The following is a 237,544-nucleotide window of genomic DNA, read 5'->3' on the forward strand; positions in this document are numbered from 1 at the left end:
CGAGGGTTGCAGAGTGATTATCTCGAGCTGGTTGCGACTTCACTCTTGCTCTTGCCACATTGTGTTGCAGAATTAAATTAAAGAAACTATTCCAAAATCCACCTGAGTGTCCGTGGTGTATCGGAGCGACAGCGACGTGGTGCTGCAAATCGCCACAAAAGGAGTGGCCCGTCACATATATATATATATATATATATATATATATATATATATATATATATATATATATATATATATATATATATATATATATATATATATATATCTTTTGCACAGCGAGGGTGTAACAGTCTATCACTGAAGTAGCCGCAGAGTGCTGTTAGAGTGCCCTGCATGGGGTGGGCTGGGTTGTCCAGCATTGATGACAGTTTAGCCATCATCCTCCTGCCCCCTCCACTGAGTCCACAGAATCCAGGGTGCAGCCTAGGTCAGAGTTAACTCAGTTTTGTTTACTTCAAAAATTTATTTGCATATCTTGCAAAGCCAAATTCAAACACTGTACCCTATTAGCTGTACATCTTTAGTACATCATCTCAGAAAAAGAGACGCTGCTTAGGTTACCACTGGGCCTTGCAAACCAACACTGCTGGAGTGTGGTGCTTATAACTAAATGTATTGTATTGTAAGTTTTGAGAATTGAAAAATTTCTGTAAATATGACTCAATTTAGATCGCATTCAAGGATCAAAGAAAGCTATTAGAATAGTCTTTGATTTAAAATACACTTTATATTTGGTGATTTTACATTAATTATAATTAATTATGTATTTTTCAAGATATATAAAATATATATTCAAGATATATATAAATACCTGTTAAAAGCTTCACAAAAAATAGTCACTCTTAATTACGGAATTTTGGGGGGTTAATTAGTTTAGAAGTGTAATCGCTTGACATCAGCAATGCATTTATAAAATTGTCAAAGAAATTAGTTTGTCATATTATCAAGTTTCAAACTATGCTTGCAGGTCAATTGAAGTTCAAGTGAACATGTACGTTTGTGATTCAGTGTTAACAGAAGTGCCTGCGCTGACAGGAAGCCACAAAACAGATGCACATCTCAAACTGTTAGAAAGTAGCAGAAGTGTCTGCGCTGCAAAGTCACAAGAGAACATGGACTCCTTTGCGGTTCAGAATTAGCAGAAGTCTGAACCAAAAGATGTCTTGTAAACTGAAACTGTTAGAATAAGCAGGAAGAACCTGGGCGAATGTGATAAAGTCAAGGTTCAAGTTTTCCATTTTGTATGAGTTGCATATTCAAATTGCTTTGCTGTGATGCAATAAAAACCACACGGGAGCAGGAAGCTTCAGCTGTTCCTCCTGGGCCTCCTCACACTGAGGGCTTTGGATGACTGCTCCTCGCGGGTGACAAAGACAATCTTGGCTGGTTGATTCATTTGTTCAAGCTTGTTTTGACAGAAACATCCCTGACAATATAGTTTAATAAACCTTTATCTTAAATATGAATATGATTTCATGATACTGTTAGGCCAGCAGAGAAGGCCTTAATGGCCTTGATCGCCCGCCACTGGGTGGTGGTCGTGAAATTTCCTTAGATGCCAAATGACCGATCATTGAGTGTTGGAGCAGTTTTCTTTTGAGTAATGCAGTATGGCAACACCACCACTAGGGCAATTGATGACGTCAGCACTGGTTGCGTTCATCCATAAATAACGAATGCAGGACAGGTGGGGGAACGCTGGTCGGATACCGTTTTTCAACCGCACTTACTCAAGACGCATTATTTATGTACAAAGTGGAAGATAGAAGATAGTATATTGTATTGATTACCGCATATGCGCCTTTGGTTTTGATTTGAAGTTTGGAAGACCGTAGCCATTGATTTATTTATTTGATTTACTTGACTTCACGGCATGACATCTGGACTGAAATGCCAACAATTAAGACTAACCCTTGACTGTTTGACGTGACATACATAACTACACATCAACATCAAGACCAGTGAAGCCGAGCGAACGTCATCGCAACTTCAACCCATGGTGAGTGAGTGCGCGTTAAAACTTTCTTTAGCCAGCGTATCATTGAAACGGCAGTAACAAAAGCCTTTAGGTAATCCCATTCCTTCAGTGATTCCGATGTTGGAATTTGCTCCTTTGTTACAGGTATCTCATCTTGGGTGTATACTGCCGGCAGCTTTATGAAGTCATTTTCCGCAAGATTAGAAACTTCAAGGCCTGAGATTTTTTCCACAGTTATCGTCTTCTGGTGTCCAAGGGTTTTCACTAGAATTCTCGTTTTCCTTCCGCGGACATTTAGTCGTCCTTGCAAAGCAGTTGTGCAAAACGTTGCTGTGCCACCTGGATCTAGAAAGGCGTACGTTTGCACACAAGTATTGCTGTTTGCCATTTTCACCTTAACAGGAACTATGGCGAGTGTCTGGGTGTCACCGGCCCCGATATGAAGGTGCTTCTCTAAAGACACAAGAGCACTGGCTACTGTTGGCGTCTTGTCTGTACCTGCGACTGGTGTCTCTTGCTTGTCGTCTGTCTTTGTCCTTTCAATGTGTAGCATTGTAGGATGCTTCAATGTGCAGATTTTGCAGGTATGTCTTTTTCTGCAGTCCTTGCGAATGTGACCTTTGTTCATGCAGCCAAAACAGATTCCATTTGATTTGAAGAACTCAACTTTCTCTTCCCTCTTTTTGTTACTCAATTCTTTGCAGTCTTCAATAGCATGGTTCCTTTTACAACACAGACATACTTTTCTGGACTTCAATGCTCACGTGGGTAACGACAGTGAGACCTGGAAGGGCGTGATTGGGAGGAATGGCCCCCCAATCTGAACCCGAATGGTGTTCTGTTACTAGACTTATGTGCTCGTCATGGATTGTCGATAACGAACACCATGTTCAAGCATTAGGGTGTCCATATGTGCACTTGGCACCAGGACACCCTAGGCCGCAGTTCGATGATCAACTTTGTAGTCGTGTCATCGGATTTGCGGCCGCATGTTTTGGACACTCGGGTGAAGAGAGGGGCGGAGCTGTCAACTGATCACCACCTGGTGGTGAGTTGGCTCCGATGGTGGGGGAAGATGCCGGTCCGACCCGGCAGACCCAAGCGTATTGTGAGGGTCTGCTGGGAACGCTTGGCAGAATCCCCTGTCAGAAAGAGTTTCAACTCCCACCTCCGGCAGAACTTCGCCCACGTGCCGGGGGAGGCAGCAGACATTCAGTCTGAGAGGACCATGTTTCGTGCCTCCATTGTTGAGGCAGCCGATCGAAGCTGTGGACGCAAGGTTGTCGATGCCTGTCGTGGCGGCAACCCCCGAACCCGCTGGTGTACACCGGCGGTAAGGGATGCTGTCATGCTGAAGAAAGAGTCCTATCGGGCCTTTCTGGCCTGTGGGACTCCGGAGGCAGCTGACAGGTACCGACTGGACAAGCAGAATACGGCTTCGGTGGTTGCCGAAGCAAAAACTCGGGCGTGGGAGGAGTTCGTTGAGGCCATGGAAAACGACTTCCAGACGGCTTCGAAGAAATTCTGGTCCACCATCCGTCGTCTCAGGAGAGGGAAGCAGTGCACCATCAACACTATTTATAGTGGAGATGGGGTGCTGCTGACCTCGACTCGGGACGTTGTGAGTCGGTGGGGAGAATACTTCGAAGACCTGTCTCAATTCTACCGACACGCCTTCCATTGAGGAAGCAGAGCCTGAGGACTCCGTGGTGGACTCATCTATCTCAGGGGCTGAAGTAACCGAGGTGGTTAACAAGCTCCTCGGTGGCAAGGCCCCGGGGGTGGATGAGATCCGCCCGGAGTTCCTTAGGGCTCTGGATATTGTGGGGCTGTCATGGTTGCCACGCCTCTACAACATTGCGTGGACATCGGGGACAGTGCCTCTGGATTGGCAGACCGAGGTGGTGGTCCCCCTTTTTAAGAAGGGGGACCGGAGGGTGTGTTCCAATTATAGAGGAATCACACTCCTCAGCCTCCCTGGTAAGGTCTACTCAGGGGTACAGGAGAGGAGGGTCCGTCGGGAGGTTGAATCTCAGATCCAAGAGGAGCAGTGTGGTTTTCGTCCTGGCCGTGGAACAGTGGACCAGCTCTACACTCTCTACTGCGTCCTTGAGGGTGCATGGGAGTTCGTCCAACCAGTCTACATGTGTTTTGTGGACTTGGAGAAGGCGTTCGACCGTGTCCCACGGGGAGTTCTGTGGAGCGTGCTCCGGGAGTACGGGGTACCGAGCCCCTTGATACGGGCAGTTGGGTCCCTGTACCACCGATGTCAGAGTTTGGTCCGCATTGCTGGCAATAAGTCGGATTCGTTTCCAGTGAGGGATGGACTCCGCCAATGCTGCCCTTAGTCGCCGATTCTGTTCATAACTTTTATGGACAGAATTTCTAGGCGCAGTCGAGGTGATGAGGGGATCCGGTTTGGTGACCACAGTATTTCATCTCTGCTTTTCGCAGATGATGTGGTACTGTTGGCTTCCTCAGGCCGTTATCTCCACCTCTCACTGGAGCGGTTCGCAGCCGAGTGTGAAGCGGTTGGGATGAAGATGAGCACCTCTGAATCTGAGACCATGGTTCTCAGGCGGAAAAGGGTGGAGTGCCCTCTCCAGGTCGGGGAGGAGATCCTGCCGGAAGTGGAGGAGTTTAAGTATCTTGGGGTCTTGTTTACGAGTGAGGGGAGGACGGAGCGAGAGATCGACAGGCGGATCGGTGCAGCCTCCGCTGTGATGCGGACGCTGTATCGGTCTGTCGTGGTGAAGAGTGAGCTGAGCCAAAAGGCGAAGCTCTCGATTTCCCGGTCGATCTACGTTCCGACCCTCACCTATGGTCACGAGCTGTGGGTCGCGACCGAAAGAACAAGATCTCGGGTACAAGCGGCCGAAATGAGTTTCCTCCGCAGGGTGTCTGGGCTCTCCCTTAGAGATAGGGTGAGAAGTTCGAACATCCTGGAGGGACTAAGTGTCGAGCCGCTGTTCCTCCACGTAGAGAGGAGCCAGATGAGGTGGCTCGGGCATCTCTTTAGGATGCCTCCTGGACGCCTCCCTGGGGAGGTGTTCCGGGCATGTCCCACCGGCAGGAGGCCCAGAGGACGACCCAGGACACGCTGGAGAGACTACGTCTCCCAGCTGGCCTGGGAACGCCTCGGCATCCCTCCGGCACAGCTGAAAGATGTGGCTGGGGAGCGGGAAGTCTGGGCTTCCCTGCTGAAGCTGATGCCTCTGCGACCCGACCCCGGATAAGCGGAGGATATTGAATGGATGGGTGGATGATTTAATTGGCTTTAGACAATTAAAAATCCCAGAGATACCTTAACATATCCTAAACAACAGGGTGAAACAACCTTCCCACAATATAACCAACTAAGAAAATGCAGCGATTCGATGAGGATGGGATTCGAACCCATGGGTGTAGAACACAATGGATTAGCAGTCCATCACCTTAACCACTCGGCCACCTCATCAGTGCTTGGGGTTTTCCAAAGGACTGAAAAGTGTCTCTAAATTCAGAAGGCTTAGTAACCAAGATGAAGTTGGATATTTTTGTAAGTGTAGAAAGGTAGTATTGGGTTAAACTCTGTTTACTTGGACCAGGACTGTGTTTAGACTTTGGTTCCCCATTCAATTTAAAGACTGATTCTAATTTCTCAAAACCTTGCATGTTTCAAGAGAACCCTCCACATCCCCTGAGGGACGGGTTTGATTGAACACATGGACTGAAAAGTAGCTCCCAGTCCAGATGGTGGCTGAGCATAATGACGATGCGGAAGTTTAAGTTTTTGGAAGCCAAGAAATGCAACATTTCTGTCATATTCGGTTTGGTAGAGCAGGACTGCGCTTAGACGTTGATTCTTTTAATATTTAGATACTGATTTAATTGAGCTGTCACCTTATCATGGTGGAGGGGTTTGCGTGTCCCAATGATCCTAGGAGCTAAGTTGTCGGGGGCTTTTTTGCCCCTGGTATTGTCACCCTTGGCAAACAGGTCCTAGGTGAGGGTCCAGACAAAGCATGGCTCACAAGAACCCCAATGATGACCACAATACATGGACCACGATTTCCCTTGCCCGGACGCGGGTCACCGGGGCCCCCCTCTGGAGCCAGGCCTGGAGGTGGGGCTCATTGGCGAGCGCCTGGTGGCCGGGCCTGCACCCATGGGGCTCAGCCCGAAGCCGCAACGTGGGTTCCCCCTCACATGGGCTCACCACCTGTGGGAGGGGCCAAAGGGGTTCGGTGCAATGCTAGTCGGGCAGCGGCAAGAGGCAGGGACCTTGGCGCTCTGATCCCCGGCTACAGAAACTAGCTCTTGGGACATGGAATGTCACCTCTCTGGTTGGGAAGGAGCCTAAGCTGGTGTGCGAGGCAGGGAAATTCTGACTAGATATCGTCGGGCTCACCTCCACACACAGCTTAGGCTCTGGTACCGGTCCTCTTGAGAGGGGTTGGACACTCTTCCACTCTGCAGTTGCCCAAGGTGAGAGACGCCGAGCAGGTGTGGGCATACTTATTGCCCCCCGGCTTGGCGCCTGTACACTGGGGTTCACCTCGGTAGACGAGAGGGTAGCCTCCCTCCGCCTCAAGGTGGGGGGACGGGTGCTGACTGTTGTTTGTGCTTATGCACCAAACAGCAGTTCAGAGTACCCACCCTTTTTGGAGTCTTTGGAGGGTGTGCTGGAGAGCGTTCCTCCTGGAGACTCCCTCGTCCTGCTGGGGGACTTCAATGCTCACGTGGGTAACGACAATGAGACCTGGAAGGGCGTGATTGGGAGGAATGGCCCCCCCAATCTGAACCCGGGTGGTGTACTGTTACTAGACTTCTGTGCTCGTCATGGATTGTCGATAACGAACACCATGTTCAAGCATTAGGGTGTCCATATGTGCACTTGGCACCAGGACACCCTAGGCCGCAGTTCGATGATCGACTTTGTTGTCGTGTCATCGGATTTGCGGCCGCATGTTTTGGACACTCGGGTGAAGAGAGGGGCGGAGCTGTCAACTGATCACCACCTGGTGGTGAGTTGGCTCCGATGGTGGGGGAAGATGCCGGTCCGACCCGGCAGACCCAAGCGTATTGTGAGGGTCTGCTGGGAACGCTTGGCAGAATCCCCTGTCAGAAAGAGTTTCAACTCCCACCTCCGGCAGAACTTCGCCCACGTACCGGGGGAGGCAGCGGACATTCAGTCTGAGAGGACCATGTTTCGTGCCTCCATTGTTGAGGCAGCTGATCGAAGCTGTGGACGCAAGGTTGTCGGTGCCTGTCGTGGCGGCAACCCCCGAACCCGCTGGTGGACACCGGCGGTAAGGGATGCTGTCAGGTTGAAGAAAGAGTCCTATCGGGCCTTTCTGGCCTGTGGGACTCCGGAGGCAGCTGACAGGTACCGACTGGCCAAGCAGAATACGGCTTCGGTGGTTGCCGAAGCAAAAACTCGGGCGTGGGAGGAGTTCGGTGAGGCCATGGAAAACGACTTCCAGACGGCTTCGAAGAAATTCTGGTCCACCATCCGTCGTCTCAGGAGAGGGAAGCAGTGCACCATCAACACTATTTATAGTGGAGATGGGGTGCTGCTGACCTCGACTCGGGACGTTGTGAGTCGGTGGGGAGAATACTTCGAAGACCTCCTCAATTCTACTGACACGCCTTCCATTGAGGAAGCAGAGCCTGAGGACTCCATGGTGGACTCATCTATCTCAGGGGCTGAAGTAACCGCGGTGGTTAACAAGCTCCTCTGTGGCAAGGCCCCGGGGGTGGATGAGATCCGCCCGGAGTTCCTTAGGGCTCTGGATATTGTGGGGCTGTCATGGTTGCCATGCCTCTACAACATTGCGTGGACATCGGGGACAGTGCCTCTGGATTGGCAGACCGGGGTGGTGGTCCCCCTTTTTGAGAAAGGGGGACCGGAGGGTGTGTTCCAATTATAGAGGAATCACACTCCTCAGCCTCCCTGGTAAGGTCTACTCAGGGGTACAGGAGAGGAGGGTCCGTCGGGAGGTTGAATCTCAGATCCAAGAGGAGCAGTGTGGTTTTCGTCCTGGCCGTGGAACAGTGGACCAGCTCTACACTCTCTACTGCGTCCTTGAGGGTGCATGGGAGTTCGTCCAACCAGTCTACATGTGTTTTGTGGACTTGGAGAAGGCGTTCGACCGTGTCCCACGGGGAGTTCTGTGGAGCGTGCTCCGGGAGTACGGGGTACCGAGCCCCTTGATACGGGCAGTTGGGTCCCTGTACCACCGATGTCAGAGTTTGGTCCGCATTGCTGGCAATAAGTCGGATTCGTTTCCAGTGAGGGATGGACTCCGCCAATGCTGCCCTTTGTCGCCGATTCTGTTCATAACTTTTATTACTGAAACTCGGGTTTTTAAATATTAGATCGCTTTCATCGAAAGCCTTGTTAGTTAATGACCTTATTAGAGACCATAATCTTAACATGATTGGTCTTTGCGAGACCTGGTTAAAACCGAATCAGTTTTTACCGCTAAATGAGGCTTCGCCTCCAAACTTCGTGAGCTCGCATGTTGCGCGCCCTCAAAAGAAAGGCGGGGGTGTAGCCCTCATTTCCGAATCTAACCTAAAACTTAGTCCTCGTTTTAGCAATTCCTTTAAAACATTTGAAGTTCTCATTATGCGATCCTCAGCCGAGCTGCCGTTTTATCTTGCCGTTCTTTATCGTCCACCTGGCTCTTACTCCGGCTTTTTAGATGAATTTTCTGAATTCGTAGCTGATTTAGTAACTCATGCGGATAATATACTTATCATGGGCGACTTCAACATTCATATGAATCTCCCGTCGGAACCACTTACCGTAGCGTTTCGGACAATCATTGATATGTTTGGTTTCACGCAAATAATAAATGAAGCAACGCATATAAATGGCAATACGCTAGATTTGGTATTAACCCGAGGCTTAGCATCTTCAAAAATAATTGTATTACCGTACACCAGTGCTATATCTGACCATTACTTTATCAAATTTGAAGTCTTGGCTCACTGTCATCGTTCTGACCATAATCAAAATTATAGCAGCCGTAACATTAGCTCCTCAACCATCGTTGCGTTCTCTGAGCTACTCCCTTTAGCAACTGCTTCGTTTCCTAATTATATTGGTACGATTGATGATCTCACAAACAACTTTAATGTCGCTTTGTTAAATGCGCTTGACTCCGTCGCGCCTTTAAAAACGAAAACTCGTCCAAAGAGGCTTACTCCGTGGTTTACAGAGGAAACGCGCGTACTGAAACGATCTTGTAGGAAGCTTGAGCGCAAATGGCGTGCGACCAAACTTGAGGTCTTCCGTCAGGCATGGTGCGATAGTTTACTAATATTCAAAGAAGCGCTTAATTTAGCCAAAACTAATTATTATTCTAGATTAATTGTCTTACATAAAAACAACCCTAAATATTTATTTGATACCGTAGCAATGCTAATGCAACAGCGACCAACCTCGGATAGCTCTTCCTATTCAGCTCACGATTTTATGCAATTTTTTACTCAGAAGATAGAATGTATTCGTGATGAGATTAAAGACACTGTTCTTAAAATTCCGTCGAAATCCGCGATAAATGGTGTTAATAGGGACATTAGGGCTGATAACTGTCCGATAACCTTATGTCAATTTAAAAAAATATCTCTTGAGAGCCTAACAAAATTGGTTAGTGCAGCAAAACCGACAACTTGTGTGCTTGATCCGCTTCCTGGTAAACTAATTAAAGAACTGTTTACGACCCTAGGACCGTCTGTTTTAAATATAATTAATCTATCACTTACCACGGGTGGAGTACCAGCAGCTTTTAGGACCGCCGTTATCCGACCGTTACTTAAGCAACCAAACCTTGACCCAGAGAGTCTCATCAACTATAGGCCGGTTTCAAATCTTCCGTTTATTGCAAAAATTCTTGAAAAAGTCGTAGCGCAACAACTTAATGAATATATGACTGCTAATAATCAATTTGAACCTTTCCAATCGGGTTTTAGAGCCGACCACTCTACTGAGACGGCCCTTGCTAAAGTTACTAATGATCTTCTCATAGCTATGGACGCTGACACCTCATCAATATTACTCTTACTCGATCTTAGTGCCGCTTTTGATACCGTTGATCATAACATATTATTAAAACGCCTTGAAACGTGTGTTGGCATTTCAGGTTCAGCGCTTTCTTGGTTTAATTCGTATCTGTCGGAGAGGACGCACCGTGTAATTCATGGCAATACGACTTCGGATCTTTGTAAGATCATATGTGGAGTTCCGCAGGGATCGGTACTTGGACCTCTATTGTTTAGCATCTATATGCTACCGCTTGGTGATATTATACGGAAATATAACATTAGTTTTCACTGTTATGCTGATGATACGCAATTATACATGCCGTTGGATATAACGAATCCGCGCGACTGCTATAAATTAGAGGCGTGCCTTGCCGAAATTAAACAATGGATGTCTTTCAATTTTTTGCGTCTTAACTCAGATAAAACCGAGATGCTCATCATTGGACCAGCGCGTCATCGGTACCTTTTCAAAGACACCACTCTGAATATCGATAAATGTAATATTATCCAAAAGGATTCAACAAAAAATCTCGGTGTTATATTTGACGCAACTATGTCTTTTCAAATGCACATTAAAAATATTACTCGAACTGCGTTTTTTCATCTGCGTAACATTGCTAAAATTCGCCCAATTCTATCAACGTGTGACGCGGAAATCTTAATCCATGCGTTTGTTACGTCTCGCCTCGACTATTGTAACGCTTTGCTCTCGGGTCTCCCCATGTCGAGTATTAAAAGTCTGCAGTTAGTTCAAAATGCAGCAGCTAGACTCTTAACTAAGACGAGAAAGTTTGATCATATTACCCCGATATTAGCCAATTTGCATTGGCTTCCGGTCCACTTGAGATGTGATTTTAAAGTTCTGCTACTTACTTTTAAAATATTGCACGGCTTAGCACCTTCTTATCTCGTTGACCTCGTGGTACCATATGTTCCGTCCCGAAACCTTCGCTCACAAAATGCTGGTCTTTTAGTGATCCCGCGAGCCAAAAAGAAGTCCGCAGGTTCTAGAGCGTTCTCTATTCGGGCACCAATGCTTTGGAATGCACTTCCCTCAGATATTAGAGGCGCCACCTCAGTAGAAATGTTCAAAACACTATTAAAGACGCATTTATACTCTTGTGCATTTAGCTGAAATATTTGTTGGCCTGTTTACTGCCGCTTTTTTTCTTTTGTTTTCTTTTCTGCCCCCTTTTCCCCCGGCTGGGGGATTAGGTGACAGTGACCCACTAGGAAGTTTAAGGCATTGACCAACTGGGCATGCACCTGTTCCAGTGATGTCGTCTTCCTGCAGCGCGACATTTGATCAATTTATTTATATACTTTAGCATCTAATTTAATTATTTGTTGGCCTGTTTACTGCCGCTTCTTCTCTTTTCTGCCCCCTCCTTCCCCTGCTTGGGAATTAGGTGATGGGGACATGCTTTGAAGATTACGGCACTGACAAACCGGGAAGGGACCTGCTCTGCCGAAGTCGTCTTCATGCAGCGCCTTTTCTGATTTCCTTATATTTCAGCACTTCATTGAACTACTTGTTGGCCTGTTTGCTATTTCTGTTCTTTCTTTTCTGTTCCCAATTCCCCGAATTAGGTGATGGCGATTCACTTGGAAGTGGCTGTACTGAATTTACACCAACTGACCGGTACAAGATCGAAGGCTCATCTTCGGATATGCTGCCATGGATATTACGGCCCTGGATGAGGACCCACTCCACTGAAGTCATCTTCCTGCAGCACTTCATTCAATTGACTCTTATATTATCTCATCTATTATTGCATAGCATCATTGTATGTGTCAAATGTTGCCCAGTTGGCATCCATTGCAGCCTGGACATCCTGGAAGTGGGATTCCCCCATCTGTGGTCCCTTCTCAAGGTTTCTCACTTTTCCCCTAATGAGGTTTTGTGAGTTTTTCCTTGCCCTCCTGGGGGTTAAGATCGGGGATGTCGATTGTGGCTATGTAAAGCCCTTTGAGACTGTCTGTGATTAAGGGCTATACAAATAAAATTGACTTGACTTGACTTGACACAAGAGCTGATGAGGTGGCCGAGTGGTTAAGGCGATGGACTGCTAATCCATTGTGATCTACACCCATGGGTTCGAATCCCATCCTCATCGAATCGCTGCATTTTCTTAGTTGGTTATATTGTGGGAAGGTTGTTTCACCCTGTTGTTTAGGATATGTTGAGGTATCTCTGGGATTTTTAATTGTCTAAAGCCAATTAAATCATCCAATATCCTCCGCTTATCCGGGGTCGGGTCGCGGAGGCAGCAGCTTCAGCAGGGAAGCCCAGACTTCCCACTCCCCAGCCACATCTTTCAGCTCTGCCGGAGGGATGCCGAGGCGTTCCCATGCCAGCTGGGAGACATAGTCTCTCCAGCGTGTCCTGGGTCGTCCTCTGGGCCTCCTGCCGGTGGGACATGCCCGGAACACCTCCCCAGGGAGGCGTCCACGAGGCATCCTAAAGAGATGCCCCAGCCACCTCATCTGGCTCCTCTCTACGTGGAGGAACAGCTGCTCGACACTGAGTCCCTCCCGGATGTTCGAACTTCTCACCCTATCTCTAAGGGAGAGCCCAGACACCCTGCGGAGGAAACTCATTTCGGCCGCTTGTACCCGAGATCTTGTTCTTTCGGTCGCGACCCACAGCTCGTGACCATAGGTGAGGGTCGGAACGTAGATCGACCGTTAATTCGATAGCTTCGCCTTTTGGCTCAGCTCACTCTTCACCACGACAGACCGATACAGCGTCCGCATCACAGCGGAGGCTGCACCGAACCGCCTGTCGATCTCTCGCTCCGTCCTCCCCTCACTCGTAAACAAGACCCCAAGATACTTAAACTCCTCCACTTGGGGCAGGATCTCCTCCCCGACCTGGAGAGGGCACTCCACCCTTTTCCGACTGAGAACCATGGTCTCAGATTCAGAGGTGCTCATCTTCATCCCAACCGCTTCACACTTGGCTGCGAACCGCTCCAGTGAGAGTTGGAGATCAAGGCCTGAGGAAGCCAACAGTACCACATCATCTGCGAAAAGCAGAGATGAAATACTGTGGTCACCAAACCGGATCCCCTCATCACCTCGACTGCGCCTAGAAATTCTGTCCATAAAAGTTATGAACAGAATCGGCGACAAAGGGCAGCATTGGCGGAGTCCAACCCTCACTGGAAATGAATCCGACTTATTGCCAGCAATGCGGACCAAACTCTGACATCGGTGGTACAGGGACCCAACTGCCCGTATCAAGGGGCTCGGTACCCCGTACTCCCGGAGCACGCTCCACAGAACTCCCCGTGGGACACGGTCGAACGCCTTCTCCAAGTCCACAAAACACATGTAGACTGGTTGGACGAACTCCCATGCACCCTCAAGAACGCTGTAGAGAGTGTAGAGCTGGTCCACTGTTCCACGGCCAGGACGAAAACCACACTGCTCCTCTTGGATCTGAGATTCAACCACCCGACGGACCCTCCTCTCCTGTACCCCTGAGTAGACCTTACCAGGGAGGCTGAGGAGTGTGATTCCTCTATAATTGGAACACACCCTCCGGTCCCCCTTCTTAAAAAGGGGGACCACCCCCCCGGTCTGCCAATCCAGAGGCACTGTCCCCGATGTCCACGCAATGTTGTAGAGGCGTGGCAACCATGACAGCCCCACAACATCCAGAGCCCTAAGGAACTCCGGGCGGATCTCATCCACCCCCGGGGCCTTTCCACCGAGGAGCTTGTTAACCACCTCGGTTACTTCAGCCCCTGAGATAGATGAGTCCACCACGGAGTCCTCAGGCTCTGCTTCCTCAATGGAAGGCGTGTCGGTAGAATTGAGGATCTTCGAAGTATTCTCCCCACCGACTCACAACGTCCCGAGTCGAGGTCAGCAGCACCCCATCTCCACTATAAATAGTGTTGATGATGCACTGCTTCCCTCTCCTGAGACAACGGATGGTGGACCAGAATTTCTTCGAAGCCGTCTGGAAGTCGTTTTCCATGGCCTCACCGAACTCCTCCCACGCCCGAGTTTTTGCTTCGGCAACCACCGAAGCCGTATTCTGCTTGGCCAGTCGGTACCTGTCAGCTGCCTCCGGAGTACCACAGGCCAGAAAGGCCCGATAGGACTCTTTCTTCAGCCTGACAGCATCCCTTACCGCCGGTGTACACCAGCGGGTTCGGGGGTTGCCGCCACGACAGGCACCGACAACCTTGCGTCCACAGCTTTGATCGGCTGCCTCAACAATGGAGGCACGAAACATGGTCCTCTCAGACTGAATGTCCGCTGCCTCCCCCGGTACGTGGGCGAAGTTCTGCCGGAGGTGGGAGTTGAAACTCTTTCTGACAGGGGATTCTGCCAAGCGTTCCCAGCAGACCCTCACAATACGCTTGGGTCTGCCGGGTCGGACCGGCATCTTCCCCCACCATCGGAGCCAACTCACCACCAGGTGGTGATTAGTTGACAGCTCCGCCCCTCTCTTCACCCGAGTGTCCAAAACATGCGGCCGCAAATTCGATGACACGACTACAAAGTCGATCATCGAACTGCGGCCTAGGGTGTCCTGGTGCCAAGTGCAAATATGGACACCCTAATGCTTGAACATGGTGTTCGTTATCGACAATCCATGACGAGCACAGAAGTCTAGTAACAGAACACCACTCGGGTTCAGATTGGGGGGGCCATTCCGCCCAATCACGCCCTTCCAGGTCTCATTGTCGTTACCCACGTGAGCATTGAAGTCCCCCAGCAGGACGAGGGAGTCTCCAGGGGGAACGCTCTCCAGCACACCCTCCAAAGACTCCAAAAAGGGTGGGTACTCTGAACTACTGTTTGGTGCATAAGCACAAACAACAGTCAGCACCCGTCCCCCCACCTTGAGGCGGAAGGAGGCTACCCTCTCGTCTACCGAGGTGAACCCCAGTGTACAGGCGCCAAGCCGGGGGGCAATAAGTATGCCCACACCTGCTCGGCGTCTCTCACCTTGGGCAACTCCAGAGTGGAAGAGTGTCCAACCCCTCTCAAGAGGACTGGTACCAGAGCCTAAGCTGTGTGTGGAGGTGAGCCCGACTATATCTAGTCAGAATTTCCCTGCCTCGCACACCAGCTCAGGCTCCTTCCCAGCCAGAGAGGTGACATTCCATGTCCCAAGAGCTAGTTTATGTAGCCGGGGATCAGAGCGCCAAGGTCCCTGCCTCTTGCCGCTGCCCGACTTGCATTGCACCGAACCCCTTTGGCCCCTCCCACAGGTGGTGAGCCCATGTGAGGGGGAACCCACGTTGCCTCTTCGGGCTGAGCCCCGTGGGTGCAGGCCCGGCCACCAGGCGCTCGCCAATGAGCCCCACCTCCAGGCCTGGCTCCAGAGGGGGGCCCCGGTGACCCGCGTCCGGGCAAGGGAAATCGTGGTCCATGTATTGTGGTCATCATTGGGGTTCTTGTGAGCCATGCTTTCTCTGGACCCTCACCTAGGACCTGTGTGCCAAGGGTGACCCTACCAGGGGCAAAAAAGCCCCCGACAACTTAGCTCCTAGGATCATTGGGACACGCAAACCCCTCCACCAAGATAAGGTGACAGCTCAATTAAATCAGTATCTAAATATTAAAAGAATCAACGTCTAAGTGCAGTCCTGCTCTACCAAACCGAATATGACAGAAATGTTGCATTTCTTGACTTCCAAAAAACTTAAACTTCCGCATCGTCATTATGCTCAGCCACCATCTGGACTGGGAGCTACTTTTCAGTCCATGTGTTCAATCAAACCCGTCCCTCAGGGGATGTGGAGGGTTCTCTTGAAACATGCAAGGTTTTGAGAAATTAGAATCAGTCTTTAAATTGAAAGGGAACCAAAGTCTAAACACAGTCCTGGTCCAAGTAAACAGAGTTTAACCCAATACTACCTTTCTACACTTACAAAAATATCCAACTTCATCTTGGTTACTAAGCCTTCTGAATTTAGAGACACTTTTCAGTCCTATGGAAAACCACAAGAACTGATGAGGTGGCCGAGTGGTTAAGGCGATGGACTGCTAATCCATTGTGTTCTACACCCATGGGTTCGAATCCCATCCGCATCGAATCGCTGCATTTTCTTAGTTGGTTATATTGTGGGAAGGTGTTTTCACCCTGTTGTTTAGGATATGTTGAGGTATCTCTGGGATTTTTAATTGTCTAAAGCCAAAATAAAATCATCCACCCATCCATCCAATATCCTCCGCTTATCCGGGGTCGGGTCGCGGAGGCAGCAGCTTCAGCAGGGAAGCCCAGACTTCCCGCTCCCCAGCCACATCTTTCAGCTCTGCCGGAGGGATGCCGAGGCATTCCCAGGTCAGCTGGGAGACGTAGTCTCTCCAGCGTGCCCTGGGTCGTCCTCTGGGCCTCCTGCCTGTGGGACATGCCCGGAACACCTCCCCAGGGAGGCGTCCACGAGGCATCCTAAAGAGATGCCCCAGCCACCTCATCTGGCTCCTCTCTACGTGGAGGAACTGCGGCTCGACACTGAGTCCCTCCCGGATGTTCGAACTTCTCATCCTATCTCTAAGGGAGAGCCGAGACACCCTGCGGAGGAAACTCATTTCGGCCGCTTGTACCCGAGATCTTGTTCTTTCTGTCGCGACCCACAGCTCGTGACCATAGGTGAGGGTCGGAACGTAGATCGACCGGTAAATCGAGAGCTTCGCCTTTTGGCTCAGCTCACTCTTCACCACGACAGACCGATACAGCGTCCGCATCACAGCGGAGGCTGCACCGATCCGCCTGTCGATCTCTCGCTCCGTCCTCCCCTCACTCGTAAACAAGACCCCAAGATACTTAAACTCCTCCACTTGGGGCAGGATCTCCTCCCCGAGCTGGAGAGGGCACTCCACCCTTTTCCGACTGAGAACCATGGTCTCAGATTCAGAGGTGCTCATCTTCATCCCACCCGCTTCACACTCGGCTGCGAACCGCTCCAGTGAGAGTTGGAGATCACGGCCTGAGGAAGCCAACAGTACCACATCATCTGCGAAAAGCAGAGATGAAATACTGTGGTCACCAAACCGGATCCCATCAGCACCTCAACTGCGCCTAGAAATTCTGTCCATAAAAGTTATGAACAGAATCGGCGACAAAGGGCAGCATTGGCGGAGTCCAACCCTCACTGGAAATGAATCCGACTTATTGCCAGCAATGCGGACCAAACTCTGACATCGGTGGTACAGGGACCCAACTGCCCGTATCAAGGGGCTCAGTACCCCGTACTCCCGGAGCACGCTCCACAGAACTCCCCGTGGGACACGGTCGAACGCCTTCTCCAAGTCCACAAAACACATGTAGACTGGTTGGACGAACTCCCATGCACCCTCAAGGACGCTGTAGAGAGTGTAGAGCTGGTCCACTGTTCCACGGCCAGGACGAAAACCACACTGCTCCTCTTGGATCTGAGATTCAACCTCCCGACGGACCCTCCTCTCCTGTACCCCTGAGTAGACCTTACCAGGGAGGCTGAGGAGTGTGATTCCTCTATAATTGGAACACACCCTCCGGTCCCCCTTCTTAAAAAGGGGGACCACCCCCCCGGTCTGCCAATCCAGAGGCACTGTCCCCGATGTCTACGCAATGTTGTAGAGGCGTGGCAACCATGACAGCCCCACAACATCCAGAGCCCTAAGGAACTCCGGGCGGATCTCATCCACCCCCGGGACCTTGCCACCGAGGAGCTTGTTAACCACCTCGGTTACTTCAGCCCCTGAGATAGATGAGTCCACCACGGAGTCCTCAGGCTCTGCTTCCTCAATGGAAGGCGTGTCGGTAGAATTGAGGAGGTCTTCGAAGTATTCTCCCGACCGACTCACAACGTCCCGAGTCGAGGTCAGCAGCACCCCATCTCCACTATAAATAGTGTTGATGGTGCACTGCTTCCCTCGCCTGAGGCGACGGATGGTGGACCAGAATTTCTTCGAAGCCGTCTGGAAGTCGTTTTCCATGGCCTCACCGAACTCCTCCCACGCCCGAGTTTTTGCTTCGGCAACCACCGAAGCCGTATTCTGCTTGGCCAGTCGGTACCTGTCAGCTGCCTCCGGAGTACCACAGGCCAGAAAGGCCCGATAGGACTCTTTCTTCAGCCTGACAGCATCCCTTACCGCCGGTGTCCACCAGCGGGTTCGGGGGTTGCCGCCACGACAGGCACCGACAACCTTGCGTCCACAGCTTCAATCGGCTGCCTCAACAATGGAGGCACGAAACATGGTCCTCTCAGACTGAATGTCCGCTGCCTCCCCCGGTTCGTGGGCGAAGTTCTGCCGGAGGTGGGAGTTGAAACCCTTTCTGACAGGGGATTCTGCCAAGCGTTCCCAGCAGACCCTCACAATACGCTTGGGTCTGCCGGGTCGGACCGGCATCTTCCCCCACCATCGGAGCCAACTCACCACCAGGTGGTGATCAGTTGACAGCTCCGCCCCTCTCTTCACCCGAGTGTCCAAAACATGCGGCCGCAAATCCGATGACACGACTACAAAGTCGATCATCGAACTGCCGCCTAGGGTGTCCTGGTGCCAAGTGCACATATGGACACCCTAATGCTTGAACATGGTGTTCGTTATCGACAATCCATGACGAGCACAGAAGTCTAGTAACAGAACACCACTCGGGTTCAGATTGGGGGGGCCATTCCTCCCAATCACGCCCTTCCAGGTCTCATTGTCGTTACCCACGTGAGCATTGAAGTCCCCCAGCAGGACGAGGGAGTCTCCAGGGGGAACGCTCTCCAGCACACCCTCCAAAGACTCCAAAAAGGGTGGGTACTCTGAACTACTGTTTGGTGCATAAGCACAAACAACAGTCAGCACCCGTCCCCCCACCTTGAGGCGGAAGGAGGCTACCCTCTCGTCTACCGAGGTGAACCCCAGTGTACAGGCGCCAAGCCGGGAGGCAATAAGTATGCCCACACCTGCTCGGCGTCTCTCACCTTGGGCAACTCCAGAGTGGAAGAGTGTCCAACCCCTCTCAAGAGGACTGGTACCAGAGCCTAAGCTGTGTGTGGAGGTGTGCCCGACTATATCTAGTCAGAATTTCCCTGCCTCGCACACCAGCTCAGGCTCCTTCCCAGCCAGAGTGGTGACATTCCATGTCCCAAGAGCTAGTTTCTGTAGCCGGGGATCAGAGCGCCAAGGTCCCTGCCTCTTTCCGCTGCCCGACTTGCATTGCACCGAACCCCTTTGGCCCCTCCCCCAGGTGGTGAGCCCATGTGAGGGGGAACCCACGTTGCCTCTTCGGGCTGAGCCCCGTGGGTGCAGGCCCGGCCACCAGGCGCTCGCCAATGAGCCCCACCTCCAGGCCTGGCTCCAGAGGGGGGCCCCGGTGACCCGCGTCCGGGCAAGGGAAATCGTGGTCCATGTATTGTGGTCATCATTGGGGTTCTTGTGAGCCATGCTTTGTCTGGACCCTCACCTAGGACCTGTGTGCCAAGGGTGACAATACCAGGGGCAAAAAAGCCCCCGACAACTTAGCTCCTAGGATCATTGGGACACGCAAACCCTTCCACCATGATAAGGTGACAGCTCAATTAAATCAGTATCTAAATATTAAAAGAATCAACGTCTAAGTGCAGTCCTGCTCTACCAAACCGAATATGACAGAAATGTTGCATTTCTTGACTTCCAAAAAACTTAAAGTTCCGCATCGTCATTATGCCCAGCCACCATCTGGACTGGGAGCTACTTTTCAGTCCATGTGTTCAATCAAACCCGTCCTTCAGGGGATGTGGAGGGTTCTCTTGAAACATGCAAGGTTTTGAGAAATTAGAATCAGTCTTTAAATTGAAAGGGAACCAAAGTCTAAACACAGTCCTGGTCCAAGTAAACAGAGTTTAACCCAATACTACCTTTCTACACTGACAAAAATATCCAACTTCATCTTGGTTACTAAGCCTTCTGAATTTAGAGACACTTTTCAGTCCTTTGGAAAACCACAAGAGCTGATGAGGTGGCCGAGTGGTTAAGGCGATGGACTGCTAATCCATTGTGTTCTACACCCATGGGTTCGAATCCCATCCTCATCGAATCGCTGCATTTTCTTAGTTGGTTATATTGTGGGAAGGTTGTTTCACCCTGTTGTTTAGGATATGTTGAGGTATCTCTGGGATTTTTAATTGTCTAAAGCCAATTAAATCATCCACCCATCCATCCAAAATCCTCCGCTTATCCGGGGTCGGGTCGCGGAGGCAGCAGCTTCAGCAGGGAAGCCCAGACTTCCCGCTCCCCAGCCACATCTTTCAGCTCTGCCGGAGGGATGCCGAGGCATTCCCAGGCCAGCTGGGAGACGTAGTCTCTCCAGCGTGTCCTGGGTCGTCCTCTGGGCCTCCTGCCGGTGGGACATGCCCGGAACACCTCCCCAGGGAGGCGTCCACGAGGCATCCTAAAGAGATGCCCCAGCCACCTCATCTGGCTCCTCTCTACGTGGAGGAACAGCGGCTCGACACTGAGTCCCTCCCGGATGTTCGAACTTCTCACCCTATCTCTAAGGGAGAGCCCAGACACCCTGCGGAGGAAACTCATTTCGGCCGCTTGTACCCGAGATCTTGTTCTTTCTGTCGCGACCCACAGCTCGTGACCATAGGTGAGGGTCGGAACGTAGATCGACCGGTAAATCGAGAGCTTCGCCTTTTGGCTCAGCTCACTCTTCACCACGACAGACCGATACAGCGTCCGCATCACAGCGGAGGCTGCACCGATCCGCCTGTCGATCTCTCGCTCCGTCCTCCCCTCACTCGTAAACAAGACCCCAAGATTCTTAAACTCCTCCACTTGGGGCAGGATCTCCTCCCCGAGCTGGAGAGGGCACTCCACCCTTTTCCGACTGAGAACCATGGTCTCAGATTCAGAGGTGCTCATCTTCATCCCAACCGCTTCACACTCGGCTGCGAACCGCTCCAGTGAGAGTTGGAGATCACGGCCTGAGGAAGCCAACAGTACCACATCATCTGCGAAAAGCAGAGATGAAATACTGTGGTCACCAAACCGGATCCCATCAGCACCTCGAATGCGCCTAGAAATTCTGTCCATAAAAGTTATGAACAGAATCGGCGACAAAGGGCAGCATTGGCGGAGTCCAACCCTCACTGGAAATGAATCCGACTTATTGCCAGCAATGCGGACCAAACTCTGACATCGGTGGTACAGGGACCCAACTGCCCGTATCAAGGGGCTCGGTACCCCGTACTCCCGGAGCACGCTCCACAGAACTCCCCGTGGGACACGGTCGAACGCCTTCTCCAAGTCCACAAAACACATGTAGACTGGTTGGACGAACTCCCATGCACCCTCAAGGACGCTGTAGAGAGTGTAGAGCTTGTCCACTGTTCCACGGCCAGGACGAAAACCACATTGCTCCTCTTGGATCTGAGATTCAACCTCCCGACGGACCCTCCTCTCCTGTACCCCTGAGTAGACCTTACCAGGGAGGCTGAGGAGTGTGATTCCTCTATAATTGGAACACACCCTCCGGTCCCCCTTCTTAAAAAGGGGGACAACCCCCCCGGTCTGCCAATCCAGAGGCACTGTCCCCGATGTCCACGCAATGTTGTAGAGGCGTGGCAACCATGACAGCCCCACAACATCCAGAGCCCTAAGGAACTCCGGGCGGATCTCATCCACCCCCGGGGCCTTGCCACCGAGGAGCTTGTTAACCACCTCGGTTACTTCAGCCCCTGAGATAGATGAGTCCACCACGGAGTCCTCAGGCTCTGCTTCCTCAATGGAAGGCGTGTCGGTAGAATTGAGGAGGTCTTCGAAGTATTCTCCCCACCGACTCACAACGTCCCGAGTCGAGGTCAGCAGCACCCCATCTCCACTATAAATAGTGTTGATGGTGCACTGCTTCCCTCGCCTGAGGCGACGGATGGTGGACCAGAATTTCTTCGAAGCCGTCTGGAAGTCGTTTTCCATGGCCTCACCGAACTCCTCCCACGCCCGAGTTCTTGCTTCGGCAACCACCGAAGCCGTATTCTGCTTGGCCAGTCGGTACCTGTCAGCTGCCTCCGGAGTACCACAGGCCAGAAAGGCCCGATAGGACTCTTTCTTCAGCCTGACAGCATCCCTTACCGCCGGTGTCCACCAGCGGGTTCGGGGGTTGCCGCCACGACAGGCACCGACAACCTTGCGTCCACAGCTTCAATCGTCTGCCTCAACAATGGAGGCACGAAACATGGTCCTCTCAGACTGAATGTCCGCTGCCTCCCCCGGTACGTGGGCGAAGTTCTGCCGGAGGTGGGAGTTGAAACTCTTTCTGACAGGGGATTCTGCCAAGCGTTCCCAGCAGACCCTCACAATACGCTTGGGTCTGCCGGGTCGGACCGGCATCTTCCCCCACCATCGGCGCCAACTCACCACCAGGTGGTGATTAGTTGACAGCTCCGCCCCTCTCTTCACCCGAGTGTCCAAAACATGCGGCCGCAAATCCGATGACACGACTACAAAGTCGATCATCGAACTGCGGCCTAGGGTGTCCTGGTGCCAAGTGCACATATGGACACCCTAATGCTTGAACATGGTGTTCGTTATCGACAATCCATGACGAGCACAGAAGTCTAGTAACAGAACACCACTCGGGTTCAGATTGGGGGGGCCATTCCTCCCAATCACGCCCTTCCAGGTCTCATTGTCGTTACCCACGTGAGCATTGAAGTCCCCCAGCAGGACGAGGGAGTCTCCAGGGGGAACGCTCTCCAGCACACCCTCCAAAGACTCCAAAAAGGGTGGGTACTCTGAACTACTGTTTGGTGCATAAGCACAAACAACAGTCAGCACCCGTCCCCCCACCTTGAGGCGGAAGGAGGCTACCCTCTCGTCTACCGAGGTGAACCCCAGTGTACAGGCGCCAAGCCGGGGGGCAATAAGTATGCCCACACCTGCTCGGCGTCTCTCACCTTGGGCAACTCCAGAGTGGAAGAGTGTCCAACCCCTCTCAAGAGGACTGGTACCAGAGCCTAAGCTGTGTGTGGAGGTGTGCCCGACTATATCTAGTCAGAATTTCCCTGCCTCGCACACCAGCTCAGGCTCCTTCCCAGCCAGAGAGGTGACATTCCATGTCCCAAGAGCTAGTTTCTGTAGCCGGGGATCAGAGCGCCAAGGTCCCTGCCTCTTTCCGCTGCCCGACTTGCATTGCACCGAACCCCTTTGGCCCCTCCCCCAGGTGGTGAGCCCATGTGAGGGGGAACCCACGTTGCCTCTTCGGGCTGAGCCCCGTGGGTGCAGGCCCGGCCACCAGGCGCTCGCCAATGAGCCCCACCTCCAGGCCTGGCTCCAGAAGGGGGCCCCGGTGACCCGCGTCCGGGCAAGGGAAATCGTGGTCCATGTATTGTGGTCATCATTGGGGTTCTTGTGAGCCATGCTTTGTCTGGACCCTCACCTAGGACCTGTGTGCCAAGGGTGACAATACCAGGGGCAAAAAAGCCCCCGACAACTTAGCTCCTAGGATCATTGGGACACGCAAACCCTTCCACCATGATAAGGTAACAGCTCAATTAAATCAGTATCTAAATATTAAAAGAATCAACGTCTAAGTGCAGTCCTGCTCTACCAAACCGAATATGACAGAAATGTTGCATTTCTTGACTTCCAAAAAACTTAAAGTTCCGCATCGTCATTATGCTCAGCCACCATCTGGACTGGGAGCTACTTTTCAGTCCATGTGTTCAATCAAACCCGTCCCTCAGGGGATGTGGAGGGTTCTCTTGAAACATGCAAGGTTTTGAGAAATTAGAATCAGTCTTTAAATTGAAAGGGAACCAAAGTCTAAACACAGTCCTGGTCCAAGTAAACAGAGTTTAACCCAATACTACCTTTCTACACTTACAAAAATATCCAACTTCATCTTGGTTACTAAGCCTTCTGAATTTAGAGACACTTTTCAGTCCTTTGGAAAACCACAAGAGCTGATGAGGTGGCCGAGTGGTTAAGGCGATGGACTGCTAATCCATTGTGTTCTACACCCATGGGTTCGAATCCCATCCTCATCGAATCGCTGCATTTTCTTAGTTGGTTATATTGTGGGAAGGTTGTTTCACCCTGTTGTTTAGGATATGTTGAGGTATCTCTGGGATTTTTAATTGTCTAAAGCCAATTAAATCATCCACCCATCCATCCAAAATCCTCTGCTTATCCGGGGTCGGGTCGCGGAGGCAGCAGCTTCAGCAGGGAAGCCCAGACTTCCCGCTCCCCAGCCACATCTTTCAGCTCTGCCGGAGGGATGCCGAGGCATTCCCAGGCCAGCTGGGAGACGTAGTCTCTCCAGCGTGTCCTGGGTCGTCCTCTGGGCCTCCTGCCGGTGGGACATGCCCGGAACACCTCCCCAGGGAGGCGTCCACAAGGCATCCTAAGGAGATGCCCCAGCCACCTCATCTGGCTCCTCTCTACGTGGAGGAACAGCGGCTCGACACTGAGTCCCTCCCGGATGTTCGAACTTCTCACCCTATCTCTAAGGGAGAGCCCAGACACCCTGCGGAGGAAACTCATTTCGGCCGCTTGTACCCGAGATCTTGTTCTTTCTGTCGCGACCCACAGCTCGTGACCATAGGTGAGGGTCGGAACGTAGATCGACCGGTAAATCGAGAGCTTCGCCTTTTGGCTCAGCTCACTCTTCACCACGACAGACCGATACAGCGTCCGCATCACAGCGGAGGCTGCACCGATCCGCCTGTCGATCTCTCGCTCCGTCCTCCCCTCACTCGTAAACAAGACCCCAAGATACTTAAACTCCTCCACTTGGGGCAGGATCTCCTCCCCGAGCAGGAGAGGGCACTCCACCCTTTTCCGACTGAGAACCATGGTCTCAGATTCAGAGGTGCTCATCTTCATCCCAACCGCTTCACACTCGGCTGCGAACCGCTCCAGTGAGAGTTGGAGATCACGGCCTGAGGAAGCCAACAGTACCACATCATCTGCGAAAAGCAGAGATGAAATACTGTGGTCACCAAACCGGATCCCATCAGCACCTCGAATGCGCCTAGAAATTCTGTCCATAAAAGTTATGAACAGAATCGGCGACAAAGGGCAGCATTGGCGGAGTCCAACCCTCACTGGAAATGAATCCGACTTATTGCCAGCAATGCGGACCAAACTCTGACATCGGTGGTACAGGGACCCAACTGCCCGTATCAAGGGGCTCGGTACCCCGTACTCCCGGAGCACGCTCCACAGAACTCCCCGTGGGACACGGTCGAACGCCTTCTCCAAGTCCACAAAACACATGTAGACTGGTTGGACGAACTCCCATGCACACTCAAGGACGCTGTAGAGAGTGTAGAGCTTGTCCACTGTTCCACGGCCAGGACGAAAACCACACTGCTCCTCTTGGATCTGAGATTCAACCTCCCGACGGACCCTCCTCTCCTGTACCCCTGAGTAGACCTTACCAGGGAGGCTGAGGAGTGTGATTCCTCTATAATTGGAACACACCCTCCGGTCCCCCTTCTTAAAAAGGGGGACCACCCCCCCATACTGCCAATCCAGAGGCACTGTCCCCGATGTCCACGCAATGTTGTAGAGGCGTGGCAACCATGACAGCCCCACAACATCCAGAGCCCTAAGGAACTCCGGGCGGATCTCATCCACCCCCGGGGCCTTGCCACCGAGGAGCTTGTTAACCACCTCGGTTACTCCAGCCCCTGAGATAGATGAGTCCACCACGGAGTCCTCAGGCTCTGCTTCCTCAATGGAAGGCGTGTCGGTAGAATTGAGGAGGTCTTCGAAGTATTCTCCCCACCGACTCACAACGTCCCGAGTCGAGGTCAGCAGCACCCCATCTCCACTATAAATAGTGTTGATGGTGCACTGCAACCCTCGCCTGAGGCGACGGATGGTGGACCAGAATTTCTTCGAAGCCGTCTGGAAGTCGTTTTCCATGGCCTCACCGAACTCCTCCCACGCCCGAGTTTTGGCTTCGGCAACCACCGAAGCCGTATTCTGCTTGGCCAGTCGGTACCTGTCAGCTGCCTCCGGAGTACCACAGGCCAGAAAGGCCCGATAGGACTCTTTCTTCAGCCTGACAGCATCCCTTACCGCCGGTGTCCACCAGCGGGTTCGGGGGTTGCCGCCACGACAGGCACCGACAACCTTGCGTCCACAGCTTCAATCGGCTGCCTCAACAATGGAGGCACGAAACATGGTCCTCTTAGACTGAATGTCCGCTGCCTCCCCCGGTACGTGGGCGAAGTTCTGCCGGAGGTGGGAGTTGAAACTCTTTCTGACAGGGGATTCTGCCAAGCGTTCCCAGCAGACCCTCACAATACGCTTGGGTCTGCCGGGTCGGACCGGCATCTTCCCCCACCATCGGAGCCAACTCACCACCAGGTGGTGATCAGTTGACAGCTCCGCCCCTCTCTTCACCCGAGTGTCCAAAACATGCGGCCGCAAATCCGATGACACGACTACAAAGTCGATCATCGAACTGCGGCCTAGGGTGTCCTGGTGCCAAGTGCACATATGGACACCCTAATGCTTGAACATGGTGTTCGTTATCGACAATCCATGACGAGCACAGAAGTCTAGTAACAGAACACCACTCGGGTTGAGATTGGGGGGGCCATTCCTCCCAATCACGCCCTTCCAGGTCTCATTGTCGTTACCCACGTGAGCATTGAAGTCCCCCAGCAGGACGAGGGAGTCTCCAGGGGGAAAGCTCTCCAGCACACCCTCCAAAGACTCCAAAAAGGGTGGGTACTCTGAACTACTGTTTGGTGCATAAGCACAAACAACAGTCAGCACCCGTCCCCCCACCTTGAGGCGGAAGGAGGCTACCCTCTCGTCTACCGAGGTGAACCCCAGTGTACAGGCGCCAAGCCGGGGGGCAATAAGTATGCCCACACCTGCTCGGCGTCTCTCACCTTGGGCAACTCCAGAGTGGAAGAGTGTCCAACCCCTCTCAAGAGGACTGGTACCAGAGCCTAAGCTGTGTGTGGAGGTGTGCCCGACTATATCTAGTCAGAATTTCCCTGCCTCGCACACCAGCTCAGGCTCCTTCCCAGCCAGAGTGGTGACATTCCATGTCCCAAGAGCTAGTTTCTGTAGCCGGGGATCAGAGCGCCAAGGTCCCTGCCTCTTTCCGCTGCCCGACTTGCATTGCACCGAACCCCTTTGGCCCCTCCCCCAGGTGGTGAGCCCATGTGAGGGGGAACCCACGTTGCCTCTTCGGGCTGAGCCCCGTGGGTGCAGGCCCGGCCACCAGGCGCTCGCCAATGAGCCCCACCTCCAGGCCTGGCTCCAGAGGGGGGCCCCGGTGACCCGCGTCCGGGCAAGGGAAATCGTGGTCCATGTATTGTGGTCATCATTGGGGTTCTTGTGAGCCATGCTTTGTCTGGACCCTCACCTAGGACCTGTGTGCCAAGGGTGACAATACCAGGGGCAAAAAAGCCCCCGACAACTTAGCTCCTAGGATCATTGGGACACGCAAACCCTTCCACCATGATAAGGTGACAGCTCAATTAAATCAGTATCTAAATATTAAAAGAATCAACGTCTAAGTGCAGTCCTGCTCTACCAAACCGAATATGACAGAAATGTTGCATTTCTTGACTTCCAAAAAACTTAAAGTTCCGCATCGTCATTATGCTCAGCCACCATCTGGACTGGGAGCTACTTTTCAGTCCATGTGTTCAATCAAACCCGTCCTTCAGGGGATGTGGAGGGTTCTCTTGAAACATGCAAGGTTTTGAGAAATTAGAATCAGTCTTTAAATTGAAAGGGAACCAAAGTCTAAACACAGTCCTGGTCCAAGTAAACAGAGTTTAACCCAATACTACCTTTCTACACTGACAAAAATATCCAACTTCATCTTGGTTACTAAGCCTTCTGAATTTAGAGACACTTTTCAGTCCTTCGGAAAACCACAAGAGCTGATGAGGTGGCCGAGTGGTTAAGGCGATGGACTGCTAATCCATTGTGTTCTACACCCATGGGTTCGAATCCCATCCTCATCGAATCGCTGCATTTTCTTAGTTGGTTATATTGTGGGAAGGTTGTTTCACCCTGTTGTTTAGGATATGTTGAGGTATCTCTGGGATTTTTAATTGTCTAAAGCCAATTAAATCATCCACCCATCCATCCAAAATCCTCCGCTTATCCGGGGTCGGGTCGCGGAGGCAGCAGCTTCAGCAGGGAAGCCCAGACTTCCCGCTCCCCAGCCACATCTTTCAGCTCTGCCGGAGGGATGCCGAGGCATTCCCAGGCCAGCTGGGAGACGTAGTCTCTCCAGCGTGTCCTGGGTCGTCCTCTGGGCCTCCTGCTGGTGGGACATGCCCGGAACACCTCCCCAGGGAGGCGTCCACGAGGCATCCTAAAGAGATGCCCCAGCCATCTCATCTGGCTCCTCTCTATGTGGAGGAACAGCGGCTCGACACTGAGTCCCTCCCGGATGTTCGAACTTCTCACCCTATCTCTAAGGGAGAGCCCAGACACCCTGCGGAGGAAACTCATTTCGGCCGCTTGTACCCGAGATCTTGTTCTTTCTGTCGCGACCCACAGCTCGTGACCATAGGTGAGGGTCGGAACGTAGATCGACCGGTAAATCGAGAGCTTCGCCTTTTGGCTCAGCTCACTCTTCACCACGACAGACCGATACAGCGTCCGCATCACAGCGGAGGCTGCACCGATCCGCCTGTCGATCTCTCGCTCCGTCCTCCCCTCACTCGTAAACAAGACCCCAAGATTCTTAAACTCCTCCACTTGGGGCAGGATCTCCTCCCCGAGCTGGAGAGGGCACTCCACCCTTTTCCGACTGAGAACCATGGTCTCAGATTCAGAGGTGCTCATCTTCATCCCAACCGCTTCACACTCGGCTGCGAACCGCTCCAGTGAGACTTGGAGATCACGGCCTGAGGAAGCCAACAGTACCACATCATCTGCGAAAAGCAGAGATGAAATACTGTGGTCACCAAACCGGATCCCATCAGCACCTCGAATGCGCCTAGAAATTCTGTCCATAAAAGTTATGAACAGAATCGGCGACAAAGGGCAGCATTGGCGGAGTCCAACCCTCACTGGAAATGAATCCGACTTATTGCCAGCAATGCGGACCAAACTCTGACATCGGTGATACAGGGACCCAACTGCCCGTATCAAGGGGCTCGGTACCCCGTACTCCCGGAGCACGCTCCACAGAACTCCCCGTGGGACACGGTCGAACGCCTTCTCCAAGTCCACAAAACACATGTAGACTGGTTGGACGAACTCCCATGCACCCTCAAGGACGCTGTAGAGAGTGTAGAGCTTGTCCACTGTTCCACGGCCAGGACGAAAACCACATTGCTCCTCTTGGATCTGAGATTCAACCTCCCGACGGACCCTCCTCTCCTGTACCCCTGAGTAGACCTTACCAGGGAGGCTGAGGAGTGTGATTCCTCTATAATTGGAACACACCCTCCGGTCCCCCTTCTTAAAAAGGGGGACAACCCCCCCGGTCTGCCAATCCAGAGGCACTGTCCCCGATGTCCACGCAATGTTGTAGAGGCGTGGCAACCATGACAGCCCCACAACATCCAGAGCCCTAAGGAACTCCGGGCGGATCTCATCCACCCCCGGGGCCTTGCCACCGAGGAGCTTGTTAACCACCTCGGTTACTTCAGCCCCTGAGATAGATGAGTCCACCACGGAGTCCTCAGGCTCTGCTTCCTCAATGGAAGGTGTGTCGGTAGAATTGAGGAGGTCTTCGAAGTATTCTCCCCACCGACTCACAACGTCCCGAGTCGAGGTCAGCAGCACCCCATCTCCACTATAAATAGTGTTGATGGTGCACTGCTTCCCTCGCCTGAGGCGACGGATGGTGGACCAGAATTTCTTCGAAGCCGTCTGGAAGTCGTTTTCCATGGCCTCACCGAACTCCTCCCACGCCCGAGTTCTTGCTTCGGCAACCACCGAAGCCGTATTCTGCTTGGCCAGTCGGTACCTGTCAGCTGCCTCCGGAGTACCACAGGCCAGAAAGGCCCGATAGGACTCTTTCTTCAGCCTGACAGCATCCCTTACCGCCGGTGTCCACCAGCGGGTTCGGGGGTTGCCGCCACGACAGGCACCGACAACCTTGCGTCCACAGCTTCAATCGGCTGCCTCAACAATGGAGGCACGAAACATGGTCCTCTCAGACTGAATGTCCGCTGCCTCCCCCGGTACGTGGGCGAAGTTCTGCCGGAGGTGGGAGTTGAAACTCTTTCTGACAGGGGATTCTGCCAAGCGTTCCCAGCAGACCCTCACAATACGCTTGGGTCTGCCGGGTCGGACCGGCATCTTCCCCCACCATCGGCGCCAACTCACCACCAGGTGGTGAATAGTTGACAGCTCCGCCCCTCTCTTCACCCGAGTGTCCAAAACATGCGGCCGCAAATCCGATGACACGACTACAAAGTCGATCATCGAACTGCGGCCTAGGGTGTCCTGGTGCCAAGTGCACATATGGACACCCTAATGCTTGAACATGGTGTTCGTTATCGACAATCCATGACGAGCACAGAAGTCTAGTAACAGAACACCACTCGGGTTCAGATTGGGGGGGCCATTCCTCCCAATCACGCCCTTCCAGGTCTCATTGTCGTTACCCACGTGAGCATTGAAGTCCCCCAGCAGGACGAGGGAGTCTCCAGGGGGAACGCTCTCCAGCACACCCTCCAAAGACTCCAAAAAGGGTGGGTACTCTGAACTACTGTTTGGTGCATAAGCACAAACAACAGTCAGCACCCGTCCCCCCACCTTGAGGCGGAAGGAGGCTACCCTCTCGTCTACCGAGGTGAACCCCAGTGTACAGGCGCCAAGCCGGGGGGCAATAAGTATGCCCACACCTGCTCGGCGTCTCTCACCTTGGGCAACTCAAGAGTGGAAGAGTGTCCAACCCCTCTCAAGAGGACTGGTACCAGAGCCTAAGCTGTGTGTGGAGGTGTGCCCGACTATATCTAGTCAGAATTTCCCTGCCTCGCACACCAGCTCAGGCTCCTTCCCAGCCAGAGAGGTGACATTCCATGTCCCAAGAGCTAGTTTCTGTAGCCGGGGATCAGAGCGCCAAGGTCCCTGCCTCTTTCCGCTGCCCGACTTGCATTGCACCGAACCCCTTTGGCCCCTCCCCCAGGTGGTGAGCCCATGTGAGGGGGAACCCACGTTGCCTCTTCGGGCTGAGCCCCGTGGGTGCAGGCCCGGCCACCAGGCGCTCGCCAATGAGCCCCACCTCCAGGCCTGGCTCCAGAGGGGGGCCCCGGTGACCCGCGTCCGGGCAAGGGAAATCGTGGTCCATGTATTGTGGTCATCATTGGGGTTCTTGTGAGCCATGCTTTGTCTGGACCCTCACCTAGGACCTGTGTGCCAAGGGTGACAATACCAGGGGCAAAAAAGCCCCCGACAACTTAGCTCCTAGGATCATTGGGACACGCAAACCCCTCCACCATGATAAGGTGACAGCTCAATTAAATCAGTATCTAAATATTAAAAGAATCAACGTCTAAGTGCAGTCCTGCTCTACCAAACCGAATATGACAGAAATGTTGCATTTCTTGACTTCCAAAAAACTTAAACTTCCGCATCGTCATTATGCTCAGCCACCATCTGGACTGGGAGCTACTTTTCAGTCCATGTGTTCAATCAAACCCGTCCCTCAGGGGATGTGGAGGGTTCTCTTGAAACATGCAAGGTTTTGAGAAATTAGAATCAGTCTTTAAATTGAAAGGGAACCAAAGTCTAAACACAGTCCTGGTCCAAGTAAACAGAGTTTAACCCAATACTACCTTTCTACACTTACAAAAATATCCAACTTCATCTTGGTTACTAAGCCTTCTGAATTTAGAGACACTTTTCAGTCCTATGGAAAACCACAAGAACTGATGAGGTGGCCGTCCCTTGCAGCGGTAATGGACTGTCTCGCGGGGGAAAGAAAGAGGAAAAAAGGGGGGAGAAGGGAGGGGGAAGGAGGAGGAGGAGGGGAGAGGACGAGGAAACTGAGGCGGTTCGAATCTCGGCGCGGGCTTGGTGGGAAACATTAACGGTATATATAAACTTGTATAGAGAAAGCAAAAACTTACAAAATATAAACAATTATAAAATAAGTAAATACATAATAAAACAGGGAAACGTTAACAGTATATATAAAGTTGCATAGAGAAAGCAAAAACTTACAAAATATAAACTATTATAAAATAAATAAATAATAAAAAAGGGAAACATTAACAGTATGTATAAACTTATATAGAGAAAGCAAAAACTTACAAAATATAAACAATTATAAACTAATTAAATAAATAAATAATAAAAAAGGGAAATATTAACAGTATTACAAACTTGTATGGATAAGAAAGTAAAAATTAAAAAAGTGAAAGAATTATAAAATAAATGATAAAAGAGGTAATTATTAACAGTAAATTCAAACTTGTATAGCGAAAGCAAAAATTACAAAATATAAACAATTATAAAGTCTAATACATTGTATCAAAATCTAATACGTTTAATTCATTGTTTCTCCGAATAGAAATACGGTTTAATTGAAGTATTGGTTTAACCAACAAGTTCCACACTCTTGCCAGGATTTGCACCTAGAAACTCCGACCCCAAAGGATGAGCGTGTTTCTGTTACACCACAACCACAACAGTTGTGTTCTTGTTGTGTTTTGTTTAATAAAGGGAAATATGAACAGTAAATACAAACTTGTATAGAGAAAACAAATATTACAAAATATAAACAATTATAAAATAAATCATTGTTTTTATCATTGCAGTACTTTTACCATTACAGTACTTTTATCACCCCTCTGTACCATGGATTTGTATATAGACGTATATACTGTGTATATTTGCATGCTTTTTATGAATGTCTGCTGCTAATGTTATACATTAACGGCTACATTACGCCGCCACCTCTGTGTGATCTATATCTTTGCTGCTGTAACACTGCAAATTTACCCATTGTGGGACTATTAAATGACATCTTTATCTTTATTAACAGTATATACAAACTTGTATAGATAAGAGAGCAAAACTTACAAAATATAAACAATTATAAAATAAGTAAATACATAATAAAACAGGGAAACGTTAACAGTATATATAAAGTTGTATAGAGAAAGCAAAAACTTACAAAATATAAACAATTATAAAATAAATAATAAAAAAGGAAAACATTAACAGTATATATAAACTTATATAAAGAAAGCAAAAACTTACAAAATATAAACAATTATAAAATAAATAAATAATAAAAAATACACACTTGAAAGCAAAAATGACAAAATAAAAACAATTATAAAATAAATAAATCATTGTTTTTATCATTGCAGTATTTTCTGTCATTGCAGCATTTGTTTATCATTGCAGTACTTTTACCATTACAGTAATTTTATCACTCCTCTGTACCATGGGCAGACATTAGGAATGTTTCCTTACAATTGGATATGTTGTATGCTTCTTATGTGACTCGCCTCTTCTCCCTCTTGGTCTTCGAGGGTCGCTCTCCGCAGCCTCGATTCACGAAAGCGATCCGGAGCCTCCATTCACGGAAGCGATTGTGGATAGCGCGATGAGACGAGCCGTCATTGGTTCATCCACCCCGCCCCCCAAGTTAAACAAAGGGCCATGATTGGTTCATTTGCCTCGCCCCCAAGTTAAACAAAGGGCCATGATTGGTCCATTTGCTCCGCCCCCAAGTCAGGAAGTCGAAAGATGATTGGCTCTTTTACCCCTCTGTTAGGAAATCCTCCGTGTTAGGAACTCGCGTTAGGAAAGTGTTAGGAAAGTGTTAGGACTTGGTTAGGAAGTGTTAGGACTTGGTTAGGAAGTGTTAGTAAGTGTTAGGATCTGTTAGGACTTTGTTAGGAAAGTTTTGCAGTCCCACCGCTGCAAGGGACGGCCACCTCATCAGTTCTTGTGGTTTTCCAAAGGACTGAAAAGTGTCTCTAAATTCAGAAGGCTTAGTAACCAAGATGAAGTTGGATATTTCTGTAAGTGTAGAAAGGTAGTATTGGGTTAAACTCTGTTTACTTGGACCAGGACTGTGTTTAGACTTTGGTTCCCTTTCAATTTAAAGACTGATTCTAATTTCTCAAAACCTTGCATGTTTCAAGAGAACCCTCCACATCCCCTGAGGGACGGGTTTAATTGAACACATGGACTGAAAAGTAGCTCCCAGTCCAGATGGTGGCTGAGCATAATGACGATGCGGAAGTTTAAGTTTTTTGGAAGTCAAGAAATGCAACATTTCTGTCATATTCGGTTTGGTAGAGCAGGACTGCACTTAGACGTTGATTCTTTTAATATTTAGATACTGATTTAATTGAGCTGTCACCTTATCATGGTGGAGGGGTTTGCGTGTCCCAATGATCCTAGGAGCTAAGTTGTCGGGGGCTTTTTTGCCCCTGGTATTGTCACCCTTGGCAAACAGGTCCTAGGTGAGGGTCCAGATAAAGCATGGCTCACAAGAACCCCAATGATGACCACAATACATGGACCACGATTTCCCTTGCCCGGACGCGGGTCACCGGGGCCCCCCTCTGGAGCCAGGCCTGGAGGTGGGGCTCATTGGCGAGCGCCTGGTGGCCGGGCCTGCACCCACGGGGCTCAGCCCGAAGAGGCAACGTGGGTTCCCCCTCACATGGGCTCACCACCTGGGGGAGGGGCCAAAGGGGTTCGGTGCAATGCAAGTCGGGCAGCGGAAAGAGGCAGGGACCTTGGCGCTCTGATCCCCGGCTACAGAAACTAGCTCTTGGGACATGGAATGTCACCTCTCTGGCTGGGAAGGAGCCTGAGCTGGTGTGCGAGGCAGGGAAATTCTGACTAGATATAGTCGGGCTCACCTCCACACACAGCTTAGGCTCTGGTACCAGTCCTCTTGAGAGGGGTTGGACACTCTTCCACTCTGGAGTTGCCCAAGGTGAGAGACGCCGAGCAGGTGTGGGCATACTTATTGCCCCCCGGCTTGGCGCCTGTACACTGGGGTTCACCTCGGTAGACGAGAGGGTAGCCTCCCTCCGCCTCAAGGTGGGGGGACGGGTGCTGACTGTTGTTTGTGCTTATGCACCAAACAGTAGTTCAGAGTACCCACCCTTTTTGGAGTCTTTGGAGGGTGTGCTGGAGAGCGTTCCCCCTGGAGACTCCCTCGTCCTGCTGGGGGACTTCAATGCTCACGTGGGTAACGACAATGAGACCCGGAAGGGCGTGATTGGGAGGAATGGCCCCCCCAATCTGAACCCGAGTGGTGTTCTGTTAATAGACTTCTGTGCTCGTCATGGATTGTCGATAACGAACACCATGTTCAAGCATTAGGGTGTCCATATGTGCACTTGGCACCAGGACACCCTAGGCCGCAGTTCGATGATCGACTTTGTAGTCGTGTCATCGGATTTGCGGCCGCATGTTTTGGACACTCGGGTGAAGAGAGGGGCGGAGCTGTCAACTGATCACCACCTGGTGGTGAGTTGGCTCCGATGGTGGGGGAAGATGCCGGTCCGACCCGGCAGACCCAAGCGTATTGTGAGGGTCTGCTGGGAACGCTTGGCAGAATCCCCTGTCAGAAAGAGTTTCAACTCCAACCTCCGGCAGAACTTCGCCCACGTGCCGGGGGAGGCAGCGGACATTCAGTCTGAGAGGACCATGTTTCGTGCCTCCATTGTTGAGGCAGCCGATCGAAGCTGTGGACGCAAGGTTGTCGATGCCTGTCGTGGCGGCAACCCCCGAACCCGCTGGTGTACACCGGCGGTAAGGGATGCTGTCATGCTGAAGAAAGAGTCCTATCGGGCCTTTCTGGCCTGTGGGACTCCGGAGGCAGCTGACAGGTACCGACTGGACAAGCAGAATACGGCTTCGGTGGTTGCCGAAGCAAAAACTCGGGCGTGGGAGGAGTTCGTTGAGGCCATGGAAAACGACTTCCAGACGGCTTCGAAGAAATTCTGGTCCACCATCCGTCGTCTCAGGAGAGGGAAGCAGTGCACCATCAACACTATTTATAGTGGAGATGGGGTGCTGCTGACCTCGACTCGGGACGTTGTGAGTCGGTGGGGAGAATACTTCGAAGACCTGTCTCAATTCTACCGACACGCCTTCCATTGAGGAAGCAGAGCCTGAGGACTCCGTGGTGGACTCATCTATCTCAGGGGCTGAAGTAACCGAGGTGGTTAACAAGCTCCTCGGTGGCAAGGCCCCGGGGGTGGATGAGATCCGCCCAGAGTTCCTTAGGGCTCTGGATGTTGTGGGGCTGTCATGGTTGCCACGCCTCTACAACATTGCGTGGACATCGGGGACAGTGCCTCTGGATTGGCAGACCGGGGGGGTGGTCCCCCTTTTTAAGAAGGGGGACCGGAGGGTGTGTTCCAATTATAGAGGAATCACACTCCTCAGCCTCCCTGGTAAGGTCTACTCAGGGGTACAGGAGAGGAGGGTCCGTCGGGAGGTTGAATCTCAGATCCAAGAGGAGCAATGTGGTTTTCGTCCTGGCCGTGGAACAGTGGACCAGCTCTACACTCTCTACAGCGTCCTTGAGGGTGCATGGGAGTTCGTCCAACCAGTCTACATGTGTTTTGTGGACTTGGAGAAGGCGTTCGACCGTGTCCCACGGGGAGTTCTGTGGAGCGTGCTCCGGGAGTACGGGGTACCGAGCCCCTTGATACGGGCAGTTGGGTCCCTGTACCACCGATGTCAGAGTTTGGTCCGCATTGCTGGCAATAAGTCGGATTCATTTCCAGTGAGGGTTGGACTCCGCCAATGCTGCCCTTTGTCGCCGATTCTGTTCATAACTTTTATGGACAGAATTTCTAGGCGCAGTCGAGGTGCTGAGGGGATCCGGTTTGGTGACCACAGTATTTCATCTCTGCTTTTCGCAGATGATGTGGTACTGTTGGCTTCCTCAGGCCGTGATCTCCAACTCTCACTGGAGCGGTTCGCAGCCGAGTGTGAAGCGGTTGGGATGAAGATGAGCACCTCTGTATCTGAGACCATGGTTCTCAGTCGGAAAAGGGTGGAGTGCCCTCTCCAGGTCGGGGAGGAGATCCTGCCCCAAGTGGAGGAGTTTAAGTATCTTGGGGTCTTGTTTACGAGTGAGGGGAGGACGGAGCGAGAGATCGACAGGCGGATCGGTGCAGCCTCCGCTGTGATGCGGACGCTGTATCGGTCTGTCGTGGTGAAGAGTGAGCTGAGCAAAAAGGCGAAGCTCTCGATTTACCGGTCGATCTACGTTCCGACCCTCACCTATGGTCACGAGCTGTGGGTCGCGACCGAAAGAACAAGATCTCGGGTACAAGCGGCCGAAATGAGTTTCCTCCGCAGGGTGTCTGGGCTCTCCCTTAGCGATAGGGTGAGAAGTTCGAACATCCGGGAGGGACTCAGTGTCGAGCCGCTGTTCCTCCACGTAGAGAGGAGCCAGATGAGGTGGCTGGGGCATCTCTTTAGGATGCCTCGTGGACGCCTCCCTGGGGAGGTGTTCCGGGCATGTCCCACCGGCAGGAGGCCCAGAGGACGACCCAGGACACGCTGGAGAGACTACGTCTCCCAGCTGGCCTGGGAACGCCTCGGCATCCCTCCGGCAGAGCTGAAAGATGTGGCTGGGGAGCGGGTAGTCTGGGCTTCCCTGCTGAAGCTGCTGCCTCCGCGACCCGACCCCGGATAAGCGGAGGATATTGGATGGATGGGTGGATGATTTAATTGGCTTTAGACAATTAAAAATCCCAGAGATACCTCAACATATCCTAAACAACAGGGTGAAACAACCTTCCCACAATATAACCAACTAAGAAAATGCAGCAATTCGATGAGGATGGGATTCGAACCCATGGGTGTAGAACACAATGGATTAGCAGTCCATCGCCTTAACCACTCAGCCACCTCATCAGTTCTTGTGATTTTCCAAAGGACTGAAAAGTGTCTCTAAATTCAGAAGGCTTAGTAACCAAGATGAAGTTGGATATTTTTGTAAGTGTAGAAAGGTAGTATTGGGTTAAACTCTGTTTACTTGGACCAGGACTGTGTTTAGACTTTGGTTCCCTTTCAATTTAAAGACTGATTCTAATTTCTCAAAACCTTGCATGTTTCAAGAGAACCCTCCACATCCCCTGAGGGACGGGTTTGATTGAACACATGGACTGAAAATTAGCTCCCAGTCCAGATGGTGGCTGAGCATAATGACGATGCGGAAGTTTAAGTTTTTTGGAAGTCAAGAAATGCAACATTTCTGTCATATTCGGTTTGGTAGAGCAGGACTGCACTTAGACGTTGATTCTTTTAATATTTAGATACTGATTTAATTGAGCTGTCACCTTATCATGGTGGAGGGGTTTGCGTGTCCCAATGATCCTAGGAGCTAAGTTGTCGGGGGCTTTTTTGCCCCTGGTAGGGTCACCCTTGGCAAACAGGTCCTAGGTGAGGGTCCAGACAAAGCATGGCTCACAAGAACCCCAATGATGACCACAATACATGGACCACGATTTCCTTTGCCCGGACGCGGGTCACCGGGGCCCCCCTCTGGAGCCAGGCCTGGAGGTGGGGCTCATTGGCGAGCGCCTGGTAGCCGGGCCTGCACCCACGGGGCTCAGCCCGAAGAGGCAACGTGGGTTCCCCCTCACATGGGCTCACCACCTGGGGGAGGGGCCAAAGGGGTTCGGTGCAATGCAAGTCGGGCAGCAGCAAGAGGCAGGGACCTTGGCGCTCTGATCCCCGGCTACAGAAACTAGCTCTTGGGACATGGAATGTCACCTGTCTGGCTGGGAAGGAGTCTGAGCTGGTGTGCGAGGCAGGGAAATTCTGACTAGATATAGTCGGGCACACCTCCACACACAGCTTAGGCTCTGGTACCAGTCCTCTTGAGAGGGGTTGGACACTCTTCCACTCTGGAGTTGCCCAAGGTGAGAGACGCCGAGCAGGTGTGGGCATACTTATTGCCCCCCGGCTTGGCGCCTGTACACTGGGGTTCACCTCGGTAGACGAGAGGGTAGCCTCCCTCCGCCTCAAGGTGGGGGGACGGGCGCTGACTGTTGTTTGTGCTTATGCACCAAACAGTAGTTCAGAGTACCCACCCTTTTTGGAGTCTTTGGAGGGTGTGCTGGAGAGCGTTCCCCCTGGAGACTCCCTCGTCCTGCTGGGGGACTTCAATGCTCACGTGGGTAACGACAATGAGACCCGGAAGGGCGTGATTGGGAGGAATGGCCCCTCCAATCTGAACCCGAGTGGTGTTCTGTTACTAGACTTCTGTGCTCGTCATGGATTGTCGATAACGAACACCATGTTCAAGCATTAGGGTGTCCATATGTGCACTTGGCACCAGGACACCCTAGGCCGCAGTTCGATGATCGACTTTGTAGTCGTGTCATCGGATTTGCGGCCGCATGTTTTAGACACTCGGGTGAAGAGAGGGGCGGAGCTGTCAACTGATCACCACCTGGTGGTGAGTTGGTCCGATGGTGGGGAAAGATGCCGGTCCGACCCGGCAGACCCAAGCGTATTGTGAGGGTCTGCTGGGAACGCTTGGCAGAATCCCCTGTCAGAAAGAGTTTCAACTCCCACCTCCGGCAGAACTTCACCCACGTACCGGGGGAGGCAGCGGACATTCAGTCTGAGAGGACCATGTTTCGTGCCTCCATTGTTGAGGCAGCCGATCAAAGCTGTGGACGCAAGGTTGTCGGTGCCTGTCGTGGCGGCAACCCCCGAACCCGCTGGTGGACACCGGTGGTAAGGGATGCTGTCAGGCTGAAGAAAGAGTCCTATCGGGCCTTTCTGGCCTGTGGGACTCCGGAGGCAGCTGACAGGTACCGACTGGCCAAGCAGAATACGGCTTCGGTGGTTGCCGAAGCAAAAACTCGGGCGTGGGAGGAGTTCGGTGAGGCCATGGAAAACGACATCCAGACGGCTTCGAAGAAATTCTGGTCCACCATCCGTCGTCTCAGGAGAGGGAAGCAGTGCACCATCAACACTATTTATAGTGGAGATGGGGTGCTGCTGACCTCGACTCGGGACGTTGTGAGTCGGTGGGGAGAATACTTCGAAGACCTCCTCAATTCTACCGACACGCCTTCCATTGAGGAAGCAGAGCCTGAGGACTCCGTGGTGGACTCATCTATCTCAGGGGCTGAAGTAACCGAGGTGGTTAACAAGCTCCTCGGTGGCAAGGCCCCGGGGGTGGATGAGATCCGCCCGGAGTTCCTTAGGGCTCTGGATGTTGTGGGGCTGTCATGGTTGCCACGCCTCAACAACATTGCGTGGACATCGGGGACAGTGCCTCTGGATTGGCAGACCGGGGTGGTGGTCCCCCTTTTTAAGAAGGGGGACCGGAGGGTGTGTTCCAATTATAGAGGAATCACACTCCTCAGCCTCCCTGGTAAGGTCTACTCAGGGGTACAGGAGAGGAGGGTCCGTCGGGAGGTGGAATCTCAGATCCAAGAGGAGCAGTTTGGTTTTCGTCCTGGCCGTGGAACAGTAGACCAGCTCTACACTCTCTACAGCGTCCTTGAGGGTGCATTGGAGTTCGTCCAACCAGTCTACATGTGTTTTGTGGACTTGGAGAAGGCGTTCGACCGTGTCCCACGGGGAGTTCTGTGGAGCGTGCTCCGGGAGTACGGGGTACCGAGCCCCTTGATACGGGCAGTTGGGTCCCTGTACCACCGATGTCAGAGTTTGGTCCGCATTGCTGGCAATAAGTCGGATTCATTTCCAGTGAGGGTTGGACTCCGCCAATGCTGCCCTTTGTCGCCGATTCTGTTCATAACTTTTATGGACAGAATTTCTAGGCGCAGTCGAGGTGCTGAGGGGATCCGGTTTGGTGACCACAGTATTTCATCTCTGCTTTTCGCAGATGATGTGGTACTGTTGGCTTCCTCAGGCCTTGATCTCCAACTCTCACTGGAGCGGTTCGCAGCCGAGTGTGAAGCGGTTGGGATGAAGATGAGCACCTCTGAATCTGAGACCATGGTTCTCAGTCGGAAAAGGGTGGAGTGCCCTCTCCAGGTCGGGGAGGAGATCCTGCCCCAAGTGGAGGAGTTTAAGTATCTTGGGGTCTTGTTTACGAGTGAGGGGAGGACGGAGCGAGAGATCGACAGGCGGATCGGTGCATCTCCGCTGTGATGCGGACGCTGTATCGGTCTGTCGTGGTGAAGAGTGAGCTGAGCCAAAAGGCGAAGCTCTCGATTTACCGGTCGATCTACGTTCCGACCCTCACCTATGGTCACGAGCTGTGGGTCGCGACCGAAAGAACAAGATCTCGGGTACAAGCGGCCGAAATGAGTTTCCTCCGCAGGGGGTCTGGGCTCTCCCTTAGAGATAGGGTGAGAAGTTCGAACATCCGGGAGGGACTCAGTGTCGAGCCGCTGTTCCTCCACGTAGAGAGGAGCCAGATGAGGTGGCTGGGGCATCTCTTTAGGATGCCTCGTGGACGCCTCCCTGGGGAGGTGTTCCGGGCATGTCCCACCGGCAGGAGGCCCAGAGGACGACCCAGGACACGCTGGAGAGACTACGTCTCCCAGCTGGCATGAGAACGCCTCGGCATCCCTCCGGCAGAGCTGAAAGATGTGGCTGGGGAGCGGGAAGTCTGGGGTTCCCTGCTGAAGCTGCTGCCTCCGCGACCCAACCCCGGATAAGCGCAGGATATTGGATGGACGGGTGGATGATTTAATTGGCTTTAGACAATTAAAAATCCCAGAGATACCTCAACATATCCTAAACAACAGGGTGAAACAACCTTCCCACAATATAACCAATTAAGAAAATGCAGCGATTCGATAAGGATGGGATTTGAACCCATGGGTGTAGAACACAATGGATTAGCAGTCCATCGCCTTAACCACTCGGCCACCTCATTAGTTCTTGGGGTTTTCCAAAGGACTGAAAAGTGTCTCTAAATTCAGAAGGCTTAGTAACCAAGATGAAGTTGGATATTTTTGTAAGTGTATAAAGGTAGTATTGGGTTAAACTCTGTTTACTTGGACCAGGACTGTGTTTATACTTTGGTTCCCTTTCAATTTAAAGACTGATTCTAATTTCTCAAAACCTTGCATGTTTCAAGAGAACCCTCCACATCCGCTGAGGGACGGGTTTGATTGAACACATGGACTGAAAAATAGCTCCCAGTCCAGATGGTGGCTGAGCATAATGACGATGCGGAAGTTTAAGTTTTTTGGAAGTCAAGAAATGCAACATTTCTGTCATATTCGGTTTGGTAAAGCAGGACTGCACTTAGACGTTGATTCTTTTAATATTTAGATACTGATTTAATTGAGCTGTCACCTTATCATGGTGGTGGGATTTGCGTGTCCCAATGATCCTAGGAGCTAAGTTGTCGGGGGCTTTTTTGCCCCTGGTATTGTCACCCTTGGCACACAGGTCCTAGGTGAGGGTCCAGACAAAGCATGGCTCACAAGAACCCCAATGATGACCACAATACATTGACCACGATTTCCCTTGCACGGACGCGGGTCACCGGGGCCCCCCTCTGGAGCCAGGCCTGGAGGTGGGGCTCATTGGCGAGCGCCTGGTGGCCGGGCCTGCACCCACGGGGCTCAGCCCGAAGAGGCAACGTGGGTTCCCCCTCACATGGGCTCACCACCTGTGGGATGGGCCAAAGGGGTTCGGTGCAATGCAAGTCGGGCAGCGGCAAGAGGCAGGGACCTTGGCGCTCTGATCCCCGGCTACAGAAAGTAGCTCTTGGGACATGGAATGTCACCTCTCTGGCTGGGAAGGAGCCTGAGCTGGTGTGCGAGGCAGGGAAATTCTGACTAGATATAGTCGGGCTCACCTCCACACACAGCTTAGGCTCTGGTACCAGTCCTCTTGAGAGGGGTTGGACACTCTTCCACTCTGGAGTTGCCCAAGGTGAGAGACGCCGAGCAGGTGTGGGCATACTTATTGCCCCCCGGCTTGGCGCCTGTACACTGGGGTTCACCTCGGTAGACGAGAGGGTAGCCTCCCTCCGCCTCAAGGTGGGGCGACGGGTGCTGACTGTTGTTTGTGCTTATGCACCAAACAGTAGTTCAGAGTACCCACCCTTTTTGGAGTCTTTGGAGGGTGTGCTGGAGAGCGTTCCCCCTGGAGACTCCCTCGTCCTGCTGGGGGACTTCAATGCTCACGTGGGTAACGACAATGAGACCCGGAAGGGCGTGATTGGGAGGAATGGCCCCCCCAATCTGAACCCGAGTGGTGTTCTGTTACTAGACTTCTGTGCTCGTCATGGATTGTCGATAACGAACACCATGTTCAAGCATTAGGGTGTCCATATGTGCACTTGGCACCAGGACACCCTAGGCCGCAGTTCGATGATCGACTTTGTAGTCGTGTCATCGGATTTGCGGCCGCATGTTTTGGACACTCGGGTGAAGAGAGGGGCGGAGCTGTCAACTGATCAACACCTGGTGGTGAGTTGGCTCCGATGGTGGGGAAAGATGCCGGTCCGACCCGGCAGACCCAAGCGTATTGTGAGGGTCTGCTGGGAACGCTTGGCAGAATCCCCTGTCAGAAAGAGTTTCAACTCCCACCTCCGGCAGAACTTCGCCCACGTACCGGGGGAGGCAGCGGACATTCAGTCTGAGAGGACCATGTGTCGTGCCTCCATTGTTGAGGCAGCCGATCAAAGCTGTGGACGCAAGGTTGTCGGTGCCTGTCGTGGCGGCAACCCCCGAACCCGCTGGTGGACACCGGCGGTAAGGGAGGCTGTCAGGCTGAAGAAAGAGTCCTATCGGGCCTTTCTGGCCTGTGGGACTCCGGAGGCAGCTGACAGGTACCGACTGGCGAAGCAGAATACGGCTTCGTGGTTGCCGAAGCAAAAACTCGGGCGTGGGAGGAGTTCGGTGAGGCCATGGAAAACGACTTCCAGACGGCTTCGAAGAAATTCTGGTCCACCATCCGTCGTCTCAGGCGAGGGAAGCAGCGCACCATCAACACTATTTATAGTGGAGATGGGGTGCTGCTGACCTCGACTCGGGACGTTGTGAGTCGGTGGGGAGAATACTTCGAAGACCTCCTCAATTCTACCGACACGCCTTCCATTGAGGAAGCAGAGCCTGAGGACTCCGTGGTGGACTCATCTATCTCAGGGGCTGAAGTACCCGAGGTGGTTAACAAGCTCCTCGGTGGCAAGGCCCCGGGGGTGGATGAGATCCGCCCGGAGTTCCTTAGGGCTCTGGATGTTGTGGGGCTGTCATGGTTGCCACGCCTCTACAACATTGCGTGGACATCGTGGACAGTGCCTCTGGATTGGCAGACCGGGGTGGTGGTCCCCCTTTTTAAGAAGGGGGACCAGAGGGTTTGTTCCAATTATAGAGGAATCACACTCCTCAGCCTCCCTGGTAAGATCTACTCAGGGGTACAGGAGAGGAGGGTCCGTCGGGAGGTTGAATCTCAGATCCAAGAGGAGCAGTGTGGTTTTCGTCATGGCCGTGGAACAGTGGACCAGCTCTACACTCTCTACAGCGTCCTTGAGGGTGCATGGGAGTTCGTCCAACCAGTCTACATGTGTTTTGTGGACTTGGAGAAGGCGTTCGACCGTGTCCCACGGGGAGTTCTGTGGAGCGTGCTCCGGGAGTACGGGGTACCGAGCCCCTTGATACGGGCAGTTGGGTCCCTGTACCACCGATGTCAGAGTTTGGTCCGCATTGCTGGCAATAAGTCGGATTCGTTTCCAGTGAGGTTTGGACTCCGCCAATGCTGCCATTTGTCGCCGATTCTGTTCATAACTTTTATGGACAGAATTTCTAGGCGCAGTCGAGGTGATGAGGGGATCCGGTTTGGTGACCACAGTATTTCATCTCTGCTTTTCGCAGATGATGTGGTACTGTTGGCTTCCTCAGGCCGTGATCTCCAACTCTCACTGGAGCGGTTCGCAGCCGAGTGTGAAGCGGTTAGAATGAAGATGAGCACCTCTGAATCTGAGACCATGGTTCTCAGTCGGAAAAGGGTGGAGTGCCCTCTCCAGGTCGGGGAGGAGATCCTGCCCCAAGTGGAGGAGTTTAAGTATCTTGGGGTCTTGTTTACGAGTGAGGGGAGGACGGAGCGAGAGATCGACAGGCGGATCGGTGCAGCCTCCGCTGTGATGCGGACGCTGTATCGGTCTGTCGTGGTGAAGAGTGAGCTGAGCCAAAAGGCGAAGCTCTCGATTTAACGGTCGATCTACGTTCCGACCCTCACCTATGGTCACGAGCTGTGGGTCGCGACCGAAAGAACAAGATCTCGGGTACAAGCGGCCGAAATGAGTTTCCTCCGCAGGGTGTCTGGGCTCTCCCTTAGAGATAGGGTGAGAAGTTCGAACATCCGGGAGGGACTCAGTGTCGAGCCGCTGTTCCTCCACGTAGAGAGGAGCCAGATGAGGTGGCTGGGGCATCTCTTTAGGATGCCTCGTGGACGCCTCGCTGGGGAGGTGTTCCGGGCATGTCCCACCGGCAGGAGGCCCAGAGGACGACCCAGGACACGCTGGAGAGACGACGTCTCCCAGCTGGCCTGGGAACGCCTCGGCATCCCTGCGGCAGAGCTGAAAGATGTGGCTGGGGAGCGGGAAGTCTGGGCTTCCCTGCTGAAGCTGCTGCCTCCGCGACCCGACCCCGGATAAGCGGAGGATATTGGATGGATGGGTGGATGATTTAATTGGCTTTAGACAATTAAAAATCCCAGAGATACCTCAACATATCCTAAACAACAGGGTGAAACAACCTTCCCACAATATAACCAACTAAGAAAATGCAGCGATTCGATGAGGATGGGATTCGAACCCATGGGTGTAGAACACAATGGATTAGCAGTCCATCGCCTTAACCACTCGGCCACCTCATCAGTGCTTGTAGTTTTCCAAAGGACTGAAAAGTGTCTCTAAATTCAGAAGGCTTAGTAACCAAGATGAAGTTGGATATTTTTGTAAGTGTAGAAAGGTAGTATTGGGTTAAACTCTGTTTACTTGGACCAGGACTGTGTTTAGACTTTGGTTCCCTTTCAATTTAAAGACTGATTCTAATTTCTCAGAACCTTGCATGTTTCAAGAGAACCCTCCACATCCCCTGAGGGACGGGTTTGATTGAACACATGGACTGAAAAGTAGCTCCCAGTCCAGATGGTGGCTGAGCATGACGATGCGGAAGTTTAAGTTCTTTGGAAGTCAAGAAATGCAACATTTCTGTCATATTCGGTTTGGTAGAGCAGGACTGCACTTAGACGTTGATTCTTTTAATATTTAGATACTGATTTAATTGAGCTGTCACCTTATCATGGTGGAGGGGTTTGCGTGTCCCAATGATCCTAGGAGCTAAGTTGTCGGGGGCTTTTTTGCCCCTGGTAGGGTCACCCTTGGCAAACAGGTCCTAGGTGAGGGTCCAGACAAAGCATGGCTCACAAGAACCCCAATGATGACCACAATACATGGACCACGATTTCCCTTGCGGGTCACCGGGGCCCCCCTCTGGAGCCAGGCCTGGAGGTGGGGCTCATTGGCGAGCGCCTGGTGGCCGGGCCTGCACCCACGGGGCTCAGCCCGAAGAGGCAACGTGGGTTCCCCCTCACATGGGCTCACCACCTGGGGGAGGGGCCAAAGGGGTTCGGTGCAATGCAAGTCGGGCAGCGGAAAGAGGCAGGGACCTTGGCGCTCTGATCCCCGGCTACAGAAACTAGCTCTTGGGACATGGAATGTCACCTGTCTGGCTGGGAAGGAGCCTGAGCTGGTGTGCGAGGCAGGGAAATTCTGACTAGATATAGTCGGGCTCACCTCCACACACAGCTTAGGCTCTGGTACCAGTCCTCTTGAGAGGGGTTGGACACTCTTCCACTCTGGAGTTGCCCAAGGTGAGAGACGCCGAGCAGGTGTGGGCATACTTATTGCCCCCCGGCTTGGCGCCTGTACACTGGGGTTCACCTCGGTAGACGAGAGGGTAGCCTCCCTCCGCCTCAAGGTGGGGGGACGGGTGCTGACTGTTGTTTGTGCTTATGCACCAAACAGTAATTCAGAGTACCCACCCTTTTTGGAGTCTTTGGAGGGTGTGCTGGAGAGCGTTCCCCCTGGAGACTCCCTCGTCCTGCTGGGGGACTTCAATGCTCACGTGGGTAACGACAATGAGACCCGGAAAGGCGTGATTGGGAGGAATGGCCCCCCCAATCTGAACCCGAGTGGTGTTCTTTTACTAGACTTCTGTGCTCGTCATGGATTGTCGATAACGAACACCATGTTCAAGCATTAGGGTGTCCATATGTGCACTTGGCACCAGGACACCCTTGGCCGCAGTTCGATGATCGACTTTGTAGTCGTGTCATCGGATTTGCGGCCGCATGTTTTGGACACTCGGGTGAAGAGAGGGGCGGAGCTGTCAACTGATCACCACCTGGTGGTGAGTTGGTCCGATGGTGGGGAAAGATGCCGGTCCGACCCGGCAGACCCAAGCGTATTGTGAGGGTCTGCTGGGAACGCTTGGCAGAATCCCCTGTCAGAAAGAGTTTCAACTACCACCTCCGGCAGAACTTCGCCCACGTACCGGGGGAGGCAGCGGACATTCAGTCTGAGAGGACCATGTTTCGTGCCTCCATTGTTGAGGCAGCCGATCGAAGCTGTGGACGCAAGGTTGTCGGTGCCTGTCGTGGCGGCAACCCCCGAACCCGCTGGTGTACACCGGCGGTAAGGGATGCTGTCAGGCTGAAGAAAGAGTCCTATCGGGCCTTTCTGGCCTGTGGGACTCCGGAGGCAGCTGACAGGTACCGACTGGACAAGCAGAATACGGCTTCGGTGGTTGCCGAAGCAAAAACTCGGGCGTGGGAGGAGTTCGGTGAGGCCATGGAAAACGACTTCCAGACGGCTTCGAAGAAATTCTGGTCCACCATCCGTCGTCTCAGGAGAGGGAAGCAGTGCACCATCAACACTATTTATAGTGGAGATGGGGTGCTGCTGACCTCGACTCGGGACGTTGTGAGTCGGTGGGGAGAATACTTCGAAGATCCTCAATTCTACCGACACGCCTTCCATTGAGGAAGCAGAGCCTGAGGACTCCGTGGTGGACTCATCTATCTCAGGGGCTGAAGTAACCGAGGTGGTTAACAAGCTCCTCGGTGGCAAGGCCCCGGGGGTGGATGAGATCCGCCCGGAGTTCCTTAGGGCTCTGGATGTTGTGGGGCTGTCATGGTTGCCACGCCTCTACAACATTGCGTGGACATCGGGGACAGTGCCTCTGGATTGGCAGACCGGGGGGGTGGTCCCCCTTTTAAAGAAGGGGGACCGGAGGGTGTGTTCCAATTATAGAGGAATCACACTCCTCAGCCTCCCTGGTAAGGTCTACTCAGGGGTACAGGAGAGGAGGGTCCGTCGGGAGGTTGAATCTCAGATCCAAGAGGAGCAGTGTGGTTTTCGTCCTGGCCGTGGAACAGTGGACAAGCTCTACACTCTCTACAGCGTCCTTGAGTGTGCATGGGAGTTCGTCCAACCAGTCTACATGTGTTTTGTGGACTTGGAGAAGGCGTTCGACCGTGTCCCACGGGGAGTTCTGTGGAGCGTGCTCCAGGAGTACGGGGTACCGAGCCCCTTGATACGGGCAGTTGGGTCCCTGTACCACCGATGTCAGAGTTTGGTCCGCATTGCTGGCAATAAGTCGGATTCATTTCCAGTAAGGGTTGGACTCCGCCAATGCTGCCCTTTGTCGCAGATTCTGTTCATAACTTTTATGGACAGAATTTCTAGGCGCAGTCGAGGTGCTGAGGGGATCCGGTTTGGTGACCACAGTATTTCATCTCTGCTTTTCGCAGATGATGTGGTACTGTTGGCTTCCTCAGGCCGTGATCTCCAACTCTCACTGGAGCGGTTCGCAGCCGAGTGTGAAGCGGTTGGGATGAAGATGAGCACCTCTGAATCTGAGACCATGGTTCTCAGTCGGAAAAGGGTGGAGTGCCCTCTCCAGGTCGGGGAGGAGATCCTGCCCCAAGTGGAGGAGTTTAAGTATCTTGGGGTCTTGTTTACGAGTGAGGGGAGGACGGAGCGAGAGATCGACAGGCGGATCGGTGCAGCCTCCGCTGTGATGCGGACGCTGTATCGGTCTGTCGTGGTGAAGAGTGAGCTGAGCCAAAAGGCGAAGCTCTCGATTTACCGGTCGATCTACGTTCCGACCCTCACCTATGGTCACGAGCTGTGGGTCGCGACCGAAAGAACAAGATCTCGGGTACAAGCGGCCGAAATGAGTTTCCTCCGCAGGGTGTCTGGGCTCTCCCTTAGAGATAGGGTGAGAAGTTCGAACATCCGGGAGGGACTCAGTGTCGAGCCGCTGTTCCTCCACGTAGAGAGGAGCCAGATGAGGTGGCTGGGGCATCTCTTTAGGATGCCTCGTGGACGCCTCCCTGGGGAGGTGTTCCGGGCATGTCCCACCGGCAGGAGGCCCAGAGGACGACCCAGGACACGCTGGAGAGACTACGTCTCCCAGCTGGCCTGGGAACGCCTCGGCATCCCTCCGGCAGAGCTGAAAGATGTGGCTGGGGAGCGGGAAGTCTGGGCTTCCCTGCTGAAGCTGCTGCCTCCGCGACCCGACCCCGGATAAGCGGAGGATATTGGATGGATGGGTGGATGATTTAATTGGCTTTAGACAATTAAAAATCCCAGAGATACCTCAACATATCCTAAACAACAGGGTGAAACAACCTTCCCACAATATAACCAACTAAGAAAATGCAGCGATTCGATGAGGATGGGATTCGAACCCATGGGTGTAGAACACAATGGATTAGCAGTCCATCGCCTTAACCACTCGGCCACCTCATCAGTTCTTGTGGTTTTCCAAAGGACTGAAAAGTGTCTCTAAATTCAGAAGGCTTAGTAAACAAGATGAAGTTGGATATTTTTGTAAGTGTAGAAAGGTAGTATTGGGTTAAACTCTGTTTACTTGGACCAGGACTGTGTTTAGACTTTGGTTCCCTTTCAATTTAAAGACTGATTCTAATTTCTCAAAACCTTGCATGTTTCAAGAGAACCCTCCACATCCCCTGAGGGACGGGTTTGATTGAACACATGGACTGAAAAGTAGCTCCCAGTCCAGATGGTGGCTGAGCATAATGACGATGCGGAAGTTTAAGTTTTTTGGAAGTCAAGAAATGCAACATTTCTGTCATATTCGGTTTGGTAGAGCAGGACTGCACTTAGACGTTGATTCTTTTAATATTTAGATACTGATTTAATTGAGCTGTCACCTTATCATGGTGGAGGGGTTTGCGTGTCCCAATGATCCTAGGAGCTAAGTTGTCGGGGGCTTTTTTGCCCCTGGTAGGGTCACCCTTGGCAAACAGGTCCTAGGTGAGGGTCCAGACAAAGCATGGCTCACAAGAACCCCAATGATGACCACAATACATGGACCACGATTTCCCTTGCCCGGAAGCGGGTCACCGGGGCCCCCCTCTGGAGCCAGGCCTGGAGGTGGGGCTCATTGGCGAGCGCCTGGTGGCCGGGCCTGCACCCACGGGGCTCAGCCCGAAGAGGCAACGTGGGTTCCCCCTCACATGGGCTCACCACCTGGGGGAGGGGCCAAAGGGGTTCGGTGCAATGCAAGTCGGGCAGCGGAAAGAGGCAGGGACCTTGGCGCTCTGATCCCCGGCTACAGAAACTAGCTCTTTGGACATGGAATGTCACCTCTCTGGCTGGGAAGGAGCCTGAGCTGGTGTGCGAGGCAGGGAAATTCTGACTAGATATAGTCGGGCACACCTCCACACACAGCTTAGGCTCTGGTACCAATCCTCTTGAGAGGGGTTGGACACTCTTCCACTCTGGAGTTGCCCAAGGTGAGAGACGCCGAGCAGGTGTGGGCATACTTATTGCCCCCCGGCTTGGCGCCTGTACACTGGGGTTCACCTCGGTAGACGATAGGGTAGCCTCCTTCCGCCTCAAGGTGGGGGGACGGGTGCTGACTGTTGTTTGTGCTTATGCACCAAACAGTAGTTCAGAGTACCCACCCTTTTTGGAGTCTTTGGAGGGTGTGCTGGAGACCGTTCCCCCTGGAGACTCCCTCGTCCTGCTGGGGGACTTCAATGCTCACGTGGGTAACGACAATGAGACCTGGAAGGGCGTGATTGGGAGGAATGGCCCCCCCAATCTGAACCCGAGTGGTGTTCTGTTACTAGACTTCTGTGCTCGTCATGGATTGTCGATAACGAACACCATGTTCAAGCATTAGGGTGTCCATATGTGCACTTGGCACCAGGACACCCTAGGCCGCAGTTCGATGATCGACTTTGTAGTCGTGTCATCGGATTTGCGGCCGCATGTTTTGGACACTCGGGTGAAGAGAGGGGCGGAGCTGTCAACTGATCACCACCTGGTGGTGAGTTGGCTCCGATGGTGGGGGAAGATGCCGGTCCGACCCGGCAGACCCAAGCGTATTGTGAGGGTCTGCTGGGAACGCTTGGCAGAATCCCCTGTCAGAAAGAGTTTCAACTCCCACCTCCGGCAGAACTTCGCCCACGTACCGGGGGAGGCAGCGGACATTCAGCCTGAGAGGACCATGTTTCGTGCCTCCATTGTTGAGGCAGCCGATTGAAGCTGTGGACGCAAGGTTGTCGGTGCCTGTCGTGGCGGCAACCCCCGAACCCGCTGGTGGACACCGGCGGTAAGGGATGCTGTCAGGCTGAAGAAAGAGTCCTATCGGGCCTTTCTGGCCTGTGGTACTCCGGAGGCAGCTGACAGGTACCGACTGGCCAAGCAGAATTCGGCTTCGGTGGTTGCCGAAGCAAAAACTCGGGCGTGGGAGGAGTTCGGTGAGGCCATGGAAAACGACTTCCAGACGGCTTCGAAGAAATTCTGGTCCACCATCCGTCGCCTCAGGCGAGGGAAGCAGTGCACCATCAACACTATTTATAGTGGAGATGGGGTGCTGCTGACCTCGACTCGGGACGTTGTGAGTCGGTGGGGAGAATACTTCGAAGACCTCCTCAATTCTACCGACACGCCTTCCATTGAGGAAGCAGAGCCTGAGGACTCCGTGGTGGACTCATCTATCTCAGGGGCTGAAGTAACCGAGGTGGTTAACAAGCTCCTCTGTGGCAAGGCCCCGGGGGTGGATGAGATCCGCCCGGAGTTCCTTAGGGCTCTGGATGTTGTGGGGCTGTCATGGTTGCCACGCCTCTACAACATTGCGTGGACATCGGGGACAGTGCCTCTGGATTGGCAGACCGGGGGGGTGGTCCTCCTTTTTAAGAAGGGGGACCGGAGGGTGTGTTCCAATTATAGAGGAATCACACTCCTCAGCCTCCCTGGTAAGGTCTACTCAGGGGTATAGGAGAGGAGGGTCCGTCGGGAGGTTGAATCTCAGATCCAAGAGGAGCAGTGTGGTTTTCGTCCTGGCCGTGGAACAGTGGACCAGCTCTACACTCTCTACAGCGTCCTTGAGGGTGCATGGGAGTTCGTCCAACCAGTCTACATGTGTTTTGTGGACTTGGAAAAGGCGTTCGACCGTGTCCCACGGGGAGTTCTGTGGAGCGTGCTCCGGGAGTACGGGGTACCGAGCCCCTTGATACGGGCAGTTGGGTCCCTGTACCACCGATGTCAGAGTTTGGTCCGCATTGCTGGCAATAAGTCGGATTCATTTCCAGTGAGGGTTGGACTCCGCCAATGCTGCCCTTTGTCGCCGATTCTGTTCATAACTTTTATGGACAGAATTTCTAGGCGCAGTCGAGGTGATGAGGGGATCCGGTTTGGTGACCACAGTATTTCATCTCTGCTTTTCGCAGATGGTGTGGTACTGTTGGCTTCCTCAGGCCTTGATCTCCAACTCTCACTGGAGCGGTTCGCAGCCAAGTGTGAAGCGGTTGGGATGAAGATGAGCACCTCTGAATCTGAGACCATGGTTCTCAGTCGGAAAAGGGTGGAGTGCCCTCTCCAGGTCGGGGAGGAGATCCTGCCCCAAGTGGAGGAGTTTAAGTATCTTGGGGTCTTGTTTACGAGTGAGGGGAGGACGGAGCGAGAGATCGACAGGCGGATCGGTGCAGCCTCCGCTGTGATGCGGACGCTGTATCGGTCTGTCGTGGTGAAGAGTGAGCTGAGCCAAAAGGCGAAGCTCTCGATTTAACGGTCGATCTACGTTCCGACCCTCACCTATGGTCACGAGCTGTGGGTCGCGACCGAAAGAACAAGATCTCGGGTACAAGCGGCCGAAATGAGTTTCCTCCGCAGGGTGTCTGGGCTCTCCCTTAGAGATAGGGTGAGAAGTTCGAACATCCGGGAGGGACTCAGTGTCGAGCCGCTGTTCCTCCACGTAGAGAGGAGCCAGATGAGGTGGCTGGGGCATCTCTTTAGGATGCCTCGTGGACGCCTCGCTGGGGAGGTGTTCCGGGCATGTCCCACCGGCAGGAGGCCCAGAGGACGACCCAGGACACGCTGGAGAGACGACGTCTCCCAGCTGGCCTGGGAACGCCTCGGCATCCCTGCGGCAGAGCTGAAAGATGTGGCTGGGGAGCGGGAAGTCTGGGCTTCCCTGCTGAAGCTGCTGCCTCCGCGACCCGACCCCGGATAAGCGGAGGATATTGGATGGATGGGTGGATGATTTAATTGGCTTTAGACAATTAAAAATCCCAGAGATACCTCAACATATCCTAAACAACAGGGTGAAACAACCTTCCCACAATATAACCAACTAAGAAAATGCAGCGATTCGATGAGGATGGGATTCGAACCCATGGGTGTAGAACACAATGGATTAGCAGTCCATCGCCTTAACCACTCGGCCACCTCATCAGTGCTTGTAGTTTTCCAAAGGACTGAAAAGTGTCTCTAAATTCAGAAGGCTTAGTAACCAAGATGAAGTTGGATATTTTTGTAAGTGTAGAAAGGTAGTATTGGGTTAAACTCTGTTTACTTGGACCAGGACTGTGTTTAGACTTTGGTTCCCTTTCAATTTAAAGACTGATTCTAATTTCTCAGAACCTTGCATGTTTCAAGAGAACCCTCCACATCCCCTGAGGGACGGGTTTGATTGAACACATGGACTGAAAAGTAGCTCCCAGTCCAGATGGTGGCTGAGCATGACGATGCGGAAGTTTAAGTTCTTTGGAAGTCAAGAAATGCAACATTTCTGTCATATTCGGTTTGGTAGAGCAGGACTGCACTTAGACGTTGATTCTTTTAATATTTAGATACTGATTTAATTGAGCTGTCACCTTATCATGGTGGAGGGGTTTGCGTGTCCCAATGATCCTAGGAGCTAAGTTGTCGGGGGCTTTTTTGCCCCTGGTAGGGTCACCCTTGGCAAACAGGTCCTAGGTGAGGGTCCAGACAAAGCATGGCTCACAAGAACCCCAATGATGACCACAATACATGGACCACGATTTCCCTTGCGGGTCACCGGGGCCCCCCTCTGGAGCCAGGCCTGGAGGTGGGGCTCATTGGCGAGCGCCTGGTGGCCGGGCCTGCACCCACGGGGCTCAGCCCGAAGAGGCAACGTGGGTTCCCCCTCACATGGGCTCACCACCTGGGGGAGGGGCCAAAGGGGTTCGGTGCAATGCAAGTCGGGCAGCGGAAAGAGGCAGGGACCTTGGCGCTCTGATCCCCGGCTACAGAAACTAGCTCTTGGGACATGGAATGTCACCTGTCTGGCTGGGAAGGAGCCTGAGCTGGTGTGCGAGGCAGGGAAATTCTGACTAGATATAGTCGGGCTCACCTCCACACACAGCTTAGGCTCTGGTACCAGTCCTCTTGAGAGGGGTTGGACACTCTTCCACTCTGGAGTTGCCCAAGGTGAGAGACGCCGAGCAGGTGTGGGCATACTTATTGCCCCCCGGCTTGGCGCCTGTACACTGGGGTTCACCTCGGTAGACGAGAGGGTAGCCTCCCTCCGCCTCAAGGTGGGGGGACGGGTGCTGACTGTTGTTTGTGCTTATGCACCAAACAGTAATTCAGAGTACCCACCCTTTTTGGAGTCTTTGGAGGGTGTGCTGGAGAGCGTTCCCCCTGGAGACTCCCTCGTCCTGCTGGGGGACTTCAATGCTCACGTGGGTAACGACAATGAGACCCGGAAAGGCGTGATTGGGAGGAATGGCCCCCCCAATCTGAACCCGAGTGGTGTTCTGTTACTAGACTTCTGTGCTCGTCATGGATTGTCGATAACGAACACCATGTTCAAGCATTAGGGTGTCCATATGTGCACTTGGCACCAGGACACCCTTGGCCGCAGTTCGATGATCGACTTTGTAGTCGTGTCATCGGATTTGCGGCCGCATGTTTTGGACACTCGGGTGAAGAGAGGGGCGGAGCTGTCAACTGATCACCACCTGGTGGTGAGTTGGTCCGATGGTGGGGAAAGATGCCGGTCCGACCCGGCAGACCCAAGCGTATTGTGAGGGTCTGCTGGGAACGCTTGGCAGAATCCCCTGTCAGAAAGAGTTTCAACTACCACCTCCGGCAGAACTTCGCCCACGTACCGGGGGAGGCAGCGGACATTCAGTCTGAGAGGACCATGTTTCGTGCCTCCATTGTTGAGGCAGCCGATCGAAGCTGTGGACGCAAGGTTGTCGGTGCCTGTCGTGGCGGCAACCCCCGAACCCGCTGGTGTACACCGGCGGTAAGGGATGCTGTCAGGCTGAAGAAAGAGTCCTATCGGGCCTTTCTGGCCTGTGGGACTCCGGAGGCAGCTGACAGGTACCGACTGGACAAGCAGAATACGGCTTCGGTGGTTGCCGAAGCAAAAACTCGGGCGTGGGAGGAGTTCGGTGAGGCCATGGAAAACGACTTCCAGACGGCTTCGAAGAAATTCTGGTCCACCATCCGTCGTCTCAGGAGAGGGAAGCAGTGCACCATCAACACTATTTATAGTGGAGATGGGGTGCTGCTGACCTCGACTCGGGACGTTGTGAGTCGGTGGGGAGAATACTTCGAAGATCCTCAATTCTACCGACACGCCTTCCATTGAGGAAGCAGAGCCTGAGGACTCCGTGGTGGACTCATCTATCTCAGGGGCTGAAGTAACCGAGGTGGTTAACAAGCTCCTCGGTGGCAAGGCCCCGGGGGTGGATGAGATCCGCCCGGAGTTCCTTAGGGCTCTGGATGTTGTGGGGCTGTCATGGTTGCCACGCCTCTACAACATTGCGTGGACATCGGGGACAGTGCCTCTGGATTGGCAGACCGGGGGGGTGGTCCCCCTTTTAAAGAAGGGGGACCGGAGGGTGTGTTCCAATTATAGAGGAATCACACTCCTCAGCCTCCCTGGTAAGGTCTACTCAGGGGTACAGGAGAGGAGGGTCCGTCGGGAGGTTGAATCTCAGATCCAAGAGGAGCAGTGTGGTTTTCGTCCTGGCCGTGGAACAGTGGACAAGCTCTACACTCTCTACAGCGTCCTTGAGTGTGCATGGGAGTTCGTCCAACCAGTCTACATGTGTTTTGTGGACTTGGAGAAGGCGTTCGACCGTGTCCCACGGGGAGTTCTGTGGAGCGTGCTCCAGGAGTACGGGGTACCGAGCCCCTTGATACGGGCAGTTGGGTCCCTGTACCACCGATGTCAGAGTTTGGTCCGCATTGCTGGCAATAAGTCGGATTCATTTCCAGTAAGGGTTGGACTCCGCCAATGCTGCCCTTTGTCGCAGATTCTGTTCATAACTTTTATGGACAGAATTTCTAGGCGCAGTCGAGGTGCTGAGGGGATCCGGTTTGGTGACCACAGTATTTCATCTCTGCTTTTCGCAGATGATGTGGTACTGTTGGCTTCCTCAGGCCGTGATCTCCAACTCTCACTGGAGCGGTTCGCAGCCGAGTGTGAAGCGGTTGGGATGAAGATGAGCACCTCTGAATCTGAGACCATGGTTCTCAGTCGGAAAAGGGTGGAGTGCCCTCTCCAGGTCGGGGAGGAGATCCTGCCCCAAGTGGAGGAGTTTAAGTATCTTGGGGTCTTGTTTACGAGTGAGGGGAGGACGGAGCGAGAGATCGACAGGCGGATCGGTGCAGCCTCCGCTGTGATGCGGACGCTGTATCGGTCTGTCGTGGTGAAGAGTGAGCTGAGCCAAAAGGCGAAGCTCTCGATTTACCGGTCGATCTACGTTCCGACCCTCACCTATGGTCACGAGCTGTGGGTCGCGACCGAAAGAACAAGATCTCGGGTACAAGCGGCCGAAATGAGTTTCCTCCGCAGGGTGTCTGGGCTCTCTCTTAGAGATAGGGTGAGAAGTTCGAACATCCGGGAGGGACTCAGTGTCGAGCCGCTGTTCCTCCACGTAGAGAGGAGCCAGATGAGGTGGCTGGGGCATCTCTTTAGGATGCCTCGTGGACGCCTCCCTGGGGAGGTGTTCCGGGCATGTCCCACCGGCAGGAGGCCCAGAGGACGACCCAGGACACGCTGGAGAGACTACGTCTCCCAGCTGGCCTGGGAACGCCTCGGCATCCCTCCGGCAGAGCTGAAAGATGTGGCTGGGGGGCGGGAAGTCTGGGCTTCCCTGCTGAAGCTGCTGCCTCCGCGACCCGACCCCGGATAAGCGGAGGATATTGGATGGATGGGTGGATGATTTAATTGGCTTTAGACAATTAAAAATCCCAGAGATACCTCAACATATCCTAAACAACAGGGTGAAACAACCTTCCCACAATATAACCAACTAAGAAAATGCAGCGATTCGATGAGGATGGGATTCGAACCCATGGGTGTAGAACACAATGGATTAGCAGTCCATCGCCTTAACCACTCGGCCACCTCATCAGTTCTTGTGGTTTTCCAAAGGACTGAAAAGTGTCTCTAAATTCAGAAGGCTTAGTAAACAAGATGAAGTTGGATATTTTTGTAAGTGTAGAAAGGTAGTATTGGGTTAAACTCTGTTTACTTGGACCAGGACTGTGTTTAGACTTTGGTTCCCTTTCAATTTAAAGACTGATTCTAATTTCTCAAAACCTTGCATGTTTCAAGAGAACCCTCCACATCCCCTGAGGGACGGGTTTGATTGAACACATGGACTGAAAAGTAGCTCCCAGTCCAGATGGTGGCTGAGCATAATGACGATGCGGAAGTTTAAGTTTTTTGGAAGTCAAGAAATGCAACATTTCTGTCATATTCGGTTTGGTAGAGCAGGACTGCACTTAGACGTTGATTCTTTTAATATTTAGATACTGATTTAATTGAGCTGTCACCTTATCATGGTGGAGGGGTTTGCGTGTCCCAATGATCCTAGGAGCTAAGTTGTCGGGGGCTTTTTTGCCCCTGGTAGGGTCACCCTTGGCAAACAGGTCCTAGGTGAGGGTCCAGACAAAGCATGGCTCACAAGAACCCCAATGATGACCACAATACATGGACCACGATTTCCCTTGCCCGGAAGCGGGTCACCGGGGCCCCCCTCTGGAGCCAGGCCTGGAGGTGGGGCTCATTGGCGAGCGCCTGGTGGCCGGGCCTGCACCCACGGGGCTCAGCCCGAAGAGGCAACGTGGGTTCCCCCTCACATGGGCTCACCACCTGGGGGAGGGGCCAAAGGGGTTCGGTGCAATGCAAGTCGGGCAGCGGAAAGAGGCAGGGACCTTGGCGCTCTGATCCCCGGCTACAGAAACTAGCTCTTTGGACATGGAATGTCACCTCTCTGGCTGGGAAGGAGCCTGAGCTGGTGTGCGAGGCAGGGAAATTCTGACTAGATATAGTCGGGCACACCTCCACACACAGCTTAGGCTCTGGTACCAATCCTCTTGAGAGGGGTTGGACACTCTTCCACTCTGGAGTTGCCCAAGGTGAGAGACGCCGAGCAGGTGTGGGCATACTTATTGCCCCCCGGCTTGGCGCCTGTACACTGGGGTTCACCTCGGTAGACGATAGGGTAGCCTCCTTCCGCCTCAAGGTGGGGGGACGGGTGCTGACTGTTGTTTGTGCTTATGCACCAAACAGTAGTTCAGAGTACCCACCCTTTTTGGAGTCTTTGGAGGGTGTGCTGGAGACCGTTCCCCCTGGAGACTCCCTCGTCCTGCTGGGGGACTTCAATGCTCACGTGGGTAACGACAATGAGACCTGGAAGGGCGTGATTGGGAGGAATGGCCCCCCCAATCTGAACCCGAGTGGTGTTCTGTTACTAGATTTCTGTGCTCGTCATGGATTGTCGATAACGAACACCATGTTCAAGCATTAGGGTGTCCATATGTGCACTTGGCACCAGGACACCCTAGGCCGCAGTTCGATGATCGACTTTGTAGTCGTGTCATCGGATTTGCGGCCGCATGTTTTGGACACTCGGGTGAAGAGAGGGGCGGAGCTGTCAACTGATCACCACCTGGTGGTGAGTTGGCTCCGATGGTGGGGGAAGATGCCGGTCCGACCCGGCAGACCCAAGCGTATTGTGAGGGTCTGCTGGGAACGCTTGGCAGAATCCCCTGTCAGAAAGAGTTTCAACTCCCACCTCCGGCAGAACTTCGCCCACGTACCGGGGGAGGCAGCGGACATTCAGCCTGAGAGGACCATGTTTCGTGCCTCCATTGTTGAGGCAGCCGATTGAAGCTGTGGACGCAAGGTTGTCGGTGCCTGTCGTGGCGGCAACCCCCGAACCCGCTGGTGGACACCGGCGGTAAGGGATGCTGTCAGGCTGAAGAAAGAGTCCTATCGGGCCTTTCTGGCCTGTGGTACTCCGGAGGCAGCTGACAGGTACCGACTGGCCAAGCAGAATTCGGCTTCGGTGGTTGCCGAAGCAAAAACTCGGGCGTGGGAGGAGTTCGGTGAGGCCATGGAAAACGACTTCCAGACGGCTTCGAAGAAATTCTGGTCCACCATCCGTCGCCTCAGGCGAGGGAAGCAGTGCACCATCAACACTATTTATAGTGGAGATGGGGTGCTGCTGACCTCGACTCGGGACGTTGTGAGTCGGTGGGGAGAATACTTCGAAGACCTCCTCAATTCTACCGACACGCCTTCCATTGAGGAAGCAGAGCCTGAGGACTCCGTGGTGGACTCATCTATCTCAGGGGCTGAAGTAACCGAGGTGGTTAACAAGCTCCTCTGTGGCAAGGCCCCGGGGGTGGATGAGATCCGCCCGGAGTTCCTTAGGGCTCTGGATGTTGTGGGGCTGTCATGGTTGCCACGCCTCTACAACATTGCGTGGACATCGGGGACAGTGCCTCTGGATTGGCAGACCGGGGGGGTGGTCCTCCTTTTTAAGAAGGGGGACCGGAGGGTGTGTTCCAATTATAGAGGAATCACACTCCTCAGCCTCCCTGGTAAGGTCTACTCAGGGGTATAGGAGAGGAGGGTCCGTCGGGAGGTTGAATCTCAGATCCAAGAGGAGCAGTGTGGTTTTCGTCCTGGCCGTGGAACAGTGGACCAGCTCTACACTCTCTACAGCGTCCTTGAGGGTGCATGGGAGTTCGTCCAACCAGTCTACATGTGTTTTGTGGACTTGGAAAAGGCGTTCGACCGTGTCCCACGGGGAGTTCTGTGGAGCGTGCTCCGGGAGTACGGGGTACCGAGCCCCTTGATACGGGCAGTTGGGTCCCTGTACCACCGATGTCAGAGTTTGGTCCGCATTGCTGGCAATAAGTCGGATTCATTTCCAGTGAGGGTTGGACTCCGCCAATGCTGCCCTTTGTCGCCGATTCTGTTCATAACTTTTATGGACAGAATTTCTAGGCGCAGTCGAGGTGATGAGGGGATCCGGTTTGGTGACCACAGTATTTCATCTCTGCTTTTCGCAGATGGTGTGGTACTGTTGGCTTCCTCAGGCCTTGATCTCCAACTCTCACTGGAGCGGTTCGCAGCCAAGTGTGAAGCGGTTGGGATGAAGATGAGCACCTCTGAATCTGAGACCATGGTTCTCAGTCGGAAAAGGGTGGAGTGCCCTCTCCAGGTCGGGGAGGAGATCCTGCCCCAAGTGGAGGAGTTTAAGTATCTTGGGGTCTTGTTTACGAGTGAGGGGAGGACGGAGCGAGAGATCGACAGGCGGATCGGTGCAGCCTCCGCTGTGATGCGGACGCTGTATCGGTCTGTCGTGGTGAAGAGTGAGCTGAGCCAAAAGGCGAAGCTCTCGATTTAACGGTCGATCTACGTTCCGACCCTCACCTATGGTCACGAGCTGTGGGTCGCGACCGAAAGAACAAGATCTCGGGTACAAGCGGCCGAAATGAGTTTCCTCCGCAGGGTGTCTGGGCTCTCCCTTAGAGATAGGGTGAGAAGTTCGAACATCCGGGAGGGACTCAGTGTCGAGCCGCTGTTCCTCCACGTAGAGAGGAGCCAGATGAGGTGGCTGGGGCATCTCTTTAGGATGCCTCGTGGACGCCTCGCTGGGGAGGTGTTCCGGGCATGTCCCACCGGCAGGAGGCCCAGAGGACGACCCAGGACACGCTGGAGAGACGACGTCTCCCAGCTGGCCTGGGAACGCCTCGGCATCCCTGCGGCAGAGCTGAAAGATGTGGCTGGGGAGCGGGAAGTCTGGGCTTCCCTGCTGAAGCTGCTGCCTCCGCGACCCGACCCCGGATAAGCGGAGGATATTGGATGGATGGGTGGATGATTTAATTGGCTTTAGACAATTAAAAATCCCAGAGATACCTCAACATATCCTAAACAACAGGGTGAAACAACCTTCCCACAATATAACCAACTAAGAAAATGCAGCGATTCGATGAGGATGGGATTCGAACCCATGGGTGTAGAACACAATGGATTAGCAGTCCATCGCCTTAACCACTCGGCCACCTCATCAGTGCTTGTAGTTTTCCAAAGGACTGAAAAGTGTCTCTAAATTCAGAAGGCTTAGTAACCAAGATGAAGTTGGATATTTTTGTAAGTGTAGAAAGGTAGTATTGGGTTAAACTCTGTTTACTTGGACCAGGACTGTGTTTAGACTTTGGTTCCCTTTCAATTTAAAGACTGATTCTAATTTCTCAGAACCTTGCATGTTTCAAGAGAACCCTCCACATCCCCTGAGGGACGGGTTTGATTGAACACATGGACTGAAAAGTAGCTCCCAGTCCAGATGGTGGCTGAGCATGACGATGCGGAAGTTTAAGTTCTTTGGAAGTCAAGAAATGCAACATTTCTGTCATATTCGGTTTGGTAGAGCAGGACTGCACTTAGACGTTGATTCTTTTAATATTTAGATACTGATTTAATTGAGCTGTCACCTTATCATGGTGGAGGGGTTTGCGTGTCCCAATGATCCTAGGAGCTAAGTTGTCGGGGGCTTTTTTGCCCCTGGTAGGGTCACCCTTGGCAAACAGGTCCTAGGTGAGGGTCCAGACAAAGCATGGCTCACAAGAACCCCAATGATGACCACAATACATGGACCACGATTTCCCTTGCGGGTCACCGGGGCCCCCCTCTGGAGCCAGGCCTGGAGGTGGGGCTCATTGGCGAGCGCCTGGTGGCCGGGCCTGCACCCACGGGGCTCAGCCCGAAGAGGCAACGTGGGTTCCCCCTCACATGGGCTCACCACCTGGGGGAGGGGCCAAAGGGGTTCGGTGCAATGCAAGTCGGGCAGCGGAAAGAGGCAGGGACCTTGGCGCTCTGATCCCCGGCTACAGAAACTAGCTCTTGGGACATGGAATGTCACCTGTCTGGCTGGGAAGGAGCCTGAGCTGGTGTGCGAGGCAGGGAAATTCTGACTAGATATAGTCGGGCTCACCTCCACACACAGCTTAGGCTCTGGTACCAGTCCTCTTGAGAGGGGTTGGACACTCTTCCACTCTGGAGTTGCCCAAGGTGAGAGACGCCGAGCAGGTGTGGGCATACTTATTGCCCCCCGGCTTGGCGCCTGTACACTGGGGTTCACCTCGGTAGACGAGAGGGTAGCCTCCCTCCGCCTCAAGGTGGGGGGACGGGTGCTGACTGTTGTTTGTGCTTATGCACCAAACAGTAATTCAGAGTACCCACCCTTTTTGGAGTCTTTGGAGGGTGTGCTGGAGAGCGTTCCCCCTGGAGACTCCCTCGTCCTGCTGGGGGACTTCAATGCTCACGTGGGTAACGACAATGAGACCCGGAAAGGCGTGATTGGGAGGAATGGCCCCCCCAATCTGAACCCGAGTGGTGTTCTGTTACTAGACTTCTGTGCTCGTCATGGATTGTCGATAACGAACACCATGTTCAAGCATTAGGGTGTCCATATGTGCACTTGGCACCAGGACACCCTTGGCCGCAGTTCGATGATCGACTTTGTAGTCGTGTCATCGGATTTGCGGCCGCATGTTTTGGACACTCGGGTGAAGAGAGGGGCGGAGCTGTCAACTGATCACCACCTGGTGGTGAGTTGGTCCGATGGTGGGGAAAGATGCCGGTCCGACCCGGCAGACCCAAGCGTATTGTGAGGGTCTGCTGGGAACGCTTGGCAGAATCCCCTGTCAGAAAGAGTTTCAACTCCCACCTCCGGCAGAACTTCGCCCACGTACCGGGGGAGGCAGCGGACATTCAGCCTGAGAGGACCATGTTTCGTGCCTCCATTGTTGAGGCAGCCGATTGAAGCTGTGGACGCAAGGTTGTCGGTGCCTGTCGTGGCGGCAACCCCCGAACCCGCTGGTGGACACCGGCGGTAAGGGATGCTGTCAGGCTGAAGAAAGAGTCCTATCGGGCCTTTCTGGCCTGTGGTACTCCGGAGGCAGCTGACAGGTACCGACTGGCCAAGCAGAATTCGGCTTCGGTGGTTGCCGAAGCAAAAACTCGGGCGTGGGAGGAGTTCGGTGAGGCCATGGAAAACGACTTCCAGACGGCTTCGAAGAAATTCTGGTCCACCATCCGTCGCCTCAGGCGAGGGAAGCAGTGCACCATCAACACTATTTATAGTGGAGATGGGGTGCTGCTGACCTCGACTCGGGACGTTGTGAGTCGGTGGGGAGAATACTTCGAAGACCTCCTCAATTCTACCGACACGCCTTCCATTGAGGAAGCAGAGCCTGAGGACTCCGTGGTGGACTCATCTATCTCAGGGGCTGAAGTAACCGAGGTGGTTAACAAGCTCCTCTGTGGCAAGGCCCCGGGGGTGGATGAGATCCGCCCGGAGTTCCTTAGGGCTCTGGATGTTGTGGGGCTGTCATGGTTGCCACGCCTCTACAACATTGCGTGGACATCGGGGACAGTGCCTCTGGATTGGCAGACCGGGGGGGTGGTCCTCCTTTTTAAGAAGGGGGACCGGAGGGTGTGTTCCAATTATAGAGGAATCACACTCCTCAGCCTCCCTGGTAAGGTCTACTCAGGGGTATAGGAGAGGAGGGTCCGTCGGGAGGTTGAATCTCAGATCCAAGAGGAGCAGTGTGGTTTTCGTCCTGGCCGTGGAACAGTGGACCAGCTCTACACTCTCTACAGCGTCCTTGAGGGTGCATGGGAGTTCGTCCAACCAGTCTACATGTGTTTTGTGGACATGGAGAAGGCGTTCGACCGTGTCCCACGGGGAGTTCTGTGGAGCGTGCTCCGGGAGTACGGGGTACCGAGCCCCTTGATACGGGCAGTTGGGTCCCTGTACCACCGATGTCAGAGTTTGGTCCGCATTGCTGGCAATAAGTCGGATTCATTTCCAGTGAGGGTTGGACTCCGCCAATGCTGCCCTTTGTCGCCGATTCTGTTCATAACTTTTATGGACAGAATTTCTAGGCGCAGTCGAGGTGCTGATGGGATCCGGTTTGGTGACCACAGTATTTCATCTCTGCTTTTCGCAGATGATGTGGTACTGTTGGCTTCCTCAGGCCGTGATCTCCAACTCTCACTGGAGAAGTTCGCAGCCGAGTGTGAAGCGGTTGGGATGAAGATGAGCACCTCTGAATCTGAGACCATGGTTCTCAGTCGGAAAAGGGTGGAGTGCCCTCTCCAGCTCGGGGAGGAGATCCTGCCCCAAGTGGAGGAGTTTAAGTATCTTGGGGTCTTGTTTACGAGTGAGGGGAGGACGGAGCGAGAGATCGACAGGCGGATCGGTGCAGCCTCCGCTGTGATGCGGACGCTGTATCGGTCTGTCGTGGTGAAGAGTGAGCTGAGCCAAAAGGCGAAGCTCTCGATTTACCGGTCGATCTACGTTCCGACCCTCACCTATGGTCACGAGCTGTGGGTCGCGACAGAAAGAACAAGATCTCGGGTACAAGCGGCCGAAATGAGTTTCCTCCGCAGGGTGTCTGGGCTCTCCCTTAGAGATAGGATGAGAAGTTCGAACATCCGGGAGGGACTCAGTGTCGAGCCGCTGTTCCTCCACGTAGAGAGGAGCCAGATGAGGTGGCTGGGGCATCTCTTTAGGATGCCTCGTGGACGCCTCCCTGGGGAGGTGTTCCGGGCATGTCCCACCGGCAGGAGGCCCAGAGGACGACCCAGGACACGCTGGAGAGACTACGTCTCCCAGCTGGCCTGGGAATGCCTCGGCATCCCTCCGGCAGAGCTGAAAGATGTGGCTGGGGAGCGGGAAGTCTGGGCTTCCCTGCTGAAGCTGCTGCCTCCGCGACCCGACCCCGGATAAGCGGAGGATATTGGATGGATGGGTGGATGATTTAATTGGCTTTAGACAATTAAAAATCCCAGAGATACCTCAACATATCCTAAACAACAGGGTGAAACAACCTTCCCACAATATAACCAACTAAGAAAATGCAGCGATTCGATGAGGATGGGATTCGAACCCATGGGTGTAGAACACAATGGATTAGCAGTCCATCGCCTTAACCACTCGGCCACCTCATCAGTTCTTGTTGTTTTCCATAGGACTGAAAAGTGTCTCTAAATTCAGAAGGCTTAGTAACCAAGATGAAGTTGGATATTTTTGTAAGTGTAGAAAGGTAGTATTGGGTTAAACTCTGTTTACTTGGACCAGGACTGTGTTTAGACTTTGGTTCCCTTTCAATTTAAAGACTGATTCTAATTTCTCAAAACCTTGCATGTTTCAAGAGAACCCTCCACATCCCCTGAGGGACGGGTTTGATTGAACACATGGACTGAAAAGTAGCTCCCAGTCCAGATGGTGGCTGAGCATAATGACGATGCGGAAGTTTAAGTTTTTTGGAAGTCAAGAAATGCAACATTTCTGTCATATTCGGTTTGGTAGAGCAGGACTGCACTTAGACGTTGATTCTTTTAATATTTAGATACTGATTTAATTGAGCTGTCACCTTATCATGGTGGAGGGGTTTGCGTGTCCCAATGATCCTAGGAGCTAAGTTGTCGGGGGCTTTTTTGCCCCTGGTATTGTCACCCTTGGCACACAGGTCCTAGGTGAGGGTCCAGACAAAGCATGGCTCAAAAGAACCCCAATGATGACCACAATACATGGACCACGATTTCCCTTGCCCGGACGCGGGTCACCGGGGCCCCCCTCTGGAGCCAGGCCTGGAGGTGGGGCTCATTGGCGAGCGCCTGGTGGCCGGGCCTGCACCCACGGGGCTCAGCCCGAAGAGGCAACGTGGGTTCCCCCTCACATGGGCTCACCACCTGGGGGAGGGGCCAAAGGGGTTCGGTGCAATGCAAGTCGGGCAGCGGAAAGAGGCAGGGACCTTGGCGCTCTGATCCCCGGCTACAGAAACTAGCTCTTGGGACATGGAATGTCACCTCTCTGGCTGGGAAGGAGCCTGAGCTGGTGTGCGAGGCAGGGAAATTCTGACTAGATATAGTCGGGCACACCTCCACACACAGCTTAGGCTCTGGTACCAGTCCTCTTGAGAGGGGTTGGACACTCTTCCACTCTGGAGTTGCCCAAGGTGAGAGACGCCGAGCAGGTGTGGGCATACTTATTGCCCCCCGGCTTGGCGCCTGTACACTGGGGTTCACCTCGGTAGTCGAGAGGGTAGCCTCCTTCCGCCTCAAGGTGGGGGGATGGGTGCTGACTGTTGTTTGTGCTTATGCACCAAACAGTAGTTCAGAGTACCCACCCTTTTTGGAGTCTTTGGAGGGTGTGCTGGAGAGCGTTCCCCCTGGAGACTCCCTCGTCCTGCTGGGGGACTTCAATGCTCACGTGGGTAACGACAATGAGACCCGGAAGGGCCTGATTGGGAGGAATGGCCCCCCCAATATGATCCCGAGTGGTGTTCTGTTACTAGACTTCTGTGCTCGTCATGGATTGTCGATAACGAAGACCATGTTCAAGCATTAGGGTGTCCACATGTGCACTTGGCACCAGGACACCCTAGGCCGCAGTTCGATGATCAACTTTGTAGTCGTGTCATCGGATTTGCGGCCGCATGTTTTGGACACTCGCGTGAAGAGAGGGGCGGAGCTGTCAACTGATCACCACCTGGTGGTGAGTTGGCTCCGATGGTGGGGGAAGATGCCGGTCCGACCCGGCAGACCCAAGCGTGTTGTGAGGGTCTGCTGGGAACGCTTGGCAGAATCCCCTGTCAGAAAGAGTTTCAACTCCCACCTCCGGCAGAACTTCGCCCACGTACCGGGGGAGGCAGCGGACATTCAGTCTGAGAGGACCATGTTTCGTGCCTCCATTGTTGAGGCAGCCGATCGAAGCTGTGGACGCAAGGTTGTCGGTGCCTGTCGTGGCGGCAACCCCCGAACCCGCTGGTGTACACCGGCAGTAAGGGATGCTGTCAGGCTGAAGAAAGAGTCCTATCGGGCCTTTCTGGCCTGTGGGACTCCGGAGGCAGCTGACAGGTACAAACTGGACAAGCAGAATACGGCTTCGGTGGTTGCCGAAGCAAAAACTCGGGCGTGGGAGGAGTTCGGTGAGGCCATGGAAAACGACTTCCAGACGGCTTCGAAGAAATTCTGGTCCACCATCCGTTGTCTCAGGAGAGGGAAGCAGTGCACCATCAACACTATTTATAGTGGAGATGGGGTGCTGCTGACCTCGACTCGGGACGTTGTGAGTCGGTGGGGAGAATACTTCGAAGATCCTCAATTCTACCGACACGCCTTCCATTGAGGAAGCAGAGCCTGAGGACTCCGTGGTGGACTCATCTATCTCAGGGGCTGAAGTAACCGAGGTGGTTAACAAGCTCCTCGGTGGCAAGGCCCCGGGGGTGGATGAGATCCGCCCGGAGTTCCTTAGGGCTCTGGATGTTGTGGGGCTGTCATGGTTGCCACGCCTCTACAACATTGCGTGGACATCGGGGACAGTGCCTCTGGATTGGCAGACCGGGGGGGTGGTCCCCCTTTTTAAGAAGGGGGACCGGAGAGTGTGTTCCAATTATAGAGGAATCACACTCCTCAGCCTCCCTGGTAAGGTCTACTCAGGGGTACAGGAGAGGAGGGTCCGTCGGGAGGTTGAATCTCAGATCCAAGAGGAGCAGTGTGGTTTTCGTCCTGGCCGTGGAACAGTGGACCAGCTCTACACTCTCTACAGCGTCCTTGAGGGTGCATGGGAGTTCGTCCAACCAGTCTACATGTGTTTTGTGGACTTGGAGAAGGCGTTCGACCGTGTCCCACGGGGAGTTCTGTGGAGCGTGCTCCGGGAGTACGGGGTACCGAGCCCCTTGATACGGGCAGTTGGGTCCCTGTACCACCGATGTCAGAGTTTGGTCCGCATTGCTGGCAATAAGTCGGATTCATTTCCAGTGAGGGTTGGACTCCGCCAATGCTGCCCTTTGTCGCCGATTCTGTTCATAACTTTTATGGACAGAATTTCTAGGCGCAGTCGAGGTGATGAGGGGATCCGGTTTGGTGACCACAGTATTTCATCTCTGCTTTTCGCAGATGGTGTGGTACTGTTGGCTTCCTCAGGCCTTGATCTCCAACTCTCACTGGAGCGGTTCGCAGCCAAGTGTGAAGCGGTTGGGATGAAGATGAGCACCTCTGAATCTGAGACCATGGTTCTCAGTCGGAAAAGGGTGGAGTGCCCTCTCCAGGTCGGGGAGGAGATCCTGCCCCAAGTGGAGGAGTTTAAGTATCTTGGGGTCTTGTTTACGAGTGAGGGGAGGACGGAGCGAGAGATCGACAGGCGGATCGGTGCAGCCTCCGCTGTGATGCGGACGTTGTATCGGTCTGTCGTGGTGAAGAGTGAGCTGAGCCAAAAGGCGAAGCTCTCGATTTACCGGTCGATCTACGTTCCGACCCTCACCTATGGTCACGAGCTGTGGGTCGCGACCGAAAGAACAAGATCTCGGGTACAAGCGGCCGAAATGAGTTTCCTCCGCAGGGTGTCTGGGCTCTCCCTTAGAGATAGGGTGAGAAGTTCGAACATCCGGGAGGGACTCAGTGTCGAGCCGCTGTTCCTCCACGTAGAGAGGAGCCAGATGAGGTGGCTGGGGCATCTCTTTAGGATGCCTCGTGGACGCCTCCCTGGGGAGGTGTTCCGGGCATGTCCCACCGGCAGGAGGCCCAGAGGACGACCCAGGACACGCTGGAGAGACTACGTCTCCCAGCTGGCCTGGGAACGCCTCGGCATCCCTCCGGCAGAGCTGAAAGATGTGGCTGGGGAGCGGGAAGTCTGGGCTTCCCTGCTGAAGCTGCTGCCTCCGCGACCCGACCCCGGATAAGCGGAGGATATTGGATGGATGGGTGGATGATTTAATTGGCTTTAGACAATTAAAAATCCCAGAGATACCTCAACATATCCTAAACAACAGGGTGAAACAACCTTCCCACAATATAACCAACTAAGAAAATGCAGCGATTCGATGAGGATGGGATTCGAACCCATGGGTGTAGAACACAATGGATTAGCAGTCCATCGCCTTAACCACTCGGCCACCTCATCAGTTCTTGTTGTTTTCCATAGGACTGAAAAGTGTCTCTAAATTCAGAAGGCTTAGTAACCAAGATGAAGTTGGATATTTTTGTAAGTGTAGAAAGGTAGTATTGGGTTAAACTCTGTTTACTTGGACCAGGACTGTGTTTAGACTTTGGTTCCCTTTCAATTTAAAGACTGATTCTAATTTCTCAAAACCTTGCATGTTTCAAGAGAACCCTCCACATCCCCTGAGGGACGGGTTTGATTGAACACATGGACTGAAAAGTAGCTCCCAGTCCAGATGGTGGCTGAGCATAATGACGATGCGAAAGTTTAAGTTTTTTGGAAGTCAAGAAATGCAACATTTCTGTCATATTCGGTTTGGTAGAGCAGGACTGCACTTAGACGTTGATTCTTTTAATATTTAGATACTGATTTAATTGAGCTGTCACCTTATCATGGTGGAGGGGTTTGCGTGTCCCAATGATCCGAGGAGCTAAGTTGTCGGGGGCTTTTTTGCCCCTGGTAGGGTCACCCTTGGCAAACAGGTCCTAGGTGAGGGTCCAGACAAAGCATGGCTCACAAGAACCCCAATGATGACCACAATACATGGACCACGATTTCCCTTGCCCGGACGCGGGTCACCGGGGCCCCCCTCTGGAGCCAGGCCTGGAGGTGGGGCTCATTGGCGAGCGCCTGGTGGCCGGGCCTGCACCCACGGGGCTCAGCCCGAAGAGGCAACGTGGGTTCCCCCTCACATGGGCTCACCACCTGGGGGAGGGGCCAAAGGGGTTCGGTGCAATGCAAGTCGGGCAGCGGAAAGAGGCAGGGACCTTGGCGCTCTGATCCCCGGCTACAGAAACTAGCTCTTGGGACATGGAATGTCACCTCTCTGGCTGGGAAGGAGCCTGAGCTGGTGTGCGAGGCAGGGAAATTCTGACTAGATATAGTCGGGCACACCTCCACACACAGCTTAGGCTCTGGTACCAATCCTCTTGAGAGGGGTTGGACACTCTTCCACTCTGGAGTTGCCCAAGGTGAGAGACGCCGAGCAGGTGTGGGCATACTTATTGCCCCCCGGCTTGGCGCCTGTACACTGGGGTTCACCTCGGTAGACGATAGGGTAGCCTCCTTCCGCCTCAAGGTGGGGGGACGGGTGCTGACTGTTGTTTGTGCTTATGCACCAAACAGTAGTTCAGAGTACCCACCCTTTTTGGAGTCTTTGGAGGGTGTGCTGGAGACCGTTCCCCCTGGAGACTCCCTCGTCCTGCTGGGGGACTTCAATGCTCACATGGGTAACGACAATGAGACCTGGAAGGGCGTGATTGGGAGGAATGGCCCCCCCAATCTGAACCCGAGTGGTGTTCTGTTACTAGACTTCTGTGCTCGTCATGGATTGTCGATAACGAACACCATGTTCAAGCATTAGGGTGTCCATATGTGCACTTGGCACCAGGACACCCTAGGCCGCAGTTCGATGATCGACTTTGTAGTCGTGTCATCGGATTTGCGGCCGCATGTTTTGGACACTCGGGTGAAGAGAGGGGCGGAGTTGTCAACTGATCACCACCTGGTGGTGAGTTGGCTCCGATGGTGGGGGAAGATGCCGGTCCGACCCGGCAGACCCAAGCGTATTGTGAGGGTCTGCTGGGAACGCTTGGCAGAATCCCCTGTCAGAAAGAGTTTCAACTCCCACCTCCGGCAGAACTTCGCCCACGTACCGGGGGAGGCAGCGGACATTCAGTCTGAGAGGACCATGTTTCGTGCCTCCATTGTTGAGGCAACCCCCGAACCCGCTGGTGGACACCGGCGGTGAGGGATGCTGTCAGGCTGAAGAAAGTGTCCTATCGGGCCTTTCTGGCCTGTGGTACTCCGGAGGCAGCTGACAGGTACCGACTGGCCAAGCAGAATACGGCTTCGGTGGTTGCCGAAGCAAAAACTCGGGCGTGGGAGGAGTTCGGTGAGGCCATGGAAAACGACTTCCAGACGGCTTCGAAGAAATTCTGGTCCACCATCCGTCGCCTCAGGCGAGGGAAGCAGTGCACCATCAACACTATTTATAGTGGAGATGGGGTGCTGCTGACCTCGACTCGGGACGTTGTGAGTCGGTGGGGAGAATACTTCGAAGACCTCCTCAATTCTACCGACACGCCTTCCATTGAGGAAGCAGAGCCTGAGGACTCCGTGGTGGACTCATCTATCTCAGGGGCTGAAGTAACCGAGGTGGTTAACAAGCTCCTCTGTGGCAAGGCCCCGGGGGTGGATGAGATCCGCCCGGAGTTCCTTAGGGCTCTGGATGTTGTGGGGCTGTCATGGTTGCCACGCCTCTACAACATTGCGTGGACATCGGGGACAGTGCCTCTGGATTGGCAGACCGGGGGGGTGGTCCTCCTTTTTAAGAAGGGGGACCGGAGGGTGTGTTCCAATTATAGAGGTATCACACTCCTCAGCCTCCCTGGTAAGGTCTACTCAGGGGTATAGGAGAGGAGGGTCCGTCGGGAGGTTGAATCTCAGATCCAAGAGGAGCAGTGTGGTTTTCGTCCTGGCCGTGGAACAGTGGACCAGCTCTACACTCTCTACAGCGTCCTTGAGGGTGCATGGGAGTTCGTCCAACCAGTCTACATGTGTTTTGTGGACATGGAGAAGGCGTTCGACCGTGTCCCACGGGGAGTTCTGTGGAGCGTGCTCCGGGAGTACGGGGTACCGAGCCCCTTGATACGGGCAGTTGGGTCCCTGTACCACCGATGTCAGAGTTTGGTCCGCATTGCTGGCAATAAGTCGGATTCATTTCCAGTGAGGGTTGGACTCCGCCAATGCTGCCCTTTGTCACCGATTCTGTTCATAACTTTTATGGACAGAATTTCTAGGCGCAGTCGAGGTGCTGATGGGATCCGGTTTGGTGACCACAGTATTTCATCTCTGCTTTTTGCAGATGATGTGCTACTGTTGGCTTCCTCAGGCCGTGATCTCCAACTCTCACTGGAGAAGTTCGCAGCCGAGTGTGAAGCGGTTGGGATGAAGATGAGCACCTCTGAATCTGAGACCATGGTTCTCAGTCGGAAAAGGGTGGAGTGCCCTCTCCAGCTCGGGGAGGAGATCCTGCCCCAAGTGGAGGAGTTTAAGTATCTTGGGGTCTTGTTTACGAGTGAGGGGAGGACGGAGCGAGAGATCGACAGGCGGATCGGTGCAGCCTCCGCTGTGATGCGGACGCTGTATCGGTCTGTCGTGGTGAAGAGTGAGCTGAGCCAAAAGGCGAAGCTCTCGATTTACCGGTCGATCTACGTTCCGACCCTCACCTATGGTCACGAGCTGTGGGTCGCGACAGAAAGAACAAGATCTCGGGTACAAGCGGCCGAAATGAGTTTCCTCCGCAGGGTGTCTGGGCTCTCCCTTAGAGACAGGATGAGAAGTTCGAACATCCGGGAGGGACTCAGTGTCGAGCCGCTGTTCCTCCACGTAGAGAGGAGCCAGATGAGGTGGCTGGGGCATCTCTTTAGGATGCCTCGTGGACGCCTCCCTGGGGAGGTGTTCCGGGCATGTCCCACCGGCAGGAGGCCCAGAGGACGACCCAGGACACGCTGGAGAGACTACGTCTCCCAGCTGGCCTGGGAATGCCTCGGCATCCCTCCGGCAGAGCTGAAAGATGTGGCTGGGGAGCGGGAAGTCTGGGCTTCCCTGCTGAAGCTGCTGCCTCCGCGACCCGACCCCGGATAAGCGGAGGATATTGGATGGATGGGTGGATGATTTAATTGGCTTTAGACAATTAAAAATCCCAGAGATACCTCAACATATCCTAAACAACAGGGTGAAACAACCTTCCCACAATATAACCAACTAAGAAAATGCAGCGATTCGATGAGGATGGGATTCGAACCCATGGGTGTAGAACACAATGGATTAGCAGTCCATCGCCTTAACCACTCGGCCACCTCATCAGTTCTTGTTGTTTTCCATAGGACTGAAAAGTGTCTCTAAATTCAGAAGGCTTAGTAACCAAGATGAAGTTGGATATTTTTGTAAGTGTAGAAAGGTAGTATTGGGTTAAACTCTGTTTACTTGGACCAGGACTGTGTTTAGACTTTGGTTCCCTTTCAATTTAAAGACTGATTCTAATTTCTCAAAACCTTGCATGTTTCAAGAGAACCCTCCACATCCCCTGAGGGACGGGTTTGATTGAACACATGGACTGAAAAGTAGCTCCCAGTCCAGATGGTGGCTGAGCATAATGACGATGCGGAAGTTTAAGTTTTTTGGAAGTCAAGAAATGCAACATTTCTGTCATATTCGGTTTGGTAGAGCAGGACTGCACTTAGACGTTGATTCTTTTAATATTTAGATACTGATTTAATTGAGCTGTCACCTTATCATGGTGGAGGGGTTTGCGTGTCCCAATGATCCTAGGAGCTAAGTTGTCGGGGGCTTTTTTGCCCCTGGTATTGTCACCCTTGGCACACAGGTCCTAGGTGAGGGTCCAGACAAAGCATGGCTCACAAGAACCCCAATGATGACCACAATACATGGACAACGATTTCCCTTGCCCGGACGCGGGTCACCGGGGCCCCCCTCTGGAGCCAGGCCTGGAGGTGGGGCTCATTGGCGAGCGCCTGGTGGCCGGGCCTGCACCCACGGGGCTCAGCCCGAAGAGGCAACGTGGGTTCCCCCTCACATGGGCTCACCACCTGGGGGAGGGGCCAAAAGGGTTCGGTGCAATGCAAGTCGGGCAGCGGAAAGAGGCAGGGACCTTGGCGCTCTGATCCCCGGCTACAGAAACTAGCTCTTGGGACATGGAATGTCACCTCTCTGGCTGGGAAGGAGCCTGAGCTGGTGTGCGAGGCAGGGAAATTCTGACTAGATATAGTCGGGCACACCTCCACACACAGCTTAGGCTCTGGTACCAGTCCTCTTGAGAGGGGTTGGACACTCTTCCACTCTGGAGTTGCCCAAGGTGAGAGACGCCGAGCAGGTGTGGGCATACTTATTGCCCCCCAGCTTGGCGCCTGTACACTGGGGTTCACCTCGGTAGACGAGAGGGTAGCCTCCTTCCGCCTCAAGGTGGGGGGACGGGTGCTGACTGTTGTTTGTGCTTATGCACCAAACAGTAGTTCAGAGTACCCACCCTTTTTGGAGTCTTTGGAGGGTGTGCTGGAGAGCGTTCCCCCTGGAGACTCCCTCGTCCTGCTGGGGGACTTCAATGCTCACGTGGGTAACGACAATGAGACCTGGAAGGGCGTGATTGGGAGGAATGGCCCCCCCAATCTGAACCCGAGTGGTGTTCTGTTACTAGACTTCTGTGCTCGTCATGGATTGTCGATAACAAACACCATGTTCAAGCATTAGGGTGTCCATATGTGCACTTGGCACCAGGACACCCTAGGCCGCAGTTCGATGATCGACTTTGTAGTCGTGTCATCGGATTTGCGGCCGCATGTTTTGGACACTCGGGTGAAGAGAGGGGCGGAGCTGTCAACTAATCACCACCTGGTGGTGAGTTGGCTCCGATGGTGGGGGAAGATGCCGGTCCGACCCGGCAGACCCAAGCGTATTGTGAGGGTCTGCTGGGAACGCTTGGCAGAATCCCCTGTCAGAAAGAGTTTCAACACCCACCTCCGGCAGAACTTCGCCCACGTACCGGGGGAGGCAGCGGACATTCAGTCTGAGAGGACCATGTTTCGTGCCTCCATTGTTGAGGCAGCCGATTGAAGCTGTGGACGCAAGGTTGTCGGTGCCTGTCGTGGCGGCAACCCCCGAACCCGCTGGTGGACACCGGCGGTAAGGGATGCTGTCAGGCTGAAGAAAGAGTCCTATCGGGCCTTTCTGGCCTGTGGTACTCCGGAGGCAGCTGACAGGTACCGACTGGCCAAGCAGAATACGGCTTCGGTGGTTGCCGAAGCAAAAACTCGGGCGTGGGAGGAGTTCGGTGAGGCCATGGAAAACGACTTCCAGACGTCTTCGAAGAAATTCTGGTCCACCATCCGTTGTCTCAGGAGAGGGAAGCAGTGCACCATCAACACTATTTATAGTGGAGATGGGGTGCTGCTGACCTCGACTCGGGACGTTGTGAGTCGGTGGGGAGAATACTTCGAAGATCCTCAATTCTACCGACACGCCTTCCATTGAGGAAGCAGAGCCTGAGGACTCCGTGGTGGACTCATCTATCTCAGGGGCTGAAGTAACCGAGGTGGTTAACAAGCTCCTCGGTGGCAAGGCCCCGGGGGTGGATGAGATCCGCCCGGAGTTCCTTAGGGCTCTGGATGTTGTGGGGCTGTCATGGTTGCCACGCCTCTACAACATTGCGTGGACATCGGGGACAGTGCCTCTGGATTGGCAGACCGGGGGGGTGGTCCCCCTTTTTAAGAAGGGGGACCGGAGGGTGTGTTCCAATTATAGAGGAATCACACTCCTCAGCCTCCCTGGTAAGGTCTACTCAGGGGTACAGGAGAGGAGGGTCCGTCGGGAGGTTGAATCTCAGATCCAAGAGGAGCAGTGTGGTTTTCTTCCTGGCCGTGGAACAGTGGACCAGCTCTACACTCTCTACAGCGTCCTTGAGGGTGCATGGGAGTTCGTCCAACCAGTCTACATGTGTTTTGTGGACTTGGAGAAGGCGTTCGACCGTGTCCCACGGGGAGTTCTGTGGAGCGTGCTCCGGGAGTACGGGGTACTGAGCCCCTTGATACGGGCAGTTGGGTCCCTGTACCACCGATGTCAGAGTTTGGTCCGCATTGCTGGCAATAAGTCGGATTCATTTCCAGTGAGGGTTGGACTCCGCCAATGCTGCCCTTTGTCGCCGATTCTGTTCATAACTTTTATGGACAGAATTTCTAGGCGCAGTCGAGGTGCTGATGGGATCCGGTTTGGTGACCACAGTATTTCATCTCTGCTTTTCGCAGATGATGTGGTACTGTTGGCTTCCTCAGGCCGTGATCTCCAACTCTCACTGGAGCGGTTCGCAGCCGAGTGTGAAGCGGTTGGGATGAAGATGAGCACCTCTGAATCTGAGACCATGGTTCTCAGTCGGAAAAGGGTGGAGTGCCCTCTCCAGCTCGGGGAGGAGATCCTGCCCCAAGTGGAGGAGTTTAAGTATCTTGGGGTCTTGTTTACGAGTGAGGGGAGGACGGAGCGAGAGATCGACAGGCGGATCTGTGCAGCCTCCGCTGTGATGCGGACGCTGTATCGGTCTGTCGTGGTGAAGAGTGAGCTGAGCCAAAAGGCGAAGCTCTCGATTTACCGGTCGATCTACGTTCCGACCCTCACCTATGGTCACGAGCTGTGGGTCGCGACAGAAAGAACAAGATCTCGGGTACAAGCGGCCGAAATGAGTTTCCTCCGCAGGGTGTCTGGGCTCTCCCTTAGAGATAGGATGAGAAGTTCGAACATCCGGGAGGGACTCAGTGTCGAGCCGCTGTTCCTCCACGTAGAGAGGAGCCAGATGAGGTGGCTGGGGCATCTCTTTAGGATGCCTCGTGGACGCCTCCCTGGGGTGGTGTTCCGGGCATGTCCCACCGGCAGGAGGCCCAGAGGACGACCCAGGACACGCTGGAGAGACTACGTCTCCCAGCTGGCCTGGGAATGCCTCGGCATCCCTCCGGCAGAGCTGAAAGATGTGGCTGGGGAGCGGGAAGTCTGGGCTTCCCTGCTGAAGCTGCTGCCTCCGCGACCCGACCCCGGATAAGCGGAGGATATTGGATGGATGGGTGGATGATTTAATTGGCTTTAGACAATTAAAAATCCCAGAGATACCTCAACATATCCTAAACAACAGGGTGAAACAACCTTCCCACAATATAACCAACTAAGAAAATGCAGCGATTCGATGAGGATGGGATTCGAACCCATGGGTGTAGAACACAATGGATTAGCAGTCCATCGCCTTAACCACTCGTCCACCTCATCAGTTCTTGTGGTTTTCCATAGGACTGAAAAGTGTCTCTAAATTCAGAAGGCTTAGTAACCAAGATGAAGTTGGATATTTTTGTAAGTGTAGAAAGGTAGTATTGGGTTAAACTCTGTTTACTTGGACCAGGACTGTGTTTAGACTTTGGTTCCCTTTCAATTTAAAGACTGATTCTAATTTCTCAAAACCTTGCATGTTTCAAGAGAACCCTCCACATCCCCTGAGGGACGGGTTTGATTGAACACATGGACTGAAAAGTAGCTCCCAGTCCAGATGGTGGCTGAGCTTAATGACGATGCGGAAGTTTAAGTTTTTTGGAAGTCAAGAAATGCAACATTTCTGTCATATTCGGTTTGGTAGAGCAGGACTGCACTTAGACGTTGATTCTTTTAATATTTAGATACTGATTTAATTGAGCTGTCACCTTATCATGGTGGAGGGGTTTGCGTGTCCCAATGATCCTAGGAGCTAAGTTGTCGGGGGCTTTTTTGCCCCTGGTATTGTCACCCTTGGCACACAGGTCCTAGGTGAGGGTCCAGACAAAGCATGGCTCAAAAGAACCCCAATGATGACCACAATACATGGACCACGATTTCCCTTGCCCGGACGCGGGTCACCGGGGCCCCCCTCTGGAGCCAGGCCTGGAGGTGGGGCTCATTGGCGAGCGCCTGGTGGCCGGGCCTGCACCCACGGGGCTCAGCCCGAAGAGGCAACGTGGGTTCCCCCTCACATGGGCTCACCACCTGGGGGAGGGGCCAAAGGGGTTCGGTGCAATGCAAGTCGGGCAGCGGAAAGAGGCAGGGACCTTGGCGCTCTGATCCCCGGCTACAGAAACTAGCTCTTGGGTCATGGAATGTCACCTCTCTGGCTGGGAAGGAGCCTGAGCTGGTGTGCGAGGCAGGGAAATTCTGACTAGATATAGTCGGGCACACCTCCACACACAGCTTAGGCTCTGGTACCAGTCCTCTTGAGAGGGGTTGGACACTCTTCCACTCTGGAGTTGCCCAAGGTGAGAGACGCCGAGCAGGTGTGGGCATACTTATTGCCCCCCGGCTTGGCACCTGTACACTGGGGTTCACCTCGGTAGTCGAGAGGGTAGCCTCCTTCCGCCTCAAGGTGGGGGGACGGGTGCTGACTGTTGTTTGTGCTTATGCACCAAACAGTAGTTCAGAGTACCCACCCTTTTTGGAGTCTTTGGAGGGTGTGCTGGAGAGCGTTCCCCCTGGAGACTCCCTCGTCCTGCTGGGGGACTTCAATGCTCACGTGGGTAACGACAATGAGACCCGGAAGGGCCTGATTGGGAGGAATGGCCCCCCCAATATGATCCCGAGTGGTGTTCTGTTACTAGACTTCTGTGATCGTCATGGATTGTCGATAACGAACACCATGTTCAAGCATTAGGGTGTCCATATGTGCACTTGGCACCAGGACACCCTAGGCCGCAGTTCGATGATCAACTTTGTAGTCGTGTCATCGGATTTGCGGCCGCATGTTTTGGACACTCGGGTGAAGAGAGGGGCGGAGCTGTCAACTGATCACCACCTGGTGGTGAGTTGGCTCCGATGGTGGGGGAAGATGCCGGTCCGACCCGGCAGACCCAAGCGTATTGTGAGGGTCTGCTGGGAACGCTTGGCAGAATCCCCTGTCAGAAAGAGTTTCAACTCCCACCTCCGGCAGAACTTCGCCCACGTACCGGGGGAGGCAGCGGACATTCAGTCTGAGAGGACCATGTTTCGTGCCTCCATTGTTGAGGCAGCCGATTGAAGCTGTGGACGCAAGGTTGTCGGTGCCTGTCGTGGCGGCAACCCCCGAACCCGCTGGTGGACACCGGCGGTAAGGGATGCTGTCAGGCTGAAGAAAGAGTCCTATCGGGCCTTTCTGGCCTGTGGTACTCCGGAGGCAGCTGACAGGTACCGACTGGCCAAGCAGAATACGGCTTCGGTGGTTGCCGAAGCAAAAACTCGGGCGTGGGAGGAGTTCGGTGAGGCCATGGAAAACGACTTCCAGACGGCTTCGAAGAAATTCTGGTCCACCATCCGTCGCCTCAGGCGAGGGAAGCAGTGCACCATCAACACTATTTATAGTGGAGATGGGGTGCTGCTGACCTCGACTCGGGACGTTGTGAGTCGGTGGGGAGAATACTTCGAAGACCTCCTCAATTCTACCGACACGCCTTCCATTGAGGAAGCAGAGCCTGAGGACTCCGTGGTGGACTCATCTATCTCAGGGGCTGAAGTAACCGAGGTGGTTAACAAGCTCCTCTGTGGCAAGGCCCCGGGGGTGGATGAGATCCGCCCGGAGTTCCTTAGGGCTCTGGATGTTGTGGGGCTGTCATGGTTGCCACGCCTCTACAACATTGCGTGGACATCGGGGACAGTGCCTCTGGATTGGCAGACCGGGGGGGTGGTCCTCCTTTTTAAGAAGGGGGACCGGAGGGTGTGTTCCAATTATAGAGGAATCACACTCCTCAGCCTCCCTGGTAAGGTCTACTCAGGGGTATAGGAGAGGAGGGTCCGTCGGGAGGTTGAATCTCAGATCCAAGAGGAGCAGTATGGTTTTCGTCCTGGCCGTGGAACAGTGGACCAGCTCTACACTCTCTACAGCGTCCTTGAGGGTGCATGGGAGTTCGTCCAACCAGTCTACATGTGTTTTGTGGACATGGAGAAGGCGTTCGACCGTGTCCCACGGGGAGTTCTGTGGAGCGTGCTCCGGGAGTACGGGGTACCGAGCCCCTTGATACGGGCAGTTGGGTCCCTGTACCACCGATGTCAGAGTTTGGTCCGCATTGCTGGCAATAAGTCGGATTCATTTCCAGTGAGGGTTGGACTCCGCCAATGCTGCCCTTTGTCACCGATTCTGTTCATAACTTTTATGGACAGAATTTCTAGGCGCAGTCGAGGTGCTGATGGGATCCGGTTTGGTGACCACAGTATTTCATCTCTGCTTTTCGCAGATGATGTGCTACTGTTGGCTTCCTCAGGCCGTGATCTCCAACTCTCACTGGAGAAGTTCGCAGCCGAGTGTGAAGCGGTTGGGATGAAGATGAGCACCTCTGAATCTGAGACCATGGTTCTCAGTCGGAAAAGGGTGGAGTGCCCTCTCCAGCTCGGGGAGGAGATCCTGCCCCAAGTGGAGGAGTTTAAGTATCTTGGGGTCTTGTTTACGAGTGAGGGGAGGACGGAGCGAGAGATCGACAGGCGGATCGGTGCAGCCTCCGCTGTGATGCGGACGCTGTATCGGTCTGTCGTGGTGAAGAGTGAGCTGAGCCAAAAGGCGAAGCTCTCGATTTACCGGTCGATCTACGTTCCGACCCTCACCTATGGTCACGAGCTGTGGGTCGCGACAGAAAGAACAAGATCTCGGGTACAAGCGGCCGAAATGAGTTTCCTCCGCAGGGTGTCTGGGCTCTCCCTTAGAGATAGGATGAGAAGTTCGAACATCCGGGAGGGACTCAGTGTCGAGCCGCTGTTCCTCCACGTAGAGAGGAGCCAGATGAGGTGGCTGGGGCATCTCTTTAGGATGCCTCGTGGACGCCTCCCTGGGGAGGTGTTCCGGGCATGTCCCACCGGCAGGAGGCCCAGAGGACGACCCAGGACACGCTGGAGAGACTACGTCTCCCAGCTGGCCTGGGAACGCCTCGGCATCCCTCCGGCAGAGCTGAAAGATGTGGCTGGGGAGCGGGAAGTCTGGGCTTCCCTGCTGAAGCTGCTGCCTCCGCGACCCGACCCCGGATAAGCGGAGGATATTGGATGGATGGGTGGATGATTTAATTGGCTTTAGACAATTAAAAATCCCAGAGATACCTCAACATATCCTAAACAACAGGGTGAAACAACCTTCCCACTATATAACTGTGAGAGTATGTAAATAGTTTGTGTATTTTTAATCATGTTTTTTATACACTATTTGTATCAATGATAATTACACACACACTCATGGACACGCACATCATTGCTTCAGCACACATGCGCACACCCACACGCTTGTTTTAAGTTTCACTTTCCATAGGTTTCGTTTTTCTCTGAATAAAGTCCAGAGGGATGGGCGAAGAAGTCAGTGAGAGTGCGGGAGAGTGAACTGGCAAGACGTCTACTTCACTTCCTGGCTTCTCCTCCCATCGCGATGGAGAAAAGACAAAACCTTCCCTGGTTATTCCTCTGGTTCTCTGCATTTAATTCAGTCTAATGAAGGCGTCAGGACCTTTTAAACCTGACATTTATTGGTGCCGGTCAACCCGGGAGCCACACCCGGGCGGGCGAACGTCGCTGGATATTTCGGGGGCCAACGAATCTGACGTCAGCGCTTCACCATTTGAAAGCGGGTCCCTGAGCTGCGGCGCGGCCGTCCGTCCGGATGTCGGTTCCCTGTCGGACCAGGCGGATCCGGAGGAAGCCAGGTATTGTTTTTCAAATTATTTTGTGCCACCATTTTAAAATTTAAAATATTAACACAATTCGTAAGGGGTGATTTATGTGAGTAAGGAAGAGCGCGCCGGCCGTTTTGCAGTAGTTCGGTCGAAAAGAAAAGAAACTGGATCGTGCTCGTCTAAGGAGTTATAGAAAAATAATTAGGCCATAACTCATTGAGAAACTGGGTTTCTCGGGAGACTGGGTCTCCCTTACGGAAAGCACGGTTGCGTTGATTGACGGTTCTGCGGTCCGTCTGATAAAAAAAAAGAAGAAAAGAAAAAAAACCGGATCGCGTTATTCAAGGAGTTACAAATAGTATTAGGCCGTAACTCATTGAGAAACTGGGTTTCTCGGGAGACTGGGTCTTCCTTACAGATAACGCGGTGGTAAAAAAGAACGTCCTGCGGTACGTCTAAACCGGATCGTGTTGTTTAGGGAGTTACAAAAAGAAGAAATTAGGTCGTAACTCGTTCAAACCGACAGCACGGTAGAGTCTATTAAAAGTTCCTCGGTGTCGATAAATAGAAATTATCGACGACTTAGAGGTCTACTCACAATTTCACATTGAAATTTAGGGAATAATAAGGCATTATTTTTGGTGGTTTTTATTATTTTTATTTGAATATTTTTTGTAGCTGCGCAGCTGTGTGTGTGTGTGGGTGTATGAGGACAAAGAGAAAAAAAAAAGTTGAGAAAGAGCATACGTGCGTGAGTGTGCGTGCGTGCGTGCGCGTGTGTGTGTGTGTGGGTTTGGAGAAGTAGCTGACCAGACAACAGCAAAAGAAGAGGTCTGGCTGGGCCAAGCCTGAAGGATCAGGTTTCAGGGTAGTGAGAGAAGAATTTGCAGAGAAGCTGAAGAAAAAAAAAAAAAAACCCGCACACACAACACCAGATGTGGAATGATCATTTTGCTGTATGCAAAGTGAGTGAATGGTATGATTGGGGATTACAAATACCATTTGGTATTTTATCCCGTATAATGCAATAAGGGTTATAAACAGGAATAGTATTTGAGGATAACAGAGAGTGTTGTTGAAGAAGGTAAAGAAGGGGCGGGGTTGCAACTGCCCCCTGCATCCTGAATTACCCCCCCACCACCCACATTATCAGGTAACGCCACATAGAATGAGAACTAGATCAGACAGAACTGCATCGATAAGACAAAAAACCCCAATAAAAGATAGATAAACCAAAAAAGCGCTCACCTCAATGTGTTGCGTGTATAAGTGGCAGTGTGCATTTGTGGCAGAGGCTGCATTGGCCCTATAGGGCTGCACACACATAATTATGAGCGATATTAGTTGAATTAAAGGACTTATTATGGGCAAAAGATAAAGATGGATTGTGTTGCTGTTATTACTAACATGTTATTCTTGTTTGAAGTTGTTCAGTGTTGAGAACTGTGTGTGTCGTTTTGTGGGCCCGTGTATATGTCTGTGTGTCTGTCTGAGTGTCTGTCTGTGTGTCTAAATGTCAGGGAGAGTGATCAAAGTGGTTGGAATTATGCTAAAAGGATTGATGAAGTAGAGATAAAATGGAATCAAGGATTAGTAACCAACAAAAGGCTACTTATGAGTGACGAGATCTTATTGAGAAAAATAATTCCCAAATTTACAAAAGAAATTAATAAAGAAGATGATTTGAGGAGATAAATTCATTTAAATTTGAAATTAAATAAAATAACTTATACAACGGGATAGGCTTAAAAGAAAAGAGAGAAATAGCCTGATGTGCGTTTTCTGAAAAATAAAGAAATTGAACCCAGACGCCTAGGCTGGTTTAAAAAGATGAGTGAAGATAAGGAAGTTCATAAAAAAAAACAGGATCTTGATAAAATTCAGTATTTAGACTCATGGAAAGCTGAACATGGTTTTAATGGTCAGTTAAAAACACGAAAAATAGCCGCATTGCAGAAATCAATCATAGCAAAGACAAAGAAAGACCACAAAAAGATGAAGAAAAATGGCTTTGAGGAAACAGAATATTGGATGAGGGTAGCCTTAAAAAGAGAAGAGGGTGACAAGAAACAGAAAAGATGAGACATTTGGGCAATACAAAGTGAGAATGACAGCTGTGTTTCAAAACCACAGCGGGCTGCAGGAAGATGGTGACGTGGATGGGGCATTTCAACAGCAGTTGAAGAATGCTTTACATGCAGGATCAAGAGAGGAAATTCATAAGTGGGTAAATAAACATTACATTTGCCTGCCAACAGGTACCCTGGAGGAGTATGTAAATCACGCCCTCCATGCTGAGAAGATAGAAAATAAAAAGAAACAGAGGTCTATAGACACTTTTTATCAGAATAAAGGTCAGAAAGTCTTTTATCAAGGTGGAAGAGGCTGAGACAAGGACGCCTTCCCACCGGAGATGATATTTTTTACAGTTGTGGCAGATCAGGACACTTTGCCAGAAACTGCCGTCGACCACACAGGAAGACCACACTAAAAGAAGGCCAGATCGCAAGAAATTGCCTTGAGAAGAAGCAGCCTTCAGCATGACTAAGATAGAAAGATTAAAGAACAGATGAGTTTTTAAATGAAGAGGTTTTCCTAAATTTACAAAAGATATTGGCTTTTGATTAAATGATTGAGCTGAAATAACCGTATTGGTAATGGGACACCAATTACCCTTTTTATGTGACATTGGTGCAGATAGGATTGCTTATAATAAATCAATTTCAAATGATAGGGCAAGTGAGAAAGGTGCCATAGTCAGATTTGCAAGTGGAAAAATTAATAGAGTAACAGAATTAGAACCTGTGTGGTTGAGGGACCCAGAAGGCCACTGAGTTGGTTGCATGAATTGAAATTAGTTTTATTTTTACAGAATAATGAGAGCCCAAGTTGTGGGGATGTGATTAATTTACAGAAAAAGTTTAGTGATGAGATAATTTATATTTACATGATTCAATAGACAAGATATATCATTTTGATGATGGTTTTTACTTAATTGTATACTTGCGTCTCCTTCAGAAAGGGAGAAGTAGGTGTTATGAAATTTTAACAATTGGATGAAGCTTCTGAAAGTGAACATGAGGAATTTTTGCAAAAACATAGATGTTTCTTGATTTTTTAAATTTTGATTCGAGACATTGGTAGGTTTGAGTGGTTGTGGAAAAACTACAGTGAATTTGGAAATTAGGAGCAGACTGTGGAGAGGCTCCTGTGAGGAGGAGGATAGAAATTAGATTTTGCTTTTTGGTGAATTGAAGAAATAAATATTTTAGATTTCATATTCCAGTTGATGATGTTTATATTAAAGAAGGCCAGAGATGCAATGAAATGCAGAAATATAAATGATACAGGAAAAATTTGGCAAGGGCTATAATTTTCATTAAAGCAGAGAAGAAATTAGAAATTGCAAATAACATTGATGTGTACTTGTCCACTTTGAAGTAGAATTAACATGTTCATTTTGTGATAAGAAATTTGTGATTATGTGAAAAAGGAAAAAGAGAATTACAGGCTTTTCAAATAAAACAACCTAATTTAAATTGGCCAACGTGTAAAATGGAAAAGAAGATTCTAAATTATGCACAAAAAGCTTGAACGTGTTGAGCAGAAGGAAGGAAAAGAGAAAACATTTAAAAAAAGAAGGAAGCAGAGAGTCTTGTGATAAACAATAACTTTTCAGGACGAAGAGAGAAGCAATAGAAGATCACATGGCGAAAGAAAAAAACTAACATAAAAAGTGTGTGTAGAAGGACTTCTACATCAACATGCGTTTTGCTTATTAGGCCGTGATACACTGACAATTGGACTTTAATATCAGAATCAATAAGCAAGGGCGAATTTAAACAAGAGTCAAAACTTTAAAAGGACGCATTGTCAGTGATAAGCGGGAAGAAAAATAGTAATAAATCTTTGCCAGACCACTGTTGTGTAAACACCTTCCTTGGCACTTTCATGACCTCCATTAAGTCCCTGACCTTTCATAGATAAAGTTGGAGCCCAAAGTCTCTCAGGGCTGTAATTTATGCGGCAGAGAAACAGCCCAACAGGCTTAGGGTGAGTTTAAAACAATAGTATCATGGCCATAAAATGGGTTGTGTATGTTGGAACTTGTGGAGATACACTGCAAGATTGTATTTACAAAGCATCTTAATGCACTACCAAATTATTATTATAAGCCATTTGGGCAAACAGTGACTGCAAAAAATGGCCTCATGGACTTGTGTTGCTGCAGAAACACAGGAAAGTGAATCCATTTGCATATTAGTCACAACAATTTGGATTTCGTGGCAGAGAACCACTTAAGAGTGTGATCAAGAGCTTTCACTGCTGCTTTAAGGAATGAAAAAATGACATTCCATCACACGACATTCACATTGCACGGCGATTTAATTGTAACATTACATTAATAAGGTGCGATGCATTTAAGCCCAGCGTCATTCTTTTTCCACGCACCATTTAGAAGGCGCCACACGACTGTGGAGCCGTCCAAATTTTCACCAAACCCATGACTTGACTTTTTGACATATTTTCCTCCCGACTGGAGGAGTTAAGACGTGTAGGACTTGAAGACCAGGTGCACCTTCCAGACTGATAAGAAAGTGTCTGAGAACCAAGGTTGTAGGAAGAAATCACGCTGACTTTTATGCGATGGGAGTATTAGTAGTGCGATACCAACAGATAACTTGTAAAAGAGAGAAATTGTTAGGATAAGCAGGAAGAGCGTAGGCGGTTGTGAGCTAATTAAAATTTGGAGTTTCCCATCTTGTATGAGCTGTATGGTTACAATGTGAACTCACAGTCAAGATAAAATGTTCTTGTGTTCTGTTGATTTTGGGCGAACGGGTGCTTTAAAAATCACAAAAGATAAAAGAAAAGTTGCGCATAAAGCACGTCTAAGTAAGTATTTGTAAATAAAAACATTTTCTGAACAGAAAATGACACGATTACGATTGAATAAAGGCTGGAGCCAAGCCATAACCTCAGAGTCAACATAGCACAAGAGGTTTCATGAAAGCACACACACACACACACCCACACACACACACACACACACACACACACACACACACACACACACACAGTAAATCAACTTGACAAGTTGATCTCAGGCCAGGGAAAAAGGCACCACTAATTGAACATGCATATTGGGTGGACAATGATGCAAACATTGAGTGACACACGAGCAGATAGTCGTGTGTCAACAGGGGGAAGTATGATGTGAAATTGTTCCCACATACAGACTTTTCAACAAAAAAAAAAAAATTTTTTTTTGGACACTGTTATTTGTTTGGGTTGCAATATTGTTTGACTATGATTGATATGTTTTCAAAATGGATCAAGCTGTTTCCAACAACACATGCTGATGCTAAAAACGATTGGGAAAAGTGTTGTGTAATCAAATTATCCTGACATTTGGAATTTCAAGAAGTGATTTGAAGTGAAAATGATGCATTTTGTGAATGATGTTGTAACAAGTGGGACAGTTGTTAAAAATGGACTCAAAGCGTCACTGTGCATACAGTCTGCAGGACTTGTGGAACGCACTAATGAAAAAAAAAAGAAAAAAAAAAGGAGACAATGGCCAGACTGTGTTTCAATCACAGCAATGAGGACAATGCCAGCCGAAGGAAGGACACTATCCCCTATAGACTCTCAGGTTCATCAGAACCACCAACAAAAAACATGTTTGACCGAAAAAGATGCAAAAGACGCAAATACTGGTCAAGTGTTTTTCTGATTCACAGAGAATTCACGTCCGTGTGGAAGACCAACTCTTCTTCAAGGTGTTGAAACGACTCCGTTGGGGGGAAGTGAATGCTGAGATGGCCCTCGCCAGATGATGGCGGTGACCCCGACGCTGCAAAGGTCGCGGGGCGTGGCAGCTGGATCCACCAGTTGCAGTACAAGCTTCACCGGTTTCCAGCTAAAGGCCTAGCAACGCGAATCCCTCGAACAGGAGTCCACCCGAGTCACAATCTCGGACCACACGCACATCAGAACCACACCACCAGCCACAGATACGAATGTTGAAGCCACAGAATAAAAAGATTAGATATGGTTTGGAAATTAATGACGTACATAAAGAAATTTGAACCTTGATTGAAGAACATAATTGCATTTAAAGTTTTAAAAATGAAACAATTATTGATGTTATGACCACTATGAAGAATTTGAAAGACACAATATATATCGGGATAATTATGGTTTTCATTTTTTGTTATGTGTAGTCTGTTTTTGTTGCATTATTTTTATGACAAAAATGATGATTAATTGCATGTTTGTTGCCCAAAAGTAACATTACAATCTGATTGATGTTGAGTATGACAAACTCGAACTGGACAATGACGAACTCGAACTGGACACTGAAACGTAAAATGAATATGGACTTGTCGCCCAAGCCCCACACATGCATACACATACACCACACGCAAAGATCCGGGAGGTAAAGACGGCTGTCTCCTCCTACAGCGAGGCAAGGGGCCTGCATCGAGTCCCCCAGAGACAAGCTCTGCGTGGAGACAGTTTTGTTATTTTTCACTAGGCACATTGAAATGTATTTTTATATGTTTTATTCCCTGATGACTCATCTTAAAGCCGTATGGACATGATTTAAATCCGACAAACAGGGGGGAAATGTGAGAGTATGTAAATAGTTTGTGTATTTTTAATCATGTTTTTTATACACTATTTGTATCAATGATAATTACACACACACTCATGGACACGCACATCATTGCTTCAGCACACATGCGCACACCCACACGCTTGTTTTAAGTTTCACTTTCCATAGGTTTCGTTTTTCTCTGAATAAAGTCCAGAGGGATGGGCGAAGAAGTCAGTGAGAGTGCGGGAGAGTGAACTGGCAAGACGTCTACTTCACTTCCTGGCTTCTCCTCCCATCGCGATGGAGAAAAGACAAAACCTTCCCTGGTTATTCCTCTGGTTCTCTGCATTTAATTCAGTCTAATGAAGGCGTCAGGACCTTTTAAACCTGACAATAACCAACTAAGAAAATGCAGCGATTCGATGAGGATGGGATTCGAACCCATGGGTGTAGAACACAATGGATTAGCAGTCCATCGCCTTAACCACTCGGCCACCTCATCAGTTCTTGTTGTTTTCCATAGGACTGAAAAGTGTCTCTAAATTCAGAAGGCTTAGTAACCAAGATGAAGTTGGATATTTTTGTAAGTGTAGAAAGGTAGTATTGGGTTAAACTCTGTTTACTTGGACCAGGACTGTGTTTAGACTTTGGTTCCCTTTCAATTTAAAGACTGATTCTAATTTCTCAAAACCTTGCATGTTTCAAGAGAACCCTCCACATCCCCTGAGGGACGGGTTTGATTGAACACATGGACTGAAAAGTAGCTCCCAGTCCAGATGGTGGCTGAGCATAATGACGATGCGGAAGTTTAAGTTTTTTGGAAGTCAAGAAATGCAACATTTCTGTCATATTCGGTTTGGTAGAGCAGGACTGCACTTAGACGTTGATTCTTTTAATATTTAGATACTGATTTAATTGAGCTGTCACCTTATCATGGTGGAGGGGTTTGCGTGTCCCAATGATCCTAGGAGCTAAGTTGTCGGGGGCTTTTTTGCCCCTGGTATTGTCACCCTTGGCACACAGGTCCTAGGTGAGGGTCCAGACAAAGCATGGCTCACAAGAACCCCAATGATGACCACAATACATGGACAACGATTTCCCTTGCCCGGACGCGGGTCACCGGGGCCCCCCTCTGGAGCCAGGCCTGGAGGTGGGGCTCATTGGCGAGCGCCTGGTGGCCGGGCCTGCACCCACGGGGCTCAGCCCGAAGAGGCAACGTGGGTTCCCCCTCACATGGGCTCACCACCTGGGGGAGGGGCCAAAAGGGTTCGGTGCAATGCAAGTCGGGCAGCGGAAAGAGGCAGGGACCTTGGCGCTCTGATCCCCGGCTACAGAAACTAGCTCTTGGGACATGGAATGTCACCACTCTGGCTGGGAAGGAGCCTGAGCTGGTGTGCGAGGCAGGGAAATTCTGACTAGATATAGTCGGGCACACCTCCACACACAGCTTAGGCTCTGGTACCAGTCCTCTTGAGAGGGGTTGGACACTCTTCCACTCTGGAGTTGCCCAAGGTGAGAGACGCCGAGAAGGTGTGGGCATACTTATTGCCCCCCGGCTTGGCGCCTGTACACTGGGGTTCACCTCGGTAGACGAGAGGGTAGCCTCCTTCCGCCTCAAGGTGGGGGGACGGGTGCTGACTGTTGTTTGTGCTTATGCACCAAACAGTAGTTCAGAGTTCCCACCCTTTTTGGAGTCTTTGGAGGGTGTGCTGGAGAGCGTTCCCCCTGGAGACTCCCTCGTCCTGCTGGGGGACTTCAATGCTCACGTGGGTAACGACAATGAGACCTGGAAGGGCGTGATTGGGAGGAATGGCCCCCCCAATCTGAACCCGAGTGGTGTTCTGTTAGTAGACTTCTGTGCTCGTCATGGATTGTCGATAACAAACACCATGTTCAAGCATTAGGGTGTCCATATGTGCACTTGGCACCAGGACACCCTAGGCCGCAGTTCGATGATCGACTTTGTAGTCGTGTCATCGGATTTGCGGCCGCATGTTTTGGACACTCGGGTGAAGAGAGGGGCGGAGCTGTCAACTAATCACCACCTGGTGGTGAGTTGGCTCCGATGGTGGGGGAAGATGCCGGTCCGACCCGGCAGACCCAAGCGTATTGTGAGGGTCTGCTGGGAACGCTTGGCAGAATCCCCTGTCAGAAAGAGTTTCAACTCCCACCTCCGGCAGAACTTCGCCCACGTACCGGGGGAGGCAGCGGACATTCAGTCTGAGAGGACCATGTTTCGTGCCTCCATTGTTGAGGCAGCCGATTGAAGCTGTGGACGCAAGGTTGTCGGTGCCTGTCGTGGCGGCAACCCCCGAACCCGCTGGTGGACACCGGCGGTAAGGGATGCTGTCAGGCTGAAGAAAGAGTCCTATCGGGCCTTTCTGGCCTGTGGTACTCCGGAGGCAGCTGACAGGTACCGACTGGCCAAGCAGAATACGGCTTCGGTGGTTGCCGAAGCAAAAACTCGGGCGTGGGAGGAGTTCGGTGAGGCCATGGAAAACGACTTCCAGACGTCTTCGAAGAAATTCTGGTCCACCATCCGTTGTCTCAGGAGAGGGAAGCAGTGCACCATCAACACTATTTATAGTGGAGATGGGGTGCTGCTGACCTCGACTCGGGACGTTGTGAGTCGGTGGGGAGAATACTTCGAAGATCCTCAATTCTACCGACACGCCTTCCATTGAGGAAGCAGAGCCTGAGGACTCCGTGGTGGACTCATCTATCTCAGGGGCTGAAGTAACCGAGGTGGTTAACAAGCTCCTCGGTGGCAAGGCCCCGGGGGTGGATGAGATACGCCCGGAGTTCCTTAGGGCTCTGGATGTTGTGGGGCTGTCATGGTTGCCACGCCTCTACAACATTGCGTGGACATCGGGGACAGTGCCTCTGGATTGGCAGACCGGGGGGGTGGTCCCCCTTTTTAAGAAGGGGGACCGGAGGGTGTGTTCCAATTATAGAGGAATCACACTCCTCAGCCTCCCTGGTAAGGTCTACTCAGGGGTACAGGAGAGGAGGGTCCGTCGGGAGGTTGAATCTCAGATCCAAGAGGAGCAGTGTGGTTTTCGTCCTGGCCGTGGAACAGTGGACCAGCTCTACACTCTCTACAGCGTCCTTGAGGGTGCATGGGAGTTCGTCCAACCAGTCTACATGTGTTTTGTGGACTTGGAGAAGGCGTTCGACCGTGTCCCACGGGGAGTTCTGTGGAGCATGCTCCGGGAGTACGGGGTACTGAGCCCCTTGATACGGGCAGTTGGGTCCCTGTACCACCGATGTCAGAGTTTGGTCCGCATTGCTGGCAATAAGTCGGATTCATTTCCAGTGAGGGTTGGACTCCGCCAATGCTGCCCTTTGTCGCCGATTCTGTTCATAACTTTTATGGACAGAATTTCTAGGCGCAGTCGAGGTGCTGATGGGATCCGGTTTGGTGACCACAGTATTTCATCTCTGCTTTTCGCAGATGATGTGGTACTGTTGGCTTCCTCAGGCCGTGATCTACAACTCTCACTGGAGCGGTTCGCAGCCGAGTGTGAAGCGGTTGGGATGAAGATGAGCACCTCTGAATCTGAGACCATGGTTCTCAGTCGGAAAAGGGTGGAGTGCCCTCTCCAGCTCGGGGAGGAGATCCTGCCCCAAGTGGAGGAGTTTAAGTATCTTGGGGTCTTGTTTACGAGTGAGGGGAGGACGGAGCGAGAGATCGACAGGCGGATCGGTGCAGCCTCCGCTGTGATGCGGACGCTGTATCGGTCTGTCGTGGTGAAGAGTGAGCTGAGCCAAAAGGCGAAGCTCTCGATTTACCGGTCGATCTACGTTCCGACCCTCACCTATGGTCACGAGCTGTGGGTCGCGACAGAAAGAACAAGATCTCGGGTACAAGCGGCCGAAATGAGTTTCCTCCGCAGGGTGTCTGGGCTCCCCCTTAGAGATAGGGTGAGAAGTTCGAACATCCGGGAGGGACTCAGTGTCGAGCCGCTGTTCCTCCACGTAGAGAGGAGCCAGATGAGGTGGCTGGGGCATCTCTTTAGGATGCCTCGTGGACGCCTCCCTGGGGAGGTGTTCCGGGCATGTCCCACCGGCAGGAGGCCCAGAGGACGACCCAGGACACGCTGGAGAGACTACGTCTCCCAGCTGGCCTGGGAATGCCTCGGCATCCCTCCGGCAGAGCTGAAAGATGTGGCTGGGGAGCGGGAAGTCTGGGCTTCCCTGCTGAAGCTGCTGCCTCCGCGACCCGACCCGGATAAGCGGAGGATTTTGGATGGATGGGTGGATGATTTAATTGGCTTTAGACAATTAAAAATCCCAGAGATACCTCAACATATCCTAAACAACAGGGTGAAACAACCTTCCCAAAATATAACCAACTAAGAAAATGCAGCGATTCGATGAGGATGGGATTCGAACCCATGGGTGTAGAACACAATGGATTAGCAGTCCATCGCCTTAACCACTCGGCCACCTCATCAGTTCTTGTGGTTTTCCAAAGGACTGAAAAGTGTCTCTAAATTCAGAAGGCTTAGTAACCAAGATGAAGTTGGATATTTTTGTAAGTGTAGAAAGGTAGTATTGGGTTAAACTCTGTTTACTTGGACCAGGACTGTGTTTAGACTTTGGTTCCCTTTCAATTTAAAGACTGATTCTAATTTCTCAAAACCTTGCATGTTTCAAGAGAACCCTCCACATCCCCTGAGGGACGGGTTTGATTGAACACATGGACTGAAAAGTAGCTCCCAGTCCAGATGGTGGCTGAGCATAATGACGATGCGGAAGTTTAAGTTTTTTGGAAGTCAAGAAATGCAACATTTCTGTCATATTCGGTTTGGTAGAGCAGGACTGCACTTAGACGTTGATTCTTTTAATATTTAGATACTGATTTAATTGAGCTGTCACCTTATCATGGTGGAAGGGTTTGCGTGTCCCAATGATCCTAGGAGCTAAGTTGTCGGGGGCTTTTTTGCCCCTGGTATTGTCACCCTTGGCACACAGGTCCTAGGTGAGGGTCCAGACAAAGCATGGCTCACAAGAACCCCAATGATGACCACAATACATGGACCACGATTTCCCTTGCCCGGACGCGGGTCACCGGGGCCCCCCTCTGGAGCCAGGCCTGGAGGTGGGGCTCATTGGCGAGCGCCTGGTGGCCGGGCCTGCACCCACGGGGCTCAGCCCGAAGAGGCAACGTGGGTTCCCCCTCACATGGGCTCACCACCTGGGGGAGGGGCCAAAGGGGTTCGGTGCAATGCAAGTCGGGCAGCGGAAAGAGGCAGGGACCTTGGCGCTCTGATCCCCGGCTACAGAAACTAGCTCTTGGGACATGGAATGTCACCTCTCTGGCTGGGATGGAGCCTGAGCTGGTGTGCGAGGCAGGGAAATTCTGACTAGATATAGTCGGGCACACCTCCACACACAGCTTAGGCTCTGGTACCAGTCCTCTTGAGAGGGGTTGGACACTCTTCCACTCTGGAGTTGCCCAAGGTGAGAGACGCCGAGCAGGTGTGGGCATACTTATTGCCCCCCGGCTTGGCGCCTGTACACTGGGGTTCACCTCGGTAGACGAGAGGGTAGCCTCCTTCCGCCTCAAGGTGGGGGGACGGGTGCTGACTGTTGTTTGTGCTTATGCACCAAACAGTAGTTCAGAGTACCCACCCTTTTTGGAGTCTTTGGAGGGTGTGCTGGAGAGCGTTCCCCCTGGAGACTCCCTCGTCCTGCTGGGGGACTTCAATGCTCACGTGGGTAACGACAATGAGACCTGGAAGGGCGTGATTGGGAGGAATGGCCCCCCCAATCTGAACCCGAGTGGTGTTCTGTTACTAGACTTCTGTGCTCGTCATGGATTGTCGATAACGAACACCATGTTCAAGCATTAGGGTGTCCATATGTGCACTTGGCACCAGGACACCCTAGGCCGCAGTTCGATGATCGACTTTGTAGTCGTGTCATCGGATTTGCGGCCACATGTTTTGGACACTCGGGTGAAGAGAGGGGCGGAGCTGTCAACTGATCACCACCTGGTGGTGAGTTGGCTCCGATGGTGGGGGAAGATGCCGGTCCGACCCGGCAGACCCAAGCGTATTGTGAGGGTCTGCTGGGAACGCTTGGCAGAATCCCCTGTCAGAAAGAGTTTCAACTCCCACCTCCGGCAGAACTTCGCCCACGTACCGGGGGAGGCAGCGGACATTCAGTCTGAGAGGACCATGTTTCGTGCCTCCATTGTTGAGGCAGCCGATTGAAGCTGTGGACGCAAGGTTGTCGGTGCCTGTCGTGGCGGCAACCCCCGAACCCGCTGGTGGACACCGGCGGTAAGGGATGCTGTCAGGCTGAAGAAAGAGTCCTATCGGGCCTTTCTGGCCTGTGGTACTCCGGAGGCAGCTGACAGGTACCGACTGGCCAAGCAGAATACGGCTTCGGTGGTTGCCGAAGCCAAAACTCGGGCGTGGGAGGAGTTCGGTGAGGCCATGGAAAACGACTTCCAGACGGCTTCGAAGAAATTCTGGTCCACCATCCGTCGCCTCAGGCGAGGGAAGCAGTGCACCATCAACACTATTTATAGTGGAGATGGGGTGCTGCTGACCTCGACTCGGGACGTTGTGAGTCGGTGGGGAGAATACTTCGAAGACCTCCTCAATTCTACCGACACGCCTTCCATTGAGGAAGCAGAGCCTGAGGACTCCGTGGTGGACTCATCTATCTCAGGGGCTGGAGTAACCGAGGTGGTTAACAAGCTCCTCGGTGGCAAGGCCCCGGGGGTGGATGAGATCCGCCCGGAGTTCCTTAGGGCTCTGGATGTTGTGGGGCTGTCATGGTTGCCACGCCTCTACAACATTGCGTGGACATCGGGGACAGTGCCTCTGGATTGGCAGACCGGGGGGGTGGTCCCCCTTTTTAAGAAGGGGGACCGGAGGGTGTGTTCCAATTATAGAGGAATCACACTCCTCAGCCTCCCTGGTAAGGTCTACTCAGGGGTACAGGAGAGGAGGGTCCGTCGGGAGGTTGAATCTCAGATCCAAGAGGAGCAGTGTGGTTTTCGTCCTGGCCGTGGAACAGTGGACCAGCTCTACACTCTCTACAGCGTCCTTGAGGGTGCATGGGAGTTCGTCCAACCAGTCTACATGTGTTTTGTGGACTTGGAGAAGGCGTTCGACCGTGTCCCACGGGGAGTTCTGTGGAGCGTGCTCCGGGAGTACGGGGTACTGAGCCCCTTGATACGGGCAGTTGGGTCCCTGTACCACCGATGTCAGAGTTTGGTCCGCATTGCTGGCAATAAGTCGGATTCATTTCCAGTGAGGGTTGGACTCCGCCAATGCTGCCCTTTGTCGCCGATTCTGTTCATAACTTTTATGGACAGAATTTCTAGGCGCAGTCGAGGTGCTGATGGGATCCGGTTTGGTGACCACAGTATTTCATCTCTGCTTTTCGCAGATGATGTGGTACTGTTGGCTTCCTCAGGCCGTGATCTACAACTCTCACTGGAGCGGTTCGCAGCCGAGTGTGAAGCGGTTGGGATGAAGATGAGCACCTCTGAATCTGAGACCATGGTTCTCAGTCGGAAAAGGGTGGAGTGCCCTCTCCAGCTCGGGGAGGAGATCCTGCCCCAAGTGGAGGAGTTTAAGTATCTTGGGGTCTTGTTTACGAGTGAGGGGAGGACGGAGCGAGAGATCGACAGGCGGATCGGTGCAGCCTCCGCTGTGATGCGGACGCTGTATCGGTCTGTCGTGGTGAAGAGTGAGCTGAGCCAAAATGCGAAGCTCTCGATTTACCGGTCGATCTACGTTCCGACCCTCACCTATGGTCACGAGCTGTGGGTCGCGACAGAAAGAACATGATCTCGGGTACAAGCGGCCGAAATGAGTTTCCTCCGCAGGGTGTCTGGGCTCTCCCTTAGAGATAGGATGAGAAGTTCGAACATCCGGGAGGGACTCAGTGTCGAGCCGCTGTTCCTCCACGTAGAGAGGAGCCAGATGAGGTGGCTGGGGCATCTCTTTAGGATGCCTCGTGGACGCCTCCCTGGGGAGGTGTTCCGGGCATGTCCCACCGGCAGGAGGCCCAGAGGACGACCCAGGACACGCTGGAGAGACTACGTCTCCCAGCTGACCTGGGAATGCCTCGGCATCTCTCCGGCAGAGCTGAAAGATGTGGCTGTGGAGCGGGAAGTCTGGGCTTCCCTGCTGAAGCTGCTGCCTCCGCGACCCGACCCCGGATAAGCGGAGGATATTGGATGGATGGGTGGATGATTTTATTTTGGCTTTAGACAATTAAAAATCCCAGAGATACCTCAACATATCCTAAACAACAGGGTGAAACAACCTTCCCACAATATAACCAACTAAGAAAATGCAGTGATTCGATGAGGATGGGATTCGAACCCATGGGTGTAGAACACAATGGATTAGCAGTCCATCGCCTTAACCACTCGGCCACCTCATCAGTTCTTGTGGTTTTCCATAGGACTGAAAAGTGTCTCTAAATTCAGAAGGCTTAGTAACCAAGATGAAGTTGGATATTTTTGTAAGTGTAGAAAGGTAGTATTGGGTTAAACTCTGTTTACTTGGACCAGGACTGTGTTTAGACTTTGGTTCCCTTTCAATTTAAAGACTGATTCTAATTTCTCAAAACCTTGCATGTTTCAAGAGAACCCTCCACATCCCCTGAGGGACGGGTTTGATTGAACACATGGACTGAAAAGTAGCTCCCAGTCCAGATGGTGGCTGAGCATAATGACGATGCGGAAGTTTAAGTTTTTTGGAAGTCAAGAAATGCAACATTTCTGTCATATTCGGTTTGGTAGAGCAGGACTGCACTTAGACGTTGATTCTTTTAATATTTAGATACTGATTTAATTGAGCTGTCACCTTATCATGGTGGAAGGGTTTGCGTGTCCCAATGATCCTAGGAGCTAAGTTGTCGGGGGCTTTTTTGCCCCTGGTATTGTCACCCTTGGCACACAGGTCCTAGGTGAGGGTCCAGACAAAGCATGGCTCACAAGAACCCCAATGATGACCACAATACATGGACCACGATTTCCCTTGCCCGGACGCGGGTCACCGGGGCCCCCCTCTGGAGCCAGGCCTGGAGGTGGGGCTCATTGGCGAGCGCCTGGTGGCCGGGCCTGCACCCACGGGGCTCAGCCCGAAGAGGCAACGTGGGTTCCCCCTCACATGGGCTCACCACCTGGGGGAGGGGCCAAAGGGGTTCGGTGCAATGCAAGTCGGGCAGCGGAAAGAGGCAGGGACCTTGGCGCTCTGATCCCCGGCTACAGAAACTAGCTCTTGGGACATGGAATGTCACCTCTCTGGCTGGGATGGAGCCTGAGCTGGTGTGCGAGGCAGGGAAATTCTGACTAGATATAGTCGGGCACACCTCCACACACAGCTTAGGCTCTGGTACCAGTCCTCTTGAGAGGGGTTGGACACTCTTCCACTCTGGAGTTGCCCAAGGTGAGAGACGCCGAGCAGGTGTGGGCATACTTATTGCCCCCCGGCTTGGCGCCTGTACACTGGGGTTCACCTCGGTAGACGAGAGGGTAGCCTCCTTCCGCCTCAAGGTGGGGGGACGGGTGCTGACTGTTGTTTGTGCTTATGCACCAAACAGTAGTTCAGAGTACCCACCCTTTTTGGAGTCTTTGGAGGGTGTGCTGGAGAGCGTTCCCCCTGGAGACTCCCTCGTCCTGCTGGGGGACTTCAATGCTCACGTGGGTAACGACAATGAGACCTGGAAGGGCGTGATTGGGAGGAATGGCCCCCCCAATCTGAACCCGAGTGGTGTTCTGTTACTAGACTTCTGTGCTCGTCATGGATTGTCGATAACGAACACCATGTTCAAGCATTAGGGTGTCCATATGTGCACTTGGCACCAGGACACCCTAGGCCGCAGTTCGATGATCGACTTTGTAGTCGTGTCATCGGATTTGCGGCCGCATGTTTTGGACACTCGGGTGAAGAGAGGGGCGGAGCTGTCAACTGATCACCACCTGGTGGTGAGTTGGCTCCGATGGTGGGGGAAGATGCCGGTCCGACCCGGCAGACCCAAGCGTATTGTGAGGGTCTGCTGGGAACGCTTGGCAGAATCCCCTGTCAGAAAGAGTTTCAACTCCCACCTCCGGCAGAACTTCGCCCACGTACCGGGGGAGGCAGCGGACATTCAGTCTGAGAGGACCATGTTTCGTGCCTCCATTGTTGAGGCAGCCGATTGAAGCTGTGGACGCAAGGTTGTCGGTGCCTGTCGTGGCGGCAACCCCCGAACCCGCTGGTGGACACCGGCGGTAAGGGATGCTGTCAGGCTGAAGAAAGAGTCCTATCGGGCCTTTCTGGCCTGTGGTACTCCGGAGGCAGCTGACAGGTACCGACTGGCCAAGCAGAATACGGCTTCGGTGGTTGCCGAAGCAAAAACTCGGGCGTGGGAGGAGTTCGGTGAGGCCATGGAAAACGACTTCCAGACGGCTTCGAAGAAATTCTGGTCCACCATCCGTCGCCTCAGGCGAGGGAAGCAGTGCACCATCAACACTATTTATAGTGGAGATGGGGTGCTGCTGACCTCGACTCGGGACGTTGTGAGTCGGTGGGGAGAATACTTCGAAGACCTCCTCAATTCTACCGACACGCCTTCCATTGAGGAAGCAGAGCCTGAGGACTCCGTGGTGGACTCATCTATCTCAGGGGCTGGAGTAACCGAGGTGGTTAACAAGCTCCTCGGTGGCAAGGCCCCGGGGGTGGATGAGATCCGCCCGGAGTTCCTTAGGGCTCTGGATGTTGTGGGGCTGTCATGGTTGCCACGCCTCTACAACATTGCGTGGACATCGGGGACAGTGCCTCTGGATTGGCAGACCGGGGGGGTGGTCCCCCTTTTTAAGAAGGGGGACCGGAGGGTGTGTTCCAATTATAGAGGAATCACACTCCTCAGCCTCCCTGGTAAGGTCTACTCAGGGGTACAGGAGAGGAGGGTCCGTCGGGAGGTTGAATCTCAGATCCAAGAGGAGCAGTGTGGTTTTCGTCCTGGCCGTGGAACAGTGGACCAGCTCTACACTCTCTACAGCGTCCTTGAGGGTGCATGGGAGTTCGTCCAACCAGTCTACATGTGTTTTGTGGACTTGGAGAAGGCGTTCGACCGTGTCCCACGGGGAGTTCTGTGGAGCGTGCTCCGGGAGTACGGGGTACTGAGCCCCTTGATACGGGCAGTTGGGTCCCTGTACCACCGATGTCAGAGTTTGGTCCGCATTGCTGGCAATAAGTCGGATTCATTTCCAGTGAGGGTTGGACTCCGCCAATGCTGCCCTTTGTCGCCGATTCTGTTCATAACTTTTATGGACAGAATTTCTAGGCGCAGTCGAGGTGCTGATGGGATCCGGTTTGGTGACCACAGTATTTCATCTCTGCTTTTCGCAGATGATGTGGTACTGTTGGCTTCCTCAGGCCGTGATCTACAACTCTCACTGGAGCGGTTCGCAGCCGAGTGTGAAGCGGTTGGGATGAAGATGAGCACCTCTGAATCTGAGACCATGGTTCTCAGTCGGAAAAGGGTGGAGTGCCCTCTTCAGCTCGGGGAGGAGATCCTGCCCCAAGTGGAGGAGTTTAAGTATCTTGGGGTCTTGTTTACGAGTGAGGGGAGGACGGAGCGAGAGATCGACAGGCGGATCGGTGCAGCCTCCGCTGTGATGCGGACGCTGTATCGGTCTGTCGTGGTGAAGAGTGAGCTGAGCCAAAAGGCGAAGCTCTCGATTTACCGGTCGATCTACGTTCCGACCCTCACCTATGGTCACGAGCTGTGGGTCGCGACAGAAAGAACAAGATCTCGGGTACAAGCGGCCGAAATGAGTTTCCTCCGCAGGGTGTCTGGGCCCTCCCTTAGAGATAGGATGAGGAGTTCGAACATCCAGGAGGGACTCAGTGTCGAGCCGCTGTTCCTCCACGTAGAGAGGAGCCAGATGAGGTGGCTGGGGCATCTCTTTAGGATGCCTCGTGGACGCCTCCCTGGGGAGGTGTTCCGGGCATGTCCCACCGGCAGGAGGCCCAGAGGACGACCCAGGACACGCTGGAGAGACTACGTCTCCCAGCTGACCTGGGAATGCCTCGGCATCCCTCCGGCAGAGCTGAAAGATGTGGCTGGGGAGCGGGAAGTCTGGGCTTCCCTGCTGAAGCTGCTGCCTCCGCGACCCGACCCCGGATAAGCGGAGGATATTGGATGGATAGGTGGATGATTTTATTTTGGCTTTAGACAATTAAAAATCCCAGAGATACCTCAACATATCCTAAACAACAGGGTGAAACAACCTTCCCACAATATAACCAACTAAGAAAATGCAGTGATTCGATGAGGATGGGATTCGAACCCATGGGTGTAGAACACAATGGATTAGCAGTCCATCGCCTTAACCACTCGGCCACCTCATCAGTTCTTGTGGTTTTCCATAGGACTGAAAAGTGTCTCTAAATTCAGAAGGCTTAGTAACCAAGATGAAGTTGGATATTTTTGTAAGTGTAGAAAGGTAGTTTTGGGTTAAACTCTGTTTACTTGGACCAGGACTGTGTTTAGACTTTGGTTCCCTTTCAATTTAAAGACTGATTCTAATTTCTCAAAACCTTGCATGTTTCAAGAGAACCCTCCACATCCCCTGAGGGACGGGTTTGATTGAACACATGGACTGAAAAGTAGCTCCCAGTCCAGATGGTGGCTGAGCATAATGACGATGCGGAACTTTAAGTTTTTTGGAAGTCAAGAAATGCAACATTTCTGTCATATTCGGTTTGGTAGAGCAGGACTGCACTTAGACGTTGATTCTTTTAATATTTAGATACTGATTTAATTGAGCTGTCACCTTATCATGGTGGAAGGGTTTGCGTGTCCCAATGATCCTAGGAGCTAAGTTGTCGGGGGCTTTTTTGCCCCTGGTATTGTCACCCTTGGCACACAGGTCCTAGGTGAGGGTCCAGACAAAGCATGGCTCACAAGAACCCCAATGATGACCACAATACATGGACCACGATTTCCCTTGCCCGGACGCGGGTCACCGGGGCCCCCCTCTGGAGCCAGGCCTGGAGGTGGGGCTCATTGGCGAGCGCCTGGTGGCCGGGCCTGCACTCACGGGGCTCAGCCCGAAGAGGCAACGTGGGTTCCCCCTCACATGGGCTCACCACTTGGGGGAGGGGCCAAAGGGGTTCGGTGCAATGCAAGTCGGGCAGCGGAAAGAGGCAGGGACCTTGGCGCTCTGATCCCCGGCTACAGAAACTAGCTCTTGAGACATGGAATGTCACCTCTCTGGCTGGGATGGAGCCTGAGCTAGTGTGCGAGGCAGGGAAATTCTGACTAGATATAGTCGGGCACACCTCCACACACAGCTTAGGCTCTGGTACCAGTCCTCTTGAGAGGGGTTGGACACTCTTCCACTCTGGAGTTGCCCAAGGTGAGAGACGCCGAGCAGGTGTGGGCATACTTATTGCCCCCCGGCTTGGCGCCTGTACACTGGGGTTCACCTCGGTAGACGAGAGGGTAGCCTCCTTCCGCCTCAAGGTGGGGGGACGGGTGCTGACTGTTGTTTGTGCTTATGCACCAAACAGTAGTTCAGAGTACCCACCCTTTTTGGAGTCTTTGGAGGGTGTGCTGGAGAGCGTTCCCCCTGGAGACTCCCTCGTCCTGCTGGGGGACTTCAATGCTCACGTGGGTAACGACAATGAGACCTGGAAGGGCGTGATTGGGAGGAATGGCCCCCCCAATCTGAACCCGAGTGGTGTTCTGTTACTAGACTTCTGTGCTCGTCATGGATTGTCGATAACGAACACCATGTTCAAGAATTAGGGTGTCCATATGTGCACTTGGCACCAGGACACCCTAGGCCGCAGTTCGATGATCGACTTTGTAGTCGTGTCATCGGATTTGCGGCCGCATGTTTTGGACACTCGGGTGAAGAGAGGGGCGGAGCTGTCAACTGATCACCACCTGGTGGTGAGTTGGCTCCGATGGTGGGGGAAGATGCCGGTCCGACCCGGCAGACCCAAGCGTATTGTGAGGGTCTGCTGGGAACGCTTGGCAGAATCCCCTGTCAGAAAGAGTTTCAACTCCCACCTCCGGCAGAACTTCGCCCACGTACCGGGGGAGGCAGCGGACATTCAGTCTGAGAGGACCATGTTTCGTGCCTCCATTGTTGAGGCAGCCGATTGAAGCTGTGGACGCAAGGTTGTCGGTACCTGTCGTGGCGGCAACCCCCGAACCCGCTGGTGGACACCGGCGGTAAGGGATGCTGTCAGGCTGAAGAAAGAGTCCTATCGGGCCTTTCTGGCCTGTGGTACTCCGGAGGCAGCCGACTGGCCAAGCAGAATACGGCTTCGGTGGTTGCCGAAGCCAAAACTCGGGCGTGGGAGGAGTTCGGTGAGGCCATGGAAAACGACTTCCAGACGGCTTCGAAGAAATTCTGGTCCACCATCCGTCGCCTCAGGCGAGGGAAGCAGTGCACCATCAACACTATTTATAGTGGAGATGGGGTGCTGCTGACCTCGACTCGGGACGTTGTGAGTCGGTGGGGAGAATACTTCGAAGACCTCCTCAATTCTACCGACACGCCTTCCATTGAGGAAGCAGAGCCTGAGGACTCCGTGGTGGACTCATCTATCTCAGGGGCTGGAGTAACCGAGGTGGTTAACAAGCTCCTCGGTGGCAAGGCCCCGGGGGTGGATGAGATCCGCCCGGAGTTCCTTAGGGCTCTGGATGTTGTGGGGCTGTCATGGTTGCCACGCCTCTACAACATTGCGTGGACATCGGGGACAGTGCCTCTGGATTGGCAGACCGGGGGGGTGGTCCCCCTTTTTAAGAAGGGGGACCGGAGGGTGTGTTCCAATTATAGAGGAATCACACTCCTCAGCCTCCCTGGTAAGGTCTACTCAGGGGTACAGGAGAGGAGGGTCCGTCGGGAGGTTGAATCTCAGATCCAAGAGGAGCAGTGTGGTTTTCGTCCTGGCCGTGGAACAGTGGACCAGCTCTACACTCTCTACAGCGTCCTTGAGGGTGCATGGGAGTTCGTCCAACCAGTCTACATGTGTTTTGTGGACTTGGAGAAGGCGTTCGACCGTGTCCCACGGGGAGTTCTGTGGAGCATGCTCCGGGAGTACGGGGTACTGAGCCCCTTGATACGGGCAGTTGGGTCCCTGTACCACCGATGTCAGAGTTTGGTCCGCATTGCTGGCAATAAGTCGGATTCATTTCCAGTGAGGGTTGGACTCCGCCAATGCTGCCCTTTGTCGCCGATTCTGTTCATAACTTTTATGGACAGAATTTCTAGGCGCAGTCGAGGTGCTGATGGGATCCGGTTTGGTGACCACAGTATTTCATCTCTGCTTTTCGCAGATGATGTGGTACTGTTGGCTTCCTCAGGCCGTGATCTACAACTCTCACTGGAGCGGTTCGCAGCCAAGTGTGAAGCGGTTGGGATGAAGATGAGCACCTCTGAATCTGAGACCATGGTTCTCAGTCGGAAAAGGGTGGAGTGCCCTCTCCAGCTCGCGGAGGAGATCCTGCCCCAAGTGGAGGAGTTTAAGTATCTTGGGGTCTTGTTTACGAGTGAGGGGAGGACGGAGCGAGAGATCGACAGGCGGATCGGTGCAGCCTCCGCTGTGATGCGGACGCTGTATCGGTCTGTGGTGGTGAAGAGTGAGCTGAGCCAAAAGGCGAAGCTCTCGATTTACCGGTCGATCTACGTTCCGACCCTCACCTATGGTCACGAGCTGTGGGTCGCGACAGAAAGAACAAGATCTCGGGTACAAGCGGCCGAAATGAGTTTCCTCCGCAGGGTGTCTGGGCTCTCCCTTAGAGATAGGATGAGAAGTTCGAACATCCGGGAGGGACTCAGTGTCAAGCCGCTGTTCCTCCACGTAGAGAGGAGCCAGATGAGGTGGCTGGGGCATCTCTTTAGGATGCCTCGTGGACGCCTCCCTGGGGAGGTGTTCCGGGCATGTCCCACCGGCAGGAGGCCCAGAGGACGACCCAGGACACGCTGGAGAGACTACGTCTCCCAGCTGACCTGGGAATGCCTCGGCATCCCTCCGGCAGAGCTGAAAGATGTGGCTGGGGAGCGGGAAGTCTGGGCTTCCCTGCTGAAGCTGCTGCCTCCGCGACCCGACCCCGGATAAGCGGAGGATATTGGATGGATGGGTGGATGATTTTATTTTGGCTTTAGACAATTAAAAATCCCAGAGATACCTCAACATATCCTAAACAACAGGGTGAAACAACCTTCCCACAATATAACCAACTAAGAAAATGCAGTGATTCGATGAGGATGGGATTCGAACCCATGGGTGTAGAACACAATGGATTAGCAGTCCATCGCCTTAACCACTCGGCCACCTCATCAGTTCTTGTGGTTTTCCATAGGACTGAAAAGTGTCTCTAAATTCAGAAGGCTTAGTAACCAAGATGAAGTTGGATATTTTTGTAAGTGTAGAAAGGTAGTATTGGGTTAAACTCTGTTTACTTGGACAAGGACTGTGTTTAGACTTTGGTTCCCTTTCAATTTAAAGACTGATTCTAATTTCTCAAAACCTTGCATGTTTCAAGAGAACCCTCCACATCCCCTGAGGGACGGGTTTGATTGAACACATGGACTGAAAAGTAGCTCCCAGTCCAGATGGTGGCTGAGCATAATGACGATGCGGAAGTTTAAGTTTTTTGGAAGTCAAGAAATGCAACATTTCTGTCATATTCGGTTTGGTAGAGCAGGACTGCACTTAGACGTTGATTCTTTTAATATTTAGATACTGATTTAATTGAGCTGTCACCTTATCATGGTGGAAGGGTTTGCGTGTCCCAATGATCCTAGGAGCTAAGTTGTCGGGGGCTTTTTTGCCCCTGGTATTGTCACCCTTGGCACACAGGTCCTAGGTGAGGGTCCAGACAAAGCATGGCTCACAAGAACCCCAATGATGACCACAATACATGGACCACGATTTCCCTTGCCCGGACGCGGGTCACCGGGGCCCCCCTCTGGAGCCAGGCCTGGAGGTGGGGCTCATTGGCGAGCGCCTGGTGGCCGGGCCTGCACCCACGGGGCTCAGCCCGAAGAGGCAACGTGGGTTCCCCCTCACATGGGCTCACCACCTGGGGGAGGGGCCAAAGGGGTTCGGTGCAATGCAAGTCGGGCAGCGGAAAGAGGCAGGGACCTTGGCGCTCTGATCCCCGGCTACAGAAACTAGCTCTTGGGACATGGAATGTCACCTCTCTGGCTGGGAAGGAGCCTGAGCTGGTGTGCGAGGCAGGGAAATTCTGACTAGATATAGTCGGGCACACCTCCACACACAGCTTAGGCTCTGGTACCAGTCCTCTTGAGAGGGGTTGGACACTCTTCCACTCTGGAGTTGCCCAAGGTGAGAGACGCCGAGCAGGTGTGGGCATACTTATTGCCCCCCGGCTTGGCGCCTGTACACTGGGGTTCACCTCGGTAGACGAGAGGGTAGCCTCCCTCCGCCTCAAGGTGGGGGGACGGGTGCTGACTGTTGTTTGTGCTTATGCACCAAACAGTAGTTCAGAGTACCCACCCTTTTTGGAGTCTTTGGAGGGTGTGCTGGAGAGCGTTCCCCCTGGAGACTCCCTCGTCCTGCTGGGGGACTTCAATGCTCACGTGGGTAACGACAATGAGACCTGGAAGGGCGTGATTGGGAGGAATGGCCCCCCCAATCTGAACCCGAGTGGTGTTCTGTTACTAGACTTCTGTGCTCGTCATGGATTGTCGATAACGAACACCATGTTCAAGCATTAGGGTGTCCATATGTGCACTTGGCACCAGGACACCCTAGGCCGCAGTTCGATGATCGACTTTGTAGTCGTGTCATCGGATTTGCGGCCGCATGTTTTGGACACTCGGGTGAAGAGAGGGGCGGAGCTGTCAACTAATCACCACCTGGTGGTGAGTTGGCGCCGATGGTGGGGGAAGATGCCGGTCCGACCCGGCAGACCCAAGCGTATTGTGAGGGTCTGCTGGGAACGCTTGGCAGAATCCCCTGTCAGAAAGAGTTTCAACTCCCACCTCCGGCAGAACTTCGCCCACGTACCGGGGGAGGCAGCGGACAGTCAGTCTGAGAGGACCATGTTTCGTGCCTCCATTGTTGAGGCAGCCGATTGAAGCTGTGGACGCAAGGTTGTCGGTGCCTGTCGTGGCGGCAACCCCCGAACCCGCTGGTGGACACCGGCGGTAAGGGATGCTGTCAGGCTGAAGAAAGAGTCCTATCGGGCCTTTCTGGCCTGTGGTACTCCGGAGGCAGCTGACAGGTACCGACTGGCCAAGCAGAATACGGCTTCGGTGGTTGCCGAAGCAAGAACTCGGGCGTGGGAGGAGTTCGGTGAGGCCATGGAAAACGACTTCCAGACGGCTTCGAAGAAATTCTGGCCCACCATCCGTCGCCTCAGGCGAGGGAAGCAGTGCACCATCAACACTATTTATAGTGGAGATGGGGTGCTGCTGACCTCGACTCGGGACGTTGTGAGTCGGTGGGGAGAATACTTCGAAGACCTCCTCAATTCTACCGACACGCCTTCCATTGAGGAAGCAGAGCCTGAGGACTCCGTGGTGGACTCATCTATCTCAGGGGCTGAAGTAACCGAGGTGGTTAACAAGCTCCTCGGTGGCAAGGCCCCGGGGGTGGATGAGATCCGCCCGGAGTTCCTTAGGGCTCTGGATGTTGTGGGGCTGTCATGGTTGCCACGCCTCTACAACATTGCGTGGACATCGGGGACAGTGCCTCTGGATTGGCAGACCGGGGGGGTTGTCCCCCTTTTTAAGAAGGGGGACCGGAGGGTGTGTTCCAATTATAGAGGAGTCACACTCCTCAGCCTCCCTGGTAAGGTCTACTCAGGGGTACAGGAGAGGAGGGTCCGTCGGGAGGTTGAATCTCAGATCCAAGAGGAGCAATGTGGTTTTCGTCCTGGCCGTGGAACAGTGGACAAGCTCTACACTCTCTACAGCGTCCTTGAGGGTGCATGGGAGTTCGTCCAACCAGTCTACATGTGTTTTGTGGACTTGGAGAAGGCGTTCGACCGTGTCCCACGGGGAGTTCTGTGGAGCGTGCTCCGGGAGTACGGGGTACCGAGCCCCTTGATACGGGCAGTTGGGTCCCTGTACCACCGATGTCAGAGTTTGGTCCGCATTGCTGGCAATAAGTCGGATTCATTTCCAGTGAGGGTTGGACTCCGCCAATGCTGCCCTTTGTCGCCGATTCTGTTCATAACTTTTATGGACAGAATTTCTAGGCGCATTCGAGGTGCTGATGGGATCCGGTTTGGTGACCACAGTATTTCATCTCTGCTTTTCGCAGATGATGTGGTACTGTTGGCTTCCTCAGGCCGTGATCTCCAACTCTCACTGGAGCGGTTCGCAGCCGAGTGTGAAGCGGTTGGGATGAAGATGAGCACCTCTGAATCTGAGACCATGGTTCTCAGTCGGAAAAGGGTGGAGTGCCCTCTCCAGCTCGGGGAGGAGATCCTGCCCCAAGTGGAGGAGTTTAAGAATCTTGGGGTCTTGTTTACGAGTGAGGGGAGGACGGAGCGAGAGATCGACAGGCGGATCGGTGCAGCCTCCGCTGTGATGCGGACGCTGTATCGGTCTGTCGTGGTGAAGAGTGAGCTGAGCCAAAAGGCGAAGCTCTCGATTTACCGGTCGATCTACGTTCCGACCCTCACCTATGGTCACGAGCTGTGGGTCGCGACAGAAAGAACAAGATCTCGGGTACAAGCGGCCGAAATGAGTTTCCTCCGCAGGGTGTCTGGGCTCTCCCTTAGAGATAGGGTGAGAAGTTCGAACATCCGGGAGGGACTCAGTGTCGAGCCGCTGTTCCTCCACGTAGAGAGGAGCCAGATGAGGTGGCTGGGGCATCTCTTTAGGATGCCTCGTGGACGCCTCCCTGGGGAGGTGTTCCGGGCATGTCCCACCGGCAGGAGGCCCAGAGGACGACCCAGGACACGCTGGAGAGACTACGTCTCCCAGCTGGCCTGGGAATGCCTCGGCATCCCTCCGGCAGAGCTGAAAGATGTGGCTGGGGAGCGGGAAGTCTGGGCTTCCCTGCTGAAGCTGCTGCCTCCGCGACCCGACCCCGGATAAGCGGAGGATTTTGGATGGATGGGTGGATGATTTAATTGGCTTTAGACAATTAAAAATCCCAGAGATACCTCAACATATCCTAAACAACAGGGTGAAACAACCTTCCCACAATATAACCAACTAAGAAAATGCAGCGATTCGATGAGGATGGGATTCGAACCCATGGGTGTAGAACACAATGGATTAGCCACTCGGCCACCTCATCAGCTCTTGTGGTTTTCCAAAGGACTGAAAAGTGTCTCTAAATTCAGAAGGCTTAGTAACCAAGATGAAGTTGGATATTTTTGTAAGTGTAGAAAGGTAGTATTGGGTTAAACTCTGTTTACTTGGACCAGGACTGTGTTTAGACTTTGGTTCCCTTTCAATTTAAAGACTGATTCTAATTTCTCAAAACCTTGCATGTTTCAAGAGAACCCTCCACATCCCCTGAGGGACGGGTTTGATTGAACACATGGACTGAAAAGTAGCTCCCAGTCCAGATGGTGGCTGAGCATAATGACGATGCGGAACTTTAAGTTTTTTGGAAGTCAAGAAATGCAACATTTCTGTCATATTCGGTTTGGTAGAGCAGGACTGCACTTAGACGTTGATTCTTTTAATATTTAGATACTGATTTAATTGAGCTGTCACCTTATCATGGTGGAAGGGTTTGCGTGTCCCAATGATCCTAGGAGCTAAGTTGTCGGGGGCTTTTTTGCCCCTGGTATTGTCACCCTTGGCACACAGGTCCTAGGTGAGGGTCCAGACAAAGCATGGCTCACAAGAACCCCAATGATGACCACAATACATGGACCACGATTTCCCTTGCCCGGACGCGGGTCACCGGGGCACCCCTCTGGAGCCAGGCCTGGAGGTGGGGCTCATTGGCGAGCGCCTGGTGGCCGGGCCTGCACCCACGGGGCTCAGCCCGAAGAGGCAACGTGGGTTCCCCCTCACATGGGCTCACCACCTGGGGGAGGGGCCAAAGGGGTTCGGTGCAATGCAAGTCGGGCAGCGGAAAGAGGCAGGGACCTTGGCGCTCTGATCCCCGGCTACAGAAACTAGCTCTTGGGACATGGAATGTCACCACTCTGGCTGGGAAGGAGCCTGAGCTGGTGTGCGAGGCAGGGAAATTCTGACTAGATATAGTCGGGCACACCTCCACACACAGCTTAGGCTCTGGTACCAGTCCTCTTGAGAGGGGTTGGACACTCTTCCACTCTGGAGTTGCCCAAGGTGAGAGACGCCGAGCAGGTGTGGGCATACTTATTGCCCCCCGGCTTGGCGCCTGTACACTGGGGCTCACCTCGGTAGACGAGAGGGTAGCCTCCTTCCGCCTCAAGGTGGGGGGACGGGTGCTGACTGTTGTTTGTGCTTATGCACCAAACAGTAGTTCAGAGTACCCACCCTTTTTGGAGTCTTTGGAGGGTGTGCTGGAGAGCGTTCCCCCTGGAGACTCCCTCGTCCTGCTGGGGGACTTCAATGCTCACGTGGGTAACGACAATGAGACCCGGAAGGGCGTGATTGGGAGGAATGGCCCCCCAATATGAACCCGAGTGGTGTTCTGTTACTAGACTTCTGTGCTCGTCATGGATTGTCGATAACGAACACCATGTTCAAGCATTAGGGTGTCCATATGTGCACTTGGCACCAGGACACCCTAGGCCGCAGTTCGATGATCGACTTTGTAGTCGTGTCATCGGATTTGCGGCCGCATGTTTTGGACACTCGGGTGAAGAGAGGGGCGGAGCTGTCAACTGATCACCACCTGGTGGTGAGTTGGCTCCGATGGTGGGGGAAGATGCCGGTCCGACCCGGCAGACCCAAGCGTATTGTGAGGGTCTGCTGGGAACGCTTGGCAGAATCCCCTGTCAGAAAGAGTTTCAACTCCCACCTCCGGCAGAACTTCGCCCACGTACCGGGGGAGGCAGCGGACATTCAGTCTGAGAGGACCATGTTTCGTGCCTCCATTGTTGAGGCAGCCGATCGAAGCTGTGGACGCAAGGTTGTCGGTGCCTGTCGTGGCGGCAACCCCCGAACCCGCTGGTGTACACCGGCGGTAAGGGATGCTGTCAGGCTGAAGAAAGAGTCCTATCGGGCCTTTCTGGCCTGTGGGACTCCGGAGGCAGCTGACAGGTACAAACTGGACAAGCAGAATACGGCTTCGGTGGTTGCCGAAGCAAAAACTCGGGCGTGGGAGGAGTTCGGTGAGGCCATGGAAAACGACTTCCAGACGGCTTCGAAGAAATTCTGGTCCACCATCCGTCGTCTCAGGAGAGGGAAGCAGTGCACCATCAACACTATTTATAGTGGAGATGGGGTGCTGCTGACCTCTACTCGGGACGTTGTGAGTCGGTGGGGAGAATACTTCGAAGATCCTCAATTCTACCGACACGCCTTCCATTGAGGAAGCAGAGCCTGAGGACTCCGTGGTGGACTCATCTATCTCAGGGGCTGAAGTAACCGAGGTGGTTAACAAGCTCCTCGGTGGCAAGGCCCCGGGGGTGGATGAGATCCGCCCGGAGTTCCTTAGGGCTCTGGATGTTGTGGGGCTGTCATGGTTGCCACGCCTCTACAACATTGCGTGGACATCGGGGACAGTGCCTCTGGATTGGCAGACCGGGGTGGTGGTCCCCCTTTTTAAGAAGGGGGACCGGAGGGTGTGTTCCAATTCTAGAGGAATCACACTCCTCAGCCTCCCTGGTAAGGTCTACTCAGGGGTACAGGAGAGGAGATCCGTCGGGAGGTTGAATCTCAGATCCAAGAGGAGCAGTGTGGTTTTCGTCCTGGCCGTGGAACAGTGGACCAGCTCTACAATCTCTACAGCGTCCTTGAGGGTGCATGGGAGTTCGTCCAACCAGTCTACATGTGTTTTGTGGACTTGGAGAAGGCGTTCGACCGTGTCCCACGGGGAGTTCTGTGGAGCGTGCTCCGGGAGTACGGGGTACCGAGCCCCTTGATACGGGCAGTTGGGTCCCTGTACCACCGATGTCAGAGTTTGGTCCGCATTGCTGGCAATAAGTCGGATTCATTTCCAGTGAGGGTTGGACTCCGCCAATGCTGCCCTTTGTCGCCGATTCTGTTCATAACTTTTATGGACAGAATTTCTAGGCGCAGTCGAGGTGCTGAGGGGATCCGGTTTGGTGACCACAGTATTTCATCTCTGCTTTTCGCAGATGATGTGGTACTGTTGGCTTCCTCAGGCCGTGATCTCCAACTCTCACTGGAGCGGTTCGCAGCCGAGTATGAAGCGGTTGGGATGAAGATGAGCACCTCTGAATCTGAGACCATGGTTCTCAGTCGGAAAAGGGTGGAGTGCCCTCTCCAGCTCGGGGAGGAGATCCTGCCCCAAGTGGAGGAGTTTAAGTATCTTGCGGTCTTGTTTACGAGTGAGGGGAGGACGGAGCGAGAGATCGACAGGCGGATCGGTGCAGACTCCGCTGTGATGCGGACGCTGTATCGGTCTGTCGTGGTGAAGAGTGAGCTGAGCCAAAAGGCGAAGCTCTCGATTTCCCGGTCGATCTACGTTCCGACCCTCACCTATGGTCACGAGCTGTGGGTTGCGACCGAAAGAAAAAGATCTCGGGTACAAGCGGCCGAAATGAGTTTCCTCCGCAGGGTGTCTGGGTCTCCCTTGGAGATAGGGTGAGAAGTTCGAACATCCGGGAGGGAATAAGTGTCGAGCCGCTGTTCCTCCACGTAGAGAGGAGCCAGATGAGGTGGCTGGGGCATCTCTTTAGTATGCCTCGTGGACGCCTCCCTGGGGAGGTGTTCCGGGCATGTCCCACCGGCAGGAGGCCCAGAGGATGACCCAGGACACGCTGGAGAGACTACGTCTCCCAGCTGGCCTGGGAACGGCTCGGCATCCCTCCGGCAGAGCTGAAAGATGTGGCTGGGGATCGGGAAGTCTGGGCTTCCCTGCTGAAGCTGCTGCCTCCGCGACCCGACCCCGGATAAGCGGAGGATATTGGATGGATGGGTGGATGATTTAATTGGCTTTAGACAATTAAAAATCCCAGAGATACCTCAACATATCCTAAACAACAGGGTGAAACAACCTTCCCACAATATAACCAACTAAGAAAATGCAGCGATTCGATGAGGATGGGATTCGAACCCATGGGTGTAGAACACAATGGATTAGCAGTCCATCGCCTTAACCACTCGGCCACCTCATCAGTTCTTGTGGTTTTCCAAAGGACTGAAAAGTGTCTCTAAATTCAGATGGCTTAGTAACCAAGATGAAGTTGGATATTTTTGTAAGTGTAGAAAGGTAGTATTGGGTTAAACTCTGTTTACTTGGACCAGGACTGTGTTTAGACTTTGGTTCCCTTTCAATTTAAAGACTGATTCTAATTTCTCAAAACCTTGCATGTTTCAAGAGAACCCTCCACATCCCCTGAGGGACGGGTTTAATTGAACACATGGACTGAAAAGTAGCTCCCAGTCCAGATGGTGGCTGAGCATAATGACGATGCGGAAGTTTAAGTTTTTTGGAAGTCAAGAAATGCAACATTTCTGTCATATTCGGTTTGGTAGAGCAGGACTGCACTTAGACGTTGATTCTTTTAATATTTAGACACTGATTTAATTGAGCTGTCACCTTATCATGGTGGAGGGGTTTGCGTGTCCCAATGATCCTAGGAGCTAAGTTGTCGGGGGCTTTTTTGCCCCTGGTATTGTCACCCTTGGCAAACAGGTCCTAGGTGAGGGTCCAGACAAAGCATGGCTCACAAGAACCCCAATGATGACCACAATACATGGACCACGATTTCCCTTGCCCGGACGCGGGTCACCGGGGCCCCCCTCTGGAGCCAGGCCTGGAGGTGGGGCTCATTGGCGAGCGCCTGGTGGCCGGGCCTGCACCCATGGGGCTCAGCCCGAAGAGGCAACGTGGGTTCCCCCTCACATGGGCTCACCACCTGTGGGAGGGGCCAAAGGGGTTCGGTGCAATGCAAGTCGGGCAGCGGCAAGAGGCAGGGACCTTGGCGCTCTGATCCCCGGCTACAGAAACTAGCTCTTGGGACATGGAATGTCACCTCTCTGGCTGGGAAGGAGCCTGAGCTGGTGTGCGAGGCAGGGAAATTCTAAATAGATATAGTCGGGCTCACCTCCACACACAGCTTCGGTTCTGGTGCCAGTCCTCTTGAGAGGGGTTGGACACTCTTCCACTCTGGAGTTGCCCAAGGTGAGAGACGCCGAGCAGGTGTGGGCATACTTATTGCCCCCCGGCTTGGCGCCTGTACACTGGGGTTCACCTCGGTAGACGAGAGGGTAGCCTCCTTCCGCCTCAAGGTGGGGGGACGGGTGCTGACTGTTGTTTGTGCTTATGCACCAAACAGTAGTTCAGAGTTCCCACCCTTTTTGGAGTCTTTGGAGGGTGTGCTGGAGAGCGTTCCCCCTGGAGACTCCCTCGTCCTGCTGGGGGACTTCAATGCTCACGTGGGTAACGACAATGAGACCTGGAAGGGCGTGATTGGGAGGAATGGCCCCCCCAATCTGAACCCGAGTGGTGTTCTGTTACTAGACTTCTGTGCTCGTCATGGATTGTCGATAACAAACACCATGTTCAAGCATTAGGGTGTCCATATGTGCACTTGGCACCAGGACACCCTAGGCCGCAGTTCGATGATCGACTTTGTAGTCGTGTCATCGGATTTGCGGCCGCATGTTTTGGACACTCGGGTGAAGAGAGGGGCGGAGCTGTCAACTAATCACCACCTGGTGGTGAGTTGGCTCCGATGGTGGGGGAAGATGCCGGTCCGACCCGGCAGACCCAAGCGTATTGTGAGGGTCTGCTGGGAACGCTTGGCAGAATCCCCTGTCAGAAAGAGTTTCAACTCCCACCTCCGGCAGAACTTCGCCCACGTACCGGGGGAGGCAGCGGACATTCAGTCTGAGAGGACCATGTTTCGTGCCTCCATTGTTGAGGCAGCCGATTGAAGCTGTGGACGCAAGGTTGTCGGTGCCTGTCGTGGCGGCAACCCCCGAACCCGCTGGTGGACACCGGCGGTAAGGGATGCTGTCAGGCTGAAGAAAGAGTCCTATCGGGCCTTTCTGGCCTGTGGTACTCCGGAGGCAGCTGACAGGTACCGACTGGCCAAGCAGAATACGGCTTCGGTGGTTGCCGAAGCAAAAACTCGGGCGTGGGAGGAGTTCGGTGAGGCCATGGAAAACGACTTCCAGACGTCTTCGAAGAAATTCTGGTCCACCATCCGTTGTCTCAGGAGAGGGAAGCAGTGCACCATCAACACTATTTATAGTGGAGATGGGGTGCTGCTGACCTCGACTCGGGACGTTGTGAGTCGGTGGGGAGAATACTTCGAAGATCCTCAATTCTACCGACACGCCTTCCATTGAGGAAGCAGAGCCTGAAGACTCCGTGGTGGACTCATCTATCTCAGGGGCTGAAGTAACCGAGGTGGTTAACAAGCTCCTCGGTGGCAAGGCCCCGGGGGTGGATGAGATCCGCCCGGAGTTCCTTAGGGCTCTGGATGTTGTGGGGCTGTCATGGTTGCCACGCCTCTACAACATTGCGTGGACATCGGGGACAGTGCCTCTGGATTGGCAGACCGGGGGGGTGGTCCCCCTTTTTAAGAAGGGGGACCGGAGGGTGTGTTCCAATTATAGAGGAATCACACTCCTCAGCCTCCCTGGTAAGGTCTACTCAGGGGTACAGGAGAGGAGGGTCCGTCGGGAGGTTGAATCTCAGATCCAAGAGGAGCAGTGTGGTTTTCGTCCTGGCCGTGGAACAGTGGACCAGCTCTACACTCTCTACAGCGTCCTTGAGGGTGCATGGGAGTTCGTCTAACCAGTCTACATGTGTTTTGTGGACTTGGAGAAGGCGTTCGACCGTGTCCCACGGGGAGTTCTGTGGAGCGTGCTCCGGGAGTACGGGGTACTGAGCCCCTTGATACGGGCAGTTGGGTCCCTGTACCACCGATGTCAGAGTTTGGTCCGCATTGCTGGCAATAAGTCGGATTCATTTCCAGTGAGGGTTGGACTCCGCCAATGCTGCCCTTTGTCGCCGATTCTGTTCATAACTTTTATGGACAGAATTTCTAGGCGCAGTCGAGGTGCTGATGGGATCCGGTTTGGTGACCACAGTATTTCATCTCTGCTTTTCGCAGATGATGTGGTACTGTTGGCTTCCTCAGGCCGTGATCTCCAACTCTCACTGGAGCGGTTCGCAGCCGAGTGTGAAGCGGTTGGGATGAAGATGAGCACCTCTGAATCTGAGACCATGGTTCTCAGTCGGAAAAGGGTGGAGTGCCCTCTCCAGCTCGGGGAGGAGATCCTGCCCCAAGTGGAGGAGTTTAAGTATCTTGGGGTCTTGTTTACGAGTGAGGGGAGGACGGAGCGAGAGATCGACAGGCGGATCGGTGCAGCCTCCGCTGTGATGCGGACGCTGTATCGGTCTGTCGTGGTGAAGAGTGAGCTGAGCCAAAAGGCGAAGCTCTCGATTTACCGGTCGATCTACGTTCCGACCCTCACCTATGGTCACGAGCTGTGGGTCGCGACAGAAAGAACAAGATCTCGGGTACAAGCGGCCGAAATGAGTTTCCTCCGCAGGGTGTCTGGGCTCTCCCTTAGAGATAGGATGAGAAGTTCGAACATCCGGGAGGGACTCAGTGTCGAGCCGCTGTTCCTCCACGTAGAGAGGAGCCAGATGAGGTGGCTGGGGCATCTCTTTAGGATGCCTCGTGGACGCCTCCCTGGGGTGGTGTTCCGGGCATGTCCCACCGGCAGGAGGCCCAGAGGACGACCCAGGACACGCTGGAGAGACTACGTCTCCCAGCTGGCCTGGGAATGCCTCGGCATCCCTCCGGCAGAGCTGAAAGATGTGGCTGGGGAGCGGGAAGTCTGGGCTTCCCTGCTGAAGCTGCTGCCTCCGCGACCCGACCCCGGATAAGCGGAGGATATTGGATGGAAAGAACAAGATCTCGGGTACAAGCGGCCGAAATGAGTTTCCTCCGCAGGGTGTCTGGGCTCTCCCTTAGAGATAGGATGAGAAGTTCGAACATCCGGGAGGGACTCAGTGTCGAGCCGCTGTTCCTCCACGTAGAGAGGAGCCAGATGAGGTGGCTGGGGCATCTCTTTAGGATGCCTCGTGGACGCCTCCCTGGGGTGGTGTTCCGGGCATGTCCCACCGGCAGGAGGCCCAGAGGACGACCCAGGACACGCTGGAGAGACTACGTCTCCCAGCTGGCCTGGGAATGCCTCGGCATCCCTCCGGCAGAGCTGAAAGATGTGGCTGGGGAGCGGGAAGTCTGGGCTTCCCTGCTGAAGCTGCTGCCTCCGCGACCCGACCCCGGATAAGCGGAGGATATTGGATGGATGGGTGGATGATTTAATTGGCTTTAGACAATTAAAAATCCCAGAGATACCTCAACATATCCTAAACAACAGGGTGAAACAACCTTCCCACAATATAACCAACTAAGAAAATGCAGCGATTCGATGAGGATGGGATTCGAACCCATGGGTGTAGAACACAATGGATTAGCAGTCCATCGCCTTAACCACTCGGCCACCTCATCAGTTCTTGTGGTTTTCCATAGGACTGAAAAGTGTCTCTAAATTCAGAAGGCTTAGTAACCAAGATGAAGTTGGATATTTTTGTAAGTGTAGAAAGGTAGTATTGGGTTAAACTCTGTTTACTTGGACCAGGACTGTGTTTAGACTTTGGTTCCCTTTCAATTTAAAGACTGATTCTAATTTCTCAAAACCTTGCATGTTTCAAGAGAACCCTCCACATCCCCTGAGGGACGGGTTTGATTGAACACATGGACTGAAAAGTAGCTCCCAGTCCAGATGGTGGCTGAGCTTAATGACGATGCGGAAGTTTAAGTTTTTTGGAAGTCAAGAAATGCAACATTTCTGTCATATTCGGTTTGGTAGAGCAGGACTGCACTTAGACGTTGATTCTTTTAATATTTAGATACTGATTTAATTGAGCTGTCACCTTATCATGGTGGAGGGGTTTGCGTGTCCCAATGATCCTAGGAGCTAAGTTGTCGGGGGCTTTTTTGCCCCTGGTATTGTCACCCTTGGCACACAGGTCCTAGGTGAGGGTCCAGACAAAGCATGGCTCAAAAGAACCCCAATGATGACCACAATACATGGACCACGATTTCCCTTGCCCGGACGCGGGTCACCGGGGCCCCCCTCTGGAGCCAGGCCTGGAGGTGGGGCTCATTGGCGAGCGCCTGGTGGCCGGGCCTGCACCCACGGGGCTCAGCCCGAAGAGGCAACGTGGGTTCCCCCTCACATGGGCTCACCACCTGGGGGAGGGGCCAAAGGGGTTCGGTGCAATGCAAGTCGGGCAGCGGAAAGAGGCAGGGACCTTGGCGCTCTGATCCCCGGCTACAGAAACTAGCTCTTGGGACATGGAATGTCACCTCTCTGGCTGGGAAGGAGCCTGAGCTGGTGTGCGAGGCAGGGAAATTCTGACTAGATATAGTCGGGCACACCTCCACACACAGCTTAGGCTCTGGTACCAGTCCTCTTGAGAGGGGTTGGACACTCTTCCACTCTGGAGTTGCCCAAGGTGAGAGACGCCGAGCAGGTGTGGGCATACTTATTGCCCCCCGGCTTGGCGCCTGTACACTGGGGTTCACCTCGGTAGACGAGAGGGTAGCCTCCTTCCGCCTCAAGGTGGGGGGACGGGTGCTGACTGTTGTTTGTGCTTATGCACCAAACAGTAGTTCAGAGTACCCACCCTTTTTGGAGTCTTTGGAGGGTGTGCTGGAGAGCGTTCCCCCTGGAGACTCCCTCGTCCTGCTGGGGGACTTCAATGCTCACGTGGGTAACGACAATGAGACCCGGAAGGGCCTGATTGGGAGGAATGGCCCCCCCAATATGATCCCGAGTGGTGTTCTGTTACTAGACTTCTGTGCTCGTCATGGATTGTCGATAACGAACACCATGTTCAAGCATTAGGGTGTCCATATGTGCACTTGGCACCAGGACACCCTAGGCCGCAGTTCGATGATCAACTTTGTAGTCGTGTCATCGGATTTGCGGCCGCATGTTTTGGACACTCGGGTGAAGAGAGGGGCGGAGCTGTCAACTGATCACCACCTGGTGGTGAGTTGGCTCCGATGGTGGGGGAAGATGCCGGTCCGACCCGGCAGACCCAAGCGTATTGTGAGGGTCTGCTGGGAACGCTTGGCAGAATCCCCTGTCAGAAAGAGTTTCAACTCCCACCTCCGGCAGAACTTCGCCCACGTACCGGGGGAGGCAGCGGACATTCAGTCTGAGAGGACCATGTTTCGTGCCTCCATTGTTGAGGCAGCCGATCGAAGCTGTGGACGCAAGGTTGTCGGTGCCTGTCGTGGCGGCAACCCCCGAACCCGCTGGTGTACACCGGCGGTAAGGGATGCTGTCAGGCTGAAGAAAGAGTCCTATCGGGCCTTTCTGGCCTGTGGGACTCCGGAGGCAGCTGACAGGTACAAACTGGACAAGCAGAATACGGCTTCGGTGGTTGCCGAAGCAAAAACTCGGGCGTGGGAGGAGTTCGGTGAGGCCATGGAAAACGACTTCCAGACGGCTTCGAAGAAATTCTGGTCCACCATCCGTTGTCTCAGGAGAGGGAAGCAGTGCACCATCAACACTATTTATAGTGGAGATGGGGTGCTGCTGACCTCGACTCGGGACGTTGTGAGTCGGTGGGGAGAATACTTCGAAGATCCTCAATTCTACCGACACGCCTTCCATTGAGGAAGCAGAGCCTGAGGACTCCGTGGTGGACTCATCTATCTCAGGGGCTGAAGTAACCGAGGTGGTTAACAAGCTCCTCGGTGGCAAGGCCCCGGGGGTGGATGAGATCCGCCCGGAGTTCCTTAGGGCTCTGGATGTTGTGGGGCTGTCATGGTTGCCACGCCTCTACAACATTGCGTGGACATCGGGGACAGTGCCTCTGGATTGGCAGACCGGGGGGGTGGTCCCCCTTTTTAAGAAGAGGGACCGGAGGGTGTGTTCCAATTATAGAGGAATCACACTCCTCAGCCTCCCTGGTAAGGTCTACTCAGGGGTACAGGAGAAGATGGTCCGTCGGGAGGTTGAATCTCAGATCCAAGAGGAGCAGTGTGGTTTTCGTCCTGGCCGTGGAACAGTGGACCAGCTCTACACTCTCTACAGCGTCCTTGAGGGTGCATGGGAGTTCGTCCAACCAGTCTACATGTGTTTTGTGGACTTGGAGAAGGCGTTCGACCGTGTCCCACGGGGAGTTCTGTGGAGCGTGCTCCGGGAGTACGGGGTACCGAGCCCCTTGATACGGGCAGTTGGGTCCCTGTACCACCGATGTCAGAGTTTGGTCCGCATTGCTGGCAATAAGTCGGATTCATTTCCAGTGAGGGTTGGACTCCGCCAATGCTGCCCTTTGTCGCCGATTCTGTTCATAACTTTTATGGACAGAATTTCTAGGCGCAGTCGAGGTGCTGATGGGATCCGGTTTGGTGACCACAGTATTTCATCTCTGCTTTTCGCAGATGATGTGGTACTGTTGGCTTCCTCAGGCCGTGATCTACAACTCTCACTGGAGCGGTTCGCAGCCGAGTGTGAAGCGGTTGGGATGAAGATGAGCACCTCTGAATCTGAGACCATGGTTCTCAGTCGGAAAAGGGTGGAGTGCCCTCTCCAGCTCGGGGAGGAGATCCTGCCCCAAGTGGAGGAGTTTAAGTATCTTGGGGTCTTATTTACGAGTGAGGGGAGGACGGAGCGAGAGATCGACAGGCGGATCGGTGCAGCCTCCGCTGTGATGCGGACGCTGTATCGGTCTGTCGTGGTGAAGAGTGAGCTGAGCCAAAAGGCGAAGCTCTCGATTTACCGGTCGATCTACGTTCCGACCCTCACCTATGGTCACGAGCTGTGGGTCGCGACAGAAAGAACAAGATCTCGGGTACAAGCGGCCGAAATGAGTTTCCTCCGCAGGGTGTCTGGGCTCCCCCTTAGAGATAGGGTGAGAAGTTCGAACATCCGGGAGGGACTCAGTGTCGAGCCGCTGTTCCTCCACGTAGAGAGGAGCCAGATGAGGTGGCTGGGGCATCTCTTTAGGATGCCTCGTGGACGCCTCCCTGGGGAGGTGTTCCGGGCATGTCCCACCGGCAGGAGGCCCAGAGGACGACCCAGGACACGCTGGAGAGACTACGTCTCCCAGCTGGCCTGGGAATGCCTCGGCATCCCTCCGGCAGAGCTGAAAGATGTGGCTGGGGAGCGGGAAGTCTGGGCTTCCCTGCTGAAGCTGCTGCCTCCGCGACCCGACCCGGATAAGCGGAGGATTTTGGATGGATGGGTGGATGATTTAATTGGCTTTAGACAATTAAAAATCCCAGAGATACCTCAACATATCCTAAACAACAGGGTGAAACAACCTTCCCACAATATAACCAACTAAGAAAATGCAGCGATTCGATGAGGATGGGATTCGCACCCATGGGTGTAGAACACAATGGATTAGCAGTCCATCGCCTTAACCACTCGGCCACCTCATCAGTTCTTGTGGTTTTCCAAAGGACTGAAAAGTGTCTCTAAATTCAGAAGGCTTAGTAACCAAGATGAAGTTGGATATTTTTGTAAGTGTAGAAAGGTAGTATTGGGTTAAACTCTGTTTACTTGGACCAGGACTGTGTTTAGACTTTGGTTCCCTTTCAATTTAAAGACTGATTCTAATTTCTCAAAACCTTGCATGTTTCAAGAGAACCCTCCACATCCCCTGAGGGACGGGTTTGATTGAACACATGGACTGAAAAGTAGCTCCCAGTCCAGATGGTGGCTGAGCATAATGACGATGCGGAAGTTTAAGTTTTTTGGAAGTCAAGAAATGCAACATTTCTGTCATATTCGGTTTGGTAGAGCAGGACTGCACTTAGACGTTGATTCTTTTAATATTTAGATACTGATTTAATTGAGCTGTCACCTTATCATGGTGGAAGGGTTTGCGTGTCCCAATGATCCTAGGAGCTAAGTTGTCGGGGGCTTTTTTGCCCCTGGTATTGTCACCCTTGGCACACAGGTCCTAGGTGAGGGTCCAGACAAAGCATGGCTCACAAGAACCCCAATGATGACCACAATACATGGACCACGATTTCCCTTGCCCGGACGCGGGTCACCGGGGCCCCCCTCTGGAGCCAGGCCTGGAGGTGGGGCTCATTGGCGAGCGCCTGGTGGCCGGGCCTGCACCCACGGGGCTCAGCCCGAAGAGGCAACGTGGGTTCCCCCTCACATGGGCTCACCACCTGGGGGAGGGGCCAAAGGGGTTCGGTGCAATGCAAGTCGGGCAGCGGAAAGAGGCAGGGACCTTGGCGCTCTGATCCCCGGCTACAGAAACTAGCTCTTGGGACATGGAATGTCACCTCTCTGGCTGGGATGGAGCCTGAGCTGGTGTGCGAGGCAGGGAAATTCTGACTAGATATAGTCGGGCACACCTCCACACACAGCTTAGGCTCTGGTACCAGTCCTCTTGAGAGGGGTTGGACACTCTTCCACTCTGGAGTTGCCCAAGGTGAGAGACGCCGAGCAGGTGTGGGCATACTTATTGCCCCCCGGCTTGGCGCCTGTACACTGGGGTTCACCTCGGTAGACGAGAGGGTAGCCTCCTTCCGCCTCAAGGTGGGGGGACGGGTGCTGACTGTTGTTTGTGCTTATGCACCAAACAGTAGTTCAGAGTACCCACCCTTTTTGGAGTCTTTGGAGGGTGTGCTGGAGAGCGTTCCCCCTGGAGACTCCCTCGTCCTGCTGGGGGACTTCAATGCTCACGTGGGTAACGACAATGAGACCTGGAAGGGCGTGATTGGGAGGAATGGCCCCCCCAATCTGAACCCGAGTGGTGTTCTGTTACTAGACTTCTGTGCTCGTCATGGATTGTCGATAACGAACACCATGTTCAAGCATTAGGGTGTCCATATGTGCACTTGGCACCAGGACACCCTAGGCCGCAGTTCGATGATCGACTTTGTAGTCGTGTCATCGGATTTGCGGCCGCATGTTTTGGACACTCGGGTGAAGAGAGGGGCGGAGCTGTCAACTGATCACCACCTGGTGGTGAGTTGGCTCCGATGGTGGGGGAAGATGCCGGTCCGACCCGGCAGACCCAAGCGTATTGTGAGGGTCTGCTGGGAACGCTTGGCAGAATCCCCTGTCAGAAAGAGTTTCAACTCCCACCTCCGGCAAAACTTCGCCCACGTACCTGGGGAGGCAGCGGACATTCAGTCTGAGAGGACCATGTTTCGTGCCTCCATTGTTGAGGCAGCCGATTGAAGCTGTGGACGCAAGGTTGTCGGTGCCTGTCGTGGCGGCAACCCCCGAACCCGCTGGTGGACACCGGCGGTAAGGGATGCTGTCAGGCTGAAGAAAGAGTCCTATCGGGCCTTTCTGGCCTGTGGTACTCCGGAGGCAGCTGACAGGTACCGACTGGCCAAGCAGAATACGGCTTCGGTGGTTGCCGAAGCCAAAACTCGGGCGTGGGAGGAGTTCGGTGAGGCCATGGAAAACGACTTCCAGACGGCTTCGAAGAAATTCTGGTCCACCATCCGTCGCCTCAGGCGAGGGAAGCAGTGCACCATCAACACTATTTATAGTGGAGATGGGGTGCTGCTGACCTCGACTCGGGACGTTGTGAGTCGGTGGGGAGAATACTTCGAAGACCTCCTCAATTCTACCGACACGCCTTCCATTGAGGAAGCAGAGCCTGAGGACTCCGTGGTGGACTCATCTATCTCAGGGGCTGGAGTAACCGAGGTGGTTAACAAGCTCCTCGGTGGCAAGGCCCCGGGGGTGGATGAGATCCGCCCGGAGTTCCTTAGGGCTCTGGATGTTGTGGGGCTGTCATGGTTGCCACGCCTCTACAACATTGCGTGGACATCGGGGACAGTGCCTCTGGATTGGCAGACCGGGGGGGTGGTCCCCCTTTTTAAGAAGGGGGACCGGAGGGTGTGTTCCAATTATAGAGGAATCACACTCCTCAGCCTCCCTGGTAAGGTCTACTCAGGGGTACAGGAGAGGAGGGTCCGTCGGGAGGTTGAATCTCAGATCCAAGAGGAGCAGTGTGGTTTTCGTCCTGGCCGTGGAACAGTGGACCAGCTCTACACTCTCTACAGCGTCCTTGAGGGTGCATGGGAGTTCGTCCAACCAGTCTACATGTGTTTGGTGGACTTGGAGAAGGCGTTCGACCGTGTCCCACGGGGAGTTCTGTGGAGCGTGCTCCGGGAGTACGGGGTACCGAGCCCCTTGATACGGGCAGTTGGGTCCCTGTACCACCGATGTCAGAGTTTGGTCCGCATTGCTGGCAATAAGTCGGATTCATTTCCAGTGAGGGTTGGACTCCGCCAATGCTGCCCTTTGTCGCCGATTCTGTTCATAACTTTTATGGACAGAATTTCTAGGCGCAGTCGAGGTGCTGAGGGGATCCGGTTTGGTGACCACAGTATTTCATCTCTGCTTTTCGCAGATGATGTGGTACTGTTGGCTTCCTCAGGCCGTGATCTCCAACTCTCACTGGAGCGGTTCGCAGCCGAGTATGAAGCGGTTGGGATGAAGATGAGCACCTCTGAATCTGAGACCATGGTTCTCAGTCGGAAAAGGGTGGAGTGCCCTCTCCAGGTCGGGGAGGAGATCCTGCCCCAAGTGGAGGAGTTTAAGTATCTTGGGGTCTTGTTTACGAGTGAGGGGAGGACGGAGCGAGAGATCGACAGGCGGATCGGTGCAGACTTCGCTGTGATGCGGACGCTGTATCGGTCTGTCGTGGTGAAGAGTGAGCTGAGCCAAAAGGCGAAGCTCTCGATTTCCCGGTCGATCTACGTTCCGACCCTCACCTATGGTCACGAGCTGTGGGTTGCGACCGAAAGAACAAGATCTCGGGTACAAGCGGCCGAAATGAGTTTCCTCCGCAGGGTGTCTGGGTCTCCCTTGGAGATCGGGTGAGAAGTTCGAACATCCGGGAGGGAATAAGTGTCGAGCCGCTGTTCCTCCACGTAGAGAGGAGCCAGATGAGGTGGCTGGGGCATCTCTTTAGTATGCCTCGTGGACGCCTCCCTGGGGAGGTGTTCCGGGCATGTCCCACCGGCAGGAGGCCCAGAGGATGACCCAGGACACGCTGGAGAGACTACGTCTCCCAGCTGGCCTGGGAACGCCTCGGCATCCCTCCGGCAGAGCTGAAAGATGTGGCTGGGGAGCGGGAAGTCTGGGCTTCCCTGCTGAAGCTGCTGCCTCCGCGACCCGACCCCGGATAAGCGGAGGATATTGGATGGATGGGTGGATGATTTAATTGGCTTTAGACAATTAAAAATCCCAGAGATACCTCAACATATCCTAAACAACAGGGTGAAACAACCTTCCCACAATATAACCAACTAAGAAAATGCAGCGATTTGATGAGGATGGGATTCGAACCCATGTGTGTAGAACACAATGGATTAGCAGTCCATCGCCTTAACCACTCGGCCACCTCATCAGTTCTTGTGGTTTTCCAAAGGACTGAAAAGTGTCTCTAAATTCAGAAGGCTTAGTAACCAAGATGAAGTTGGATATTTCTGTAAGTGTAGAAAGGTAGTATTGGGTTAAACTCTGTTTACTTGGACCAGGACTGTGTTTAGACTTTGGTTCCCTTTCAATTTAAAGACTGATTCTAATTTCTCAAAACCTTGCATGTTTCAAGAGAACCCTCCACATCCCCTGAGGGACGGGTTTGATTGAACACATGGACTGAAAATTAGCTCCCAGTCCAGATGGTGGCTGAGCATAATGACGATGCGGAAGTTTAAGTTTTTTGGAAGTCAAGAAATGCAACATTTCTGTCATATTCGGTTTGGTAGAGCAGGACTGCACTTAGACGTTGATTCTTTTAATATTTAGATACTGATTTAATTGAGCTGTCACCTTATCATGGTGGAGGGGTTTGCGTGTCCCAATGATCCTAGGAGCTAAGTAGTCGGGGGCTTTTTTGCCCCTGGTAGGGTCACCCTTGGCAACAGGTCCTAGGTGAGGGTCCAGACAAAGCATGGCTCACAAGAACCCCAATGATGACCACAATACATGGACCACGATTTCCTTTGCCCGGACGCGGGTCACCGGGGCCCCCCTCTGGAGCCAGGCCTGGAGGTGGGGCTCATTGGCGAGCGCCTGGTAGCCGGGCCTGCACCCACGGGGCTCAGCCCGAAGAGGCAACGTGGGTTCCCCCTCACATGGGCTCACCACCTGTGGGAGGGGCCAAAGGGGTTCGGTGCAATGCAAGTCGGGCAGCGGCAAGAGGCAGGGACCTTGGCGCTCTGATCCCCGGCTACAGAAACTAGCTCTTGGGACATGGAATGTCACCTCTCTGGCTGGGAAGGAGCCTGAGCTGGTGTGCGAGGCAGGGAAATTCTAAATAGATATAGTCGGGCTCACCTCCACACACAGCTTAGGTTCTGGTACCAGTCCTCTTGAGAGGGGTTGGACACTCTTCCACTCTGGAGTTGCCCAAGGTGAGAGACGCCGAGCAGGTGTGGGCATACTTATTGCCCCCCGGCTTGGCGCCTGTACACTGGGGTTCACCTCGGTAGACGAGAGGGTAGCCTCCCTCCGCCTCAAGGTGGGGGGACGGGTGCTGACTGTTGTTTGTGCTTATGCACCAAACAGTAGTTCAGAGTACCCACCCTTTTTGGAGTCTTTGGAGGGTGTGCTGGAGAGCGTTCCCCCTGGAGACTCCCTCGTCCTGCTGGGGGACTTCAATGCTCACGTGGGTAACGACAATGACACCCGGAAGGGCGTGATTGGGAGGAATGGCCCCCCCAATCTGAACCCGAGTGGTGTTCTGTTACTAGACTTCTGTGCTCGTCATGGATTGTCGATAACGAACACCATGTTCAAGCATTAGGGTGTCCATATGTGCACTTGGCACCAGGACACCCTAGGCCGCAGTTCGATGATCGACTTTGTAGTCGTGTCATCGGATTTGCGGCCGCATGTTTTGGACACTCGGGTGAAGAGAGGGGTGGAGCTGTCAACTGATCACCACCTGGTGGTGAGTTGGCTCCGATGGTGGGGGAAGATGCCGGTCCGACCCGGCAGACCCAAGCGTATTGTGAGGGTCTGCTGGGAACGCTTGGCAGAATCCCTTGTCAGAAAGAGTTTCAACTCCCACCTCCGGCAGAACTTCGCCCACGTACCGGGGGAGGCAGCGGACATTCAGTCTGAGAGGACCATGTTTCGTGCCTCCATTGTTGAGGCAGCCGATCGAAGCTGTGGACGCAAGGTTGTCGGTGCCTGTCGTGGCGGCAACCCCCGAACCCGCTGGTGGACACCGGCGGTAAGGGATGCTGTCAGGCTGAAGAAAGAGTCCTATCGGGCCTTTCTGGCCTGTGGTACTCCGGAGGCAGCTGACAGGTACCGACTGGCCAAGCAGAATACGGCTTCGGTGGTTGCCGAAGCAAAAACTCAGGCGTGGGAGGAGTTCGGTGAGGCCATGGAAAACGACTTCCAGACGGCTTCGAAGAAATTCTGGTCCACCATCCGTCGCCTCAGGAGAGGGAACCAATGCACCATCAACACTATTTATAGTGGAGATGGGGTGCTGCTGACCTCGACTCGGGACGTTGTGAGTCGGTGGGGAGAATACTTCGAAGTGCTCCTCAATTCTACCGACACGCCTTCCATTGAGGAAGCAGAGCCTGAGGACTCCGTGGTGGACTCATCTATCTCAGGGGCTGAAGTAACCGAGGTGGTTAACAAGCTCCTCGGTGGCAAGGCCCCGGGGGTGGATGAGATCCGCCCGGAGTTCCTTAGGGCTCTGGATGTTGTGGGGCTGTCATGGTTGCCACGCCTCTACAACATTGCGTGGACATCGGGGACAGTGCCTCTGGATTGGCAGACCGGGGGGGTGGTCCCCCTTTTTAAGAAGGGGGACCGGAGGGTGTGTTCCAATTATAGAGGAATCACACTCCTCAGCCTCCCTGGTAAGGTCTACTCAGGGGTACAGGAGAGGAGGGTCCGTCGGGAGGTTGAATCTCACATCCAAGAGGAGCAGTGTGGTTTTCGTCCTGGCCGTGGAACAGTGGACCAGCTCTACACTCTCTACAGCGTCCTTGAGGGTGCATGGGAGTTCGTCCAACCAGTCTACATGTGTTTGGTGGACTTGGAGAAGGCGTTCGACCGTGTCCCACGGGGAGTTCTGTGGAGCGTGCTCCGGGAGTACGGGGTACCGAGCCCCTTGATACGGGCAGTTGGGTCCCTGTACCACCGATGTCAGAGTTTGGTCCGCATTGCTGGCAATAAGTCGGATTCATTTCCAGTGAGGGTTGGACTCCGCCAATGCTGCCCTTTGTCGCCGATTCTGTTCATAACTTTTATGGACAGAATTTCTAGGCGCAGTCGAGGTGCTGAGGGGATCCGGTTTGGTGACCACAGTATTTCATCTCTGCTTTTCGCAGATGATGTGGTACTGTTGGCTTCCTCAGGCCGTGATCTCCAACTCTCACTGGAGCGGTTCGCAGCCGAGTATGAAGCGGTTGGGATGAAGATGAGCACCTCTGAATCTGAGACCATGGTTCTCAGTCGGAAAAGGGTGGAGTGCCCTCTCCAGGTCGGGGAGGAGATCCTGCCCCAAGTGGAGGAGTTTAAGTATCTTGGGGTCTTGTTTACGAATGAGGGGAGGACGGAGCGAGAGATCGACAGGCGGATCAGTGCAGACTCCGCTGTGATGCGGACGCTGTATCGGTCTGTCGTGGTGAAGAGTGAGCTGAGCCAAAAGGCGAAGCTCTCGATTTCCCGGTCGATCTACGTTCCGACCCTCACCTATGGTCACGAGCTGTGGGTTGCGACCGAAAGAACAAGATCTCGGGTACAAGCGGCCGAAATGAGTTTCCTCCGCAGGGTGTCTGGGCTCTCCCTTAGAGATAGGGTAAGAAGTTCGAACATCCGGGAGGGACTCAGTGTCGAGCCGCTGTTCCTCCACATAGAGAGGAGCCAGATGAGGTGGCTGGGGCATCTCTTTAGTATGCCTCGTGGACGCCTCCCTGGGGAGGTGTTCCGGGCATGTCCCACCGGCAGGAGGCCCAGAGGATGACCCAGGACACGCTGGAGAGACTACGTCTCCCAGCTGGCCTGGGAACGCCTCGGCATCCCTCCGGCAGAGCTGAAAGATGTGGCTGGGGAGCGGGAAGTCTGGGCTTCCCTGCTGAAGCTGCTGCCTCCGCGACCCGACCCCGGATAAGCGGAGGATATTGGATGGATGGGTGGATGATTTAATTGGCTTTAGACAATTAAAAATCCCAGAGATACCTCAACATATCCTAAACAACAGGGTGAAACAACCTTCCCACAATATAACCAACTAAGAAAATGCAGCGATTCGATGAGGATGGGATTCGAACCCATGTGTGTAGAACACAATGGATTAGCAGTCCATCGCCTTAACCACTCGGCCACCTCATCAGTTCTTGTGGTTTTCCAAAGGACTGAAAAGTGTCTCTAAATTCAGAAGGCTTAGTAACCAAGATGAAGTTGGATATTTCTGTAAGTGTAGAAAGGTAGTATTGGGTTAAACTCTGTTTACTTGGACCAGGACTGTGTTTAGACTTTGGTTCCCTTTCAATTTAAAGACTGATTCTAATTTCTCAAAACCTTGCATGTTTCAAGAGAACCCTCCACATCCCCTGAGGGACGGGTTTAATTGAACACATGGACTGAAAAGTAGCTCCCAGTCCAGATGGTGGCTGAGCATAATGACGATGCGGAAGTTTAAGTTTTTTGGAAGTCAAGAAATGCAACATTTCTGTCATATTCGGTTTGGTAGAGCAGGACTGCACTTAGACGTTGATTCTTTTAATATTTAGACACTGATTTAATTGAGCTGTCACCTTATCATGGTGGAGGGGTTTGCGTGTCCCAATGATCCTAGGAGCTAAGTTGTCGGGGGCTTTTTTGCCCCTGGTAGGGTCACCCTTGGCAAACAGGTCCTAGGTGAGGGTCCAGACAAAGCATGGCTCACAAGAACCCCAATGATGACCACAATACATGGACCACGATTTCCTTTGCCCGGACGCGGGTCACCGGGGCCCCCCTCTGGAGCCAGGCCTGGAGGTGGGGCTCATTGGCGAGCGCCTGGTAGCCGGGCCTGCACCCACGGGGCTCAGCCCGAAGAGGCAACGTGGGTTCCCCCTCACATGGGCTCACCACCTGGGGGAGGGGCAAAAGGGGTTCGGTGCAATGCAAGTCGGGCAGCGGAAAGAGGCAGGGACCTTGGCGCTCTGATCCCCGGCTACAGAAACTAGCTCTTGGGACATGGAATGTCACCTCTCTGGCTGGGAAGGAGCCTGAGCTGGTGTGCGAGGCAGGGAAATTCTGACTAGATATAGTCGGGCTCACCTCCACACACAGCTTAGGCTCTGGTACCAGTCCTCTTGAGAGGGGTTGGACACTCTTCCACTCTGGAGTTGCCCAAGGTGAGAGACGCCGAGCAGGTGTGGGCATAATTATTGCCCCCCGGCTTGGCGCCTGTACACTGGGGTTCACCTCGGTAGACGAGAGGGTAGCCTCCCTCCGCCTCAAGGTGGGGGGACGGGTGCTGACTGTTGTTTGTGCTTATGCACCAAACAGTAGTTCAGAGTACCCACCCTTTTTGGAGTCTTTGGAGGGTGTGCTGGAGAGCGTTCCCCCTGGAGACTCCCTCGTCCTGCTGGGGGACTTCAATGCTCACGTGGGTAACGACAATGAGACCCGGAAGGGCGTGATTGGGAGGAATGGCCCCCCCAATCTGAACCCGAGTGGTGTTCTGTTACTAGACTTCTGTGCTCGTCATGGATTGTCGATAACGAACACCATGTTCAAGCATTAGGGTGTCCATATGTGCACTTGGCACCAGGACACCCTAGGCCGCAGTTCGATGATCGACTTTGTAGTCGTGTCATCGGATTTGCGGCCGCATGTTTTGGACACTCGGGTGAAGAGAGGGGCGGAGCTGTCAACTGATCACCACCTGGTGGTGAGTTGGCTCCGATGGTGGGGGAAGATGCCGGTCCGACCCGGCAGACCCAAGCGTATTGTGAGGGTCTGCTGGGAACGCTTGGCAGAATCCCCTGTCAGAAAGAGTTTCAACTCCCACCTCCGGCAGAACTTCGCCCACGTGCCGGGGGAGGCAGCGGACATTCAGTCTGAGAGGACCATGTTTCGTGCCTCCATTGTTGAGGCAGCCGATCGAAGCTGTGGACGCAAGGTTGTCGATGCCTGTCGTGGCGGCAACCCCCGAACCCGCTGGTGTACACCGGCGGTAAGGGATGCTGTCATGCTGAAGAAAGAGTCCTATCGGGCCTTTCTGGCCTGTGGGACTCCGGAGGCAGCTGACAGGTACCGACTGGACAAGCAGAATACGGCTTCGGTGGTTGCCGAAGCAAAAACTCGGGCGTGGGAGGAGTTCGTTGAGGCCATGGAAAACGACTTCCAGACGGCTTCGAAGAAATTCTGGTCCACCATCCGTCGTCTCAGGAGAGGGAAGCAGTGCACCATCAACACTATTTATAGTGGAGATGGGGTGCTGCTGACCTCGACTCGGGACGTTGTGAGTCGGTGGGGAGAATACTTCGAAGACCTGTCTCAATTCTACCGACACGCCTTCCATTGAGGAAGCAGAGCCTGAGGACTCCGTGGTGGACTCATCTATCTCAGGGGCTGAAGTAACCGAGGTGGTTAACAAGCTCCTCGGTGGCAAGGCCCCGGGGGTGGATGAGATCCGCCCGGAGTTCCTTAGGGCTCTGGATGTTGTGGGGCTGTCATGGTTGCCACGCCTCTACAACATTGCGTGGACATCGGGGACAGTGCTTCTGGATTGGCAGACCGGGGGGGTGGTCCCCCTTTTTAAGAAGGGGGACCGGAGGGTGTGTTCCAATTATAGAGGAATCACACTCCTCAGCCTCCCTGGTAAGGTCTACTCAGGGGTACAGGAGAGGAGGGTCCGTCGGGAGGTTGAATCTCAGATCCAAGAGGAGCAGTGTGGTTTTCGTCCTGGCCGTGGAACAGTGGACCAGCTCTACACTCTCTACAGCGTCCTTGAGGGTGCATGGGAGTTCGTCCAACCAGTCTACATGTGTTTTGTGGACTTGGAGAAGGCGTTCGACCGTGTCCCACGGGGAGTTCTGTGGAGCGTGCTCCGGGAGTACGGGGTACCGAGCCCCTTGATACGGGCAGTTGGGTCCCTGTACCACCGATGTCAGAGTTTGGTCCGCATTGCTGGCAATAAGTCGGATTCATTTCCAGTGAGGGTTGGACTCCGCCAATGCTGCCCTTTGTCGCCGATTCTGTTCATAACTTTTATGGACAGAATTTCTAGGCGCAGTCGAGGTGCTGAGGGGATCCGGTTTGGTGACCACAGTATTTCATCTCTGCTTTTCGCAGATGATGTGGTACTGTTGGCTTCCTCAGGCCGTGATCTCCAACTCTCACTGGAGCGGTTCGCAGCCGAGTGTGAAGCGGTTGGGATGAAGATGAGCACCTCTGAATCTGAGACCATGGTTCTCAGTCGGAAAAGGGTGGAGTGCCCTCTCCAGGTCGGGGAGGAGATCCTGCCCCAAGTGGAGGAGTTTAAGTATCTTGGGGTCTTGTTTACGAGTGAGGGGAGGACGGAGCGAGAGATCGACAGGCGGATCGGTGCAGCCTCCGCTGTGATGCGGACGCTGTATCGGTCTGTCGTGGTGAAGAGTGAGCTGAGCAAAAAGGCGAAGCTCTCGATTTACCGGTCGATCTACGTTCCGACCCTCACCTATGGTCACGAGCTGTGGGTCGCGACCGAAAGAACAAGATCTCGGGTACAAGCGGCCGAAATGAGTTTCCTCCGCAGGGTGTCTGGGCTCTCCCTTAGAGATAGGCTGAGAAGTTCGGACATCCGGGAGGGACTCAGTGTCGAGCCGCTGTTCCTCCACGTAGAGAGGAGCCAGATGAGGTGGCTGGGGCATCTCTTTAGGATGCCTCGTGGACGCCTCCCTGGGGAGGTGTTCCGGGCATGTCCCACCGGCAGGAGGCCCAGAGGACGACCCAGGACACGCTGGAGAGACTACGTCTCCCAGCTGGCCTGGGAACGCCTCCGCATCCCTCCTGCAGAGCTGAAAGATGTGGCTGGGGAGCGGGAAGTCTGGGCTTCCCCGCTGAAGCTGCTGCCTCCGCGACCCGACCCCGGATAAGCGGAGGATATTGGATGGATGGGTGGATGATTTAATTGGCTTTAGACAATTAAAAATCCCAGAGATACCTCAACATATCCTAAACAACAGGGTGAAACAACCTTCCCACAATATAACCAACTAAGAAAATGCAGGGATTCGATGAGGATGGGATTCGAACCCATGGGTGTAGAACACAATGGATTAGCAGTCCATCGCCTTAACCACTCGGCCACCTCATCAGTTCTTGTGGTTTTCCAAAGGACTGAAAAGTGTCTCTAAATTCAGAAGGCTTAGTAACCAAGATGAAGTTGGATATTTCTGTAAGTGTAGAAAGGTAGTATTGGGTTAAACTCTGTTTACTTGGACCAGGACTGTGTTTAGACTTTGGTTCCCTTTCAATTTAAAGACTGATTCTAATTTCTCAAAACCTTGCATGTTTCAAGAGAACCCTCCACATCCCCTGAGGGACGGGTTTAATTGAACACATGGACTGAAAAGTAGCTCCCAGTCCAGATGGTGGCTGAGCATAATGACGATGCGGAAGTTTAAGTTTTTTGGAAGTCAAGAAATGCAACATTTCTGTCATATTCGGTTTGGTAGAGCAGGACTGCACTTAGACGTTGATTCTTTTAATATTTAGATACTGATTTAATTGAGCTGTCACCTTATCATGGTGGAGGGGTTTGCGTGTCCCAATGATCCTAGGAGCTAAGTTGTCGGGGGCTTTTTTGCCCCTGGTATTGTCACCCTTGGCAAACAGGTCCTAGGTGAGGGTCCAGACAAAGCATGGCTCACAAGAACCCCAATGATGACCACAATACATGGACCACGATTTCCCTTGCCCGGACGCGGGTCACCGGGGCCCCCCTCTGGAGCCAGGCCTGGAGGTGGGGCTCATTGGCGAGCGCCTGGTGGCCGGGCCTGCACCCACGGGGCTCAGCCCGAAGAGGCAACGTGGGTTCCCCCTCACATGGGCTCACCACCTGGGGGAGGGGCCAAAGGGGTTCGGTGCAATGCAAGTCGGGCAGCGGAAAGAGGCAGGGACCTTGGCGCTCTGATCCCCGGCTACAGAAACTAGCTCTTGGGACATGGAATGTCACCTCTCTGGCTGGGAAGGAGCCTGAGCTGGTGTGCGAGGCAGGGAAATTCTGACTAGATATAGTCGGGCTCACCTCCACACACAGCTTAGGCTCTGGTACCAGTCCTCTTGAGAGGGGTTGGACACTCTTCCACTCTGGAGTTGCCCAAGGTGAGAGACGCCGAGCAGGTGTGGGCATACTTATTGCCCCCCGGCTTGGCGCCTGTACACTGGGGTTCACCTCGGTAGACGAGAGGGTAGCCTCCCTCCGCCTCAAGGTGGGGGGACGGGTGCTGACTGTTGTTTGTGCTTATGCACCAAACAGTAGTTCAGAGTACCCACCCTTTTTGGAGTCTTTGGAGGGTGTGCTGGAGAGCGTTCCCCCTGGAGACTCCCTCGTCCTGCTGGGGGACTTCAATGCTCACGTGGGTAACGACAATGAGACCCGGAAGGGCGTGATTGGGAGGAATGGCCCCCCCAATCTGAACCCGAGTGGTGTTCTGTTACTAGACTTCTGTGCTCGTCATGGATTGTCGATAACGAACACCATGTTCAAGCATTAGGGTGTCCATATGTGCACTTGGCACCAGGACACCCTAGGCCGCAGTTCGATGATCGACTTTGTAGTCGTGTCATCGGATTTGCGGCCGCATGTTTTGGACACTCGGGTGAAGAGAGGGGCGGAGCTGTCAACTGATCACCACCTGGTGGTGAGTTGGCTCCGATGGTGGGGGAAGATGCCGGTCCGACCCGGCAGACCCAAGCGTATTGTGAGGGTCTGCTGGGAACGCTTGGCAGAATCCCCTGTCAGAAAGAGTTTCAACTCCCACCTCCGGCAGAACTTCGCCCACGTGCCGGGGGAGGCAGCAGACATTCAGTCTGAGAGGACCATGTTTCGTGCCTCCATTGTTGAGGCAGCCGATCGAAGCTGTGGACGCAAGGTTGTCGATGCCTGTCGTGGCGGCAACCCCCGAACCCGCTGGTGTACACCGGCGGTAAGGGATGCTGTCATGCTGAAGAAAGAGTCCTATCGGGCCTTTCTGGCCTGTGGGACTCCGGAGGCAGCTGACAGGTACCGACTGGACAAGCAGAATACGGCTTCGGTGGTTGCCGAAGCAAAAACTCGGGCGTGGGAGGAGTTCGTTGAGGCCATGGAAAACGACTTCCAGACGGCTTCGAAGAAATTCTGGTCCACCATCCGTCGTCTCAGGAGAGGGAAGCAGTGCACCATCAACACTATTTATAGTGGAGATGGGGTGCTGCTGACCTCGACTCGGGACGTTGTGAGTCGGTGGGGAGAATACTTCGAAGACCTGTCTCAATTCTACCGACACGCCTTCCATTGAGGAAGCAGAGCCTGAGGACTCCGTGGTGGACTCATCTATCTCAGGGGCTGAAGTAACCGAGGTGGTTAACAAGCTCCTCGGTGGCAAGGCCCCGGGGGTGGATGAGATCCGCCCAGAGTTCCTTAGGGCTCTGGATGTTGTGGGGCTGTCATGGTTGCCACGCCTCTACAACATTGCGTGGACATCGGGGACAGTGCCTCTGGATTGGCAGACCGGGGGGGTGGTCCCCCTTTTTAAGAAGGGGGACCGGAGGGTGTGTTCCAATTATAGAGGAATCACACTCCTCAGCCTCCCTGGTAAGGTCTACTCAGGGGTACAGGAGAGGAGGGTCCGTCGGGAGGTTGAATCTCAGATCCAAGAGGAGCAGTGTGGTTTTCGTCCTGGCCGTGGAACAGTGGACCAGCTCTACACTCTCTACAGCGTCCTTGAGGGTGCATGGGAGTTCGTCCAACCAGTCTACATGTGTTTTGTGGACTTGGAGAAGGCGTTCGACCGTGTCCCACGGGGAGTTCTGTGGAGCGTGCTCCGGGAGTACGGGGTACCGAGCCCCTTGATACGGGCAGTTGGGTCCCTGTACCACCGATGTCAGAGTTTGGTCCGCATTGCTGGCAATAAGTCGGATTCATTTCCAGTGAGGGTTGGACTCCGCCAATGCTGCCCTTTGTCGCCGATTCTGTTCATAACTTTTATGGACAGAATTTCTAGGCGCAGTCGAGGTGATGAGGGGATCCGGTTTGGTGACCACAGTATTTCATCTCTGCTTTTCGCAGATGATGTGGTACTGTTGGCTTCCTCAGGCCTTGATCTCCAACTCTCACTGGAGCGGTTCGCAGCCAAGTGTGAAGCGGTTGGGATGAAGATGAGCACCTCTGAATCTGAGACCATGGTTCTCAGTCGGAAAAGGGTGGAGTGCCCTCTCCAGGTCGGGGAGGAGATCCTGCCCCAAGTGGAGGAGTTTAAGTATCTTGGGGTCTTGTTTACGAGTGAGGGGAGGACGGAGCGAGAGATCGACAGGCGGATCGGTGCAGACTCCGCTGTGATGCGGACGCTGTATCGGTCTGTCGTGGTGAAGAGTGAGCTGAGCCAAAAGGCGAAGCTCTCGATTTACCGGTCGATCTACGTTCCGACCCTCACCTATGGTCACGAGCTGTGGGTCGCGACCGAAAGAACAAGATCTCGGGTACAAGCGGCCGAAATGAGTTTCCTCCGCAGGGGGTCTGGGCTCTCCCTTAGAGATAGGGTGAGAAGTTCGAACATCCGGGAGGGACTCAGTGTCGAGCCGCTGTTCCTCCACGTAGAGAGGAGCCAGATGAGGTGGCTGGGGCATCTCTTTAGGATGCCTCGTGGACGCCTCCCTGGGGAGGTGTTCCGGGCATGTCCCACCGGCAGGAGGCCCAGAGGACGACCCAGGACACGCTGGAGAGACTACGTCTCCCAGCTGGCATGGGAACGCCTCGGCATCCCTCCGGCAGAGCTGAAAGATGTGGCTGGGGAGCGGGAAGTCTGGGGTTCCCTGCTAAAGCTGCTGCCTCCGCGACCCGACCCCGGATAAGCGGAGGATATTGGATGGGATTCTAACCCATGGGTGTAGAACACAATGGATTAGCAGTCCATCGCCTTAACCACTCGGCCACCTCATCAGTTCTTGTGGTTTTCCATAGGACTGAAAAGTGTCTCTAAATTCAGAAGGCTTAGTAACCAAGATGAAGTTGGATATTTTTGTAAGTGTAGAAAGGTAGTATTGGGTTAAACTCTGTTTACTTGGACCAGGACTGTGTTTAGACTTTGGTTCCCTTTCAATTTAAAGACTGATTCTAATTTCTCAAAACCTTGCATGTTTCAAGAGAACCCTCCACATCCCCTGAGGGACGGGTTTGATTGAACACATGGACTGAAAAGTAGCTCCCAGTCCAGATGGTGGCTGAGCATAATGACGATGCGGAAGTTTAAGTTTTTTGGAAGTCAAGAAATGCAACATTTCTGTCATATTCGGTTTGGTAGAGCAGGACTGCACTTAGACGTTGATTCTTTTAATATTTAGATACTGATTTAATTGAGCTGTCACCTTATCATGGTGGAAGGGTTTGCGTGTCCCAATGATCCTAGGAGCTAAGTTGTCGGGGGCTTTTTTGCCCCTGGTATTGTCACCCTTGGCACACAGGTCCTAGGTGAGGGTCCAGACAAAGCATGGCTCACAAGAACCCCAATGATGACCACAATACATGGACCACGATTTCCCTTGCCCGGACGCGGGTCACCGGGGCCCCCCTCTGGAGCCAGGCCTGGAGGTGGGGCTCATTGGCGAGCGCCTGGTGGCCGGGCCTGCACCCACGGGGCTCAGCCCGAAGAGGCAACGTGGGTTCCCCCTCACATGGGCTCACCACCTGGGGGAGGGGCCAAAGGGGTTCGGTGCAATGCAAGTCGGGCAGCGGAAAGAGGCAGGGACCTTGGCGCTCTGATCCCCGGCTACAGAAACTAGCTCTTGGGACATGGAATGTCACCTCTCTGGCTGGGAAGGAGCCTGAGCTGGTGTGCGAGGCAGGGAAATTCTGACTAGATATAGTCGGGCACACCTCCACACACAGCTTAGGCTCTGGTACCAATCCTCTTGAGAGGGGTTGGACACTCTTCCACTCTGGAGTTGCCCAAGGTGAGAGACGCCGAGCAGGTGTGGGCATACTTATTGCCCCCCGGCTTGGCGCCTGTACACTGGGGTTCACCTCGGTAGACGAGAGGGTAGCCTCCTTCCGCCTCAAGGTGGGGGGACGGGTGCTGACTGTTGTTTGTGCTTATGCACCAAACAGTAGTTCAGAGTACCCACCCTTTTTGGAGTCTTTGGAGGGTGTGCTGGAGACCGTTCCCCCTGGAGACTCCCTCGTCCTGCTGGGGGACTTCAATGCTCACGTGGGTAACGACAATGAGACCTGGAAGGGCGTGATTGGGAGGAATGGCCCCCCCAATCTGAACCCGAGTGGTGTTCTGTTACTAGACTTCTGTGCTCGTCATGGATTGTCGATAACGAACACCATGTTCAAGCATTAGGGTGTCCATATGTGCACTTGGCACCAGGACACCCTAGGCCGCAGTTCGATGATCGACTTTGTAGTCGTGTCATCGGATTTGCGGCCGCATGTTTTGGACACTCGGGTGAAGAGAGGGGCGGAGCTGTCAACTGATCACCACCTGGTGGTGAGTTGGCTCCGATGGTGGGGGAAGATGCCGGTCCGACCCGGCAGACCCAAGCGTATTGTGAGGGTCTGCTGGGAACGCTTGGCAGAATCCCCTGTCAGAAAGAGTTTCAACTCCCACCTCCGGCAGAACTTCGCCCACGTACCGGGGGAGGCAGCGGACATTCAGTCTGAGAGGACCATGTTTCGTGCCTCCATTGTTGAGGCAGCCGATTGAAGCTGTGGACGCAAGGTTGTCGGTGCCTGTCGTGGCGGCAACCCCCGAACCCGCTGGTGGACACCGGCGGTAAGGGATGCTGTCAGGCTGAAGAAAGAGTCCTATCGGGCCTTTCTGGCCTGTGGTACTCCGGAGGCAGCTGACAGGTACCGACTGGCCAAGCAGAATACGGCTTCGGTGGTTGCCGAAGCAAAAACTCGGGCGTGGGAGGAGTTCGGTGAGGCCATGGAAAACGACTTCCAGACGTCTTCGAAGAAATTCTGGTCCACCATCCGTTGTCTCAGGAGAGGGAAGCAGTGCACCATCAACACTATTTATAGTGGAGATGGGGTGCTGCTGACCTCGACTCGGGACGTTGTGAGTCGGTGGGGAGAATACTTCGAAGATCCTCAATTCTACCGACACGCCTTCCATTGAGGAAGCAGAGCCTGAGGACTCGGTGGTGGACTCATCTATCTCAGGGGCTGAAGTAACCGAGGTGGTTAACAAGCTCCTCGGTGGCAAGGCCCCGGGGGTGGATGAGATCCGCCCGGAGTTCCTTAGGGCTCTGGATGTTGTGGGGCTGTCATGGTTGCCACGCCTCTACAACATTGCGTGGACATCGGGGACAGTGCCTCTGGATTGGCAGACCGGGGGGGTGGTCCCCCTTTTTAAGAAGGGGGACCGGAGGGTGTGTTCCAATTATAGAGGAATCACACTCCTCAGCCTCCCTGGTAAGGTCTACTCAGGGGTACAGGAGAGGAGGGTCCGTCGGGAGGTTGAATCTCAGATCCAAGAGGAGCAGTGTGGTTTTCGTCCTGGCCGTGGAACAGTGGACCAGCTCTACACTCTCTACAGCGTCCTTGAGGGTGCATGGGAGTTCGTCCAACCAGTCTACATGTGTTTTGTGGACTTGGAGAAGGCGTTCGACCGTGTCCCACGGGGAGTTCTGTGGAGCGTGCTCCGGGAGTACGGGGTACTGAGCCCCTTGATACGGGCAGTTGGGTCCCTGTACCACCGATGTCAGAGTTTGGTCCGCATTGCTGGCAATAAGTCGGATTCATTTCCAGTGAGGGTTGGACTCCGCCAATGCTGCCCTTTGTCGCCGATTCTGTTCATAACTTTTATGGACAGAATTTCTAGGCGCAGTCGAGGTGCTGATGGGATCCGGTTTGGTGACCACAGTATTTCATCTCTGCTTTTCGCAGATGATGTGGTACTGTTGGCTTCCTCAGGCCGTGATCTCCAACTCTCACTGGAGCGGTTCGCAGCCGAGTGTGAAGCGGTTGGGATGAAGATGAGCACCTCTGAATCTGAGACCATGGTTCTCAGTCGGAAAAGGGTGGAGTGCCCTCTCCAGCTCGGGGAGGAGATCCTGCCCCAAGTGGAGGAGTTTAAGTATCTTGGGGTCTTGTTTACGAGTGAGGGGAGGACGGAGCGAGAGATCGACAGGCGGATCGGTGCAGCCTCCGCTGTGATGCGGACGCTGTATCGGTCTGTCGTGGTGAAGAGTGAGCTGAGCCAAAAGGCGAAGCTCTCGATTTACCGGTCGATCTACGTTCCGACCCTCACCTATGGTCACGAGCTGTGGGTCGCGACAGAAAGAACAAGATCTCGGGTACAAGCGGCCGAAATGAGTTTCCTCCGCAGGGTGTCTGGGCTCTCCCTTAGAGATAGGATGAGAAGTTCGAACATCCGGGAGGGACTCAGTGTCGAGCCGCTGTTCCTCCACGTAGAGAGGAGCCAGATGAGGTGGCTGGGGCATCTCTTTAGGATGCCTCGTGGACGCCTCCCTGGGGTGGTGTTCCGGGCATGTCCCACCGGCAGGAGGCCCAGAGGACGACCCAGGACACGCTGGAGAGACTACGTCTCCCAGCTGGCCTGGGAATGCCTCGGCATCCCTCCGGCAGAGCTGAAAGATGTGGCTGGGGAGCGGGAAGTCTGGGCTTCCCTGCTGAAGCTGCTGCCTCCGCGACCCGACCCCGGATAAGCGGAGGATATTGGATGGATGGGTGGATGATTTAATTGGCTTTAGACAATTAAAAATCCCAGAGATACCTCAACATATCCAAAACAACAGGGTGAAACAACCTTCCCACAATATAACCAACTAAGAAAATGCAGCGATTCGATGAGGATGGGATTCGAACCCATGGGTGTAGAACACAATGGATTAGCAGTCCATCGCCTTAACCACTCGGCCACCTCATCAGTTCTTGTGGTTTTCCATAGGACTGAAAAGTGTCTCTAAATTCAGAAGGCTTAGTAACCAAGATGAAGTTGGATATTTTTGTAAGTGTAGAAAGGTAGTATTGGGTTAAACTCTGTTTACTTGGACCAGGACTGTGTTTAGACTTTGGTTCCCTTTCAATTTAAAGACTGATTCTAATTTCTCAAAACCTTGCATGTTTCAAGAGAACCCTCCACATCCCCTGAGGGACGGGTTTGATTGAACACATGGACTGAAAAGTAGCTCCCAGTCCAGATGGTGGCTGAGCTTAATGACGATGCGGAAGTTTAAGTTTTTTGGAAGTCAAGAAATGCAACATTTCTGTCATATTCGGTTTGGTAGAGCAGGACTGCACTTAGACGTTGATTCTTTTAATATTTAGATACTGATTTAATTGAGCTGTCACCTTATCATGGTGGAGGGGTTTGCGTGTCCCAATGATCCTAGGAGCTAAGTTGTCGGGGGCTTTTTTGCCCCTGGTATTGTCACCCTTGGCACACAGGTCCTAGGTGAGGGTCCAGACAAAGCATGGCTCAAAAGAACCCCAATGATGACCACAATACATGGACCACGATTTCCCTTGCCCGGACGCGGGTCACCGGGGCCCCCCTCTGGAGCCAGGCCTGGAGGTGGGGCTCATTGGCGAGCGCCTGGTGGCCGGGCCTGCACCCACGGGGCTCAGCCCGAAGAGGCAACGTGGGTTCCCCCTCACATGGGCTCACCACCTGGGGGAGGGGCCAAAGGGGTTCGGTGCAATGCAAGTCGGGCAGCGGAAAGAGGCAGGGACCTTGGCGCTCTGATCCCCGGCTACAGAAACTAGCTCTTGGGACATGGAATGTCACCTCTCTGGCTGGGAAGGAGCCTGAGCTGGTGTGCGAGGCAGGGAAATTCTGACTAGATATAGTCGGGCACACCTCCACACACAGCTTAGGCTCTGGTACCAGTCCTCTTGAGAGGGGTTGGACACTCTTCCACTCTGGAGTTGCCCAAGGTGAGAGACGCCGAGCAGGTGTGGGCATACTTATTGCCCCCCGGCTTGGCGCCTGTACACTGGGGTTCACCTCGGTAGACGAGAGGGTAGCCTCCTTCCGCCTCAAGGTGGGGGGACGGGTGCTGACTGTTGTTTGTGCTTATGCACCAAACAGTAGTTCAGAGTACCCACCCTTTTTGGAGTCTTTGGAGGGTGTGCTGGAGAGCGTTCCCCCTGGAGACTCCCTCGTCCTGCTGGGGGACTTCAATGCTCACGTGGGTAACGACAATGAGACCCGGAAGGGCCTGATTGGGAGGAATGGCCCCCCCAATATGATCCCGAGTGGTGTTCTGTTACTAGACTTCTGTGCTCGTCATGGATTGTCGATAACGAACACCATGTTCAAGCATTAGGGTGTCCATATGTGCACTTGGCACCAGGACACCCTAGGCCGCAGTTCGATGATCAACTTTGTAGTCGTGTCATCGGATTTGCGGCCGCATGTTTTGGACACTCGGGTGAAGAGAGGGGCGGAGCTGTCAACTGATCACCACCTGGTGGTGAGTTGGCTCCGATGGTGGGGGAAGATGCCGGTCCGACCCGGCAGACCCAAGCGTATTGTGAGGGTCTGCTGGGAACGCTTGGCAGAATCCCCTGTCAGAAAGAGTTTCAACTCCCACCTCCGGCAGAACTTCGCCCACGTACCGGGGGAGGCAGCGGACATTCAGTCTGAGAGGACCATGTTTCGTGCCTCCATTGTTGAGGCAGCCGATCGAAGCTGTGGACGCAAGGTTGTCGGTGCCTGTCGTGGCGGCAACCCCCGAACCCGCTGGTGTACACCGGCGGTAAGGGATGCTGTCAGGCTGAAGAAAGAGTCCTATCGGGCCTTTCTGGCCTGTGGGACTCCGGAGGCAGCTGACAGGTACAAACTGGACAAGCAGAATACGGCTTCGGTGGTTGCCGAAGCAAAAACTCGGGCGTGGGAGGAGTTCGGTGAGGCCATGGAAAACGACTTCCAGACGGCTTCGAAGAAATTCTGGTCCACCATCCGTTGTCTCAGGAGAGGGAAGCAGTGCACCATCAACACTATTTATAGTGGAGATGGGGTGCTGCTGACCTCGACTCGGGACGTTGTGAGTCGGTGGGGAGAATACTTCGAAGATCCTCAATTCTACCGACACGCCTTCCATTGAGGAAGCAGAGCCTGAGGACTCCGTGGTGGACTCATCTATCTCAGGGGCTGAAGTAACCGAGGTGGTTAACAAGCTCCTCGGTGGCAAGGCCCCGGGGGTGGATGAGATCCGCCCGGAGTTCCTTAGGGCTCTGGATGTTGTGGGGCTGTCATGGTTGCCACGCCTCTACAACATTGCGTGGACATCGGGGACAGTGCCTCTGGATTGGCAGACCGGGGGGGTGGTCCCCCTTTTTAAGAAGAGGGACCGGAGGGTGTGTTCCAATTATAGAGGAATCACACTCCTCAGCCTCCCTGGTAAGGTCTACTCAGGGGTACAGGAGAAGATGGTCCGTCGGGAGGTTGAATCTCAGATCCAAGAGGAGCAGTGTGGTTTTCGTCCTGGCCGTGGAACAGTGGACCAGCTCTACACTCTCTACAGCGTCCTTGAGGGTGCATGGGAGTTCGTCCAACCAGTCTACATGTGTTTTGTGGACTTGGAGAAGGCGTTCGACCGTGTCCCACGGGGAGTTCTGTGGAGCGTGCTCCGGGAGTACGGGGTACCGAGCCCCTTGATACGGGCAGTTGGGTCCCTGTACCACCGATGTCAGAGTTTGGTCCGCATTGCTGGCAATAAGTCGGATTCATTTCCAGTGAGGGTTGGACTCCGCCAATGCTGCCCTTTGTCGCCGATTCTGTTCATAACTTTTATGGACAGAATTTCTAGGCGCAGTCGAGGTGCTGATGGGATCCGGTTTGGTGACCACAGTATTTCATCTCTGCTTTTCGCAGATGATGTGGTACTGTTGGCTTCCTCAGGCCGTGATCTACAACTCTCACTGGAGCGGTTCGCAGCCGAGTGTGAAGCGGTTGGGATGAAGATGAGCACCTCTGAATCTGAGACCATGGTTCTCAGTCGGAAAAGGGTGGAGTGCCCTCTCCAGCTCGGGGAGGAGATCCTGCCCCAAGTGGAGGAGTTTAAGTATCTTGGGGTCTTATTTACGAGTGAGGGGAGGACGGAGCGAGAGATCGACAGGCGGATCGGTGCAGCCTCCGCTGTGATGCGGACGCTGTATCGGTCTGTCGTGGTGAAGAGTGAGCTGAGCCAAAAGGCGAAGCTCTCGATTTACCGGTCGATCTACGTTCCGACCCTCACCTATGGTCACGAGCTGTGGGTCGCGACAGAAAGAACAAGATCTCGGGTACAAGCGGCCGAAATGAGTTTCCTCCGCAGGGTGTCTGGGCTCCCCCTTAGAGATAGGGTGAGAAGTTCGAACATCCGGGAGGGACTCAGTGTCGAGCCGCTGTTCCTCCACGTAGAGAGGAGCCAGATGAGGTGGCTGGGGCATCTCTTTAGGATGCCTCGTGGACGCCTCCCTGGGGAGGTGTTCCGGGCATGTCCCACCGGCAGGAGGCCCAGAGGACGACCCAGGACACGCTGGAGAGACTACGTCTCCCAGCTGGCCTGGGAATGCCTCGGCATCCCTCCGGCAGAGCTGAAAGATGTGGCTGGGGAGCGGGAAGTCTGGGCTTCCCTGCTGAAGCTGCTGCCTCCGCGACCCGACCCGGATAAGCGGAGGATTTTGGATGGATGGGTGGATGATTTAATTGGCTTTAGACAATTAAAAATCCCAGAGATACCTCAACATATCCTAAACAACAGGGTGAAACAACCTTCCCACAATATAACCAACTAAGAAAATGCAGCGATTCGATGAGGATGGGATTCGCACCCATGGGTGTAGAACACAATGGATTAGCAGTCCATCGCCTTAACCACTCGGCCACCTCATCAGTTCTTGTGGTTTTCCAAAGGACTGAAAAGTGTCTCTAAATTCAGAAGGCTTAGTAACCAAGATGAAGTTGGATATTTTTGTAAGTGTAGAAAGGTAGTATTGGGTTAAACTCTGTTTACTTGGACCAGGACTGTGTTTAGACTTTGGTTCCCTTTCAATTTAAAGACTGATTCTAATTTCTCAAAACCTTGCATGTTTCAAGAGAACCCTCCACATCCCCTGAGGGACGGGTTTGATTGAACACATGGACTGAAAAGTAGCTCCCAGTCCAGATGGTGGCTGAGCATAATGACGATGCGGAAGTTTAAGTTTTTTGGAAGTCAAGAAATGCAACATTTCTGTCATATTCGGTTTGGTAGAGCAGGACTGCACTTAGACGTTGATTCTTTTAATATTTAGATACTGATTTAATTGAGCTGTCACCTTATCATGGTGGAAGGGTTTGCGTGTCCCAATGATCCTAGGAGCTAAGTTGTCGGGGGCTTTTTTGCCCCTGGTATTGTCACCCTTGGCACACAGGTCCTAGGTGAGGGTCCAGACAAAGCATGGCTCACAAGAACCCCAATGATGACCACAATACATGGACCACGATTTCCCTTGCCCGGACGCGGGTCACCGGGGCCCCCCTCTGGAGCCAGGCCTGGAGGTGGGGCTCATTGGCGAGCGCCTGGTGGCCGGGCCTGCACCCACGGGGCTCAGCCCGAAGAGGCAACGTGGGTTCCCCCTCACATGGGCTCACCACCTGGGGGAGGGGCCAAAGGGGTTCGGTGCAATGCAAGTCGGGCAGCGGAAAGAGGCAGGGACCTTGGCGCTCTGATCCCCGGCTACAGAAACTAGCTCTTGGGACATGGAATGTCACCTCTCTGGCTGGGATGGAGCCTGAGCTGGTGTGCGAGGCAGGGAAATTCTGACTAGATATAGTCGGGCACACCTCCACACACAGCTTAGGCTCTGGTACCAGTCCTCTTGAGAGGGGTTGGACACTCTTCCACTCTGGAGTTGCCCAAGGTGAGAGACGCCGAGCAGGTGTGGGCATACTTATTGCCCCCCGGCTTGGCGCCTGTACACTGGGGTTCACCTCGGTAGACGAGAGGGTAGCCTCCTTCCGCCTCAAGGTGGGGGGACGGGTGCTGACTGTTGTTTGTGCTTATGCACCAAACAGTAGTTCAGAGTACCCACCCTTTTTGGAGTCTTTGGAGGGTGTGCTGGAGAGCGTTCCCCCTGGAGACTCCCTCGTCCTGCTGGGGGACTTCAATGCTCACGTGGGTAACGACAATGAGACCTGGAAGGGCGTGATTGGGAGGAATGGCCCCCCCAATCTGAACCCGAGTGGTGTTCTGTTACTAGACTTCTGTGCTCGTCATGGATTGTCGATAACGAACACCATGTTCAAGCATTAGGGTGTCCATATGTGCACTTGGCACCAGGACACCCTAGGCCGCAGTTCGATGATCGACTTTGTAGTCGTGTCATCGGATTTGCGGCCGCATGTTTTGGACACTCGGGTGAAGAGAGGGGCGGAGCTGTCAACTGATCACCACCTGGTGGTGAGTTGGCTCCGATGGTGGGGGAAGATGCCGGTCCGACCCGGCAGACCCAAGCGTATTGTGAGGGTCTGCTGGGAACGCTTGGCAGAATCCCCTGTCAGAAAGAGTTTCAACTCCCACCTCCGGCAAAACTTCGCCCACGTACCTGGGGAGGCAGCGGACATTCAGTCTGAGAGGACCATGTTTCGTGCCTCCATTGTTGAGGCAGCCGATTGAAGCTGTGGACGCAAGGTTGTCGGTGCCTGTCGTGGCGGCAACCCCCGAACCCGCTGGTGGACACCGGCGGTAAGGGATGCTGTCAGGCTGAAGAAAGAGTCCTATCGGGCCTTTCTGGCCTGTGGTACTCCGGAGGCAGCTGACAGGTACCGACTGGCCAAGCAGAATACGGCTTCGGTGGTTGCCGAAGCCAAAACTCGGGCGTGGGAGGAGTTCGGTGAGGCCATGGAAAACGACTTCCAGACGGCTTCGAAGAAATTCTGGTCCACCATCCGTCGCCTCAGGCGAGGGAAGCAGTGCACCATCAACACTATTTATAGTGGAGATGGGGTGCTGCTGACCTCGACTCGGGACGTTGTGAGTCGGTGGGGAGAATACTTCGAAGACCTCCTCAATTCTACCGACACGCCTTCCATTGAGGAAGCAGAGCCTGAGGACTCCGTGGTGGACTCATCTATCTCAGGGGCTGGAGTAACCGAGGTGGTTAACAAGCTCCTCGGTGGCAAGGCCCCGGGGGTGGATGAGATCCGCCCGGAGTTCCTTAGGGCTCTGGATGTTGTGGGGCTGTCATGGTTGCCACGCCTCTACAACATTGCGTGGACATCGGGGACAGTGCCTCTGGATTGGCAGACCGGGGGGGTGGTCCCCCTTTTTAAGAAGGGGGACCGGAGGGTGTGTTCCAATTATAGAGGAATCACACTCCTCAGCCTCCCTGGTAAGGTCTACTCAGGGGTACAGGAGAGGAGGGTCCGTCGGGAGGTTGAATCTCAGATCCAAGAGGAGCAGTGTGGTTTTCGTCCTGGCCGTGGAACAGTGGACCAGCTCTACACTCTCTACAGCGTCCTTGAGGGTGCATGGGAGTTCGTCCAACCAGTCTACATGTGTTTGGTGGACTTGGAGAAGGCGTTCGACCGTGTCCCACGGGGAGTTCTGTGGAGCGTGCTCCGGGAGTACGGGGTACCGAGCCCCTTGATACGGGCAGTTGGGTCCCTGTACCACCGATGTCAGAGTTTGGTCCGCATTGCTGGCAATAAGTCGGATTCATTTCCAGTGAGGGTTGGACTCCGCCAATGCTGCCCTTTGTCGCCGATTCTGTTCATAACTTTTATGGACAGAATTTCTAGGCGCAGTCGAGGTGCTGAGGGGATCCGGTTTGGTGACCACAGTATTTCATCTCTGCTTTTCGCAGATGATGTGGTACTGTTGGCTTCCTCAGGCCGTGATCTCCAACTCTCACTGGAGCGGTTCGCAGCCGAGTATGAAGCGGTTGGGATGAAGATGAGCACCTCTGAATCTGAGACCATGGTTCTCAGTCGGAAAAGGGTGGAGTGCCCTCTCCAGGTCGGGGAGGAGATCCTGCCCCAAGTGGAGGAGTTTAAGTATCTTGGGGTCTTGTTTACGAGTGAGGGGAGGACGGAGCGAGAGATCGACAGGCGGATCGGTGCAGACTTCGCTGTGATGCGGACGCTGTATCGGTCTGTCGTGGTGAAGAGTGAGCTGAGCCAAAAGGCGAAGCTCTCGATTTCCCGGTCGATCTACGTTCCGACCCTCACCTATGGTCACGAGCTGTGGGTTGCGACCGAAAGAACAAGATCTCGGGTACAAGCGGCCGAAATGAGTTTCCTCCGCAGGGTGTCTGGGTCTCCCTTGGAGATCGGGTGAGAAGTTCGAACATCCGGGAGGGAATAAGTGTCGAGCCGCTGTTCCTCCACGTAGAGAGGAGCCAGATGAGGTGGCTGGGGCATCTCTTTAGTATGCCTCGTGGACGCCTCCCTGGGGAGGTGTTCCGGGCATGTCCCACCGGCAGGAGGCCCAGAGGATGACCCAGGACACGCTGGAGAGACTACGTCTCCCAGCTGGCCTGGGAACGCCTCGGCATCCCTCCGGCAGAGCTGAAAGATGTGGCTGGGGAGCGGGAAGTCTGGGCTTCCCTGCTGAAGCTGCTGCCTCCGCGACCCGACCCCGGATAAGCGGAGGATATTGGATGGATGGGTGGATGATTTAATTGGCTTTAGACAATTAAAAATCCCAGAGATACCTCAACATATCCTAAACAACAGGGTGAAACAACCTTCCCACAATATAACCAACTAAGAAAATGCAGCGATTTGATGAGGATGGGATTCGAACCCATGTGTGTAGAACACAATGGATTAGCAGTCCATCGCCTTAACCACTCGGCCACCTCATCAGTTCTTGTGGTTTTCCAAAGGACTGAAAAGTGTCTCTAAATTCAGAAGGCTTAGTAACCAAGATGAAGTTGGATATTTCTGTAAGTGTAGAAAGGTAGTATTGGGTTAAACTCTGTTTACTTGGACCAGGACTGTGTTTAGACTTTGGTTCCCTTTCAATTTAAAGACTGATTCTAATTTCTCAAAACCTTGCATGTTTCAAGAGAACCCTCCACATCCCCTGAGGGACGGGTTTGATTGAACACATGGACTGAAAATTAGCTCCCAGTCCAGATGGTGGCTGAGCATAATGACGATGCGGAAGTTTAAGTTTTTTGGAAGTCAAGAAATGCAACATTTCTGTCATATTCGGTTTGGTAGAGCAGGACTGCACTTAGACGTTGATTCTTTTAATATTTAGATACTGATTTAATTGAGCTGTCACCTTATCATGGTGGAGGGGTTTGCGTGTCCCAATGATCCTAGGAGCTAAGTAGTCGGGGGCTTTTTTGCCCCTGGTAGGGTCACCCTTGGCAACAGGTCCTAGGTGAGGGTCCAGACAAAGCATGGCTCACAAGAACCCCAATGATGACCACAATACATGGACCACGATTTCCTTTGCCCGGACGCGGGTCACCGGGGCCCCCCTCTGGAGCCAGGCCTGGAGGTGGGGCTCATTGGCGAGCGCCTGGTAGCCGGGCCTGCACCCACGGGGCTCAGCCCGAAGAGGCAACGTGGGTTCCCCCTCACATGGGCTCACCACCTGTGGGAGGGGCCAAAGGGGTTCGGTGCAATGCAAGTCGGGCAGCGGCAAGAGGCAGGGACCTTGGCGCTCTGATCCCCGGCTACAGAAACTAGCTCTTGGGACATGGAATGTCACCTCTCTGGCTGGGAAGGAGCCTGAGCTGGTGTGCGAGGCAGGGAAATTCTAAATAGATATAGTCGGGCTCACCTCCACACACAGCTTAGGTTCTGGTACCAGTCCTCTTGAGAGGGGTTGGACACTCTTCCACTCTGGAGTTGCCCAAGGTGAGAGACGCCGAGCAGGTGTGGGCATACTTATTGCCCCCCGGCTTGGCGCCTGTACACTGGGGTTCACCTCGGTAGACGAGAGGGTAGCCTCCCTCCGCCTCAAGGTGGGGGGACGGGTGCTGACTGTTGTTTGTGCTTATGCACCAAACAGTAGTTCAGAGTACCCACCCTTTTTGGAGTCTTTGGAGGGTGTGCTGGAGAGCGTTCCCCCTGGAGACTCCCTCGTCCTGCTGGGGGACTTCAATGCTCACGTGGGTAACGACAATGACACCCGGAAGGGCGTGATTGGGAGGAATGGCCCCCCCAATCTGAACCCGAGTGGTGTTCTGTTACTAGACTTCTGTGCTCGTCATGGATTGTCGATAACGAACACCATGTTCAAGCATTAGGGTGTCCATATGTGCACTTGGCACCAGGACACCCTAGGCCGCAGTTCGATGATCGACTTTGTAGTCGTGTCATCGGATTTGCGGCCGCATGTTTTGGACACTCGGGTGAAGAGAGGGGTGGAGCTGTCAACTGATCACCACCTGGTGGTGAGTTGGCTCCGATGGTGGGGGAAGATGCCGGTCCGACCCGGCAGACCCAAGCGTATTGTGAGGGTCTGCTGGGAACGCTTGGCAGAATCCCTTGTCAGAAAGAGTTTCAACTCCCACCTCCGGCAGAACTTCGCCCACGTACCGGGGGAGGCAGCGGACATTCAGTCTGAGAGGACCATGTTTCGTGCCTCCATTGTTGAGGCAGCCGATCGAAGCTGTGGACGCAAGGTTGTCGGTGCCTGTCGTGGCGGCAACCCCCGAACCCGCTGGTGGACACCGGCGGTAAGGGATGCTGTCAGGCTGAAGAAAGAGTCCTATCGGGCCTTTCTGGCCTGTGGTACTCCGGAGGCAGCTGACAGGTACCGACTGGCCAAGCAGAATACGGCTTCGGTGGTTGCCGAAGCAAAAACTCAGGCGTGGGAGGAGTTCGGTGAGGCCATGGAAAACGACTTCCAGACGGCTTCGAAGAAATTCTGGTCCACCATCCGTCGCCTCAGGAGAGGGAACCAATGCACCATCAACACTATTTATAGTGGAGATGGGGTGCTGCTGACCTCGACTCGGGACGTTGTGAGTCGGTGGGGAGAATACTTCGAAGTGCTCCTCAATTCTACCGACACGCCTTCCATTGAGGAAGCAGAGCCTGAGGACTCCGTGGTGGACTCATCTATCTCAGGGGCTGAAGTAACCGAGGTGGTTAACAAGCTCCTCGGTGGCAAGGCCCCGGGGGTGGATGAGATCCGCCCGGAGTTCCTTAGGGCTCTGGATGTTGTGGGGCTGTCATGGTTGCCACGCCTCTACAACATTGCGTGGACATCGGGGACAGTGCCTCTGGATTGGCAGACCGGGGGGGTGGTCCCCCTTTTTAAGAAGGGGGACCGGAGGGTGTGTTCCAATTATAGAGGAATCACACTCCTCAGCCTCCCTGGTAAGGTCTACTCAGGGGTACAGGAGAGGAGGGTCCGTCGGGAGGTTGAATCTCACATCCAAGAGGAGCAGTGTGGTTTTCGTCCTGGCCGTGGAACAGTGGACCAGCTCTACACTCTCTACAGCGTCCTTGAGGGTGCATGGGAGTTCGTCCAACCAGTCTACATGTGTTTGGTGGACTTGGAGAAGGCGTTCGACCGTGTCCCACGGGGAGTTCTGTGGAGCGTGCTCCGGGAGTACGGGGTACCGAGCCCCTTGATACGGGCAGTTGGGTCCCTGTACCACCGATGTCAGAGTTTGGTCCGCATTGCTGGCAATAAGTCGGATTCATTTCCAGTGAGGGTTGGACTCCGCCAATGCTGCCCTTTGTCGCCGATTCTGTTCATAACTTTTATGGACAGAATTTCTAGGCGCAGTCGAGGTGCTGAGGGGATCCGGTTTGGTGACCACAGTATTTCATCTCTGCTTTTCGCAGATGATGTGGTACTGTTGGCTTCCTCAGGCCGTGATCTCCAACTCTCACTGGAGCGGTTCGCAGCCGAGTATGAAGCGGTTGGGATGAAGATGAGCACCTCTGAATCTGAGACCATGGTTCTCAGTCGGAAAAGGGTGGAGTGCCCTCTCCAGGTCGGGGAGGAGATCCTGCCCCAAGTGGAGGAGTTTAAGTATCTTGGGGTCTTGTTTACGAATGAGGGGAGGACGGAGCGAGAGATCGACAGGCGGATCAGTGCAGACTCCGCTGTGATGCGGACGCTGTATCGGTCTGTCGTGGTGAAGAGTGAGCTGAGCCAAAAGGCGAAGCTCTCGATTTCCCGGTCGATCTACGTTCCGACCCTCACCTATGGTCACGAGCTGTGGGTTGCGACCGAAAGAACAAGATCTCGGGTACAAGCGGCCGAAATGAGTTTCCTCCGCAGGGTGTCTGGGCTCTCCCTTAGAGATAGGGTAAGAAGTTCGAACATCCGGGAGGGACTCAGTGTCGAGCCGCTGTTCCTCCACATAGAGAGGAGCCAGATGAGGTGGCTGGGGCATCTCTTTAGTATGCCTCGTGGACGCCTCCCTGGGGAGGTGTTCCGGGCATGTCCCACCGGCAGGAGGCCCAGAGGATGACCCAGGACACGCTGGAGAGACTACGTCTCCCAGCTGGCCTGGGAACGCCTCGGCATCCCTCCGGCAGAGCTGAAAGATGTGGCTGGGGAGCGGGAAGTCTGGGCTTCCCTGCTGAAGCTGCTGCCTCCGCGACCCGACCCCGGATAAGCGGAGGATATTGGATGGATGGGTGGATGATTTAATTGGCTTTAGACAATTAAAAATCCCAGAGATACCTCAACATATCCTAAACAACAGGGTGAAACAACCTTCCCACAATATAACCAACTAAGAAAATGCAGCGATTCGATGAGGATGGGATTCGAACCCATGTGTGTAGAACACAATGGATTAGCAGTCCATCGCCTTAACCACTCGGCCACCTCATCAGTTCTTGTGGTTTTCCAAAGGACTGAAAAGTGTCTCTAAATTCAGAAGGCTTAGTAACCAAGATGAAGTTGGATATTTCTGTAAGTGTAGAAAGGTAGTATTGGGTTAAACTCTGTTTACTTGGACCAGGACTGTGTTTAGACTTTGGTTCCCTTTCAATTTAAAGACTGATTCTAATTTCTCAAAACCTTGCATGTTTCAAGAGAACCCTCCACATCCCCTGAGGGACGGGTTTAATTGAACACATGGACTGAAAAGTAGCTCCCAGTCCAGATGGTGGCTGAGCATAATGACGATGCGGAAGTTTAAGTTTTTTGGAAGTCAAGAAATGCAACATTTCTGTCATATTCGGTTTGGTAGAGCAGGACTGCACTTAGACGTTGATTCTTTTAATATTTAGACACTGATTTAATTGAGCTGTCACCTTATCATGGTGGAGGGGTTTGCGTGTCCCAATGATCCTAGGAGCTAAGTTGTCGGGGGCTTTTTTGCCCCTGGTAGGGTCACCCTTGGCAAACAGGTCCTAGGTGAGGGTCCAGACAAAGCATGGCTCACAAGAACCCCAATGATGACCACAATACATGGACCACGATTTCCTTTGCCCGGACGCGGGTCACCGGGGCCCCCCTCTGGAGCCAGGCCTGGAGGTGGGGCTCATTGGCGAGCGCCTGGTAGCCGGGCCTGCACCCACGGGGCTCAGCCCGAAGAGGCAACGTGGGTTCCCCCTCACATGGGCTCACCACCTGGGGGAGGGGCAAAAGGGGTTCGGTGCAATGCAAGTCGGGCAGCGGAAAGAGGCAGGGACCTTGGCGCTCTGATCCCCGGCTACAGAAACTAGCTCTTGGGACATGGAATGTCACCTCTCTGGCTGGGAAGGAGCCTGAGCTGGTGTGCGAGGCAGGGAAATTCTGACTAGATATAGTCGGGCTCACCTCCACACACAGCTTAGGCTCTGGTACCAGTCCTCTTGAGAGGGGTTGGACACTCTTCCACTCTGGAGTTGCCCAAGGTGAGAGACGCCGAGCAGGTGTGGGCATAATTATTGCCCCCCGGCTTGGCGCCTGTACACTGGGGTTCACCTCGGTAGACGAGAGGGTAGCCTCCCTCCGCCTCAAGGTGGGGGGACGGGTGCTGACTGTTGTTTGTGCTTATGCACCAAACAGTAGTTCAGAGTACCCACCCTTTTTGGAGTCTTTGGAGGGTGTGCTGGAGAGCGTTCCCCCTGGAGACTCCCTCGTCCTGCTGGGGGACTTCAATGCTCACGTGGGTAACGACAATGAGACCCGGAAGGGCGTGATTGGGAGGAATGGCCCCCCCAATCTGAACCCGAGTGGTGTTCTGTTACTAGACTTCTGTGCTCGTCATGGATTGTCGATAACGAACACCATGTTCAAGCATTAGGGTGTCCATATGTGCACTTGGCACCAGGACACCCTAGGCCGCAGTTCGATGATCGACTTTGTAGTCGTGTCATCGGATTTGCGGCCGCATGTTTTGGACACTCGGGTGAAGAGAGGGGCGGAGCTGTCAACTGATCACCACCTGGTGGTGAGTTGGCTCCGATGGTGGGGGAAGATGCCGGTCCGACCCGGCAGACCCAAGCGTATTGTGAGGGTCTGCTGGGAACGCTTGGCAGAATCCCCTGTCAGAAAGAGTTTCAACTCCCACCTCCGGCAGAACTTCGCCCACGTGCCGGGGGAGGCAGCGGACATTCAGTCTGAGAGGACCATGTTTCGTGCCTCCATTGTTGAGGCAGCCGATCGAAGCTGTGGACGCAAGGTTGTCGATGCCTGTCGTGGCGGCAACCCCCGAACCCGCTGGTGTACACCGGCGGTAAGGGATGCTGTCATGCTGAAGAAAGAGTCCTATCGGGCCTTTCTGGCCTGTGGGACTCCGGAGGCAGCTGACAGGTACCGACTGGACAAGCAGAATACGGCTTCGGTGGTTGCCGAAGCAAAAACTCGGGCGTGGGAGGAGTTCGTTGAGGCCATGGAAAACGACTTCCAGACGGCTTCGAAGAAATTCTGGTCCACCATCCGTCGTCTCAGGAGAGGGAAGCAGTGCACCATCAACACTATTTATAGTGGAGATGGGGTGCTGCTGACCTCGACTCGGGACGTTGTGAGTCGGTGGGGAGAATACTTCGAAGACCTGTCTCAATTCTACCGACACGCCTTCCATTGAGGAAGCAGAGCCTGAGGACTCCGTGGTGGACTCATCTATCTCAGGGGCTGAAGTAACCGAGGTGGTTAACAAGCTCCTCGGTGGCAAGGCCCCGGGGGTGGATGAGATCCGCCCGGAGTTCCTTAGGGCTCTGGATGTTGTGGGGCTGTCATGGTTGCCACGCCTCTACAACATTGCGTGGACATCGGGGACAGTGCTTCTGGATTGGCAGACCGGGGGGGTGGTCCCCCTTTTTAAGAAGGGGGACCGGAGGGTGTGTTCCAATTATAGAGGAATCACACTCCTCAGCCTCCCTGGTAAGGTCTACTCAGGGGTACAGGAGAGGAGGGTCCGTCGGGAGGTTGAATCTCAGATCCAAGAGGAGCAGTGTGGTTTTCGTCCTGGCCGTGGAACAGTGGACCAGCTCTACACTCTCTACAGCGTCCTTGAGGGTGCATGGGAGTTCGTCCAACCAGTCTACATGTGTTTTGTGGACTTGGAGAAGGCGTTCGACCGTGTCCCACGGGGAGTTCTGTGGAGCGTGCTCCGGGAGTACGGGGTACCGAGCCCCTTGATACGGGCAGTTGGGTCCCTGTACCACCGATGTCAGAGTTTGGTCCGCATTGCTGGCAATAAGTCGGATTCATTTCCAGTGAGGGTTGGACTCCGCCAATGCTGCCCTTTGTCGCCGATTCTGTTCATAACTTTTATGGACAGAATTTCTAGGCGCAGTCGAGGTGCTGAGGGGATCCGGTTTGGTGACCACAGTATTTCATCTCTGCTTTTCGCAGATGATGTGGTACTGTTGGCTTCCTCAGGCCGTGATCTCCAACTCTCACTGGAGCGGTTCGCAGCCGAGTGTGAAGCGGTTGGGATGAAGATGAGCACCTCTGAATCTGAGACCATGGTTCTCAGTCGGAAAAGGGTGGAGTGCCCTCTCCAGGTCGGGGAGGAGATCCTGCCCCAAGTGGAGGAGTTTAAGTATCTTGGGGTCTTGTTTACGAGTGAGGGGAGGACGGAGCGAGAGATCGACAGGCGGATCGGTGCAGCCTCCGCTGTGATGCGGACGCTGTATCGGTCTGTCGTGGTGAAGAGTGAGCTGAGCAAAAAGGCGAAGCTCTCGATTTACCGGTCGATCTACGTTCCGACCCTCACCTATGGTCACGAGCTGTGGGTCGCGACCGAAAGAACAAGATCTCGGGTACAAGCGGCCGAAATGAGTTTCCTCCGCAGGGTGTCTGGGCTCTCCCTTAGAGATAGGCTGAGAAGTTCGGACATCCGGGAGGGACTCAGTGTCGAGCCGCTGTTCCTCCACGTAGAGAGGAGCCAGATGAGGTGGCTGGGGCATCTCTTTAGGATGCCTCGTGGACGCCTCCCTGGGGAGGTGTTCCGGGCATGTCCCACCGGCAGGAGGCCCAGAGGACGACCCAGGACACGCTGGAGAGACTACGTCTCCCAGCTGGCCTGGGAACGCCTCCGCATCCCTCCTGCAGAGCTGAAAGATGTGGCTGGGGAGCGGGAAGTCTGGGCTTCCCCGCTGAAGCTGCTGCCTCCGCGACCCGACCCCGGATAAGCGGAGGATATTGGATGGATGGGTGGATGATTTAATTGGCTTTAGACAATTAAAAATCCCAGAGATACCTCAACATATCCTAAACAACAGGGTGAAACAACCTTCCCACAATATAACCAACTAAGAAAATGCAGGGATTCGATGAGGATGGGATTCGAACCCATGGGTGTAGAACACAATGGATTAGCAGTCCATCGCCTTAACCACTCGGCCACCTCATCAGTTCTTGTGGTTTTCCAAAGGACTGAAAAGTGTCTCTAAATTCAGAAGGCTTAGTAACCAAGATGAAGTTGGATATTTCTGTAAGTGTAGAAAGGTAGTATTGGGTTAAACTCTGTTTACTTGGACCAGGACTGTGTTTAGACTTTGGTTCCCTTTCAATTTAAAGACTGATTCTAATTTCTCAAAACCTTGCATGTTTCAAGAGAACCCTCCACATCCCCTGAGGGACGGGTTTAATTGAACACATGGACTGAAAAGTAGCTCCCAGTCCAGATGGTGGCTGAGCATAATGACGATGCGGAAGTTTAAGTTTTTTGGAAGTCAAGAAATGCAACATTTCTGTCATATTCGGTTTGGTAGAGCAGGACTGCACTTAGACGTTGATTCTTTTAATATTTAGATACTGATTTAATTGAGCTGTCACCTTATCATGGTGGAGGGGTTTGCGTGTCCCAATGATCCTAGGAGCTAAGTTGTCGGGGGCTTTTTTGCCCCTGGTAGGGTCACCCTTGGCAAACAGGTCCTAGGTGAGGGTCCAGACAAAGCATGGCTCAAAAGAACCCCAATGATGACCACAATACATGGACCACGATTTCCCTTGCCCGGACGCGGGTCACCGGGGCCCCCCTCTGGAGCCAGGCCTGGAGGTGGGGCTCATTGGCGAGCGCCTGGTGGCCGGGCCTGCACCCACGGGGCTCAGCCCGAAGAGGCAACGTGGGTTCCCCCTCACATGGGCTCACCACCTGGGGGAGGGGCCAAAGGGGTTCGGTGCAATGCAAGTCGGGCAGCGGAAAGAGGCAGGGACCTTGGCGCTCTGATCCCCGGCTACAGAAACTAGCTCTTGGGACATGGAATGTCACCTCTCTGGCTGGGAAGGAGCCTGAGCTGGTGTGCGAGGCAGGGAAATTCTGACTAGATATAGTCGGGCTCACCTCCACACACAGCTTAGGCTCTGGTACCAGTCCTCTTGAGAGGGGTTGGACACTCTTCCACTCTGGAGTTGCCCAAGGTGAGAGACGCCGAGCAGGTGTGGGCATACTTATTGCCCCCCGGCTTGGCGCCTGTACACTGGGGTTCACCTCGGTAGACGAGAGGGTAGCCTCCCTCCGCCTCAAGGTGGGGGGACGGGTGCTGACTGTTGTTTGTGCTTATGCACCAAACAGTAGTTCAGAGTACCCACCCTTTTTGGAGTCTTTGGAGGGTGTGCTGGTGAGCGTTCCCCCTGGAGACTCCCTCGTCCTGCTGGGGGACTTCAATGCTCACGTGGGTAACGACAATGAGACCCGGAAGGGCGTGATTGGGAGGAATGGCCCCCCCAATCTGAACCCGAGTGGTGTTCTGTTACTAGACTTCTGTGCTCGTCATGGATTGTCGATAACGAACACCATGTTCAAGCATTAGGGTGTCCATATGTGCACTTGGCACCAGGACACCCTAGGCCGCAGTTCGATGATCGACTTTGTAGTCGTGTCATCGGATTTGCGGCCGCATGTTTTGGACACTCGGGTGAAGAGAGGGGCGGAGCTGTCAACTGATCACCACCTGGTGGTGAGTTGGCTCCGATGGTGGGGGAAGATGCCGGTCCGACCCGGCAGACCCAAGCGTATTGTGAGGGTCTGCTGGGAACGCTTGGCAGAATCCCCTGTCAGAAAGAGTTTCAACTCCCACCTCCGGCAGAACTTCGCCCACGTGCCGGGGGAGGCAGCAGACATTCAGTCTGAGAGGACCATGTTTCGTGCCTCCATTGTTGAGGCAGCCGATCGAAGCTGTGGACGCAAGGTTGTCGATGCCTGTCGTGGCGGCAACCCCCGAACCCGCTGGTGTACACCGGCGGTAAGGGATGCTGTCATGCTGAAGAAAGAGTCCTATCGGGCCTTTCTGGCCTGTGGGACTCCGGAGGCAGCTGACAGGTACCGACTGGACAAGCAGAATACGGCTTCGGTGGTTGCCGAAGCAAAAACTCGGGCGTGGGAGGAGTTCGTTGAGGCCATGGAAAACGACTTCCAGACGGCTTCGAAGAAATTCTGGTCCACCATCCGTCGTCTCAGGAGAGGGAAGCAGTGCACCATCAACACTATTTATAGTGGAGATGGGGTGCTGCTGACCTCGACTCGGGACGTTGTGAGTCGGTGGGGAGAATACTTCGAAGACCTGTCTCAATTCTACCGACACGCCTTCCATTGAGGAAGCAGAGCCTGAGGACTCCGTGGTGGACTCATCTATCTCAGGGGCTGAAGTAACCGAGGTGGTTAACAAGCTCCTCGGTGGCAAGGCCCCGGGGGTGGATGAGATCCGCCCAGAGTTCCTTAGGGCTCTGGATGTTGTGGGGCTGTCATGGTTGCCACGCCTCTACAACATTGCGTGGACATCGGGGACAGTGCCTCTGGATTGGCAGACCGGGGGGGTGGTCCCCCTTTTTAAGAAGGGGGACCGGAGGGTGTGTTCCAATTATAGAGGAATCACACTCCTCAGCCTCCCTGGTAAGGTCTACTCAGGGGTACAGGAGAGGAGGGTCCGTCGGGAGGTTGAATCTCAGATCCAAGAGGAGCAGTGTGGTTTTCGTCCTGGCCGTGGAACAGTGGACCAGCTCTACACTCTCTACAGCGTCCTTGAGGGTGCATGGGAGTTCGTCCAACCAGTCTACATGTGTTTTGTGGACTTGGAGAAGGCGTTCGACCGTGTCCCACGGGGAGTTCTGTGGAGCGTGCTCCGGGAGTACGGGGTACCGAGCCCCTTGATACGGGCAGTTGGGTCCCTGTACCACCGATGTCAGAGTTTGGTCCGCATTGCTGGCAATAAGTCGGATTCATTTCCAGTGAGGGTTGGACTCCGCCAATGCTGCCCTTTGTCGCCGATTCTGTTCATAACTTTTATGGACAGAATTTCTAGGCGCAGTCGAGGTGATGAGGGGATCCGGTTTGGTGACCACAGTATTTCATCTCTGCTTTTCGCAGATGATGTGGTACTGTTGGCTTCCTCAGGCCTTGATCTCCAACTCTCACTGGAGCGGTTCGCAGCCAAGTGTGAAGCGGTTGGGATGAAGATGAGCACCTCTGAATCTGAGACCATGGTTCTCAGTCGGAAAAGGGTGGAGTGCCCTCTCCAGGTCGGGGAGGAGATCCTGCCCCAAGTGGAGGAGTTTAAGTATCTTGGGGTCTTGTTTACGAGTGAGGGGAGGACGGAGCGAGAGATCGACAGGCGGATCGGTGCAGACTCCGCTGTGATGCGGACGCTGTATCGGTCTGTCGTGGTGAAGAGTGAGCTGAGCCAAAAGGCGAAGCTCTCGATTTACCGGTCGATCTACGTTCCGACCCTCACCTATGGTCACGAGCTGTGGGTCGCGACCGAAAGAACAAGATCTCGGGTACAAGCGGCCGAAATGAGTTTCCTCCGCAGGGGGTCTGGGCTCTCCCTTAGAGATAGGGTGAGAAGTTCGAACATCCGGGAGGGACTCAGTGTCGAGCCGCTGTTCCTCCACGTAGAGAGGAGCCAGATGAGGTGGCTGGGGCATCTCTTTAGGATGCCTCGTGGACGCCTCCCTGGGGAGGTGTTCCGGGCATGTCCCACCGGCAGGAGGCCCAGAGGACGACCCAGGACACGCTGGAGAGACTACGTCTCCCAGCTGGCATGGGAACGCCTCGGCATCCCTCCGGCAGAGCTGAAAGATGTGGCTGGGGAGCGGGAAGTCTGGGGTTCCCTGCTAAAGCTGCTGCCTCCGCGACCCGACCCCGGATAAGCGGAGGATATTGGATGGGATTCTAACCCATGGGTGTAGAACACAATGGATTAGCAGTCCATCGCCTTAACCACTCGGCCACCTCATCAGTTCTTGTGGTTTTCCATAGGACTGAAAAGTGTCTCTAAATTCAGAAGGCTTAGTAACCAAGATGAAGTTGGATATTTTTGTAAGTGTAGAAAGGTAGTATTGGGTTAAACTCTGTTTACTTGGACCAGGACTGTGTTTAGACTTTGGTTCCCTTTCAATTTAAAGACTGATTCTAATTTCTCAAAACCTTGCATGTTTCAAGAGAACCCTCCACATCCCCTGAGGGACGGGTTTGATTGAACACATGGACTGAAAAGTAGCTCCCAGTCCAGATGGTGGCTGAGCATAATGACGATGCGGAAGTTTAAGTTTTTTGGAAGTCAAGAAATGCAACATTTCTGTCATATTCGGTTTGGTAGAGCAGGACTGCACTTAGACGTTGATTCTTTTAATATTTAGATACTGATTTAATTGAGCTGTCACCTTATCATGGTGGAAGGGTTTGCGTGTCCCAATGATCCTAGGAGCTAAGTTGTCGGGGGCTTTTTTGCCCCTGGTATTGTCACCCTTGGCACACAGGTCCTAGGTGAGGGTCCAGACAAAGCATGGCTCACAAGAACCCCAATGATGACCACAATACATGGACCACGATTTCCCTTGCCCGGACGCGGGTCACCGGGGCCCCCCTCTGGAGCCAGGCCTGGAGGTGGGGCTCATTGGCGAGCGCCTGGTGGCCGGGCCTGCACCCACGGGGCTCAGCCCGAAGAGGCAACGTGGGTTCCCCCTCACATGGGCTCACCACCTGGGGGAGGGGCCAAAGGGGTTCGGTGCAATGCAAGTCGGGCAGCGGAAAGAGGCAGGGACCTTGGCGCTCTGATCCCCGGCTACAGAAACTAGCTCTTGGGACATGGAATGTCACCTCTCTGGCTGGGAAGGAGCCTGAGCTGGTGTGCGAGGCAGGGAAATTCTGACTAGATATAGTCGGGCACACCTCCACACACAGCTTAGGCTCTGGTACCAATCCTCTTGAGAGGGGTTGGACACTCTTCCACTCTGGAGTTGCCCAAGGTGAGAGACGCCGAGCAGGTGTGGGCATACTTATTGCCCCCCGGCTTGGCGCCTGTACACTGGGGTTCACCTCGGTAGACGAGAGGGTAGCCTCCTTCCGCCTCAAGGTGGGGGGACGGGTGCTGACTGTTGTTTGTGCTTATGCACCAAACAGTAGTTCAGAGTACCCACCCTTTTTGGAGTCTTTGGAGGGTGTGCTGGAGACCGTTCCCCCTGGAGACTCCCTCGTCCTGCTGGGGGACTTCAATGCTCACGTGGGTAACGACAATGAGACCTGGAAGGGCGTGATTGGGAGGAATGGCCCCCCCAATCTGAACCCGAGTGGTGTTCTGTTACTAGACTTCTGTGCTCGTCATGGATTGTCGATAACGAACACCATGTTCAAGCATTAGGGTGTCCATATGTGCACTTGGCACCAGGACACCCTAGGCCGCAGTTCGATGATCGACTTTGTAGTCGTGTCATCGGATTTGCGGCCGCATGTTTTGGACACTCGGGTGAAGAGAGGGGCGGAGCTGTCAACTGATCACCACCTGGTGGTGAGTTGGCTCCGATGGTGGGGGAAGATGCCGGTCCGACCCGGCAGACCCAAGCGTATTGTGAGGGTCTGCTGGGAACGCTTGGCAGAATCCCCTGTCAGAAAGAGTTTCAACTCCCACCTCCGGCAGAACTTCGCCCACGTACCGGGGGAGGCAGCGGACATTCAGTCTGAGAGGACCATGTTTCGTGCCTCCATTGTTGAGGCAGCCGATTGAAGCTGTGGACGCAAGGTTGTCGGTGCCTGTCGTGGCGGCAACCCCCGAACCCGCTGGTGGACACCGGCGGTAAGGGATGCTGTCAGGCTGAAGAAAGAGTCCTATCGGGCCTTTCTGGCCTGTGGTACTCCGGAGGCAGCTGACAGGTACCGACTGGCCAAGCAGAATACGGCTTCGGTGGTTGCCGAAGCAAAAACTCGGGCGTGGGAGGAGTTCGGTGAGGCCATGGAAAACGACTTCCAGACGTCTTCGAAGAAATTCTGGTCCACCATCCGTTGTCTCAGGAGAGGGAAGCAGTGCACCATCAACACTATTTATAGTGGAGATGGGGTGCTGCTGACCTCGACTCGGGACGTTGTGAGTCGGTGGGGAGAATACTTCGAAGATCCTCAATTCTACCGACACGCCTTCCATTGAGGAAGCAGAGCCTGAGGACTCGGTGGTGGACTCATCTATCTCAGGGGCTGAAGTAACCGAGGTGGTTAACAAGCTCCTCGGTGGCAAGGCCCCGGGGGTGGATGAGATCCGCCCGGAGTTCCTTAGGGCTCTGGATGTTGTGGGGCTGTCATGGTTGCCACGCCTCTACAACATTGCGTGGACATCGGGGACAGTGCCTCTGGATTGGCAGACCGGGGGGGTGGTCCCCCTTTTTAAGAAGGGGGACCGGAGGGTGTGTTCCAATTATAGAGGAATCACACTCCTCAGCCTCCCTGGTAAGGTCTACTCAGGGGTACAGGAGAGGAGGGTCCGTCGGGAGGTTGAATCTCAGATCCAAGAGGAGCAGTGTGGTTTTCGTCCTGGCCGTGGAACAGTGGACCAGCTCTACACTCTCTACAGCGTCCTTGAGGGTGCATGGGAGTTCGTCCAACCAGTCTACATGTGTTTTGTGGACTTGGAGAAGGCGTTCGACCGTGTCCCACGGGGAGTTCTGTGGAGCGTGCTCCGGGAGTACGGGGTACTGAGCCCCTTGATACGGGCAGTTGGGTCCCTGTACCACCGATGTCAGAGTTTGGTCCGCATTGCTGGCAATAAGTCGGATTCATTTCCAGTGAGGGTTGGACTCCGCCAATGCTGCCCTTTGTCGCCGATTCTGTTCATAACTTTTATGGACAGAATTTCTAGGCGCAGTCGAGGTGCTGATGGGATCCGGTTTGGTGACCACAGTATTTCATCTCTGCTTTTCGCAGATGATGTGGTACTGTTGGCTTCCTCAGGCCGTGATCTCCAACTCTCACTGGAGCGGTTCGCAGCCGAGTGTGAAGCGGTTGGGATGAAGATGAGCACCTCTGAATCTGAGACCATGGTTCTCAGTCGGAAAAGGGTGGAGTGCCCTCTCCAGCTCGGGGAGGAGATCCTGCCCCAAGTGGAGGAGTTTAAGTATCTTGGGGTCTTGTTTACGAGTGAGGGGAGGACGGAGCGAGAGATCGACAGGCGGATCGGTGCAGCCTCCGCTGTGATGCGGACGCTGTATCGGTCTGTCGTGGTGAAGAGTGAGCTGAGCCAAAAGGCGAAGCTCTCGATTTACCGGTCGATCTACGTTCCGACCCTCACCTATGGTCACGAGCTGTGGGTCGCGACAGAAAGAACAAGATCTCGGGTACAAGCGGCCGAAATGAGTTTCCTCCGCAGGGTGTCTGGGCTCTCCCTTAGAGATAGGATGAGAAGTTCGAACATCCGGGAGGGACTCAGTGTCGAGCCGCTGTTCCTCCACGTAGAGAGGAGCCAGATGAGGTGGCTGGGGCATCTCTTTAGGATGCCTCGTGGACGCCTCCCTGGGGTGGTGTTCCGGGCATGTCCCACCGGCAGGAGGCCCAGAGGACGACCCAGGACACGCTGGAGAGACTACGTCTCCCAGCTGGCCTGGGAATGCCTCGGCATCCCTCCGGCAGAGCTGAAAGATGTGGCTGGGGAGCGGGAAGTCTGGGCTTCCCTGCTGAAGCTGCTGCCTCCGCGACCCGACCCCGGATAAGCGGAGGATATTGGATGGATGGGTGGATGATTTAATTGGCTTTAGACAATTAAAAATCCCAGAGATACCTCAACATATCCAAAACAACAGGGTGAAACAACCTTCCCACAATATAACCAACTAAGAAAATGCAGCGATTCGATGAGGATGGGATTCGAACCCATGGGTGTAGAACACAATGGATTAGCAGTCCATCGCCTTAACCACTCGGCCACCTCATCAGTCCTTGTGGTTTTCCATAGGACTGAAAAGTGTCTCTAAATTCAGAAGGCTTAGTAACCAAGATGAAGTTGGATATTTTTGTAAGTGTAGAAAGGTAGTATTGGGTTAAACTCTGTTTACTTGGACCAGGACTGTGTTTAGACTTTGGTTCCCTTTCAATTTAAAGACTGATTCTAATTTCTCAAAACCTTGCATGTTTCAAGAGAACCCTCCACATCCCCTGAGGGACGGGTTTGATTGAACACATGGACTGAAAAGTAGCTCCCAGTCCAGATGGTGGCTGAGCTTAATGACGATGCGGAAGTTTAAGTTTTTTGGAAGTCAAGAAATGCAACATTTCTGTCATATTCGGTTTGGTAGAGCAGGACTGCACTTAGACGTTGATTCTTTTAATATTTAGATACTGATTTAATTGAGCTGTCACCTTATCATGGTGGAGGGGTTTGCGTGTCCCAATGATCCTAGGAGCTAAGTTGTCGGGGGCTTTTTTGCCCCTGGTATTGTCACCCTTGGCACACAGGTCCTAGGTGAGGGTCCAGACAAAGCATGGCTCAAAAGAACCCCAATGATGACCACAATACATGGACCACGATTTCCCTTGCCCGGACGCGGGTCACCGGGGCCCCCCTCTGGAGCCAGGCCTGGAGGTGGGGCTCATTGGCGAGCGCCTGGTGGCCGGGCCTGCACCCACGGGGCTCAGCCCGAAGAGGCAACGTGGGTTCCCCCTCACATGGGCTCACCACCTGGGGGAGGGGCCAAAGGGGTTCGGTGCAATGCAAGTCGGGCAGCGGAAAGAGGCAGGGACCTTGGCGCTCTGATCCCCGGCTACAGAAACTAGCTCTTGGGACATGGAATGTCACCTCTCTGGCTGGGAAGGAGCCTGAGCTGGTGTGCGAGGCAGGGAAATTCTGACTAGATATAGTCGGGCACACCTCCACACACAGCTTAGGCTCTGGTACCAGTCCTCTTGAGAGGGGTTGGACACTCTTCCACTCTGGAGTTGCCCAAGGTGAGAGACGCCGAGCAGGTGTGGGCATACTTATTGCCCCCCGGCTTGGCGCCTGTACACTGGGGTTCACCTCGGTAGACGAGAGGGTAGCCTCCTTCCGCCTCAAGGTGGGGGGACGGGTGCTGACTGTTGTTTGTGCTTATGCACCAAACAGTAGTTCAGAGTACCTACCCTTTTTGGAGTCTTTGGAGGGTGTGCTGGAGAGCGTTCCCCCTGGAGACTCCCTCGTCCTGCTAGGGGACTTCAATGCTCACGTGGGTAAAGACAATGAGACCCGGAAGGGCCTGATTGGGAGGAATGGCCCCCCCAATATGATCCCGAGTGGTGTTCTGTTACTAGACTTCTGTGCTCGTCATGGATTGTCGATAACGAACACCATGTTCAAGCATTAGGGTGTCCATATGTGCACTTGGCACCAGGACACCCTAGGCCGCAGTTCGATGATCAACTTTGTAGTCGTGTCATCGGATTTGCGGCCGCATGTTTTGGACACTCGGGTGAAGAGAGGGGCGGAGCTGTCAACTGATCACCACCTGGTGGTGAGTTGGCTCCGATGGTGGGGGAAGATGCCGGTCCGACCCGGCAGACCCAAGCGTATTGTGAGGGTCTGCTGGGAACGCTTGGCAGAATCCCCTGTCAGAAAGAGTTTCAACTCCCACCTCCGGCAGAACTTCGCCCACGTACCGGGGGAGGCAGCGGACATTCAGTCTGAGAGGACCATGTTTCGTGCCTCCATTGTTGAGGCAGCCGATCGAAGCTGTGGACGCAAGGTTGTCGGTGCCTGTCGTGGCGGCAACCCCCGAACCCGCTGGTGTACACCGGCGGTAAGGGATGCTGTCAGGCTGAAGAAAGAGTCCTATCGGGCCTTTCTGGCCTGTGGGACTCCGGAGGCAGCTGACAGGTACAAACTGGACAAGCAGAATACGGCTTCGGTGGTTGCCGAAGCAAAAACTCGGGCGTGGGAGGAGTTCGGTGAGGCCATGGAAAACGACTTCCAGACGGCTTCGAAGAAATTCTGGTCCACCATCCGTTGTCTCAGGAGAGGGAAGCAGTGCACCATCAACACTATTTATAGTGGAGATGGGGTGCTGCTGACCTCGACTCGGGACGTTGTGAGTCGGTGGGGAGAATACTTCGAAGATCCTCAATTCTACCGACACGCCTTCCATTGAGGAAGCAGAGCCTGAGGACTCCGTGGTGGACTCATCTATCTCAGGGGCTGAAGTAACCGAGGTGGTTAACAAGCTCCTCGGTGGCAAGGCCCCGGGGGTGGATGAGATCCGCCCGGAGTTCCTTAGGGCTCTGGATGTTGTGGGGCTGTCATGGTTGCCACGCCTCTACAACATTGCGTGGACATCGGGGACAGTGCCTCTGGATTGGCAGACCGGGGGGGTGGTCCCCCTTTTTAAGAAGGGGGACCGGAGGGTGTGTTCCAATTATAGAGGAATCACACTCCTCAGCCTCCCTGGTAAGGTCTACTCAGGGGTACAGGAGAGGAGGGTCCGTCGGGAGGTTGAATCTCAGATCCAAGAGGAGCAGTGTGGTTTTCGTCCTGGCCGTGGAACAGTGGACCAGCTCTACACTCTCTACAGCGTCCTTGAGGGTGCATGGGAGTTCGTCCAACCAGTCTACATGTGTTTTGTGGACTTGGAGAAGGCGTTCGACCGTGTCCCACGGGGAGTTCTGTGGAGAGTGCTCCGGGAGTACGGGGTACCGAGCCCCTTGATACGGGCAGTTGGGTCCCTGTACCACCGATGTCAGAGTTTGGTCCGCATTGCTGGCAATAAGTCGGATTCATTTCCAGTGAGGGTTGGACTCCGCCAATGCTGCCCTTTGTCGCCGATTCTGTTCATAACTTTTATGGACAGAATTTCTAGGTGCAGTCGAGGTGATGAGGGGATCCGGTTTGGTGACCACAGTATTTCATCTCTGCTTTTCGCAGATGATGTGGTACTGTTGGCTTCCTCAGGCCTTGATCTCCAACTCTCACTGGAGCGGTTCGCAGCCAAGAGTGAAGCGGTTGGGATGAAGATGAGCACCTCTGAATCTGAGACCATGGTTCTCAGTCGGAAAAGGGTGGAGTTCCCTCTCCAGGTCGGGGAGGAGATCCTGCCCCAAGTGGAGGAGTTTAAGTATCTTGGGGTCTTGTTTACGAGTGAGGGGAGGACGGAGCGAGAGATCGACAGGCGGATCGGTGCAGCCTCCGCTGTGATGCGGACGCTGTATCGGTCTGTCGTGGTGAAGAGTGAGCTGAGCCAAAAGGCGAAGCTCTCGATTTACCGGTCGATCTACGCTCCGACCCTCACCTATGGTCACGAGCTGTGGGTCGCGACCGAAAGAACAAGATCTCGGGTACAAGCGGCCGAAATGAGTTTCCTCCGCAGGGTGTCTGGGCTCTCCCTTAGAGATAGGGTGAGAAGTTCGAACATCCGGGAGGGACTCAGTGTCGAGCCGCTGTTCCTCCACGTAGAGAGGAGCCAGATGAGGTGGCTGGGGCATCTCTTTAGGATGCCTCGTGGACGCCTCCCTGGGGAGGTGTTCCGGGCATGTCCCACCGGCAGGAGGCCCAGAGGACGACCCAGGACACGCTGGAGAGACTACGTCTCCCAGCTGGCATGGGAACGCCTCGGCATCCCTCCGGCAGAGCTGAAAGATGTGGCTGGGGAGCGGGAAGTCTGGGCTTCCCTGCTGAAGCTGCTGCCTCCGCGACCCGACCCCGGATAAGCGGAGGATATTGGATGGATGGGTGGATGATTTAATTGGCTTTAGACAATTAAAAATCCCAGAGATACCTCAACATATCCTAAACAACAGGGTGAAACAACCTTCCCACAATATAACCAACTAAGAAAATGCAGCGATTCGATGAGGATGGGATTCGAACCCATGGGTGTAGATCACAATGGATTAGCAGTCCATCGCCTTAACCACTCGGCCACCTCATCAGCTCTTGTGGTTTTCCAAAGGACTGAAAAGTGTCTCTAAATTCAGAAGGCTTAGTAACCAAGATGAAGTTGGATATTTTTGTAAGTGTAGAAAGGTAGTATTGGGTTAAACTCTGTTTACTTGGACCAGGACTGTGTTTAGACTTTGGTTCCCTTTCAATTTAAAGACTGATTCTAATTTCTCAAAACCTTGCATGTTTCAAGAGAACCCTCCACATCCCCTGAGGGACGGGTTTGATTGAACACATGGACTGAAAAGTAGCTCCCAGTCCAGATGGTGGCTGAGCATAATGACGATGCGAAAGTTTAAGTTTTTTGGAAGTCAAGAAATGCTACATTTCTGTCATATTCGGTTTGGTAGAGCAGGACTGCACTTAGACGTTGATTCTTTTAATATTTAGATACTGATTTAATTGAGCTGTCACCTTATCATGGTGGAGGGGTTTGCGTGTCCCAATGATCCGAGGAGCTAAGTTGTCGGGGGCTTTTTTGCCCCTGGTAGGGTCACCCTTGGCAAACAGGTCCTAGGTGAGGGTCCAGACAAAGCATGGCTCACAAGAACCCCAATGATGACCACAAAACATGGACCACGATTTCCCTTGCGGGTCACCGGGGCCCCCCTCTGGAGCCAGGCCTGGAGGTGGGGCTCATTGGCGAGCGCCTGGTGGCCGGGCCTGCATCCACGGGGCTCAGCCCGAAGAGGCAACGTGGGTTCCCCCTCACATGGGCTCACCACCTGGGGGAGGGGCCAAAGGGGTTCGGTGCAATGCAAGTCGGGCAGCGGAAAGAGGCAGGGACCTTGGCGCTCTGATCCCCGGCTACAGAAACTAGCTCTTGGGACATGGAATGTCACCTCTCTGGCTGGGATGGAGCCTGAGCTGGTGTGCGAGGCAGGGAAATTCTGACTAGATATAGTCGGGCACACCTCCACACACAGCTTAGGCTCTGGTACCAGTCCTCTTGAGAGGGGTTGGACACTCTTCCACTCTGGAGTTGCCCAAGGTGAGAGACGCCGAGCAGGTGTGGGCATACTTATTGCCCCCCGGCTTGGCACCTGTACACTGGGGTTCACCTCGGTAGACGAGAGGGTAGCCTCCTTCCGCCTCAAGGTGGGGGGACGGGTGCTGACTGTTGTTTGTGCTTATGCACCAAACAGTAGTTCAGAGTACCCACCCTTTTTGGAGTCTTTGGAGGGTGTGCTGGAGAGCGTTCCCCCTGGAGACTCCCTCGTCCTGCTGGGGGACTTCAATGCTCACGTGGGTAACGACAATGAGACCTGGAAGGGCGTGATTGGGAGGAATGGCCCCCCCAATCTGAACCCGAGTGGTGTTCTGTTACTAGACTTCTGTGCTCGTCATGGATTGTCGATAACGAACACCATGTTCAAGCATTAGGGTGTCCATATGTGCACTTGGCACCAGGACACCCTAGGCCGCAGTTCGATGATCGACTTTGTAGTCGTGTCATCGGATTTGCGGCCGCATGTTTTGGACACTCGGGTGAAGAGAGGGGCGGAGCTGTCAACTGATCACCACCTGGTGGTGAGTTGGCTCCGATGGTGGGGGAAGATGCCGGTCCGACCCGGCAGACCCAAGCGTATTGTGAGGGTCTGCTGGGAACGCTTGGCAGAATCCCCTGTCAGAAAGAGTTTCAACTCCCACCTCCGGCAGAACTTCGCCCACGTACCGGGGGAGGCAGCGGACATTCAGTCTGAGAGGACCATGTTTCGTGCCTCCATTGTTGAGGCAGCCGATTGAAGCTGTGGACGCAAGGTTGTCGGTGCCTGTCGTGGCGGCAACCCCCGAACCCGCTGGTGGACACCGGCGGTAAGGGATGCTGTCATGCTGAAGAAAGAGTCCTATCGGGCCTTTCTGGCCTGTGGGACTCCGGAGGCAGCTGACAGGTACCGACTGGACAAGCAGAATACGGCTTCGGTGGTTGCCGAAGCAAAAACTCGGGCGTGGGAGGAGTTCGGTGAGGCCATGGAAAACGACTTCCAGACGGCTTCGAAGAAATTCTGGTCCACCATCCGTCGCCTCAGGCGAGGGAAGCAGTGCACCATCAACACTATTTATAGTGGAGATGGGGTGCTGCTGACCTCGACTCGGGACGTTGTGAGTCGGTGGGGAGAATACTTCGAAGACCTCCTCAATTCTACCGACACGCCTTCCATTGAGGAAGCAGAGCCTGAGGACTCCGTGGTGGACTCATCTATCTCAGGGGCTGGAGTAACCGAGGTGGTTAACAAGCTCCTCGGTGGCAAGGCCCCGGGGGTGGATGAGATCCGCCCGGAGTTCCTTAGGGCTCTGGATGTTGTGGGGCTGTCATGGTTGCCACGCCTCTACAACATTGCGTGGACATCGGGGACAGTGCCTCTGGATTGGCAGACCGGGGGGGTGGTCCCCCTTTTTAAGAAGGGGGACCGGAGGGTGTGTTCCAATTATAGAGGAATCACACTCCTCAGCCTCCCTGGTAAGGTCTACTCAGGGGTACAGGAGAGGAGGGTCCGTCGGGAGGTTGAATCTCAGATCCAAGAGGAGCAGTGTGGTTTTCGTCCTGGCCGTGGAACAGTGGACCAGCTCTACACTCTCTACAGCGTCCTTGAGGGTGCATGGGAGTTCGTCCAACCAGTCTACATGTGTTTTGTGGACTTGGAGAAGGCGTTCGACCGTGTCCCACGGGGAGTTCTGTGGAGCGTGCTCCGGGAGTACGGGGTACTGAGCCCCTTGATACGGGCAGTTGGGTCCCTGTACCACTGATGTCAGAGTTTGGTCCGCATTGCTGGCAATAAGTCGGATTCATTTCCAGTGAGGGTTGGACTCCGCCAATGCTGCCCTTTGTCGCCGATTCTGTTGATAACTTTTATGGACAGAATTTCTAGGCGCAGTCGAGGTGCTGATGGGATCCGGTTTGGTGACCACAGTATTTCATCTCTGCTTTTCGCAGATGATGTGGTCCTGTTCGCTTCCTCAGGCCGTGATCTCCAACTCTCACTGGAGCGGTTCGCAGCCGAGTGTGAAGCGGTTGGGATGAAGATGAGCACCTCTGAATCTGAGACCATGGTTCTCAGTCGGAAAAGGGTGGAGTGCCCTCTCCAGCTCGGGGAGGAGATCCTGCCCCAAGTGGAGGAGTTTAAGTATCTTGGGGTCTTGTTTACGAGTGAGGGGAGGACGGAGCGAGAGATCGACAGGCGGATCGGTGCAGCCTCCGCTGTGATGCGGACGCTGTATCGGTCTGTCGTGGTGAAGAGTGAGCTGAGCCAAAAGGCGAAGCTCTCGATTTACCGGTCGATCTACGTTCCGACCCTCACCTATGGTCACGAGCTGTGGGTCGCGACAGAAAGAACAAGATCTCGGGTACAAGCGGCCGAAATGAGTTTCCTCCGCAGGGTGTCTGGGCTCTCCCTTAGAGATAGGATGAGAAGTTCGAACATCCGGAAGGGACTCAGTGTCGAGCCGCTGTTCCTCCACGTAGAGAGGAGCCAGATGAGGTGGCTGGGGCATCTCTTTAGGATGCCTCGTGGACGCCTCCCTGGGGAGGTGTTCCGGGCATGTCCCACCGGCAGGAGGCCCAGAGGACGACCCAGGACACGCTGGAGAGACTACGTCTCCCAGCTGACCTGGGAATGCCTCGGCATCCCTCCGGCAGAGCTGAAAGATGTGGCTGGGGAGCGGGAAGTCTGGGCTTCCCTGCTGAAGCTGCTGCCTCCGCGACCCGACCCCGGATAAGCGGAGGATATTGGATGGATGGGTGGATGATTTTATTTTGGCTTTAGACAATTAAAAATCCCAGAGATACCTCAACATATCCTAAACAACAGGGTGAAACAACCTTCCCACAATATAACCAACTAAGAAAATGCAGTGATTCGATGAGGATGGGATTCGAACCCATGGGTGTAGAACACAATGGATTAGCAGTCCATCGCCTTAACCACTCGGCCACCTCATCAGTTCTTGAGGTTTTCCATAGGACTGAAAAGTGTCTCTAAATTCAGAAGGCTTAGTAACCAAGATGAAGTTGGATATTTTTGTAAGTGTAGAAAGGTAGTATTGGGTTAAACTCTGTTTACTTGGACCAGGACTGTGTTTAGACTTTGGTTCCCTTTCAATTTAAAGACTGATTCTAATTTCTCAAAACCTTGCATGTTTCAAGAGAACCCTCCACATCCCCTGAGGGACGGGTTTGATTGAACACATGGACTGAAAAGTAGCTCCCAGTCCAGATGGTGGCTGAGCATAATGACGATGCGGAAGTTTAAGTTTTTTGGAAGTCAAGAAATGCAACATTTCTGTCATATTCGGTTTGGTAGAGCAGGACTGCACTTAGACGTTGATTCTTTTAATATTTAGATACTGATTTAATTGAGCTGTCACCTTATCATGGTGGAAGGGTTTGCGTGTCCCAATGATCCTAGGAGCTAAGTTGTCGGGGGCTTTTTTGCCCCTGGTATTGTCACCCTTGGCACACAGGTCCTAGGTGAGGGTCCAGACAAAGCATGGCTCACAAGAACCCCAATGATGACCACAATACATGGACCACGATTTCCCTTGCCCGGACGCGGGTCACCGGGGCCCCCCTCTGGAGCCAGGCCTGGAGGTGGGGCTCATTGGCGAGCGCCTGGTGGCCGGGCCTGCACCCACGGGGCTCAGCCCGAAGAGGCAACGTGGGTTCCCCCTCACATGGGCTCACCACCTGGGGGAGGGGCCAAAGGGGTTCGGTGCAATGCAAGTCGGGCAGCGGAAAGAGGCAGGGACCTTGGCGCTCTGATCCCCGGCTACAGAAACTAGCTCTTGGGACATGGAATGTCACCTCTCTGGCTGGGATGGAGCCTGAGCTAGTGTGCGAGGCAGGGAAATTCTGACTAGATATAGTCGGTCACACCTCCACACACAGCTTAGGCTCTGGTACCAGTCCTCTTGAGAGGGGTTGGACACTCTTCCACTCTGGAGTTGCCCAAGGTGAGAGACGCCGAGCAGGTGTGGGCATACTTATTGCCCCCCGGCTTGGCGCCTGTACACTGGGGTTCACCTCGGTAGACGAGAGGGTAGCCTCCTTCCGCCTCAAGGTGGGGGGACGGGTGCTGACTGTTGTTTGTGCTTATGCACCAAACAGTAGTTCAGAGTACCCACCCTTTTTGGAGTCTTTGGAGGGTGTGCTGGAGAGCGTTCCCCCTGGAGACTCCCTCGTCCTGCTGGGGGACTTCAATGCTCACGTGGGTAACGACAATGAGACCTGGAAGGGCGTGATTGGGAGGAATGGCCCCCCCAATCTGAACCCGAGTGGTGTTCTGTTACTAGACTTCTGTGCTCGTCATGGATTGTCGATAACGAACACCATGTTCAAGCATTAGGGTGTCCATATGTGCACTTGGCACCAGGACAACCTAGGCCGCAGTTCGATGATCGACTTTGTAGTCGTGTCATCGGATTTGCGGCCGCATGTTTTGGACACTCGGGTGAAGAGAGGGGCGGAGCTGTCAACTGATCACCACCTGGTGGTGAGTTGGCTCCGATGGTGGGGGAAGATGCCGGTCCGACCCGGCAGACCCAAGCGTATTGTGAGGGTCTGCTGGGAACGCTTGGCAGAATCCCCTGTCAGAAAGAGTTTCAACTCCCACCTCCGGCAGAACTTCGCCCACGTACCGGGGGAGGCAGCGGACATTCAGTCTGAGAGGACCATGTTTCGTGCCTCCATTGTTGAGGCAGCCGATTGAAGCTGTGGACGCAAGGTTGTCGGTGCCTGTCGTGGCGGCAACCCCCGAACCCGCTGGTGGACACCGGCGGTAAGGGATGCTGTCAGGCTGAAGAAAGAGTCCTATCGGGCCTTTCTGGCCTGTGGTACTCCGGAGGCAGCTGACAGGTACCGACTGGCCAAGCAGAATACGGCTTCGGTGGTTGCCGAAGCCAAAACTCGGGCGTGGGAGGAGTTCGGTGAGGCCATGGAAAACGACTTCCAGACGGCTTCGAAGAAATTCTGGTCCACCATCCGTCGCCTCAGGCGAGGGAAGCAGTGCACCATCAACACTATTTATAGTGGAGATGGGGTGCTGCTGACCTCGACTCGGGACGTTGTGAGTCGGTGGGGAGAATACTTCGAAGACCTCCTCAATTCTACCGACACGCCTTCCATTGAGGAAGCAGAGCCTGAGGACTCCGTGGTGGACTCATCTATCTCAGGGGCTGGAGTAACCGAGGTGGTTAACAAGCTCCTCGGTGGCAAGGCCCCGGGGGTGGATGAGATCCGCCCGGAGTTCCTTAGGGCTCTGGATGTTGTGGGGCTGTCATGGTTGCCACGCCTCTACAACATTGCGTGGACATCGGGGACAGTGCCTCTGGATTGGCAGACCGGGGGGGTGGTCCCCCTTTTTAAGAAGGGGGACCGGAGGGTGTGTTCCAATTATAGAGGAATCACACTCCTCAGCCTCCCTGGTAAGGTCTACTCAGGGGTACAGGAGAGGAGGGTCCGTCGGGAGGTTGAATCTCAGATCCAAGAGGAGCAGTGTGGTTTTCGTCCTGGCCGTGGAACAGTGGACCAGCTCTACACTCTCTACAGCGTCCTTGAGGGTGCATGGGAGTTCGTCCAACCAGTCTACATGTGTTTTGTGGACTTGGAGAAGGCGTTCGACCGTGTCCCACGGGGAGTTCTGTGGAGCGTGCTCCGGGAGTACGGGGTACTGAGCCCCTTGATACGGGCAGTTGGGTCCCTGTACCACCGATGTCAGAGTTTGGTCCGCATTGCTGGCAATAAGTCGGATTCATTTCCAGTGAGGGTTGGACTCCGCCAATGCTGCCCTTTGTCGCCGATTCTGTTCATAACTTTTATGGACAGAATTTCTAGGCGCAGTCGAGGTGCTGATGGGATCCGGTTTGGTGACCACAGTATTTCATCTCTGCTTTTCGCAGATGATGTGGTACTGTTGGCTTCCTCAGGCCGTGATCTACAACTCTCACTGGAGCGGTTCGCAGCCGAGTGTGAAGCGGTTGGGATGAAGATGAGCACCTCTGAATCTGAGACCATGGTTCTCAGTCGGAAAAGGGTGGAGTGCCCTCTCCAGCTCGGGGAGGAGATCCTGCCCCAAGTGGAGGAGTTTAAGTATCTTGGGGTCTTGTTTACGAGTGAGGGGAGGACGGAGCGAGAGATCGACAGGCGGATCGGTGCAGCCTCCGCTGTGATGCGGACGCTGTATCGGTCTGTCGTGGTGAAGAGTGAGCTGAGCCAAAAGGCGAAGCTCTCGATTTACCGGTCGATCTACGTTCCGACCCTCACCTATGGTCACGAGCTGTGGGTCGCGACAGAAAGAACAAGATCTCGGGTACAAGCGGCCGAAATGAGTTTCCTCCGCAGGGTGTCTGGGCTCTCCCTTAGAGATAGGGTGAGAAGTTCGAACATCCGGGAGGGACTCAGTGTCGAGCCGCTGTTCCTCCACGTAGAGAGGAGCCAGATGAGGTGGCTGGGGCATCTCTTTAGGATGCCTCGTGGACGCCTCCCTGGGGAGGTGTTCCGGGCATGTCCCACCGGCAGGAGGCCCAGAGGACGACCCAGGACACGCTGGAGAGACTACGTCTCCCAGCTGGCCTGGGAATGCCTCGGCATCCCTCCGGCAGAGCTGAAAGATGTGGCTGGGGAGCGGGAAGTCTGGGCTTCCCTGCTGAAGCTGCTGCCTCCGCGACCCGACCCCGGATAAGCGGAGGATTTTGGATGGATGGGTGGATGATTTAATTGGCTTTAGACAATTAAAAATCCCAGAGATACCTCAACATATCCTAAACAACAGGGTGAAACAACCTTCCCACAATATAACCAACTAAGAAAATGCAGCGATTCGATGAGGATGGGATTCGAACCCATGGGTGTAGAACACAATGGATTAGCAGTCCATCGCCTTAACCACTCGGCCACCTCATCAGCTCTTGTGGTTTTCCAAAGGACTGAAAAGTGTCTCTAAATTCAGAAGGCTTAGTAACCAAGATGAAGTTGGATATTTTTGTAAGTGTAGAAAGGTAGTATTGGGTTAAACTCTGTTTACTTGGACCAGGACTGTGTTTAGACTTTGGTTCCCTTTCAATTTAAAGACTGATTCTAATTTCTCAAAACCTTGCATGTTTCAAGAGAACCCTCCACATCCCCTGAGGGACGGGTTTGATTGAACACATGGACTGAAAAGTAGCTCCCAGTCCAGATGGTGGCTGAGCTTAATGACGATGCGGAAGTTTAAGTTTTTTGGAAGTCAAGAAATGCAACATTTCTGTCATATTCGGTTTGGTAGAGCAGGACTGCACTTAGACGTTGATTCTTTTAATATTTAGATACTGATTTAATTGAGCTGTCACCTTATCATGGTGGAGGGGTTTGCGTGTCCCAATGATCCTAGGAGCTAAGTTGTCGGGGGCTTTTTTGCCCCTGGTATTGTCACCCTTGGCACACAGGTCCTAGGTGAGGGTCCAGACAAAGCATGGCTCAAAAGAACCCCAATGATGACCACAATACATGGACCACGATTTCCCTTGCCCGGACGCGGGTCACCGGGGCCCCCCTCTGGAGCCAGGCCTGGAGGTGGGGCTCATTGGCGAGCGCCTGGTGGCCGGGCCTGCACCCACGGGGCTCAGCCCGAAGAGGCAACGTGGGTTCCCCCTCACATGGGCTCACCACCTGGGGGAGGGGCCAAAGGGGTTCGGTGCAATGCAAGTCGGGCAGCGGAAAGAGGCAGGGACCTTGGCGCTCTGATCCCCGGCTACAGAAACTAGCTCTTGGGACATGGAATGTCACCTCTCTGGCTGGGAAGGAGCCTGAGCTGGTGTGCGAGGCAGGGAAATTCTGACTAGATATAGTCGGGCACACCTCCACACACAGCTTAGGCTCTGGTACCAGTCCTCTTGAGAGGGGTTGGACACTCTTCCACTCTGGAGTTGCCCAAGGTGAGAGACGCCGAGCAGGTGTGGGCATACTTATTGCCCCCCGGCTTGGCGCCTGTACACTGGGGTTCACCTCGGTAGACGAGAGGGTAGCCTCCTTCCGCCTCAAGGTGGGGGGACGGGTGCTGACTGTTGTTTGTGCTTATGCACCAAACAGTAGTTCAGAGTACCTACCCTTTTTGGAGTCTTTGGAGGGTGTGCTGGAGAGCGTTCCCCCTGGAGACTCCCTCGTCCTGCTGGGGGACTTCAATGCTCACGTGGGTAAAGACAATGAGACCCGGAAGGGCCTGATTGGGAGGAATGGCCCCCCCAATATGATCCCGAGTGGTGTTCTGTTACTAGACTTCTGTGCTCGTCATGGATTGTCGATAACGAACACCATGTTCAAGCATTAGGGTGTCCATATGTGCACTTGGCACCAGGACACCCTAGGCCGCAGTTCGATGATCAACTTTGTAGTCGTGTCATCGGATTTGCGGCCGCATGTTTTGGACACTCGGGTGAAGAGAGGGGCGGAGCTGTCAACTGATCACCACCTGGTGGTGAGTTGGCTCCGATGGTGGGGGAAGATGCCGGTCCGACCCGGCAGACCCAAGCGTATTGTGAGGGTCTGCTGGGAACGCTTGGCAGAATCCCCTGTCAGAAAGAGTTTCAACTCCCACCTCCGGCAGAACTTCGCCCACGTACCGGGGGAGGCAGCGGACATTCAGTCTGAGAGGACCATGTTTCGTGCCTCCATTGTTGAGGCAGCCGATCGAAGCTGTGGACGCAAGGTTGTCGGTGCCTGTCGTGGCGGCAACCCCCGAACCCGCTGGTGTACACCGGCGGTAAGGGATGCTGTCAGGCTGAAGAAAGAGTCCTATCGGGCCTTTCTGGCCTGTGGGACTCCGGAGGCAGCTGACAGGTACAAACTGGACAAGCAGAATACGGCTTCGGTGGTTGCCGAAGCAAAAACTCGGGCGTGGGAGGAGTTCGGTGAGGCCATGGAAAACGACTTCCAGACGGCTTCGAAGAAATTCTGGTCCACCATCCGTTGTCTCAGGAGAGGGAAGCAGTGCACCATCAACACTATTTATAGTGGAGATGGGGTGCTGCTGACCTCGACTCGGGACGTTGTGAGTCGGTGGGGAGAATACTTCGAAGATCCTCAATTCTACCGACACGCCTTCCATTGAGGAAGCAGAGCCTGAGGACTCCGTGGTGGACTCATCTATCTCAGGGGCTGAAGTAACCGAGGTGGTTAACAAGCTCCTCGGTGGCAAGGCCCCGGGGGTGGATGAGATCCGCCCGGAGTTCCTTAGGGCTCTGGATGTTGTGGGGCTGTCATGGTTGCCACGCCTCTACAACATTGCGTGGACATCGGGGACAGTGCCTCTGGATTGGCAGACCGGGGGGGTGGTCCCCCTTTTTAAGAAGGGGGACCGGAGGGTGTGTTCCAATTATAGAGGAATCACACTCCTCAGCCTCCCTGGTAAGGTCTACTCAGGGGTACAGGAGAGGAGGGTCCGTCGGGAGGTTGAATCTCAGATCCAAGAGGAGCAGTGTGGTTTTCGTCCTGGCCGTGGAACAGTGGACCAGCTCTACACTCTCTACAGCGTCCTTGAGGGTGCATGGGAGTTCGTCCAACCAGTCTACATGTGTTTTGTGGACTTGGAGAAGGCGTTCGACCGTGTCCCACGGGGAGTTCTGTGGAGAGTGCTCCGGGAGTACGGGGTACCGAGCCCCTTGATACGGGCAGTTGGGTCCCTGTACCACCGATGTCAGAGTTTGGTCCGCATTGCTGGCAATAAGTCGGATTCATTTCCAGTGAGGGTTGGACTCCGCCAATGCTGCCCTTTGTCGCCGATTCTGTTCATAACTTTTATGGACAGAATTTCTAGGTGCAGTCGAGGTGATGAGGGGATCCGGTTTGGTGACCACAGTATTTCATCTCTGCTTTTCGCAGATGATGTGGTACTGTTGGCTTCCTCAGGCCTTGATCTCCAACTCTCACTGGAGCGGTTCGCAGCCAAGAGTGAAGCGGTTGGGATGAAGATGAGCACCTCTGAATCTGAGACCATGGTTCTCAGTCGGAAAAGGGTGGAGTTCCCTCTCCAGGTCGGGGAGGAGATCCTGCCCCAAGTGGAGGAGTTTAAGTATCTTGGGGTCTTGTTTACGAGTGAGGGGAGGACGGAGCGAGAGATCGACAGGCGGATCGGTGCAGCCTCCGCTGTGATGCGGACGCTGTATCGGTCTGTCGTGGTGAAGAGTGAGCTGAGCCAAAAGGCGAAGCTCTCGATTTACCGGTCGATCTACGCTCCGACCCTCACCTATGGTCACGAGCTGTGGGTCGCGACCGAAAGAACAAGATCTCGGGTACAAGCGGCCGAAATGAGTTTCCTCCGCAGGGTGTCTGGGCTCTCCCTTAGAGATAGGGTGAGAAGTTCGAACATCCGGGAGGGACTCAGTGTCGAGCCGCTGTTCCTCCACGTAGAGAGGAGCCAGATGAGGTGGCTGGGGCATCTCTTTAGGATGCCTCGTGGACGCCTCCCTGGGGAGGTGTTCCGGGCATGTCCCACCGGCAGGAGGCCCAGAGGACGACCCAGGACACGCTGGAGAGACTACGTCTCCCAGCTGGCATGGGAACGCCTCGGCATCCCTCCGGCAGAGCTGAAAGATGTGGCTGGGGAGCGGGAAGTCTGGGCTTCCCTGCTGAAGCTGCTGCCTCCGCGACCCGACCCCGGATAAGCGGAGGATATTGGATGGATGGGTGGATGATTTAATTGGCTTTAGACAATTAAAAATCCCAGAGATACCTCAACATATCCTAAACAACAGGGTGAAACAACCTTCCCACAATATAACCAACTAAGAAAATGCAGCGATTCGATGAGGATGGGATTCGAACCCATGGGTGTAGATCACAATGGATTAGCAGTCCATCGCCTTAACCACTCGGCCACCTCATCAGCTCTTGTGGTTTTCCAAAGGACTGAAAAGTGTCTCTAAATTCAGAAGGCTTAGTAACCAAGATGAAGTTGGATATTTTTGTAAGTGTAGAAAGGTAGTATTGGGTTAAACTCTGTTTACTTGGACCAGGACTGTGTTTAGACTTTGGTTCCCTTTCAATTTAAAGACTGATTCTAATTTCTCAAAACCTTGCATGTTTCAAGAGAACCCTCCACATCCCCTGAGGGACGGGTTTGATTGAACACATGGACTGAAAAGTAGCTCCCAGTCCAGATGGTGGCTGAGCATAATGACGATGCGAAAGTTTAAGTTTTTTGGAAGTCAAGAAATGCTACATTTCTGTCATATTCGGTTTGGTAGAGCAGGACTGCACTTAGACGTTGATTCTTTTAATATTTAGATACTGATTTAATTGAGCTGTCACCTTATCATGGTGGAGGGGTTTGCGTGTCCCAATGATCCGAGGAGCTAAGTTGTCGGGGGCTTTTTTGCCCCTGGTAGGGTCACCCTTGGCAAACAGGTCCTAGGTGAGGGTCCAGACAAAGCATGGCTCACAAGAACCCCAATGATGACCACAAAACATGGACCACGATTTCCCTTGCGGGTCACCGGGGCCCCCCTCTGGAGCCAGGCCTGGAGGTGGGGCTCATTGGCGAGCGCCTGGTGGCCGGGCCTGCATCCACGGGGCTCAGCCCGAAGAGGCAACGTGGGTTCCCCCTCACATGGGCTCACCACCTGGGGGAGGGGCCAAAGGGGTTCGGTGCAATGCAAGTCGGGCAGCGGAAAGAGGCAGGGACCTTGGCGCTCTGATCCCCGGCTACAGAAACTAGCTCTTGGGACATGGAATGTCACCTCTCTGGCTGGGATGGAGCCTGAGCTGGTGTGCGAGGCAGGGAAATTCTGACTAGATATAGTCGGGCACACCTCCACACACAGCTTAGGCTCTGGTACCAGTCCTCTTGAGAGGGGTTGGACACTCTTCCACTCTGGAGTTGCCCAAGGTGAGAGACGCCGAGCAGGTGTGGGCATACTTATTGCCCCCCGGCTTGGCACCTGTACACTGGGGTTCACCTCGGTAGACGAGAGGGTAGCCTCCTTCCGCCTCAAGGTGGGGGGACGGGTGCTGACTGTTGTTTGTGCTTATGCACCAAACAGTAGTTCAGAGTACCCACCCTTTTTGGAGTCTTTGGAGGGTGTGCTGGAGAGCGTTCCCCCTGGAGACTCCCTCGTCCTGCTGGGGGACTTCAATGCTCACGTGGGTAACGACAATGAGACCTGGAAGGGCGTGATTGGGAGGAATGGCCCCCCCAATCTGAACCCGAGTGGTGTTCTGTTACTAGACTTCTGTGCTCGTCATGGATTGTCGATAACGAACACCATGTTCAAGCATTAGGGTGTCCATATGTGCACTTGGCACCAGGACACCCTAGGCCGCAGTTCGATGATCGACTTTGTAGTCGTGTCATCGGATTTGCGGCCGCATGTTTTGGACACTCGGGTGAAGAGAGGGGCGGAGCTGTCAACTGATCACCACCTGGTGGTGAGTTGGCTCCGATGGTGGGGGAAGATGCCGGTCCGACCCGGCAGACCCAAGCGTATTGTGAGGGTCTGCTGGGAACGCTTGGCAGAATCCCCTGTCAGAAAGAGTTTCAACTCCCACCTCCGGCAGAACTTCGCCCACGTACCGGGGGAGGCAGCGGACATTCAGTCTGAGAGGACCATGTTTCGTGCCTCCATTGTTGAGGCAGCCGATTGAAGCTGTGGACGCAAGGTTGTCGGTGCCTGTCGTGGCGGCAACCCCCGAACCCGCTGGTGGACACCGGCGGTAAGGGATGCTGTCATGCTGAAGAAAGAGTCCTATCGGGCCTTTCTGGCCTGTGGGACTCCGGAGGCAGCTGACAGGTACCGACTGGACAAGCAGAATACGGCTTCGGTGGTTGCCGAAGCAAAAACTCGGGCGTGGGAGGAGTTCGGTGAGGCCATGGAAAACGACTTCCAGACGGCTTCGAAGAAATTCTGGTCCACCATCCGTCGCCTCAGGCGAGGGAAGCAGTGCACCATCAACACTATTTATAGTGGAGATGGGGTGCTGCTGACCTCGACTCGGGACGTTGTGAGTCGGTGGGGAGAATACTTCGAAGACCTCCTCAATTCTACCGACACGCCTTCCATTGAGGAAGCAGAGCCTGAGGACTCCGTGGTGGACTCATCTATCTCAGGGGCTGGAGTAACCGAGGTGGTTAACAAGCTCCTCGGTGGCAAGGCCCCGGGGGTGGATGAGATCCGCCCGGAGTTCCTTAGGGCTCTGGATGTTGTGGGGCTGTCATGGTTGCCACGCCTCTACAACATTGCGTGGACATCGGGGACAGTGCCTCTGGATTGGCAGACCGGGGGGGTGGTCCCCCTTTTTAAGAAGGGGGACCGGAGGGTGTGTTCCAATTATAGAGGAATCACACTCCTCAGCCTCCCTGGTAAGGTCTACTCAGGGGTACAGGAGAGGAGGGTCCGTCGGGAGGTTGAATCTCAGATCCAAGAGGAGCAGTGTGGTTTTCGTCCTGGCCGTGGAACAGTGGACCAGCTCTACACTCTCTACAGCGTCCTTGAGGGTGCATGGGAGTTCGTCCAACCAGTCTACATGTGTTTTGTGGACTTGGAGAAGGCGTTCGACCGTGTCCCACGGGGAGTTCTGTGGAGCGTGCTCCGGGAGTACGGGGTACTGAGCCCCTTGATACGGGCAGTTGGGTCCCTGTACCACTGATGTCAGAGTTTGGTCCGCATTGCTGGCAATAAGTCGGATTCATTTCCAGTGAGGGTTGGACTCCGCCAATGCTGCCCTTTGTCGCCGATTCTGTTGATAACTTTTATGGACAGAATTTCTAGGCGCAGTCGAGGTGCTGATGGGATCCGGTTTGGTGACCACAGTATTTCATCTCTGCTTTTCGCAGATGATGTGGTCCTGTTCGCTTCCTCAGGCCGTGATCTCCAACTCTCACTGGAGCGGTTCGCAGCCGAGTGTGAAGCGGTTGGGATGAAGATGAGCACCTCTGAATCTGAGACCATGGTTCTCAGTCGGAAAAGGGTGGAGTGCCCTCTCCAGCTCGGGGAGGAGATCCTGCCCCAAGTGGAGGAGTTTAAGTATCTTGGGGTCTTGTTTACGAGTGAGGGGAGGACGGAGCGAGAGATCGACAGGCGGATCGGTGCAGCCTCCGCTGTGATGCGGACGCTGTATCGGTCTGTCGTGGTGAAGAGTGAGCTGAGCCAAAAGGCGAAGCTCTCGATTTACCGGTCGATCTACGTTCCGACCCTCACCTATGGTCACGAGCTGTGGGTCGCGACAGAAAGAACAAGATCTCGGGTACAAGCGGCCGAAATGAGTTTCCTCCGCAGGGTGTCTGGGCTCTCCCTTAGAGATAGGATGAGAAGTTCGAACATCCGGAAGGGACTCAGTGTCGAGCCGCTGTTCCTCCACGTAGAGAGGAGCCAGATGAGGTGGCTGGGGCATCTCTTTAGGATGCCTCGTGGACGCCTCCCTGGGGAGGTGTTCCGGGCATGTCCCACCGGCAGGAGGCCCAGAGGACGACCCAGGACACGCTGGAGAGACTACGTCTCCCAGCTGACCTGGGAATGCCTCGGCATCCCTCCGGCAGAGCTGAAAGATGTGGCTGGGGAGCGGGAAGTCTGGGCTTCCCTGCTGAAGCTGCTGCCTCCGCGACCCGACCCCGGATAAGCGGAGGATATTGGATGGATGGGTGGATGATTTTATTTTGGCTTTAGACAATTAAAAATCCCAGAGATACCTCAACATATCCTAAACAACAGGGTGAAACAACCTTCCCACAATATAACCAACTAAGAAAATGCAGTGATTCGATGAGGATGGGATTCGAACCCATGGGTGTAGAACACAATGGATTAGCAGTCCATCGCCTTAACCACTCGGCCACCTCATCAGTTCTTGAGGTTTTCCATAGGACTGAAAAGTGTCTCTAAATTCAGAAGGCTTAGTAACCAAGATGAAGTTGGATATTTTTGTAAGTGTAGAAAGGTAGTATTGGGTTAAACTCTGTTTACTTGGACCAGGACTGTGTTTAGACTTTGGTTCCCTTTCAATTTAAAGACTGATTCTAATTTCTCAAAACCTTGCATGTTTCAAGAGAACCCTCCACATCCCCTGAGGGACGGGTTTGATTGAACACATGGACTGAAAAGTAGCTCCCAGTCCAGATGGTGGCTGAGCATAATGACGATGCGGAAGTTTAAGTTTTTTGGAAGTCAAGAAATGCAACATTTCTGTCATATTCGGTTTGGTAGAGCAGGACTGCACTTAGACGTTGATTCTTTTAATATTTAGATACTGATTTAATTGAGCTGTCACCTTATCATGGTGGAAGGGTTTGCGTGTCCCAATGATCCTAGGAGCTAAGTTGTCGGGGGCTTTTTTGCCCCTGGTATTGTCACCCTTGGCACACAGGTCCTAGGTGAGGGTCCAGACAAAGCATGGCTCACAAGAACCCCAATGATGACCACAATACATGGACCACGATTTCCCTTGCCCGGACGCGGGTCACCGGGGCCCCCCTCTGGAGCCAGGCCTGGAGGTGGGGCTCATTGGCGAGCGCCTGGTGGCCGGGCCTGCACCCACGGGGCTCAGCCCGAAGAGGCAACGTGGGTTCCCCCTCACATGGGCTCACCACCTGGGGGAGGGGCCAAAGGGGTTCGGTGCAATGCAAGTCGGGCAGCGGAAAGAGGCAGGGACCTTGGCGCTCTGATCCCCGGCTACAGAAACTAGCTCTTGGGACATGGAATGTCACCTCTCTGGCTGGGATGGAGCCTGAGCTAGTGTGCGAGGCAGGGAAATTCTGACTAGATATAGTCGGTCACACCTCCACACACAGCTTAGGCTCTGGTACCAGTCCTCTTGAGAGGGGTTGGACACTCTTCCACTCTGGAGTTGCCCAAGGTGAGAGACGCCGAGCAGGTGTGGGCATACTTATTGCCCCCCGGCTTGGCGCCTGTACACTGGGGTTCACCTCGGTAGACGAGAGGGTAGCCTCCTTCCGCCTCAAGGTGGGGGGACGGGTGCTGACTGTTGTTTGTGCTTATGCACCAAACAGTAGTTCAGAGTACCCACCCTTTTTGGAGTCTTTGGAGGGTGTGCTGGAGAGCGTTCCCCCTGGAGACTCCCTCGTCCTGCTGGGGGACTTCAATGCTCACGTGGGTAACGACAATGAGACCTGGAAGGGCGTGATTGGGAGGAATGGCCCCCCCAATCTGAACCCGAGTGGTGTTCTGTTACTAGACTTCTGTGCTCGTCATGGATTGTCGATAACGAACACCATGTTCAAGCATTAGGGTGTCCATATGTGCACTTGGCACCAGGACAACCTAGGCCGCAGTTCGATGATCGACTTTGTAGTCGTGTCATCGGATTTGCGGCCGCATGTTTTGGACACTCGGGTGAAGAGAGGGGCGGAGCTGTCAACTGATCACCACCTGGTGGTGAGTTGGCTCCGATGGTGGGGGAAGATGCCGGTCCGACCCGGCAGACCCAAGCGTATTGTGAGGGTCTGCTGGGAACGCTTGGCAGAATCCCCTGTCAGAAAGAGTTTCAACTCCCACCTCCGGCAGAACTTCGCCCACGTACCGGGGGAGGCAGCGGACATTCAGTCTGAGAGGACCATGTTTCGTGCCTCCATTGTTGAGGCAGCCGATTGAAGCTGTGGACGCAAGGTTGTCGGTGCCTGTCGTGGCGGCAACCCCCGAACCCGCTGGTGGACACCGGCGGTAAGGGATGCTGTCAGGCTGAAGAAAGAGTCCTATCGGGCCTTTCTGGCCTGTGGTACTCCGGAGGCAGCTGACAGGTACCGACTGGCCAAGCAGAATACGGCTTCGGTGGTTGCCGAAGCCAAAACTCGGGCGTGGGAGGAGTTCGGTGAGGCCATGGAAAACGACTTCCAGACGGCTTCGAAGAAATTCTGGTCCACCATCCGTCGCCTCAGGCGAGGGAAGCAGTGCACCATCAACACTATTTATAGTGGAGATGGGGTGCTGCTGACCTCGACTCGGGACGTTGTGAGTCGGTGGGGAGAATACTTCGAAGACCTCCTCAATTCTACCGACACGCCTTCCATTGAGGAAGCAGAGCCTGAGGACTCCGTGGTGGACTCATCTATCTCAGGGGCTGGAGTAACCGAGGTGGTTAACAAGCTCCTCGGTGGCAAGGCCCCGGGGGTGGATGAGATCCGCCCGGAGTTCCTTAGGGCTCTGGATGTTGTGGGGCTGTCATGGTTGCCACGCCTCTACAACATTGCGTGGACATCGGGGACAGTGCCTCTGGATTGGCAGACCGGGGGGGTGGTCCCCCTTTTTAAGAAGGGGGACCGGAGGGTGTGTTCCAATTATAGAGGAATCACACTCCTCAGCCTCCCTGGTAAGGTCTACTCAGGGGTACAGGAGAGGAGGGTCCGTCGGGAGGTTGAATCTCAGATCCAAGAGGAGCAGTGTGGTTTTCGTCCTGGCCGTGGAACAGTGGACCAGCTCTACACTCTCTACAGCGTCCTTGAGGGTGCATGGGAGTTCGTCCAACCAGTCTACATGTGTTTTGTGGACTTGGAGAAGGCGTTCGACCGTGTCCCACGGGGAGTTCTGTGGAGCGTGCTCCGGGAGTACGGGGTACTGAGCCCCTTGATACGGGCAGTTGGGTCCCTGTACCACCGATGTCAGAGTTTGGTCCGCATTGCTGGCAATAAGTCGGATTCATTTCCAGTGAGGGTTGGACTCCGCCAATGCTGCCCTTTGTCGCCGATTCTGTTCATAACTTTTATGGACAGAATTTCTAGGCGCAGTCGAGGTGCTGATGGGATCCGGTTTGGTGACCACAGTATTTCATCTCTGCTTTTCGCAGATGATGTGGTACTGTTGGCTTCCTCAGGCCGTGATCTACAACTCTCACTGGAGCGGTTCGCAGCCGAGTGTGAAGCGGTTGGGATGAAGATGAGCACCTCTGAATCTGAGACCATGGTTCTCAGTCGGAAAAGGGTGGAGTGCCCTCTCCAGCTCGGGGAGGAGATCCTGCCCCAAGTGGAGGAGTTTAAGTATCTTGGGGTCTTGTTTACGAGTGAGGGGAGGACGGAGCGAGAGATCGACAGGCGGATCGGTGCAGCCTCCGCTGTGATGCGGACGCTGTATCGGTCTGTCGTGGTGAAGAGTGAGCTGAGCCAAAAGGCGAAGCTCTCGATTTACCGGTCGATCTACGTTCCGACCCTCACCTATGGTCACGAGCTGTGGGTCGCGACAGAAAGAACAAGATCTCGGGTACAAGCGGCCGAAATGAGTTTCCTCCGCAGGGTGTCTGGGCTCTCCCTTAGAGATAGGGTGAGAAGTTCGAACATCCGGGAGGGACTCAGTGTCGAGCCGCTGTTCCTCCACGTAGAGAGGAGCCAGATGAGGTGGCTGGGGCATCTCTTTAGGATGCCTCGTGGACGCCTCCCTGGGGAGGTGTTCCGGGCATGTCCCACCGGCAGGAGGCCCAGAGGACGACCCAGGACACGCTGGAGAGACTACGTCTCCCAGCTGGCCTGGGAATGCCTCGGCATCCCTCCGGCAGAGCTGAAAGATGTGGCTGGGGAGCGGGAAGTCTGGGCTTCCCTGCTGAAGCTGCTGCCTCCGCGACCCGACCCCGGATAAGCGGAGGATTTTGGATGGATGGGTGGATGATTTAATTGGCTTTAGACAATTAAAAATCCCAGAGATACCTCAACATATCCTAAACAACAGGGTGAAACAACCTTCCCACAATATAACCAACTAAGAAAATGCAGCGATTCGATGAGGATGGGATTCGAACCCATGGGTGTAGAACACAATGGATTAGCAGTCCATCGCCTTAACCACTCGGCCACCTCATCAGCTCTTGTGGTTTTCCAAAGGACTGAAAAGTGTCTCTAAATTCAGAAGGCTTAGTAACCAAGATGAAGTTGGATATTTTTGTAAGTGTAGAAAGGTAGTATTGGGTTAAACTCTGTTTACTTGGACCAGGACTGTGTTTAGACTTTGGTTCCCTTTCAATTTAAAGACTGATTCTAATTTCTCAAAACCTTGCATGTTTCAAGAGAACCCTCCACATCCCCTGAGGGACGGGTTTGATTGAACACATGGACTGAAAAGTAGCTCCCAGTCCAGATGGTGGCTGAGCATAATGACGATGCGGAACTTTAAGTTTTTTGGAAGTCAAGAAATGCAACATTTCTGTCATATTCGGTTTGGTAGAGCAGGACTGCACTTAGACGTTGATTCTTTTAATATTTAGATACTGATTTAATTGAGCTGTCACCTTATCATGGTGGAAGGGTTTGCGTGTCCCAATGATCCTAGGAGCTAAGTTGTCGGGGGCTTTTTTGCCCCTGGTATTGTCACCCTTGGCACACAGGTCCTAGGTGAGGGTCCAGACAAAGCATGGCTCACAAGAACCCCAATGATGACCACAATACATGGACCACGATTTCCCTTGCCCGGACGCGGGTCACCGGGGCCCCCCTCTGGAGCCAGGCCTGGAGGTGGGGCTCATTGGCGAGCGCCTGGTGGCCGGGCCTGCACCCACGGGGCTCAGCCCGAAGAGGCAACGTGGGTTCCCCCTCACATGGGCTCACCACCTGGGGGAGGGGCCAAAGGGGTTCGGTGCAATGCAAGTCGGGCAGCGGAAAGAGGCAGGGACCTTGGCGCTCTGATCCCCGGCTACAGAAACTAGCTCTTGGGACATGGAATGTCACCACTCTGGCTGGGAAGGAGCCTGAGCTGGTGTGCGAGGCAGGGAAATTCTGACTAGATATAGTCGGGCACACCTCCACACACAGCTTAGGCTCTGGTACCAGTCCTCTTGAGAGGGGTTGGACACTCTTCCACTCTGGAGTTGCCCAAGGTGAGAGACGCCGAGCAGGTGTGGGCATACTTATTGCCCCCCGGCTTGGCGCCTGTACACTGGGGTTCACCTCGGTAGACGAGAGGGTAGCCTCCTTCCGCCTCAAGGTGGGGGGACGGGTGCTGACTGTTGTTTGTGCTTATGCACCAAACAGTAGTTCAGAGTACCCACCCTTTTTGGAGTCTTTGGAGGGTGTGCTGGAGAGCGTTCCCCCTGGAGACTCCCTCGTCCTGCTGGGGGACTTCAATGCTCACGTGGGTAACGACAATGAGACCTGGAAGGGCGTGATTGGGAGGAATGGCCCCCCCAATCTGAACCCGAGTGGTGTTCTGTTACTAGACTTCTGTGCTCGTCATGGATTGTCGATAACGAACACCATGTTCAAGCATTAGGGTGTCCATATGTGCACTTGGCACCAGGACACCCTAGGCCGCAGTTCGATGATCGACTTTGTAGTCGTGTCATCGGATTTGCGGCCGCATGTTTTGGACACTCAGGTGAAGAGAGGGGCGGAGCTGTCAACTGATCACCACCTGGTGGTGAGTTGGCTCCGATGGTGGGGGAAGATGCCGGTCCGACCCGGCAGACCCAAGCGTATTGTGAGGGTCTGCTGGGAACGCTTGGCAGAATCCCCTGTCAGAAAGGGTTTCAACTCCCACCTCCGGCAGAACTTCACCCACGTACCGGGGGAGGCAGCGGACATTCAGTCTGAGAGGACCATGTTTCGTGCCTCCATTGTTGAGGCAGCCGATTGAAGCTGTGGACGCAAGGTTGTCGGTGCCTGTCGTGGCGGCAACCCCCGAACCCGCTGGTGGACACCGGCGGTAAGGGATGCTGTCAGGCTGAAGAAAGAGTCCTATCGGGCCTTTCTGGCCTGTGGTACTCCGGAGGCAGCTGACAGGTACCGACTGGCCAAGCAGAATACGGCTTCGGTGGTTGCCGAAGCAAAAACTCGGGCATGGGAGGAGTTCGGTGAGGCCATGGAAAACGACTTCCAGACGGCTTCGAAGAAATTCTGGTCCACCATCCCTCGCCTCAGGCGAGGGAAGCAGTGCACCATCAACACTATTTATAGTGGAGATGGGGTGCTGCTGACCTCGACTCGGGACGTTGTGAGTCGGTGGGGAGAATACTTCGAAGACCTCCTCAATTCTACCGACACGCCTTCCATTGAGGAAGCAGAGCCTGAGGACTCCGTGGTGGACTCATCTATCTCAGGGGCTGAAGTAACCGAGGTGGTTAACAAGCTCCTCGGTGGCAAGGCCCCGGGGGTGGATGAGATCCGCCCGGAGTTCCTTAGGGCTCTGGATGTTGTGGGGCTGTCATGGTTGCCACGCCTCTACAACATTGCGTAGACATCGGGGACAGTGCCTCTGGATTGGCAGACCGGGGGGGTGGTCCCCCTTTTTAAGAAGGGGGACCGGAGGGTGTGTTCCAATTATAGAGGAATCACACTCCTCAGCCTCCCTGGTAAGGTCTACTCAGGGGTACAGGAGAGGAGGGTCCGTCGGGAGGTTGAATCTCAGATCCAAGAGGAGCAGTGTGGTTTTCGTCCTGGCCGTGGAACAGTGGACCAGCTCTACACTCTCTACAGCGTCCTTGAGGGTGCATGGGAGTTCGTCCAACCAGTCTACATGTGTTTTGTGGACTTGGAGAAGGCGTTCGACCGTGTCCCACGGGGAGTTCTGTGGAGCGTGCTCCGGGAGTACGGGGTACTGAGCCCCTTGATACGGGCAGTTGGGTCCCTGTACCACCGATGTCAGAGTTTGGTCCGCATTGCTGGCAATAAGTCGGATTCATTTCCAGTGAGGGTTGGACTCCGCCAATGCTGCCCTTTGTCGCCGATTCTGTTCATAACTTTTATGGACAGAATTTCTAGGCGCAGTCGAGGTGCTGATGGGATCCGGTTTGGTGACCACAGTATTTCATCTCTGCTTTTCGCAGATGATGTGGTACTGTTGGCTTCCTCAGGCCGTGATCTCCAACTCTCACTGGAGCGGTTCGCAGCCGAGTGTGAAGCGGTTGGGATGAAGATGAGCACCTCTGAATCTGAGACCATGGTTCTCAGTCGGAAAAGGGTGGAGTGCCCTCTCCAGCTCGGGGAGGAGATCCTGCCCCAAGTGGAGGAGTTTAAGTATCTTGGGGTCTTGTTTACGAGTGAGGGGAGGACGGAGCGAGAGATCGACAGGCGGATCGGTGCAGCCTCCGCTGTGATGCGGACGCTGTATCGGTCTGTCGTGGTGAAGAGTGAGCTGAGCCAAAAGGCGAAGCTCTCGATTTACCGGTCGATCTACGTTCCGACCCTCACCTATGGTCACGAGCTGTGGGTCGCGACAGAAAGAACAAGATCTCGGGTACAAGCGGCCGAAATGAGTTTCCTCCGCAGGGTGTCTCGGCTCTCCCTTAGAGATAGGATGAGAAGTTCGAACATCCGGGAGGGACTCAGTGTCGAGCCGCTGTTCCTCCACGTAGAGAGGAGCCAGATGAGGTGGCTGGGGCATCTCTTTAGGATGCCTCGTGGACGCCTCCCTGGGGAGGTGTTCCGGGCATGTCCCACAGGCAGGAGGCCCAGAGGACGACCCAGGGCACGCTGGAGAGACTACGTCTCCCAGCTGACCTGGGAATGCCTCGGCATCCCTCCGGCAGAGCTGAAAGATGTGGCTGGGGAGCGGGAAGTCTGGGCTTCCCTGCTGAAGCTGCTGCCTCCGCGACCCGACCCCGGATAAGCGGAGGATATTGGATGGATGGGTGGATGATTTTATTTTGGCTTTAGACAATTAAAAATCCCAGAGATACCTCAACATATCCTAAACAACAGGGTGAAAACACCTTCCCACAATATAACCAACTAAGAAAATGCAGCGATTCGATGCGGATGGGATTCGAACCCATGGGTGTAGAACACAATGGATTAGCAGTCCATCGCCTTAACCACTCGGCCACCGCATCAGTTCTTGTGGTTTTCCATAGGACTGAAAAGTGTCTCTAAATTCAGAAGGCTTAGTAACCAAGATGAAGTTGGATATTTTTGTAAGTGTAGAAAGGTAGTATTGGGTTAAACTCTGTTTACTTGGACCAGGACTGTGTTTAGACTTTGGTTCCCTTTCAATTTAAAGACTGATTCTAATTTCTCAAAACCTTGCATGTTTCAAGAGAACCCTCCACATCCCCTGAGGGACGGGTTTGATTGAACACATGGACTGAAAAGTAGCTCCCAGTCCAGATGGTGGCTGAGCATAATGACGATGCGGAAGTTTAAGTTTTTTGGAAGTCAAGAAATGCAACATTTCTGTCATATTCGGTTTGGTAGAGCAGGACTGCACTTAGACGTTGATTCTTTTAATATTTAGATACTGATTTAATTGAGCTGTCACCTTATCTTGGTGGAGGGGTTTGCGTGTCCCAATGATCCTAGGAGCTAAGTTGTCGGGGGCTTTTTTGCCCCTGGTATTGTCACCCTTGGCACACAGGTCCTAGGTGATGGTCCAGAGAAAGCATGGCTCACAAGAACCCCAATGATGACCACAATACATGGACCACGATTTCCCTTGCCCGGACGCGGGTCACCGGGGCCCCCCTCTGGAGCCAGGCCTGGAGGTGGGGCTCATTGGCGAGCGCCTGGTGGCCGGGCCTGCACCCACGGGGCTCAGCCCGAAGAGGCAACGTGGGTTCCCCCTCACATGGGCTCACCACCTGGGGGAGGGGCCAAAGGGGTTCGGTGCAATGCAAGTCGGGCAGCGGAAAGAGGCAGGGACCTTGGCGCTCTGATCCCCGGCTACAGAAACTAGCTCTTGGGACATGGAATGTCACCTCTCTGGCTGGGAAGGAGCCTGAGCTGGTGTGCGAGGCAGGGAAATTCTGACTAGATATAGTCGGGCACACCTCCACACACAGCTTAGGCTCTGGTACCAGTCCTCTTGAGAGGGGTTGGACACTCTTCCACTCTGGAGTTGCCCAAGGTGAGAGACGCCGAGCAGGTGTGGGCATACTTATTGCCCCCCGGCTTGGCGCCTGTACACTGGGGTTCACCTCGGTAGACGAGAGGGTAGCCTCCTTCCGCCTCAAGGTGGGTGGACGGGTGCTGACTGTTGTTTGTGCTTATGCACCAAACAGTAGTTCAGAGTACCCACCCTTTTTGGAGTCTTTGGAGGGTGTGCTGGAGAGCCTTCCCCCTGGAGACTCCCTCGTCCTGCTGGGGGACTTCAATGCTCACGTGGGTAACGACAATGAGACCTGGAAGGGCGTGATTGGGCGGAATGGCCACCCCAATCTGAACCCGAGTGGTGTTCTGTTACTAGAATTCTGTGCTCGTCATGGATTGTCGATAACGAACACCATGTTCAAGCATTAGGGTGTCCATATGTGCACTTGGCACCAGGACACCCTAGGCCGCAGTTCGATGATCGACTTTGTAGTCGTGTCATCGAATTTGCGGCCGCATGTTTTGGACACTCGGGTGAAGAGAGGGGCGGAGCTGTCAACTAATCACCACCTGGTGGTGAGTTGGCTCCGATGGTGGGGGAAGATGCCGGTCCGACCCGGCAGACCCAAGCGTATTGTGAGGGTCTGCTGGGAACGCTTGGCAGAATCCCCTGTCAGAAAGAGTTTCAACTCCCACCTCCGGCAGAACTTCGCCCACGTACCGGGGGAGGCAGCGGACATTCAGTCTGAGAGGACCATGTTTCGTGCCTCCATTGTTGAGGCAGCCGATCGAAGCTGTGGACGCAAGGTTGTCGGTGCCTGTCGTGGCGGCAACCCCCGAACCCGCTGGTGTACACCGGCGGTAAGGGATGCTGTCAGGCTGAAGAAAGAGTCCTATCGGGCCTTTCTGGCCTGTGGTACTCCGGAGGCAGCTGACAGGTACAAACTGGACAAGCAGAATACGGCTTCGGTGGTTGCCGAAGCAAAAACTCGGGCGTGGGAGGAGTTCGGTGAGGCCATGGAAAACGACTTCCAGACGGCTTCGAAGAAATTCTGGTCCACCATCCGTTGTCTCAGGAGAGGGAAGCAGTGCATCATCAACACTATTTATAGTGGAGATGGGGTGCTGCTGACCTCGACTCGGGACGTTGTGAGTCGGTGGGGAGAATACTTCGAAGATCCTCAATTCTACCGACACGCCTTCCATTGAGGAAGCAGAGCCTGAGGACTCCGTGGTGGACTCATCTATCTCAGGGGCTGAAGTAACCGAGGTGGTTAACAAGCTCCTCGGTGGCAAGGCCCCGGGGGTGGATGAGATCCGCCCGGAGTTCCTTAGGGCTCTGGATGTTGTGGGGCTGTCATGGTTGCCACGCCTCTACAACATTGCGTGGACATCGGGGACAGTGCCTCTGGATTGGCAGACCGGGGGGGTGGTCCCCCTTTTTAAGAAGGGGGACCGGAGGGTGTGTTCCAATTATAGAGGAATCACACTCCTCAGCCTCCCTGGTAAGGTCTACTCAGGGGTACAGGAGAGGAGGGTCCGTCGGGAGGTTGAATCTCAGATCCAAGAGGAGCAGTGTGGTGTCTCTAAATTCAGAAGGCTTAGTAACCAAGATGAAGTTGGATATTTTTGTAAGTGTAGAAAGGTAGTATTAGGTTCAACTCCGTTTACTTGGACCAGGACTGTGTTTAGACTTTGGTTCCCTTCCAATTTAAAGACTGATTCTAATTTCTCAAAATCTTGCATGTTTCAAGAGAACCCTCCACATCCCCTGAGGGACGAGTTTGATTGAACACGTGTACTGAAAAGTGTCTCCCAGTCCAGACGGTGGCTGAGCTTAATGACCATGCGGAAGTTGGAGTTTTTTGGAAGTCAAGAAATGCAACATTTCTGTCAAATTCGGTTTGGTAGAACAGGACTGCGCTTAGACGTCGGTTCTTTCTGTATTTAGATACTGATTCAATTGGCTTTAGAACAAAAATCCCAGAGAAACCTCAACATATCCAAAACAACAGGGTGAAACAACTTTCCCACAGTGTAACCAACCAAGAAAATGCGTTGAGGCAAGGAGGAGACGATACCACCCCGTCCTCCCGTCCGTTATTATGGGGAATGTTAGATCCCTCCCCAATAAAATGGACGAGCTAACAGCGCTAACCCGACACGAGAGGATTGTCCGGGAGGCTAGCTTGCTGGTGTTCACGGAGTCGTGGCTACCAGAGCTAACGCCGGACGCCGTCGTGGAATTGGACGGCTTCCAAATACTACGCGCGGACAGGACACTGAAGAGCGGTAAGAGGAAAGGGGGAGGGCTGGCTGTGTTTGTTAATCATAGATGGTGTAACCCTGGGCACATAACTGTTAAGGATCAACTTTGCAGTCGGGACATTGAGCTAATAGCTGTTAGCATGCGTCCGTTCTATTTACCGCGAGAGTTCAGTCATGTGATCACGGTGGCGGCGTACGTGCCACCCTCTGCTAACAGTGAGACAGCCTGTGACGTACTGACTGCAGCTGTGAGCAGGCTACAAACACAGCACCCAAATACCCTGCTCCTTATCTCTGGTGACTTCAATCATGCTTCTCCCATCTCCTCTCTGCCTTCATTCACACAATATGTAACCTGCCACACCAGAGACAATAAAATATTGAACCTTTTCTATGCCAACACCAAGGAGGCGTACACATCACTGCCCCTCCCCCCGCTGGGCAAAGCTGACCACAACTTGGTTGCTCTCCTGCCTGTGTACAAACCTCTGGTCCACAGGCAGCCAGCTGTGACACGCACAGTTCAGCGATGGTCCGGAGAAGCCGAGGATGTCATGGTCCGTTTCCGTCATGTCATGTTTTGTTTACGTTTGCTCAACTGGCGTGGGGGGGGCGTTTCCTTCCAGCGCGTGTCCTGTCGTGTCGTGTTGGCTGGAGAGACGCGCCCACCAGCCACGCACCAGCTACTCGTTTACTCCTTTATTACCTCACTGCTGGAGAGACGCGCCCACCAGTCCCACACCCGTTACTCGTTGACTCCTTGATTAATTCACTATTTAAACGCCCCGCGCTGACTACTCTGCGTCGGTGCATTGACCTTTTTTGGATGGCACTGTTGCCCTTTGTTCATCGTCCTTGCTCATGCGTCATGCGTCATGCGTCATGCGTCATGCGTCATGCTTCATGCTTCATTGTCACGGTCGCTTATCCCTGGTTCCTGTCCCTGTGTCATAGTCCTGTTTAGTTCTGCCCAGCCGCGTTTGTTAGTCGTCGTTGTTTTGCACTTTGTCACGTTTGTTTGCTCCAAGTACCTTGTTTGCGAGTGATGGGTAGATGAGGCATCCTGTATCGTTTCGACACAGTGACACAATGTAATGACACTGTGTTGACACTGTGTTGCTGAATACTGACACCTGGTGTACTTGCAGGAAACACGTCTGGGATCCGTCCCTTAAGGGGGGGGGGGGGTACTGTCATGATCCGCGTCGGGCATGACAGGGTTTTTTGTTATTGTTTTTGTGCGCATGCGGTTTTGTTATTGTTTTGCTTGCTTTCGGGGCGTTTCCCCCTCAGCACTCGTCCTCACCAGTCACGCACCTGCTCATCGTTACCCATCACACACCTGATCCCCATCTGCTCCCCTGATTACCGGACTATTTAAGCTTCCCATGCCATCAACCCAGTGTCGGATCATTACCCCGCTTGGCTCCCTGTTGCTGCTCTGTTTTGGACTGTTACGGCTGCTCCCCGATCTCGCTCACGCTTAGGTTCCCGCTCTCGCCCCCGCCCTCGCTCCCGCTCTGGCTCCCGCTCTTGTCCCTAGTTTTGTCACGGTCTTCTTTCCTCGGTTTTGGTTCTGTTTAGTCACGTTAGTTCGACTAGTACCTTGTTTGCCTTTTTGGTTTTGATTTGTCAAATAAATTCCCTTTAAGTTACCCTTATCCCTGCTTCCTCGCATCTTGGGTCCTTCCCCTCCTCGCCGAGCGGCGATCCCTGACATTTCCAGTATCTGCATTTCAGCGACCCTCATTCACGCGCATTTACACAATGCGATATATCTTCCGGCGAGACGGATACTACAGATCCAGATAGGGGGCATCAAACATCATTTAATCAAGGGCAGATGGTTGGCATGAACAGACATTACGTGAACTTATGGATGCAGTCGCGGTGTTAGCGAACGGTTTCCTCCTGACTGATCAGATAGGTGCCAGGGCAGTCTGCCTCCCACAGTGCAGCAGCAAGGGCCCAGTTGCACTCAGGGTCCAACATCCATGAGCTCAATTTGTAATGGCCACATGGTTCTGCCACTAATCTAGGGGCACTACACTCCAAACCAAAAAAAAAAGAATTATAGGCACGTCAAATTCACACAGACTAGACTACTAAAACCACCATCCAAGCTGTAGGTAGCCGCCCTCGGATCTACTTTTAATAAAAACCTCGGTGAATAAAAACTACAAGATAAAATAAACAACCCCTACACTAAAACTAGTAAAACCTACCCCTAATAAATATTAGCTCAGTTGCGCCCCCTACTGCCCAGCTATCACAGTCCACGTAATATGATAGGGGGGAATAGGGTAATAGGGTCGTCATGCTCGATGGCGCGAATACTTTTGGGGCGGTGGTGTCCTCCGGGATCTGTCCACGTATCGGGGATAGCCTCTCCGGGTACAGTGCAGAGGGGCAGTTTCTTTTGGAGGTGCTGGGAGCATTGTACCCGAACACTGCATATCTCGTCCCGTCGGCTGTGGCGTCTGGCTTCCGTGCGGCGTTGGAGCGAGAGGTCTGCATGGAGAGAGTCGTGTCGGCTGAGGCGTCTTACTCACGTGCGGCGTCGTTGCGGGACTTGTCCATGCAATGTTGTGGCAAGAGTGTAGAGTATCGTGCGTGGCGGGCGTTATTCCGATCCTCCTGTGGCACCGTCTTTATATGCTCCGCTCAACCCTCCCTGGCCAATCGGGGTCGTCAGGTGCTCATCAGGCCACGATCCGAGGTACCTGGGGAAGAGGTTCACTCTCACGTGCTCTCACACACACAAACACTTACTCATTTTTGCCAATTGTGAGGTCCACTTTATTTTAGTACACTTGTGGGGTCTATCCTTTCCAGTGGCACTACAGCTGTGAAAAAAATCTGGAACAATCCCCCAAAAAATCTGATTAAAATTCTTCTAATTTGAAGTGATATTTATAAACTTTTTTTTTCTGACCTGTTTTTTGGTCACTTGTCGGGTCCTTTTTTTTAGCGGTAAAGGATAATGTAATCATGGCAGTCAATCTAAACAGAACAAAGGGTAGACTGCTAGGAGCCACTTTTGTGATCCCGGCATGGAAGTCCATTGTTTCAGAGGGATCTCGTTCACACCTTTGTTGCAGCCTTGATCTAATCTTCCTGCATTCCTCTCCTGAGGGTCTTGTCATTAGCATGGTCCAAACTTCGGTTACACTTAAAGGATTTCATACATTTGACTATTAAAGGAATATAAGAGTTTGAGCTTAACATAGTTCATTAGATGTTGCTGCATCCAGTGTATGAAAATGTGATACTGTAAAATGCTGAGAGTGTGTGTGGGGGTGAAACTGTGTGTGTGGGAGCATAAGCAACAGAATGGGGGTTGCGGGGGTTGTGCAAGGATGGAATGTTGCAGGATCACCAGAAGGAGGGGAAAGCCGAAATGAACAAAGCACAACCAGGAGGAGTCGCCACGGGATTCGGCGGGAGAAGAAAGACCAATAAGAGCAAGCTAAAGTTAACTGCAGGATACATTCTTTTGCTGTCTTATCTTTCCTAAAGTAATGTCATCAGTATCCACAGTATGTGTGGAACATTTAAATGTTGCAATTTGGTTTTGTTATTTTTATCTAGTTTCCGTCTTTGTGCCATTGCCATCCAAAATTCTGTATCTTCATATCCGTCTTTATTCACCTCTCTTTTTTTTCTTTTTTTTCCTCCTCTCTTTGTTTTATTTTGTAAGTCGACTATTTTTTGTCTATTAAGCTGACCAGCGAATTCATATTTTGTTATCCATGAGTTTAAATGTTTTACTTTTTCCGGACATTGGCTTTCTATAAATTTCCAGTCCTTACACGTCAATTGTTGTTTCGGATCCTTTTTGTTAGCTTTTTTACTGTTTCCAAAATGAGGTTGCAAGCCTCCATGCACACTTTTCCCATTCACACAGTTTTTTCTTTTTTTCTCTTTTCAAACGCGCGTGGAGGATACACCCTGTTATCCTCTATCAGTTTTATAGACTATCTCTGTCTCTTCACGTAACATTGACTAGTATTCTTACGGTTTTACACAGTTTTAAAGACTTACTCTGTCTAGTCGTAGTGGAGTCCGCCCTCCGATATCCACGGAATTTAACTACTAATTTGCAGAGGAGTCCGCCCTCCTGTTTATGCGGAATTTAACTACGTACCTTCACATGCACACATTCATCCCATTCGGAAATGACACACTCACCAAAGATGAGCCGAGTGTCTCCCTCCGCAGCTTCCCTTCAACCTTCAGTATTCAGCAGCAGAGCCGAGGATCAGGTTCCAAAAAAAAAGAATAGTAATCCTCGTCGTGGCCACGATTGTTCCCGGTCGTCGGCTCCGCCCCTGGACACCTCCAGTATGTTGGGTTCACGGCTCTGAAGGACCAATTTTATGTCAGGTTCGCCAATTTGACATATAGGGTTCATAGCTGAAAAGAGAGAGGCACCCAGCTCAAGTGGATACAGAGAGGTCAATAAAGGTTATTTGGCAACTTCATCTCCCTTCTGTTCCTCGATGTTTTTCATACATTCCCTTTAATAACATCGAGGAATCAGATTACACTTCGAGAAATCAGATTACACTCAAGGGTGGTACAGTTCGTCTTCTCAAAAGCTGGTTTAATCCGGTTTATCATGAGCGTGCCGTCGTGGGTCGCAGCTGACTTTGACGTCAACATCTTTTATCAGGACCCAGCACGATGTTGCTTGCTTCAGACTTTGAGGCCAACTTCTTTATCAGGACTCATCACAATGTTGTTTACTTCATCCTCACTTCTGAAGAAGTGCCACCGCCCTGCCAATTGCAGGCACCTCTCTGCAGTAGAGATGTCCTCCTGTACCTCCACTCTGACTGTAAACACTCAAGCATAGTCCACTCCACTAATTTGCAACATGATATGTGCACCATGTATTGAAATAAAGTTGCGTCATGGCAAATGTATAATAACCTCTAAATATTATTCTAACAATAGCCAATAGACTCATGCCAGGATGCCTTTGTCTTTGTGTCATTTACATATTGTATATTCACTACTGGGCTACTCGGAAAAAGTTCAGTAGAGTTCTGTGGATGGCAGGAGAGGTGTAGAGTTGTATTGAGAGGGATCCGAGACCCAGGCGATTATGTAATAAATCTGTGTATTGGGAATAAATCCACTCGTGCGTGAAAATGCCGGCTTCCTGATACCTTTCTATTGCAGAACGAGCGTGCATATTGTTGGATGAGTGAGAGTTGGGTAAAGTCGCAAATTGGAGTTAGATTACTAATTTGAGTTTACATTGGTTTAAGATTAAATTCTAACATTGATTTAAAGATAAATTCCAACAGCGGTCAGGCGTTATGAGGTCCACTTCCATAACACACATGCACACTTAAGTTTATCTACCTAAGTGGGGACCAGTGTTATTATAGTTAACAAAAACAAAACTAAAACTGGAACTGAAAACGTTAACAAACTAACAAAAACTTCTTTAAAAAAATACTGAAACAGCATTTTACATTGATGAAACAAACATAAAAAGTGGTCTTTTATCCACTTTAGAATGTGAAAAATTGGCAAACAAGGCAGCCCAGCTTCAATTATAGTGCATACTTGCCTGTAACTATAGAAGCGGTGTTATACGATGCACTTAATGTAAGTCAAAGTCTGCGGATGGTTAAAATGTAGCCTTTATTATCAAATTGTTTAAATTTTGGTGAAATTTTACGATAATTACTTACCATGGTGTTTAAGTCTTGCACACTTACGAAATTAATACTAAAACAATATTTACCCCCCCAAAAAATAAAGCGAACAAAAACTAAAAGCTGCCCTGAAAAGTAATTAAAACCAAGTGAATTTAAAATACAAAACTCAAAACGAAAAAAAACCCAACTGTAATTAAAATTCCAAAAGAACAATCCTGGGAAGGACTTAAATGTTTGAGGGCGGAAATGGGCACTTCACCCTATTTTGCAAGTCCATCTTCCACTTGGGCAATCTTCTGTCCTCCACCCTTATTCAGGAAATTATCACCTTCCGTTCTTGTTCGCGCTCTGTCTTTATACCGGGCTTTCATCCTTTTCGATGGTGTTCATGTGTGTGGGCGAGGGAAGCGACACATAAGCAAGGAAATAATTTTACATAATTTGAACCGATTCTAAAAGCAGGGAAATTGAACTTTGCATCAATACCACATACATTGTGGTAGCTGGTATTTGATGGGGGCAAGGCCCAAAAAAGGACAGACGAACCCACTTCCGCCCTCGCTTGGTCGGTCTTTTTTTTTTAAAACTTGACCCCAAAATGGGCTTCCATCCGGGACAGACGGAACGGTCTGTCTCCAGAACGAAACACCAAATTCGGCTTAAGGATAGATGGACTTGGGTACACAGTGTCAAACAAAGTACCAGTTCATAGCAACTGGCAGAATGCTTGACTGATTTCCTTAAAAAAGACAAATGACTGTCAAGCCAGTGTTTGATTTTTTTTCCCCCAAGGACATGGGCCTCTGTGGGCAATTAATGCCATGGCTGCAAAACAAACATGAATGGCCATCTACTGGAGCTTCCTTCTTAGAGAAGTGATTCTATATTTTTTTAAATATTTGACTGCCCTCCAGTCAGTCTTTGGTTCCGAGCGTTGCAGTTTCTGCATCAATACAACTCTGGCATTCACTTTTTACAGGAACTTGGTTCAATCTAATACACCGTCCAAGATGGCGCTCCACTGCCTTTACCTCAGCAGGTGTCCAGGGTCTTTTGACGGTGGTCCATTTACCTAAGTGGTCAAAAAACACAAGTTTAAGAAGGGTAAATTTGAAGAAATGAAAGATGACTGGATTGGAAACATACATTCCCCTTTAAAAGATTGGAATCGCAAAGCCAGTTCTGTTTTCTTTTGATTGTGGAACCGAGACATTTGGTTTGAACATCTAATTATGAATACAATGCAAATAATGTGAATTTGTTGATGTTTAAATAAAAATTTAGGCTGCAAAATATTGGAAAAAACACATACATATACACACATATATATATATATATATATATATATATATATATATATATATATATATATATATATATATATATATACACACACAGATCAAAGATTTGCTGCTGAAGTCCCCATATATATATATATATATATATATCACAATGACCAACAGCCAAAGTGCGAGTGAATCAGGTCCGTCATTTTGTTAAAATTTGCGGTCATTTTTCAACAACGGGGACAACCCAAAAAGTTATGGTACGATAGAGGCACAAACTTCTTGGGTGCTCGGCCTACTTTCAGGTAGCTACATAGTCACCTGACCTGTTTGCAGAGAGCAGCAGTTGAAGACGTGACTGCCAGAAATGTAAGAGAATGGCAATGGCATCTCCACCCTGCAGACCCACACTCAGTAGGAGTAAAGGTGGTGGAGTGGATCCTACCTCCTTTGGATAGCAGCTCGTCGCGGTTGAACTTGAGGTATGGGATATAATTGAAAATATAATTGAGAAACTCAGTTTACCATCATATCTATTGTGCCCTCCTTTGAACGTTGATCGGTCAGCCAAGCGAGAGATGTTCCACTTTTAAAATTATTCAAATTTATTTTTCTGTTGGTGAAATATTCAATCTCATATTGAGTTAAAACATAATGGATTCTAATAGCTGCGACCTTACCGACACAGGTGTAGTCCTCCCCCCTAATCCGCCTCTGTCTCCCTGGCCACCGGTGTCGTCCCGCGTCAGGGGATACAGATTTTTTCGGGGGTAAGTACTTTGGCATGACACCGCTGTGAGCGTGTGCTGACAATGCAATGCCTCATGGCTATTGTAGTTAATAGTTGAAAGTGATTATTTTGAGTTAGTTTTGTTATTAAACTAAAAATTAATTCTGTTGTTTGGATAAGGACATATCCTATAGTTTTAAACAATAGCAACGGATTCACAGTGGTTATATATGAATAGTTATCTTTGCAATGGGCAACTGTTTATGGTATATTCAATTCATTTAGAGATAACATTGTATCATTGAGACTTTTTCTTTCTGTTTTATTTCAGGTTTATGACCTGTGGCCTTTGTTTAATTAACAAAACAAAGAAACACGATATATGACGTTGCATGCTTCCTAATGAACCTTTTTAGACTGTTGAAAATAAAATATCCGAAGAAGGAGACAAATAAAACCATAATAAGCCCAGAATAGAGTAAGCATATTTGAAAAGTAAATTAGCCAGCTAACGATCTTTAAATATACCGTTAGCATCTCTCACGTGTGTTATGATCCGCGTCGGGCATGACAGGTTTTTGTTATTGTTTTTAAGTTCCATGCTTTTGTGTTATTGTTTTGCTTGTTTTCGGGGCGTTTCCCCTCAGCACTCATCCTCGTCAGCCACACAACTGCCCCCCGTTAACAATCACACACCTGACTCCCATCTGCTCCCCTAATCAATGGACTATTTAACCACCCCTTGCCGACAGCTCAGCGTCGGAACGTTACTCCATACCAGGACTGTCACGGACGCTTCCCGATCTCGTTCTTGCTCTCGTTCACGTTCATGTACCTCAGTATTTGTTCACTATCGTTGTTCCTCGTCCTTGACCCAGTTTAGTCACGTTTAGTTTGTCTTGGTTATTTTGCACCCTGCCCCGTTTGTTTGTTCACGCCACGTTGTTTGTCCTCGTTTGATTACTTTAATAAATTCCCTTTACTTTACCCTTTGCCCTGCTTCCTCGCATTCTGGGTCCACCGCCTCCTCGCAGACCGGCGACCGAACCTGACAACGTGGTGGCTTCACGCCCGGAAGCTTTTTTTAAATTAGCCAGCTAAGGATCTTTAAATCAACTGTTAGCATCTCTCCCACAGTGTGGCGCTGACACTTTTTTGGGGGGAGGCGGGGGGGAGGCGGATCTGGTGCGGCGATCGGGTTCGGCGGCCTACAATTTTTATGAATAAGACCGGGGGGGTTGAGGCCAGAGATCATGGCCGGAAGGCAAGGGCCTGACCGCATACTAATATAATTTGGAAGCATAAATTTGACACCATAAAACAAAACAATGACAACAAAGAGTGATGCTCAGATGGAAGGAAATATCTCAACAAAATACTTGTTCTGTGAGCATCACACATGTAATGTGAATCATGCCAGCCTAAGTTGTTATGATCCATATTTGGTGTTTTTGGTTCCGTATTTAGTTTCATGTTTTTTCCTTGTGTTTAGTGTGTCTCGTCATGTTTATTGTGTCCACCTGTGTTTGCCTACCCAAGCCCCAGTGTAAACCAAACCCATCAGCATTTAAGAGGTGCCATTGCACTACTAGATAACATCAGGGGAGAGACTTCACTGGTCACCACACTCCTTAGAGTCACGGTTTCAAATCAAAACCAAAAAAAAAAACTCAGCATACAAGCAAACAATGAAACAAAGAAATAAGATTAACACATATATAAAAACATGTATTTCTCATGCCATCTATATACCCAAAAGAAATAAAAATAACACAAAAAGATTATCGCAATGGCTTCTTGGGAGCCACTCAGCCTTAGCCAATTACAGCAATGGCTTCTTGGGAGCCACTCAGAATCACATGGCTGTTTCGAGAGATGTGCATGGCTGTTTAGAGAGATGTGCTGCTGTGCTTTGGGCTTTTTGCAGTCTGTTGTCTAAACCTGGGACGTTTCTTGCTTGCAATAAGATAAATGATAAGACAGACTATACACATTGTGGACAGCTGCCCTTTTGTCCAGCTTTCTCCTACACCATCACCCAAACACCATAGTCACATAATGTATAGTCGCTGTCAATTTGGAGCATAGATGACTCAGACTTTGAACAGTAGGGTGTGCTAACATGCACTCCGAACAGCCCAATGAGTAAAACAGTTGATGGTCGAGAGGGATGTTCCGTCCATATAATGGGCGCGTCGCTTTACAAGGCTCCTCCGTTGGTTTTGGGGAAAATTTGGGACTTTAGAGTGCGCCCTATGGTCCGGAAAATACGGTAGTTTAGTATGTCCAATTGGGATGTTCTCTTATTATTTAAGCAACATCAATTGTCAATCATATTGACTTTAATCGCTTTCTTACCTTCTCAAGATCCATCCATCCATTATCAGTACCTCTTCACCTCAAAAGTGTCACGGGGATGCCAGAGTACCTGGAGGAACCCGGAGAACATGCAAACCCGACACAGGAAGGCCTGTGCATTGATGGCAAGCCTCCCAGCGTCAAGAACCAAGCACCATGGTCTTTGAGAAAACTCAACGGTGTGGTAGGAGACTTTTTTTTTGGAATGTGGGAGGAAACCCGGAGAGGACCCATGCAGGCATGGAAGAACATGCAAACTCCACACAGGATGGCCGGAGCCCCGATTGGAATCCTGGATCTATGCACTGTGAGGCAGACGTGCCAACCACTCGATCGTCGTGGCGCCCATCCATTAAATGTTAAATAAATTATTATTTTTTTAAATGTTGGATTGTTAAGCGAGCTTGTCATAGTGTTTGTTTGTATGAGCGCATTTCACTGGTGTCTATGAGCGCATTTCAGTAATGTGTATGAGCGCATTTCAGTAATGTGTATGAGCGCATTTCACTAGTGAGTATGAGAGCTATTCCTGAATTATGTCCCGAACGGCGCCTCATAAACATGGGGGGGCTTTCACTGCTATCCACCCATGGTCACGTACCATTTATTTGACATTATTTAAATTAAATTGGAATAAATGGAAGAATTAAGTGGAACTAATAAACAAAGAACAAATGATATAACCAGTGAAGCTAAAAAAAAATGAATGAAGCTTCTCCACACCTGCTAATTGCCACATTAACTATACTTCCCTTTATTGCATTCAGTAAACACCATTTTTTTAAATTGAATCATTATTTTTTTATATTGCAAATATCAGAAAAATGTGTACAACGATTTGTTGGCACATACACATGGTTAAATGCGGACAAAGATCCGTAGATGGGCGACCTGTAAAAACGGGACCTTTTGATTGGCTGTTTTCTTACATGTGACGTTTGCAAGAGTCCTGCCGCGGACGACTCGCAAATGCGTGTGCTGATTTGCAAATGCGTGTCAGGAGACTTGTGTGTGGCTCCGTAGCTACACGTTCGGACCACATGGGGCACTAATATTATACCAGCCCAGTACCACCAATATATACACCAATAACATGGGGGGGCTTTCACTGCTATCCACCCATGGTCAAGTACCATTTATTTGACATTATTTAAATTAAATTGGAATAAATGGAAGAACAAAGTGGAACTAATAAAATAAGAACACATGATATAACCAGTGAAGCTAAAAAAAAATGAATGAAGCTTCTCCACACCTGCTAATTGCCATATAAACTAAACTTCCCTTTATTGCATTCAGTAAACACCATTTTTTAAAATTAATTCATAAATTTTTTATTTAGTAAACACTCACTGCACCGACCATTTGAAATAGCTACCTCTAAATTTTGGTGTGGAACCACAACAGTTTTCCACTTTGCCAACTGAGTTACCAGATTTGTGCTATTGGGACAGACATCCGATATAGATTGGATTTTACAACAGGTAGTATTCAGTAATTGTGGCATGTTCTTCATATATTTAGATGCTCTCCCAATTGGGAGCGCCAGCCTTGGCTCTGGGAGGTTGAATTTGCATCAGATCTTTAGTTCCAATTTTTGATTGATTTGAAATTCGGGGCAACATCCTTTGAGCCGGATTAAAACCAGGGAGCAAAGTACTTGTGCTCGGAATTACTTAAATCCTCCGCTTTACCAACAGAGCAATCGAAGTATTGCTGGAACTCACTCTGGTTTTGGGAGTCCCTACTCATGACGTTGGGAGATACCAGATATAAATTGACTTGAGTAGATTCAGACAAATTCGCCAAAGATTTTTATTTACAGTTTTGGATTAAAATTGGGAACCCTGCAATAGTTCCTTCTAGCCGGATTTGAACCCGGAACCTAAGGATTTCCAATTCAAACATCCATCGTGTTCCGCCGAAAGGATGTCAGTTTTCACACTCTACAGTTCTCCGCTCTACCAACTGCGCTATCGCAGGGATGCTCCACTAGTCTGCATTATTGGGAGTGCTTACCTGTGGTGTTAGGATGGCCGACTAGTGGATTTTGATGAAGTAGCAACAGATTTTTATTTCATTTTTTCAATCTTGATTAAGATTTAAAATTCAGTAAAATGTCCTTTGAGCTGCATTTGAAATAGCTACTTCAAAATTTTGGTGTGGAACCACAAGAGTTTTCCACTTTGCCAACTGATTTTCCAGATTTGTGCTATTGGGACAGACAACCGATATAGATTGGATTTTACAACAGGTAGTATTCAGTAATTGTGGCATGTTCCTTATATATTTAGATGCTCTCCCAATTGGGAGGGCCAGCCTTGGGTCTGGGAGGATGAATTTCCTTCAGATCTTTAGTTACAATTTTTGATTGATTTAAAATTCGGGGCAACATCCTTTGAGCCGGATGAAAACCAGGGACCAAAGGACTTGTGCTCGGAATCACTTAAGACCTCCGCTTTACCAACAGAGCTATCAAAGTATTGCTGGACCACACTCTGGTTTTGGGATCACCGACTCATGACGTTGGGATAGACCAGACTAGACTTGTGTAGATTCATACAAATTCACCAAAGATTTTTATTTACAGTTTTGAATTAAAATTGGAAAGCCGGGAATAGTTCCTTCGAGCCGGATTTGAACCAGCGACCTAAGGATTTCCAATTAGAACTTCCATCGCGTTCCGCCGAAAGGATGTCAGTTGTCAAACTCTACAGTCCTCCGCTCTACCAACTGAGCTATCGAAGGGATGCTCCTCTTGTCTGAATTATTGGGAGTGACTACCTGTGGTGTTAGGACGGCTGAAAATTGGATTTTGATGATGGAGCAACAGATTTTTTTTTAAATTTTTCAAGATTGATTAAAATTTGAAATCCAGGAAAATGTCCTTTGAGCTGCAATTTAAATAGCTACCTCAAAATTTTGGTGTGGAACCACAACAGTTTTCCACTTTGCCAACTGAGTTACCAGATTTGTGCTATTGGGACAGACATCCGATATAGATTGGATTTTACAACAGGTAGTATTCAGTAATTGTAGCATGTTCTTCATATATTTAGATGCTCTCCCAATTGGGAGCGCCAGCCTTGGCTCTGGGAGGATGAAAGGGATTTCTAATTCTAGTTACAATATTTGATTGATTTGAAATTCGGGGCAACATCCTTTGAGCCGAATGAAAATCAGGGAGCAAAGGACTTGTCCTCGGAATTACTTTAGTCCTCCGCTTTACCAACAGAGCTATCAAAGTATTGCTGGAACTCACTCTGGTTTGGGGAGTCCCTACTCATGACGTTGGGAGAAACCAGATATAAATTGACTTGAGTAGATTCAGACAAATTCGCCAAAGATTTTTATTTACAGTTTTGGATTAAAATTGGAAACCCTGCAATAGTTCCTTCGAGCCGGATTTGAACCAGCGACCTAAGGATTTCCGATTAGAACTTCCATCGCGTTCAGCTGAATGAATGTAAGTTTGCACACTCTACAGTCCTCCGCTCTACCAACTGAGCTACCGAAGGGATGCTCCACTGGTCTGCATTATTGGGAGTGCTTACCTGTGGTGTTAGAATGGCCGACTAGTGGATTTTGATGAAGTAGCAACATATTTTTCTTTAAATTTTTCAAGATTCATTAAAATTTGAAATCCAGGAAAATGTCCATTGAGCTGCAATTTAAATAGCTACCTCACAATTATGGGGTGGAACCACAACAGTTTTCCACTTAGAAAACTGAGTTACCAGATTTGTGCTATTGGGACAGACATCCGATATAGATTGGATTTTACAACAGTTAGTATTCAGTAATTGTGGCATGTTCTTCATATATTTAGATGCTCTCCCAATTGGGAGTGCCAGCCTTGGCTCTGGGTGGATGAATTTGCATCAGATTTTAGTTAAAATTTTTGATTGATTTGAAATTCGGGGCAACATCCTTTGAGCCGGATTAAAACCAGGGAGCAAAGTACTTGTGCTCGGAATTACTTAAATCCTCCGCTTTACCAACAGAGCAATCGAAGTATTGCTGGAACTCACTCTGGTTTTGGGAGTCCCTACTCATGACGTTGGGAGATACCAGATATAAATTGACTTGAGTAGATTCAGACAAATTCGCCAAAGATTTTTATTTACAGTTTTGGATTAAAATTGGGAACCCTGCAATAGTTCCTTCTAGCCGGATTTGAACCCGGAACCTAAGGATTTCCAATTCAAACATCCATCGTGTTCCGCCGAAAGGATGTCAGTTTTCACACTCTACAGTTCTCCGCTCTACCAACTGCGCTATCGCAGGGATGCTCCACTAGTCTGCATTATTGGGAGTGCTTACCTGTGGTGTTAGGATGGCCGACTAGTGGATTTTGATGAAGTAGCAACAGATTTTTATTTCATTTTTTCAATCTTGATTAAGATTTAAAATTCAGTAAAATGTCCTTTGAGCTGCATTTGAAATAGCTACTTCAAAATTTTGGTGTGGAACCACAAGAGTTTTCCACTTTGCCAACTGACTTACCAGATTTGTGCTATTGGGACAGACAACCGATATAGATTGGATTTTACAACAGGTAGTATTCAGTAATTGTGGCATGTTCCTTATATATTTAGATGCTCTCCCAATTGGGAGGGCCAGCCTTGGGTCTGGGAGGATGAATTTCCTTCAGATCTTTAGTTACAATTTTTGATTGATTTAAAATTCGGGGCAACATCCTTTGAGCCGGATGAAAACCAGGGAGCAAAGGACTTGTGCTCGGAATCACTTAAGACCTCCGCTTTACCAACAGAGCTATCAAAGTATTGCTGGACCACACTCTGGTTTTGGGATCACCTACTCATGACGTTGGGATAGACCAGACTAGACTTGTGTAGATTCATACAAATTCACCAAAGATTTTTATTTACAGTTTTGAATTAAAATTGGAAAGCCGGGAATAGTTCCTTCGAGCCGGATTTGAACCATCGACCTAAGGACTTCCAATTAGAACTTCCATCGCGTTCCGCCGAAAGGATGTCAGTTGTCAAACTCTACAGTCCTCCGCTCTACCAACTGAGCCACCGAAGGGATGCTCCACGGGTCTGCATTATTGGGATTGCTTACCTGTGGTGTTAGAATGGCTGACTAGTGGATTTTGATGAAGTAGCAACAGATTTTTCTTTAAAATTTTCAAGATTGATTAAAATTTGAAATCCAGGAAAATGTCCTTTGAGCTGCAATTTAAATAGCTACCTCAAAATTTTGGTGTGGAACCACAACAGTTTTCCACTTAGAAAACTGAGTTACCAGATTTGTGCTATTGGGACAGACATCCGATATCGATTGGATTTTACAACAGTTAGAATTCAGTAATTGTGGCATGTTCTTCATATATTTAAATGCTCTCCCAATTGGGAGCGCCAGCCTTGGCTCTGGGAGGATGAATTTGCATCAGATCTTTAGTTACAATTTTTCTTTGATTTGAAATTCTGGGCAACATCCTTTGAGCCGGATGAAAACCAGGGAGCAAAGGACTTGTCCTCGGAATTACTTTAGTCCTCGGCTTTACCAACAGAGCTATCAAAGTATTGCTGGACCTCACTCTGGTTTTGGGATAACCTACTCATGACGTTGGGATAGACCAGACGAGACTTGTGTCGATTCATACAAATTCACCAAAGATTTTTATTTACAGTTTTGAATTAAAATTGGGACGCCGGTAATAGTTCCTTCGTGCCGGATTTGAACCAGCGACCTAAGGATTTCCGATTAGAACTTCTATCGCGTTCCGCCGAAAGGATGTCAGTTTTCACACTCTACAGTCCTCCGCTCTACCGACTGAGCTATCGAACGGATGCACTTCTTGTCTGCATTATTGGGAGTGCCTACCTGTGGTGTTAGGACGGCTGACAAGTGGATTTTGATGATGTAGCAACAGATTTTTCTTTAAAATTTTCAAGATTGATTAAAATTTGAAATCCAGGAAAATGTCCTTTGAGCTGCAATTTAAATAGCTACCTCAAAATTTTGGTGTGGAACCACAACAGTTTTCCACTTTGCCAACTGAGTTACCAGATTTGTGCTATTGGGACAGACATCCGATATAGATTGGATTTTACAACAGGTAGTATTCAGTAATTGTGGCATGTTCTTCATATATTTAGATGCTCTCCCAATTGGGAGCGCCAGCCTTGGCTCTGGGAGGTTGAATTTGCATCAGATCTTTAGTTACAATTTTTGATTGATTTGAAATTCGGGGCAACATCCTTTGAGCCGGATTAAAACCAGGGAGCAAAGTACTTGTGCTCGGAATTACTTAAATCCTCCGCTTTACCAACAGAGCAATCGAAGTATTGCTGGAACTCACTCTGGTTTTGGGAGTCCCTACTCATGACTTTGGGAGATACCAGATATAAATTGACTTGAGTAGATTCAGACTAAAGGATAATGTAAATGGCAGTCAACCTGAAACAGAACAAAGGGTGGACTGCTAGGAGCCACTTTTGTGATCCTGGCATGGAAGTCCATTGTTTCAGAGGGGTCTCGTTCACACCTCCTGTGGTGCAGCTGTGATCCAATCTTCATGCATTCCTCTCCTGAGGGTCTGGTCATTAGCATGGTCTAAACTTCGGTTACACTTAAAGGATTTCATACTTTTGACTATTAAAGGAATATAAGGGTTTGAGCTTAACATAGTTCATTAGATGTTGGTGCATCCAATGTATGAAAATGTGATATTGTAAAATGCTGAGAGTGTGACTGGTGGAGCGAAACTGGTTGCGGGGGTTGTGCAGGAATGGAATGTTTTAGAAGCAGATGGTGCTGAGCGAGACGAGATGACTCCGGGACCAGTGGACGAAGGAGAGGCCATCGGGGGATAGCACAAGCAGGAGGAGTCGCCACGGGATTCGGCGAGAGAAGAAAGACCAATGAGAACAAGCTAAAGTTAACTGCAGGATACACATAGCCAATAGAATCATGCCAGGATGCCTTTGTCTCTGTGCCATTTGCATATTGTATAGGATGAATCATTACTGGGCAACTCGGAGGTAGAACACATTCGCTGGTGGCAAGAGAGGTGTAGAGTTGTATTGAGAGGGACCCGGGACCCAGGTGCCATGTAGAAAGTCTGTGTATTGGGAATAAACCCACTTGTGCGTGAAAATGCCGGCTTCCTGATACCTTTCTATTGCAGAACGAGCGCGCATATTGTTGGATGAGTGAGAGTTGGGTAAGGTCACAAATTGGAGTCAGATTACTTATTTGAGTTTACATTGGGTTAAAGTTAAATTCTAACATTGATATAAAGATAAATTCCAACAATTTATGGTGACGCCGACGTGATGCATGAGAGGTAAAAGAAGTTTCAAGGGAGTCTGGGACTCCGAGGAAAGAAGAGAAGCCTGGGGCTTCAGAAAAAAACACAAGAGTCTGGGACTCAAAGAGAAGCCTGGGGCTTCAGAAAAAACCACAAGAGTCTGGGACTCAAAGGAAGCCTGGGGCTTCAGAAAAAACCACAAGAGTCTGGGACTCGGGCCTGGGGCCCACGTCCACACCAGGTGACGACCTGATAAAGAATAATGGAGCCGCACATCCGACCGGCCTTCCTCTTGGGCCCACAGTGACATAAGGTAAGCAGATCCTTTTCAAATTCTGCATATTGGCAACGCTAAATTATAAGAGGAAGGCGGAGCGGAACGGCGTTAAAATATATGGTTAAATAAATGAAATATATAAATAAATAAGTGTAACAGTGTGGACGATAGTAGAGTAAAATCTGGGATTTACCTACTAGAATAGTTTGGAACTATTCATGGTTAAGATACGATATGGTTAAATAAATAAATAAATATATAAATAAATAAGTGTAAAAGTGTGGACGATAGTAGAGTAAAATCTGGGATTTACCTACTAGAATAGTTTGGAACTATTCGTGGTTAAGATACGATATGGTTAAATAAATAAATAAATATATAAATAAATAAGTGTAAAAGTGTGGACGATAGTAGAGTAAAATCTGGGATTTACCTACTAGAATAGTTTGGAACTATTCGTGGTTAAGATACGATTGAAAATATCAGAGTGGAAGCGGTGTGAATGTGAAGGCTAAAATTGTTCTGCGTATGAAGTGTGTTTGGGACACGCACGAGTGGATTTTGATTTCAAGATGGCGAAGGAGAGGAAGTGTGATAGTGGTCTCGGGTCCCGGGTGTGGCACGGAGATTAAGGATAAATTCATAAAAATGAAACATAAAAAAGAGAAGAAAAACATGAAGTAGGGATGAAATAAGAAAAGAGAAAGAAAGAAAGCTAGAGAAAAGAGAAGAAATTGTGTCAGTGTAGCGATTGGAAGTTCAATAAGAAAAGAAAAAGGAACAATTAATGTTCCATTGAAAGGAGGATGATGAAACAGGCAGTATTGAAGAAGGTGTGACTTGAACAAATGAAAAGGATAAGAATTAGGGTCTGTGTAAGGAGGAATTGAAGAAATAAATATTTTATGATTCATACTCGAGTTGATGGTCTTTTTTTAAGGTAACTGTAATTAGTAACTGGAATGAAATGTACAGATGGAAATGACACGAGGAAAAAGAAGAGATTGGTGTTACAAAATAAGAGTGAGAAAGATTTTACAGAAGGCAATGGGTAGAGGTGTAATCGTAAAATCATGAGTGTGCTGTAACAAAGAGTTCACAGCTCTTTGAAGTTAGATGCTCGTTCCCAAGTAGGGGGAGGAAGTCAGAGAAAGAGGATGAAGTGATTGAAAAAGTGGAAGAAAAGACGGAATGCCTGAGAGGCATTTATCCACAGTTGCCAGACTCGCAACAGTATGTGTTTGAGCCGCCGCCCGTTCCGACGGCACAATTAATGGCCTCGTAGCACCTTGGGGGGGGGGCAGAATGGTTTGAGATGCAAAAGATAACGAGTCACAGAGAGCACCAGCAGGAACATGTAAACATTTCAGACACAAGAGGAAAAACAGGCATCAATGGCAGTCGTTAACTGATTTACAAGGAAGATATGCCTTTTGTTGCTGTGGCACTCATTCCTTTTGTGTCAGAGGTGTGTCTCAGGCACACCTCCCTTGATGTTACAGCAATGGAATCCAGTCTTCAGGCGTTCGCTCTCCGGGGGGTCTCATCCATGTGGTCGAGCATGGTTCATGCTGTGGAGCAGTGCTTTTGCGATACTAGTGGAGTAGAGCATGGGGTAAAGTATATATTCAACCGAACAATAAATATAAATTGGCAGGGAGTATGAACGCAAGTTGAACACTGAAACATGCAGGGGACACCTGAGGAACGGCAGAGCAGCGACAGTCTTATTAAAATTTAAATTTTTAAGCAAAGGGATTATGGTTTTGGGATAAGTTTTAAGTGAAGTATTCTATGAACATGTTGAAAGAAAATCTTTGGAACGGGGAATATCTAGCCATTGGAGATTGGTTTACCAAATATAAAGTGGGACTAAATATTTTTGTAGATGATTTATTAACTGATGTGTATTAAATGTGACAAAGGTGGAAGACAGATGTTTTTTTGACTGTACGACGCGAACGCTGACATGACAAGTTTAAAGGACATGACAGCATTCCATAAATACCAGACTGCTAACATCCGCATCTATGAGCTGTTTGATGTCACAGGTGCAGTTTCGTCAGCTACGTCCAGGAGAGGAGAAACAACTTCACGGGGAGTGAATGGGAAAATCCAGAGACCCACAGTTGTAAATTTTGGCATACGCTGGCTAAATTAAGGCAAAATTATGGATCTGCCAGCACAAATCTCAGTGAAATCAAGGCGGACGCGCCAAGGGAGGGGTGTCTGTGTGGAATTGGAAAGTATCGTTTGGTGAATGAAAGTGTGAAAGAAAAAGTGTTTGGATGCATATGTGGTTTGAGTGAATGTTTAAGGGACGGGCCTCAGGACAGAAAATTGTTTGAGGTCACCGGCAAGCCCTTACAGTACTTAGGGTGCGATGGGTGGACAGGCCTGATCAACCTGAATCCCTATTGCACTCCCGAGTATTGATTTTCAAATTGTTATTGGAGAAAGATTGGAGTAATTAAATTCAAACATCAAGTGAATGGTTGATTGACGTTATTACACAAAATTTATGCAAAACTGAAAGTTTTGGAAGGAAGATAATTTACCCCTTCTCATTCTCACTGGCAAGTGCCACTCGTCCAGTTCTGTCCACAGGTTTGAGGTGACATGTGACCGGTGTGACCAGAAGGCCGGAGAACGCTTCAAATAGCGCCTCACCACGCCCATCCCGGAGGTTCTCCTCAACAAGGAGGGAGATATGAAATATTCTAATTTAGGGTCCACGGAACATATTAAAATATAGTTGTTGCTTTAGCCTGTTCATGTGCTCCACAGGAGTTATTATTATTCACATTGAATGCGCGACTAGATAACACACACCCAGTCCAGGATAGGGCAAAATTTTCTTGGATTGTTTAGACCTTTCCATATAATACAGCACCACAGCAGTGATACTTGAAATTAATGTCGAATTAGTGGCACTGTCTTTATGGAAAATTACTCACTTAACGCAAGGGTAAGTTGTTGTAGAGGAGATATTTCAGACAAAAATGACCCTGAAGTGGTCACAAGCACGTGTCTCATGTTGGATGTATGAAATTTTATTCTGATATTTTCCACTGTAACGTATTTCATTGTATTTAGGACTAAGACATTGTAAAACACTGTTTGGAAGAACTTATAGAATACCTCAAATTTAAGAACAAATGGGAAATAGATGTTGAAGCAACTTTAGTTGACCATATGTGAAAAGTGTTAGGAAAACAAAAGACAGGCGCAAATTTAGAGTGACAAGGTTCTTTCTGTCTCCCAGCAGGGGCACTAAATTAGTGAAGCCAGGATACTGGGTGCTTGTAAGAAGTTTGAAGATAAGACATTTGTAATTACCCAAGGGGGAAGGAAGTGTTAGTGACAGCTCTCACAGCTGTAAAGATAGCAGAAAGGTCAACATTGGTTTATTTGACACGTTGTAAATAGGTCACGTTGGTTGAAATCTCCTACAAAGGAGACACCAGACTAAGAGGTTTATACAGAGTTACAAGCGGGACAAAATTTATTTAAGAGGAACTGTCCTCACTTGAGGCCGAGGCCAGACCTGCTGACCAGCATGATGGTCACCAGCTAAGTGGGGACACCTCAGGTGAGATTGGCCGTGCCGTGCATCAGATGTTTCTGGCCCGTTGGGGTCGATGTTGCTGTATCTTTCAGGTGGGGAAGGGGGAGACAGGCCTGGTCTATGTGGCCAGGGCGAGACGTGAATAGAGTGAGACTTCCGGCAGTGACCCATCCAATAATGTCGACATTACACATCTGTTCCAGTTGGCCGTCCACAAGGGCGTGCCCCTCCCAGTGGCAGAAATCAGGCGAAATAGTCCATTAATGAGAAATGCTACTCGGGCTAAGTAGAACACATTTTGTACATAATTTTGCACGACATCAGAAAAGTAAAATATGGGATTGGATTAAGGAGCGTGACTAAAATTGTTGTACTTGCAGGTTTAGAAGGCCAAGAGAGATAAGAAAAAAGGAGGCAGCTGCTCCTTCCACTTCTGCTGCTTCTGGGCAAGGTTCGGGTGACGCAGCGCCACAGCAGACTGGCTGCTGTCCATAGCAGGCCAGTCAACGAGGTTGGGATTGCAGTAACAGAGGTATGGGTGGTTACAGACGGGGTTGTGAGTGGGGTGTGCTCTTGCTGCGGGGTGTGGGGTCACTGGGTGATGAGCTGTCCATGCCGAGCCACTTTCTGGAATGTGCCATCCTCCGGTGCCATATCTGTCACAAAGAGCTCCACCAGCGCAGGGGGGCGCCACCGTTACCCACTCCCAACGCACTTGACACAAACCCGCTGGTACCCCACTCCATGACAGGGGGCCGCGGAGCTTCAGCGTTCGAGGACTAGCAGGTCCTGGCATTCCGGGGACGGTGGATGGACAAGTTTTCGATGGTGCTGGATATTGGGGCGAGCTATGAGCTCCTTCCGCAACCCCCACTGAGCCATGTGGACTCTCAAGATTGCCTGAGTCACTGCCATTGACTGAACGAACACTGGAATTCGAGTGGCATTCCCGGATGGGACTGAACTTGACTGTGCACATCCCACGGAGGGAGCATATGTCGTGCTTTCTTCCTTCCCAGTGGCTAAACTGAACTGAAACATTTGAGGGCAGCTCTGAAACCTGGTTCCCATCCTCCCGCGGTGGGTATGCCCTGTTCCTGCTCTGGTCTGAGTGGTTTAGCAACCGCCACCCTTTCAATTCACCAATTGACATATCACATTGTACATGTGATCACAAACATGATTTGGTTTATCAAAAATGCACTCATCCAAATTTAGTCATGAGTGCATCTTGCGTTAGAATTATATATTTGTTATGTCTACCGGCGTTGCCTCGCACGCGTGCCTTGTCCCTGAGCAGTGGAAATGGTAACCTCCAGCAGTTAGAAGAGAGCAGGCAACACAGATCATGCAACAAAATATATTGGCACTCCCGGAGGAGGCTCCCCTGTGTCGGGCCCTAGCACACAACCCAGGAGGGCACCGCCTGAGATCCAGAAGACCCTTCAGCCAAGAACGGGAATCAGAGCACACGTCAGCAGATAGGTGGCGCGACCTATGGAGAGGAAATGTACCTGTTGGAGGCGAGAGAATTGGAGACCCCACTGAGAAGCTCCCAGGCTACAATGGAACCAGCAGGAGAGAGTGGACATCCTACAACAGGATCCTTTGCAAACAAGGACGTACAGCCCAAAATTTGCAAAGATGGGGGACAGTGGCTACGCAAGCATGCCCCTGGTGTAACCATGAGTGTCAAAATATGGACCATCTGATTATAGACTGCCCTTATACATCGATAGAGGGAGGGTATGATACGGTATTCCAGTGTGGAGATGAATTCAAGGCATGGCTTTCAGGGATGAGACAGGAGGTGTGAAAACCACACGAAACTACTACTACTAGTGGAAATGGTATGAATTGTTTACTTTCGCCGAGCCACAAATCGCATTGAATATTGATGAGCGTCATCATACTAGAGATCTAGACCACATAGTTGTTGAATACTCCGCGTCACAATCGGGAGATCATATTTCAGCACCGACTACAAATTCTTTGGTTTTGGGAACATTACTAAATTTCAAAATTTCCAGGGAAGGGTCGCTTGGAAATGGTAGTTCTGTGTGTGTCTCTGCTAGAGGTGTTGTGGACCCAGGGCCCGACTGATTTGGGGCTCGGCTCCACAGCTCCACGATTGTTTTTACTGTCTCTACCCCCTCCCCCAGTTGACAGAATCAGTGTGGGCACAGCCTGTAGGTGGATTGAGCCAATCATGAGACAATAGGAGGTGAAGACTGCAGCGGTCTTGGAGCTGTCTATGTCTTGTAGAGCACTTTTTCTTCCCGTAAAAAAAAAAAAGAAAAAATAGAGGTTTAATTCAGTATCTGCGTTATTATAGTTTTGGGATTTTTTATTTTAAGCATAATTGGTTACTATTTCATTTGGGTTGCTTTAAAATTTGTCAATTAACGGTCAAAATTGGAGCGTTAGCTCGAGGCTTAATTTGTAATCTCGGAACACAGTTAGATATTTGAACTCAGTGAACTCAGCATCACTGGAGTCGGACATCACTCCGTACATCAACCTCCGGGTGCTTTCCCGGAGGTGGACTCAATCTCGCGGGTAAGGACAGTTTAGAGTTCTGGCTAGAACCTCACACGCCATCCAATTGGGAACTACAGAACAAACGTGGTACCATAACTCACAGTTGCGCCCGGCCCCAGTATTTGTGCCCGCCAAGGTTGAGCTTAGAGGTTGACCGCCCGGACGGGCAGGTCAAGAGAGGGAATGTGTAGATGGCATGAATTGGATCAAAGTCAGACACTTTCGAGTCTGAACAACGACGATGACGATGCAAATGTTTAACTTATTGACTATTTTGCTTGCTGGCGTGTGCTTTGTGTGGACGATGTTGGCGTTTGAACATAGGATGGGGGATGACAGAAGTGATGTAGCGAAAGGAGCATGTAATGGAATGGTGTGGTATGGAGCAGAGCGAGATGATGGTAAGACGCTGACACAGACACAACAACTACTGCTAAATCTGATATGTAAACAACCGACACAGGTGAACACTTGGGTGACAATTTTTAATTGGACACACCCATGGAATGATGTGGGAATAAAAAAGAAAGAGCCTATTTTTGACACCCAAGTTGCAAAACAAAGGTTCACCTGCCTAAAAGTTAAATGGGACTGGTCCTGGGATTGGAAATCTCCAGGAGTCATGGTGTAATGAAAATGTGTCTTTGCCAGTAGGAATCCCTCTCGCTCGTGATGATGTTTGGCTGTGGTGTGGAGAGAAAGTGCTGTACAATAGGCTTCCCACCAATGCCTCAGGTAAGTGCGCCCTGGTAACGCTGATCATGCCAGTTAGTGTGACAGCCGTAGATCTGGCCAAAATGGAGTGGGAAGGTGTTGGACAATGGGGAAGAATCCCCTTCCTTAACAGGAAGAGAAGGGACATGCAAGAATGGTTGAATGCAGGAGATCCCACGTATATAGATGCAATTGGAGTCCCAAGAGGGGTCCCTGACGAGTATAAATTGGTGGATCAAATTGCGGCAGGATGGGAGAGCCTTTTCCTGTTCGTTACAGTAAACAAAAATGTGGACCTGATTTATTATGTCCACTATAATGTCCAACGATTGGCGAATTTTACCACCTTAGCACTCCAGGCAGTGCATAAGCAATTGGCTGCCACGTCTCTTATGGCATTCCAGAACAGAATAAGCTTAGATATGGTGTTAGCCGAAAGAGGAGGGGTGTGTGGTATTTTTGGGGATCAGTGTTGTACTCTGATTCCCAACAATACATCTCCTGACGGTCGCCTTACCAAGGCATTGGAGGGTCTGCGCACGCTAAGTAACAAAATGAAGGAGCACTCAGGTGTGGACACCAGTTGGTATTCTGACTGGTTAAACATCTTTGGTAAATATAAAAGCCTGATTGCATCAGTACTGATTTCTATCGCTGTGTTTGCCGCTATTATGGTGTTATGCGGATGTTGCTGTATTCCATGTATCAGATCATTAACTGTTAAGACAATAGAACGCACGTTGGGGCCACTCCCTCCGGGTGGTCAGTACATGATCCCTCAAAAGGACCCCCAGGAGGCGGAGGTAGCCGTGGCCCTCCGGGAGTCCAGGATGTGAGTATGGAAAGATGGCCTCGGGCACCTGAGGCCATAAGGAGGGAATGAAATTTTCTACTGGAATGAACTTTTCTACTAATTTTCTATTGGAATGACATTTTTGTACTAATTTTCACTAATTGTCTACTGGAATGAAATTTTCTACTGATTCTTATTCTTTTACTAATTGTTTGATGTGTTTTAGTTTTATGGCAAATGATGTCGAGCTCGTGTGCAGCAATGAAAAAAGGTGTTCAAGTGATGACCTCAGATGTCTGAGGTCATGAGAGGGATTAAAGGATAATGTAAATGGCAGTCAACCTGAAACAGAACAAAGGGTGGACTGCTAGGAGCCACTTTTGTGATCCTGGCATGGAAGTCCATTGTTTCAGAGGGGTCTCGTTCACACCTCCTGTGGTGCAGCTGTGATCCAATCTTCATGCATTCCTCTCCTGAGGGTCTGGTCATTAGCATGGTCTAAACTTCGGTTACACTTAAAGGATTTCATACTTTTGACTATTAAAGGAATATAAGGGTTTGAGCTTAACATAGTTCATTAGATGTTGGTGCATCCAATGTATGAAAATGTGATATTGTAAAATGCTGAGAGTGTGACTGGTGGAGCAAAACTGGTTGCGGGGGTTGTGCAGGAATGGAATGTTTTAGAAGCAGATGGTGCTGAGCGAGACGAGATGACTCCGGGACCAGTGGACGAAGGAGAGGCCATCGGGGGATAGCACAAGCAGGAGGAGTCGCCACGGGATTCGGCGGGAGAAGAAAGACCAATGAGAACAAGCTAAAGTTAACTGCAGGATACACATAGCCAATAGAATCATGCCAGGATGCCTTTGTCTCTGTGCCATTTGCATATTGTATAGGATGAATCATTACTGGGCAACTCGGAGGTAGAACACATTCGCTGGTGGCAAGAGAGGTGTAGAGTTGTATTGAGAGGGACCCGGGACCCAGGTGCCATGTAGAAAGTCTGTGTATTGGGAATAAACCCACTTGTGCGTGAAAATGCCGGCTTCCTGATACCTTTCTATTGCAGAACGAGCGCGCATATTGTTGGATGAGTGAGAGTTGGGTAAGGTCACAAATTGGAGTCAGATTACTTATTTGAGTTTACATTGGGTTAAAGTTAAATTCTAACATTGATATAAAGATAAATTCCAACAAGACAAATTCGCCAAAGATTTTTATTTACAGTTTTGGATTAAAATTGGGAACCCTGCAATAGTTCCTTCGAGCCGGATTTGAACCCGGAACCTAAGGATTTCCAATTCATACATCCATCGTGTTCCGCCGAAAGGATGTCAGTTTTCACACTCTACAGTCCTCCGCTCTACCAACTGCGCTATCGCAGGGATGCTCCACTAGTCTGCATTATTGGGAGTGCTTACCTGTGGTGTTAGGATGGCCGACTAGTGGATTTTGATGAAGTAGCAACAGATTTTTATTTCATTTTTTCAATCTTGATTAAGATTTAAAATTCAGTAAAATGTCCTTTGAGCTGCATTTGAAATAGCTACTTCAAAATTTTGGTGTGGAACCACAAGAGTTTTCCACTTTGCCAACTGACTTACCAGATTTGTGCTATTGGGACAGACAACCGATATAGATTGGATTTTACAACAGGTAGTATTCAGTAATTGTGGCATGTTCCTTATATATTTAGATGCTCTCCCAATTGGGAGGGCCAGCCTTGGCTCTGGGAGGATGAATTTCCTTCAGATCTTTAGTTACAATTTTTGATTGATTTAAAATTCGGGGCAACATCCTTTGAGCCGGATGAAAACCAGGGAGCAAAGGACTTGTGCTCGGAATCACTTAAGACCTCCGCTTTACCAACAGAGCAATCAAAGTATTGCTGGACCTCACTCTGGTTTTGGGATCACCTACTCATGACGTTGGGATTGACCAGACTAGACTTGTGTAGATTCATACAAATTCACCAAAGATTTTTATTTACAGTTTTGAATTAAAATTGGAAAGCCGGTAATAGTTCCTTCGAGCCGGATTTGAACCAGCGACCTAAGGATTTCCAATTAGAACTTCCATCGCGTTCCACCAAAAGGATGTCAGTTTCCAAACTCTACAGTCCTCCGCTCTACCAACTGAGCTATCGAAGGGATGCTACTCTTGTCTGCATTATTGGGAGTGCCTACCTGTGGTGTTAGGACGGCTGAAAAGTGGATTTTGATGATGTAGCAACAGATTTTTTTTTTAATTTTTCAAGATTGATTAAAATTTGAAATCCAGGAAAATGTCCTTTGAGCTGCAATTTAAATAGCTCCCTCAAAATTTTGGTGTGGAACCACAACAGTTTTCCACTTTGCCAACTGAGTTACCAGATTTGTGCTATTGGGACAGACATCCGATATAGATTGGATTTTACAACAGGTAGTATTCAGTAATTGTGGCATGTTCTTCATATATTTAGATGCTCTCCCAATTGGGAGCGCCAGCCTTGGCTCTGGGAGGATGAAAGGGATTTCTAATTCTAGTTACAATATTTGATTGATTTGAAATTCGGGGCAACATCCTTTGAGCCGAATGAAAATCAGGGAGCAAAGGACTTGTCCTCGGAATTACTTTAGTCCTCCGCTTTACCAACAGAGCTATCAAAGTATTGCTGGAACTCACTCTGGTTTGGGGAGTCCCGACTCATGACGTTGGGAGAAGCCAGATATAAATTGACTTGAGTAGATTCAGACAAATTCGCCAAAGATTTTTATTTACAGTTTTGGATTAAAATTGGAAACCCTGCAATAGTTCCTTTGAGCCGGATTTGAACCAGCGACCTAAGGAATTCCGATTAGAACTTCCATCGCGTTCAGCTGAATGAATGTAAGTTTGTACACTCTACAGTCCTCCGCTCTACCAACTGAGCTACCGAAGGGATGCTCCGCTGGTCTGCATTATGAGGAGTGCTTACCTGTGGTGTTAGAATGGCCGACTAGTGGATTTTGATGAAGTAGCAACATATTTTTCTTTAAATTTTTCAAGATTCATTAAAATTTGAAATCCAGGAAAATGTCCATTGAGCTGCAATTTAAATAGCTACTTCAAAATTATGGGGTGGAACCACAACAGTTTTCCACTTAGAAAACTGAGTTACCAGATTTGTGCTATTGGGACAGACATCCGATATAGATTGTATTTTACAACAGTTAGTATTCAGTAATTGTGGCATGTTCTTCATATATTTAGATGCTCTCCCAATTGGGAGCGCCAGCCTTGGCTCTGGGAGGATGAATTTGCATCAGATCTTTAGTTACAATTTTTGATTGATTTGAAATTCGGGGCAACATCCTTTGAGCCGGATTAAAACCAGGGAGCAAAGTACTTGTGCTCGGAATTACTTAAATCCTCCGCTTTACCAACAGAGCAATCGAAGTATTGCTGGAACTCACTCTGGTTTTGGGAGTCCCTACTCATGACGTTGGGAGATACCAGATATAAATTGACTTGAGTAGATTCAGACAAATTCGCCAAAGATTTTTATTTACAGTTTTGGATTAAAATTGGGAACCCTGCAATAGTTCCTTCTAGCCGGATTTGAACCCGGAACCTAAGGATTTCCATTTCAAACATCCATCGTGTTCCGCCAAAAGGATGTCAGTTTTCACACTCTACAGTTCTCCGCTCTACCAACTGCGCTATCGCAGGGATGCTCCACTAGTCTGCATTATTGGGAGTGCTTACCTGTGGTGTTAGGATGGCCGACTAGTGGATTTTGATGAAGTAGCAACAGATTTTTATTTCATTTTTTCAATCTTGATTAAGATTTAAAATTCAGTAAAATGTCCTTTGAGCTGCATTTGAAATAGCTACTTCAAAATTTTGGTGTGGAACCACAAGAGTTTTCCACTTTGCCAACTGACTTACCAGATTTGTGCTATTGGGACAGACAACCGATATAGATTGGATTTTACAACAGGTAGTATTCAGTAATTGTGGCATGTTCCTTATATATTTAGATGCTCTCCCAATTGGGAGGGCCAGGCTTGGGTCTGGGAGGATGAATTTCCTTCAGATCTTTAGTTACAATTTTTGATTGATTTAAAATTCGGGGCAACATCCTTTGAGCCGGATGAAAACCAGGGAGCAAAGGACTTGTGCTCGGAATCACTTAAGACCTCCGCTTTACCAACAGAGCTATCAAAGTATTGCTGGACCACACTCTGGTTTTGGGATCACCTACTCATGACGTTGGGATAGACCAGACTAGACTTGTGTAGATTCATACAAATTCACCAAAGATTTTTATTTACAGTTTTGAATTAAAATTGGAAAGCCGGGAATAGTTCCTTCGAGCCGGATTTGAACCAGCGACCTAAGGATTTCCAATTAGAACTTCCAACGCGTTCCGCCGAAAGGATGTCAGTTGTCAAACTCTACAGTCGTCCGCTCTACCAACTGAGCTATCGAAGGGATGCTCCTCTTGTCTGCATTATTGGGAGTGCCTACTCATGACGTTGGGACATACAAGATATAAATTGACTTGAGTAGTTTCAGACAAATTCGCCAAAGATTTTTATTTACAGTTTTGGATTAAAATTGGAAACCCTGCAATAGTTCCTTTGAGCTGGATTTGAACCAGGAACCCCAATTCAAACATCCATCGTGTTCCGCCGAAAGGATGTCAGTTTTCACACTCTACAGTCCTCCGCTCTACCAACTGAGCTATCGAAGGGATGCTCCACGGGTCTGCATTATTGGGATTGCTTACCTGTGGTGTTAGAATGGCTGACTAGTGGATTTTGATGAAGTAGCAACAGATTTTTCTTTAAATTTTTCAAGATTGATTAAAATTTGAAATCCAGGAAAATGTCCATTGAGCTGCAATTTAAATAGCTACCTCAAAATTTTGGTGTGGAAACACAACAGTTTTCCACTTAGAAAACTGAGTTACCAGATTTGTGCTATTGGGACAGACATCCGATATCGATTGGATTTTACAACAGTTATTATTCAGTAATTGTGGCATGTTCTTCATATATTTAGATGCTCTCCCAATTGGGAGCGCCAGCCTTGGCTCTGGGAGGATGAATTTGCATCAGATCTTTAGTTACAATTTTTCATTGATTTGAAATTCTGGGCAACATCCTTTGAGCCGGATGAAAAGCAGGGAGCAAAGGACTTGTCCTCGGAATTACTTTAGTCCTCCGCTTTACCAACAGAGCTATCAAAGTATTGCTGGAACTCACTCTGGTTTGGGGAGTCCGTACTCATGACGTTGGTAGAAACCAGATATAAATTGACTTGAGTAGATTCAGTCAAATTCACCAAAGATTTTAATTTACAGTTTTGAAGTAAAATTGGAAACCCTGCAATAGTTCCTTCGAGCCGGCTTTGAAACAGCGACCTAAGGATTTCCGATTAGAACTTCTATCGCGCTCCGCTGAAAGAATGTCAGTTTGCACACTCTACAGTCCTCCGCTCTACCAACTGAGCTACCGAAGGGATGCTCCACTCATCTGCATTGTTGGGAGTGCCTACCTGTGGTGTTAGGATGGCCGACTAGTGGATTTTTATGAAGTAGCAACAGATTTTTATTTCATTTTTTCAAAATTGATTAAGATTTAAAATCAAGTAAAATGTCCGTAGAGCTGCATTTTAAATAGCTACCTCAATATTTTGGAGTGGAACCACAACAGTTTTCCACTTTGCCAACTGAGTTACCAGATTTGTGCTATTGGGACACACAACTGATATAGACTGGAATTTACAACAGGTAGTATTCCGTAATTGTGGCATGTTCTTCATATATTTAGATGCTCTCCCAATTGGGAGTGCCAGCCTTGGCTCTGGGAGGATGAATTTGCATCTGATCTTTAGTTACAATATTTGATTGATTTGAAATTCGGGGCAACATCCTTTGAGCCGAATGAAAACCAGTGAGCAAAGGACTTGTCCTCGGAATTACTTTAGTCCTCCGCTTTACCAACAGAGCTATCAAAGAATTGCTGGACCTCACTCTGGTTTTGGGATCACCTACTCATGACGTTGGGATAGACCAGACGAGACTTGTGTAGATTCATACAAATTCACCAAAGATTTTTATTTACAGTTTTGAATTAAAATTGGGACGCCGGTAATAGTTCCTTCGAGCCGGATTTGAACCAGGGACCTAAGGATTTCCGATTAGAACTTCCATCGCGTTCCGCCGAAAGTATGTCAGTTTTCACACTCTACAGTCCTCCGCTCTACCGACTGAGCTATCGAAGGGATGCTCTTCTTGTCTGCATTATTGGGAGTGTCTACCTGTGGTGTTAGGACGGCTGACAAGTGGATTTTGATGATGTAGCAACAGATTTTTCTTTAAAATTTTCAAGATTGATTAAAATTTGAAATCCAGGAAAATGTCCTTTGAGCTGCAATTTAAATAGCTACCTCAAAATTTTGGTGTGGAACCACAACAGTTTTCCACTTTGCCAACTGAGTTACCAGATTTGTGCTATTGGGACAGACATCCGATATAGATTGGATTTTACAACAGGTAGTATTCAGTAATTGTGTCATGTTCTTCATATATTTAGATGCTCTCCCAATTGGGAGCGCCAGCCTTGGCTCTGGGAGGTTGAATTTGCATCAGATCTTTAGTTACAATTTTTGATTGATTTGAAATTCGGGGCAACATCCTTTGAGCCGGATTAAAACCAGGGAGCAAAGTACTTGTGCTCGGAATTACTTAAATCCTCCGCTTTACCAACAGAGCAATCGAAGTATTGCTGGAACTCACTCTGGTTTTGGGAGTCCCTACTCATGACGTTGGAAGATACCAGATATAAATTGACTTGAGTAGATTCAGACTAAAGGATAATGTAAATGACAGTCAACCTGAAACAGAACAAAGGGTGGACTGCTAGGAGCCACTTTTGTGATCCTGGCATGGAAGTCCATTGTTTCAGAGGGGTCTCGTTCACACCTCCTGTGGTGCAGCTGTGATCCAATCTTCATGCATTCCTCTCCTGAGGGTCTGGTCATTAGCATGGTCTAAACTTCGGTTACACTTAAAGGATTTCATACTTTTGACTATTAAAGGAATATAAGGGTTTGAGCTTAACATAGTTCATTAGATGTTGGTGCATCCAATGTATGAAAATGTGATATTGTAAAATGCTGAGAGTGTGACTGGTGGAGCGAAACTGGTTGCGGGGGTTGTGCAGGAATGGAATGTTTTAGAAGCAGATGGTGCTGAGCGAGACGAGATGACTCCGGGACCAGTGGACGAAGGAGAGGCCATCGGGGGATAGCACAAGCAGGAGGAGTCGCCACGGGATTCGGCGGGAGAAGAAAGACCAATGAGAACAAGCTAAAGTTAACTGCAGGATACACATAGCCAATAGAATCATGCCAGGATGCCTTTGTCTCTGTGCCATTTGCATATTGTATAGGATGAATCATTACTGGGCAACTCGGAGGTAGAACACATTCGCTGGTGGCAAGAGAGGTGTAGAGTTGTATTGAGAGGGACCCGGGACCCAGGTGCCATGTAGAAAGTCTGTGTATTGGGAATAAACCCACTTGTGCGTGAAAATGCCGGCTTCCTGATACCTTTCTATTGCAGAACGAGCGCGCATATTGTTGGATGAGTGAGAGTTGGGTAAGGTCACAAATTGGAGTCAGATTACTTATTTGAGTTTACATTGGGTTAAAGTTAAATTCTAACATTGATATAAAGATAAATTCCAACAATTTATGGTGACGCCGACGTGATGCATGAGAGGTAAAAGAAGTTTCAAGGGAGTCTGGGACTCCGAGGAAAGAAGAGAAGCCTGGGGCTTCAGAAAAAACCACAAGAGTCTGGGACTCAAAGAGAAGCCTGGGGCTTCAGAAAAAACCACAAGAGTCTGGGACTCAAAGGAAGCCTGGGGCTTCAGAAAAACCACAAGAGTCTGGGACTCGGGCCTGGGGCCCACGTCCACACCAGGTGACGACCTGATAAAGAATAAAGGAGCCGCACATCCGACCGGTCTTCCTCTTGGGCCCACAGTGACATAAGGTAAGCAGATCCTTTTCAAATTCTGCATATTGGCAACGCTAAATTATAAGAGGAAGGCGGAGCGGAACGGCGTTAAAATATATGGTTAAATAAATAAAATATATAAATAAATAAGTGTAACAGTGTGGACGATAGAAGAGTAAAATCTGGGATTTACCTACTAGAATAGTTTGGAACTATTCGTGGTTAAGATACGATATGGTTAAATAAATAAATAAATATATAAATAAATAAGTGTAAAAGTGTGGACGATAGTAGAGTAAAATCTGGGATTTACCTACTAGAATAGTTTGGAACTATTCGTGGTTAAGATACGATTTAAAACATCAGAGTGGAAGCGGTGTGAATGTGAAGGCTAAAATTGTTCTGCGTAAGAAGTGTGTTTGGGACACGCACGAGTGGATTTTGATTTCAAGATGGCGAAGGAGAGGAAGTGTGATAGTGGTCTCGGGTCCCGGGTGTGGCACGGAGATTAAGGATAAATTCATAAAAATGAAACATAAAAAAGAGAAGAAAAACATGAAGTAGGGATGAAATAAGAAAAGAGAAAGAAAGAAAGCTAGAGAAAAGAGAAGAAATTGTGTCAGTGTAGCGATTGGAAGTTCAATAAGAAAAGAAAAAGGAACAATTAATGTTCCATTGAAAGGAGGATGATGAAACAGGCAGTATTGAAGAAGGTGTGACTTGAACAAATGAAAAGGATAAGAATTAGGGTCTGTGTAAGGAGGAATTGAAGAAATAAATATTTTATGTTTCATACTCGAGTTGATGGTCTTTATATTAAGGTAACTGTAATTAGTAACTGGAATGAAATGTACAGATGGAAATGACACGAGGAAAAAGAAGAGATTGGTGTTAAAAAATAAGAGTGAGAAAGATTTTACAGAAGGCAATGGGTAGAGGTGTAATCGTAAAATCATGAGTGTGCTGTAACAAAGAGTTCACAGCTCTTTGAAGTTAGATGCTCGTTCCCAAGTAGGGGGAGGAAGTCAGAGAAAGAGGATGAAGTGATTGAAAAAGTGGAAGAAAAGACGGAATGTCTGAGAGGCATTTATCCACAGTTGCCAGACTCGCAACAGTATGTGTTTGAGCCGCCGCCCGTTCCGATGGCGCAATTAATGGCCCCGTAGCACCTTGGGGGGGGCAGAATGGTTTGAGATGCAAAAGATAACGAGTCACAGAGAGCACCAGCAGGAACATGTAAACATTTCAGACACAAGAGGAAAAACAGGCATCAATGGCAGTCGTTAACTGATTTAAAAGGAAGATATGCCTTTTGTTGCTGTGGCACTCAGTCCTTTTGTGTCAGAGGTGTGTCTCAGGCACACCTCCCTTGATGTTACAGCAATGGAATCCAGTCTTCAGGCGTTCGCTCTCCGGGGGGTCTCATCCATGTGGTCGAGCATGGTTCATGCTGTGGAGCAGTGCTTTTGCGATACTAGTGGAGTAGAGCATGGGGTAAAGTATATATTCAACCGAACAATAAATATAAATTGGCAGGGAGTATGAACGCAAGTTGAACACTGAAACATGCAGGGGACACCTGAGGAACGGCAGAGCAGCGACAGTCTTATTAAAATTTAAATTTTTAAGCAAAGGGATTATGGTTTTGGGATAAGTTTTAAGTGAAGTATTCTATGAACATGTTGAAAGAAAATCTTTGGAACGGGGCATATCTAGCCATTGGAGATTGGTTTACCAAATATAAAGTGGGACTAAATATTTTTGTAGATGATTTATTAACTGATGTGTATTAAATGTGACAAAGGTGGAAGACAGATGTTTTTATGACTGTACGACGCGAACGCTGACATGACAAGTTTAAAGGACATGACAGCATTCCATAAATACCAGACTGCTAACATCCGCATCTATGAGCTGTTTGATGTCACAGGTGCAGTTTCGTCAGCTACGTCCAGGAGAGGAGAAACAACTTCACGGGGAGTGAATGGGAAAATCCAGAGACCCACAGTTGTAAATTTTGGCATACGCTGGCTAAATTAAGGCAAAATTATGGATCTGCCAGCACAAATCTCAGTGAAATCAAGGTGGACGCGCCAAGGGAGGGGTCTCTGTGTGGAATTGGAAAGTATCGTTTGGTGAATGAAAGTGTGAAAGAAAAAGTGTTTGGATGCATATGTGGTTTGAGTGAATGTTTAAGGGACGGGCCTCAGGACAGAAAATTGTTTGAGGTCACCGGCAAGCCCTTACAGTACTTAGGGTGCGATGGGTGGACAGGCCTGATCAACCTGAATCCCTATTGCACTCCCGAGTATTGATTTTCAAATTGTTATTGGAGAAAGATTGGAGTAATTAAATTCAAACATCAAGTGAATGGTTGATTGACGTTATTACACAAAATTTATGCAAAACTGAAAGTTTTGGAAGGAAGATAATTTACCCCTTCTCATTCTCACTGGCAAGTGCCACTCGTCCAGTTCTGTCCACAGGTTTGAGGTGACATGTGACCGGTGTGACCAGAAGGCCGGAGAACGCTTCAAATAGCGCCTCACCACGCCCATCCCGGAGGTTCTCCTCAACAAGGAGGGAGATATGAAATATTCTAATTTAGGGTCCACGGAACATATTAAAATATAGTTGTTGCTTTAGCCTGTTCATGTGCTCCACAGGAGTTATTATTATTCACATTGAATGCGCGACTAGATAACACACACCCAGTCCAGGATAGGGCAAAATTTTCTTGGATTGTTTAGACCTTTCCATATAATACAGCACCACAGCAGTGATACTTGAAATTAATGTCGAATTAGTGGCACTGTCTTTATGGAAAATTACTCACTTAACGCAAGGGTAAGTTGTTGTAGAGGAGATATTTCAGACAAAAATGACCCTGAAGTGGTCACAAGCACGTGTCTCATGTTGGATGTATGAAATATTATTCTGATATTTTCCACTGTAACGTATTTCATTGTATTTAGGACTAAGACATTGTAAAACACTGTTTGGAAGAACTTATAGAATACCTCAAATTTAAGAACAAATGGGAAATAGATGTTGAAGCAACTTTAGTTGACCATATGTGAAAAGTGTTAGGAAAACAAAAGACAGGCGCAAATTTAGAGTGACAAGGATCTTTCTGTCTCCCAGCAGGGGCACTAAATTAGTGAAGCCAGGATACTGGGTGCTTGTAAGAAGTTTGAAGATAAGACATTTGTAATTACCCAAGGGTGAAGGAAGTGTTAGTGACAGCTCTCACAGCTGTAAAGATAGCAGAAAGGTCAACATTGGTTTATTTGACACGTTGTAAATAGGTCACGTTGGTTGAAATCTCCTACAAAGGAGACACCAGACTAAGAGGTTTATACAGAGTTACAAGCGGGACAAAATTTATTGAAGAAGAACTGTCCTCACTTGAGGCCGAGGCCAGACCTGCTGACCAGCATGATGGTCACCAGCTAAGTGGGGACACCTCAGGTGAGATTGGCCGTGCCGTGCATCAGATGTTTCTGGCCCGTTGGGGTCGATGTTGCTGTATCTTTCAGGTGGGGAAGGGGGAGACAGGCCTGGTCTATGTGGCCAGGGCGAGACGTGAATAGAGTGAGACTTCCGGCAGTGACCCATCCAATAATGTCGACATTACACATCTGTTCCAGTTGGCCGTCCACAAGGGCGTGCCCCTCCCAGTGGCAGAAATCAGGCGAAATAGTCCATTAATGAGAAATGCTACTCGGGCTAAGTAGAACACATTTTGTACATAATTTTGCACGACATCAGAAAAGGAAAATATGGGATTGGATTAAGGAGCGTGACTAAAATTGTTGTACTTGCAGGTTTAGAAGGCCAAGAGAGATAAGAAAAAAGGAGGCAGCTGCTCCTTCCACTTCTGCTGCTTCTGGGCAAGGTTCGGGTGACGCAGCGCCACAGCAGACTGGCTGCTGTCCATAGCAGGCCAGTCAACGAGGTTGGGATTGCAGTAACAGAGGTATGGGTGGTTACAGACGGGGTTGTGAGTGGGGTGTGCTCTTGCTGCGGGGTGTGGGGTCACTGGGTGATGAGCTGTCCATGCCGAGCCACTTTCTGGAATGTGCCATCCTCCGGTGCCATATCTGTCACAAAGAGCTCCACCAGCGCAGGGGGGCGCCACCGTTACCCACTCCCAACGCACTTGACACAAACCCGCTGGTACCCCACTCCATGACAGGGGGCCGCGGAGCTTCAGCGTTCGAGGACTAGCAGGTCCTGGCACTCCGGGGACGGTGGATGGACAAGTTTTCCATGGTGCTGGATATTGGGGCGAGCTATGAGCTCCTTCCGCAACCCCCACTGAGCCATGTGGACTCTCAAGATTGCCTGAGTCACTGCCATTGACTGAACGAACACTGGAATTCGAGTGGCATTCCCGGATGGGACTGAACTTGACTGTGCACATCCCACGGAGGGAGCATATGTCGTGCTCTCTTCCTTCCCAGTGGCTAAACTGAACTGAAACATTTGAGGGCAGCTCTGAAACCTGGTTCCCATCCTCCCGCGGTGGGTATGCCCTGTTCCTGCTCTGGTCTGAGTGGTTTAGCAACCGCCACCCTTTCAATTCACCAACTGACATATCACATTGTACATGTGATCACAAACATGATTTGGTTTATCAAAAATGCACTCATCCAAATTTAGTCATGAGTGCATCTTGCGTTAGAATTATATATTTGTTATGTCTACCGGCGTTGCCTCGCACGCGTGCCTTGTCCCTGAGCAGTGGAAATGGTAACCTCCAGCAGTTAGAAGAGAGCAGGCAACACAGATCATGCAACAAAATATATTGGCACTCCCGGAGGAGACTCCCCTGTGTCGGGCCCTAGCACACAACCCAGGAGGGCACCGCCTGAGATCCAGAAGACCCTTCAGCCAAGAACGGGAATCAGAGCACACGTCAGCAGATAGGTGGCGCGACCTATGGAGAGGAAATGTACCTGTTGGAGGCGAGAGAATTGGAGACCCCACTGAGAAGCTCCCAGGCTACAATGGAACCAGCAGGAGAGAGTGGACATCCTACAACAGGATCCTTTGCAAACAAGGACGTACAGCCCAAAATTTGCAAAGATGGGGGACAGTGGCTACGCAAGCATGCCCCTGGTGTAACCATGAGTGTCAAAATATGGACCATCTGATTATAGACTGCCCTTATACATCGATAGAGGGAGGGTATGATACGGTATTCCAGTGTGGAGATGAATTCAAGGCATGGCTTTCAGGGATGAGACAGGAGGTGTGAAAACCACACGAAACTACTACTACTAGTGGAAATGGTATGAATTGTTTACTTTCGCCGAGCCACAAATCGCATTGAATATTGATGAGCGTCATCATACTAGAGATCTAGACCACATAGTTGTTGAATACTCCGCGTCACAATCGGGAGATCATATTTCAGCACCGACTACAAATTCTTTGGTTTTGGGAACATTACTAAATTTCAAAATTTCTAGGGAAGGGTCGCTTGGAAATGGTAGTTCTGTGTGTGTCTCTGCTAGAGGTGTTGTGGACCCAGGGCCCGACTGATTTGGGGCTCGGCTCCACAGCTCCACGATTGTTTTTACTGTCTCTACCCCCTCCCCCAGTTGACAGAATCAGTGTGGGCACAGCCTGTAGGTGGATTGAGCCAATCATGAGACAATAGGAGGTGAAGACTGCAGCGGTCTTGGAGCTGTCTATGTCTTGTAGAGCACTTTTTCTTCCCGTAAAAAAAAAAAAGAAAAAATAGAGGTTTAATTCAGTATCTGCGTTATTATAGTTTTGGGATTTTTTATTTTAAGCATAATTGGTTACTATTTCATTTGGGTTGCTTTAAAATTTGTCAATTAACGGTCAAAATTGGAGCGTTAGCTCGAGGCTTAATTTGTAATCTCGGAACACAGTTAGATATTTGAACTCAGTGAACTCAGCATCACTGGAGTCGGACATCACTCCGTACATCAACCTCCGGGTGCTTTCCCGGAGGTGGACTCAATCTCGCGGGTAAGGACAGTTTAGAGTTCTGGCTAGAACCTCACACGCCATCCAATTGGGAACTACAGAACAAACGTGGTACCATAACTCACAGTTGCGCCCGGCCCCAGTATTTGTGCCCGCCAAGGTTGAGCTTAGAGGTTGACCGCCCGGACGGGCAGGTCAAGAGAGGGAATGTGTAGATGGCATGAATTGGATCAAAGTCAGACACTTTCGAGTCTGAACTACGACGATGACGATGCAAATGTTTAACTTATTGACTCTTTTGCTTGCTGGCGTGTGCTTTGTGTGGACGATGTTGGCGTTTGAACATAGGATGGGGGATGACAGAAGTGATGGAGCGAAAGGAGCATGTAATGGAATGGTGTGGTATGGAGCAGAGCGAGATGATGGTAAGACGCTGACACAGACACAACAACTACTGCTAAATCTGATATGTAAACAACCGACACAGGTGAACACTTGGGTGACAATTTTTAATTGGACACACCCATGGAATGATGTGGGAATAAAAAAGAAAGAGCCTATTTTTGACACCCAAGTTGCAAAACAAAAGTTCACCTGCCTAAAAGTTAAATGGGACTGGTCCTGGGATTGGAAATCTCCAGGAGTCATGGTGTAATGAAAATGTGTCTTTGCCAGTAGGAATCCCTCTCGCTCGTGATGATGTTTGGCTGTGGTGTGGAGAGAAAGTGCTGTACAATAGGCTTCCCACCAATGCCTCAGGTAAGTGCGCCCTGGTAACGCTGATCATGCCAGTTAGTGTGACAGCCGTAGATCTGGCCAAAATGGAGTGGGAAGGTGTTGGACAATGGGGAAGAATCCCCTTCCTTAACAGGAAGAGAAGGGACATGCAAGAATGGTTGAATGCAGGAGATCCCACGTATATAGATGCAATTGGAGTCCCAAGAGGGGTCCCTGATGAGTATAAATTGGTGGATCAAATTGCGGCAGGATGGGAGAGCCTTTTCCTGTTCGTTACAGTAAACAAAAATGTGGACCTGATTTATTATGTCCACTATAATGTCCAACGATTGGCGAATTTTACCACCTTAGCACTCCAGGCAGTGCATGAGCAATTGGCTGCCACGTCTCTTATGGCATTCCAGAACAGAATAAGCTTAGATATGGTGTTAGCCGAAAGAGGAGGGGTGTGTGGTATTTTTGGGGATCAGTGTTGTACTCTGATTCCCAACAATACATCTCCTGACGGTCGCCTTACCAAGGCATTGGAGGGTCTGCGCACGCTAAGTAACAAAATGAAGGAGCACTCAGCTGTGGACACCAGTTGGTATTCTGACTGGTTAAACATCTTTGGTAAATATAAAAGCCTGATTGCATCAGTACTGATTTCTATCGCTGTGTTTGCCGCTATTATGGTGTTATGCGGATGTTGCTGTATTCCATGTATCAGATCATTAACTGTTAAGACAATAGAACGCACGTTGGGGCCACTCCCTCCGGGTGGTCAGTACATGATGATCCCTCAAAAGGACCCCCAGGAGGCGGAGGTAGCCGTGGCCCTCCGGGAGTCCAGGATGTGAGTATGGAAAGATGCTCCACGGGTCTGCATTATTGGGATTGCTTACCTGTGGTGTTAGAATGGCTGACTAGTGGATTTTGATGAAGTAGCAACAGATTTTTCTTTAAATTTTTCAAGATTGATTAAAATTTGAAATCCAGGAAAATGTCCATTGAGCTGCAATTTAAATAGCTACCTCAAAATTTTGGTGTGGAACCACAACAGTTTTCCACTTAGAAAACTGAGTTACCAGATTTGTGCTATTGGGACAGACATCCGATATCGATTGGATTTTACAACAGTTAGTATTCAGTAATTGTGGCATGTTCTTCATATATTTAGATGCTCTCCCAATTGGGAGCGCCAGCCTTGGCTCTGGGAGGATGAATTTGCATCAGATCTTTAGTTACAATTTTTCATTGATTTGAAATTCTGGGCAACATCCTTTGAGCCGGATGAAAACCAGGGAGCAAAGGACTTGTCCTCGGAATTACTTTAGTCCTCCGCTTTACCAACAGAGCGATCGAAGTATTGCTGGAACTCACTCTGGTTTGGGGAGTCCCTACTCATGACGTTGGGAGAAACCAGATATAAATTGACTTGAGTAGATTCAGACAAATTCACCAAAGATTTTAATTTACAGTTTTGAAGTAAAATTGGAAACCCTGCAATAGTTCCTTTGAGCTGGATTTGAACCAGCGACCTAAGGATTTCAGATTAGAATTTCCATCGGGCTCCGCTGAAAGAATGTCAGTTTGCACACTCTACAGTCCTCCGCTCTACCAACTGAGCTACCGAAGGGATGCTCCACTCATCTGCATTGTTGGGAGTGCCTACCTGTGGTGTTAGGATGGCCGACTAGTGGATTTTTATGAAGTAGCAACAGATTTTTATTTCATTTTTTCAAAATTGATTAAGATTTAAAATCCAGTAAAATGTCCTTAGAGCTGCATTTTAAATAGCTACCTCAATATTTTGGAGTGGAACCACAACAGTTTTCCACTTTGCCAACTGAGTTACCAGATTTGTGCTATTGGGACACACAACTGATATAGACTGGAATTTACAACAGGTAGTATTCAGTAATTGTGGCATGTTCTTCATATATTTAGATGCTCTCCCAATTGGGAGCGCCAACCTTGGCTCAGGGAGGATGAATTTGCATCTGATCTTTAGTTACAATATTTGATTGATTTGAAATTCGGGGCAACATCCTTTGAGCCGGATGAAAACCAGGGAGCAAAGGACTTGTGCTCGGAATTACTTTAGTCCTCGGCTTTACCAACAGAGCTATCAAAGTATTGTTGGACCTCACTCTGGTTTTGGGATCACCTACTCATGACGTTGGGATAGACTAGACGAGACTTGTGTAGATTCATACAAATTCACCAAAGATTTTTATTTACAGTTTTGAATTAAAATTGGGACGCCGGTAATAGTTCCTTCAAGCCGGATTTGAACCAGCGACCTAAGGATTTCAGATTAGAACTTCCATCGCTTTCCGCCGAAAGGATGTCAGTTTTCACACTCTACAGTCCTCCGCTCTACCGACTGAGCTATCGAAGGGATGCTCTTCTTGTCTGCATTATTGGGAGTGCCTACCTGTGGTGTTAGGACGGCTGACAAGTGGATTTTGATGATGTAGCAACAGATTTTTCTTTAAAATTTTCAAGATTGATTAAAATTTGAAATCCAGGAAAATGTCCTTTGAGCTGCAATTTAAATAGCTCCCTCAAAATTTTGGTGTGGAACCACAACAGTTTTCCACTTTGCCAACTGAGTTACCAGATTTGTGCTATTGGGACAGACAACCGATATAGATTGGATTTTACAACAGGTAGTAT

The 237,544-nt window shown here is 51.9% G+C and overlaps 46 non-coding genes across 46 annotated transcripts; 5 read left to right on the plus strand and 41 right to left on the minus strand.

Annotated features, from left to right (window-relative positions):
• Window positions 1–5,353: 5,353 nt before the first annotated feature.
• trnas-gcu (transfer RNA serine (anticodon GCU)) lies at window positions 5,354–5,435 on the minus strand. The gene has a single exon. It is a non-coding gene; the product is annotated as a tRNA-Ser (tRNA).
• Window positions 5,436–12,047: 6,612 nt separating this feature from the next.
• On the plus strand, window positions 12,048–12,129 carry trnas-gcu (transfer RNA serine (anticodon GCU)). The gene has a single exon. It is a non-coding gene; the product is annotated as a tRNA-Ser (tRNA).
• A 3,861-nt stretch (window positions 12,130–15,990) lies between these two features.
• Window positions 15,991–16,072, plus strand: trnas-gcu (transfer RNA serine (anticodon GCU)). Its single transcript has one exon. It is a non-coding gene; the product is annotated as a tRNA-Ser (tRNA).
• A 3,877-nt stretch (window positions 16,073–19,949) lies between these two features.
• trnas-gcu (transfer RNA serine (anticodon GCU)) lies at window positions 19,950–20,031 on the plus strand. Its single transcript has one exon. It is a non-coding gene; the product is annotated as a tRNA-Ser (tRNA).
• Window positions 20,032–23,906: 3,875 nt separating this feature from the next.
• Window positions 23,907–23,988, plus strand: trnas-gcu (transfer RNA serine (anticodon GCU)). The gene has a single exon. It is a non-coding gene; the product is annotated as a tRNA-Ser (tRNA).
• A 3,875-nt stretch (window positions 23,989–27,863) lies between these two features.
• Window positions 27,864–27,945, plus strand: trnas-gcu (transfer RNA serine (anticodon GCU)). The gene has a single exon. It is a non-coding gene; the product is annotated as a tRNA-Ser (tRNA).
• Window positions 27,946–37,722: 9,777 nt separating this feature from the next.
• On the minus strand, window positions 37,723–37,804 carry trnas-gcu (transfer RNA serine (anticodon GCU)). Its single transcript has one exon. It is a non-coding gene; the product is annotated as a tRNA-Ser (tRNA).
• A 3,873-nt stretch (window positions 37,805–41,677) lies between these two features.
• trnas-gcu (transfer RNA serine (anticodon GCU)) lies at window positions 41,678–41,759 on the minus strand. The gene has a single exon. It is a non-coding gene; the product is annotated as a tRNA-Ser (tRNA).
• A 3,874-nt stretch (window positions 41,760–45,633) lies between these two features.
• On the minus strand, window positions 45,634–45,715 carry trnas-gcu (transfer RNA serine (anticodon GCU)). The gene has a single exon. It is a non-coding gene; the product is annotated as a tRNA-Ser (tRNA).
• Window positions 45,716–49,576: 3,861 nt separating this feature from the next.
• trnas-gcu (transfer RNA serine (anticodon GCU)) lies at window positions 49,577–49,658 on the minus strand. Its single transcript has one exon. It is a non-coding gene; the product is annotated as a tRNA-Ser (tRNA).
• A 3,875-nt stretch (window positions 49,659–53,533) lies between these two features.
• trnas-gcu (transfer RNA serine (anticodon GCU)) lies at window positions 53,534–53,615 on the minus strand. The gene has a single exon. It is a non-coding gene; the product is annotated as a tRNA-Ser (tRNA).
• A 3,861-nt stretch (window positions 53,616–57,476) lies between these two features.
• On the minus strand, window positions 57,477–57,558 carry trnas-gcu (transfer RNA serine (anticodon GCU)). The gene has a single exon. It is a non-coding gene; the product is annotated as a tRNA-Ser (tRNA).
• A 3,875-nt stretch (window positions 57,559–61,433) lies between these two features.
• Window positions 61,434–61,515, minus strand: trnas-gcu (transfer RNA serine (anticodon GCU)). Its single transcript has one exon. It is a non-coding gene; the product is annotated as a tRNA-Ser (tRNA).
• Window positions 61,516–65,378: 3,863 nt separating this feature from the next.
• trnas-gcu (transfer RNA serine (anticodon GCU)) lies at window positions 65,379–65,460 on the minus strand. Its single transcript has one exon. It is a non-coding gene; the product is annotated as a tRNA-Ser (tRNA).
• Window positions 65,461–69,333: 3,873 nt separating this feature from the next.
• trnas-gcu (transfer RNA serine (anticodon GCU)) lies at window positions 69,334–69,415 on the minus strand. The gene has a single exon. It is a non-coding gene; the product is annotated as a tRNA-Ser (tRNA).
• Window positions 69,416–73,241: 3,826 nt separating this feature from the next.
• On the minus strand, window positions 73,242–73,323 carry trnas-gcu (transfer RNA serine (anticodon GCU)). The gene has a single exon. It is a non-coding gene; the product is annotated as a tRNA-Ser (tRNA).
• Window positions 73,324–77,196: 3,873 nt separating this feature from the next.
• Window positions 77,197–77,278, minus strand: trnas-gcu (transfer RNA serine (anticodon GCU)). Its single transcript has one exon. It is a non-coding gene; the product is annotated as a tRNA-Ser (tRNA).
• An 11,391-nt stretch (window positions 77,279–88,669) lies between these two features.
• On the minus strand, window positions 88,670–88,751 carry trnas-gcu (transfer RNA serine (anticodon GCU)). Its single transcript has one exon. It is a non-coding gene; the product is annotated as a tRNA-Ser (tRNA).
• Window positions 88,752–92,623: 3,872 nt separating this feature from the next.
• On the minus strand, window positions 92,624–92,705 carry trnas-gcu (transfer RNA serine (anticodon GCU)). Its single transcript has one exon. It is a non-coding gene; the product is annotated as a tRNA-Ser (tRNA).
• A 3,877-nt stretch (window positions 92,706–96,582) lies between these two features.
• trnas-gcu (transfer RNA serine (anticodon GCU)) lies at window positions 96,583–96,664 on the minus strand. The gene has a single exon. It is a non-coding gene; the product is annotated as a tRNA-Ser (tRNA).
• A 3,877-nt stretch (window positions 96,665–100,541) lies between these two features.
• trnas-gcu (transfer RNA serine (anticodon GCU)) lies at window positions 100,542–100,623 on the minus strand. The gene has a single exon. It is a non-coding gene; the product is annotated as a tRNA-Ser (tRNA).
• A 3,867-nt stretch (window positions 100,624–104,490) lies between these two features.
• On the minus strand, window positions 104,491–104,572 carry trnas-gcu (transfer RNA serine (anticodon GCU)). The gene has a single exon. It is a non-coding gene; the product is annotated as a tRNA-Ser (tRNA).
• A 7,811-nt stretch (window positions 104,573–112,383) lies between these two features.
• On the minus strand, window positions 112,384–112,465 carry trnas-gcu (transfer RNA serine (anticodon GCU)). The gene has a single exon. It is a non-coding gene; the product is annotated as a tRNA-Ser (tRNA).
• A 4,280-nt stretch (window positions 112,466–116,745) lies between these two features.
• trnas-gcu (transfer RNA serine (anticodon GCU)) lies at window positions 116,746–116,827 on the minus strand. The gene has a single exon. It is a non-coding gene; the product is annotated as a tRNA-Ser (tRNA).
• Window positions 116,828–120,699: 3,872 nt separating this feature from the next.
• Window positions 120,700–120,781, minus strand: trnas-gcu (transfer RNA serine (anticodon GCU)). The gene has a single exon. It is a non-coding gene; the product is annotated as a tRNA-Ser (tRNA).
• A 3,874-nt stretch (window positions 120,782–124,655) lies between these two features.
• Window positions 124,656–124,737, minus strand: trnas-gcu (transfer RNA serine (anticodon GCU)). Its single transcript has one exon. It is a non-coding gene; the product is annotated as a tRNA-Ser (tRNA).
• Window positions 124,738–128,611: 3,874 nt separating this feature from the next.
• Window positions 128,612–128,693, minus strand: trnas-gcu (transfer RNA serine (anticodon GCU)). Its single transcript has one exon. It is a non-coding gene; the product is annotated as a tRNA-Ser (tRNA).
• A 3,876-nt stretch (window positions 128,694–132,569) lies between these two features.
• On the minus strand, window positions 132,570–132,651 carry trnas-gcu (transfer RNA serine (anticodon GCU)). Its single transcript has one exon. It is a non-coding gene; the product is annotated as a tRNA-Ser (tRNA).
• Window positions 132,652–140,349: 7,698 nt separating this feature from the next.
• On the minus strand, window positions 140,350–140,431 carry trnas-gcu (transfer RNA serine (anticodon GCU)). The gene has a single exon. It is a non-coding gene; the product is annotated as a tRNA-Ser (tRNA).
• A 3,872-nt stretch (window positions 140,432–144,303) lies between these two features.
• On the minus strand, window positions 144,304–144,385 carry trnas-gcu (transfer RNA serine (anticodon GCU)). Its single transcript has one exon. It is a non-coding gene; the product is annotated as a tRNA-Ser (tRNA).
• A 3,874-nt stretch (window positions 144,386–148,259) lies between these two features.
• On the minus strand, window positions 148,260–148,341 carry trnas-gcu (transfer RNA serine (anticodon GCU)). Its single transcript has one exon. It is a non-coding gene; the product is annotated as a tRNA-Ser (tRNA).
• Window positions 148,342–152,215: 3,874 nt separating this feature from the next.
• trnas-gcu (transfer RNA serine (anticodon GCU)) lies at window positions 152,216–152,297 on the minus strand. Its single transcript has one exon. It is a non-coding gene; the product is annotated as a tRNA-Ser (tRNA).
• Window positions 152,298–156,173: 3,876 nt separating this feature from the next.
• On the minus strand, window positions 156,174–156,255 carry trnas-gcu (transfer RNA serine (anticodon GCU)). The gene has a single exon. It is a non-coding gene; the product is annotated as a tRNA-Ser (tRNA).
• Window positions 156,256–163,953: 7,698 nt separating this feature from the next.
• Window positions 163,954–164,035, minus strand: trnas-gcu (transfer RNA serine (anticodon GCU)). The gene has a single exon. It is a non-coding gene; the product is annotated as a tRNA-Ser (tRNA).
• Window positions 164,036–167,908: 3,873 nt separating this feature from the next.
• On the minus strand, window positions 167,909–167,990 carry trnas-gcu (transfer RNA serine (anticodon GCU)). Its single transcript has one exon. It is a non-coding gene; the product is annotated as a tRNA-Ser (tRNA).
• Window positions 167,991–171,859: 3,869 nt separating this feature from the next.
• Window positions 171,860–171,941, minus strand: trnas-gcu (transfer RNA serine (anticodon GCU)). The gene has a single exon. It is a non-coding gene; the product is annotated as a tRNA-Ser (tRNA).
• Window positions 171,942–175,816: 3,875 nt separating this feature from the next.
• Window positions 175,817–175,898, minus strand: trnas-gcu (transfer RNA serine (anticodon GCU)). The gene has a single exon. It is a non-coding gene; the product is annotated as a tRNA-Ser (tRNA).
• A 3,873-nt stretch (window positions 175,899–179,771) lies between these two features.
• trnas-gcu (transfer RNA serine (anticodon GCU)) lies at window positions 179,772–179,853 on the minus strand. The gene has a single exon. It is a non-coding gene; the product is annotated as a tRNA-Ser (tRNA).
• A 3,869-nt stretch (window positions 179,854–183,722) lies between these two features.
• On the minus strand, window positions 183,723–183,804 carry trnas-gcu (transfer RNA serine (anticodon GCU)). Its single transcript has one exon. It is a non-coding gene; the product is annotated as a tRNA-Ser (tRNA).
• Window positions 183,805–187,679: 3,875 nt separating this feature from the next.
• On the minus strand, window positions 187,680–187,761 carry trnas-gcu (transfer RNA serine (anticodon GCU)). Its single transcript has one exon. It is a non-coding gene; the product is annotated as a tRNA-Ser (tRNA).
• A 3,877-nt stretch (window positions 187,762–191,638) lies between these two features.
• On the minus strand, window positions 191,639–191,720 carry trnas-gcu (transfer RNA serine (anticodon GCU)). The gene has a single exon. It is a non-coding gene; the product is annotated as a tRNA-Ser (tRNA).
• A 15,912-nt stretch (window positions 191,721–207,632) lies between these two features.
• trnay-gua (transfer RNA tyrosine (anticodon GUA)) lies at window positions 207,633–207,758 on the minus strand. Its single transcript has 2 exons — window positions 207,722–207,758; window positions 207,633–207,668 (listed from the first exon to the last, which is right to left on the minus strand). It is a non-coding gene; the product is annotated as a tRNA-Tyr (tRNA).
• Window positions 207,759–208,402: 644 nt separating this feature from the next.
• trnay-gua (transfer RNA tyrosine (anticodon GUA)) lies at window positions 208,403–208,528 on the minus strand. The gene is made up of 2 exons: window positions 208,492–208,528; window positions 208,403–208,438 (listed from the first exon to the last, which is right to left on the minus strand). It is a non-coding gene; the product is annotated as a tRNA-Tyr (tRNA).
• Window positions 208,529–222,212: 13,684 nt separating this feature from the next.
• Window positions 222,213–222,338, minus strand: trnay-gua (transfer RNA tyrosine (anticodon GUA)). Its single transcript has 2 exons — window positions 222,302–222,338; window positions 222,213–222,248 (listed from the first exon to the last, which is right to left on the minus strand). It is a non-coding gene; the product is annotated as a tRNA-Tyr (tRNA).
• Window positions 222,339–226,314: 3,976 nt separating this feature from the next.
• Window positions 226,315–226,440, minus strand: trnay-gua (transfer RNA tyrosine (anticodon GUA)). Its single transcript has 2 exons — window positions 226,404–226,440; window positions 226,315–226,350 (listed from the first exon to the last, which is right to left on the minus strand). It is a non-coding gene; the product is annotated as a tRNA-Tyr (tRNA).
• Window positions 226,441–237,140: 10,700 nt separating this feature from the next.
• trnay-gua (transfer RNA tyrosine (anticodon GUA)) lies at window positions 237,141–237,266 on the minus strand. Its single transcript has 2 exons — window positions 237,230–237,266; window positions 237,141–237,176 (listed from the first exon to the last, which is right to left on the minus strand). It is a non-coding gene; the product is annotated as a tRNA-Tyr (tRNA).
• Window positions 237,267–237,544: the final 278 nt, after the last annotated feature.

The sequence above is a fragment of the Idiotropiscis lumnitzeri genome, chromosome 9, assembly GCF_059441095.1.
Source record: "Idiotropiscis lumnitzeri isolate Australia: NSW breed Sydney's pygmy pipehorse chromosome 9, RoL_Ilum_1.0, whole genome shotgun sequence".
NCBI classification, from domain to species: domain Eukaryota; kingdom Metazoa; phylum Chordata; class Actinopteri; order Syngnathiformes; family Syngnathidae; genus Idiotropiscis; species Idiotropiscis lumnitzeri.